The sequence below is a fragment of the Anas platyrhynchos genome, chromosome 6 (assembly GCF_047663525.1).
Source record: "Anas platyrhynchos isolate ZD024472 breed Pekin duck chromosome 6, IASCAAS_PekinDuck_T2T, whole genome shotgun sequence".
Lineage (NCBI taxonomy): Eukaryota > Metazoa > Chordata > Aves > Anseriformes > Anatidae > Anas > Anas platyrhynchos.
Genome location: NC_092592.1, coordinates 24,012,457 through 24,300,814, shown reverse-complemented (window position 1 = coordinate 24,300,814; position 288,358 = coordinate 24,012,457). Strand labels below are relative to the sequence as shown.

The window sequence follows — 288,358 nt, the reverse complement described above, 5'->3', positions numbered from 1 at the left end:
GCTATTTTGTCTTTTTTGTTACATAGAGGTAATTCACCTCTAGAGGTATCAATACAGTATTATATGGTAGAAGAGTTAACTCATGAATGAAAGAGGAGTTCAGTAAAAGCAGGCCTGCTACAGGCCTGAATGCTACAGCCACCCAACAGTTACGGCCTGGTTGTGACCTTGCTCGCTATTATTGTTTGAGCATAAGAAATGCTCGCACTCCAAACTATGCTCCAACACAGGCCAAGCTCATCGTGTTATTCAAGCTAGAGATCTGTTTGTATGCATAGAAGTCAGCTTGGGACACCACTGAAACTCAACCTGTAGGACAGAGAAGCCTAAAGAACCAGATATATCCTTTAGTTACTGAACCACTTCAAAAATATATTTCTTCTTTACAGAAAACCAAGGAATCCAAGATTGTGTTTGTATTTTGAAATTGCCTGGTTACTGTCTTTTTTAATGTCTAAGTTAAACCTTGTCCAAGTACTTTAGAGGGAGGATTTATTGCCAGTTATTATTATTTATTTATTTTTTGGCTAGGTGCCAGTGTCCTCTTTTAAACTCATGCTTCTGCTCCAGCTGATCCCAACACAAATGTGAAGGCTTACGTGACTTCATACTCCCCAGACAGAGCTTCCAAACTTGCATTGTGTAAAAGCTTGATATAGCACCTCTGTGCCTATATTGGGAGGAGTTATGTAAGGCATCTAGACATGTGGTGTGGTTATTGTAAGTACTGGGAAATTCAGCTGCTTTCTTTACTACTGATGCCAGGCACTCTGATACATCTTGGAACACGGCCTGTGCCATTTGGAAACCCTGCCTCCTGCCCACTGTTCAGAGAAAAAGTTGTGCGAAGAGAAACTATCACAGACACGATGTGTGTTGTGTCAACAAATTTCAAAACAGAAATTTAAAATCAGTGAAAGACCTTGATTTTTCAGGCTAAAATGGTGCTCATTTTGATAATGTTATATATGGAGTGGTAATTCGTGTTGAGAAAATGGTTGGTATTAATAAAGAAAGGGGAAGATGTGGGAGTGTGGCCATGAGGGTCAGCAAGCCCCATGGTTGATGATAACATAAGACTCTTAACGATGAGGCCATCAGGAATGTAAAAGAGTTGAGAGGTAACAAAGAAGGAGACTCCATGCAGTCTCAGGTTGCTTGTTCTCCAGGCGTCAAGGCATGGAAGTTTCTGGGTGTTTGCCGTTGCTGTTATTTCCAAAGTTGTTTGACCAGTGAAAAGTTGTTTTGAAAAGAACTGCTGTGGGGAGAAGGGTATAAGGGGTATAAGAGGGGAGACTGCCCTCAAGATTAAAAAAAAAAAAAAAAAAAAGGCAACACAATGAAGTTATGTCATCAATAAAGAAGCAGAAAGAAGGAATGAAAAGGAACAGGCAAGCATGACAGAGACCAGGACGGGAACAGGCACATTGATTGCCTCATGAAGATAGGTTCGGCCATACTGAGCAAAATGCTCAGAGAAGCGCATAGAGAAAGTCTCTGGAAATAGGCACACTGGAGCTGGGAAGAAGCTCAAGCTGAGAGAAGCAGACCTGAGCATACAACTGCCCCTTGCTGGTAAGCAGCTGCACATTATGGGGAATCATACGTCCTTAGGAACAAAGACTGTCCTGGTAACCTTACAGCTTATTCTCCTTATTAACAATCAGACAGTTTATGATCCTGAAACATGGGACCAAATTGAGGTCAAGGTGTGGGACTCTGCAACTAAAAACGACAAGGTTGTTGTGGAATTGCTCGGCACCTGGCGAGCAATCTCTGAGGCCTTAAAGAGCCCTGTGGGACCACAGTCAGAAACGTGTGGTTTGCCAGACAGTGAGAAAGCTGCGGGCTCCTCTACTGATCCGACTGCTGTGCCATGGGCCCCTCCGCTGCTACAGCCATCGAAGGCTTTTGCTGTTACATCCCCTGGTGACCTGCATGTGCCTTTTGGCCCAGGCCTTTTATACCTTTTATAAATATTCCTTTTATAACTAAATTCAGATTGAGTTGTGACTTCATTTATAACAAAAACATCTGCCCTAGAAATATGGTTAAGAAAATATTTTGTAGTACTGTGTGCAGATTATTTTGTATGTTGATGTTTTGCTAAGCACTGGAACACAGAAGTTAATGGTTGAAATCATTAGTATAAATGTTAACTTCATTCACCCTGCCTTGAAAAACAAAAAGCAATGAATATTTAAAAAAAAAAAACAACCAACCAACCACCACCAACAAAAAAATATTTCAAGAGGTGGGAGGGAAGGGGGGGAATGTTTTCACAGGTATGTGACAATTATCTGCACTTTGTGGCTGCTTAATAAGAAAATTTGCATTGATTCTCTTGTAGGAAAAACTATGTTTGTAAGAAGACAAAACAAAACAAAACCACATGGGCTTGATCACAGAGAGGGGAAAGACCTTCTAAAATTTCTTAACTGGTATCTTAACTGGTGTTCATTTCACATCTTGCCTTTCAATTCAGGGATCTCCAAACAGTTTGTTAACTAGCAATTTTTCCATCATCTATTGGAATTTTTCCACCATCTATTTAAACTGCCAAGTGATTACAAATTAAAAAGAGAAATAGGGGAACTGTTTTTTATCTTGCAGCTTAGGTTAGGCAGGTTGTGCTGTGTGGGGGGCCCCACAGTTTAGACAGACTTGAAATTGGTATTGATACTGTAGGCTAAATTCACAATGAACTCAAAGCATGACTACAGTGACCTGCAGGGACTCATACCTGGCATTATTTGTATGTTCTTTTCCTTCATTATTTGTGTTTTACCAAATTTCACTCATTTATCTATAAGAAAATAATGCCCTCCCATTTTAAAATTGTTTCTGAATTTGATTTAGACCCTTCACTTTAAAAGCTGTGTTCACAATTGTGCATTTGAGCTGCTGAATTAGAGCTTGTTCACAGCAGACCCATTGACATGCAAACCTTGTTTTTGCATGTGACATGTTAGCATACAGTGAGTCTAATAGCACAGTTACAGTCAGGCACTGCTTAGAAGCTGGCAGGCTGATAACTTTTTAAGCTGCCTCTCATCTGCAACTGAGAACATAACCGCTTTAAGTTTTTTTCAGGGCAGAGAAGTTCATCTGAACTCCTGCTGTGGTGTAGCAAACCTCTTCGACGTGACCTAAAATAATTTAGGAAGAATCACTGATCAGTTCTTGGATCTCCTCTGTTAGCTACAGGTGACAAGAAGTAAGGATGAATCTAAACCCTTTCCCTCACATCAACAGGTCAGTACAACAACTGTTATACTGAGTTGCTCCTCCACTGAGGAGTGTTTGTTGTGCTGGCACACACAGCAGCTAGATGTGCTGGGAGACTGGCAGAGCTCCTCTAAGTGCAGGGACAAAAAAAGAGCAGCCAGAGAAGGAATGGGACGGCAGGAAAATGTTCCTCTTAAAATATCATGCACCATTTTAACTCTCACCTTTTCCCAACATTTGTGTTACATCGTTTCAGGCACAAGGTGAAGCCAATGGAGTGCAGGAAAGGGAGTAGCTAATATCACCTCTGAATCCTTGTGCTTAGCACTGCTCAAGGACAATTACATTTTTTAAAAACAACTCAAGAGGGAATTTACGCCAGAGTAGTGATGTTTGGGTAAAACCAAGTGAGTCAACAAAACACTGAGCTGTAGTGAAAGCAGCTTCTGAAGATGTAAATTTTTCCTCCATATTTAGACAATGTATCTAAATAAAAAAGATTTTTTTGTAGTTCTTTTTTGGCACGTTACATTCAAATTACGAAATTTGTGATGGGAGAAAATGACCAATGTGAACCGGCGGTGCTCTCTTCCAGTTCCCTTCTGAGGAAAGTGGAGGACATCATAGTGAGGTGCCACATCAGCAGCCATTCTGGGACACTGCTCAGAGACAGAATGCAGACTCAATGTATCTCCCACTCTGGGATGCCTTTTTTCATCACCATTTCCTCCGGCTCTCTGCCTCTACTCCAAGTTAGAACCAATTAATAGATAATTCCAGACATTCCTATTCAAAAGTGCCCCAGTTTTCAGATTAAAAAGCAAAGCAAAGCAAGCATTTTCTCAGAATGTACACTTACATCTCTCTTACCCACTCTAAATCCTTACATACAATTTCGGCATCATTCATTCTATCACCAGCCATCATAGGCAGGCTACCAAAGACAAATTTAAAGTGGATGAGTAGTCAATTACCTGCAAGAATGAAGTTTCAATGCGTAATTGAGCTCATCTGCTCATAAAACTTAAAAAGGAAGAAAACGAGTTTTAGGTATGACGCTATGTATCAGCAATGGAGTTACAATACGTTTCGGTAGTCTCACCATGCTAAAGGTATGCTGACTCAACAGTTAAAATATTGTTCAACATAGCAGTGGCTCAAAAAATTCTACAGTAGTTTGGCTGTACATTGTTGGTGTGTATGCAGTAGTGTATCTGTAAGTCTCTTTTCCTTCTTCCTTTTAGAAAACCTTCCTATAGTTCCATGTTTCAGAACTTTGACTGCCATTGCTTTTGATAAGGCATGAAAACATTGTAATTCAGCTGTGAAACTTATTACCAACATTGATCCATAGGCAATGTGGATGCTAAGTTAGTCTAAGGAACCACTTTTTCTTCCACAAACAATACAGACAAGATGAAATAAATACTAGGTGACAGTTCTTCAAACTTTTGTAGGCTTTTTTTTTTTTAAAAAAAAAAAAAAAAAAAAGGTGTTTCTTTTCAGCATTGCAACAGACTGGTGTTGTTTATCACAATTCAAGTCAATTGAGTTACACTGGCACAGAAGAACTGTAATGCACTGGGGAACAGAAACCCATGTATTCAAAGGAACCTCGTGCTTCATTAAATTTGTGCAAACTACTAGGGCTTTGGGGATGATGCACAGTGAGAGAAGATTTGTCTCAAAATTCAGAGTACTTCCCACTGAATGGATTTCTAAGTATCTTCTTGCTTCATTCAAAAACAAAAACAAACAAACAAACAAAAACAAACAAAAACAAACAAACAAACAAAAAAAAACCAACAAAAATAACACAAAACAGTAGTACGAGTTCGCAGGGGAATTTTTCACCCTTCGTAATACTTGTGTTGTAAGGGTTACACACTAACTATGGTAATGTTGGTTGTTCAGGGAAAAAGATGTTAAGAATTATTATAATTACTCTGTCTTTCAAATTCAGATGGATAAAGAAAGGAAATGATCCTAAGAACTGAGGACACTGAGGACCCAAGAAAGCAATAGGAGCATTTCTGTTGACTTAGCTGAGAATCTATCATAGAAATGTCAGAGAATCCTGGCAGAGACTTTCGATATTAATAACTAACAAGTTAATCATCACTTCACTGTGGTTTGATGTGCTTACACTGGCATAGGTCTCACGTTTTTCAGAAAATTTGTAATTTTATTAGGCTTAGCTGTTTTTATTCAGCATTGTATCCAACTCTAATAGTTTTATATCTTTTAAATGCCGTAGAGATTAATACCATATTTTGATAAAAATGGTAGGAAGAAGGTTGTTCTGTGAAACGAACTAATGAAAAAAGTTTGAGTTCAGGAGGTTCCCCGCGTTAGACAGAAAAATATATTTATCTACAAAAGGAATTGGTCTGTCTTCAGTTTTGTATATGGCCATAATAATTACAACATCAACAATAGTAATATAATAAGTGGCACAAGCAAGAGTCTGGAATGTGGTTTACAAAACTATAATATGCTATAGACTATATTATGTATTTTTCACAGAATCACAGAATCACAGAATTTCTAGGTTGGAAGAGACCTCAAGATCATCGAGTCCAACCTCTAACCTAACACTAACAGTCCCCACTAAACCATATCCCTAAGCTCTACATCTAAACGTCTTTTAAAGACTTCCAGGGATGGTGACTCCACCACCTCCCTGGGCAGCCCGTTCCAGTGCCTAACAACCCTTTCAGTAAAGAAATTCTTCCTAACATCTAACCTAAAACTCCCCTGGCATAACTTTAGCCCATTCCCCCTCGTCCTGTCACCAGGCACATGGGAGAACAGGCCAACCCCCACCTCGCTACAGCCTCCTTTAATGTACTTATACAGAGCAATAAGGTCACCCCTGAGCCTCCTCTTCTCTAGGCTGAACAAGCCCAGCTCCTTCAGCCGCTCCTCATAGGACTTGCTCTCCAGGCCCCTCACCAGCTTCGTCGCCCTTCTTTGGACCCGCTCAAGCACCTCGATGTCCTTCTTGTAGCGAGGGGCCCAAAACTGAACACAGTACTCGAGGTGCGGCCTCACCAGAGCCGAGTACAGGGGGACAATCACCTCCCTAGCCCTGCTGGTCACAGTGTTTCTGATACAAGCCAGGATGCCGTTGGCCTTCTTGGCCACCTGAGCACACTGCTGGCTCATATTCAGCCGACTGTCCACCATCACTCCCAGGTCCTTCTCTGCCTGGCAGCTCTCCAACCATTCCTCTCCCAGCCTGTAGTTCTGCTTGGGGTTATTGCGCCCCAGGTGCAGGACCCGGCACTTGGCCTTGTTGAATTTCATACAGTTGGCCTCAGCCCATCGGTGCAGCCTATCCAGATCCTCCTGCAGAGCCTTCCTACCCTCGAGCAGATCGACACACACACCTAGCTTGGTGTCATCTGCAAACTTACTGAGGGTGCACTCAGTGCCGTCATCCAGATCATTGATGAAGATGTTAAAGAGGACCGGCCCCAGCAACGAGCCCTGGGGGACGCCACGAGTGACTGGCCTCCAACTTTTAAAGTTGTACATGCCATTTGAAAAGAAAAAGGTGCAAAACTAATCTATATTGCCTGTAAAACATATAACAAAGGAAACTAGAAGTAAGGCAGACTAGAAAAGACACCATGTACCAATAAGTCTAAAGATGATGTAGACCTTTTGATTTAGAACGAGATCACAGAAGGCACAGGCACACCCCTGTGCACAACACTTTTTAAAAGAGATTTTTCAATAGTCAATAATATGTTTAGACTTGAGAAATTTTTGGATGTAGCATATGAATCAGCATCTTGGTTTCTGGATGAACAGATAATGAATCATCACTTCTCTTCCTCTATCTGTACCTATGATGTGTTGCATAAAAAGGGCCAGGCATACTATTCTACTTTCTGGTATATCTGCAGGGCATTCATAACCTGATTTTGGAGCTAACAGCCCTGATAACATGTCTTTTCTAAAACAAAGACATTCCATTGACCAACACCCCATCCTGCTTTCACCATTGCTGCGTTATGACTAGCAGAGAAGTTTCTCCTTAAACACCTTCTTCATGGGATAGTCAAATACAGACAGTATGAATTACGAATATGGCTATGGAGAAACCAAATGTGTAGTGCACGCTGGTAGTAATAAAATGGATACATCAACGCTACCCTTCTTATAGAGAGCTATAATTTATTTTCTCTCATGCTCACTGTCTTTATGACTACCATGAGAAAGAAGATACAAATGGAGTGACTTTCCCTTTCCCTTGAGGGACAGAGTTTAAATAAGTTTCTGGAGTGGATGGAAACAAATTTATTGAGCTTTATTTTTTAATATTTTACTTCCCTCCACTCCTTACTCCCAAAGGACAGATTCACAACTTCCTCTCCCATAGCAGCCAATTTATGTGGCTAGACACTTGCTGGCTGAGGGGTAGCCTGTTCTTTCTCTACCCATAGAATGCAAAATGCCTCTTCTGGAATTGGTCTCTCTCAGCCTCTCTGTCAGAGCTATGCCACTTTGCATACACAAATATACTGTAGAGAAACACATCTATGTAGGAATATGTAAAAAGGATCAGAAACTTTAGGATGGGTTTTCTATAACCCAGGAGTGCCATGCCATGCCCATACCAAGTATTATTCTGTGTCCTCCCTCACTCTCAGGGAAGGATTCCCTGGTAGAAGCAGTCTGATGAATACTTCTTCATCTGAACTGTCTGATTTTGTAACAAAGAAAAATTTCTAACTACCTCGGGTTGAGTTTTTTTTTTTTTTTTTCTTTTCCTGTTTACTAGCCTGTGAATAAAAACAGAATTCATTTTCACCTTCAAATACCCAGTGCTTTCTCCTTCAGAGTAAAGTGCCCAAATATCTCCTTATACCCTTAAATAGAACTAGCAAATGTATGTCAGCATCACTGAGGTGATCTCTCTGCTTTTGCAGTAGAGTGCAAGCTGGATGAACTTAATGCATGGCATTTTGCTTAATGAGCAAAGTCCATCCAGTTGCCTGGCTAACACAAAGCAGCTAAAAGAAATAACTAGGAAGGAGGTGTGTGGGTTAGATTAGCATTTGAGCAACCTTAAGTGGTCTGAAGCAAATTTTTGTTGGTGTGGTATAGGAGCAGTGTGGTTCAGAAAGGGCTTCAGACAGAAAAACCCAAAGGTTGCCAGAATGCTTAAATGAGGTGAGTTAAAGTAGTAATGAAAATCTTAGTGGCTTTTGGTAAGCTAACAGGCTTTGGGTAAAAGTTTATGGGAAAAGAAGTGGAAATGTGGTGAACCAGTTCAATAAAGACTTGGAGCCAGAAGGGAGGAGAAGGTGAAATGTAAATAGAAAGTATGAGAGGGCACAAAACCAAAGTGAATTAGGAGAAGGGATATGAAGATGGAAGCGGCAAGGAGATATAGATGAAGAGGATCTTAAAATGTCGTGTCAGAGCAAAAACCTCCAAAGAAGTTTAGCATTGGCCTATCCATGACTGCTGCAGCAAGCAAAGTAAATGGCTTGTATATCAGCATTTGGAAGGACTGGACAAAAGTTTTGTAGATATGTGTGAAAAGGTGTCATTTGGAAATGGTGGCAGATGTTAAATCAAAAGTCTGGGAGAATTTTAGAAAAAGGTCTATGTTAAAGGCCTGAGAGAACAATTACAAGTCTGTTTCCATTCCATCTTCCATTCTTTCCATAGAAGACTGAAATCATATATGAGAGAATGATTACCAAAAAAGTCCCCCAAACCACAAATAAAATGTAACTTATTATATGCCAAAATACAAACAGATAACTGCTATTTTCTAAACAAACTGAAGAGCACTAGAGAAATTGCACAAATATCTGTGTACCAACCTGTACAGAGTCTTTGCCACAGCAAACAAAAAAGTTCTGCTTGTGTTCTCCTGAGAGAACACCATGAGTCTTGTTTGAAATCCTGAAATGAAGGCTAAGAGAAATGATTATTCCCCTCCATCGGGCACCTCTGAGGTTGCATCTGGAGTACTGTGTCTAGTTTTGAGTGCCTCGGTAAATTAGTCCCTCATGGGGGTGAAACCAGTGGAGGGTCACCAAGAGGGTTAGGGGACTGGAACATGCTGCACCAGGGGAGGCTGAGGGAGCCAAGTTTCCTTAGCTTGCAGAAGAAAAGGCTGAGTAACAGCAGATCAGAGTGCAGCCTTCCACTACTGAAAGAGGGATGGTAAAGAAGATGGAGCCAGACCTTTCCCCAAGGTATGCAGTGAAAGGAAAAGAGGCAACAGTCAGGTGTTGCAGCAAAGGAATTCCAGTTATAAATGTAAATATATTACAAGAGTGGTTAAGCACTTGCAGAGGTTGTCTAGAAAAGCTGTGGACTCTGTACTTGCAGGACAGCTGGACGAGCAACTTAAGCTCAGCTAGACAAGCAACCTGAGCAGCCAGATCTCACTTTGAAGCTAGTCCTGTTTTGAGGAGGAGAGCGGAACAGATGACCTCTAGAGATTCCTTCCAGCCCTGGTTATCCTATGACTGTAATTCTCCAGAGAAATATGCAAGATCTTTCTCACTGATTAAAGACATATTAAAGATTGCAAAACTTTCTGTAAGCATTATTGCATATGTGGAGCAAGCACATTTTGACAGTAAGCTCTCTGTGTTCCGAGAAGCAGCATCCAAGAATAACCCAAGGAAACCAATTTATTGCAAATATGTTATTTAGGCCGCAGATCTTTCTACACTCAGAGGTCCTAACTACTTCCTCTCCTGTTGCAGGATGAAACAAGACTGATGCTGTTACAGCCCTTGGATTTGAGAGGCTTCATTCTTTCCATCAAATCTAAAAATGAAATTAATCTCTGCATGAAATCTGACCCTTGTGAAACTGAGGAAATATGCATATATAAATACACACACATATGTATGTTATACATCCTAAAAAATGATAGAATAACTAGGTCAGATCCTAGGAAACTCCTATTTTAAGGCTGGAGTGATTAGATCTCTCACTAAAACTGAGAGAAAGGGTTCATTTATCCCTTAGACCTATGCTATAGGGGAGCTTTTTCCCCCAATAGAGCAAATCCAAGAAAAACTCAACACAGAATGTCACTGTATTAATTTTCAAGCACTGTTCCTTCCTTGTGATACACCAGACAAAAAGTACCTTGTAAGAGAACCTAAAATACAGAAATGGATCGTGTCTCTCTGGTGGCTGAATAAAAAAGGAGCATTATTCAAAGTTTTCTAAACACTCTTCATGAACATGTTGCAGATGTCAGCTGGGCTGCCATCAGATACAGCAATGCTTATTCAGGATGAAGGTTTTCATGAGCGTGCAACATAAGGCTTATGAGAATGGTAATCATATCGAAAAAACATATGGTTCATGCAGGGCTGCAAGGAATTTTTCATACCTGGGTAAAAGAGATCACCTTTTGTGCTTGAAAGACTGCAAAGAATAAAATTCGTCCCACATAACTGACAGAGGTCAACATTTGTTTGGTCACACAGAATCAAAAAAAAAAAAAACACTAAATTATACAAAGCAGAACTTCACTTACTGTTATTTTTGAAAAGACTAAAGATCAACAGAGGTATTTCATCCACTTGGCCCAGTAGGAAAAGAATAAACACTGATTACTTATACTCAGAAAAATGATTTATATTTATGAAATGTTTGGCCACAGAATCTCAAGGTTCAACCTTTTTGCATGTGTGGTTACAAATAAAAAGAAAAGAAAAGTTGTTTCCAAAAATACTGAAATACTGCATTTCTTTTAAACATCAAGGACAGACTTTACATTCTCAAAAGCTGGTCTGTATTCATAAGGCAGATTTTTTTTTTTTAAATTTATTTATGAACATCCATAAAATATATGCATTTTATTTTCTGTACTCTTGTCAATCCTTCACTGGAAGTTTAGATTATTCCAAGAATAAATATGTACAGTCATGTTCTTCCTTCTTTCAATTTTCCTTTCCCTTTTTACTCTAAGTACCAGCAATTTATAAGTAACATGGTATTGCCTTTATTTAATCTCTTGCTATACACATACCAAAGCAATTATACTTTCAACATAGCATTTTGTATAAAAGCTTTTTAAGGGAATCTTCCTTGAAATATGTTGAATTTCATACAATCACGTTACACAAAACTTAATTAAGCAGCCTACGATATATTGTCTTGCTTTTCTATGTCAGTTGTTTCAGAAAACAATGCAGTTACCTTGAACTACAAATTTCCAAATAAATGGCACATCTACCATCGACTAATCTGTCATTAATCAGTCTTAAACAGATTAAACACTCTAAATCAATGTCTAGCTTCCAGTTCAGTTCAAAGCCTCCAGTTTCTAGGAATTTAAATACAACTTTCCAAGGTTCTGAGACCCTATACTGGCAAGAACTGTTGCTATTGACCTAAAAAGAACCAATCCCAGAGCCCCTGCAAATGCTTGAAGATTTAGGCCTACATCATACCCCAGTGAGAATGATTATTCATATAGTTGCTGTAGGAAAATGTAAAATTCATCCATCTTTGCATAATTTCTCAGTGAGTTCAGCTGCAGGCAACTTGACCCTTTTTCTAGGGGTTGGATATGTTCTGCCAGGCAAGTCTGCAAGGCAGCCTGGTTTCTACAAACAAGTTGCAAATGATTAAGAAACTGATTTATTGTCCTGTCAAAGTCTGAGTTTTCAAATGTCTAATAATGAAATATCTGGAAAAATAAAACAGTTTTGGAAACTTTCCCATCCCCAACAGTTTATGTTCATTTTTTTTTACTTTTTTTTTTTTTTCAAACTAAAAGCTTATTCCAAAATCAGTATATTAAAATATTAAAAAACTGCAGCAATTTCATCCTAACTGATATTGACAAAAGATGCTTTTGAATTCTTCCAAAGTCTAGCAGTATCATCAGGATACTGCTTTTTGGTCAAAGGAATATTTTTTTCTAGTCTTTCTGTGATTTGAGCTATAAGGAATTGAGTAATAAAAATCCTAAGAAGATGAAAAACTTATTTATTCTTCATATAGACTGTGCCAGTGCTAAAGAAATCCCTGAAATGATAACGGAGTTTCTGAGGAGAGTTTTCTTGGTCCACATTTGTAGCCATAAGGAATAAACAAAGTACACTGAAGTGCTCTGAGAAGCAAGTAAAGAAAATAAGTTTTTGTTAATACTAAATAAGGCTTCTGTTGACTGTATTTCATCCAAGAAATCACTAATTTTATGTTTTTAAAGGTCTACAGGTTCAACTCAGTTTGGACTTCCATAGCTGTCATGCATACCTGAATAATTATTTGTGTCATAATGATGGTCATAGAAATCTGCTGCCCAACCTTATAAATACTACACACTTAAAAAGATTAGTCTTAGCAGCATAGAGGTAATATTGAACATAAGAGCTCAATCCAAGAAAAGAAATGGCTGGCGTTAAGCCTTATGTGACAGCACTGTCAGCTGAGCTGATGGGCCATAGCTGTACTATCAGATATACTTTTATTAAAGCCCTGCTTCATTAACATGTGTTGAGTGATGCTGTGGGAACCAAATATGTGCTAGCCAAAAAAAGATGGATATTTCCTGTTTTCTAGCAACCGCAGTATTTTGCCTTGGACTAGTAATTGACTTTAGTCTCAAATTCAAAATGAAATCAAAAACTTCCCTGTTAAATTGTATACTATTATTGCACTGAGCTAGCATTACTCTCCCACCCTGCAAACAGTAGCAATTTTCCAATGGATACATTACTATGCAAGTGAAACGGAGATTTATATATACATTTTTTTTTCTCTCTGGGCCTTATTCTATAAGTGTGGTTGTGAGTTAACTTTGCTGTCAGGAAATAGTTGCTTATCTTTGCTTAAAAATGCTTCAATTAAATGCCAAAGGCCATTCAACTCTTCCCATACTCGTAATATATCTCATTTTTTCCCCTCCTGAAGCTGTGGGGGAGGACAACAGAGAAGCACAGCAACAGCAACCTAGAAGTAATAAAGCCAAAGAGTAAAACAACGGAAACTTGTTTAATTACTCAGCTTTGGGACACAGATTGAGAAAAGCAGCGCTTTTATTCTCCTCAGCCATAAAATGACCAGAACCAACAAACAAATGACCAAGCACACCCTTGGCTGTCTGACAGCCGACAAACCCACAGTCACTTATTATCTGCTCTGAAAGCTGCTGATTGAAAAAAGTTGGCTGGTTCAGCCAGGTGAAGAACAGCGAGACCTGCAGGGCTGTCCACATGTACAAGCATTCACAGAGAAGCTAATGCTGTAGATTGCTCCTTGAGTAGAACAGCTTGAACCCACTTGTGGGCTTGTCACAGAGCAATCTGTGAAGGGAGAAACTCACTGAAGAGCCAGTCTGTCTGCTACCTTGCTTAGGCATAATGTAGACTGGAAACTATTTGTAAGAAGGAACATTGAAAGTCTTCTGAAACTACAGAGACAATTTACTACACAGTTAATTCGTTGCAATTAGGTTTTTACATTTCAAATGCAGCACTTTCAGAAAAAGGGAAAGAACTAGTATATGTGGTCAATTTTGTTTTCCTTGTCACTCAGTCAGCTGAGGTGCAGCCCCTCCTGATGGGGCTGGCTATAATCACCCTTGCCTCTCCCAGCACTATATTTCTCCCTTTGCTTCCATGTGCACCTACAAATGTCAGGAGAGTTGATAAGACATGAAGTTCTGTCCAATGCACAGTAAGACAAAGATTATTTTTTCCCCCCTCTCTGGTGCTCTTGTTTTAGCAGCCCTATTTGAAAGGCAAGACAGACAGTCAAATCTACATTTTTAAGCCACTGATGACAGGAGAGCCACTGAACCAAAATAACTGGAAACCCGAGTCCTCTATAAAAAGCGCAGATAGAGGACCATCACTGACAGTGCAAACTGTTCTGCTACCTCAGCTAACCCCATCAGTTTGCCTCACTGCAGACATATCTCTCCTCGGGTGAGGAAAGAGCAGCCCTGGCTCTGCACAACCCTCTCTGCTTGTCTTGGCAACCGGAAACTGGGGCACCGCGCTGTGGCCATGAACGGGACTCGGGTTACCAAGCAGCCACTGAGCTTTTGGTTTCAGCCCGTATTTACTAACTTGAGCAATGATCTGTCCATGAAAAGCTCTGTATCTCACTACTGTTTTTTTTTTTTTTTAAAGCATATAACCTTAAATAATCTTCCATAATGTTTTCTGAGCAAGACAAAAAGAGATGTTTCAGCCCAACAGGAACAAACTGTTTTATGGCAGCAAACAATGCAGCCAGCTACTCCAGAGTAGTAGAAATGAGTGCAGCAAAGCCTCAGGGCACCACCTTGTGTGCAGGTGTCAAGCATGGATCAGTGTGGAATAAAAGTATTGTCTAAGTCTCATTTAATGGCTGCACATGGAGAGCACGTATCCCAGCTGTTGGGCGTGCTGCAGGTATGGCAGCCGTGGGGCTCAGCAGCACTACGGTGGGAGCACCAAGGACAAAGACTTCAGTAGCACAGGCCCATGAAATTTCTCCAGAGTTGCTCACCCATGTTTTAAAATGGGTGATTACAGGATGTTTGGTAAGCACCAGCCACGTGCCCCTTTGGGCCCATTGGGGATCCTGGGCCTTGCTTACTGTTGCTAGGGGCTGAAATTATTTGTAGCTCAAAGGAAAAAATACCTTGCAACTAGCAGGGCTTGAAGAACTCAGTTTTCTAGCACTTTCTGTAAGCAAATGATGAGAAAGTATCATCTGCCTTTGAGAGAGAGCTGACAGTCACTACAAGATATAGAAGGTGGAGAGGAAGGAGTGTGACTGGAGAAGCAGAGGACCAGGGAAGGTCATCCTGAATAGCTGGCAGGACCTTTCCAAACCCTTGTCTGCATTGCCAGTTAATGCTTCAGGCTTCATCTGTGTGATGCTTAGTGTCACGTACTGGCATGAAAGGCAGGAATTTCAGTCACCAAGGGTCCAAGCAAAGAAACTGAAGTCCTACTGTCCTATGAATGCTCTCATTATACATACAGAGACAGCGTATGGGCCTGTGTGCCACACTTCAGTCAACAGAAGTCTTCCCCCTCCAGTACTTTCAAGGATGTCTTTTAGACTGCTTCTGTGCAGCTTGTCCAAAATGGAGGTGTCATTGTCACCTCCCACCATGCCTTGGCCTGTGCTTACACAGCCTCCTAATAAACTCTTAGCAGAGCAGCAAAGCCCTTCATTCACAAACCAAGAAAATAAAATTAAAAAAAAAATGAAAAACAAAAACTGGATGAGCCAGAAAAACCCTGAATCATCTGTGCATCACTGTAAGCCCCCGTTGCTTCACATAGGACATAGTACTTCCTGCTATTCATTTGTGCATGGTCTCGCCTACCAGTAAAAACTACGAGCTCTAAAAATTACAGCTCACAGACTCAGTATCACATTGTACTGTGTGACTGCACGTCATCAGTTGACCTGGGGAAAGAGCAGGCCAGCAGGAAGGTGATAGGGAAACAGTAAAGCCACAGAAGACTCGCTGAACCAGTCAGCGTCCGGGGCAGTCTCTGGAGAACAGTGACTCGAAGGCCAGCCTCCTCTGAGAAGAGGAAGCCTCTAGGAGGAAACGTGCAGAAGGCAACGTGCCACTGCTGATGGGCTGTCTGCACGTCCAGGGGCTTGTTGGCCTGCTGGGTGCTGTGTGGGGCCTTCTAGGAAGGCATGGTGCGAGACGTGGTGGCTCTGCTATGGGCAGCGCTGAGGAGGCTGTGTTCTGCCACTTTTTGTCCATTTGCTCCAGAAATAGATAATAACTACATCGTGGGACGTACAGCAGAGCTTCCAGCACCTTCAGACTGCGCAGACCACCGTGTGTGGGAGGTGAACAGCCAGCAGCACCATTCAAATGAAATGTCCTACGGTACTTTTTCCACTGAGGGCAGTTATAGCCCAGGATGACAGATTTCAGGCCCTGGTAACATATTGTTTGATGGCGATGGGAAGAAGCTCCACATTGATGAAACAATACCCACTTTGCCCACACAGCAAAAAGGAAAAAGCCTGGTGGAAAAGGCCAGTGTTTCAGCGAGCCTAATCTAAAACTGCTGCCTGCCTCCCAGTCCCAGCTGCTCCATGGAAGCCCTGTCTCCTGCCTCTCCTTTCTGGAGGATGAGGACAGGGCCAGGCAGCCTCGGGGCAGCCCGGGTCAGGCTGGCAGATTTGGGGCGCAGAGGGCTCTGCTCAGCTGCCCGTTGGAAACACTGCAGCATGACACTAGAACCTCGAATACAATCGGTGCCCTCGGCCATAAATAGCCGATGCAGCAGGGCACCGAGCCCTTTGGGGAGGGGGGGGGCCAGAATATCCAAGTTATTTCAAGCGCTGTAGTTTTGGAAACGACTTCGGGGCTCTAGATTTAGCAGGAGGTGCTTCTGCCGGCACGTTAATACCCCGGCCTGCACGAACGGCACACCACTACCAGAGGAGGCCGGCGGGGGCGGCTCTCCGGGGCGCTGCCCCCCCGCACGGCGCGGCCACGTGTAGCGGCGGCAGCCGCCCCCCCGCCGGCACGCACAGCCCCGCCGCGGGCCGCCCCCGGGCCGCCCCAGCGCCCCATAAAGGCGGCGGCGCGGGGCGTAGCGGGCTCCAGAGCAGCCGGCGGCCGCGCTGCCCCATGCACTGCAGCAGGTAAGCGCCGCCCGCTCCCTCCCAGCACACGTTGTGTGTGTGTGTCCGTGCTCCCCCGCGCCTGCTTGTGCTCTCGGTGTGTTCCTGCAGCCCCGCGGGAAGAAGCGAGCAAAGAGGGGGGTGGAAGGAACACCGAGCTTCGTCCTTGCGGGGAACGAAACCTCAAAACTTGCGCAGCGCTCCTCCGGGTTTAGAGGACTTGCGCTGCACGGGCACCGCTGCTTTTGCATGTCAATGCTGCTGAGCCCCCGTCATCTCGAGCTGGGGGATCATCTTTGCCTCTTTTAGCAGCCTGGCTTTTTAGTCGTGTTTTTTTTTTTTTTTTTTTTTTTAAATGCTGAAAAACCTTAGGAGCATTTACCCAAGGAGCTGGTGGTGAAAATTATGGGGGGGGGGGGGGGGGGGGGAAGGAAATAGCCCAGTTCCTCCTAAATGCAAAACAAATCTCGATAAATTTGAAGCTGGTACTCCCCTACCTATTATGGTAAATACTGCTGCAATAGTAAAAAAAAAAAAAAAGGCAAGGAGAGGAATTAAGAGGTCAGTGCAGATTCTGCTTTTTTTGGCAGTGCCTTGGAACCCCCAGTGAGAACACTGGGAAGGAGAAAGGCATTTATGTGACAAAGCAAATGCCTTTGCTTCCCATGACTCAACAAAAACCCATATTTCCAGCAAGGACTGCATCTTTATCAGGAGAGATCTTTATCAATACTTTATCTGTACTGCAGCTGAACTCCAATTCCATAAATATTCATGCCAACTGGCTTTGAATGGAACATGTTTTTGCAAAGTAACTGTGATTTTTCATCCTCTGGGAGAGAGGTTTAGGAATAAATCTTTACAAATAAAACCATAATATTCTTATAGAATGCTTACAGTAGGGTTTAGGCATAGACTTCAGGGATTATAAAGGACATTTATAAGACAGTTCTTGAAGCACACAGAGGTAGATAAATAAAGTTCTCCCCTTCCTATATTTTTTTCTCCATTTCCTCAGCAGTCAATGTTAACAGTGCACAGTATCTTTCTTAATTAAACCAGGGTTAGCAGCTTATAGAAAATATTTCTAAAGGTGCTTTGGCATTTTTGTGCACCTGAATTAACCAAAACCACATTGCCTAAGAAATGCATTTATGATTGTTCTGAGCTGTAGGGTAGGGTGATGGTTCTGCATCATGATACATTGCATCCCAGTCAATGCTCTGATGGGATAGGTAACTTGCTTAATATAGTGCTTTCTGCGTGCAGAGATGAAGCAGCTGATCCAGCTTGCTGGAATTTTAAGTCCTTGCTCAGAGTCTCTAAAAGGGAAACTAAATGTAATGTGGATGTGCACTTTCACTGTAGCTGGATCTGTTTGTACCTCCATACTGGAAAGTTCTTTTGTATATTTTCAGGGAAATATGTTAATTACCCGTCACTAAAATTCACTTTTTAGAGGTTTGAAAGAAACAAATGAGATTACATTTGAATCAAAAAAGTTTAGAACTAGCAAGAAATGACTGAATATTCTCATTCTATTTCCTTAGCTTGAACTGTCAATTTTAATTTAGGCTGCATTATTTAAAGCTGCACAAAGAGCAGGCCATGAATAATTAAGACAGCAGATGAAACAAATACGCATTCATAAGCATTTCCCTGATGTAACAAGTAATAATGCACTTTCTGCTTATTTCAGAATGATACAGATCTTGGATCCGAGACCCTTGCCAAGCTCCATCATGCCTGTGGATGTGGCCATGAGAATTTGCTTAGCCCATTCACCACCGCTGAAGAGTTTTCTCAGCCCCCTTGAGGACTGTCAAAGAAACAACTTTGTTAACAGATTCAAACCTCTCAGACCATGCCTGCATGTGAAACGTGACTCTGAAGCACAGAAGACCGACTGGAACCACTCAGCAGCCCGAGCCAAGAAGCGAGTTGTGTTTGCCGACTCAAAGGGACTGTCCCTGACGGCGATACACACCTTCTCTGAGTTCCAGGAGCACCCTGGCTGGGACCTTCAGTTCGACCTCATGGGCCTTGAAAACATAACATCTGGCCTAAAGCTACACGAGGAGAAAAACTTGATTCTGGGTTTCCCTCGGCCCTCAGCTGACTACCTGGACTTCAGGAACCGCCTGCAGAAGAACTTGGTCTGCCTGGAGAACTGTACCCTACAAGAGAAGGTGCTGTCAGGCACTGTGAAAGTAAAAAATGTGAGCTTTGAAAAAAAGGTTCAGGTTCGAATTACCTTTGATACGTGGAAGACTTACACGGACATTGAGTGTGTATACATGAACAATGTTTATGGTGATTCTGAAAACGATACCTTCTCATTTACCATTGACTTGCCTCCTGCCATTTCCTCACAAGAGAAGATTGAGTTTTGCATTTCTTACCAAAGTGGAGAACATACCTATTGGGACAATAACGAGGGGCAGAATTACAAGGTTCTCCATGCAGAATGGAAGTCTGATGGAGTTCAGATACCATCTGCCAAGAAAGACTGTATAGATATTCAGACTCAAAGGAGAGGTCAAGAGAGAGAGCCTGATCAACTTGGCAGCCCGAGGCTGTCCAGTGGTCTCTTTCCCCAGTGGCAGAGTTTGGGTGGGATTGAAAATTCATCACCATATTGGTGATAGACACCAGCTAGGAAGCGTTCTTCCATTTGGCAACAGAACAGTGTTAGCTTTCTGGTTCACATACTACATGACAAAACCACTTGGCAGGCTTTGTTGGCTGTCTGTACAAATCCAAATTCAGTTGTTTGTGGGATTTGTTATACCATATTATGTTACTGAAGTTCTTAGCCAAAACTTATCCTTGGAAAGAAAGGCAAACAAGATGAAACCCATGTGTATGCTACCTACTCTAGAAATAGCATGCTTAAGTATATACTGCTTGCTTTCTGCTGCTGTCTCTCCTGAGTCACTAGGCAAGAGACTCTTGTGAGGAAGTATGGAAGGTGACAGTATCTTAGCAAGCTGTAGCAACTGTGTGTATGTGCATGAGTGTGTGGGTACACAGGGATGTTACATGAACAGAACACTACAAACCATTTTGCACATGTTAGGAGTGCAGTAGAGAAGAGGTGATGCTGTCAGGACAGAGGCTCGCTATGACCTTCAGTGTGCTTGTAGCAGTGGCAGGTAGGAATGCATGGCTGGGATTTGTGGCTTCAACACAGGTTAGGAAACTTGTAGAGGACAACAGAAAAGTAGGAGAAGGGGAAGAGGTAAGATGTGCTGCATAACTTTGAGATGACCAGTGCTTTGATGTTGACTTTTCAAAACTGGTCTTCTAAATACCAGGGAGAGTTCTACAGGATAAAAAGGAGAACACAAAGTGACACAAAGCAAGAAGCAACTGCTGCTTTGGGAAGACATCTCTGTCCTCATTGGCCTTGTGAATAATAAATATCCTGCATTTGAGATGAAATCTAACCTTGACTTCTACCTTCATCATCCTACTCAGCTATCAAGCAGGGGGTTTACCTTCTAATGTTACAAGAAAAATGTGCCTTTTTAAAAAAGCCACTGTACATGCCAAAAATCAAGGCTGAAACCAGGGTTAGTTTACAGAACAGACCAAGTGATTTGCAAACTTCCTAGTCTGTAGCAGCATCAGATGATGTGACTCGTTGCCTGATCTGATCTCACAGCACCTGATGGTTGAGTATCCTGCTCCCTATTGCACAGTTAGAGATAACTTCTCAAAAGCATGTAACATAGGCAAGGTCCTTCATATTGAAGACAGTGAATTAGCTGCACTTTGTGAAAGCTAATTTCTTTAAAAGAGCAGGGTTGCTGCTAGTTTTCTAGAATGAATATAGGCTTGCACATAGAGAACTGCTCTGTTTTATTGTACCTCATTTTTGAAGCTTTTTTTAAACTACTGTATATTTTGTATCTGTATGCTTGTAATTTAGCTTTCTGAGATGTCAAACTGTAAAGATGGTTTGTGTTTCATGCAAGACTTGTGTGGGAAATTGTCCAATACATACTCAGCAGGTGTGAATAGCAGCACACCTTTTAACTGTACTGAAGTAGCATTAACATCAAAATACAAGTCACATTTTTTTCCCATTGCTAAGCAGCATAATATCCTGAGTCTGAAGCTACTTGCAATGCAAAGAGAAGATATATACTAAGGTGAAATAAGCTTCTTTCACTAATTGCACTTTTTCCCTATGTAACCCATGCTGTTACATGTAAACTAGCCATTTTAAGAATAAATTGTATTTTGATATACCTGGTTCTTAATGAGTCAACTCAATCTGCCAAGTTCATTAACTTCTTTAAACAACTGCATTTGTGATCTAAGGTATGGAAGGTTTGTTCTGCGCCACCAGCTATTGCTACAGCTGGCTCTAGTATGGTATCTCAGGGCAACATCTGATATTATCCTGAAGATGAAATCTGATATCTTCACTAAATAAGATATCATCAATAGTATTAACTGTATGAACTGTAATTTAAAAACAACCAACTGCATCCCGCCAAATTTAATACGTTGGTTTGGCAAATTCCATGCGGGATCCTTTTGTGCTGTGGGTGAGTCTGTCTGGCTCAATCTGATGGCCAGGCTTACTGCTGAACTATAGCATATACAATGCATGCACAGATACATCTAGACAGCAGCACTTGATGTCTTCTGGCTTGCATTTGCCTGGTACTTAGCTCACTGTGCTGTCCCTGCAGCTATGCTGCTATCTGGGGGAGTGGGACATTTTGCCTTTTTTCTCTGCTAGTGCTTGGGAACCAGATCAATCACTATCAGTACTAAAAAACGTGCTGGAAAATAACATGTCTGCCTGTGAGCCAGTCCACCTTTGACACTGCTGTGTGGACCTTGCCTTGCAATTATTTAGAAGAGAGAAAAGTGTGTTGGGCCCCAAGTCCCCAGAGGACAGAGGGGTTTGGCACACCACTGCTGCTCCTAGCACAGAGCAAGGACAGGCTAGCCAACACTGGTCACGCACCAGATGCTTTACATGGGATTGATTTCCCAACACAATAAGGAAACTCAGTGACAAAATCCAGTCTAGTTCTATCTGTTGCACACAATGCCAGCAAGAAATCTAGTTTTAATTATGGAAAGCAATTTCAGAACGATGGAAGGCAGCAAGGCTCTGACAACACTTCTGAACTAGGGAATGAACTTCAAGCTTCTACACTGCAAAGCCTGCACTGGATGCAGAACTCTCCTTTCCCCAGCTCTGTCTACCAACCTCAAACTACTGAAAAAGCAATATAGTACTTAGTAAATAACTAAGTGTCTTTATGTGCAGGAGCACTTGGGCCATGATATATGCTGCACCACCAGCTCCCAGCTCTAGAAAAGTAAGCTCAAGAGGGATTTGTAGTGAGTGGCTTAAAGGCTCCTTGGTCTCAATGTCAGACTTCACTGAAGCAAAACAGATGCAAGGTTACTGGGTGGAGCAAAAGCCTTCCAGTATGAGGAAAAGCAGCATTTTTTTTTTCTCCTTCAGCCAAGTTTCATGACCAGCCATCTCAGCAGAAAACACTTGTCCTTCTCTTGACTGAGACATAAATGACCTTATAACACCAGAAAAAAACTTCCTTTAAACAAGGTTTAGCAATAAGTCTGCTGCTTTGCAAAGTTACCTTGCAAGATCATATTTGTCCAATGGAGAGGCAATGCTTTGCTGCAAAAGAGAAGCAAAGCAGCTCCAAAGCCCTGCCTCAAGCAAGAGAGCAAAGATCTCCTTGTTTCTCCATTCCGTACTAAAGCAGTGCAGTTTCACTTCTTCCTCTTTTAAAACAGCTCATATATATATCACTAACACTTACATTGACCAGAAAGGTAATAGGCCCTACAGGAACATGTTAGCAACATTAAGGTGTATTCACTAAAATATATTAGTTTTAAAAAATGTGTTTATCAGAAGCAGAGAAAAGCAAAGTCATCCTTGGAAAATTGGCTTAGCCTAGGAATTCAAACATGCATCTTGGATGATGCCCTTTGAGAGACACTGTATGCAAAAACTAAAGATAGAAAGTAGGTGTAGTCCCTGAAAAAGAGCTTGCAACCCTATTGCATCATCTTGTTCTTGTAGGAAGTCATTTTCCCAGCTGCACCACTGATTAACATTTTCACCACTAAGGTGACAGGGTGAATGGATTCCCTCCGTTAGTTAAGGAGATCTGAGGTGCCTGACTTTCAGTTATAATATATGGGTGGCACAGTATTTAAGAGATTTTATTCTTTGAACATAAATGTTTCAAGTTAGGTTCTTCATAACAGTACTTCTTTTTGTCAATCTTGGCCTAGTCTTACCATGGAAAATTAAATTGAAATTTGCCAGTGTTTCACATTAATGAAGACCTGTCACCCTCAAAGATCAGCAACTCAGCATTTCCTGAGAACATAATTATAATTTTCACAGGCAATTAGTGAATGTCTTTTTCTTTAATTATATCTATATCTAAATAAATGACCATAATTTATATGGTAAATTAATGGTAATATGGTAAATTTTATGGTAATTACATGTATACAAAGCAACAACTCCCATCCCTCTCAGACACTTACAAGCTTTAAAATGCGATGTGGTAAAGAGTGAAAGGTTTCAGTAAGGCCAAAATAAAAACGAGGTAAGACTGCCCTAAATCCTCTCTTGAGATGTCTCTCCTCCTGTTTCAGGGATCAGCCATACTGCAACCATTCCTGACTGGCATTTGCTTCGTCTGCTCTTACAGTCCTTCAGTGATGGAGGCTTGTAGTGGTTTAACCCGGCCGGCAGCTAAACACCACACAGCCATTCGCTCACCCTCCCCCCTCCCTCTCTGGGATGGGGAAGAGAAACAGGAAAGTAAAGCCTGTGAGTTGAGATAAAGACAGTTTATTAAGACAGGAAAATAACAACAACAACAACGATGATAACAGTACTACTTCTACTACTGTGTACAAACAAGTCATGCACAATGCAATTGCTCACCACCTCCTAACCGATGCCCAGCCTAACCCCAAGCAGTCCGGCCCCCTCCCCTGGCTAGCCACCCCTATATTTTGTTTAGCATGATGTCAGATGGTATGGAATACCCCTTTGGCCAGTTTGGGTCGGCTGTCCTGGGTCTGTCCCCTCCCAGCTCTTGCTGCACCCCCAGCCTGCCCATTGGCAGGACAGAGCAAGAAGCTGAGACGTCCTTGGCTTGGTATAAGCACTGCTCTGCAACAATTAAAACATCAGGGTGTTATCAGTACTCTTCTCATCCTAAGCCCAAACATAGCATTCTACCAGCTGCTAGGAAGAAAATCAACTCTGTTCTAACTGAAACCAAGACAAGGCTCCACATCTTTCTATTTATTCTTTCCTCTTCTTACCTTAAAAGAGGCTCTTGAGGTATTAGCCTAATTAAAATTGGTTCCTAATTACTTGTATTTTGCATAGACAAGAAGAAGAAACTATTGCTGTCTTTTTGCAATAGTCTGCAAGTGCTTCAGAAGAAGTACCATCTTTCCCTCTTCTAGGCTATGTAATTCTTCACTTAATGAAAAATGGGTATTTCAGCTTTTCATCCTTGTTTGGAAAGGTACCTATCTGGTCTTTGGATTGTCCTTAGGGCAAAAATAACACTTTCAACCAGCTCTGTTGAAAGCCTGGCTGCACGGTCCTCAATTTCACCAATGAAAACATAGCACAGCTCAGTACCCATTTTTCATTGCTCAAGTGACTTCATGTATCTCATACAACAAGGCCTGGGAACATATGCATCATTTCTGTAGTGCTTGACAGACTGTCTTTAGAGCGTATGACAGCTGGGCAGATTGAATCAGTGATACAGTTCACTGAACAATTTATTCATGTAATTCCCTCCATTAAAAACATTCATATTTTTGTGCTTCTTCTCCCTATGTCACAAACTGCTTCTGACTCTGCAGCCTCTGTTTATCTCCTTTCTGGACCAGTCATTAAGATTGGTAGATTTCATATCTTCTGAACAAAGAATGGTATTTTCTGTTTCAGGGACAAAGTACATACAAAAAAGGCGGACTGAATTCTGCTTGTGCAGTGTTCACTGTGGGTGGCCCACTGCTGATCTCAGTGAGTGCATCTTTTGAACGGTAAGGTAGAAAATATAACACAGCTAATTCTGCTTAGGCATATTCTGAACACAGTGCTGGGGTTTAACTCAGTTCCTGATAGCTTTGTAAGACACTGGAGGCATTGCAGTATACTGAAAGTAGAGAAGACTATTAGGATGTAACGTGTACCCACGTTACATCCTCAGCTTCCTTTGAGAGTAGGGGAAAACGTAATAAGGTTCCTCAACAGTTCAAGTCTGGACTTTATAACAGGAGTAACTGTCATGAAGGTTATGGTTACAAGAAGTTAGCAACCAGAACTGATTCAGCAGAATGAATGAGCACTTACTTAAACAAACATATTGAACCAGAAAGTAGAAGTCTACAAGAGCAAAGTTGGTCTACAGTTTGCCGTAAAATAAATGAATGGGGAAGAATATCAACCTTTGAAAAGCTTAACGTTTGCTTCAAATGGATTAATGGAGAAACACCCCTACTATCTCTTCATGTTTCAGGCTATCATAGTATTTCAGATGCTGTTAGCCTTGCAGCATTTTGCACCTTGCACTGCAACAACACAACACTGGTGTCACAGTCCTTTCAACTAGGTGGCAACGTGACCCATACAACAATTACCCGCTCTTGCGGAGAAAGTAGAACAAAACATAAACGTTCACACAGCATATCTCCGGACATAGGCAAGCCCTTCCCTGAATCACAGACACAGCTACAGGTAACCATGAAGTCAAGTCCAGGAAATTGTGATGTCAAGAACTCCCTGCATCCATCAGGTCAGGTCAAGGATACTATGCTACAGCACAGGACTCTTCAACTTTACTCTGAGCCCTCAAGTGAACCCACTGGCCCCAGGAAAATAGCTCAAGCCCATCACCATTCCTTACAGCCACAGCCACTGACTGATCCCTACCCCCCCCACCTATTAGATGCTATGACTACACACTGTAGTTTTACAGGAGCTGCAGAAGTGGATGGGTACAACTAAAGGTAGTTTTGTGTTCAGTTAACAATCATACAACAGATATTGATACCCTTCAAACACTCCATGTAGGCTCAGCAAAGGTGAGTGACAGAAGAGCTCGTCAAATATTTTGCCCAACTTCATAATCCTTTGGAAGGATCCTACCCTCCTTTTTGCCCTCAAATGTGCAGAGTCAAGACCAGAATGTGGCCCCCTGTCTGTAACTACCACCTCATCAGCTGCACCAGCAAAACCATTCACCCTTTGCTCTGCATGGGGAAGACACAGAACATTAATTTCCAAGCCATTATCCCTATTGCTATGGTTTCTTTCTTCCATCAGGCTATAAGATATACCAAGCTATAATGTTTCCTACCTGGTGTTGTCTTCTGGAAGGACCTTGATGTCCAAATCGCTGGACTTTCAGAGGTCCATTGTCATCTTCTTTAGGAAGGACACCAGGGCAGTGTAAAATCCCACTACACAGGTACATTCCGCAGGTGGAAATACTCTTCTCAGAAAATGAGATAGAAAGAGTTAGGAGAACTCATACGTCTTAAGGACAAAAACCAAACAATAATCCCACCAGCAGGAGGTGAAAATGATGTTTAAGGAACAGGTGTTATCGTTGAAGTCAATCTTCTGCAGGCCTTATGTTGGCCTGGGAGTGATGGGATACTGCTGAGTGCTGCATTAGCAGCAGCTGAGAAAATAGGACTAGCAAATTTTGATTGTATGGCACACAATTATTTGCTGAATAACTGAATGACATTCATTCTCCTCTAAATCAAACCTCTCCTCTGCTGAGAAAAATAAAATGGAGTTTTCACAGGCCTTATTTCAGCTTCTTAGAGGTACCGGGACTAGTTGCCCAAATTTTTACATTGGCTTATATGAAAACAAAAGTCCAAGGCATTGCTGAAGAAAACAGTAGAGAAAAAAAAAAAGGATATTTATGAATTTTGGATATCTCAGAGATGTCCTCAAAACATTTTCCTGTTTCTTTGTAGAAAAGAAAGAAAGTAAATAAAGACTTACACTTCCTCTAGAAAAAATCCTCAATTTACATCTTCTCTTATATAAGTCAAGAGACTGGCAAGGCAATAGTCACTTGTGAGATTCTTTACAGGTGCTGTGAGATGTCAAGATATTAATTTAGGAGGAGTTTAATTAAATTCCCAGGAAGAGAATGGAAGCAGAAGGAGTATGTGGCTGATACCACTAGCTGATGGCTGGGGCCACCACAGCTGGTTAGCAATCTGCTCCACGAACAACAGACAAGGAAACATGGCCCCTGATTCCCATGCTTTCTATGATAGCTTGAACGTTAGTGGACAAGAGATTTTAGGAAGCCTCTGGGGCTGTGCTGAGTGCAGCATAGGTGTTATTAGAAGAAGAGAGAACCAATGCAGGTGCAAGGTGTTTCTAGATAACTGCGGGGCCTAATCAGCTGGAAGAGAGTGATGGGGTGCTGCAGTCTCTGCTGACCATGAGTGGAGACTCAGCCTCTGTTTCAAACTCCATGAGCAACTTGCTTAAAGAACTTGTCAAGCTTAGTCAAGCTCTAGCTAGAATTACTAGGTAGAATTTTTTGTTAGAGAAAACATAGCATTTTGATATTTTCAGAGGACCGCAATTATCAAATATTATATCCTCTTATTTTCAAGATCAGTTACATAAATAACATTGCATTTTATTCTAACCAGTGAAAAATATGCTACTTCTTAAATATAAAATGTCACACAAATGCCACAGACTCTGGGCAAGTGCACTTTCAGGTGCTGTGTAGTCATAGCCTCAAGCAGCTGACTGTGGAGGCTGTGCTGGATTTCTCCTCCCCACACTTCAGTCATGATTCAGAGAGAGAGAGGGAAATGGAGAGGCAATCACATCTTACTGGTCAAGTATTAGAGCTCACATTGTGCTCCTACTGGCTCCAAGCAGACACCCAGGGCAGGCAGCAGAGCTAGATTCAGAGCCACTGTGGCACGTTGGCAGCCCAAGCAGAAGGAGGCAATGTCCCCCCAAGAGCTTCTTGGAACGGCTGGAGGACAGGGAGGGTGTGGATACAACGCCTGCTAGATACTCATCGCCCTGCATTATCTGGCACAGAAACCTGCAGAAATGTTGTTTCAGGAGACAAGCAGTAAGTGTTTTTGTCTAGGACTGGATTATAGCTTGAATGATAACTGCAGCTCTTAGCAAAGTGGTTTGGTCAAAGAAAATCCAATAAAAGATTTTCACTAGATGGTCCAGGTGCACAAAGCTAAGAAACTTAAAAACTATGAAGAGAATGGGAAGTGCATTTCCTCCATCCTGAATGGAACATTATTAACTGCTTCAGCAGTCACTTTCTGGAGTGGCTGAGGGATGTTTTTCAGACACCATTCTACTGTTTCTCTACTTCTTGTTTACAGAGTATTCTTTTAAACCCTCAAGGCACAGTTATTAAAGCTATACTTACAAAAATACTCTTCCATCACACGCTTAAAGATCTGCTCAGACAGAAGGGCTACCACCTTTCATGCAAGACTGAAAACCAGAATTAATTCCTAATATTTTCCCTTTGTTTTTATACTGCTCTTCTGATAAATAGATCAGTGTAATTCACAAGCATGGAAACTGTGATTTTGGTGCCACAGAGATGTTTGCCACAGGTTTAAAATAATCTTGAGACAGTAGTGGCCATATTTTCATCCAAGGTTTTAATTTTTGTCAGAGCAGCTTCTTGCCTTTCCTGCTCTGGGTCACAAGTTTGTGCATAGCAGCATAGGAGCATCTGCAGCATTGTGTGTGTTTGTTTGTACTCTTTTATAGAGACAGCTCTACAAAAGTGTTTGCAATGCATTCTTTTCAGTTTATGCAACTAATCTTTGATATTACTGTGAACTTGCTGGTTTTGTGACTATGCAATAGGCTTGGTCTGATATTGCTGCTGTAGGGTGATTCCTTCTGAACTACTGCCAGTCCTGCAGGAGTGACTCTGGCCATTATGTTCAAGCATCTCTGCTAAGCTGTTCTCCAACAGGCACTCCTTTTCAACACCATAAGCCTACAGAAATATTGTTTCCCCAGACAGCGTGGATTTCTCTTCACATAATGGCTCAAATTAAGTGTCTCCATCCTTCAATAAATTGGGGACGTGTGTGACGGCCTCCCAAACTGGCAAGCAGTACAAAAGGGACAAATAAAAGAACGTGGACTGGAGTCCCTGGATGCTTTCCACCATCCGGTCCTTAATGCTTGCCATGAGTTCCTTACTTCCCACGCTGGCTGCCAAGCACCAGACACGGGTTAGGGGATGGCTGGGTCAGTGAGGGCTGTGCTGCAGCTGCAGACTGGTCTGTTAAAAAAAAAACCAAAAAAATACACAAAACACTTTCCTCTGCTCTAAGGAGATGCTGAAATAGTTGTGCTGCCAGCATCTGCTTCCTCTTAAGCATCTATTTTACTCCTCAGTTTGACAGATGGACCACTGATTGGGAGATGAGTGCTGAAAACCTCCGGCTAGTTTTGCTGATTTGGAAATGTAACTGAGAAATAGATGCATTTTTATCCCTCTCTATTTTCATAGGATTTTTACTCCTTTCATTCAGCAAAGGCCAGAACTAAAAATCAGATTTTAATTTACTGTAGGAAGAAGTGGATAGAGGTGTGAAGGTTTGGCTGACCTAAAACTTTTCACTCATTTCCATGATTTTGTGGGCCAGCTGAGTATTTCAAAGATAATTAGCAAATATATTTTCAATGCACAGATTGCTTCTGGAGTAGGAGGATCTACTTTTGATTTTCATGCCTGGACAAAACAGCTGGATTTCCCACCCTATTCTAAAAACACTGCAAAAAGTTTGCATTTTTCTCAGATAGGCCCTTCATTTTATTGTCACATCAGGCAACAGAAATTCTGTCACCTTGCTTACCTCCATTCCTGGGCTTCACACAATGTCTTCTCTCACACTTCCCAAATTCCCATACTTGCAAAGGCTTCATTCTCACCTTATATCCTGCCTGAAATTCACAGGCTGTATGTGCTACTGTGAGTCAGCACTAATTACACTTCATCAGTAGGAAACTCAGTGAGGATGGAGTTGAAGGTGATTCAGCAAAACACTTCATTAGCAATTTCACACTGGAAGTCATTACACCTGAGTCATCAGCTCCAGGCTGCACAATCACAGGGCATCGTGTAATAGAGAGATCCTAAAGGTTTTCTGTGGTAGCCTGAAATATGCTGTCCCATTATACTTACAGACTGCAAATCAAAGCACTATAGAAGGGCAGGATGGTACCTAAATGCTATGAGCAATTTCACATTTGCCTACCCTTTCAAATATTCTTCTCCTGATACTCAAAAAACACAGCACTGTAGTCAGAAATCAGTTGATTTTGATGAGTCAGTGCTCATAGTATTATCCTGGCACAACTGAAGCACTAGCAATTAAACCTTATTCTCCAGTTGTTCTGTCTTTTTAATCACTGCCAGTTCTCATGTGTTTCTGGCTTATTACTTGCTCTGAAGGAGATGGAGGCAGATGGCCAAGAAGGTATCACAGAGCTGTGCTGTGCTGATGTCAGTCTAACTGCAGAGTTAAAATCTGCTGTCTGAAAAAAACAGATTGGATGTATCACTGCAGGATTACACTGCCACATCCATTAAAACAAGAGCAAAACAGCACTGGATACCAGTATTGTAAAAGGAACCAGCATTTAATTGTGTGATTAGCTTATTTAACGTTTGTTATAAATTACAGTAATTAGCCATGTAAACTAAAGTAAAAGATATTTCTTCCAAGATTTAATGACTTCTAATTACTTTTTGAAATGGTATGGATGTGTATAGCTATTTATGCAACTGAGGGTGGAACATCACTGAACTGACACACACAGGGAAGCCTGGTCTGCTGTACCTGGGAGCCTGCTGCCCTGCCAGCATGCTGACCCTGTCTGTCCATACCTTCCCCTGCTTGTCTACCTTTCACAGCAAATCCTACTGATTGTGCAATGTCTTGGATGGGACAAATCAGAAAAGGGCCACCATGAAACCAAGAAACTCATTTCAATTTGTGGCCTATTTAAAGAACAAAATGCTTATCATATTTTGCCTATCAAGTATTTTACAGCAATGACATACTGTCCTCTCAGTGCTTTATAAGGCCAAGTGGATAATCTTTCCTTATCTCCTAAATATGTTTTGTGTAATACCCCGAACAGCACTTGCAGTAGCTAATAGAGTATTTTTTTATGAATGTTCTAATTTTACAGAATTGCAATTCATTATTTGTTTACTTAGTATAAAGATGCTACGTTCTGCAAATATTTTCTCTAATGCTGACAATATTTTGAAGGCATGTCAGAAGAAAAGCACTGAATTTTTAACATAAACTGAAGAGACAATCTGAATGCTGAACAGAGAAAGAGGAGAGAAGAATGACTACAGTGATCATGTCACATGTGAGAACAAACAGTAGGCTTCTAAGCCTGCAGCTGAATCTCCATAATGCAATTTTTTTATTTTTTTTTCCTAAGTTCAAAACTGAGATTGCTTGTGCTCTTCCTAAAGGGAAATAAAGCATTTCAAAATTACCTCCATAAAATCTACATGGTTATGGAAACCATTCAGGTCAGCCAATGTGAAAGTGTATGTCAAGCCTTGCTCCTCTCAATAACTTATTTTGCAATTTACTTAATTGTACTTTGAAAAATTCACTCAATGCAGCGCTGCCAAATGCCTTGTTATGCTTTTGTTTTTTTCCCTTTTGATTCCTTTGAAGTCTGAATTAAAACCTACATATCTCCTTTCATGATTCCCATTGCTGTTAAATACTGGATATTCCACTGGATTTCAAAAAGAGATCTGTCATTTAACCTCTGGTCCTCCCTTCATTTCCAAAAGAAAGGTGAATTCATAATAAGATTAGCATATGCCCCGATAATACTTGAGGTAGCAGCTAAAGAGATAAAGGGGATTCATAGATAACTTGTATGTACTGAGAGGAAATTGATTTTCATGGAGAAAATTGCAGAATCCCTCTCTGAAATGCAAACAGTATTTGCATATTCAAAAAAAAAAAACAAACCAGCTAATTTCTTTAAAAGGATCTACAGAGCTCTTAAACAGATCTTAAACAGTTCTTCTATGTAAAAAGATGTTTTATTTCGTGAGTATGTATATTTTCAGTGAGCATTTAACAATGTCTAGAAATATAGTCAACACTTATCCAAACTCTATTTATAAATACCTTGTTCTAAATGTAGTCAAGATATCACAAAAATATTTTTCCTAATTAGGAATAAAGCATAGTTGTGTTATTTTGATTTTGGTGATGCTGATGTAGCAAAATGTATATTCATAAGATCACTTCACCAGGCAGTACCATGAAGACAACTATCAAGTTTCCAAGGAGATCCCTCAACAGCCCCACACTTCATTGTTAAGCAACGTTCCAGCTTCATTTTCAATGAAGAATGCTTCCTTTCTAATTTAAAAATAGAACATCATCCGAAAGGTACATACACTTACCCAAGCTGCAGATTATTCAGGCCCTACCCTTCTCTGATGCCTCTATTACGGAGCTCGTAATAGAAAGCATTTTATGCTCACCTCAGACACAACTCCTTTTTTTTAAAAAAGCTTTTCCTCTTTTCTTTAGAGAGCTGATGGCAAAGGTGAACACACTCAGTACGTTCTTATAGCCTGATTTACATATGTTTTATATTATGATTATTTTGTTTTATCTAGGGTATCCCACCTCATCTTGAATAATTGAACAGTAAGCTTAGAAGAACATCAGGTTAGAGGAAGAAATTTTATCTCAGGCAGATGGCTGTACTCCACTTATCTTCCCAGAGATTTTCAGGGAGGCTGAAGGGAGATAGATGTAGACTAAGTCAGCTTTGCGCCTTCTGGATTTGGCTACAGCATAAGAACTCAGGTAGGTTAGGAGCTGCTTTGAGCAGCAGAGCGGGCTGCTCTGAAGTTATGGGGCAGTTGGTGCATAGAGCACCTCGGGGACATTTCTGACCATCTAGCTTGTCCTCCAGACCTTTCCAGAGGTCAGACTGAGTCCCAGCCTTACTCAGGCCTACACAGCAGAACACAGCAGGTGAGACCATTAGGCACCATGGCTATATGAGGCTGCCAGGGAGATCACAGAAAGGAGGAAAGCAGGGGACAGGTCTTCTGCAAAGCCCCTTTACAGTACAAAAACCATGGGTGCCCAAAATATGCAAGTTCAGGCTGTGGGTTTGAAAGCTGAGGTATGAAGAGCATGAGGAGAAAGCAAAATTTAAACTTTCTGCAGGGTCAGAAGACAGATGAATTTTTAGCCTCAAATCTTTGGAAAATGATGGGCCTGAGGCCTTGCAGTCTGCCTTTTGTACTCCGGGTGCATCTGGGATCTGACAGTCACATCGAATCTCTCACAAATGCCAGAAGAGTCTTTACAAACAACAAAGCAAAACAAAACAAAACACCACCAACAAAAAAGAGCCAAGAGAAATGACAGAAGTGTCAGTCTTAGGCATCTTTCCCTACCCCCCAGCCCAGCAGCTGTCTTAGTGGGAGGTTTTTCTTGCTGAACTGCACTAAAAGCACTGTCCTCAGCTTTATTTCTATGAGGAAAAGACTCCACATACCCACGTCACGGCTCAATCCCAAACTCACATTTCTAGAGCTAGGAAATATCTTTTGTGCTTAATACAACAATTTGATTTCAACCTGCAAACCATAAACAACTAAGGAGAAAAAAGAAAAGAAAAAGAAAAAAAGACAATTTTCTGCACACAGAATTCCAAGTTTTCCCATGTTTCTTGACACAACGCTGCTTGGAAGACCACAAACAGAGGGCAGAGCCAGCACTAATGGCCTAGCCTACATTTTTTCTTCACTGCAGCTAGCACAGCTACATCTAACTTATCCATGCTACATAATCTTCTCACCAACACAAGATATCACTGCATAGCTGACACGCAGAGGCTGTCAGTTTAGCAGACTCAGGCTGGGAATGAGTCATGGGTAGAGGTCACAGACCAAAAGCCTGCCAAAGTTTTTTTTTTTTTTTTTTTTTTTTTTTTTTTTTTTGGAAGAGATAGCAAAACGTAAATGGAGATAGCAAGCATCTCTGGCAAAGCAGAATCAATTTTGAAATCAATTGTAGACACTGTGGGACCTCTAGATCTCCAATATGTTCTTTCCCCTTCTGAAAAATTGCCCTACATATCCTTAGCCTCTCCATATGGAAGTCCACCCTACTATCCTTTGAACCCCAGATGCACATTTTTGGTGTTCTGCTTTTATGCTTTTATTCATGGAGTGAATTCATGTGAAGAGCAAGTGCTATGCCGTACAAAAGATTTGTTCTCTTGAGACAAAAATCAAGAAATGGCCTGTGAGATAGCACTATTCAGTGAAGCACTTTTGTACGACCCTGTGCTAGCTTCATTATTTCTTGAGAAACATCTCTCTGGGTGGTTCTCTTAAGAATTCATGATTCCACCCACTGGCTTGAACTTATCCCGTATAGACCAGATATATTTAGAAAAAGTCACAGTCAAAATGATACGATGCCATCATTGATTTATGTGCAGAGCAGTAACAAATGAGCAACGAAGTTAAAAAGTATTAAGAGCAGTCTAGCAGATGGGCAAAGCACCAAAATAAACATTCTGATAAAAACACAGATTCAGCAAACCACCAAGCCCAAAATGTTCTCAGGGGTTTGGGTTTATTTGGGTTAACAAAGTAAATTTGCTAGGAATGTTGTTAAACTATTATAATACTAAGGCACAGAACACGACCAAGGACAGTTCAATTTAATTTGGATATCAGAATATCAGGAAGAAAATGCAGATCTCATTGTAGTTCAGTCACACTGCCCTCATCACAAAAGTTTAAAAATCTTTCCAGAAGAGCTGCCCTTTCCCACAATCTGTGTAACTAAAACTAGCTACCATAATGGTATTTGTGCACTGACAGCCCTCAGCTGCTGTTCCTCTTTGTCATTCTCTATGAAATTGCTTTCATTTCAAGAAATTTGGCTCAAACTCATGAAAAAAAAAAGGAAAAAAGTACAGTAATGCAAGTGTATCAAATGCTCTGCTTTCCTAATGTAGTATGGCATCTTGGCAAGTAACTTCTCATTAGCATGGTTTTTGGTCAACTTGGTTCCCATTTTATGCTGCAGGATAGGAAATGTTAGATAAATAATACTGTTTTTTGGGGAACATGGCCTCATAACTGAGAAATGCTGTGCCATTACTGCTAGTGGCTTGGGTGCAGATGGTAAAACTCAGCTACTCCCTTATTCCCCATACCCTGACTTTGAAACTGCTAACATATAGACAGGGTGTAATTAGAGTCCATGTATGGTACACATTTCCAGGGGTGCTGACCAGAAAACGGGACTTGCATGGCCAGAGATCAACATCAAATTTCAAAAAGCTTTAGAGAAATAATTCCTAGTACAACTTTTTTTTTTCTTTTCTTTTCTTTTTTTTTTTTTATTTTCAGCAGCTCAAAGTGCCACCAAAAATTTCCTCTGCCCTCCTTCTTTGCCTATGCTTATTCCCTTTTCTTACAGATCCAGCTACAAAATGCATACATTTGTTGCTGGGTTAATTTTCAGCAGTTCAGACTGAGATAATCACAGAACAACAGTCTTAGTGGCAAAGTGCTTTCAAACCATGGACACTTCAAATACTGTTTACTTCTATAAATATGTAATTCGGTTTATGTTGCAGCAGCACCTCACGAGGATGGCAGCCCAATGCGCCAAGCCAAGAGCATAGCCCCTGCTGCAGACAGGGAAGCCCTGCTTCTGTGGCTGGACTCACACGTGCCTGCGGGATCCCGGTGCAGGGCTGAAAGGACATACCTACATGCTGCCAGTAGTAGCAGTGTCTGGGCCTCAGCAAAGTTTCCAGCATTGGAGCTCAGACTAAATAGATGTGTAAAACTAAACAAAATAATGTGGCAGGTAACTCTTATAAGTAGCCTTAGGAACAAAAGCTGAAAGCTGTACAGAGGGGGTGAGTTGGTATAGCAGTTTTTTCAAATGCACGTTTGTTGGTTATGGCTGTCTCGTCCATCAATATTTTCTAAGTTAAGACGGATTTACATAAAGACAGCATATCCACTAAGGTCCTGTTTATGGTGTGTATGTTCTAAGTATTATAATTATTCCATTTTTTTTTTTTTTAAAGTGTGCCTTTTCTTCATATCTTCCTCTTGAGGATTTTGAAATACAGAACTCATTTTGAATCTCCCTCTACTTTAACATGTTGTTGCTTTGTGTAATTCTGGATCTTTCTGAATTTTGTGGCAGGAGACCTCCCTGTGCATAGACTGGTGAAATGGCTGAAATGTTCCATACTTAACGGTTGTTCAGGGCAGAAAATTTAAGAGCACTTCAGTTTGTTTTTCTTTCTAGTCTGTTTTAAAATGCCTTACTAAAAACACAGATAGTATGACAGCAATAGCTTACATGCCCTTATGTACACATGACTATCTGTCAAAACAGAGAAATATGGAATTTGCTGCTATATGTGTGTGGCATTTGCAAACTGTTCAATTCAACATTTGTACGGTAAAATTATGTTGAAACGTCACCTGTCTCATCTGTTCAACTCTGTCACCTATGTGTAAACACACTGTTTGCAGGCACGTTGGTTTTGCTACACAAAGAGCAGACCCTCCTTTAGTCTCAGTTTAACTACACATTCATAAAGCATCCTGTAATTATTTGAAAGTATATATAATTCCTGTTGAGTTGTGGTGGGTAGGATTATTCCAGGTAACATGAGCATTGTAATTTCTGCAGCCAAAAAGTCAACAGCCATATTGCAAATTTGCTTAGAAGCATCTGTTACCACTGACTGTATGGTAGACGTTTAGGTTTCACAGAGCTGCAATAGAGAACATGCCCTGCTCAGCCATGTCCAGAGTGCCTGGCTCTTAATAAGTAATCCAGGATTGCTAAAATTAGCCTAGCAAATCTTTTCTGGTCTCTTTCAGCCTGGTGGATTTTTTTTTTCCCTGAAAATATATTACTTTCGGCATTTTAATTCTTACACTTATCGCATTAGTAATGAAAAAGTGACTGTAGATCATAGCTTTGCTTCAAGTTTTACTGGTGAAATGTGCAGATATTTTTCCCAAGATCCTTTCTTAGTACATTGATCATTATTTCTGAGGGTAGTTTTTTCCAGGACGTTTGGAAAAATTGAAAACTGTTTGCCCAATTTCCACTAACAAAACAACTATGAAATTAGTTGTGAGATTTTCTGGAGTCATGAAAAAAAGTGCATCTTTAATTACAATTCAAGCATTGTAAATAGAATTATTTGACTATAAATAAAACACCTCATGATCAGCATGATTTCCAGTCTGGTATCGGTTACTGACCATTTCTCAAAGCCAGATGCATCGTGTGTGCTTCAGATTACTGAGATTTGCTTTGTGCCATTTTCTGCAGTCAGTAGTTACTGGATCCTACAGAGAAAGTTGCTGAGCTTATCAAGTCTCAGCGATAAAATAAATTACAGCTCATCACCTTGTATTCTCTTTGCAGCCACTGAATCTAGTCCAAATTTATTTATCTGTGCGTGCTGCTGCAATACCATTCTAGACTGAATCTGACCAGAAAGAACATTGCATTCTGCTCTTTTCCTCCTCTGGCAGAGGCTTTGTGTACAGAGCTAATTCAGTCCACCCTTTGCTAACTCACTGTTTTCTTGTGTGCTGCCTTTTCCTTTTCTTGTGTTCCTTTTAAAAGTTTTTTTCTCCTGTTGATAACATCCACACAATTTTCAACTGTTTCTGACAATATTAATTTCATCTTCATCCTGTTTCCATTTGATCTCTTGCAGCTTCTTTTGCCACAAGCTGCATTTCCCATGTTTCTCTCGTTTTGCTTATTAGTAAACCCTGCCAAGACTTGCTGGTGCCACTGTGCTACTGCACAGCTCTCTGCAAGACTACTCGCTATTACGTGGATATTAGTCAGCCCTGGAGAGAAGGGCTCCATTGTGCTGTGGGTAGAGCTGAACCATGACCAAATAAATAAAGCTTCATTTTGCTTTCTTTCAAAGTTCATTCTCTTTTGCTGTTGCCTCTATAAGAACTAAATGAGTTGAGTCTCAAGGCCATCAGAAAACATGGAGATTCCTGGATTTTTTACATGTAGACTTGTTCAGATTCTTTTCTTAAAATGGGATTAATATCAGCAAATCTCTTACGAACAGCAGGGAAAAAAAGTGCAAGTACAGAGGAAGCACATCTAAGAACCAGCTTTTACTGAGTTGACTGTATGAGGACTGACTACTGCATGGCACCTAGAGAAACAGCTAGCACCGACAATAGAATTGAAATCTCCTCTCAGGGACATCACAAAAGAAGCTGTGAAGGAAAAAGCTAGCCGCTTCTAAGGAAGATAAGAGACACAGAAACACTTCAGACTTGAACAAAACCCTTTTGTGTTTTGGAGATCAACTGTTGCTTTTTTAGAAGCAGCTCTTGCACCCGCTCTTGTTCGATTACTATTACTCAAGTGATTCTGGGTGCTCTACGTTTCCCCTCTGCTCTTCTTTCATTTTATCCCTGTTACTGAATGTCATTAGAGAGGTCACCTAGGAGAATTATGTGTAAGTGGTTCTGCAAGCTTTGAGGAAGGAAATCAGGAAGATGCAATGCAGAATGCAACACTGAGCATCTCCCAAGTGCATCTAGGACTTCACTCAGTGGCAGTGATAAGACCATGCATCTGCTGTCCCTGTTCCAGGTCAGATCCTTATGTTTCAGATTCTGAACTGTACTTTTCTGTTATCACAATACTTTTCTTATCTTCTGAGTTGCCTTCTTTCCAGTAATAGCATATAAAGCAATAATTTATGTTACTCCTTGCATGCCTACTTAAAACCTAGCAACAAGAGATGTCCTTGTAAATTGTGGGAACCAGCCCTGCACTCTAAAGAGCACGTCTCTTCCTAAGCAGAGTTTCTAATTGAAGCACGTCACAGCTGACGACAAGGACTTCCCCGACAGCTGACGAAATGAGTAGCATTGCAGTGCTTTGCATTAGGCCTTTACACTGACTTCCAGGAAGGTTTTAGTTTCCTGATTTCCAAAGATACAGTTGCCAACACAGAGACAAATCACATGCTGCTGCTTTCAGGACAGAGGAAAGAGTTTCCCCTTCCCATCAACTTCTGCTATGGAATTAAATCACAAGACAGTGCACCAGCTACAGAACTTCAATACCAAACAGCCAGCCCCAAATCCCAGTGAGCAGGCTTCTTAGTTGGCAATGGATCCTCCTTGGCACGCAGGAAACACTGAGAAAGCAAAGCCCCTGACCGTCAGGAACTGTGATCAGAAACTCATTCAAGTGCAGAGAATGGCTGGAAACAGTTACCAACCCACTATGCGTGCCTGAACAAGACTCTTATCTGTAAAATCTACCTTTTTTTTATGTCTGAATCAAAATATTGGGCATTTTTGGGACCCCATAAACTTTTTGTTGTTACTGCAAGTAGCATAAAAGTCCATATGGAAACCATGGATTTTTTTCAGGACTTGCAAGCTTTGCTCAGCTGTGAATTCCTGCGGGGTCTCCGTTCTCTGCTTGAGAGTAATTCACTCCTAGGCACTTATTCTCAAGTGACATGATCCTGTTCCCGCATGACCGTAATGGCCTTTGAAATCACATCTATGCCATGCAGCTATATATATAGGAACAGACACATACATACTGAGAGGAAGCACTGAAGTCTATCTACAGCTGCCTCCTGCAAAAGAAGTAATGTGATCACACAGAGTGCATCTACTTACTCAGATATGGTGTCAGAAAGATAATTCATGTCCTCTCTGCAGAAGTAAAAATAAGTAAGGTTCAGGCAGAGTTCAACAACCTTAGGTTGCCTATTAGCAGTTCACAGTTTGGATGACATACCCAAAGTTTTCCTGGGATATAAGGCCCTTCAAGCTAACAGGAAAGCATCCAGGTGAAGGCCCAGTGCACAGATGAAGGGCACAGTGCTCACACTTCAGTGAGTCATACTTCTTTGGTCGTGACTTCAGTGGGCTTTTGAGAACCACGACTACAGCATCTTTTAGCAGTATTGCCTTGAGTCACTGGCCTGACTATTCAAGATCTATAGATCTATGGAGCCCGAGCAGGTTTATAGAATAGGCTGTTCCTGTTCATGCACTGCATTATGAATTATAAAGTGCAACTGTGGGTAGACTGTCAATTAATTTCTATCTTAATCTCTCCTTTGAATAACAAGGCTCTATTAATAAGTAGTAACCATCCCTTTGCCAGATCTTGCAAGTAAAATCTACTCTTATCTTAGTCTTATAGAGAGAAGTAACAAGTGAAAACAATAAACAACTGCAAATTGCTATGAACTTCCAAATCTGACCAAATTGGGTCATTCAACTGGTGTCACCTCCTGTCTGTCTCTTTTCCATGCCTATTTTTCTCCCATGTTACACTGTGTAGCAATGCTGACTTCAGAGCAAAAGCAAAAGTGAATTCATTGTGGACCTCCGTGGGAAGTACTTCAGCAAATCTCAAATACACAACCCATTTACAGTCACACATCACAGAATCACAGAACTGTAGGGGTTGGAAGGGACCTCGAAAGATCATAGGGTCCAACCCCCATATGAAAATTTACAATCAAGACTGGCAAAATATAAATTGGCCAACCTACCACTACAAATTAATCTGTATGAGCTGACAAGCTGAATAATTAATATTAATGTACATTTGAAAATGGGAATAAATCTGTCCAAAATGGAAGCAGCCAGACTGGAGCCCTTAATAGGGAAGAAATGGATTCCAAAAAGGATTTGGGACCACAGGAGGGTAAGTAACTAAATATTGTATCAGTGCTTATAAATACCTGATGGTGGTCAGGAGAAGTAGAGAAGAACAAGCCATACTCTTTTCTGTGGTGACAGGACACTAATGGGATAAGAACTAAGGGGCAAAACCTGAAACACATAAAATTCCTTTTAAACATAAAAAAAAAACCAAAAACCCACCCTACACACCACAGAAGTTTTCCACCATAGGGTAATGAAATGCTGGAACAGGCAGCCCAGAGAAATTTTGGAGTTTCCATCCTCTGAGATGTTCAAAACTGGACTGGACACAGTCCTGGGCAACCTGCTCTTGGTGGCCCTGCTTTGAGCAAGGGCTTGGATGAGACAATAACTAGAGGTCCCCAACACCCCCACCTGCCTGTGATCCTGTGGTGACTGTGGTCTGCCAGTACCTACATGGAGATCATAAATATGAGAATAGAAGGACCATAAATTTACCTATGTGACAATATCTAGCAGCTGGTACTAAAAATATTTAAATAAACTGCAGAGTTTTGACAGTCTGAATTGCTGGAACAGTTTGCTAGGGTGGATTCTCCATCAGTGCCAATTTTGAAATGAAATTAGATGCCATTCTAAACAAGACCATGTTACTTAACTAGGAACAAATTCAGGAAAGCCTCTGGTCTAAGCTGTAATTTGTTTAGATTTCTTTCTTAATAATGATCTCTTCTGGTCTACCTTTTATAAAAGCACATTGCTGAAAGAGGCCTGTGTTCTGGTGAACTTCAGTATCTTGGTGCATCTTTTAGTTATGCTTTTCATTATATTCTTTTAACCTCTAAAAATTGGAAAAAAATACAAGTATATAAATATTTGCATAATATTGTCAACACATAGGAAAATCTACAGTGAGAAGACTAGCTGATGTATTTTAACTCCACAAATTTGTCTTTGAAGATATAAAAATACTTTTGAAAATGAAACTTTATCACAGGAGAGCCCTGTAAAACCCATATTTCTCCCTGGGGTGCTGGCTCTTCACAGGAGAAAAAAAAAAAAAAAAAGTCTTATAAGTCTTATACAACCTTTAGGTTGTGGTTTTAAAAAGTTTTAAGGAAGTAGAAATTTTTTCATCTCATAAAGTACAACTGTAACCATTAACTGTAACCATTATGTCAAACTGCAGTAAGAATTGTAAGTTCACAAAAATATGCATTCTTCTCCACCCATTCTGACTACAGAGGATGATTAGTTATCATGGTCACAGGACTGAAATTTATCAAGATCTTTTGAATTTTAAGCTAGCCCAAAACACGATGATGTGCATCTGAACAGCACACTTTCTAGTTTACTATGTCACTGGGACAGCAGTCGGTGCATGTAGCAGGTTGCACATGGACAGAGTCCCTTGAAAGGCCTGCTTTGGGTCAAATATTTATTTTGTAGATTGCACATCAACAGGCTTTTTTAGGTCTGTGCGGTCTCTCTTTTTTTCCAGCTATAGTGTGCTGCTGCCATGCAGGTGGCAGTGCACAGTCTGCTGCATGTCCTACTTTTTTGTAAAGACAAATATTCTCGTCATTCCTCCCTTTGACTCTCGCAGCTTTAAGAAGTGAGGGCACTGCAGTTTGTCAGCGTCTTCTGTGACATACCTGGGTGGTGACGGTGTGGGCTCAATGCTGGCATGCAGCAGACTGAGGGCAGGGGACTGTTTTTCACAGTCAGGCAGACAGGCCAAATCCCTTTAGACACAAAGAGGACATTTTTAGAATAACTTATACTCAATCAGCAACATATCAGACAAAGTGCCGTGTTTCAGAAAATTACTGCTTAGGAGGGAAGACTAGAGATATCAGAGAAATAGGATTCTCAGCTTTAGAGAGCCACATCAAATATGTGCTAAATTATTCCAAAAAGAATAGAAGGAAAATTATGTTTGCTAAACCTACTGGGTACATTTGACTTCCCCCCCATCAGGAGAATTTTAGATTTGAGCTGAGATGTCTCTCCTGAAAAGAATAAAACATGATTTGTTCCCTCCGGCATATTATTCCCTGTTAGAAACACAGGAGGTGATGTTTGTACCATACCCAATGCCACCCTTCCACCTGATCGACATGGCCAGAAGCCTGTACCCAGGTGGACCCTGGGGCTCCAGGGTAGATCCATATCCCCCCAGGGATGGATATCCACAGAAACCAACCCCTGCATCACTAACTCTTTGGGGCAGCCTGGAACAGACCTTTCAATTTGCCAGAATCACAGCCCAGAAATGGCCAGTGTGTCTCACCAGCCTCCCTTAACCTTTCACTCAACTTTCTTTAACAGTAAACCAAAAATAACAACAACATCAAAAGGAAATGAGTATAAAGAACGTTTCTCACTGTTACAACTGTAATGAAAGTCTCAGATCTCCTCTCCTCCACCCCAAACTCCCAGTCAATCCCGAAGGAAATGTTGCTGGGGAGGCTGCAGAAAACCTAGCATGAGAGTGCAAACAAGGCACAGTCCCCTCACTCACGTAAGTGAACTTTTAAGTAACCACTAAAGATAAATTAAATACCAGTATGATTTGCCGGGACTGATGCTTTGTTTATGTAAATCACTTGCAAAGTTTATTCTGTAAAGGTGCAAACATCCAGTGCCATTTCTTTTTTTAAATCTGAGCTGGACGACTGGCAGAAGTCTGCACCAGCCACACAATGGAGATCACACAGGCTGCCCGCCTGACACAGTGCTGAATGAGTAACTCACAGCTTGTGAAAAAGGACATTTCTCTTCATTTTTCATTCCTTGTATTTGTGTGCAACCAGAAAATGACAAGAAAGTATTAAAAAAAGTTGCTAATTTCAAAAGTTTGCTGATTCCCTAAAATACACCAGCATAATGCTTAGCTAGCAATGGAGGAAAAATTCTTATAATCCAAAGATGAAATAATTCATATTTCTTTTTAAACAAACAAACAATCACTAAAAAACCTGCACACAAAGCATCCATCTGTTTACTAAAATGCAGATGTCTAAAAGTATGTATTTACCAATCACCGGTTATCTGAGTTTAATATAGCAGAAAGAAACTTGAATGTTAGTTAAAATTTAACAGTTGTCTTTAAACTTGCGTGATTACAAACTTTGAAGCCACATCCAGAATAAAGTAGGAGTTTGCTGTGGAAGTAACCTGATTTGAGCACCAGTAGCAGGCTACTTTTGAAGGAGAGCCAATACAAATGGTCCTTTTGATAACGGCTGCCTTGAGCATGATGAAATATGGTTCTTGGATCTGATTCACTACATGTTTCTGTCCTCTCTGAGTGCCTTTTAAGTTTAAAAAAAAATTCACAGAATTTTAGCCAAAAGTTTACCCTGATGATAAGTCTAGATTGTTGACCTAGAATGGGATTGCCTAATCCTTTTTTTTTTTTTTTTTTTTTTTTTGTTTTACTAAATAAAGATATTTACTCTAGTGTAATGTTAGTTAATAACTGTGTGATGGACCAAGCTGGAGACCTCAGGATGGGATTGAACAATCAAAAGCCAAATACTTTCTCATTTAGTCTGCATTTGTTACTAAAATCAGTCTTTGATTACCATTGTTCCAGCTCTCTTATGATGAGTTTAAAGCTATAAAGGTTGCAAAAATGGTTAGATTTGCTTACTGGAGCTGGAATGGAAAAACAATGGTATTTTCATCTCCCCTATTTCTCATTCCTTCCCCATACAACAACAGTGAAATTGCTTAGGTATGCAGCTTATACTGAAAGTAATACATGCGCCAAATATAGACAGGTATTGCTCTGCAACAGAGAATTTAGTTCGTACTGAACTTCAAATGTCTGCTTAAGTCATCCTTTGTCAAAGGGGAGCCTAAGTATGTACCTTACATACCTTTGTTTATGTCCAGCAGGGTGAACACAAACACTAGGTAAATCTTTTCTTTTCTGTCCGTTTTTCTCAGTTTAGCTAGTTCCAGGACACAGATTTGAGAAGGATTTGTTTGGAAGCCCAGGACAACCATTTCCTTCAGCTATAGGAGGGTTTCCTAAACTTGTGAAGGCTGCTTCTTCTGCTTCAGGAAAATGAGCAACTTTACTGCATGTTGCAGAAGTCCTGCACATTTCCTCCCCACTCAGCCCACCTTGGATAACTCTGAGGTATGTTGCTGCTGGTTTGTGTTTCATTTTTGGAAAATACTGCCTCAGGTAGGCCTTTCAAAAATGAAAGCCCCTGTCAGTTTCTCTTCAATGCCAAAATTTTAAGGGGTTACTTGCTGCCAGTGCTAATATCAGTCGTCTGCTCATCTATATACTTTACATATGACACACATTTCTTCTGCTATCCTATTAGCAGTCTTACCACATTTAAATCCAATTATCATTAACTTCAGAGGACAGCCAACAGTGGATAGCTCTTCTCTGTTTCTTATGCAGTATAAAGATTGGAGGTTTAACTGTTTCTGTTCACGATAAATAAGTGCTCACTTCATTTCCAGGGTTGACAGGACTAACCCTCCCCACTAGCTTGGGGACTTGTACAGGGCCCCTGTGCATCAACAAAATATTCCTGGGCTCTTTGAAGCCCTGCGGCAGATTTCAGCCTCTGCACCTGGTCTGGCGATGACACAACGCAAACTTCCAGTGTGCTGAGGAACCTCTGCTTTCAGCAAAATGGTCCAAACTACCGAAGCATGTCAGCAAATACACAGTTTTAATTCCATCTGCCCTGCTCAGTAGTATGTGTGAACTGTGATTTTGTAATGTGACACTTACACAACTAACGTAGGCATGTGAGGAAACAGTAGTAAAACCACAAGCCTTTGTTGTGGCCTCTGCAGCATCAACACTATGGCAGCAGGAAAGCAGAGATCACTTTCCTGGTTATATTAGAAATACTACTTTTGCCAAAATTGCATGCCACATATGAGCAACATGAAAGCTCTTATGCAATTATATATATATATATATATATTTTAATTTTAAAACACATTCTGCCATTAATTTCTTTCAGAAATATACATGACATCCCCACTACACCATAAGAAGCCATTTTTTTGTGTGTATTTCAACACATTTTCCCAGATGTTGCTATCAGCTGACAGAGACGTGCTATTTCTACATGTAACAAACAACAATGTAAACACTCCGCAGTTTAATGAACTAGAACTGTGTCACAAACCAGGTATCTTCCCTTCCTCTCCTGCCTCTCCAAGCAAGCATTTTATTTTGCCTCTAAGCAAGTACTTAAACTTCTTTAAAAGCAATATTGCCAAAAATGAAGTCACATTGTGGCTTTCATTTTGTCTTTATAATTACTAGCTATTAACTATGGAAAGATCCTAGGACTCATTAACTAACAGAAAGCTGTCTAATCCTTCCAGTTCCATGAGAACTTGTTTAGTTTTTCCTATTTCAAAGAATAATGAAACAAAAAAGACAGATTTTGGGTAACAAAAATACATGTATGTTGTTTAAAACATTCAGAAAAATTGTAAAGGAATGCATAACCCTCATAGCTGATGTATTAAAATCATTTTGCTAAGAGCCATGAGGTCAGGAGGCCAAAGTTTTCCAGAAGGCTTGTACGTGACTAAATACACACTTTCTGGGTACAGAAAACACAGGCTCACCTGCAAACAGGCACAGTGCTGCCCCAAGTTGTGTACATCCACTCCATGTGCTGCACTCGCACAGGTCTCACCCACCAGCACTGGACCTGATGCCAGCCCTGAGCAGTTACGCTACACAGTAAATTTTCACTTATGCTTTGCCAGTGAGTATTTATATTGCAGAGGCACACAGAAGCTCTAGACCGCGCTGTAGGTAGACAGCTGTGAGGCAAACTCATACACAGAGAGGATCTGCAGCACTCCAAATACAAAAAACAGAAGCTGAGAATGCTGCGGCTGTTCCAAATGCAGGCACCTCTGTATGGCTCCATTCTGAAGGATGCCAGCCAGAATCCGCATGCTGACTGAGTTTGATCAGAGCTTTTGGTCCTCCTGGTTCAATGAACAGAAGCAGCTCTTTGCCACCCAAGTGCCAATGCCTACCCAATTCTGCCTGAAGTGTTAGGAATGAGAAAACTGTATGAGGTGTTTTTGTTTCAGAGGCCAAAATCCTCATCCTGCATAGTGCTGCTTTGACTGGGTTTAATTTACCATGTTGAGAAGATGACATGTTGATGAGGCTTATGTTATCTGCACTAGATATTTTGTATGCTTTAATGTGAAGTAAATGGATGTTGCTGAAGGAAAGGGAAAGACACACCAGTGGCAAATATTCTGCCTTTTTAGGCACAGGAAAATACTGGTGTCAAAACGTCTTTCCTGTGGCTGGTTTCTGCTCCCTGGACTCTTTCGCTGGCTCCTTTCCACACTTTCTCTGTCCCTCAGGAAGCCTGTTGTTGTTATGGGTATAACTGACAGAGAAGATCCAATGGCTCTGGGCAGTTTGAGCAGCTGCCGAAACAACCATAGGGAAAATACTTCAAATTGTGATGGAAATTTTCTCCTCCTGGCTGGATGACCTGTATGCTGAGCAGCCTGGTCATTACCCCAGCTCCTCCTCGCCTGTTCTCAGAGCATGGTGTCCAGCTGCCTCAGGAGCTGGAGGATTTCATCAGGTGGAGAAACCCAAGCCAACCTGCTAACACATCACTCCTCAAAGCCATGGTGCCTCTCTTTCCTTTCCCTAGCCAACCAGGCTATGGGAAGCACAGAAAGCTGGTGCAAATAGCCAGTAGAGAAAGTCCACATGAGCTCCTGCTGAGCAGGGGCTGCTCCCAGGAGCCAGACCTTTTCCTGGCCTCAGCCTTCCCCTGTTGAAGCAGCTTCATGATTTTCTTCCACAAACATCCCCAACCACACCTGCCCTCTGCTGCCTCAGCCAGCATTGTTTTCTAGTTCTGCTAAATGCTCTTTGGGGAATTTTGCCTTTGTAACAACAAGCAGGGAATTTTGGCATTGCTAATGATCCTCACAGAAGCGCCAGAGCTGCAGCAAGTGGGATGCCAGACCATGCAAACTTGGCCACACCTTACCAGCTGTAAGGTTGGTTGTTGTTAAGGTTGTTGAAGAGAAAGAAAGGCTGTTGCAAGAAGAAAGCAGTGGCAGACAACAGGCAACTTGGTAAAAAGGAAAGACAACCCAGTACCCTGCTTTGACACAAAACTAACGAAGGCTGATGTTGGCTAGAAATTTTTCAGCATTGTTATGCTGACTATTGCAGATTCAGGACATTATCCTATTTACTCTCCACAAAAGCTTCCCATAAAGAAACAAAATGGTCTCCTGAGATAAAACTGGCTTACAGCAGAAAACCTTCATCAAATATAGAGACTTTGGCACTTTTCTACTGTTCAAACAAAGTGCTTGCTTGTACCACCCTCTATAATAAAACAGGGCAAGGCAGCGCTTATCATGGAAGGAAGTGTTTTCAATGCAGAGGATTTTAATTCTTTTCTTTGGCCAGTATATTAATTCACTCTCACTTCCTGACTAATTTGTCTTGAATTTAAAAGAAGATTGTAAGCTACAAGAAAGCATCCTGATTTTCACGGGAATACAGCTCAGCTAATATTATTTAAATACAAACAAAGCTTTCTGGAATAGTTAAGAAAGATTAATGAGATTTAGAAATTAAAGCACACTATGCTAAATTGTATTCTAATTTTGGAAATCTCTGCAGTCTTTATAACTGATAAAAGGAGAAATCTAACAAATGCCAGGAAAATACACACAGCAGGTAATGATATACATCTTCCTTGTTACCACGTTACCATGGTTTGTATTCATTTTAAGTACACTGAAGTTAGTAAGAGTTTTTTTCATAGGTAATGGGCAAGGACTGGGCACTGATATTATCTGGATGGAAAAAGTGACTGTGTTGATTACTGCAAGCAGAATATGCTGGTGTGGTGGTTTCATCCTGCTGGGTAGCTAACCTCCACCACAACCTCTTCCTCACTTTCCCTCCCCAAAGGAAAAGAGGGAGAAAATACGAGGTAAGTGCCACACTATTTTAAGAAACCACAAAGCATGCCCAGAGACACAAAGCTTGTTTCTTAGCCTCTGAAGATATAACTGGGAGGAGGTTGAACTAGATGCAGAGAGAAATGAAATTACCATATAAACAGAAATAAAGTCTATTGTAATCACGGACTCAGATAAATCTGTACTTGTAAGAAACATGTTAACTTAGCCAACAGAAGTTGGCAGGTATGTGTGTGTAGCCAATTTTTCAAAAGGACAAAGAAATACTAGAGTATGCTTATTCTGGCATCAAGGCACTTTCACCCTGGCTGAAAACTCAGCTATATTTGCTCTCAGTCCAGAATCATCTTCATCCTACTCAGCATATTATTATTCCTTTCAGATACATATAAATTCTTGAAATGAATTGTAATTTACATGTAGAGGTAAAGGATTTAAGGAAGGTTAATTCCAGTGTGGTTACCTGCCTACTCTGCGAGCAGCACAGCGCCTTCTCTGGCTCTCCCATAGCTGGGGTCCTCAAGTATTCAGAGCTTTTATTAAAACCCTGCACTGCTCCCACTTTTTCATATGGAGAAACCAAGCCTACAGAGATTATTTGATTTACTGTAGGATCAGTAATTTCCAATCCTGTTGCCACCAGGCCACATTTGAGAAAAATGATGACATAGCATAATTCCCAGGCAAAGGCTATTGGCTTTCACATCAGAGCTGCAATGAAGCATACTGATGTACACAGAAGCAATGTCACATACAAGCTATGTAGCTTGGTGAATGAGCTGGTCATGCTAAAACCAAAGGCAGCAGCAAGGAGCCATAGAGCCCTGCCCAAAGCCACATTTCACAACACATGCTGCTGCCCATGCCCACGGGGCTGTGCCTGCGGGCCTGCTGCTACAACCCAGAATTGCACAAAAGGCCTGGTGCAGAGCCAGAGGCTGAATACAGATCTGAGCTTCACACAACTGCTGTCATCATAAAAAAACAAAACAAAACAAAACAAAACAAAACAAAATAACAAACCAACCAACAAACAAACAAAAACCAACTTTATTTCCTGTCAAATTGCTAACAACTAGTCTCTAATGTGTTTGTCTGTGAACAGAACCCCCTCCCCCCAAAAAAAAAATAAATGGAAAAATCAAAGAAATGTGAAAACAAATTACGTGTTAATGGAAAAATCTCACAAAATCCAGACAAGCCAGAACTTAACAGAAATTAGAACACCAAAGAAATTATAACAAAAAGTCTATAGACTGTTTTCAAGAATTAATACTTGTTCTTTTAATCCAGACTTATATTCCTTCTATAGAATTCTGCAGCAAGCCTAAGTAGTTCATTCATAAAACATGACCTTATAATTTGGACATTAAATAAAGACTGCAAGGGAAATGATTTCTTTGTGCAAATCAGGAATTTCAGTTTGAATGAGAGAGCTCACCTCCAACAAAATTCACTATTTTCATTAAAATTGAAAAGTTCTTAAAAAGATACTAGTTAGTGAAGTATTGCAAGATGGCAAAGGATACTACCTTTATATCTTTAGATGTTTACCCACTAAATACACCTTAAACTTGGACTTGTGAATGCACAGAGAAAGAAGAATCTATTTCACATAGCCATTTTATTCTTTCGCTTGTACTTGCTCAGGAAGCCCAGTGCTTCCAAGTACCAGAGTGCAAACTGCTTGTGACTGCTTTCAGAGAAAAGCATGAGCTTTTCATGAGCTTTGCTCATAGGAGGCTCAGGGTTGTCACTGTCAGCAAAGCCTAATGCAAGTCTAAACTCACTGATTAAGACATTTTAGGTAAAAACTGGCTTGTTTCACTTCATTCTCCACCAATTTTTAAACTGCCATACAACCCTTTAAGAGAAACTTCTGCAGTAAACTGTGACAGGGAGAATATTACCCCTGGACAGTTGTTCAAGTGAAGCCTAAAATAACATTTCCATTTGCCTGAAGCACACCCTGCTACTGCCAAGTCACCCTGGCACGCTGCTCTGGGGTCATCCTTACCCTGAGGACAGGCTGATATGCCCAGCACAGGAGGTTCTTCCTTCAGCCATGGATCAGACCCAATTTTGGCTCCACCCCAGACCACTGAAGCATTGGGCAAGCCCCCAGGTCCACCCTGCACAGAGCATCACGGGAAGGTGCTGAGGATGCAGCAGCACTGCCAAAGGAGCCAACCATGGGGTGGTGACTGAAGGCACGGACCTCTGCCAGGAGAAGGTTCCTGCTGATGGACCTGGCCACCTGCACGGCGGGCAGAGGGCATAAATCCATCTTTATATACAGGTGTCAGGGATGCGAACATGCTCTGCAGTGACCTTCTTGGACATTTTGTCAGCAGTCTGGTGCCTGCAATGAACAAATCCCAGAGTTAAGTGGAATTTCTACAGTGTTTTGAAAATACATTAATTATAGTTCAGAGGTGAGGTAATTAGTCAGTGATCTGGTCTTTGATAATGGAAGAGAAAATACTTATATTTCTCATGCATTATAAATGCCTCAGTGGGTAAATTGCTGCAGGTTAAATTCTTTCAGGACCTTTTAAGCACAGACACCCCCCCCCCCCCCCCCCTTTGCTCTGAGAAAACACACCTTTACTTCAGAGTGAGGAGCTAAAGTGGAGGTAAAAGACTGAGACAGATTCTTACCTAGTATGAACTGGCACCTTTAGGATGGAGGATGGCTCTGCTTGTTTAGTAGCTGGCTTTCAGCTAGTGCCGTGACTCACATTTATTGATGCTGACAATATACATGACCTGAGCAAACTTCCCAAATGAACTCCATGTCAACCTAAGAACACCATTTCTTGGCTTGGTCAAAGTTATTGAATAGTCTAGAGGATGACTGGCAAACACCTGATCTCCTATAAAGAAAGGAAATAAATAAAACTAGAGGGGCAGACTAAGTGGTTAGAGATAATTACTTTGTGCATTTCTGGCCTGCTAATATACACTGGGTATAACACTCACAAAATATTCAAGCTTGACAGAGGGAAAAGTACTAGATATTAAAGCATTGAAAACACCTTGTCATCATGCAGATTACAATTCTATACAGAAAATTATGACCTTCATAAATAAGGAAAGAATGGACAATCAAGTTTTGAGTTTGGGGAACATATTTTGTAAATTAGCAAGTGCATAAATAGTTGTATTAAAGCCTTTGCCAATTGGGTTGTCAAATTGAAATTTCTTCAGTCAAAACTTAAATTCTATATTGACAGCATTTTTACAAGTTGGCAAATATGGGACTCATCCAAAGGCTGCTGAAATCAGTGGGAGTTTCTCATTGAATAAGAACTTTCTACTTCATAATGCAAATGGCACGGCGTTCTCAACACCTATCTCTGCAAAACTGCTTTATAACCAGAATGGACTATTTTCAGCTAAGAAAGCCTGTTAAAAATGCAAAGTTTCACAGACTCGATTTTTTTTTTCTCCCTCCAACACAGTATTTTTCAAAGCTGCCTGTCTATATTTCATTTATATGCATGAAAAAAAAAAAAAAAAAAAAAAGCAGCTAATAATCAGAACAGAGAATTAGCAATCTGGAAACTCAGCTTGGGTTCCATCTTGTATATGATTTTGTGCAAAATTCTTAGTTGTTCTGTGATGAAAATGACTCCAGAATTCCATAGGAACACGTGAGCACTTGAAGGACAAAGGTTTTTCTGCTAATAAAATATGCAATAAATATATACCAAACAAAACAATTAAGACTATTTCTGTAATTAGCTGCAATCTAGAATAGAGTTTTGTCAAAGGGCCCAGAAAACATGCATAAACATCCACTGGTTGGTGTGGCTGCTGCAAACACCCACTAAAAATTACATTTACAAATCACTCCATATGCTATAGAAGCAGCAGAAATTCTAGGATGTCTTAAATTGCACTTGGTCATACAAAATTGGTATACAATGGATGGGAGGCTGACTGAAATATTGAAAAGTAGCAGTAAAGTATTGTTTATAAAGTCTCCTGTTCTCACACAGGAAAATGTTTGCAAGTAAACTGTCATCATGAAATAAATCCCATACCTAATGGGAAAGACAACCATGTCAAAGATGCTGAAGGTTCCCTGCTTGCTCCACTTAGGGGCTGTCCAGATTGGGGGTCAGCTCCTGACTCTGCAACAGTCCTCCCTAGAGAAAAGGCAGTATCCTTGGAGAAAATCATCTCTTGAATGGGTTAGAGGCCAGACAAGGTCTTGTTGCATGAGGCTTATGGTGCTATATAAGCAGCTAATAACAGACTGGAGAATATTGTGTTGATATTACAATAAAACATATGTCATTTTCTGAGTCCAATAATAAAAAAAGAAGTTGGAGCTATGTAATTATGGGAACAATTTACCATGATGGCTTTTGCAATATTTTCTTTATCATCAGCGAACAAGGCCTTTCAGGCTTGTTGTTTTTGTTATTTTTGCACATTGCCCAGGAGAATTTCACACAGAGAAATGAATAACGATGGTACTTTAGTTATTACAGTTATCACACAGTGCAGAATGCTTTTCCATTTCCAGCCCTCTCCTGTCCTCTGCTTAGGTCATACCTCTCTGTCCTCAAGAAGGACAGTTTCGAGCAGGAACCTTGAGCATGGTTAATACTTTAGTTTAGCCACCAAACCAAAACATCTTTATAAAACAAAGATTGAGATCAAATCCAGTTAAAGTGCAGTGGGGATTGTTCTGTTTCTCCAAGATGAGGCAACACTGCCCTGTTTCACTCTGAATCAGGAAGGAAGCCTGTATTCCATTTGGACCTGCTTAACAAGAGCAACCATTGGAGTGCTAGACCTCTTGCACCATTCACAGTGGTGAGAGAACAGACCTGCTTTTCACTGCTTCAATGCCCTCACCTCCAAAAATGAGAGTCCCAGGCTCACTCTGCCGGATGCAAACCACGGATTTAGGAGCGGCTGGGCTACAGCCGACCCAAATTCAAGTTCTACCCTCAGGAGACTTGACTGCCAAGTTCCCCCATCACCAGCAAATGTCATGACAACCTGAGAGCTGAATGAAAAGGATGGCAAGGCACAACACCACCCTTGCTTTTTAAATCAAGCTGTGGAGAGAACATATTTATGAGCTGAAGTTACCCATTCAATTTTATCAGTAGTTTTGGATCACGCAAAACCTCAGGTAGATTCTGGATATTAAAATTTATGGATACTCTATCAAATGTAATTTCTAACATACTTTATCTTGCTGAACAAATTTGGACATTTGCTATAAAACTAAGTCGTTAGTGAAATAAGCATTACACTCTTGGCTAGATTTAATACTGAAGGTAAGGAGTGGTTACAAACTAGAACACTGCCCTGGAGTTACCTCTTGTTTTTTAAATCCCTTCAGCCAAAGCAATCCCGTGCTCAGTTTGTGGTCAGTCTGGGAACAGCACCACTACCAAAAAAAAAAAAAGAACAAACAAAAAACCAATGCACGCACACATGCAGAAAGCACATCCACACGCAAAACCACCAACCCCTTCCTCCCCCCAAAAAAACAACCTTCAGTGCACAAAAATACACTAACTGTTCTTCATTATATATGAGTGACCAAGGTGTGTTTCTGTTTTTTGTGGTTCTTTCTTCACAAGCCACCTATAAGCTAGACAGTCGAGGGAAGTGATTGTCCTGCTCTATTCTATGCTGGTGCTGCCTCACCTCGAGTACTGTGTGCAGTTCTGGGCACCACAGTACAAGAAGGACATTAAACTGTTGGAGAGTGTCCAGTGGAGGGCTACAAAGATGGTGAAGGGCCTAAAGGGGAAGATGTATGAGGAGAGGCTGAGGGCACTGTGCCTGTTCAGCCTGGAGAAGAGGCTGAGGGGAGACCTCACTGTGGCCTACAGCTTCCTCACGAGGGGGAGTGGAGGGGCAGGTGCTGATCTGTTCTCTTTAGTGACCAGTGATAGGACCCGTGGGGATGGAGTCAAGCTGAGGCAGGGGAGGCTCAGGCTGGATATCAGGAAGAGGTTCTTCACTGAGAGGGTTGTTGTGCACTGGAACAGGCTCCCCAAGGACGTAGTTTCTGCACCAGGCCTGTCGGAGTTTAAGTGTTCGGACTGTGCACTTAGTCACATGGTCTGAACTTTTGGGTAGACCTGTGTGATGCCTGGAGTTTGACTCGGTGATTGTTATGGGTCCCTTCCAACTTGGGATATTCTATGATTCTATGATAAGCAACTGAGGGAGACTGGAGAGTCTGTTACTCGGTTGTACTAGATATAATGCCCAACATATATCAGCATATGATAATACAAGACATCTTTATTTAGATGCTTTGCACTAGTAATACTCAATAACTGTAAAGAAGCTATGATATAAGCTATACTTTTTATTCTTTTTATATTCTTTTTATACCACTGCTTTTAGGTTTGATAAACTATGGGAAAAAATCTCTGCTATCTGTTACTGATTAACAAAAACCTCTAAGAAATTGCTGCAGATGTTGTTTTCTTATCACCTTCTATAATTAAGACAAATGAAATCATGATAACAACACTGCACATTTCCAAACCAGCCTTGATTTATAAAGCTTAAAAAGTTATCTGCAACTTGTCAGTAGCATCTCATTCGTCCAAAACTCAAGAATCTCCTGCTTCACATTTTTCTCCTTTGATTCCTGAGTTGAAAAGACACTGGGATGCAAATTGAGCAGGGTCATCACAGAGATACCTACATGCACCTAATTAAAGAGTGCTAATTGCTGAAATTTAGCACATCAGGGCTTTGCATTTATGACATTTTTAGGACAGCTACATGTCAACACACTAAAGAGCATGAACAAGCAAAACCTAAAAAAGGCAGATAATAGGTGGGAAAAAATATCTTTCTTCAAAAGAAATGACTTGCATTTGACCTACTAATCCTGTCAATTTGGTAACAGACTACATTTTAAACTTCTTTGCTTACCTCCACTTACCAATTTCTACCAAAACTTAGTTGAACAAGGACAGGAAATCAAACAGAATACAGGCAACATATTCAGAAGGCTACACACTAGCTGAAGCACTCACTGAGTGGCTGACATTAACAAGTGCTAATGATCCCACAACGAAAAACTGAGAAGCATGAAAATTATCTCAAGCAAAGGGCTGCAGCCAGCTCTCTGCACCACTGGCACTGTGCTGCCAAGCGAAGCACACTGCCAGCTCTCACACGGCAGCCTCAGTGGGGGCTCTGTTACAGCAACAGGCTGTGACACTGGCTGAGCAAACACTGAGGTCTCCCAGAGCATTGGAATCAGGCTTGGTTAAAGATTGGTCCATTTAGATCAGCTTGAGAAATATTGTTAACTCTTCAGCGTTTGAAATGTTGTCCAATTGGGTGGGTTTTCATATGGCCCAAGACAAGGCTAGCTTTCTTTCTCATCTCATAAATAAGGCTTGACCATTCCATTTATATATGAATCCTGAAAATCTAAAAGTATGTGAAACCCATCACCACCAGAAAATAGGTAAACATGGGCTACAACAAGATTAATAGGAAAAAACAAAAATAAAAACAGGCAAACACCTCCAAGGTAATTCAGATAAACTAGTAATAAGAAAAAGGAAGAAGAGATCAAATTATAGTTTGATTTTATTTGGCTTAATGACTGATCTGGAACTTGTAGAGTTATCCCATGTGACTTTTTCTCTTAGGTCTCAGAAACAGTGACTTTCTATTCTTCCCTCTGCCACTACCCTGAACCGTTCTTTTTAAACAAACAAACAAGGTGCAAAGACATTTACAAGACTGAGCAGCAACCTTGGCACAGAACTCTCATGTCCTTTTCCAGCAGCTTTATCTATGTGTTCTTCATTAATATGAGAATTAACGAGAATCACTCTTATTTATGTAGATGCACTGCAAATAGAGGATTGACATTGCATGTAGCTAGGATAAGGACTGATGAGAGCTAGTCGCATAACTCATGTTTAATTTCTAAAACGGCTCTTAAATTACCCTATGTCTTAAGAAAGTACAAAGCTAAACCTGAGCTCTAAACCAAAAAAAGGAGAGAAAATTTAAGTATGTCACAAAGTCTAAAGGGAAGATTCTGTAATCTAGGGTAGTTCAAAGTGAAAGCTTCTATTTCTTTATCTTGCTACAATTACATCTCAGTTGTATTATGAATGACAGTAGATCTCAAAGACGGTGAAAGGCAGCATTACTGTGAAAAGAACACAGATTGTTGCTATAAGTAATGACAGAAGAAATTAGCCAGGGATTGGTTATGCTGCATGAAAGTAGTAATTTCTTCCTCATGGTACACCTACAACTATGAAAATTTCAAATGAATGCATGATTAAGCATAGCATCTGTGCTTATATCATATAATTATTAAGCTCTGCTAATAAAGTTAGCAACAAATAAATTAAGAAAAGGGCAAAAGAAACTAAGAGTACCTTTTCACCATAAGAAACAACAAAAAAAAGATTTATCAGTTGGTGCCCCAATGAGGAAGTGAAAATCACATTATTTTTTTCTTTTTAAGAAGATATGAAAAATGACACAAGCAATGACACTGTCAGATTCATAACTGCAGTGTATGAAATGTGTCCATTGCAGTTACAAATGAAATAAACACATACATACAGCTAGCACACAGGGAGGAAAAAATCAGACAAAGCTAAAATATATATATATATTAGTTTAATATAAAAACTTGCTCTTATTGCATCTTTATTTGGCTACATACCAATGCCAACAGCAGCTTACACAAAAAACAAACAAACACAAAAAACAATCAAAAAAAAGAAAACAACAACACGAACAAACAGGGAATGAGGAACTGAAAACACAGCTTTCAGCATAGATGAGTTGATACTGTCTGAAGAGCTTTGGTTAGGATGTTTAGTTTTAAAAGCAGGCACAAGAAAATAAAACTATCTTCTAAACTCATTTCACTGAGATTTTAGTCCTATGTGTGAGTCTTTGGTCAAGAAAATAGACTATTGAAGAAAATGAATTCACTGTTTGAAAGGAAGAATTAATGGGTATTAAATATTTTAGTACAAGAAATAAATTTTAAAAATTGGCATGTGGAATCCATTACCAGTACGAACTTGGTGAGCATGGGTTATGAGATGACCAAGAGAACAAAAGCAAACATCCCCTCAGAAATTCAAGTACAGCTTTGCCATAATACCACAGGGGATTGCAGCCCCTTTCTGGCAACTAACAGAGCAAAGTAATTATTAACTTGGAATCATTTTCACAGACTTACAGTAATCTCCAGTAGCACTACTGGAAAGAGTTTTCACCTTCCAGAATATGCAGTCTCAGCTAATAGCTTCATGCTTTTAAGTCAATATACAAAAATATGATATTGAATAAATTCTAAACCCTAGAATACCACCACCCAAACCAAAATGCAATTAGGTTCTTTATAAGCAGCAGACACAAATTAATGTTATTACTTTACAAGCCTCAGACTGCATGAATATCAAGTGCTTTTGGTGCTTGGGAAAGCTTTTCTTTCAATGTAAAAATGTATAACAACAATCAGAATTTTGAAAGAACTGATGCAGAGCATATTATTCATTTTAGTATAACCAGACAATTCTGTAAAGCATGATATAGTTGTGCACATAGAAAAATACTGGTTTACTTAAACTTTAGATTTCTTACCTGATAAGGTAATTGAATTAAAATAATTTCAGTTCTTAATACTCTCTAGGGGAGCAATCAAACAGGTAAATCATTATAAAAATTAAATCTCATGAATTATAAAGGGAATAAAAATAGATTTGTGTGACTAACGAGCATTTCTACAGAGCCATTATATGAGAAGGTCAGTTTTCTCTTCCACTAGTGTCCACATTTTTCCTCTGCTCCCAAGATTTTTTTTCTTGTTTCTGCATTGCTCTGATCCACCCCTTTTTTCTCTTTGTCTTTACATGTAGTCTTTTTACTTTCTAGAAAAATACCATAATAGTAATTTTTGCTTCCATTTTGTACTTTTACCTTTACCATCCCCCATCCAATGGGGGATGGAAGTCATCAATTGGTACATGAAAGCAAACCGGGGAATAAAAAAAAAAAAAAAAGATTAAAAAAGCAAGAAATCACTCAACACCCTCCCTCCCCTTCTTGCTTTTACTTTGTTATTTATTTCAAAACAACACTTTTTTCTTGCCAGCTACCTTTCTCTCTGTTCTTAATAGAGAAATCAAAAAAGTCCTCCACAGTTCCCTAAAAGTCAGTAGGTGGCTACAAAGAAGTGATGTGTCTTAAGAGGTGTAAAATGACTTTTCTAGGAAAAACACAGAGCTGCAAAAGTTAACCTGACCAAAAATCTAATAGGCTAAACAGAACACTGAAAACTGATAAAGCAAAATGGTGAATGTACTCTTATTTTTATGATGGCTTGATATAAATCATATAGAAAGAGGAGAAATAGCAATTACTTAATTAAAATGGAAAGCTATCTGGGTTGTCCCAACTATTCCTCTTTCCTCTTGCAAAAATCAGAGATGAATTTGAGATTCTGTGCTTTCTTTCTCATGTATTAAAGTCATCTCTATTATACACCAGTAACATTCATCTTCCATAATTATTTTTCCTGTTAAAGAAGTGAAATGCTTGAAAATGAGTATGGTGCATTTGTTATCACCAAATATGTCCTGTAAGCTAATTTCAAAATCTGAGCAGGATACTCCCCCATCTTGGTATCCAGAAAGACTTGGGAAAAGATCTCTTATGAAGTAGGTAAATGAAATGACAATATTGTGTTTTCTGCTTACACTGGCATAAGTGACTACCCTATCAATCCATCCTTCCTGCTAATAATTAAGGCCAGCTATTTAAACTTCCAAACAGTTTACATGCTGCCACCACAGTCCTTATAAATAAGTCCTTATAAATAAGGTTTGAGGTGACCTAAAATCACTGGAAGACTACCAAAACCAAGACCCGTGTGTCTAATCCACAGTCTTCTTAATGACTGTACTTTGACTGCTTTCTATCCAGCTGCATTAATTGTCCAGAAGACAGAACACTTTCAGTGCCTTCTCTCCACTCTATCACTACTGAATTAATATTCTGGACTATTTAACTAGAGCAGACTCTAAACAAACATTAGGTAAGCTTGTTAATTGACAAGATGTTTTGAATAACTTGCACACAGTTATAAATATTTATGTTCCATTAATACCTACAGATACCAACTGAGACTGGACTGTTATTATTATGGTGTGATAGCAGTCAAAGATGCTAGTGCAAAGCTACAAAGGATTCAGTGAGAACAGGTGCCTTTCTCCTGGTTAGTAAGAAACTGTGCTCTGGAGTCAAAGCACCATATAAGCAAGAAGCCCTTAAATTAAACCTGACTAAAGTCTTATATCTATATGATCTAGGACAACTTTCATTGGAAGAAAATAGTGCATCAGAAAATTTGTTCAGCACTCGCTAAAAATATCAAATCATAAATAATGATGCAAACAAGAAAAATGGTAAGTGAAGTATTGCTGTGGTAGAACTTCGGTCCTAACAGATGCAACAAAACCATTAAGGCATATAACCTAACACCTACAGGTATTATTTTGCGTTAGTATTATAGAAGATTCTAATACCTAACCTATGTTAGGAGCTGTTCAATTTACATGAACTCCCACCCTTCCAGATTTAAGGAGCAACAACTCTAACATCTCTTCAGAGACGCAATCTCTCCCTCTTCCTTGACCTCAGAGTTCTTTCCTACATGTAGATTTGTAGAACAAATTACTTTTGAACCAAATACCTATTCTACAGTTAGGAATGCACCTACTCCAGGAAATATCTAACTACAATAACCCTTGCCATACCCGTTCCCCTGTTATATTTTACATAACACCATGGGGGTTTAAAGGCCTTAGCAAAATTTTAATTAACCATTTGAAATGTGCGTATTTCCAGGTGCCCAATTTTACTCATGAATTTAACAACAAAATCCAGGTGACTATGAATTAGAACATTTCTAACACATGCAAGTGACGCATCTGTGGCAGGATGCCACGGAACTTCACCAACACATATTACAGCACAGATTTTGAAAAAAAAAAATTGTAATGGAATGGAAAATTACTTGACTTAAACATAAAAGAGAAACTATCTTGGAAGAGATCTAAGTGCTCCAACAGGAAAAACTAATACTCTTACAGTCTGCTACTTATGACATACAAATTGGCATTAAGGAAGCTGTCAGATCTTTCAGATTTATTTATTTATTTAGGGAAAGATTCTGAAAGAATATTATTTGTCACATCTGTGAAAAATAAGAAACATAGGATTTGTTTTTGGAGCAAGTTAGCCAGTCCCACCACCAACTGCAACCACAGAGAAATACATTTATAACTGTTTCCTTAATATTTATTTTTAAAAATTGTATTCTAAAGAATTTTTGTATTTCTAATCTCTACAATTAAGAGGAAAGTCTGACTTCTAATTAAGTAGTTTTGATCCTCATCTTTGCTGCCATCTGTAGGTAGCTCGAGTGGTACAAAGGAGACCAAGAATCTGGTCAGATATTAGTCCTGTGATCAGGACTAATAGTAGCTATGGGAAAGCATGATGTTCTTGCTCCCTGTCCCTCTTGATTTAAATGTTAAAAGTAGCTGGTAAAAGACAAAACATGCAATAATTTGGCTCTGTCTCTCATTGTACCTCAGAAAAATCTTACAACTGAGGGAAACAAAACAAAACAAAAAGATATAAAACAGAGTTCGGGATCCACTATTATACAACATTGTTACACCATGGTATACACTAGAAGACTTGTAATTTTGACTGTATATATGGAATATACTTCTGGGTGTACACCTGGTATTATAAACTTTGTTTCATTTTCAGTAAGCCATACAATGTTTTAACCAAGTTGTAATAGTAAGGAAAAGTTTTCAAAAGAAAAATAAGACAAAAGAACAGATTTAGATCATGTTTTCAAAGCCATTAAGATCCATTTTGGAAATCTGAAATCAAATAAGACCAGCAATTGAAATACTTGATTTAATGACTGCACAACTTTAATACATAAAAATAGATACTTAGAAATGAACAAATTTATACAAACCAGATTTCTTTTGTACATTACAAAACAATGATGGAGATAAAAAAAAGATTTGCTGGATTACAGGGCAAGACAAAAGAACAAAAACCATGTTGAAGAAAAATTTTAAAATGATCAGGTTTGTTTCATAAATACAGTGCAATGCTTTCATTTAACAAATACAAAATTTACTATTTAATTTATCAACACCAGGAAATATATAAAATGTCATTGACTCTTATTTAAAAACTGATGCAAATACAATAGTTTGTGTTTTGTTTTTCTTAGAATTCTGAGGTAATATTACACAGTAAAATAAAAAAAACATTAATAAATAAAATTAAACCCAACACAAAGTGCAATTTAGTGAAAATAAGAAGATAAAGCTTTTATTTTAACAATAATACATAATTATTAAAAGTGGGCTTAAGCCATAAAAAAATATTTCGGCTAATTTGCCATGTTTTCAGGTAAACTGTATAGTTATTTATTCATAAGCTGACATTCTACTAATCCAGTTCTACAGAGAGAGGAAAGGGAGGTGTTTGTTTCCAAATTTGTTACCTACATCCACATTCAAGTGTTAGCTTCAAGCAATTTTAGATGTGCCTAGTTCATTCAGTGCAGTGGTGAAAGTTTTATTTCTTAACATCTGAAATCCTCTAAATTCAAAGCTTCATTTGAAAGAAATAATGTACAATGTACAATTTGGAAGTGATGCTTTTAACACTCTCCATGCTAATTTAGTTTCATTACAAGCTGAAGTCAGTGGAAATTTTAATATTGATTTCAAGGAAAGCACTATGAATAGAATGGCAAATATTTAGAAATACCCTACTATTTATCTCTCTGTTAACAAAACAGTAAAATCACCAGTACCTTCTCTCTAGGAAACAAAACGAAATAAAATTTGCACTTAGATATTGAAGAAAATTCACAACAGCTTTGAAACTACAAATTAGGAAAATTAATTAGTCGATTGTGTGTAAATCTGTTGGTTGTATGTAAATTATCTATGAAGGGAAAACAAGAATATAATTTTACTCTTATAGCAAGTAATTGAGTACAGACACTACAAGCTATTTAAGCATTCAACTCCCAGCAGAAGTCAACAGGGAAAGCTGGCAATTTGAATGCCTAAATATTCTGAAAGATCTGGGCCTCATTCAGATGAAAGAAAAATCTATAGAACATACAGTAGCTATTCATATAAAAAAATACTATACTGCATGCTGATAAATTTTCTGATTAATGAATAAAACCCAGACTTATAATTACACCTGCAATTTAGAACTAGTTTCTTCCCCAGCTCCTAATTTACTAATTCAGAATACTCATATCAAGAACTGTTGTCATGTTTTTTGTGCAGTAAAAACACAAAACATTGTCTTTAAATGCTGGCCCTCAAGTCAATGAAAGCTTCAACATTCTTCTGAAATGCTATTGTATTCACTCGTCATAGCTTATTTAAGACTTTTAACAAAGTTGACGAAAAATAATAGCACAACAACTATATATTAGTTTTTCATTTTTGGAGATTTATTTTTTTTTTCCTGAACTATTTCAATATTTGCAGAATTTACTTTAAATATCTAGTTTTGTTTACTATGACACTATAGTAAATCTGGTTAGTTGCTGTCAGTTCCAAAGAATGAACCTACAAGTTGCTTAATATCTGTAGTTTGGCCTTGAGTTCCCTCAAGCTGAAGAAAGTACTTTTTAACATTCTTTGTACAGTCAATCCTGTTGATCTGTAAAAGCTGAATATAGAACACCTAAAACCTCTTATTCATAAAAAATAAATTTTTAGCAGTAAATGGCACTATCAAAACCCTATTTGTTCACAGGCAGTTATTTACATGCTTCTTAGACAGCCTGTTTAGCTGAGAAGGAAAACCAGAATATTAAAACTGCATACATTTTATAAAGACTAAAATTCCTATTTGTCTTTGTGAAAATATGGCTACATGCTGTAAGTTACATTCTTTTCTACTATTCACGTTAATTGAAAACATTCCACCACTGGGACTAGGTAAAATAAAGAAATATTCTATATATTATTTCCCAGTGGGATATATGTGATGTAAAGTAATTACAATTAATGATAAAGTGCTATTAGGAAAAACAGAAACAAACTATAACTTGGAAATTGTCTTCGTCATGTTTCTTTTATCAAATAGACTCGCTTTTGTATGAAGAAAACTACTTTCTGTGACAAAGCAAGCAGTAAATGTATTGCCATTAAGGAAAAAACATACACTTCATATTTAAAAAATATATAAGTTGGGTAAGACTTGCACAGTATCAAGAGACATAACAAAAAGCTTAAAGGCACAATTAGAAGAGAGTGAGTGCTACATAAAAACGCTGTTCTTAAGTATTTTATTTTATTCTAGACCAAACCCCTCTGCATTTGAAATTCCAATGATCAACTTTTGCTTCAACTCTTTCTTGTTCTTGTAAGGAGGGAGACAAAGCTGGTTGAAGCAAGTATGGGCCACTGGTAACCTAAAACAAAAACAAAACCATCCTTTTATTAAGTAACACAACAGAACCAGGGCGCTGCCATCTGCCTACGTATTTCTAGTTACATAAGAAACCGTGTGCAAGAAATATTGTAAGTAACAACACTATTGGTCACATGTACCTGAAGTACTCAGGTAAAATTTGTTTGCTTGCAACTCTCACCCCTTTGCAAGTTGCAAATGTCTTCTGAAAGCTGAGATTGAATACATATATATTGATTGAAATGCTAGAAACTATGCTCTGCACTTGGAAAGATTATTCTGATGAAAACAGTTATTCAGCCAGTTGACCTGAAGCTCCACCTGAAACTTGGAATTAACCCAATGCACTGAAAAATTTCTAAAAACTCTTGTCAAGTTTAAAATCAAGTTAGATTTTAAGTTTGTGATTTACTAAAGCTCTCTAGTTCCATTTTCATTTAGTTTGGCATTTGATCATTAGCAAGTATTGTTGAAAGAGAGTGAAACTCCACTCTAGATCCAGAGATACAAACTGTTTTTATCCCTACTTTAAACAGGGAAGCAAACATCTGTTAAACAGACTGGAGTCCTGCTTCAGAATTTGGCAACTTGGGAAACTGGATATTAATTTGAGAGTTCTTATGGCTATTAAAGTCTTTGATCCTATTGTGTGAGCAATACGATGTCAACATGCTTATGGTCATCGTTGTAGAGGCCATCTGACTGAAACAAACATCTTGCAGCACAGATCTACATAATTTTAAAATGTACATTATTTTAAAACATGTTCCTAGTTGCAAGAAAGAACAATTTGCAGGAGAATGAACTTAAACAGAGATTCAATGCTGACTGATTTTTCTTCATTTCTGCTCATGTCCCTTTAACATATTACTGGAACCAGTTATTGGCCAATTAACTAAAGCATTAGAAATACCACAATAATTAGATAAATGTTGTTTGCTTGTTTTAAACATGATTTCATCTATGCCTTTTTTTCAGTTCTCCACAGAAAACTCCCCAGAATTTTGTCTATAAAAATGTATTTCCTTTAAAGTATTTTGACTACCTTAAAAGTTTGAGGAACATAGGTAAAGTCAACAATTATTGCTTAGCAGTGAGCTCCAGACCAGTAAGTTTTTCTATACAATTTTCCAAGTTGTTTAAACTGACTTTCTCCGCTAATGAAAAGGAGAATACTGGCTGGAAAGCATGAGGAATTTTACAATTCACTTCAGTACAAAATAAAAGGTTACCAGAAGCATAAGAACTTGGCATGAACAATTTAAATTTCATGATGAAGTTACAAGGCTGCTTCAGTCCTATTTCGTATGAGCAACCTCTGTATCAGCTATACACTTACTCACCAGAGACCCTAAAGGAATGCTACATCTTTTCCAGGAATGCAAATCAAAATTCTTATTTAGACCATCAAGAAAGAATGCAAGGCGTTTTTTGGTAACTGCAGGGACTACTATTCATAATGACAAAACAGACTCAAAAATTCAGAAAAAAAGTCATGGTGATTCACCCTCTATTTTCATTAGCTCAGCTGTCATGTTGGGAACAATTAAACAGTTTCTTTGAATTAAAACATGTAAGGAAACTTCAAAGATAAAGAATTCATGGACTCAAATGTAAACACTGACTGAAGAATTGAATTTGCATTAGATGATCATCAACTAAATTTATGTTATCAATAGATGGGTTTAATAACATTTTAAAGACAAATTAATGGAGGTCATGCAGTTTCTCCCTTATACTCTTTGCTCTTCTTCAAAAAGACACTCGAGAGCAATAAGGACTCTCAGGAAATCATTTAAGACCAAAAATTAAAAAATAAAATAAAATACTTGCCAGTTAGTTGATGTTTCACTCTTTGAAATCTTGAAATTCAAATCAGCCATGCCTCCTACAGGTACTCTATCACTTCCTGTAGCAAAATGTAGCAGCTTCTTTTGAAGGTCAAGAGAAAATCCAAGTACCACATCCCAAAAGTATCTATGTTCAGGGTCAAAGGAGAAGAATATGGTTTAAGATACAATATCCTGCCAAAACAGCATTAGGATATAACACAACTGCATGTATGTGATAAATTGACACTTACCAAAAACTGAATAGATGTAAAACAAAGGGCATCAATATTATCCTAATGTGCAACGTTAATAAGTTCCTAAGGACTTAACAAGTACAATAATATTTTATGAATTTTGTAATTATGTGTTGTCATGTGATGCCAAAACACCCTTTTCTATTAAAAAAATAATCAGTCTAAGTTATTAGTATATATCTCCTTATTATTAATTGGAATTGGGAGGAAAAAAAATTAGAAAACTGGATAATAAAATTAAAGACTTGGATTTCACTGTATAGGATTTGAAACTACCTCCATTTGCAACTTACATCACTTTTAATGTATCAAGCAAGACACTACACTATTAAGGTTCTAATTCTTCTTATTTATATAGTATATTTGTTTTACTGTGTCTAAAGACACTAATTTAATAGCATCTTTGCCTCATTTGGAAATAAGTTTTTTAATGTTTCAATTATTTATGATCCATTTTCAGAATACACTTGAATAGGTTATTCCCAACAGTCTACCACGCAATGCTGCTTTTTAAGTCCATAATTTGAATGAGAAAAAAATATATTAGATCAAGCCTACCGTATAGTGAGATCAGTTTTCTGGTAGCCCTCATATTGAGTACTTCGCTGTAAAGCAGACATATCCAGTTCAGGACTACCACATACAAGAATTTCAACTTCTTCCGGACGAAGTAGCTGCCAGAAATTAAGTATAAAATATTTAATATTCATTGAAGTTGAGAAATAAATAAATAAATAAATTTATATATATAGCATTACTGAAAAATTAACAGGATATTATTGAATATAAGTTTATAAATTAACTGGATACATATTGTTTTTCTAGAAAAATGAATTCCTTAGAACTTGAAGGAATCTTTTATTACTGTATATTGTAAAAAGCAAATTACTGGATAACATTACATTTTAATGCATTTCTGTTGTTTCTCAATTCCTTTTCATTCTTATATTTAGTTCAATGACTGGCTTGTCTCCAGATTAGATTACAAATATGTCATGAAAAAAAAATAAGATTTTACATATGGAATTCAGAGAGCGTTTTGATCTCTCTTTTTTTTTTTTTTTTTTTTTTAAACAACCTCCATTTCATTTTCATGTCCCAATATAGGTTGATAAGTAGTAATTACTGACAGAATTTACTTTTAGGCATGCATAGTTTTGTGCCAAGCAAGTACATTTAACTGTAAATCATGTTTCACAACAACTAAACTTACAACAGCAGAACCTACTTCTTACTTGTTTACTACACCATCTTTTGCAAGCATGAAAGTGCTTCCACGGCACTCCAAGGAAGTTTCGGGAAGGAGAATGAAAATCTACTGCAGTTAGTCACATTTCATTTTGCTGCAAGCCTGTCATACTTGGCTAATTTCAAAGGAACACAGAAATTCTCATGAAAATTGTAATTCTCTCTTCTTTCTCTTCCTGCACAAGGAATGGCAGGAAATACAAAAGACATTCCAAAAGCCCAATAGGACTGAATACACAGGAATGTTTAACCTCAATCTCACTGAAAGCTCTTCTGCAAAAAAGTAACATGGCTTTCAGAGCAGTCACTGTAGAGCGCACACACATATTTGCACTACTGCTCATAACTGTAAGAAACGCAGAGACTCTCAATAAACAGATACAAAAGCCTGTAATTTGTCTGTGAATACAAGCTGATAAACTTAACTTGTGGAGCTTTATTTCTCCATAGTGTCCTGTTAAAAAAGATGATAGTTGGTTGCCCACTTAATTTCTCCTGTTCAACTATATTGATTACTCAAGATGCTTTATGAATGCTAAAACCATCTAATGCAGATATCAAGAATAACTTACATAATTTAGATCAGTCATTGCCACCTATTTGAAACAGAAGTGATATTTTATTCTTACCAGTAATGCATATGAAGCACAGACGCTATGAAATCCATAATAGAAAGCTGCAAATTGTTTGTAGATCGATTTGTTGAGAAGAAAATCAACATAAAGCTGCACATATTCTAAGAAAAGATAAATATTTTATTTTGTTACAATGCAATGATTTTAAATAACATTTTGTTTGCCCTCTAAAATTGTACTGAATTAATAAAAATGAATGCATTTTAAACTTACGTACTACTAAATTGGTAGACTTAACAGGAAACACCACAGGAATTTATTTCTCATATTTTGTTAAATAAAACCTAGGTTTACAAAAAGTAAAAACAATGATAAATTTAAATCTACCACATGTGTGTCATTAATATGTATTGAAATACCTTTCCTATTCTGATTTGTGACTGGAATCTTATCTCCATTTGGCTTTAAGTTATAAGACTTTATAACACCAAATTCTTCCTGAAAAACCTGTAGAAAGAGAAAAGTCGAGTTCAGTTCTGGAAAATAAATTCAGATACTCACAGAGTACAAAGCTTGTATTTATTGCTCCATGCATCTCCTGTCTCTCTTCAGCACATGCTGTAATCCTGAGGGGCTTTGTTTTACTTGTTTAGTTTTAGTTAACTAATACAATTTTCAATAAATTGCTCAAGAAATTGTTATTCAAAGCAGAAAAATTTTCCATATTAAACAGTAGCATATCAAGCTGCAGACTGTGGAGCCTTAAAGTGGAAGGAGAACATGCCTAAGAACAATTTAGTTGTATCAAAAATAATTAAGAGGGTATTTCTTGCACTGTAACTCACCTAGCAACTCAAAAATAGCTGCTTTTACAAAAAATCTCTTATAATATTCTAATAATGTAATTGAAAGCTGAAGCAAAAAAGGTCAATACAAGTCCATAAAGCAGCATGAAATTTTAGTAAATACATGTGTCCTAAAACAACAAATAAATGAAAAAGACTTTCTCGATTGAATAGAAATACAATCATTTCTTGACTGTTACACATACATGTCTGGCAAAACCATCATACCTTGAACAGACAAGTATAGTGAAAGTGAGATTTCCTAGGCAAAACATGTAGAATAACAGGAGTGAGCTTTGTCAAGCAACTGGGTCAGATAGAAAAAGAATTGTCTTGCAGACAGATGAATTCCACAATCAGGTAGGTCACTGACTGCAATGCATTAGTGTCAGAGCAAGTGAAGAGCTGGAATTCTAGCAGCAGCTAGACATGGGACCCCAGCAGTCAATGCTCTGATCCACTTACGCTGTCATTGAACTGTTTAAAGCCCCGTAATGGAACCAGACTCTGTGCACCAAGTACTACACTGGTTCTTGAAGCAAGCTTTAATGCTCACACAGTTGTACACCAAACAATAAGCAACCACACACACTTGTCAACCACCCCATTGCAGAAACATTGGTAAAATTACTGAACTAGTTTGAGAATCACTTGTAGTTGAGCACTTAATGACCTGAAAGGTTGAGTAAAAATCCTCTTCAACATTGCCTTCGTAGGACAGAAGTTCATTCAGTCCATGGGCCAATTCCTACAACATGAACGCAAACCCTTTAGTGAACCTACAAAAGTAAATGATGTATTTGCAAGAACATGCAAAAATCATTCTTTATAAAGAAGCTATCTTGGAAACAGCTTCATCTTCAAAACGTACACAAAAAGACCCCACACTGCTTAATCAGCATATTAGAAGTGCCTTTTTTTTTTTTCATCATAAACTTAAATTTTTCCTTTTATTATGGAAAGGGTGTCTAGAACATATCAAATGTTGCTATTCTAACTTCCAGAACACCTATAAAAATTCTGCAATACTTGCAACACAAGGAGTATTTGTTTTTGGCAGCAAAAACAGAGACTGTATCAGCTGGTGCTAAAAAAGGGTGTTTGTAAGAATTCCAGACTGTTTCAATGCATTAAATAGAAATAGATAATCAATAGGTAATTAATAGATAATAATGCCTCCCAAGCATTAAATATAAATAGAACAGGTTCTAAGTCACCAATTTAGCATCTAAAAAACAATACTTACAGGCATAATCTGAAACAAGTCATCCAATGTAACATCACAGATGCCTACAAGTGTGTTATGATCACATGGAACAATAGGAGGACTCAACAATTTCTTGTAACAACAAGGTGGGAAACGAATATCCAAGGTGATGCTATTATAGACAGCAAGTCCCATAAGCTATATGGGTCAGATGTTAAAGGCAAAAAACACACATCTTCATTATAGTTAACATTTTAGGTAGCTTGGAAAAAATATTTAAAATTTTAACTGAGCATACTCTAGCATATTCTAACATACTAAAACTGAAGTAATTTAAATTTATTTTGGACTGGCATTATTTTTAACACAATTTTGTGTTACAATTAAGCAATAGTTCAAATGGTCAAATGAGGCATACTGCCAGAACACTTGAAAATCTCCATCATATTCTATACCAGCATTTCCTGAATAAATTGTTATAATGTATTGTTATGAAAACAAGTTTTTATTTTTTATTTTTTTTTTTAAAGAAAACTTTATTTTTAATCCCCAAATTCCAAAGAACACTCAATATAGAAAATTTTATTTGAAATACATCTAAAAGCGTTATTACTAACCTGCACTGGCACTACAGCTTATCTGCTAGCACACTTAGGTACACCTGGTGATACACAGTAATTCTAGAGTCCAGGCAAAGTAGATGGGGATAGAATAGAGCAGCCTATCATTCAAGCTTAAAAAGGCATATGTAAATATAAGAAACAGATTCCTCCTCTTAGGCTTGTGCTTGTTACTACCAGACTCGCTATTACAGCCTACCATACTCATATTAAGTAATACTGAATAGCTTACATTTTATGTAGTGCACCTCATCATTTGTTCATTTCATAGCAGGGATGTTATCCTTAGCAAACTGTCACATAAAGCTATTGAGGACTATCTGAGAAAATGCCTTCCATGTCCTTAAGTTGTTTAAAGAAGGCATAAACAGCCACAATGACAGTTACCTGAACTAACACTTCATAGTACAAATTTGAAATTAATACCAAAAATTAGAAGAATCCAGTTCATCATTCAGCTTCCCACTAGTAAAATGGGGGCATCATCACCTCATCTTAGTGGATTTATAAACATGTATTATCATTAACTGCACGCCTGAGGACTTCATAAACTAGCACATCAGAAAACCTAGGAAAAAGTCTTATGTTCATGTGGAAACCATAAGGCTAAAAAGAAGCCACATACTGATCAATAGGAACTTAAAATATTAATGCACCCAGGCTCATTTATGTTTTTATTTTACTGAATGGAACCCGGAAGTGAAGTATATAAAAATTACAACTTACATACAAAAAAAGTTGCATGTGCAATCTTAATTGTACTATTTTCTGACTGTAAAATGTACCATGTATCTTTATCAATCATTTTCTTCCTTTTTTTTTAGGCTGCTTCCTTGAATGGCTTTTTCTTTATACATTTAAAATTCAACACACTTGTACATACATCAGGATGAATTCTGATTAGATCTTCCTGCCTTATTTTGTCGCTGTAATTAAATCGCTGCTTGTTTAGCACTGTCATGAGGACATAAAAGGATACAGCTCCAACCAGTCGGAATTCAGAATAGTTATCACACTTAAAGCTGCTGAACCAATGGCAACGTGAGTCCTTGTGGTACGTGAACATACCTGTAGAAGAGGTAAGTTGCACTTTACCAACCCTTATCTTTAATAAAAGGTCACACAAAACCATTCTTTTTTTTTTTTTTTTTTTTTTTTTCCCCTTACACACGTATCTTTAAGTGCTTCTAAAAGTGCAGATCTCCAGGCTGGTTCTCAGTTCTGTGTCATCCCTTCTGCAGCAAGGCCCTATGCAACAGATCCTTGGGCAAAGGCCAAGAAGAGCAGTTCCAGCCCTGAAGCAGGACTAAGCCCATCAGCCCTAGCCATGTACTGCATTCTTATATAAGCACCTCCACTTGTGGATATTCTATGTGGTTTCTATGCATTCTGCTTCGCCACTGTACTTCCTAACCTGTACAGCCAAAAAACATACCTGTCTGATCAACTATTTTATTGCTGCAATGTAAGCCCATCTCTTCCTACCTTTCTATACCAATAGCAGATGACAATCTTTAAAAACATTGGCATGAATCCCACGACACAAATACCATAAACTTTGTTTCGTATTAATCTGTCCAAAAAGTATTTTAAAGAAGATTAAAAAAACCACAAACACACTAAAAAAGCCACCTGCTGGTCTAAATAAAAAGCTAGATCCTACCAAAATCATGACTGTAATGTTGTTTGACTGCTATTTGCTTCAGATACAAAACATACCATTTTAAAGAGTAAAAGAAGGTAAAAACCTACACAATGAAAGCCACATAACAGCTTTAAGATGCCTAGGCAAGATGCATTTATTTCTCTGAGAAGGAAGACAGTTACACTCTAGATTGAGAGTGCACTAACAGTGAAATCCACTTTATCAATGCATAACTACATTAAATAAAATGCAATGACTGCTTTTAATTTGTTGGGACCGAATACACTGATAGTTTAATACTGTTTTCACAGCCAGCATACAAAACAGAGCCCTGAACAGTTCTAAGGATGTCGTGTATGTAATTGCTCATCTCATTTGGGTTTGAAGATAAAGCTGGGGAATAAATGATTTAAATGAAAATCAAACTTCTTTGAATTAAAACAAAACAAAAAAAACTCCAATTGATGTCTCAGGGATATATGGTCTTTATAGAAACAGAGACAGAACTCTGCCTTCAGAAGTGCCATTTTTTGCTACAAAGATTTTCTCCCAAAAGATCTATCTTTCTCTTTTGAAATTTGGTCCAATGAGGAGCGCATAACAAGAAGTTTAGACAAGGCCTTCACCAGTAGCAGTTGAATATTTGCATTTAAGGACTGAAAGATGCAGTGACACCGGAGCAAAATAGGTCTCAAACCCCATTTACTAGTTACCCACACTGAAACAAAGAATGCATTGAAACACACATGGGGCCTGCAACTGAGTCTCTGGGTTGAGCTGGAAACACTGCAACACAGCAGATACATCAGGGGAAAAACTTCAAGAAAAATCAACTGCTAGTCTTGAATCCCCCCCATACTTTCTACTCAGCATGCTCACTAACATGAGGATACTAACAAACCAAAACCATTGAGCCTCCAGTTTCTGAAACAATATTTAGATTGATTTAAGTCTTAAAAAGTTGAATCCCACTTTTAATTCCAAACCTTTCCATTGATCAGAGATCTGTTCGCTCTCTAACTGTTATACCACTGAAATGAAATGTCAATGTTTCAGCAACACTTGAAACTCCCTGCCAAAAGCCAAGACCTTCCAAGCTTTTCAGAACTTCCCACTCTCTTCTGCTGTCCTCTATGCCAAAAGTTCTTCCCATCTATATTCATGACAGTTTTAACTTGCCTGCTTTTATTTATTTAACATCAACAAGTAAGTGGTCTAATACTGGATTAATGAAGAATTCTTATCCATCACTGTTTTGATATTTTAAAATCAACAGATTTTCAAATTGTATTTAAACTCACCATAGTCTGGGTGAAAAATCTGACGAATCAGAAGAAGAAACCATTCTTTCGTCAGGCCACCCATATCAAGACCAGCTTCGCCTACAAATGTGACTTTCAACTTCTTTTTCAAATCTGCCCTCTTCCTTGCTAGCTATTACAAAATAGGATGAGGAAAAATAGAGAAAGTTTAACATATTATCAGTGCTTCCAGTCATAAAGAACAAATCTCTGTATACCACTCTTGCTTTGTTTATTGCATCACCTCCCACTAGTAGGTGAAACTCTTGAAGTTGTTCTTGGTTATCTCAACGTGGTAAATAAAAATACTACAATGCCTGAGAGACAACAGTATCACCACTGAGTTCTTCTGTCTTAGAAAAGGAGGCTAAAATAAACAGGCTTTAATCTAGGCAAAAAAAAAGTTTAAACTTATGTTTTCCGCACATAAACAATCAGAACTTATTTGGTCTTGTTTTGTTTTCAATATTTGGACTTCTTTTTCAATACTATCAGGCTGTTTTTAGTGTTGAGAAGCAGTGGGGAACTAGATTTCATTAAATAATAATTAACAAGTTTATGTGGATACTGAAGAATCACCTACTTCAATGGACACATCTGTCTCTCAATTCTAAAAAAGGAAAAATTACATTCAAGAATGAGGAATCAGTTAAAATTATGATAAGAAGTTAAGAAAAGAAAGCCTATAATAATTGTTTTAAGATAGAGAAGCTAGTGAAAGAAAAGAATAAGAAGTATTCTGGGAATTAGAACAGAACAAACTCATCTAGTGACTAGATGATTAGTCATTATTTGTGCTCCTTATCATGGAACTAGATCCTACATAATCTGATAATTACGCACTTTACTCTTAAGACAAAAATTGCAAACACACACACACACACACCACGTGGTATGCAAGCATGCATCTTCATTAGGAACTTAACTATGGAAAAGTATAAGAACAGAAAATAAAGTTCTGATCATCTAAATATTATCTGCAGCACTGCTACTGTGAAAAAGTAACTCAGTTTCTTTTATTTTGTATTATAGATATATGTATTCCCTATCTTAGCACAGGAATATTTAAATATGATTTATCAAATCTAAATGAAATTGCTATTTTGCAGCAACACATCACTTAATTACGTTTTTAATACCTCATCAAGCGAATCACTAACAAGGTGCGTCCTCCTCACTTTCACATTTAGGAACAACATATTCATGTCAGGTTTCTGTCTGCGAGAGACTTTATCCACAAGGCTTTGCTATTCGAATGAAAAAACATCATACATGTCACATCTTCATTTAAAAAACAAAGTACCACACTTATTAAATTTAAGAAGTCCTTAGTATCTTGCATTAAATTGCCCTGATACAACAGATGCTTCAGTATCTGCTAAGAGATACAGAGGAATGCCATCTCTTTTTGACTGCAAACATCATTCACACTATGTGAAATTATCAGGATATATAACAAGCAGGTGGCAATTGCATGGCAAACTTTCAAACTCCCAAAATAGTTAAAAACAACCACAAGATTCCAGAGGCTGTCTGATGCTTCACTTAGCTATTCACAAGATACATCCAGCAAACAATGAACAGATTAAGTGGTGCTGCCACATCGAGCACTGAGGAAAACAGTAACTCCTAGCACCTGAAGAAAGTTATCACCAATAGAGGGAGACAAAATCTCTTTCAAAAAGCAAGAGGTTGCCCAGAAGCAGTACCTCTTCTGTGATTTGTTATGTTTTGGTCTTCCACAACATCACATCTTCATGGAATGAAATACGAAACAGACCAAAATTCTCTCTTCCTTAATTACCTAGTCAATTTAACATGCTGGTTTCTTATCAAACACAGTTATGTTGATCTGGTTTCTCCAAAAGTCAAAAAGAAAACCAAAAAAAAACAACACAAAACACAAAAACCAACAACACATTTACTGTAACTTTCTCCATGACACTGATGTTTGTAAGCATCTTAAAATAAAGCATATTAAATTAAAAAAAAATAAATATGGAGATAATCCAGCATGGACATTAGTAGGCTAGTAATAGAAAAATGGCTCAAGTTCTTTTTTTCAGGATAGCCCAATATATCACAAGTCGTGATGAAAGGCTGTATGGAATATTTACCTAAGAAAAACTGATAAGATACCAACTTATTAGACACAACCATTTATCATGAAATGACTTACTCGTGCAATACTTATCATCTGTTGTTCTGAATCCCTTTGAATAATAACCTTTTTTGCTGCTATAGAAATAATAAATGGATATTGACAGAAAGAAAACCTGAATGACAAGAGAAAAAAAAAGATAAAATTTCATTTTTAGCAGCTAGCATAGTACTTTCTTAAGAAAAGAGGAGAGAATTTTTACATTATAGTTCAGTAACTACCTTCCCTCTGCTGACATTGATTTGGAAATAGCTGCCGGGGTTTTTGTTTTTTCATTGTATACATAGATAATCAATTCAGTAGAACTCAAATTGTTTAGTTATAAATACGACTAGAAATTCTACTTAGCAATAGAATAATACATATCCTGAATATACTACTATTATGTTTATCACCTATAGACGTAATAAAAAGCAGTCTTCAATAATAGATGGCAAGAAGTGTTTTCTGCTTTAAATACTAGATTTTAATTGCTACACTGAATTAAAGTAAGAATATATTATTTAATACAAACTAAACAGCTATCTCGGTACAGCATTCATTAGTACACAGAAGTATTTCTGTTTTGCCTTATTTTCTGCTCTGATTTTCAGAAAATACTGATTTCCTACAGATCCTTCTGATTTAAGCCAGGGCTACAAATGCTCGGGACTTCTAACATATCACAGCTACATTCCACTGCAGTCAAATATTACTAGCAATTTTGAAAACCTTCAGAAATCATTACGGTAAAAGATTTACTTTACTTGGTTACTTCAGTAAGTTTTTTGTTGATTAGCTCATGCATCACCTAGCAGAAGTTCATACTAAGACACCCGGAGCTTCAGACTCTGTGTGCATCTTGAATCCGGACTCTACATGTGCACCCTGAATCCTGCCTGCGAGGAGCTCTGGATTCTAATGTCTTTAGGAAAGAAAGAAAATGAGGAAAAAAGATTCTCAGTTGATCTGCTGGAAATCCTAACACAAAATGTTTTACCAAGCAGTGTCAACTTATTTGGAAGAACTGTGTATTTCAAAATACTTCATGGGCAAGGTAAGCTGGGACTTATACTGGTCCTACTTAATACTAAGCATAGAGCCTTGAATTATTTTTTTATTATAATTTTAAAGTTAAACAATACAAATTTATAGGCTGTAAAACTGGGAAAAAAATATGGCTCTAACAGTACAAGAACTAAACATATTTTAAGAATAATACAGCTAGTCTGCATTACTTCCAAAGCTATGTATCACACAAACTTTGTTTTGATATATACCCCATGTCCCAGCTAACTGAAAAGAACTGGAGCAGGTGGAAATCTCACAGCCCTTTTATAAGTTTGGATGTGGGTGCCAAAGCAGCCAGATGGTGCCCATGCAAAAAAAAAAAAAAAAAAAAAATCTGAAGCTCAGCAGTATACAGATTCCAATGCTTTGAGACTACTCAAAGACTACTGTGCATTTATCGCTATCATGTCTTTTTCTTTTTTTTTTCCCTCCTCCTTCCCAATCAGATTTTAAATCTTAACAGGAAGATTTAATGCCTATTTCTCCACATTTCTAGATCATACTTGTGGCTGCCTTGAGCCTGTAAAGGTTTAAGTTTTGTATAAAAGAAGTAAATATGACTGATTTTACTGGAGCAAATATGATCAGACCCACAAACAGAATATTTCGATACCATCAATAAATGTTAAATATGCACACTGTGCCACTTTCCATGAATGTGTTAGAAGTTAAAATATGTTCACAGTAAGATACAATTAACACATCACTGAATCTACACCTATACATAATAAACTAATGTTATGATCTGGATTTTATTCTTCTGTCCAGTTTGCAAAGGTAGAATGAGATTTATTAGTTGACATCATATCCACACAGTTTCTGCAAACAGTAGCTGTATTATATTTTTTCCAGTAAAATACATTTAGTGTGGCAATAAACACACACACAGATGTGGTGCTTTAAAATAATACATGATAAGAAACAGCCAATTTTTCCTTACCTGTGAGAATTTCCATAACATTGCCAGTTATGATATTCTTCCATAAGATCAATGTGATCAAGTGTAGAATTATAGAAATCCATATATGAAATAATAGGGGGGCTAATCAGACTATTTGCAGCATCTACAAAAAAATACAGTAGTCTTTCAAAGTACTGCCTGGATTATGCACATGTTTTCTAAGCATTCTGAGCAGCAGTAAAAGAAAAAGATGACAGAAAAGACAACAAATGGGCTACTAATAACTTTGTCAGAGTGTTAGCTACAGAATTACAAGTGTAACATAACAACTTACTGCATCATATTAATAGCTTTAAAAAATAGTAATTTTCCAGATCAGCCCAACTATGGTAAAATAAACTTGATATATTTCTGACCTCAAGAGCAATTCCTCTACAGTATTTGACTGTATCCCACCTAATGACATACACTAATTTAAAGTTTCATAGACAAAGAATGATATATTCTTCTGAAGTCGATGAAAACCAGTTTGATAGATTTCTTAAACACCTTCATATCAGGTGGTCTATTTTGAATGATTTAAAATCCCTTTTCCCAGAGGAATATGTGCAGAATTAATGAACTAGCAACTCTTTCACAGGTGACTACAGAACACAAGTGAAGAATCATGTTCTAGGATACAACTGAACTTGTGTGTCTAAACTGTGCCACTGTATAGGGAGGGCTGTGCAGAGTTCTTTTATACAGAAGTTATTTTAAGTAGCCAGAGAAATGAAAACATCCTCATTTCAATCTTAACTTTCACTTGATGGTTTCATTTTCTCCTAGGCAGCATGAAGCAAAGAAGGACTTTCTACCCCTCAAGAAAAGGGTATTGTCCTTAGGTCTTCCATTTCTATAAACTATTGGTGATTGGGAGAGGAGAAAGACTGCATTTACAATGGTCAAATTTGCTGTGCTCTGTGTTGAGCTGGACAGGGATTTACTTTTTCTATGCTGTAGTTTTGAACTTAGGAGGAATACACATTGCTTAAGATACCTAGATTTAAAAAAAATCTGTGAAGCTAAACCACTTACAGAAGAAATTGTAGCAATTGCATGTTTAAAAGATTTTTATAAATCTAAGGGAAACCTTTACTATTGGTTACCTCTGTGGATTTTTCTTCTAATGATCTGTTTTTATTACAGGAAAATGATGCATAGCAATTATCCTCTAGTAAAAAGCAAGTATGAGGTCTTGCCAATAGACTTTTTTTCCTGCTTACTATTTTTTGGCATTCTCTTATACTGTAGTTCGTACTGTGTTACTACCAATGTCCATTTCCACTGTAAGTGGAGAGAGAGATTAACCACCCTCCTCTGCTCCCATATGCGTACATGCATACACATACAAAATGCAAGAAAATATACATATACATTATACATCTACATGCATGCACAGTTTAAGGAAAAAACCTACTAAATAATGCCAAGACTTTGGTTGCTGATGGAATCCACCAGGTACATTTCATCATGGGTGGAAATTCTTCAGGTTTTGCAGGAAACAGGCGCAAAGAAATAAATTGCAGTAACCTGTCCACCACTTGCTTGAACCTCCTCTGTGAAATCCTAAAAGAAACAAGCTACAGTTACTCTCATGTGATTGCTGTTCAAACAGAAGCCTATATTATCAGATTTCAATACTATTTGCTGAAGAACATGCCATCCCATTTTAAAAACTAAGTTCCAAAGATAAAGTTCGAAGAACCATGCTTTTAAATACTGGCATGCAGCAACGCTCTGCATTTAAATACACTTTTTAATGTCTGTATCTTTAAAAAATTTACAAAAGAATCATCACTTGTTCTTGACTTTAATAAACAGAAGTAAACAAAAAATAAACATCCCCTCTCTCTTTTACTCCACAATCTGAATACTGAGGAAGTCTCAATTTTTGATTTTGAGATACTTAGCCCTATTGAATGAATAGTGGAAAATACTTCATACACTTGTGACAAGTGCATATATAAAGTTATGTGCTGCACCACTTTTGTAATACAGCAAAAATACGTGTAGATATAATACATGAGTAGATTTATTAAAGCATCATTTTGCAAATAAAAGCTCTTCTATTTCTATGTTTCAAAATTCTAGTACTTATTTTAAGAATAAGAACATCAATATGCCTTTTGTATCCTTAACCAAAAGGGTTCATCTGGTTTGTAAATACTGATTCAAATTAAATAATAAAGTAACACAGTATTAAGCAAATCTGGACATATTTCAGGGGGAGAAATATATGTATATAATTTTCATCCTTGCAGAGAAGAAAATCCTTAATTAAGAGTTTCCCTAAGAGACAGGGAATTGTGAACATACACAAACTTTTTTTTTTTTTTTTTCAAAAAACCCGAAATTGAACTTTTGGCGCAGTCATTATAAGGAAGGCAACCTGCATACAAACTTCAAAAACCACTTTTTTGGCAGTTACCCCCACATGACTAATAGCTAGATGCTATTAGAATTATTTCAAGTAATTAAAATCTAATGCTTTAACTACATTCTGTCACCATCTCTATTACACTATCAGCATGGACTTAATTTTATTTGTGGTTTTCATGTAATACAGCAAAGCTACAGTATCTTTTGGAAATAATGCAAGAAACACCTTTATTTAAAGGAAGACCATAAAGATGTTGATATCAATATCATTATCTAGGCATGTATCTAGAAAATTTACATTTTTTGCATAAGTTATGTAAAAATAATTTAGCTTATTTTGCAATCAAAGCTTTTTTGCATAATCATTTTTATACATTATATACAGTTTGCATCTATAAATCAGTATCACTTCGTTTACTATGTCCAAATGTACTTTGAAAACAACAAAACAATCTCTGTAGTCAACTTTCATATAATTTATATATAATATAAAACAGTCAACATCCATGGAAATACAGTAACAATTGTAATCCTAAAAATTGAATTTTTAATTTAATTTTTTTTATTGTTTTTTTACTTTTTAGACCAGTGCACTAGGAAATGATGGTCAGCTTCTGTTAAGGCTGCTATCTGTCTTAGCAAGTGAGCATAGATGACATAAGTAGAAGTGTTACTAAATTGAGGATTCTGAAAAAGATTAAAAAAATGTGTTAGGTTAACAAACTGCATAAAGGGAAAATGTCATTACGACTGTTTCTTATGTTTGTTGTTGTCAACACAATTACGCAGGAAAATAATTCAGAAAATTGCTGCGACAGTGGTAAAAACTATGAAAAAAATGATTTGCAACTTCTATTCAAATGAAAAATCTGCATCTTCTATAATGCAAAAGTATGGATTATTATTTTTTTTTTTTTGTGTTTCAAAAGAAAGCCCACAGGTAACAAAAGCAGTATTCAATATATTTTTTCTGGATTATCATTTACTGTATAGCACATAAATTACACTCCGCGTGATGAGCTTTCAGTCTCAGTAATAAGGATTCTCCAGTCTTTCCACGCACTCCTTATTTTCCCTCTTATGAGTCCACACACTCCCACTTTTCTGTAGAATGATTCCTCATAATTCACAGCTAACGTGCCACCCCAGAGAAGAAAACTGTTGTCTCCAAGAACTAAATTACTATCTGATCTTTCAAGTAACAGCAGAAGATTCTCTCATGTGGAGAGGTGTTATCTGCACTAGCAAAGCTTAAAGGGGGAATTTGTTACAAATGCTCATCAATTTTAGTAGGAAAGGTAATCAGTTAATGTAGACAGAAATCAGACAATGGAGAATAAGATAGATTGGAGGGAGACTGCTGGATAAACTGCAATACTAGTGAAAATTACTGTAATACCAAAAAATGTATATATTGAAACTTTTGGGAAAGATCATTGTTGCAACATAGCAATAAAGGAGATCTGACAATAAGTAGGAAATAACCTTCTAAAACATTTGCTCTTTCAATACTAAGTGATAGGAAACAATTGCATGCCTGTGTTCTCAGTTCATGGGTTTAATGTATGCAGTCTTACCCCATCAACTCTGCCATTAAACTCCTGTTCCCATCATGCATACCCTACACTTCTTCCATATGTTAATACGATCTCATGACAGGAAATTAAATGTGAAATTTATCAGTTATACTAAGTATCTTGTTTGCATAGTATACTGGTTTATAGATTATAAATTAAGTAGACATGTACTTAACTAAAAATACTGTATTTTTCTTACCTGTAGAAGTATACAGTATGCTCTAAGATCATCTTTTGTTCGCGGCCTACAAATCAATGAATGTATTGGAAATGCTGTATGTATACAATATATATACACATCAATAGTTAGGGTATCACACACCCTAGGATTTAACTTTGTTTTGTCAATACATGTTGAATACCATATTCAGGATCATCACTGAAAGGACAGTTTCTAAGATTCTGACTACTCTCTAAAGGTAGGAAAAAAAAAAGTAGAGAAAGCAATAGCCACAGGTAGGGTTAAGGATGAGTTGCAACAAAGGGCTGTCTCTTGCTACATCTCTTTTTGAATCATACTAAGTATGCTACATTCTCACTTTATTACTTCTTGCTAAAATCTTGTCCTCTCCATGCCTCCTGGATAATCATTTCTGCATGCTGTACTGCCCTTTCAGTGCTGCTGAAACATGATATTGATACTACATGGTATAATGATATTACAAAGCAAACTTTGAGTCAAGAAATTATATAAGTTAAAACTTATATAATTGTCAGGGTCAGAAGGAATATATTTTACTCTAGATAAATTCCCTAATTCATCTCACAGTTGGGATTCCTGAAAGACTGCCCTGGCAACAAGCAGCTGAGATTTTCTGGGGGGATATATGGCTAGATCTGCTTCTCAGAGGTTCAATGTCAGCTTACAGAGCTCAAGCTAAGTCTCATTAGATTTGCCTGACAAAAGGAGACAAGTTATGAGTCAAGTTAAGTTTTAAGAGAACATTTTATTTCTTTGGCTAAAACAATAGAGTAAAATATAGGAAGTATACCAGTTCTAAGTAAGCGTTGGAACAGTAACACAAACATTGGTTATACTTACCCTTTCCATTCTTGTAGCAGACCATTAATTATTCCCTTTAGGACTGATTTCTGAACATCTTGAGGCTATGGAAAAAGGAGCAGGGAAAAAACGTATCTGATCAAATTATACATGCTTGGTATAAGAGCGTACAAAAAGGCAAGTTTGTTTTGCCTGTGATTCAAGCCAGCTAAGAAATCTTTGACTGTATCTTTCCTCAGAGGCTATTAGGTGAGGCCTGAAGTTGTATCAACCATGGCTTTCAAAACTTCAAACAACTTAAAAGCCGTACAGATTATTTCTACGCTGCTCCTGACTTGCATTTACTAGACACAGTATCTACTTTTTACTACTCCCATCCTCACATTTTCCCTCTCTCTCATCACACAGTGTCCCACCACACTGGTGTCTTATCTTCCAAGCGCTCTGAGATCTACCACAGGATGAACCGTATTAATACTAGCAAGAATTTTGTTGTCTTTTACTAGAGCAATTTTCATGACTTTATTGCAATCCTCACAGGACAATTTCAAGTATGTTTGGAGACATTCTTCAGAAATCATACGTATCTGAGAAATACTTTTGGTATAAACTGCTTCTCAGAAAGTTTACTTGATGAAATGATAGATTATTAAACATGAATTCTTTTTTCTACTTACAGTATTCAATAAGGCATCATAGACAACATTCACAAATTTTGCATCGATTCCAGAGTCCTCAATGGTATTAAATGCAGAATTGGTATCTTTCTGCAATTAGATAATAAACGAGACATTTTGGTTTTGAAATGTTTCGAATATTTGACATGTCTTTCAAAATAAAAGTTTATCAGCACTTTTAAACAAAACACATACAGATATATATATTTATTTTCCTTATCAAAACGTAAGACTCTAAGACACTTTTATTAATGTGTGAAAGATGAAACTAAAGAACATTTATCTTACACTTTAACATTATTCACATAACTCCGTTACCTAATTGTTCTATTTTAAAATGTAGAAGGTCTCAAATAATAAATTGCACAGAATGTTCATCTTCTATCTTTGGTGTAAATCGATCATGAGATGATCAATTCATTCAAGAATGAAGTTACAACCATTCAATATTCATTAAGTAACTAAGTGTCGCAGGTTATTTTGCTTAGGTTCATATTAAACATCAAAAGCACATCTTGTAGTAAGAATGAAATATTAATTTAGCATATATTCAGAAACTTTTCACAAATATATGATCTTGCCCAAGGAACACTGAATATGCCAACATAACAGAGCAGCAATACTACTTGAATGCATATCACTTTTTTTTTTTTTTTTTAAAAGGACGGGGAATATCTGTTTCCAGGTTTGCCTATTAGCTGCATCAACTTGAATATTTTTAAACTGTAGTTTGTGTAGAACGTACTTTACATATAGTACCTTAGACTTGAAATACTGTTGGTTAAACTGGAATAAATAAATCAATGACATAACACATTGTGTACCAAAGGCAGGTAAGATCATAATAAAACAATCCTAGTGGGTTTGAGCAACTAGTTGCAAGCCTTTAACTGATGTGCATCTAAATGCTTTGAGGATCCAAATCACGGTAACTACTAAGTAATATTATGAATTATTTTCTACCTTAAACGCAGCATTTATCTCCAGGAAAGAATCAAATGTTGTAGAATAAAAATCATGTACAGCTTTCCAGTCTCCCGATGACTTTGACTTTTCTATATCATCCCTAGAGAGAACGCATTAAAAAGACAGGTAATAACAAGGGCTAAATCTTCCCGGCCACTTAGACTTTAGACTGTGCTATAACTCCAAGCTTGCCTCACTAAGCACATTTAAAAGACAGACAAGTATAATATCAGTATCTAACATCTTCCTTGTCATTATACGATCATGGCATTACAAGAGAACAAAAGCATAGTTTGTGTTTGATATACTTGAGCAATGTCTTATTCAAAATGTTAATTCATGGTGTCACAGTTCAGTATGCTAAGACAAATCATTAGTAGAACAGAATTATGTTTTAGAAACACTGACATTATAAGATTTCTGAGACTAATTTATTCATTTAAATACGCAGGCTCCTAAACAAGTCAATTTCATTATTACTGTACCAAATGTTATTTATCTTTCCATTTTTCAAATAAACCTTAATCTTTGTATGTGACTATGCATATTATTTGACAAGAAAATCTGGATTTACCCTTGAAATCCTTTTAAGTATTGACCTTGTAAAGCAAGTTCCTGTTTTGTCCAATGTTAGACATTTTAAAGAATACTTAAAGCAAATTTTACCTTAGTGAACTATAATGCTGGCAATACAAATTCCAGATTGCTTCCTCCGTCATAAAAATAAAGTTAATATCTAGCACAAAGAAATTATCAATGGGACAAACCAAAAACACTACAGACTTTTTAATACTTTACTTGAAAGAATGAAACTCTTGACAGTTGTATAATTAGACAGCAGTCAATACATACAAAAATCTGAATATGGTAAGAATTTCAGCTCTTCAGAACACCTGAATAACAGCAAGGGATATTCCACCAAATAAACACACTGAATAATCAAAAAGCATTCCTTCTCCTCACTGAATGCACAAGACTTCAAACATGGAAAAGAGCAACGAAAAGTTGTAGTGGGTTTATGTGGCAATGTTTTGGTAGCAGGGGGCCATAGGGGTGGCTTCTGTAAGAAGGATCTAGAAGCTGCCCCATGTTTGGTAAGGGCCCCATTGTTTTCCAGAGCTGAGCAATAAGTGATGTTGTTTTGCACCTCTGTGAGAGCATATTTAAGACAGGGGAAAAAAATGCTGCGCCACACAACAGCTGGGAGAGTGAGAGGAGTGAGGAACAGCCTTGCAGGTGCCAAGGTCAATGAAGAAGGAGGGGGAGAGGTGCTCCAGGCACTGGAGCAAAAGTCCCCTGCAGCCTGTGGTGAGGACCATGGTGAAGCAGGATGTCCCCCTGCAGCCCATGGAATACCATGGTGGAGCAGGGTTCCACGCTGCAGCCCGTGGAGGAGACCACGGCAGAGCAGGTGGCCCTGCATCGATGGAGGCTGCCGCCTGCGGAAGATCCCTGCCGGAGCAGATTCAGGGCTGGACCTGTAGCCCGTGGACAGGAGCCCACGCAGGAGCAGGTGACCTGGCAGGAGCTGCTGCCTGTGGAGGAGCCAAGTTGGAGCGGTTTTCTCCTGAGGGATGGACCCCGTGGTACAGACCCATATCTGGAGCAGCTCTGGAAGAGCTGCTGTTTGTGGGAAGCCCACGCTGGATCAGTTCATCAAGGACTGCATCCCGTGGGTGGGACCCCACAGCACAGGGGACGAGAGTGACCGAGAAGGAGCGGCAGAGAAGCGCTATAGACTGACCATAACCCCCATGCGCCACTCAGGGGGAGGAGGTGGAAGAGGGTGGATGGGGGTGCTTTTGGTTTCTTTCCTTTATTTCTCACTTCTCTAGCTTGTTAGTAATAAGCAATAAATCTTACTATCTCCCTATGCCGAGTCTGTTCTGCCCGTTACAGTAATTACTGCATGATCTTCTTGTCCTTATCTCAACCTTTGAGCCCTTTTTATCGTATTTTCTCCCTGTTCCTCTTTGAAGAGGGGGAGTGAGAGAGTGGCTATGGTGGAGCTCGGCTGCCTACTTGAGTGGAACTACGACAAAAGTCTATGCATGTGTCTTTGGAAGCAACTTTGATTTTTTTTTTTTCCCCATCTATCTATTCAAAAAATAGATAGATCAGGCTTCTTCCTAGGAATATTCCTCCACATTTCCTGACCAATATTTCTCTACCAGTAAAATACTCAAGGATATTAAAAGAAAAACAAACTCAAGCAACACATTTCCAGCCTACAGTAAGCCGTACATACTTGTTCTAAAACCAAACATCCACTGAACGTCAGAAACTCTGAAATATAAGCTTTGCTGTTTCTTGAACAGAACAACAAATGTCAAGTTAGAGAAACTCTTTTGATAATTTTCACAGTAATAGATTTACCAATCACACCATGACAACAAAGTAACGACTACTACTGTGAGATTGTCTTATTGAACTGAACATAACTCATTTGAGGTTAAGAAAAATCAAATGTACGAATTAGGACAAAAAAAGTCCAAAGAAAGTATGCTTTTAGAAATACCAGTGCAACTTACTGGAAGTCTTTCACAGTTTTGGTTCGGATAGGAAGGGAAGGTTCAGGAGGAATAGGTGCTTTCAGTTCTTGGGGTAGCGTATCAATAGAGATTCGTTGCTTTTGTCTAACATCAAGACAAATAGGTGGTAGATCTCTCACTTATTAAAAAAAAAAAATGCAAAGAACAATAAACACAATGCAATTATATAAATGAACATTCAGCTAGTAAAATATAGATGTACAGGAACTAGGAAAAAACTCCAAAGCCTACACTGATTTTTTTTTTTTTAATTTTTATTCTTGAATTAAATATAATAGTAGTATCACTACTCTCCTGCCTTCTTCATTTATCACATCAGGGAAATATATGCTAATAAAAATCCCCAAAACACAAAGGCAGGTTCTTCTACCTCATGATAATGATAGAGAAGCTGTCATTGTGATTTAACTCAGCTAACATTTATCAGAAGACTATAGATCAGGGCTGTTCTCCATCCCCAATTACGGCTCTGATGTTTAACCTTGTCCAATCTCACAGCCGAAACTTAAAACAATTTAAATACAAGAGCAGCAATAAAAAAAAAAAAGTGGATATACTAAGTTAATTCAAGCCAAGGTTCCCCAACAATACCACGATGTAAGCGCTCTGCTGATGCAGATGATCTAACTTAAAAGAAACTAAGACTATGTACTATTTTTCTGCTCCAAGACAAGTAATTTTAAGTTAACTCTTGATCTGTCTTCTCAATTTTGGATGGATTAAACATTGAATTATAAGCAGCTGAATACACTGAGATGAGGAAAATATTCTCTGCATCTGTAGAAGAGACGGCAGCTGACAGAAGCCGTTTCTCTTTACAGTGAATTGAAGCTGCAGGTGTTAAACTTAGTAACTTGCACCCTGTCAGTGATGCAGTTTGCTTTGAAATACACTGCTTAAATTAGATATACCAAAACTGAGTTTTAATAATATGTTTAATAAATACTGTCAACTTCTGTATGCTTTGCCATAATTCCAGTTTATTTGTAAATAGAATTATTTGCCTGTGTGAGATTCAAAAATATTCATTAAGATCTGTCAAATGAATTCCATTGAGGACAAACTTGAAACTTTATGTGCTGAGTTTATAAACAGCAATGATCCAGTATTACAAGACAAGAAAAAATAATCACTTCTGGCTGTTTGCCCAGTTACATTAAGTAAAAAGACTCAGCAGTGCATGACTGCTTAGGAAATGATCAAAAACTGAGGAGGAAAATCTTGTTGATACAAGAAAGAATTGATTAACACAGACTACTGGAATGTCTGCTCAATTTTAGACACTGAGCTCTCAATTTCAAGAACATATCCATGACTATAATAAATATTGCCATACATTAGGATGATGAAAATTAAAAATTAAGTACTAGTGTAACATTAATTACAGCCAGGACAGTATCATGTGCAGCAAGATCTGGGGGCATTTCAAGAAAGACTTGTGTTTGAGTCCACCACTCTTGTTGGATGCAAGAAGTAAAATGAATTCTGTAAAAGCGTATTGCATTTTCCACATTGCCTGGCACAAGATTAGATTTAATTTTACATTGTCCTAAATTTTAGTTAGCAGCAGACTTTCATATCATAATCTAAGATTGTATTAAGCAACTATTCAGATGAAACTGCACAGGAAACAATTAAGGATTCTCGTATATGAAACACACATTATCTAGTAGTCCATGAAACAGCTTAATGCACGTTTCAGTTAAAAAGCTTAGAAGTTGTGTAGTTAATACTGACAAGCTGTCACTTGCAGCTTTAGAGAAAAATGTTAACTTAAGTTTTTAGAGAAAAATGTTTAAGAAAAACATTTTATTTCTCTGAAATCTTTCAGACTCCAACAATAGTGCAATTGTTTACATATGAAGATTTTTCTTAAATATATAGGTGAGAGAAATGACCACCTGAAGGTGGTTCTTCCGGCTTTATTAATGAGGTCTTAATATACTTTCAAAGAATGAGCAGAGCTCTCTCCAGCTTTGCAGCATTTTCTTTTTGCCTTACCCCGAGTTCTGTCCTCAAGTGCACCACTTCTACTTTAACCTTGGTAAGTTAAAATATGCAATACCTCAAATTCTTCCATACAACAGTGGGAGAAGCCTTCAGTGGTCATCTCCAGTCACCTTCATTTCCTTTGTGTAGTACAAAGTGACTTGAGCAAAAGAAAAAATCCTATTCGAGCTCTCATTTACACAGAACTGTCCTTTGTGTTTCAGTGATTTTTTTCCCCTGTATTTTTGTTTTTAAAAGTAGGCACCTCCTTACTCCATGAGCAAAGTTACTAAAAAAAAATCTTCCATTTTACATTTTCAGAACAGCTAGCAAGAATATAGATTTTTTTAAGGAAATCAGTCCTGCACATTATAAGCCACTTTTTTCTCTACAAATCTGAAATTTACATTATTTGTCCACAGTTTTGTTTCTAACTTATACTATTTATCAGCCTTCATGATTATAGCCTATCATACTGAATACACAGCTCCACTTGAAAACTTTCCATCAATTATCTTTACCTCATATCACAACAACATTCCCTCTCACCTTTAAAGTTCTTCAGAATTTACCATTCTTTGCCTGTGAGTTTTATTTTGTTATCACTGGCTTACATTTTCACTGAAAAGCAGGAACTCTCAGCAAGTCTCCCTTAAAAGCCCTATGCATGCCTCATCACTGCCATCCCTCCCATTTAGAAAAAATCTCTACAAAGTTCTGTCAGATTCTAGAGAAATCTACTGTCTGACTGGAGTTATGACAAGCAGTATCTGGAAATGGACTTCTGAATCTGTATCTTTCTTTAAAACTTCAGATGAATATTTCATCCTTCAGGTCCATTTGCTCTTCTTATCTAACTTGTCCCTAAGACATGACCTCTACTGAGGATATATATTACTGAGTATACCATGTACAGGACAATGTAATCTAATGAAATCCAGATTTCTAAGTTTTCTGGCACTATCACAATAGAAATATTGGTGGAACACTGAGCACCTTCTTAGATTGGTAGCTAAGTAACACAAGGCTTTTATTCTCTTACCATTTTTGATGTTAGGTATAACAAGTTGCGTAGGTGAATTGCTGTTTCCGGTGCCTTCTTTCTTTTGGTTGATAGTTGTGATGAAATTGCTGAAAGTAGAAAACTGATTTTTCGCTCCTCTTTCCAACCCCTGCAATTAAGATGACAGTGTGCTATAAAAGGCTAATACATTCCTGCAAGAGTAATCTTACTCATGGGGTATTACAAAGAATATTTAAATGCTTGTTATCCTGAAATATGAGTGTTAATACCTAAATGAGACATACATGATGTTTCTACAAGTTTGTTTTAATTTGAATCAGGAGAAGTAACATACAATTCCATTACATTTAACAATTCATGCATTAGTTTGTAGTATATAATATATCCCTAGGTAACTCAGGAGAAAAAAAAAAAAAGAATATTGTTGAAAGCATTCTAACTTCTTGTCCTAATTTCTAAATACTTTTATATTCCTCACTGCATCCAGCTCAGTTTAAATAGATACAAGTGTCACACATTTCTTTTTCAAGTAACCCTTATATGCTAAGTTTAGGCAAACTCCTCCAAAATTGAAATATGGAAGCAAAGATTCTGTTGCTACTAACATTTAAATACTGACTACCTGGATAAAAACACCAGATTCAAAGTTTTCAGCATCAGCAGCCACCAAAGAAAGGCTATCCAACAAACATTTGTTTAACACTATCCTAAAAAAAAATAAAAAATTGCTTAGCATCAGCATGTACTGCTGCCAAGAAGTCTGCTCAAACTTTTTCTAAGGAATGAGTGCTAATGTGTTTTAACAGCGAAGAGAAATGAAGCAACACAACAGACTTTCACAGGTTGGTGCCAATCAATGTTTGACACAATGTGCCAATAGTCACTAAGTGACTGTTAGATATAATTATTTACACCAGAGAATTTGCAAAGCACAGGTAAGTTAAGGGGCTTGTCCAAGACAACAGAAGTCGTGTGATGGAAGTTTTCATTTGCATCTCAGCTCCAAGTGATCAGCTGATGTCCAGCAAAGGCAGATCTACTTAAAAAACGTACAGTCTTCTTGCACATCGTGATTTTGAGCCTTACATTAACCTAAAGACTCATTTGACTGATATCTAGTATCTATGCTCACAGTTAGAAAAAAAGTAGTTTTATAGACCAAAAACAAACCCACAAATGAGAGTAGGAATTCCAGAATAATTAACATATCCTTTTCTTCTTTAAAACCCCATACATTTCCCTTTCCTGTTAAAAGAAATAGATTTTGACTAAGATACACAGCCCGAGTTCTGAGGAAAGCACTTCACTTCCACCACAACATCCTGAAATACCACCAGGAGGGTAATAATATAGCCCATAAACCTGCCATGCTACAGTGTATGCAAGTTGGTACACTGCCAGGAATTTTAAATAACTGTGTCAAAACAAGCCATTTTTCCATGGCTTATAACTCAGCAAATTACAAATCTGAGCAATCAGCAGGACTTCTAGCTTTAAAAATATCACCTTTCAATTTCTAGCTCCAAATGCGTTGTATGCAACAAATGTTCAAACAAAATGTAATTACCGCTACTATTTTCATATTAGCTATTTTTAAAATTATTATTCTATAAGCCCTAAAGTATCACTAAGATGTTTCTTAAAACTCACCTGGCACACGAGTGGGAAGTCCAGATCCTGAGTAAACACAGCAAGGCATGACTAAATGAAAAAGGACTTTTAAACAAATCCAGATCTGAAGTTTATCTGCTGTGTCACAAGAACACATGCTCTAGGTAGAAAACCTGGAGTTTGGATGGTTCTAATTATGATTAATAGGGAGCAGTTATCATAGAGAAATCATAAGAGGAGCTCTTATGAAGCAGGCTACTGTGACAGCCGTTTGGACTGACATAACCTTTCCTCAGCTTTCCAGTTTCACTCCAGCCGTGCCACTGCAATAGTCTAGTCGAATGGCTATTTTAAAAGCTTCTTCGTGCCACTGTCCTAAGAAGCAATCAGAAAGAGCAAAGCTTGCATGCGCTATTCCACTGCATCCCATCCTGCTTCAAGTGCAGCTCCAACAATGTTAAACAAACATATGGATAAAGGCTTTGCTGGAAAGCCCTGGAGGAACACTGGGGAAGTACATGCTCATTAAAGAGGATCTGTGACATCTCCTGGGAGAGTAATCTAGGACAAGTGTACAGCACTGTGTCATACTTATAAAACTCTGTAGGAGGTCAACGAGCCTCTAGAGCCTAAAATGCTACAAACACACAGCCATCAGAAAACTGAACCCCCACATATGGAACAGGCATGCTTGGAGGAAGTGGATCAAAGCCGTCTTTAATCCTCCTCTAATCCTTTTCTAAGAGCATATTAATAACTCACAATGCTGCTGGCTTCTTACTGAATTTTTTCAAAAGCATTAAGCCCTCCATAAGGCTGGAGAAGTACTAGCCTTATACTTTATACATTTATGGTTTTCATTATTGAAATGAAACCAGATGGTGAAAGCAAGTCAAACTGCTTGCAAAGAGCACATACAGAGTGCTTGCAGAAAAAGAGACAAAAAGACCATCTAGAAGAGCTTTTTGAAAACCTTGCTCTTCAGCCCTAACTTAACTCACTCAAGACCCATATGTATGTAGTGAGCAAAGACCAGGAGTGTCAGAAAACACGGAGGATGCTCAGATTACCCAGAGGCAGCTGTCAGTGCAACAGCCTACTCAAAAAATAAAATTTTCCCTTCCATTCATATCTTGAAAGGTGTAACATCGGACTGCTTTTGCTTTACAGAAACCGCTACTTGTTCCTGCTTACAGGAGGCAAGTGAAAATAAATTTGTGGGAAGTTATTTAAGAATCTGAATACTGACATCCAAACCACCTCCCCTTATGTATTATTTTTTAACTGCTATTCAATCCATAAAAACCTTGGCACGTTGCAGGACCACATTAATTTATTAATGGAGTAATTTAGCTCCACAACTTCCCTTAGGAAAGTAAGCAAAAGAGAAACACACAGAAGGGTTATCCCTCCTTCAGTAACTCCATGTGGTCCTTGGCTAGAAAAAGCCACAATGTGAATGGCAATAGTGGTAGTCACATAAACACTTCCAACTTTCAGCCAGCTTAAATGCCAGATGTGACATCTTTCATGCTCATGCCCTAATGTATGATGCGGTTATCTATTGACTCCCTCAGATTTTGACCTTTTCCACAAACTGCTGTGAGCTACTGTGAAGAACAGAAAGTTTCAAAGATGTGTCACACCTTCCTATTGCCTTCTAGGAAGCTATAGTCATGTTGCACAAATCTATGGTGGGTCCTTAGCACATGGAAGAAAATGTAAACTGCACAAACAACCTGGGGAGATGTTTTGAGACAAGGATATCTAAGGCTCACTCTCACACGGAGACAAAGTAAGTCATATGATGGCTATAAGTTTCGAAATAATAGGCAGAGACAATGAGAAAACAAACATAATCGGAAGTATTTTCTTATTTGTATCAGGCATTTGTTTTTAAAGAAAATGAATTTTAACAGAAAAAAAAGCAAATTTTAAAGACAATTTCCCCCTTTAGTCACCTTATCAAATTATAAACTTTTCTCCAGTTTTATGAAGATGGCGGTGAGAAAATATCTGTCTTTAGAAGTGTGTGAGAGAATCTGATTCAGCAACATTCATTTTCGATGTTGAAACACAACTTCTAATACAAAAGAAATTAAAAGCATTTTGTATAGGATGAGTCTCACGCCATACTCCCCAAAACCTTGTAATTAGATGCGTAGGTTGGTCAACACTAGGGCTCAGCAGACCAACAATCCAATACCTTCTTTCAACACATAAAGGTTTTGCAAAAGCATATCCGCATTCCCTATTTGGTACATTTGGACCAAAACCAGCCTTCTGGTGCACACAGAGAAATCCAGGGCTGTGGAAAGATCTATTACATCTTTCCACACAGCTCTCCCTCTGTAACATACTATTAAGATCTGCATGCATCTCCGTAAGTTGAAAGTCCCCCATGCATCTGACAAACAATCACACCTAGACAGATCCGAGCTGCTCTGTAGCAGGTCATCTCAGACAACTTATTTATACCTGCAGACAGCAGTTCAGAGAGGCATGCGAGATGCCCAGCCACAAACCAGATTCTTCTCCTGATTCTTCAGGACCTCGGAAATGCTGCATAGCTGATCAGTTGCATGTATTTTTCACTACCTCAGCTAAGCCTGACACATTGTAACCCATCACTGTTTATCTTCTCTAAGGGACTGGCATTTCCCATTCCAAGGCTGAAATTGAACACCTTTCAGAGGCTGCACCTTATCAAAGGTGAAAATCACTCCCAAGTACTTGACCGTCACTGCCTTCTCCCAAATCTCTATCTGAATCACAAGAACAAACACTTCCTCCCAAATTCTGACAGATTTGGGAAGCTGAAAGCCTCTCAGAAGATTGGAACATCTTAGCCAAAACACAAATTGGCAGAGCTGCTCAGAGGAGTTTGCAGTTTGACTACAATTACTTGGTTCAACATCACAATTATTTCATGACAGTCATAAACGTTAAGCACTCAATCTTTTAAACTCAAATTATGGTAATTTGATGCTGGTAATTTCTAGTAAATCTGATACTTATCAGAACCATTGAACCGTAGTCTCATAACTATATTAGTATAGGGTTGATAAAACGTTTGCTTCATTGATGGACTGAATAAGTTACAACAAGCTTTAACATTGAATTATACACAATAAGTGGCATATGCCAGGAAAATTTTATGTTTCCCAATATTGTACAGTCAGCAGAAAGAAAATTGTAATTCAAATATGATTAAATATCTCAAATGAGGTTTCTTGAAACTAAATTGCTCTGGCAAATACCTTTCTCGACGTTTAGTTTTTTAAACCCACGTTAACTCATTCATCACTTACCGAGCTGTTCCGTCATCTTGGCTTCAACACAACGCAAAAAAACGGAAGAGACTTCTAAATAAAAAGTTAAAAATACAGGAGCCTCTCCCAGCTGGCTGCTGCCACACGCGCATTAGGAGCCGGAGCCCCCGCTCCCAAACCCCCACCGACAGCGCTGCAAATCCTCAGCCATGACTAACCCGAGCGAGCAGACCGTCGTAAAATGTTACAGAACTATAAGTAGAGGGAGAATTTATAGCTCCGTTATGTCACCGCTTCCAGGCGCGCTCGGTATTTTTAAGAAACTTGAATGAAAGCCGCCCCGGGCTCGGCAGCTGAGGGGCGCCGCCGGCGGTGCCCGCCCGGAGCGGGGCGCGGAGCAAGCGCCCGCCGAGCCCCGACCTACCCCGGCCGCCGCGCTGGATGCCGCCGGGAGGGGCGGCAGCTTCTCCTTCTCCCTCTCCTTCTCCCCTTCCTCCTCCTCTTCTTCTTCCTCACCCTCGCCTTCCTCCTCCTCGGCCGCCGGCGGGGCCGCGCTGCCCTGGCCCAGCTCCGCGCCCGGCGGCAGCTCCGCGCCGGGGTCGGGGTCGGGGCCGGGGCCGGGGCCGGGGGGGAGGTCGGCGGCAGCCGTGGCCGTCGGGGGTATCGGCAGCGACATGGCCCCGCTCCTGGCCCCGCTCCCGGCTCCTGGCCCCTCGCCGGTGCCCGCACCCCGTCCCCTCGGGCCAGCAGCCGCTCCGAGGAGCTCCGCGCCGCTCCGCTCCGCTCGCGCAGCAGCGGGGCTGCTCCCGGGCGCCCAGACACCCCCGCACGGCGGGGCGGAGCGCGGCCCGGCCGCCCCCGCCGCGGCCCGGCGAAGAGCGGGGTGGGAGCGTGCGGGACGGAGCGGGGCGGAGGCGGCCGGCGGCGCCGTCCCCCGCTGCCCCCGCGCCCCGCTCAGCCGCCGCGCCACCTACAGACGGCGGGCAGCCGGAGGGGCGGCCGCCGCCATGTTGTTTATAGGCGCCTCATAGAAACGCGCCTGGCGACCGGGGGCGCCGCGCGGGGGCAGCGGAGGACACGGCTACGGAAACTCCGTAGCGCAGGAAAAGGCGCCGGGCGGGGAGCGCGGGCGCCGGCCGTATGGGAATCGCGGCTGTGCTCCGCACTCTGCGCAGCCGCTGTGGTGGGGGGCGAGCCCGGTGCTGCGGCCGCGGGCCTGAGGGGGCTGGTGCAGGACAGCGAGTGAATTAAGTATACGAGTAATTAATGAGGGGTTACGGATAAGGGACTTCGGGGTGGGTGCCGGCGGGGCGCTACCGTTCCTCCTCCTCGTCATCATCTCAGCCGTGGTGTGCGTTACACTCGCAGGCAGGGTTTGGGGTTTGTCACAGCGCCTTGTTACCACATGGTAATATAATTACAGTTTCACGTTCTTTAATGAGGAAAATAAAGAAGCTGAGCATAAAAAGATTCTCTCCGTGTCTCACTGGCATAGACAGAGCGCAGCCAGGATCCAGCAGCAGCAGAAGCTCAGGACCTCTGAGGCATGACCCATTTTCAGAGCCTCAGTGCCATACCCTGGGCTTGCTGAAGCTTTGCTGTTTAACAAAATAAAATAATAATAATAATGTTTAGAAGACACGCTATCTTGAACTGGTCGTAATACAACATCTAGTGTAAATGTCTAGGGGTACTGACCTACCACTTGACTTGGTAAGCAAAGCTATGGGGAGTCCTACATGAGAGGGCTGTTGTGGTTGTTTATACTGAGCAACAAAACATTTAGGTCCTTCAAACTACTAGCTGCCACCTGAAGCTAGCTGCTTTCAGATCTTAATTAGCCTAGAGACTTCCCCTCCTAGTGCAGGAATCAAAGGAGTGCGAATAGTTATGTACAAGAAATCTTAAAGATGGTTTCTTGGATAGAGGTAAACCACACAATAGTTTTTCCCCGGAACTGGCATTACACAAGTAGCTCCCGCAGGTTGGAGCTGTGGTAAAGATCTCTGTATGATGCATAAAAGCAAGGGCATAATTGGTACTGCAGTGGTAATCTAACACATTGAAAAATGCTTTCCATTTGTGAAGGAACTGGCAGACCTAAAGTTTATTAGGTTTCATTAAGAAATCCCTTTGTCTCCCTACCAAGTTAAATTTGAAAGCCGTTCTTTCCAAGAAGTTCACTTCTCACTGTGCTTGCCTCCAAGTTGCTCTCAGTGGTTGGCATGAGTAAGTGGCTCACTGCAGTTAAACGAAGCCCCCCAAAACTCACTCATTTTTTTATTTTCCTTGCCGAGAAATAACATAATGATAGTAATTGCAACAACTTCAGTACAAGCAGCTATACACCCAGTGGTAGTTCTCAACTGGAAGTAATTGGCATAGTGGTTCTGTGGAGCTATGCCAACTGGAAACATGGAAGGGTCTGTTTCCTTAAGCCTGCAGAGAGAAAGAAGAAGCAGAGGGAAATAGAAAGTATACAAACGATATACAAATGATTTCATAATGCCTCTTTTTTTTTTTCTCTCTCTTTTTTTTTTTTTTCATTTCTGTTGAGCTATAAGGGTCTGTTTTTTTGATAGCTTCAAAAAATACTGAAATAGCATTTTAGCAAGATTATTTCACAAAAAACTAATGCTACACCAGAGTAATATATCAATTTTTGCTGTCCATAGAAATATCAAACCTGTGCTACATTAAACCAAAGTGCCCTATTGAACTAAACTAACTCAGGGGAATATTTTGACCAAGGACAATTATGAAAATTGGCATAAATCTGTTAAAAATTTTTGTTCCTGTTTTTATAAAAGAGTAAAAGGACCTTATACTGAAGGAGAAATAAACACATTTTCCTACTTCTAATAAAGGTAGCATACACTTGTTGCCTACTTGTTGTAACTAACAGTATTTCAGTATTACCTGTATCATCTACATCTACATCATCATCTACATCCATATCATCAGTATCTTCTACAACATAATCAAAGACATAACCACAGCTGGGAAAGGCACATCTAAACTGGCTTTAAATTTGCTAGTATGGATGGATGCTAGCTGGTTGCAGCAGTGCTGTGTGTAATGAAGCAATGCATGTAATCATGCAATCATTCATTGCCAAAGTGATAAACAAGGGTAGTGGGCAATGGAGCAGTCAGAAAAAAGGGTAAAGATGGCCTGTCTTCTAACAGACAATATTACTGTGTTCCCTCCTTTATCCTTCCAAGGACCCTTTCCTTGATTCTTTCAATCCCTTTGAGCAACCTAAAAGTCTTAAATAACATGTTGCCAGCTACTTCACATTATTCTGGGGGGAGTCAGGGAATATTAAGGTTAAATCACAGGCTGTTCCTCATGCCAAGTACATGCTGCCTGGGCCTACACATTCACACTGGTTCCTGGATGAGTTTTGCAGCCTGCACAGGACCCCACGCTGGCATGCCCTGCTGCTGGCTCAGATAAGCGTACATAGAGCACAGTAACACCCCTGAGTGACTATGGCAGTACATGACCCTGAGCATATTTTCTTGTACTTAAGGGAGAACAGTCCAACCTTAGCAGGGTGCTGGTCCGATCAAGCAGAAGGAGACCACAACAATTTATTTTACAATTATTCACAAACATATTCCTTCTAGCCAAAGAGTTTGAGTCGTCAGGAAGGGGAAAAAGTCAACTGCACATCTCTGCACAATGACGTGGCCAGGCACAGACCGGCACAGGAATGACAGATGGAAACAAACTAACTGCTAACATTTGTTCACAAACGATTAGTAAATGCTTACAAGTAATAGATACACTCGCAGAGACTGGCATTTGGGAATGATGCGCGCACACACACACATGCACACACACAACAGGCTTAATTTCCTGGCTAGTATTTTTGTGACAAATAATTGAGTGTACCTGGTCACATGTTCCTCTGCAGTCAGAAGTCAGAATGCAACCATAGCCAAACTCAGCCTTGGTTTAACACGGGAATGGTAGGGGTGTTTTTGGCCTGTAATTGTTATTACTATTAATGATCAATAATATTTATAATAATAATAATTTTCGGTTTTGGCTGGCCCTCAAATGCTTTACTAGTGTTTACAGGAATGTCAGAGATCCCTTATGGAAGCTGACACTTAGGGAATTGAAGTGGCCTTTGTCCTTTAGAAAAGATAGGCTGAATTTTTGTTTGGTTGGTGATACACTCTCGTGACACAGCTATTCTATCTTTCTTTCTCATTGAGCAGTACTTTTTTTTTTTCCTCTTCATAGTCTGAAAATCTTACACACCCTAGTACAAAAATATTTGGACCCTTTAACAGATGTGTGCTTTATGAGATGGACCCCGAGTGGGCACAAAGGGAAGCACAGGATGGCTGAAACATTGAAAGGGGAAGCAAAAGCTGGAGACAACCCATTTCCTCTCTATGGGAGTAGGAGAGAGATAAATGGCTGGGAATTTTCCAACATAACAGGTTTTCGGCAAAACATTTCAGTTTCAACAGAAAGACCTGATTCATTGAAATAGAAATGTTTTACAAAAAAGCATCTTTTTCAGTGACCTTTTAACAGAACTTAGGCAGGGTGCCACTGAAACCCACCTGTTACTCTGCTGACTCAGTTGGAGGGCTCACCATACTTGCCATGTGAATCATGTCAAAATCAGAGACCACAGGACTTCTGAACTCCCGAGCTGCTCTACCCTCCCATGCCACCTGCCCACATCACCCGCTAGGGAAGATGGAAGTCCATGTCTGCCCACAAGTCATACCTGTTCCAAGACATCAGGGTTTGTAAGGATGATCCCAGTCTTGCCAAACCTCCCCTGTTGTCAGCTGTCCTTTTCCCTTGAAGTTGGACTAAGGCATGAATTTTTGAAATTTTGTCCTATGGAATCCAAATGATTGTAAATCTGTCTGCCATTGCTGACAAGCTAGTCGATTCATGTTAGTATTCTTGCTGAGAAGAAGAATTTATGTCAGACTTGAGCTTGTCTTAGTCTACCTGTTCATCCTTGGATCATGTGCCTTTACCTGTAAGGCAGAAAAGCTCTCTCTTTTCCAGGGCATGTACACAAGGTGCACTCAAGCTCTCCCCAGCTAAATCTGCATAATTTCTCCTATGATTAACATTAGATGTACTGGTCTAAGGTCTCACTTACCTTTTGGCTATTCTCCTCTGTTCAGAATGTTTTTAAAGAGTTTACAAACATTTAGAAAAGTGGTGCAGAGACTTCCTCAGCTAATTCATCTGAGGCACTTAATGCAAATTACTGAGGTGTTGTTTTGACTCATCAGATACTCAGTTTTATCTTTTTATCTTTCTCTTTTGTAAATGGTAAAGTTTTGGTTGAAGATGCATCATCAGATGGGATACATCCTGCTTGTGCTTGCCTAGTACACAGAAAGAAAAGCTAATACGCAGTTCTGCCTTTTCAGCCTCATTACATTTGCATTTCAGGTTCCTCGTCATCACTGGCTGGTGCAATACACTATTTGTACTAGCAAACTGTAAAAGGCTCGTGGTCACTGGTGCCTAGGCAACAGCTGATTTTTTAGGTCAGTGATTAACTCTTTTTTTTTTTTTTGTCTACTGGAGCAAGCTGAATATTAAATTACCCCTTGCCAGGGAACAGGACCTTTGGGTTGAAAAAAAATCATGTCCTCTATTTTTAGAAACACAGTGGATATTTTAGTGATGTCCAGAGTTAGGTTATCTGTGATAACTCACTGGATGCAAACATTAGAAGAGACTGCTAGGAAAAAAATCACCAAGCGAGGAGATTGAACTTAGAAAACACACAACTTTTACTAGGGTTTTTCTTCTTCTCTCCAGAAAAGTGGCGTTACTTGGGAATTGCTCTTGTCCTGAATATATGTTTACCACTATATTCAATCTTTAAACTTCAGTCTTCAGTTAACTTCACTTGAAATCTTATGAGACATATCAGTAGCATGACCTTCCCTCAAGTATTGCAAGGGACAAAAGCTGAGGCCAGGAGATACCCTCTGTCTTTGTCATGTCCGATCTGGAAACTATTTTTAAATGGTATAGAGGCAGATACTAGACACAGGATTTTAGCCTGTTTCTATTCAAACATGAAATAATAATAATAATAATAATAATAATAATAATAATAATAATAAAGTATGCCATGCTAAAAAGGGGATGGTCTGAGGCAGTATGTAATTTTTAATTCAGAAAGTTGCTTGTCTACCTTCGTCATCATATGACCCATAAAATTAAAAAATACTAATTAGAATTAAGATTGCTGTTCAGTGTGGCTTTGCAGACCTTTGCATACTTCCTGGGCTAGGTGACCAGCCTGATCTGCTTTAAAAAAAAAAAAAGTAAACATCCATGAACTGAAGAAATAGTGAGAGGTAAGAGGTAAATCATTTCAATCTGCTTGTCCTCTCTGCTTCCGAGGCAGAGTGGAAAGGAGCAGAGCTGCGAGAAGGTCGGCAGAGGCTGAGGCCACAGCTGCCTCCAGCGCCCAGCCCAGGCTGCAGATCTGAGCTCACAGCGAGCACTGAGAAATGCTCAGGTTTTGAGCCTCAAAAATAAGAAGTGTGGGGACAAGTTATGTATGCAGTACTTGGAAACTGTTAGGGCAGATGACAGAGCTACAGTTCACCTCATAGGGTGGTTGTGGCAGGACTAAGAGCTGGATGCTTGAAGGCTGCTGAGCATTTCATACCTTAAATGCATTATCTGGTGTTCCCTCTGTAATGTCAGAATGTGACAGGCTTCGTCGTGTTTCCTATTTCTTTTTAAAGACAATGACAAACTTTTATAAATGGAGCAACTCGCAGTGGCCTTGAATCTCGCAGGGAAAAAGGTCCGAGCAGCCCCAGGACATTGACTAAAATCAGAGGGGTGGGTCAGCTACTGCCCCCACCCTCAGAAAGACACAGTTCTTGCTGGTGAATCAGGCTGCTCTGTAAGGTAAACCAGCCCTGCTCGTCTTCGGTTACTACAAGCCTCCGGGAACCCAAAGCGTAGGGGGGCCTCTGCTGCTGGATGCTGGTAGGGCTGTCGCTGCAGTGGAGCAAGCCCTGAGGATGTTTCTCCCAAGATCCTGCTCCTCACACGGAGCTGCAGGCAGGTGTGGATCCACCTGCAGCTGTGCCTTACAGCAGCCTGCGGGACATGTCCTTGGGCAGTGCTGACTCTGACACCAGCAGCTTTCTGTTCTCTGCCTAACTGCTTTCACAGAAATGCTCATCTTCAGCCAAAACTTGCTCCGTCCTAAACAGCCTCTATTCCAGTAAACCTCCTTTTCAAAGTTGAAGTACCAAGTCCCATCGGTGTGTGTGGAACAAAAGGAGTGACAATAACACAACTAAATATAAGGGCAATTGAGTTCACTTAATAAATGAACAAAAATGCTGTTTTGCTTCCGTGGTTTTCAGTCATGATGTTCAGAGGAAACATTCACCCAGGACTGAATAATCACATTTTCTGCCCTTGCCCCATACAGAATTCCTCTATAAAAGAAGCGGTGTTTAACTTGAGTAGTGAAAACTTTGTAAAAGCAGAGCATTTTTCTAGATAATAGGATTGATGTATATGACCTCTTCCCAAGTAGTTCTCTTTTAAGAAATGTTTCCAATTTGTACTTTACCCACAGTTACTCTCCTTAAAATAAATAAATAAATAATTCTTCCAATATCGCTCACAAAGATCTTCCCCTCTGTATAATCTTGTAGACCCTCACTGGGTCTGTAGACCTACACTCAGTGGAGTCCCCAAGACACAAAGCAAAGCAGTAAAGAATCCTGGCATTAAACACTTCTCATATGTAAATAAGAGATACTGAAACTAACAGCTATACCATGTCCCTGTATAAGTTATTACTGGTCTTGAAACTCAAAACTCTCTTCCAGAAATAAATCTGAAGGCTTTTTTTCTTGAGAGTGGTTTAATCTCACGGTGTCATTGGCCAGTGTGTGAGCAGAGCATCGCTTCCCTTTTCCACCTGTGTGATGGAGGGAGCTCATCCCATTCCTCCACATTGCACGCTCTGACTTCTCTGGAAGAAGAAATGAGCAGAGAGGAGGTGTTGTGGAGCTTCCTGTAGACCTCTGACCCATGGAAGACGCAGATAGCAAGATGGGTGCAGATCTGCCCTGTGCTGCAAAGCAGAGAGGGGTAAGGAAGTGGCTGTGCATATAGCACCACCTCCCGTATTCTCAGCAGATATTGCAGAATTCACTGTTATTGAGTACAGAGGTATCTGATTTACTGGAGATCATAGCAGGAGTACAGTCTCCTTCCCAAAACAGCAGTGACAACTTATAATGTCATTTGTATTCAGCCAAGTTGTTCTATTTATAATAACCCTTCAGGTGACCCAGTCATATACTTGGTACAGCACTTCTAAAGAAGGCGATTACTTTCTGTCTTTCCAGTGTATGAAGTAGTGCACTATATAAATAGTGCAGCTTAACTACCATCTATTTAGAATGTCAGTTAGGATCAGGTAGTGTTTATAAACTCTGGATTTTTCACAGTTTTTATCCAGGACTTTTCAAATTTGCATCAGGCTGAAATTTGGCGTGTAAGCTGTCAGCACAGATGTTAATTTTATTCCAAAAAGAGTGTGTTAAAGCTATTAAAGGTGTCAAATGGCTTATTTATGCAATAGTTGCAGATGTCTTAGTTTTTTGGCTCTTTTAACTGTACAAAAGCTTACTGTAGCACCTTCTTCCCTCCCTCCATTCTCTGACCTTACAGCCTTGATCAGTGAGGAATAAGATGACAGGTTATAGCACTGTAGTAATAACCCAAGGGCAGTGTCCCCTGACAAAATTTGTTAGTAACACTCATTTGCAGTGAAAAAGAACTATCCTTATGCATTCACTGTAAGGGGAAAAAAAAAAAAAAAAAGACAAAACACCTGAAGTGAACACAACAATACCTGTAGTGATGACATTACTGACAAAATCCTCAGCACAATGGAGGGCCTCTAATGCTCCCATGTAGGCAAGGAAGAGCCTCCTCTGAGTGATTACCGCAGGGCACTGCTCTACATCCACAATCACATTTACAAAGTATTAAAGTCCAAGGCATCACAGTTAAGAAAACAGATCTATGCCAACAGAAGTTACATTCAGTGATCTACAACACTGGATGGCCAGAAACTGCCCCTCACATAATAAACCAAACATATAACCACAGGTGAAGAAAATTGCTCCATTTCACACAGGTAAAGAAATGTCTTCTGCCACATTCTGAAGTTATCAAATCTGAGTTCTAGTAGGCTAGCAAATGAAATCAGGAGATTGTATAATACAGGACAGAGTGCCCTGCCAACAGTGGCAGAAGAGGGCAGGTCAGTGTAAACATGATGTACACCCTGCTCACTTTCTTTTCTGAGCACCTTGGAAGACAGGAGGGGAGAGAGAACACAGCTAATGAGGTCCCATCTGGTCAGGGACCTGCCTCAAGCACAGGCTTCCATTCGTAACAAATGGAGGGAATGCACATGATTATTTGTAAACATGTTTAAATGTAAATCAAAAGTGCCCCCTATTATGATACCTAGGTTTTAATTAATTTTCTAAATTTTAAGAATACTTACAGGATGAAAAGATTGTGATGAGTCTTCAGTTCAACTTACTCACTTAATATGACTGTCAAATTCATAACTAATTTTTTTGTTTTTTTTTCAGTAAGCAACATACTCTTGTTAGAAGCACTTGTGCCAATACAAGGTAATGCGCATGATTACTTATTTTTTTCTGGCCCTTTTGGGAGGAACATTCCACATATTTGTTAAACAAAGAGAATTTACCAAAATGGTTACAGAAAAAAAATATATCTTTTAAAAATTTAGATTCTTTAGTTCCATTGAATTTAACTAGCCACAAATATGAATCAAGACCAGTCACAAGCTTATAAATTTGAAGCATTTGCTCATACAAAATGCAATATTCCCACTACTCTCTTTTTTTTTTCTCCTCTGAAAAATGACAGAATTTCAACATTCATTGGCTATATCTCTTTACAGACGTATTCATCAATACCTTTTCCTGTAAGAATTACTCCATATTATATTCAGCTACATCAAAATAATAGGTAACAACACCATATCAAGCTCTACTCAGCAGCCAAGATTTAGCAATGCACACCTACAGTAATCGTGACACGCAAACATTTTTGTCCTTCCTGTCAGAACGAAGCAATGCAAAGAACCTGATTTAATTTCTTTGGGTTTCAGACAGCTGTGGATGAGAACTAATTTATGGTCAGGTTTTGAAATCATGCCAGCAGGAGCTTGCTTTTCAAACCAATGCTCCAGTATACTGTTAGGAAGGTCACATATCTCGTGTCATCATTTGATGGGAACCTTGTCAGGAGGTCTCCTCCTCTCCTGCTACAGCTGTCCTTGTGAAATAGCAAACATTTTCTGGTCATTATGTACTCTGTGAATTATTTCTTTAAAAGCTTATTTACAGAAAACTCAGGGATCCACTTTCTTAACACTACAGCCCTAGAGGTTGAGCCAAATCATGTCTGTTAAAAAAACCACCTCAGTATACAAATCTGAGTGGTTTTTAACAATTTCAAAATGATAAATTAATTTTAAATTAAAAAAAATAAATATCAAGCCCACAAGAAAAATTAAAGATTGCAATTTTTTTTTCCCTAACATTTTTCCTAACAGGACAGCTTTCTAGCTCCCAAGAATTTCTTTTTTACCCGTCTTCAAATGAGACTAATATAAGCTGGGGTTTTCCTTTGTAAGTTATTCATGCTGCTGATAGACAGCAGAGGCTGTCTGTTCATGAATGATTTCAGGTAACACAAACCAGCTCTGGTGTTGAAAGAAGCTGTCTACCTTCCCCACCTTCCAGCTACTTGCTTTCATCCCACCACTTCCCTTCCGTTGTGTTTCCAGAGATGTTTTTTGTGGTCACCCGGAGATCCGGCTATGCTGTAACAAGGGGAAAACCAAAGAAAGTTGGTAGACCATTCATGAAAAAACATCCCAGTGCTGGGAGGGCCAGCAACAGGGCTGAGCACAGTGGTTCTGCTGTGCCAGTCAGGCACCAGCCCCAAGGCTGGTGTTCACCCCATTGATGTAGGTGTGGTACAGGAAAGGGCATCAAAATTGACCTGGGGGGGACGCTCAAAGAGGGACCCCTTCAGCTGGGAGTTGGACTCCAAATTTACTTCTGGTGCCCAGCTGCCTGCAGCACAGGACGGGAATGCTTACATAGGTAGCATATTGTGAGAACTGCCCAAAAAAGGTACAGTGAATATTTTTTGCTTGTGGTGTGATTTGAGACATGACGTAGCACAGCAAGCTTCCAGGACAAAGAATGTGATCCGAGTAGGTATCTGATATAATTAAGGATGTATGACTTAAGTACCAGCTCATGGCAGCAGTCTGAAGTGTTTCCATTGGACTGAGATACAACATTGTGGTTTTGCTTCCCATCTAGGGAATTGCAATATGTGCTAAAAATACTGTTGAGCACATGGAAATACAGAGTGTTATCACATGTGGAGGGGGAGAGGGAATGTCAGTCCCAGTAGAAGCACCCACTGAAGAGGGACAACTTAGCACTGAACACTTTAAGGTGAGCCTTTTTTTTGTTGCCAGCAAGGTAAGCTGGGACTAGGTTGCCATTTTTTATACCTCCCTCTCCTTTGTCCCTCACAGGATGATACATCATCTGTTTGGAAGCGAGCCATAAGTAAATAAAACACATAAAGGTAAGCATGTGCACCACATTAAGTCTCAGTTTTCTGCCATACATTTTATTTCTGTAACTACTGAGGATGTTGCTTTCCTCCCTGTGTTTTGTCACAGGAGAAGTCTTTTATTATTTAGCTGTATATAAAGTCACTCATTGCTGGAGAAAACATGGAAGGAGATGCTTGATATACCAGGACTGCAGTGACTACTGCTCTCCTCCAGCCCGTGATGTGCCCTGGCTCTGCTATCCCAACTCTGGGTGGCACACAATGACTGTGATTTACGAGAGCAGCCAGAAGAGAAGGGTTGTTCTGACAACCTTTTTAGAAAAGGTATCCATGACCCTTTTTGAAATGCTGATTACAGAGAGCAGCAGCCGCTGAATTATTTAAATTGCTACATTCAGGTTCCACAGTCATATAATCAGAAGAGAGGGAGCAGAGAAATTTATACGCAGAGTTACTTGTGAAGGACAATAAGGTAATAAACAAAATGTTCTGGATAAATAACAAATTAACCAATGTGATTAGATTTCAGCCTTAGAGAGCTATAGAACCAATTCCTGCCCATTTTACTCATATGAATAGTTTCATTAAGAGCAATCTGCTTCTTAGTAAATTGCCAGTTACAATAAAAACAATTAAACTTATTGCTTTACTTCGTTATTGTTCTTCATTTTAATAATTCTAGTCATAACCCTTAAAACTTTTGCTTTTACACTCCCGTGTTGCAAAATACACTTCAAGCTACTCTGCTAAACCCCTTGGTATCCCAGTTCCGTAGGACCGTGAATTTAGCACCCACAGAAGAGGTAGAGCACAAGTAAATACATCCAGGACAGGTGCATGAGGGGGATGATGCAACCGTCTATTCCCTCTGCCCACAGGAGTAACACAGCCCTGCAGAGCCATGAGGGTGGATCCAGAAGGTGGGACTCCAGTGAATTCCATGCCAAAATGTTGACAGCATCTGATGCACGCGAGAGGTATGCTGAGCACCCAGAACTGCCTGTCCCGCTGAACATAATACTGTGCAGACACCAGCGGAGATAGATTTGAACACAGTAATCATTTATTTGGCATAAAAACAAGACTTATAAATGTATCTGAAGGGTGCATTCCCAAAATCAACAGTCCAAACCCACACGACAATAAAGGTTTTGTAACCTTAATAATGAATTTTGAGAAATTAGCCTCCCTTTTCTTATACCATGAATAGCAATATTAGTAAAGTACTGTTTTTTTGTTTTTGTTTTTTTTTTTTAATATTACCTTTTTTTTTTTTTGTCACATTTTTATGTTTACAATGACTTTTTATGCTACACAGAGCAAGAGGTGGCTATGTATGTATTGGTTAAGAGCAATGAGTTTTCTTCAAAAGAGGTGTTTTCCTTTCCTTTCCTCTCCTATTTAAATCTACTCAGGTGAGTAGCTAGCTTAAAAATCATGATCTTTAATATGTGTGTGTACAACACTTACAAAAACCTGAGAAGATGAGTTGGCAGAATTTCCTGTGATCTTGTGGGTAACACATCATCCCTAAACAACAGCACATTTAGGAAGTAGCTGCAAGTATTTCCTTCTGCCTCTGAGAGGTGACACTCCAGAAGCCTCTTTTGTGCCCCTTCTTCTCAGCAGCATTGCTGAGAAGGTAACTGGCTCTGTGAGCAGAGCAACAGATCTGGAAGGAAAGATTTCACTTTACTGCTCCTACAGATGAAAAGGCAAAAACCAGGTAAAATGACATTAATTTGGATTTTTATACATGCTTCCAAGTGTTGCACTTGAGAAGCCAGCAGAGTTGTGTGCAGGCAATATTCATCCATGTTTCTGGAGTGCCTAGAAACCTCAGTTAGAAAGCTGTTGTGCTGAATGTTGTACAAAACTGGAATAAAAGGGCAGTCCCAAAGAAAGCTGGCAATCTGTGTATGATACAAAAGACTATAAATAAATGCTAACAGATGGAGATAAGGAAATAATTTTGTTATAGGCTGCTCAGTGATCCAAATAAATAGTTTGCAGGGAAGAGAAGAGAAAAGCTTCCTGTTTTCTAGCAAATAGACTGTTTCCAAAATAGGACTTTGCTCAGTATCTTTTTACAATCTGGTTGGAAATTCCCCAGTAGCCTTAAGTCTGTTAAGTCTCTAATGAGTTTGAAGTATTTCATCTTATACTTCTTGCATGCTTGATGAACTCTTGGATGGCCATAAACTGGGATTTCTGGATGAAGGAGGGTCAAGCAGCCTGTGCTAAGGCTGAATGTGGTCCTGTTGGAGTTCCTTGCAATACACTGGTGGTGCTCTGCATCCAGAAACCTTTCACCTCGGGCTCTGGCATAGATTTTTCATGAGAATCAGTCAGAGGCCAGTCTGCTGTCAGTGTCCATGGGTCATGGCAAATGCATCCCAAACAGAAAAGGTCTCTTGGGTCTTTGTATCACACTAGGGATGACACAGTCCTCATCCATACTGGTGCTCCTAGGTGTTACCACAATACAAGTAAGAATAATTGATGGAAACAGATTGCTGAACAACTGGAAGCACAGGTCAAGGACACAAGACATCCTTGCCCCAGCAATTTTCCATTTGCTCACGATGCAAATGTCTCCAGTGACTATCTGACTGTTCCCGTTGCTTGTTCCAGTCTTGTGGGCAAAGCATTAACGGTGATGAACTCGGGGCTCATGTGAGCTGAGCTCACATGGGAAGACAGATTCCAGACCCCTGGTTCATGTCTGTAACTCCGCTGATGGCACGTCCCTAAATTGTAGCACTGTGCCCTTTAGTTTCTGCTGCATTAATGTAGACGCATTTAATCCGAGCAGTTCTGCTTAAAATTGGTTGGCATAGTGGGGTTTCTGCTGAAAGATGCTTGAAAAGGGAGAGAAAAAGTTAGTGATATGAAGTGAAGCCAAACTATAAATGGTGTGAACCTTGTTTTCCTTTTCAAAGTAAAATTAAATGTATGCAATCATCTGATTTAAAATGCCAAGATGCTTTTGAAATGTATATAAAATGTTTCATTTTAGTAAGAAGACATGCTGAAAATCTTTTCTGCTACCAAGTAGACATGTGGATGACATTGGCTGGCAGCCTGTTACAACACAGTACAAAGGGATTTTTTTTTCAAACACTGCCACAGAATGATTTATTTTATTTTTTTTTAATTGAGGTCTTCTTACTATAAAGTCAGTTGACCGAGAAGAATTTCTCATGTTTTGGGTGGTAATAAATCTTTCAGAACAGTGTTAACCAACACCTCGGGCAGTCTTGCTGGTTCGTATTACTTTATACCCCACAATACAGATTTCTGGAATGGGAAAAGGAGCTTAGGTATAAATTTCAAACATTTCCTTCCGAGTTCTGGTCAGCATCATATGACTATGTAAGAGAAATACCAAGGAATTCATTGTTAAGATAAACATGGTAAGCTCCATCTCAGGCTTTAATTTAAAAAAAGAAAACAAACCCAAAACAACCCTCCTTCTCCTCTCCCCCTCCTTATTCCCAACTCAGTGTTCAACAGACTTTGTGAGAAGTCTTGGAACAATTTCCCTTTTCAACACTTCTAATTTAAATGACTTAGTAGAAATGAATATTTCATGGCATATCAGGACTCTGTTCTTCAAAGCTTCATCTCTTTAGTGCTAATTATTTCAACAAGACCTATACTAAAGGCAAATCCTGTCACTTCTCTAGATTGTCTGCATTTACAGTATAAAACTGGCTTCATACAACAGTTAAAGTTCCTGTTTCTGGTGTTTCCTCATTTTCACTTTTTAGAATCCCCCATTTAAAGAAGTGACACAGTTTAAAATGAAACAGGGTTTGGAAACCCTGCAGTTAACCAGCTACCCAGCTATGGCCTCGTTAGCTAAAAGTCAAAAAAAAAAAAAAAAAAAAAAAAAAAAAGCAGGACTATTAAAATTTAATCCCTACCTTCCTCACTCTTCAAGCTTAAACTGTGTATTGCCTGAGCTTAGACACCTCTATGTGTGGAGCTGAGAAACAGTTTCAGCTACACGTCACTTCACTGTCATGGTAAAAACACAACAAAACAAACAAAAACCTTCCACCGGTATTAAATTTGCAATTTGCTGAACCCAGAGGTAATAAAAGAACCTTCAAAACCCAACACTTATTCAGAGACTGTCATTTGATCAAATGAAAAGGTGTGCAGTACAAAGCTGGAAATATTTTCCATGTACCTTGACCAAGGTCAGGACAACTCTGTGCACAACCAAATTTTCATTTACTGTTAGTGAATTTGTTTCAGACACACTTTTGGAGGCTCTTGTCACAGTTCCTTCATGTGCTATGCACACTAAGGGAAACACAAGTAAGGTAATGTCCAGGTTCTTCATCTTACCCTTTGAAGAACCCTCTTCTTCCTCTACTCATATTCAACCTTCAGCAGACCATTTCTCATCAGCTACAACTAGAAAAGAGTATTCCTGTGTCCTGGCTTCTGCCTGACCTTCACAGACTAGCTGAGCGTCCAGGTGGACCCTCAGATTGAGAACCTGAATAACAAAAGCCAGTGGGAATGGCCTACAGGAACACAACAAGGGCTCATGGCGGCAGCCTGCCTACCCCTTGCTGGTATAGCCCTCCAGGTGAGGACATTAAGTGGTTCAGGCAGCTCTGTGTTGACAGAGCAGCCAAAATTAAGAGCACTGCAGTCAAAGAGCAACAAACAGTATGATCAACAGTGGTAATAAGTTCTCCAGGCTGCTTGTTGGGTCACTGGAACAGCCTGAATCTGGAGAAACACCTCAAAGGAGAACAGAGCTGGAGTTTCAGATTTCCACTGCTTGTCCTTCAACTTCTGAGTGGATGCCCAAGATCAGTTCTGACTTTTTGAAATCACTATTCTCAGGAACCAAACTTCACTGCTTCAGATAATCCAGACAGCTTTTCCCTCAATAGCCACATATGGCCATTACTCACACACACAACATTTTCTGACTGAGAATTGGATAGCTCTGCATGCTCTTAGCTCTTACCGGTTCCCACAGCCAGTCTCCCAGGTGCCTAGCATCTTTGTTCATAGTACTCAGACATACGGAATAATTCAAGTTTTATGAAGTGCTGCATTCTATAAGGATGGAGTTATCATCGCAAAACAACATGCTGGTTATTATCAGACCCTATAGATTTTGACAAGTTTATTAGTTTTAGATGTGGAGCTTAACTAACTCCCATTCCTTGACTATTACAACAGTGATTTTGGCCTCTTAAATACTTAATTAACATGATGAAACAACAAAGTAGCTGAAATGAAAGGAAATGTTGTGGGATTAGCTCTGTATTTAAATGGACCTCTTATTGTATTATTTAGCAAACACAAGGATAAATGCCTGTCAGGTGGTTCTTTTGAGAGAACAGAACAAGTAGGACAATTTGGGGGGACATGGTATGATCAAGATTAAGTCTTTTAAAGGAAAATCCCTCGTGACATTGTAGCTGAAAAAAAACAAGGCATAATATTTTCCATCTGTCCATAAAAGCTATTGCAACGACTTCTGCAACAAAGCTGAGATGGTATCTGAAGATAGCCATTTGGAGCTCTTTGCAGTGTGGCCTTAATGTTTGTATGTATGAACCATCCTGATGTGCACAGATTATATTCAAATGCAAAAAATTGTTTCTCTATTTTAGATGATAAAACACTTAAAGGAGTTTCACAGAATTCAACAGCAGTGTTTACGAATGAGAGGCAGATCACAGTATCAGTGTTCACAGCTATTTAGCTTTTACTGCAGCTCTTCTCATGTTTTTTTCCTCAGTTTTATCCCACTTCTGTTGGGCTTCTGACCATATAAACTGTATGAACAATTGTACTTCTGTCAGGCTGGTGACCCTGTTGGAACTGCCAGAATCTCACCAGGCTGATAAATCTGTTTGATAGCTGCTGCCAGACATAACGAGGACATCCACCGATGTCAGTAAAGCTATTTGTGAAGTGAGGCACCACTCAAAGGGAGTAAGGATATCTTGCAGTTGTTCTACCTGCTAGGAGCTTGGAGTTAAGGGAGCAACAGCAGACAGAAATATTAAAGTACCTTTGTGTGGTTAACTACTTATTTTGGGATTGCAAAACACAGGAAAGAGGTAGAGAATATAAATATATAAATTAGGTAAAGACTAGATGAATGAAAATGGTTCTTCACATGAAAGCTGAAGCACAACAATGAAAAAAATATATTCCAGCAGAAAATCCATCACTACTTACCTCCTTCTGGTAATACAATCATAACTTTGGCTAAGCCCATCATAAGACTTAAATGGACTGGAAAAGAGAACATTCTGTTTTGCAACTGTTAAAAACAATTGAATATGGTGTTAACTTCTCCATTGGTTTTGGCAGCATGTCCTTTCTCCTTTAAACTGCTATGTACACACTTTCTATGCTTTTGTAATAGGGACTTTAAAAATACATTAATTTGGCTTGGTTTGTGTGGGAATGACGCAATCTGGACAATGTGGAGAGCAGTGTTTGAAAGACATTATTTGCAAGGTTGTACTGAGTGACAGCGGCACTTGGATCTGTCAAAAGTCTGAAACGTTCACTTGCTCTGGAAAAGAGGGGGACAAAGGGAAAGGAGGTGATGCTGGTCACTGGGCTGCTGCTCCAGCTGCAGCTCCCGAGTCCTGCTGGCACGTGGCCAGATTTGTGGGGCAGGCACAGAGCACACCAGCTTTGTCTGTCAGCAGAAACACCAGAACAGATCCGATACGGAGCAACAATGACTCTCATTTCATCTGCGCTGCTTAGTAAACAAGCTTGCTTAACTAATTTTTCTTTAATCATATTCTGAACTAAAATAATTCTTGCTTCAGTGAAATTGGAATAAGAGGAATCTTCTAAAAGCATGAACAACTGATAAGACATGAATAAAAGAACTTCCATGTGCATGTGGTTATTATAAATGTGACTTTTCTTTTGAATAGAGTACTGTAAACAAATACATAATTCAGTTTATTAACTGAAATTGGCTGAATTGCCATTTGAAAATAAGATACACATGTTGACAATTACCGTACTTCACTATGGGTTAGGTCTTTTGAAAGCACAGTTCGTATGTTTGTCCTGTAGAAATCATAGCCTTTTTGGCTTGCCTCAGTATAATATTTTCAGAAGCTTTTTTTTATTATTATTATTTTGTATATATATACACACACATACACAAGACTGACTACTGAGCCATACCGAGACCTGGGAGAGCAGATTTAGGATCTATCAGTTGCATGGTTTGGGGTAGCAGTTGGAAAGGTAGATTTCTTTCTTTTTATTTTTACAAGAGCTTTGAGATAAGGGCTTCTCCACTCAGAGCTAAGAAAGACAGGTCTCGATAACAGCAGCAGCTGGCATTCAGGGCACTCGTGAGATGACCGGGCCAAGCTCTTGCTCCCTTGCTTCACCCAGGGCCTGTTGCCTTGCTGGTGTGTAGGCCTTGAGCCCAAGGCCACTGGCCATTTTAGAGCAAGCTTGTCTCAGTGACAGCTTTCTCCTTCTGGCATACAACAAAAACATGAATTCAGTGCTTCATGTGGGTTGCTGTGTGCTGGGATGTACTGGTTAGAGTGGAGGGAGCAAGTGAGGTCCTAAGGAAAGGAGCAGTGATACAGGCCTGAACCAGAGCACCGTATTCAACCCAAACAAATGGCTGTTGTTGCAGAGTTTGGACAGATGGCTGGCAAAAACAGCCAGAGGCAATTCAAAGATAATATTCATGTGATGTCCCACTTCCCCATGTTAAGGAAATGCATGTTAATCCACGACTGGCATCAATCCAGCGCTAGGCTAGGACATTAGAAGGGCACAGACAGCAAGCAGGGACATGTCTGCCTGGAGATGATTATTCACTCTCACAATGCAAGGTCTTTCTGTAGCAGAAGTACGGAAAAAAAAAAAAAAAAAAAAAAAAGAGGAATTTAATTATGTTTTTTTCTTCCCCTTTTTTACCCTGTAAAATTAAATTGTTGAACTGACTGTTGCAGAGTGGTAGGTCATAAGCCTAAACAGACTAATAAGAAATTAAAATATATACATAAGCCTGAGACTACTGAGCCTGATAGCCTGATTGCAATCTTGGATACAGAAACTTCTCAAACTACCAAAAGATGTATCAGGAGAAGACCATGTAGGACTTCTGGCCTTTGCCCATAAGAACTTACATGCTGTTTGCCCTTCCTGCATCACCTCAGCAAGAATGCAACTGTAGGTTTTTCAGCAAGCCAAATCATGCTTCAGATACCAGATTTGGTAAGTAATGTTCAAGCTGATAACTGAACATGAAGAGCTATCCACCTCCCCACCACAGAACAAAAACCTTTCTGTCTGCCTTCACTCCCACCACTGGCCCAGAGTGTCTCAGTAGCACAAGTGTCTTCCATTTGATGAACAGGGGAACCTTTATGGGAGCACCATATTTCTGGAAAATGCTTGAAATCTCTCCTTCGCTCGCAGCAGGACGTCAGGCAGCAGCTGGGCTGTGGCTGAGCTTTGGTCCTGCTTCCCAAGGCCTGGTGGCAACACGGGCTGCACTGGTGGAGCCTCTATGTATACCCTGCTTTGTGCTGAGCAGCTCTTTTGCCATGGGCAGAAACCCAGGCCTCAAGCCTCCGCTCCAATTTCCAACACATCCAAGCAATGATGACAAGGCACTCTGCAGGCATTATTGAAGCAATAAACCTTGAGTGTTATCAATCCTATGCTAGAATAACTAACACACAAGCAGGAGAAAGATAGACCTCAACTCTCCCTGTCGTGCAGCCTAAAAAACCAATGAAGTATGAGAACAGATACGAATAACAGCACAAATAAACCTCCATATCTGATTGACTCCAATACCAACGTCTCACAGTTAAATGAGTTAGAAAAACATGAAGATAAAATGTCAAGTTTAAAGCTAAAGAAACTAACTCTGGCCTCAGCAGACATTCTCACGTAGCAGCTCCTTGACTAGAGAGCTTTATTTACTTTAACCAAAATTCACCACATTTACTGTGTGAAGGATCGCCCATGTCTCCTGAAGTAGTTATGTCAGCCCCGTCCCTCCTTCCAGCACAGCACAAGGATGGCCATACAACAGCTCAGCTCAGTGTGCTGCATTTCAGGCTTCATCAGGGGGTAGCAAGACATCAAGCAAAGACAGCAAGCAAAGCCTGAGATAAAATTACATGAGTGGCCATGCCAATCTCCACCTGCCCTGAGCAGGTCAATAACATAGGAAAACTTTTTTTTCCTGTCTTGTGTTACAGCTTTCCTTCAATTGCCAAAAAATGTCAGATTATTTTTGGGTTTGGTGCTAATGTTACTTTTCAATAAATTTAAATAAATTGTCATTTGCAAAAACAATGGGGTTAAAATTGAACCTGTCATAAGTCTTACTAGAAAAATCTGTTCAAATTACATCAGGTGGAAAAGAGTTCTGGAAATTCCCTAAAGGACCTTAAAATAAAAAGGGAGAGAGATACCATCTAGTCAGTCCTCTAGCCCTACCCGCTGCTCACAACTATGCTAAATGACAAAATGATTAGATTAGTAGAGGTTGGAAAGCATGGGGGAAAGAATGAGGGAAGCTCCCAGAAAAGTGAGTTTCCACCTCTCCCTGTACTTCATTTCAACCTACAAAGCCAAAGATTGCTTTCTTGTCTTTAGAAAATGAAAGACAGCCCCACCTTGTTTTGTTTGAGTGTGATTTTTTCATACCAGCTATCTGCTTATCCAAGCAGAAAATTTTAGATAATTGTTTGCTAGTGGCTTCTTTCTTTCTTTCTTTGTCTGTCTCCTCCTCCTCTGTAGGGGCAAATAAAATGGTTGATATATTTATTTCTTGGAAGAATAACAGCTGAGTTGCTGCTATGCCTCTGGGTTTGTGGCAGTTAATAGGTGACACCAATTAGAAATTATTGCCTTGTAAATTGTTTTCATTACCAGCTGAGTTCACATGTTGGAGGGGCACAAAGGTGAGCAGGGGCATGGCATTCGGTGGATTTCTCAGCTTGGCAGCCAATGCTAGCACTATTGCTGCTATTTCTTTCTTCCCCTGAAGGACATGCACAGGAACAGAGCTCCATTAGCCTTCGCAACACAAGTGGTAGCATGCATCTCATAGCATGGCAGCTCCAAAGTGCTGGCATTGTGATTATCTCCGCTTCGGTGTGTCCCCATCTTTGCAGCATGCTGGGCTAAGCCAGGAGCCAGCAAATGGCTTTATCAGCCTGCCGGAGTGGATTAGGAGGACACCACGACTAAGATTTCACAGGAAGCCCCAATGGGCTCATATGAGGTGGCAGTGGCTCTGGCATGCAGGGAGCAGAATTGTGCATCCCATGGCCCCAGCAAAGGCCAGGCTGCATTCATGCAACCAGGGTTTACAAACAGCTGTCAGTCACTGTCCAGACACTGGGGACTTAGATGGGTTTTGGCAGCTGGCCCCCAGTAGGCATTCAGGGAACTGGATAGGACCAGGCTGTAACCAGACTGTTAGGAGATGCTGACCTGGGAACTGCTGTAGGGCCAGAGCCCTTTACCATGGCTAGCCCTGCTCCCAGAACTGCCGTGACACAAGGACAGAACCATGAGATGAACACCACCAAAACTGTTTTAACTGACCATGCTGGAGGCGTTTCCAAATTTGAAAACCTTTGTGTAGGGTAAGGGAAATTTCTAGGTTTCTAGATGGCAAAAGCACTGCCTCAAATAGAAGTTAAAGAGTTTGGATGTTTAGTACAAGAATGAATTGTCAGGATCACAAATCTACCTTATCCTAAATACCTAAAGAGCACTTCTCTTTATTATTCAGGGACCCTTAGATTTTAGTTTTTATATTTTCAAACGGTTGAATCTCATTATGGTAGGAATTGTACTGCTGTCATGTGGTCAACTCTAGCAACCATTACTTTCACTAAAAATAATGGGGAAAAAAAGATACAAACCTGTTTACAGAAACAAATAACCCCCCAAAAGTGTAATTCCTAAGCCACTTTCTTTGATACAGCTTGTGCAGTGCTCTGTGAAAACCTTGAGGAGATCTAATAGATCCTTTGCAAGACTGAAGAAGGCAAGTAGCAGAGGGAAGACACTATCATGGATCTACTATTGACAATTTCTACATAATTCAAGCTTCAGCAACTGTTTGAGATTTATTCAGGTTCTATAGCCATAATCTTCCCTTTTCAGCCCCAACATGGACATTCTCAAACTGAAACAGTTTTCTAACTAACATTGCAGGGGGATTAAGAAAGGAAAAAGTCATTTCTCCCTTACATAGTAAAGTGAAACCCATAGTGAGGAAGTCCTAACAAATACTTCATTTTTATACAGTTTCCAAGAAAAGCAGAGTGGGGAACAAGTATAGTACATGGCTAAGGAAATGTCTTTCAAAAGGATAAAATGTTATATGGCTTTCCAAGATATCTTAAGCAGATATTGTTGTAAAAATGGCCATAAGAAGCTTGTGCTATTGTTCCAAATTTAACTGGAAGCAGAATTTTGTTGCAGTGATGTAACTGTTGCTGTAAATATTTTACATTGGAGAAATAAGCTCTAGTAGTTAATAGAACCATATGTATATAAATACAGTGCACTGCCCGGGTCAACATTACATTTCACCTCTGATTCTCTTTTTCTCACACCCTCTGCACATTTTTTTCTTGCTGAAGGCTATAATCCTTGAGAGAGAAGGTAGTGAGGTTCTGCGCTAGCACGGTAGTCTAAACCTGTTCTTTTTTTCAGATCAAGACTTAAGAATTTAATGATTTACAAGACAACACCTCTGCTTGAGGCTTTCTTTCAGCTTTTATTAATTAAAAGTACAGGTCTTTGGTAAAAAGTGGAGTCTCAGTGAGATGAGAGGCATTGCATCCTCCAGTATATTTAACAGAGAGCAGCATAACAGATGCAGGTTGGGGACCTTATGCGCTGCTCATCTCTTGGTGACATCAATTTGGACCTTTTAACAGTTTCTAATGCTTGCAACACTTCAGCATGTTACAGCAAGCTAAAAAAAGAGGAGATTATGCATTCTCTCAGGAATCTAAGGAAGTTATGGGTGTAACTTCGGCTCTCTTTGGCGCTGGTGAAAGTCTGGAGCAGGAAGTATTGTGGAATGTCCCTGGGGAAACTTACAGGAACAAAAGCTATAAAGTAAGAGAAGCTATAGATAGGAGAACTGATATAAGTCCTTAGGAGAAATGAATCTCCTATTGGACTGAGAGTCTAGGAGAAGACTGTTTTCCTTCTGGAACTGACAGTTTATTGCAGGAAAATAAATGAAATACTATAGCAATGATAGGTTTCCCAAGAGTGGTTCCTGGGACTTCTCATGTAGAGAAGGAGCAAGAGGAATTTTCTTTTTGTGTTCAGCCATTTTGTTAGTTATGGCTGCAATGGAAACCTAGGCAACAGAAAGAATTTCTAAACTAGTCAGGATTCTGTGGTTGACCACTCTTTTGTGATTTATAAAAAATCAGTGGGACTCCAAAACTCTCCCTCCTCACCACCGATCGATCCCAGAGGTGCTCTCACAGCAGTGCCATGATAACCCACACTTCCTGCTAGGAAGATCCATTACTGGCAAACATGGGTCAGAAGATGTTCAAAGGAGTTGTGCAGCCTGGAGTATGACTTCTTTTTCTACAAGTGGAAGTTAACTGGTTAAGCTTACTGTGGAACAATATTTTTTTTTTTTTTTTTTTCCTCTGAGCATTCAGAAAGTCTGGCTTTGTTTGCAAATTTAGACCAGAGAGCAAACAAGTAATTTGACAGCTTCTGCAAAACCATAAATTTATATCAGGATACTTCCTTGCCTAAACATTATGATCCAGACTGCATCAAGTGGTGGAAAGCTTGTGAATAAAGCTCAACAGTGCTGTTGTGCCAAGTGGCAGTGACTGATCTGGTTCTCTGGGCTGCAGTGACCCACGGTCAGGCTCCAGTGCCTCCACCAGGGCAAGGTTTCTGTTCCTTGAGCTCGCAGGAGGTGGTGAGCAACCAGCTGCTCAGCAGGCACCTGGCCTCAGTGTAGCTTCACATAAGTGGAGACCAACACCTTCACTTCCATAAAGCACTGGGCTCTGCTCTCTTGTAAATACATTTTTTTTTTTCTTTTTCCCCTGCTATAGTAGCAGTGGTGACAGGAGCCAAGATATTACATGATTATTATGAATGGAGAGTTTTAGCCCTTGTGGGGTCAGGGCATGATCTCTGAGTAGATCACAGCTCAGTTTTGCAAAGAATCCTGTTTATCATGTTAAATTTCTTTAGGGAGTAGGGAGAATTAGTATCCTTGGAGCTATTTCTGCTGCCTTTTTTTTTTTTTTTTTTTTTTAAAAAAAAAAAAAAAAAACAGATATGTACCAAATGCCAAAGATTTCAGTGTCCAATATTTTAGATGTGTATTCTGCAACAATTCAAGGCTCAGGACTGACTGGTCCAGGTAGCCCTAACAGTAATTGCTTAATAATATTACAACACCTCCTCAGGATGTTCCCACATTAAAAATCCCCTGCTGGCAGAGGGAAGAGATAGAAATTCTCCCTCCTGTGCACAAATCTTTAGGATTTTATGTGGACCTAAGCATGTGAAGAATATAGCTTTCACCCACAGATGGCGATGAACACAATCTATGCCTTCAGAAAGACAGCAAATTACATATTTAGACTCAAAGAAATGCCAACATATACCCTAGGGAGAGAGGCTCTGTGTTATGTTGAGACAGCATAATCAATCTGGCATGAAAGAAGTGAGAGTCAGATTGGTATAACATCTGCCCATTCATCAGGCTCCTGTGCAACACGGAAAAGTGCAGACTCCGACAAGAACACTGCCTCATCCTAAAAAGGCAGAGCTGTCTGCTGGCAACATAGTCTGAATGCCTTCTATATGAACTAATGCAAACCATCGGGAGAGCTGCTTCTGTGTGGCTGAGGAACTGTATCATCTTTCCATCAATAACCAAGTATGATCATCTTTGCAGGATTATTCATGCTGAGTTGCACACAAACGCTTTGCTCATATGCAAGCTGTATGAAAATCTCATGTTACAAGAAAAGCCACTTACTGATGTCCTGGGTTACCCTCTGCATCTCCTTCAATGTGAAAGCACAGTGAAAAAAAACCACCACAGTCGTCATGCCCGAATAGGAAGCATTATTTCTGCACAGGGAATATAAAGTTGTTGCAAACATTTGATTTATTTTTGACTCTGTAGTAAAATGATTCTGCTTTTTAGTCTGACTTGTCAGGACCTTCCTTTGTTTAGATTTAACTTGATATGACTGAATCCTTCAGAAATAATAGATGTGCTTTAGAACAGAAGCCAACAGCACAGGAGAAGGGCAGCTATCCAGACAGCCATACCTCTGCCTACTGCTTAGTGGAGATGGCAGGGTATCTGCTGATGTAGGAGCTGCTGCTCCCTTATTTTGAAGAAATCTCTTTATTTCTTGATATATTTATAACATTCATATCCACTACTTTAACGTGTTTTAGGGAGAGCCAGATCTCCCTGCTGACGTCAAGAGAAGCAGCTGAAAACAGGCCAATAACAATTTTTAGGTTTTAAAGCAGGCTCTGTGGCTGTGCAGAAAGGAGGAGATTTCTTGTTACAAGCACAAATAAGAAGAAAGTCATTTACAAGAAAGAAAGTCAATAAATCATGTCAAAATTACCCATGTTTTGCTGTAGCTTTTATATTTTGTTGCCAAAAAATGATCCTTCCTGCAGCAAGATTTCCATCTGAATTATTTGGAAATTTGCTTAAGGACTGCAAGATGCGATGTTTACTCCAAAACTTCATTTTGGTCTATTTGCATTGTTGGCTTTCCTCATTCAATCAGAAACAGCCAGCCACCATAAAATGAAAATGAACGTTCAGCTACATCTACCACATCTTACTGTTTTGTCTCAATAAACATCTATCCAAAACACAGTGACATTTAGAACTTTGGCTAGGGGTAATGTTAAAGCAACGTCTGAGTTTTTTCTGCTGCCTGCAATAATCAAATATTGCTCTACTGGCCTCCTAATCCCTCCCCATGCCCTCCTCCCAGGTTTCTTCCTGGAACAGGGTATTGTGGCTTGAAAGAAAACAACAAATTATGGTGAGGAAAGAAGAATATGTTGTGGTGCTTGCTTTCAGGTGAATAAACAGTGCAACCGAAAAGATTCTGATTAAACAGTGACATTTATCTCTGAGGAAAAGAAAACTGAACTCATTTAACTCATTTTTATGAGTTTTATTATTATTATTATTTATTTGGTGGTGGTGTTTGTTATGTTTGTTTATCATTGCTGGAGTTCCCTACAGTTTGGCTACAATTAATTTTCGATTCAGAGGAGATGCTTTCCTTTGATCATCAATTATTCAGGAAATGAAGATGGCCCAGACATTCACATGCTGGAAGAAACCCCCACCACAAACCTGCCAATTTTTCCAAGCAGCTCATTCAATTGCGAAGTTTTGTAAAAGCACAAGGTACACGAGAGATGAATCAAACCATGCATAAATATACCTAAATACATAAATATACTACAGCTAATAAAACAGAACAAAAAGTTGAAATTTTTAAAGGTATTTAAGAATGCTTCTGATGAACATATATACAAACAGCCAAGGCAAATAATGGTGGCCAGGTTTGGATTTTCACTTCGACCTGCCATACGACAGATATTTTTCTCTACCAGCAAACCACACATATCAAACTTGTTCACCTCTCTGTCCCACACAGACAAGAACAAATGCTGACACATCAGCATTTCCCACAAGACAGAAGTCATCAGCTACGGCCACCTCTGCACTTTTCTCCTTCACAGAGAGGATTTCATTCCCCTGCACCAAAACCTGTCAGCAGACACCAACAATCATGATGTATCTAAGTGCAGACGCTCAGCACTGTGTATCCGAGTGTCTGCAGCTGAGCAAGCGATTCATTCAGTGAGCTGAACTCAGAGCCTCGTGCTGCTCACCCTGAAAACATGCTCCATCATCACTCCCCAGCTCATGCTCTTGTTCTGCCATCCACAGAAAGCCTGAGGACTCACAAATGCCCACTCTGGGGTGAAATAAATTGGAAGACACTAGAAAACAGAAGTTCGAGAAAAGAAGCCTCCTTAAAACCAGGATTATTTATTTTTATTTTTAAAGTTAATTTAGAGGTGAACATGCCATAGAGGAAAACTTATTTATTCTTCAGTTCTCCAAGCATGTTTAGGGTCCAGACTGTGGTTTGGAAGGATCTCACTCATCTTTAACGTCACTTGTAATGTGGGATTTGTTGGACTGAATGCCCTCATCCTGGCTGAGAAACAGATCTCTTATTTCACTCCTTCCTTTACTCCCTGAAGTTTCTATCATCTGCTCTCTCTGTGGCACTATGATGAGAGAATGCTGAGTCCAGTCCCAAGCAATCATTCTGAGTATGTATTTCAACATTGTTATGGTTAATTAACTTGTCAGATAGCAATCCAGGAGCAGTTGGATATATAGGTCCCTCAGGCACGCTGCATATTTTATCTTTGCCGTATCTCTAACTGCAACCGTAGCTGTGATTAGAATGCTGAGATTCACGTCCTTACACCTCACTCCTGCCTTGCCAATCCCAACTTCCATTTCAGCTTTCTCTCTCTGGCTCCAGCAGCAAAGAAAACAGGCATCACTGACGGGGAAAGCCTGCCAACACAGCAGAGCGAGCCAATGCTGATCCCTCTTCCAGTAACATGTCCTGGCTGAGCTTGTCCAGACTAAGAAGTCATTACAGCCAAACTTACACATCCCCAAAAACAGCCAGTATCAGTAAGTACTGAAATGAACAGCATCGTTGTCAGAAGTTTCTTGAACAGACAGCCTTAAGATTAATGGAGAGACTGGAAGCAGATTTAAGGGTAGCTTTTCCTCATACTGGAGGGCATTTCTCATGCTTAGTTGCACTAATAATGCGTAATGCCTTGAAATTCTCAGCCTTTCAGAGGCCTGTTAGGTCCATGCCATGAGGGAATTTGGACTAACTGAGCTGAAAGAGACAAAAAAGGATACAAGACATTGGAAAGGACCCAGCCAGGACTCAAGCACCTGTTCCTGGACTCTCCTTGCTTGGTTGACTCCCAGAACTGGAGAAAACTCTGACATACCTACTTCCTCTGCCAATGCACCCTGAGCTGCACCACCTTACATGCCCAAAGCGTCTCAGCATCTGGCTCTGCTTTGGCCTTGTCCACACCCAGCAGCAGAGCCTCAGCTCATCCCAGTGGCAGGAGCCACTCAGTCACGGTGCCCTTGGCTCGCAGGTTGCAGTGGTGCAGACAAAAACCCTGGTGGCTGTCTGGGGAAGGACTGAGAGCTCACTGAAAGCCTTCACCATGCTCAGGGCACTCCAAAGCAGGCAGGGAGCCCTGGCTATACTCTCTGCTGCCAGAAATGCTTGCATGTATTATTGATCAAGTGCCAAACACAACTCATCTTAGGGACACGAGCCATGGCTCAGGACTCCCCTCTTCTCAGTGAGTGCCCTAAGCATTAGCCCACAGTCCTGCAGCTTTTTTTGTTTCTTTGTATTCATGCTTTCTCTCCTTTTAATTAATTTTGATTTGGTGGCATGCATTCAAAAGGAGAGGGAAGGGTGTTCTTCCAGGATAAGCTGTAGCCCTGAAAATAGGACATGTGGATTTGAATTATCTTAGGCTGAGCAGGGACCTGAATGCAAATCTGCTGCTTGCTCTGCCAGTGCTGTAATCACCTCTTGTGTTGGGAAAGGTGCACAACAAATGTTCCCAGCGACGCACACGTTGCTCCTTGAAGGAACAGACAGTGGAACCGTCCTCAGGGCAGACCCAGAGCCAGGCTCCTTCAGGAAGGCTTCTCCTGGAGCTTGAAGCCTGTAACAGGACATTTTACTCAGGTAAAATTTCACCCAAGTACTCAGGTACCTGGGCAGCTTCTGGCTGAGTGTATAGACTTTGCATGACCCTTTACTCAGGCTTTCTGACTGTTAATCTGAAGTGTTAGAAAGTAAAAATCATTGATTTTGTCTAAAATTTTATATGGTAGCAGTGATGCTTTCAGGGTTAAGCCAGTACACATAAGCAGTATACTGACCTTAGGGTTTGGGTGAAACAATATATGGCTGATATTTTTGAGGAGTGCCAAAAAGTGCTTTTCTCTCATAACATCTTTTCAAGTAGTGTTAGCCATAGATCCGGGTTATTCAGAGCTAGTCAAACTGCAAACTTCATAAGGTTGTCCCTGGGCATGATCTTTGTGGAAAAAATGCAAACCTATTCACACGCTGGGCTTACATCACCTGCCGAGCTTTGGAGGCTGCTGGGAGGGTGTTGACTGATGACAGCTCTGGGAGCCCCTACTGTTCCAGGCACCCACGGCAGATGCCTAGAGGCTAGAGAGGCTGCAACTCTCTCAGTCGTTTAAGCCTTACTATTCTGTGTGCAAAAGATCATCAAAAAGCAACAAAAAAAAATGCTTTACTGTGTAACATCATGTTGATTCAATACACAAATTCTCACGTTAGCTTTCCCTGTGCTTTGAGAAAAGTGTAAATTAACAACAACAACAAAACTATGAAATTAAACTTCTTATGTCCAAACCCCAAGGCTCTTATGCTTTGCTACACTTCAGTTAATTTACACTATTTCTTTTTTAAAAATTCAATATTAACACCACTGTCCTGCAATAAATGTTAAAACTTGGGTTTTGCTTTCAAGAGTGGTGAGCTCCCAGGAGACAGTTGTGCCCCTGTTGGAACCCACCCAAAGCTGGAGTTAACTACTGCAGGAGATGGTGCAAGCCCAGGGCTGTTTGTCCTCGTTCTTCACTCTGGTGTAACCAACTAGATCCTCTCTGCTAAACACAGCACCAACATATGTTGGTGTTTGCCATTTCGGGACAGATCAGAAGTGATACTTGTCTGACTTCCCTAAGACACCCATGGTGCTGGTTCCACCTAAATGTAGCTCGTGTCTACCAGACAGGGAGCAACTCAAGGCTGGAATAAGTGTGTTTAGAATTAAAATGGCAATGGCAACTTCAATGTCTGAATGCGCTGCCCATGGAAAAACATTAGTGGAAGACTGTAGGAATTTCTAGGCATGCAGGCCATTTAAATAATCGTGTTACATGTAATAGTGCAGATCTTCCTCCCTCTCTAAGTACTGTGCAACCTTTTTATGCAACCCTTTTTTAATTGTCTTCTCTCCTTCTGTGGATACTTAAATGGGGGCTCTGGGGCAGATCAATGGAGATGGTGGAGCAACCTCTGCAGCCCTCTCATTAGTCCTCAGGACTGGGCAGGATTTTCTGCACAGCATGTTCTTCTTCCCTAATCTCACAAGGCGAATTCGAATACATCCAATTAAGACATAGAGGAAGCTTTAGCTAGAAGGAAATAACCTAATTTGTGTTTCACTGGAACATGAGGGTGATACATCCATCTTATTACAGCAAACAGAGCAAGGATAACAACACTCTGCAGTCCAGGACCAGAACACAACCCTTAATGTAAATCAAAGGTTTAAATATCATTTTTACGAGATTCATCTTTTAAAGAGCGCCATAACCCTCACTGGCCGGAGCTAACTCCCTCTCATATGTAGGGAGTTGTATTTTTGACATGTTTTGTTGACATAACACCCCTGTCTGCTCATGAAGGACCACCCTGAATGTCCCATTGCACTTCTCTGTGTTACAGCTTACTTTGTGTGCATTTCACACCTTACAATCCTCCAGTTGTTAGCATTACTTGCAACACAATATGTCAATACCACTCTGATCAACTGGTCTCCTGTAATAAACTTTGGAAGTTACATCTTTGAAAAAGTATAGGAAAACCACTTCAGAGATCAGTTTTCAGGTGGATTGAAAAACACTCTTTGTCACAGAAGAGACTCAGGAGTTTTTCATTTGCGTTAATGCAGTGCATGTTTCTTCCAGCATCGGTGGAGAAGAAAATGTCATTGGTATCAGATGAGGATATATCAGCCAGAGTTTTTTAAAACAACAACAACAACAAAACAAACAAACAAACAAAAATCTCACAGCTTGCAATGGCACAGCAGCTTTGCCTCCACCATGCTCCCATACCGGGATTGCATCTGCACCAGCACCGACTCCAAGCTCTGGTCTGGGGATGTGTTCCCTGCATCAGTGCAGAGCTATTCTGAGCCACTGGCAGTGTCCCCATCCAACGCACCAGTGTTAAAAGCTTACTTAGTAAATATCAGATTTCACGTTGTTTCATTTACCATTTCCCACTCTTGTCCCAAGCCAAGAACAAAAGGCCTGTTGTAACTTCACGTTTCTGATCCCCTCCCTCTGGGTTTCCACATAGCAAAAGCATTGCCACCTCCCCAGCAGTCCCTCCAAACCCACATCAACGCCAAGCCAAGCCAGGCTGTGGCACCTCTTCAGGATCAGGAGGAACACAAGAGTAAACAAGAACCCAAACACTCGCAGACTGGTAGAAGGTGGAAACCATTTCTGCCAGCTCTGGGTTGTACAGAGCCAGCTGCCAGAACAAGAGACAACAGAAAGTGTCCTCTACAAAGGCTCACAGTAAATGCTAAAGAGGTCAGTGGTGAAAAGACTGCTAAAGAGATAGTAACTTTAGCTAATCAGAACGGCTGCTGCCTTGCTGTCTAAAACACGAGGGTTTTTCTGGGATATCTTTTTTTTTGTTTTGTTTTGTTTTGTTTGTTTTTTTTGTTTTGTTTTTTTTTGGGGGGGGGGGGATTAGGAGGGGAGGGCTGGACTGCCCTGTGAGTTATGGTAATATAGTTCATAGAATACAAAGGAGTTTCTTTTCCCTTTCTTTTCTTATTCATTACTTTAAATGTATCGTGTTCTCCTTTATACCTTTTTATTTTTTTTTCTAGAAAAAGTAGATGAAGGTAGGTAATGGATAGAGCTGCAAAACCCAGCATAAATGGACACTCGAGAACCTAGAGATATTTTGCAGGTAGACAATTATTTGAGTGCTATTTTTTCACTAAGAAAAAGTTTAAAAATTAAAAAATACTGACATTGGCCATTTCAAAATAGATTTTTCTGTACAAAAATCAAACAAAAGTCATGCTAGGGTCATTTTAGTTTGGCACCCTTGGGCTAGCATCTCTCCCCCTTTCTTAGCATGATTCTGTTCTTTCCCTTGTGGAGATAAGCTGGGGGATTTGCATGCTATTTTCTCACTGACTCATTTTCCAAATATGGCAATTTAACAAATATTATTCTGCAGGCAGCCATCCCCTTCAGATCCTTCATAAAGGAAATTACTCAATCAATAAAGTTAATTTTCACTCCCCCCCGAAGCAGCCACCCACCCCAGCAGATGTTCACAAACAGACTAAAACAAAGCCAGAAACCCACTCACATCCAAACATCCCTTGCCAATGTCCTCTTGCAGTTAACACTGAAATTAATACTTCATCTACAGTAGAAAGCAATGCAGAGAGCAAGGCCGTGTTCTGCTTCTTTAATTAGCGAACTGAAAGATTAATAAACAGCACTGATGAGCCCTGGTCCACTCTTGCTATGTTTACAGTCAACCAGCTTCTACAAGTGTTGTGGGATGCAGGAACTGCTCTCACTGTCATGTTTCTTTCTGCAAGGGGTTCCACACCAAACAGGGAACAAGCCCTTACCTGGAGATCCTGAGGAGAGCCTGCAGCAGCCTTGCTTCGGCTGGAGTGTGGATGGCACTGAGAAGATTCTCCAAACTTCTGGAGCAGGGTTGGTTTTTGTGAGCCTGCAGCAATTGATGTGCAATAGTGTTTGTCACGTGAGGAAAATGTACAGCACCACTCCTTTCACATCTGTTTCACTTGTGATAATAAAAATAAGATTCACTAATGGGAAAAACATATATTTATTTCTAAACTAGCCTGTTTTACAAGAACACAGTATTAGTGGAGAGACTCCAGATTGAAACTGAGAAAGGTCAGAATTAGGTTCTCCTCCAGTCTTACATTATCTAAAACTGTGTCATGTGTAATCTCCCTGATCCTAATGGCCCCAGTTTGAGTTTCCTTGGGAGTCACACCTTGGTAGAAGGGGCATTGGCAGCCTTAAACAAGACTTAGTGAATGTGTTAGCTGGCTTTAGGTAAAGTTTGAAACAAGACAGAAAAAACAATGGTTTAAATATAATGTTTAAGAAAAAACAAAACAACAACAACAAGAAGAAAAAAAACAGTTGTTCTCAAGCTGTATGTCAAAAAAAGTTACTAACAACAACCAAAAAAACTACAGTTATGGAGTAGGGGGTTCCAAGGGCAAAACAAACACTGTGAAATGAATGAAAAGCAATAGTGCAGAGCATCCCTACTCTCAGGGTGTAGGTGGGGAGGAACTGGGACCATAGGAGGTTGGTCTGTACTGTCCTCTGGGTTCATTCTCCATCCCATGGGCAGAACGGGAATTTCCCAGAGAGCAGGGGCTACATGGGGAGTGTGTCCCTGGGTTTGGTGCTGTGCTGGCAGGGAAGGAGTGGTTGTGGACTAAAATAGCTTTGCATTCAGATCTTAGCAACCACACATACCTGTGTCTGTTGATTTAGCAGCAATTTCCACCCTTGTGGACACAATTAGCACCAGGAGAGCCTACTTCAAAGAAATTAACCACTGTAATTTGAAGCAGAGCTGTTGCTATTAAAAGGACAAAGACATTTCAATGACAAGCTCTTCTGGAAGAAGAGTTGAGAAGTCAGCACCTGATTTGTTAGGGGATCCAACCTGAGAGGACAGAGATTGGTAACACAACACAGCTGGCTCCTCGGGTAGGGCTTCTGGCAGAAGCCAGAAGAGCAGAGAGAGTAGTCTCTGTTGCTGGTAAATTAACTGCAAAAGCTCATGGCTTCTGCTGCTCAAAAAGAATTGATAACAAAAGATGGCGAGCAAAATCCTTCAGCAGTTTAACCAAATATCTGTGATGTATCATATCTAATAAGCTTAAAACACGGAGGTCCAGCACATTCCTGTCAACAGCTCCTGAATACCGCCTCCCTTTTTGTTCTGATTTTTGCAGGCTGTCAGGGTATCAGAGCAACTTACTTAAGGTTTTCTATAGAACTGCCCAGCATAAATGCCATCAGAAGAGCCCAGATCCAGCTACATCACCTGTTGAAAATAACAGATCCTGGAGATAAAGGATGTTTTTCAGAAATCTTTACCACAGACAAGAGCTGGAGGTGCTGGGTGTTGTTTGTTATGCTGCCTGGCTATGGAACTATACTGTTTAACTAATACCAAGCTCCTAAAGGTCACGGCTGATGACAGAGTGCACACAGATGGGTTTTCCAACCTTAAGATAACTCTCGGCAGCTGTCTCCTGCATTTAAGGTTAGTTTTTTGCCTTACCAGTGTAAAGGCGTTATTTACAGTTTTAAATCCTCACTGTCATATCTGAACCCAAGGAACAGCTGCCCTGTACCGATCATTAACTGCAGTAAATTGTCCTAGTGGCATAGGGCTCAAGTGTTGCTTTTGCACAGAAAAAAGGCCAGATATTAATGAACGTGGAGGACATCTATACAGCCATTAAGTTAATGTTTTAAAAATAAACACGAACAAGGAAAAAAAAACAACTTATTTCCTTAGCTTCTACTTTGATGTACAATTCAGTGAACTATTTTTTTTAACCTTCTGTAGTTCTTTCTGTGTAATAAGGCTTTTTCCAGTCACGGAACCCTCTTCCTTTGCTGCTGTTATATTTGCAGCCTCCCCATGCTACTGAAGGTCTCTCACTGTTGAGCGAGGATCTTTGCTTTCTCACCTTCCAGTATATTGTTTTTTCTTGCCATTGACTTCAGAAAAAAAATGCCTGGGGCTTTCAGGAAATTGCCAGAAAGTAATTTTTCTTTCAGTGCAAAGCACAAGCACTCCATATGCATTTCACACTTGACAAAAGCACTGGGTGTGGGTGGTGGCTAAAGATGCCTTCATTCATGTGATTCTGGAGATCCACAGAGGAACTTCTCCCATTCCTTGGGAGACTCCTCTTTCCTCTGTGCCCTACTCTGGAGTTGGGCCTTGCAAGCATCTCCACTGCTGTGTTGATAGTGATCAGCTGTGTGAGGATGCTGTGTCCCCATTTTTACTCGGAATGGCTTCAGCACCTGGGCATTGCTCTTGTACCCGGAGAAGTCAGGGGGAAGCCTCCTGCCATCTCTATGTGACTTTTGTAGGAGCACAACTGGAGCATTTATTGTGCTGCTTGGAATGGATCTATGATGCTTTGAACATTCTCAATGCAACCTTCATGGGTCATCACTCAAACAAAGCTGGATTTCTCCTCCTTTTCTGAATATTACTGATGCATGAGGAGATACGAATTTGGTTAAGCTTTGGCTCCTTAAATTAAAAATATATGTGTGCCTTGTAGTCTGTTGAGTTAGAGGTGCTTGTACCTGTGGGCTTTCAGAGATATGTATAATTGATCCTGCACTGAAGTGGAAAAAAACACATTTGACTTAGAGAGTAAATGGAAACAATCGTCAGCCTCTGTGGGGACTACATTTAGATAAGTTCTCCTAGCAGCAGGCTACAACCCAGCATGCTTTTGCTCTTGGGACATGGTATCTTTTCTTAGAAGCTATTAATAGTATGAAGCACTATCTAGTGCTCACTTTCTCACAGAAATGTTTTATTTATATTCACAACTCTGAGCTCCTTACAACATGATTTTCCACCGCCACCACCCCAAATAAAGATTCTTATTCCAGTGATCACTTGTGGGCAAGTGAAAGCACACCAGACAAGAGAGCTGCCTCACAACAGGTAGCTTTCCTTTCCCAGGACCTATGCTCCCAAAGTATTCATCATCAAGCCACCTGTAACTCTATGGACTGTCTTGCAGCATATTTCACAGTTTCAGCCCTATGGCTATGCCAAGAAGCCCTTTATCTTCTGCCATAACCAGGGACACCTTTCCACCCCCCCCCCCCCCCCCCCCAAATTAATTTTATTTATTTATTATCCATTTTTTTCTGCTCTGGTAATGCTTCAAAGATGCCCTTCTACTGTTTTCCAAGGTCATGTCCTTTAGAAAGTCTTGATGTTGGTTTCAGCTACTGTTTGCAGTCTAAGTCTAAGCTTAGTAGTAGTAAAAAGGGAGGACTTCTAAGAAGCCTATCTTCTGGTCACCTACTTGAGCCATGGCTTTGCAGTAGTTTAGATAAGTGATATAAAAATGTATTTGTCGGTCAAATGTGATGTACTTTGACAGAGTTTTTTCTGTTTATCACAAGAGAAAACTCTGTGCATAATGAAGCACGGTGCCAGGGCATCATGGCCAGTGATGAGCTTGTACCTCAGCTCAAAGCCAGCCGGCACAGCAGCACAGTGCTGCCTTGCTAATGCACTTTTTTCTTGGCACTTTTTTCCAATGTCAGGGGACAGGCCTGAACAAAATTTCAATGTGAATTGTGATTTCAAGTTACGAAGGCAAGTTTTCAAGGTAGCAGTAAGTTGCAGCTGAAGGTGGTATTACTTGTGCTAGGTCACTCAATTCTGCTTTCACCTACGGCCACGTTGTTATAGCAAAGCCCCTCCTGCATGTGTATGTTTTAAATATATAATTTACAAAGCACTTCAGATTCCTTTGACATGCTAGGCATCTATTTTCTCTGGTGATTTTATTGTTTTACATACAATATATAAAACATATGGAGAACATGCCACTAGCAAGCCAATTCATATTTCCATAATAGCATCACTAAAACCTATGCACATGTGTTGCAGGTCACACATGTGAATAGTCTTTAATCACATGCCTGTCTACAGGATCAAGCATCTACATAACACTTCTTTGGCTTCATGCTGTGATCATGCTGCGATTCCGTGAGTTTTTCACAGCAAGTAAAGAACTCAAATTATAGCAGCCTTTGGTGAAAATAGGAACAGTGCAGATTCTATCCTTCACAGTAGAACTTCTCTAAATAAGCTATAGCATGATTTATTTATTTTTATATTAACACGCATTTCTACTAGCTTGTTACCTTTTTATCACTCTATGAATAAATAATTTGTCAAATTAGATGGGCAATGCTCTGAACAAGCACATTCATCCTCTCAAAATATTAGCCAGAGATCTCTTCAAATTGTAGTTATTCAGAAACTGAAAAATAAGTAATATATCACTTACCTCAAGCAGATTAGCAAAGTTTTTCCATTTATTCGTAAGGTACTCCTGAACCACCTTTTCATGCTGAGAAGAAAGGTTCTGGCAATCAGCAGAACATGAGAAGAATGGGGTAGGCTGACTGCTCTAAGTTAAAGAACTTTATTTACCAATACAGATCCAAGCCTACAATTCTTGTTCCAAGAATTTTCATTACTAGAGAACAAAAATGAGGTAAACATTTACAGAAAGAGAAGGGGTCTAGATGAAATCCCTGATATTGCTGTTTAGCATTAGAATGCAATCAGTGCTGAAGATGAAGAAGGAACACACTTCACAGTACAGGTGCTATTCTGGATGTTGGTCGCCAATTGGACAGCCAATTCTGGATGCTGTATCATAGATAGCTTCTGAAACCATTTCATACATGAAGTATGAAACCTATGACATAATTAATATACAATGCTATACAGCAGGGTTTACAGTAAATAGTAGAAAATCTGTTATTTTCAGCTACCCTAGTGCTGAACATCAGAACAAGTGTTATTTTTTGCAATGGTAAAATACATCAAGCCTGATGACAGTTGATTTGTTCACATGAACCAGATTTTCAAGATACTCTGTTGAATTTTGCAGCTCCTGTGGAATTAGGTAAGTAGCCCCTCATATAATTAGAAAATCATTTATTTCTTAAAATGGTTCATGCATTATCTGTCTCAGAAGATACCATTCGATCAGCTGTTCAAAGCCATTTTCCTGCTCAGAGTTCTTCATGTGTAATAAGATGGTTTAAAAATCATAAATCAGCAAAGCACAGGAGCAATGTTGAACTTCCTGAGACCACTTCTCAAGATGTTCAGGAATCTTCACGTTGGGTGCAGCATAAGGATACAAAGATGAACGTACAGGATACTCTCTTTGTCTGCATCACTTTTAGTACTTTAGAGGGAGAAGCATTAGAATAAAACATATTTTAGAAAGCAGTAAAACACAAATTATACTATTTTGAGAAGAACATGATCAGAAAATATAAAGGAAGAATAATGGCTAGTAACAAGGTCTGCCAGGTCTACAGATGTCCTAGAACATTTAAATCTGTAAAGGCTACTGACAAGAGGACTGGAAGTCTGCAGAGGCACTGGCACACGCACATTATGCATCTTCAGTCACCAGAGGACAAAATTAAATTCAAGGAATTTAAAATTTCTCCATACTTGGTATTAAGCACAGCACTTTTTATCAATAGGTTGATTATTGTAATTATTTTTCATATCTATAAATGTACTTACTGTATTTTTTGTGTAGTCCAGAAAAGGACAGAACTCCACCTATGAATAGTTTAGAAAAGATGGACAGAATGTTTTTGAGTATGTTTTCTCTTCCTGTGTTAGTTTAATGGGATAGATGCCAATGCTTTTATGAATTATGAATGCAGCAGTCTTCTTTCCAAATGAAGATGTTGGAAGTCTGCCACTGGAACGAGGTGCTCATATTACAGATTGCCAGCAAATTTCTGTTTCTTTAATGAAAACTAGATTACTAAATCACTTTTCTCCCCCCTCCCAAAAAAAAAATAAATTTGCCTATAGATGTTGCACAGCATATGCTCCTCTAGAATAATAATAATAAAAAAATGAAACAGGATATAAAACAATTTGAATCACAGTTCTATTAACAGGGAAATTCATAAGCTACACCCCAATGTAAATAGCTGTTTGTATACCACCTACCTGCAGCTCTGGCTCCAGGAAGGACTTACAGATTCCTCCTTCAATAAATCATAATCAGGACTGATGACTGATTATGCATTTGTTACTAGACCTTTGTGTGTTTTTCCTGTAATGATTCTTTTTTTAGCTGCCTGAAACAAAGTAAATCTTTAATTTAATCAGCAACACTTTTTTTTTTTTTTTTATCCCCCCCCCCCCGAAATTTTGTTTGAAGAATCATTGTTCCCTACTTAGGAGCAGAATTTTGCAGCTAAGTACCATTCAACGAATTTCTGTTTCATAAGTATTGTAGAAGCATTAAGCAGTTTTTCCTTTTTTCTTTTTTTCTTTTTTTTCCTTGATTGAACACATCTAACAGAAGGGAAATTATTATTTTTAAGGCCATAGAGTATGACTTTATACAAAACTTATATAATAACATATTCCAAATATTTGGAGGTGAAATATTCAACAAGAAAAAGCTTCTAAGTAGAGCCAGATAAGCTGCACTCCTCCTGTTGCACAGGCTCTCATAGCAGCAAATATCATCACATAACTGCTCTTTGCCTGTATATCAGCAAACTGCAGCATTGCTAACAAATCTAAGCTAGTCATGGAAAATGTGTTTCACTTAATCATACGTACATATTGCAAAATAGTATATACACCTTCACGTTTTGAGTTCACAGGAAGTTATCATCTTCTTTCTGCTAGAAGAATTTTACAAGAGGATGCAAAATGCTTATTGTCTCAGATCATTTTAATCAGCAATCCTTTCTATTATTTCCTAATCTAAAACATCTCAGCTCTCATGCAGCGGTATTACAGATTTCACATCTCAGATAAAAAACCACGACTTTTCCTGAATAGCATCTCTTCCTCCATTGTTTTTCTTCTCAATAACTCAGTATGTGTATATATTTTGCAGATGGGGTGCCAAATCCAGTCAACTTTAGTGCTTGGCAGGCTTTGCACCCATGAAAATGGTAATGCTCCCTATGACATTAATGAGAACAAAATTAGGCTATTTAAGTACGTTCTGCTTTTTCTATAAGGTGAAACATTTCTGCATTCCATTTTCAATTTTGTGTTTCTGTGAGTTGATAGTACACTTACTTCCCTGACTGAGCCATAAAGCTAGCAAAGGTTTTTATTGAAGTATTATTACAAATTAGAGAAAAGTCAGATAAAACCAGAGATTTTTTTATTGCACAAAATAAATTATATAGAAACAATGCAACAAAACAACTCGAATGTAGGCTGCACAACAGATGTTACAACATGAATATATTTATTGCTTTGAGAAAGGAGCAATTCAGTGCTAGTAAGCAGATTAGTTATACTTCTTGCTCATCTAGATTTTTTTAATAAAATTAATCCAACTGGGCTAGAGGCATCTTGCAGCACATGGGTCATACCAAATTGCAATTTGTTATCAGTGGTTATAAAGGTGCTGTGAACATTCTTGACATTAGTATGAAGAACTCCATTTAACATCACTGGTAATGAAACTTACAAGTAGTTACATAATTATAAATACTACATATCAATCATATTTAATACACAAGATTCAAATAGGTCCATTTACAGGGTTTGCATGAGCTACTGCTCTAAAATAAACCTTGTTTACAAATGTAGATGCATCTTCAAACATACACACTTCACTCTGCACCAAAAGGCAGTACCACAGCTTTTTGCCAAAATAGACATTAGTGCCAGCACTTCATTTACCTAATTGTTAAATTGCTCTCTAGTGCTAACTCAGTAATAGGCATCTCATTTTTTCCAGGGCCACAACTCAGTTTCTAATTATGTCAGCATGTATGAAAAAACATTCCTTTGGTAGAACTAGATAAAATTTATAATGTGTTTAAACTCTTTGAAACACAAAGTATTTGGTTCTTCAGGCGACACAAGACTGCAATACTGGTATTGCATTCATAGCTCAAATGGATTTAAGTTTTCAAAATGCTACTTTGTGGACCCTGAGATGTTGACCCCCAATCCATATGTAAATCAGCTCTTAACAAAAGTTATAAATATGTACAATATTCAAATAATAAAACACATTAGAAACTGATCACTCACAGATCTTTGTGAAGCATGCGTATTAATAAGATACTGTCATGACAAATATTCATAGTTTAAGTGAAATTCTCCCCTTATTTCACAATTCTGCAAGTATTTACTCAGTTGTGTTCATAACACTGAAACTACTGCTAGTGTATACATTGAATGTTGCAAAATTTATTTACTTACAGGAAGGTTAATATAATAAGATTAAATTTAAACAATATGAGTTAGACGTTGAACAAGCCAACCATGAAAGAAATTTCAGTGAGGAAGTGGGACTTCTGGGCCATTTCGAGTCTTAGCTACAATGAGAACTACACAAAGTAACTCCACTGAAGACTTTGACCACTGAGAAGACCCTGTAGAATCCCACTGAAACAAGTAAATAAAATTTAGACCGTACATCAATAACTACAAACAAATGTGGTCACCAGTTTCCACTAATACTCCAATAAAATTATCTGTTTTGATCTTTTTTTTTTTTTTGAAACTGTAAATCCACTATATTGAGTCAAAATAAAGTTAAGGATGAGGTTTTGAATTGCCTCAAAATGTTACAAGAAATGAGTTAATCTGGATTAAAAAAAAAAAAAATGTACACTATTTGTACAAATGCTCAAACTTTAGTGATGCAATCAAATTCCATGCATGTACCTGGCAGTAGTTTCCTTTGGAGGAAAATTATTAAACTTGACTAATCTGGCACAATTTTCATCCGGGGAAACCGCATTTTAAATATCATCTGTAAATTTTTGTCACTGTTTTATATAAATGTATAAGAAGATATAACTGAATAACCACATATGCCCCCAAACATCTATTAAAACACAAACACCACAGAAATCTGCTAGTATTTTTATAATTATTATGAAGTAGAAATGATCTAAGGAAGGATGAAGCTAATATCAAAGATGAAAAACAGCACCACCAATCTATGTTTTGCCAACAGGTTTCTGATCGGACAGAATATGTGATAGCAGAGTTACATCCATTTCATTAAGTTCAGGTAAGAAATGCATTTAGCCCAGCTGTACTAACTATACAGCTTCACACAGAATAAACATTCCATAAATCAACAGAAAATGCATCTGAGCACAACAAATAAAAATATGTAAGTGATTCTCTAAGCAGCATTTTGTTTTTTTTTTTTTTTCCAAAACATTAACATAGATAGATATTGGACTGATTAAATATCTACAAGTGCTTTTCCTTTACAAAAATACATATACTCTTAATAGTAGGATAGACTGTCATTAACAATGACCTGTGTTTTTTCACTTCAATTTGAATGATTTATAAGCTAAATTTTACAACCACAAAAAGGTTTATTTGTAATATGATGTTATCACTTTTGACAAAAAGCTTAAAACATTTTATATTTTAAAACAAATTAGCAACATAACAACACAATATGTTCTATGAGCTCCTAAGTACTGTGAGGGCTGTTATATTAAAAACCAATAGCTACTGATCAAATGCAAGGAAGCATTAGAACATTATTACTGCTCACCATAGGCTCCTTTCTTATCATAACTTGGATCACAGCTTATATAAGGACACTTAGGCCCCCATCCCAAAGAAAATCCATTGAGACTAACTCTAAAGCATCTATTCAGGAGCCTGGAACATCCAACAATTCAGGCTCTGCATTTAAAAACAAACAAACAAAAAAGGCAAAATAACCTTCCTGTCAACAGTTAAGTCTGCAATAAGGGAAAAAATGATGCACTGCTTCATGCTTATTTTAAGAAGCACGTATTTGAGAAAAATACTACTACTGGTAAGTTTTTAGAATTAAATATTTCAGTCAGCTAAATAATTAACTTGCCCTATAACTTTCCAGTTTAGTTATTCACTATTCTGGAAAAGGAAGTTAGGGCATTTAGATTTCTTTATTGTATTTTATACTGCACAAGTAAAATAATTGACTTCTTGCTAATTAATGGTCTCACGTTGAGGACAGCAATGCCATTTGCTAAAAAAATATCTATAAAAATCTGTAAAACACAATATTTTCTCATTATCTTCCAAGTCTGTCCTTTCCACCCTCCAAAATATCACTGAACTACAACTAGAAAACCCAAAAGTAGCTTGGTGAATATTTTGTGCTTCGGAAGGTTTACAGGATTGACAGCACACCAAAGTATTTGATTAGTTCACAGGCCAGGTATAGCAGACACATCAGTAATGCAAGCATTTGTGCTCTTTTTGAACGTTAACTATACTCAGAGAGTTACTTTAGGTCTATTAACTTTAGTCCTGTTTTTACTTTTTAGTTTGTTTTGGAAACGTCTAGGTATGCCTGACCCCTTGAGTGGGTGACAGACACAGTCACCACCAGGGAGTTCTGCTGGACCAGCTCCAGACGTAGCTCCACTGCGCTCCAGTGCCTAATTCCAAGTCAGTTTCTGGGTGGCTTACCTTTGGTATTAAATAAGTCCTTTAGAACTATTAGGCAATCAGATTATCCATAAAAATAATTTGTTTTTTTTTTAAGGAAACTTTTTTTGGTGAACAAACTAAGTGTCTGACAACTAATTGATTTTAAAATATTCTTTGTTATGTTACATTTTTCAGTAAAAAGGGGGGCAAGTTTCATTTTACTGCATCAAAATTCATGAGACAACAGCAAGAATGTCTATTTACTCAACATGCTATAATACAAAACACAATTTTAGGAGTAGAATACCATCATAAAATATGTGCCTCTCACTTTGATAATAAACATCTTTATTACAATTTCATTTGTAACACAAACCTCAGTATGTTAACTAGCAGCACAAATGTTTTACTGTTGCAGCAATCTTCTATCTGATACAACTGACCCTTAACCCTTATTTTGCCATCCACTCACAATCACGAAAAAGGAAAACGCACAATAACTACTTCTGTTCATCTCACCCTGTTATCTGTCACATTGTTAAACCTTATTAGATTTTTTTTTTTTTCTAAAAATACACATTACTTCAAATAAAACTACATTGTATGGTTTAGATAAACATGCAAATTCCAACTAATGCCTCTCTTTGGCTAAAATTAATGTGATTAGAAAAAAAAATCCACTTGTAGACACCTTTCATTCCAAAACGTCTCCTCCATCCTGTGTCTACTGAAGCAGCTCTCTGGTTCTGTGCAGGTACAAAAGGCAGCCTGAGCTTTTCCAAAAGCCTACAGAGTTCTTCCATTTCATTGCCACACACCAGCACTGCGTGGATTTAAACTGTTTGCTAGAGAACAAAACAACATCCTTTTTAACTGTGTTAGAAAACTACCTAACTTCAGAAGATGTATATCACATAACTTGGATGGAAGAATCTCTTAATAGATTTCCTATTCTGAAATATGATGTTTTTACCTGATCTATGGGCAGTATAGGAGTGGAAAAACGAAACATAAACAGATAGATCTGCTTACAAAGAAAAAAATATTACAAGTCTTTTGGAGGACATCCCTACAAAAGGACATTTCAACTGAGGTCTGAAGACTAGACTCCCCATACATCATAAAACTAGTAGCTGGACAATCGGAAGCTTTTCACATTTCATTTAGCGTGAATCAAACTCCTTGAATCTTGGAATCTATCCTGGAACAAGCTCCAGTGATCCTTCCTCAAACAAACTTCTCTAGCTGAATACCTCATGGAAGCATTATCTCATTCAAATTGGGTATAAAGGATTCAAAATGCAGAACTGTGAACATTTTGGTGAAATCCAGGACTAACTTAATTCCAAAAAAAACATGAATTTCTTTGGCATTGAGCATTAGCTTTTTTTAATGTCAGGGTGGCACCTGCTTCTAACTTGTTCTAAGACATGCAGTGGAGATGCAGCATATCACCTGCTGGCTCTCAGATCTAGAAAACTGACGCTGTGGAGCTTTTCTGGACTCAGTTCAGGTGTGCTCTCTGTCCAAAAAGGTGCTGCCGTAACAATCAGCAATTTGGTATCTGTACTGCAAAAGGAGGTCTGTCACATAGTCTAGGTTTGTTTTGCTTTGCTCTCTTCTGCAAACTCTTTTAATAGTGGCTCTTCAGAGAATCTCCATCCTGTTCAGTCTTAGCTATGAAACTGTTTTTATACTACAAGACCAGAAGACTTGTGGGGTTGTAACTGTGAAGGGACATACCACACATTCTTCCATCTTAGTAGTGGCTGTACCTACGGGGTTGTCCCTTTGTAAAGGCAAATTAATTATCAAATTAACCGTTTAAATTATTCGCTTTCTTCAACACTTGCTTTCAGCTTGTCTAGGTTAAGTGAAGAAATTGAACCACACTCTTGATTTAAGCATCTCTACAATGTTTATATACTTGCTGTGGATAGGAACATGTCTTAACTGCTTTGGGTCTTTTCCAGAATAAAAATGAGTTTGATTATTCTATGTTTTTGACCAGTATTTTATGCAGCCCCTCTATAAACAGGGCTCAGTGTGTTTATTTTGTGACTTAAGATTGGTTTTGAACAATTGTCTATTCTACAGAATTTCTACCAGCTGTAGTACCTGGCAGAGCTGGAGACTATTCCTTCTGTTGCAAGCAAAAGGAACAATACAATTTAGTGATTGGTTCAATTAAAGATTAAACACTAGCACTTTCTGTTATTTTAGAAAGCAGCAAAGAAATTCTTTACTTCTCTTACAAAGCCATGCCTAAAAATTACACGTAGAATGGAGGAGATGGGAACTGTACACCATCACTTCGTCTGCAGTGGAGAAGAGAGTCTAGCTTATGCCCAAAAGGAATGTGATAATCTCTTCTCCTACAGATATACTGGGACTGTTTTTGATAACTGCCGAAGAGAAAAGTAGAGTCAAATCTTTGGAGCCTAGGAGAAAAAAGATCAAGATTCAAAATTCAAGGTCACCTCACACAGAAAATAAAATAATTTAATTATAAAGGTATTCTTTTCATATAGTTTCTACTGAGACAGATAATTTGAAATTGAAAAAAACTGACAGAACATTTATTTTTCTGCTTGTTTCACATGAAAGAAGGCTTCTCAATACAGAAGAATTATGAAATACTCTTGCTGAAAATATTAAGACCATTGATAAGATACAAAAGGAAATATTACCCTGCCAAATGCAAATAATGGTTTTAAAATATATTCTGTATTACTAATCAGGCACTTTATATAACATTTTCGGTAAAGTCAAAATAATACTTTTCAGATATATATTTTTTTATTTCATATATTATTATTTTTTGCATAATAGCTGCAAGCTAGCTGAGTATGCCCAATATACTTAGAGCGTTGCATACTGCTAGGACCCAAATCCCAGAAGCACTCGTGAGCAGTTAAGTACAGCAGTGATGAGTTACTTAAGATTATCGTAGTAATCTTATTTGGTATTTCATCCAAATAAAAATGTGTTTTCAAGGACTAGGCCCTTAGCTAGGAGCACTGTAGCAAGGCATGATGGAAAATACATTTCTTGATTATTGAATTCTACACTGTTTGAGATTTTATAGGATCTCACTCGTAAATTCTAGCTAGTTCATTACTAGACAAATGCAGCATACAGCTATGCCCAATGAAAAGTTGCTTAAAATTTTCACTAATGTGTTACTCAAAACAAAAGCAGAGAATTTTTCTCTTTCAGGAAAAAAAAAAAAGCACCAAGTGTGCTAAATAAGAGACAGCAAGGTTAGGTAGTAGTGTCGAATTTTTTAGGTCTTCTGCAGCTAGGTACTGACAATACGGGAAAGCCTAAGAAAAACAGTTGCAGCAACACTTCTTTTATTCTTTACAAACATGCAGTGGTGACTCTGTGTCATGGAAATGTTCAGAAAGTGTGCACTGTATACAGTAATCTGCTCTGTGATGGAATATGGTGCAGTTCTAGTAGAACGTTTACTACTTGTTCCACTTACTCCATCTTTGGCACACATCAATCTGTACATGCATTCTCATATCCCTGTGTTGTTCAGGTATTTTTAATTGGCACAAATGAATCAAATATGCCTATCTGTAGACACATGGCACATATGTACTATACAGAAGAGAATTTTCCTGTAAAAAAAAAGGCAATGCCTGTGTTATACAAGCTGCCCAGTTTAGATATGTATTTCACTGGCACTTCACTGCTACAAAAACTATTAAAGTAGAACAGCACTCAGACGCTGTGCCATCAAATCAGAAATGCATAAATTGTAGGTAGTTGGCTAGATTATATGCATTTAAAAGCATTTAAGGCCATAATTCTCAGCTGGGAACATTAAATCATATCTGTCTGTATTTTCCATACTTAAAATGAAGATTTGCCTTCTGTAAACTAGCTTTAAGTTAGTTTGCAGAAGGCAAAAATACCATGAATTAACAGTATCTGATTTTGATCAAGACAAATTCATGGTTCTCTGAATTGTGAATACAGACAGTCGGTAGACATCACATCTTCTATTGGGATGTCATTCAGAAGACATCACAAAGTAGTCAAATTTCAAGGGTCCTGCTCACTGGATGAAAACTTCTGTGTAAGACAACTGAAAATAGATTACAATTAACACATTGTTCTTTTTCTTTTTCCACATCAAATCTATTCAAACTTGTCAAAACAGCAAGAGCAATTCTTCAGAAAAAAAAAAAAATTGTCCCCCAAACCAAGCAGAAATTATGCTTAAGAGTAGTATTGTTTCATGATAAACTGAAACAGCCATTTTATGTTAGGTGAATCTACAGTGAAAATTCTGGTATAAAAACACGTGAAATATATAAAAAACTGTAAGGTGTCATTTGCATGTGCATGTAAATATTTACAAATAATATCTTATTTATACCATATAAAACAATTGTGTATACTAAAGGTAACAATGACTTGCAATTAGAATGCATGCTCTGATCTGACAGGCTGCTCCATGAGGAGGACCTCCATGCACACAAAGAACTTTTTCTCTGCCAAGGAGCAGTGACCTCCCTATATTGAGTCTCTTCTCGCTTCTGTCAAGCAGCAGCACATCATACACCGTATGGACAAAAAGATGACCACTTCCTGCAGCCAGCACGTGGCCCTGTTTCCATCCACAGGGTGGGCGAAGCAGTGCCTGTACCAGTCAGCACGTTATACCTGCAGAAAGGAGCAGCAGCTTCCTGAACATTTTGCTTCCCTAGGTTCACTGGCATCTGCACAATATGTGCAACCTTGACCTGCAATGGCAGGTTTCCTAAACAGATTGCTACTGACAGCATCTTTATTTCTGCGTTTCATACAGGCTTTGGAGTGCAATGGCAGGACTTAGCCTAACTATGTATGGATTCCTCAGGTCAGCAACGTTAGAACTCCTGCAAACACTAAGGGGGCCAGATTTAATCCACAACATACATGCTTCTCCTACAGAAACATACTAAAGTACATGAATATACATTTAAAAAGCAGTTACAGCCTTGCATCTATCTTTTATACCTGATCCCAAGGTTTTAAAGATAGAATTTTCACTTTGTCCTAAGTACGACTAGATTAGCTTCTGAAAAGTTGATTTGGTTCTTTTCTGTTGTATGCAAAAAGCATAGGAAAGTAAATAGCTATCTACAATACTAGCAGGTGTGTATGAAGTAGAAATTATATAAAGGTACTGAACTACAGATATCTCCACAGAATTTGAAGTAAAAAAACTCATTTGATTTTTAAGCAGAGCAAAGACAATGGAAGACTACAGGAAACATGCATTACTATGCTCCCTGCGACATTACCAGAGACCTCAATAAACATTCTATACTTCAACAATTTTCCTTGCAATACCTAAGGCAACAATCACTCTTCTATCCAGCACTACCAGACCTTAGGAAAAAACAATGATCTGAACAATTATTTTGGTCAGACTGCTTATCTTCAGTATTGCATTGCCTCTAATTTTATGTAAATAGTTTTATGACGTGACTTCAACTAGTGAAAAATTTCTGCAATGAATTCTAAGTCCCGGATAGTCACAAGAGATATATAATGTTATTAAAGCTATGTTATTTTTTCTTAACATGTCCTTCACCCAATCTTAAAAGGAAGTGCTTACCATGAAGTGCAATAACTATGTGTAAATTTTGCCTTGGCTGTAACCCGACAGTGAAATTTGTTTCATAGATAAATTATTTTAACCTATTTTTTATGAAGGCTTTATTAGAAGAAATGTAACCTGACCAGAAGCCATTTTCCAAAAATAGCTGTATCCCATATTCCAGTCTTTAGGGTAGCCATAGAAAAGTGCAATCACAAAGGCTGCTATGCTTTTAAGCAATATTGGCAGAGTCTATTTAGACAATTTAAAATTACTTTTTTTCAATTATCACGTTAAACATCTCTTGTTAAGGGTAATTAATCTTCATTCACTACAAAAGAACTCTTGCACACTCATGAGCGAGCTATACCTGGACCCATGAGAAGCTTATCAAGAAAAAGGTAGTGGCACAATCACCACTTTTCTAAATATATTTTCTATACAAAATATCTTCAAGGTATAATCCTTAGCTATTTGTACAGTACTCTATGATTTAAACAACAATATTCAGTAAAATAGTAAGTGTGTGAAACTGCAACACCACATGGAATGAGCACTTTGCCATTTTGCTAGTGTAATCAATATTAGGACCAGAAAAATTTTCTAACACACAAGCAAAAATATTCCATAGTTTTTGAATCTTGACTGTACACTTCATGATTTTGGCTATGATTTGCAGCACACTTGTAAAATTCACAAATATCTTATGCACATTTCAGTAGCAGAATGGCACTTGGCTTGCTCTAATAGAAACAACAAAGATGCAACTGACAATTTTAAGAAAGACAATGTCCTTATTTGCATGCTGAAAATCTGGTTGTGTCCCCCTAATCCAGGCACATCCATTCATTGTGCAATCTGTCGATGGGTAAACAAATAGTGCAGGATTCATCTCAGTGGGATCTGGCCCTTTGGTCTAACCGAAGTCAATTCTAGGTCGATACTGAAGTACCATAGGATAAGACTAAAAACAAAAGCAAGAGAAAAACAACAGACAAGAATAACATGAAGATACAGTTCACAAAAAATACTAAGAAAATGCAATTAAAGTTTGCTTTAGGAATAGCCAGAGCTTATCCCTATGCCATATATATATAAATAAAACTGATTGCAATATATATGAAATAATTCTATACATTTCAACAATTAATGCCATTATTTTTATTGTATTTCAAATCTATATCTTATCTCAAAGTACACTGTAATTATTTGTTATAAATATAAAATTCCTATATCTGGGTTTTATGTATTTCATGATTTTTATGTTTTATGAGACATACTGGAATGTTCAAATCCTCTTATGTCTTCGTTGCTGATACAATCCTAAAATTTTATACTTTGTAAAACAAGGTCTATCTATAGATGATGTATACAGTGTGATTTTCATGGGAGCTAGATTCCTCTGGTATTAAAAAAAAAAAAAAAAAAAAAAAAAAAAGCACACTACCACACCACCAAAAAAAACAACAAATAAACTCAGGTCAAATTGCTGTCAGCTGATTTTCTGAAAAATGAGGGCTTACTTTTCCCCCTCCCTGAAATCCAAACTCCTCAACTTCAGATCCAGCAATACATTTTTATTAGTTCTTACTGGGAAAAATTAGCAAATAAACTATCTGAATCCCTTAATTACACAAAACTGTTGTGGTATGAGAGGTAAGAGTAGGCTTCCAGAAAGTGTCATAGAATATCTGAGTGCTTGTTGCTGGAAGTTGTTAACATCTAATTTTTTTCGCTCTGTCAGCATTTCATTTAAGTCTGACATTTTCCTCTTAACTTACTGATCATTTTCTATAGCATAAAAATGAAGAAAATATTGTTTCAGCAACTGTATGGGCTTAAGTAGCCTCTGCTATAGGGCATAGATAGTTTAAGTCTTTTTTATTGCAAATTTGGAAGAATCAAGAATTATTACAGAAGTTACCATTAAAACCAGTAATATTTTACTGTATCCTTCAAACGCAAGAGAGACAAAATTCAGAAACCAAAAACAGAAAGACACCACTGCAGAGACCTATACAGATTAAAGTTTTCATGCTGGGGTACTGAAATGATCAGCAGAACTAAATGTGAACATACTTGCTGAGGATTTAAAAACTGGAGTGCAGAGAAATCAAAGCATAAAACCAGAAGTATTCAGCAGTAGCAAGAGCATTTAGTAGAGAAGACAGGGAGCACCATGTGTAATTAACAAATGTATTCATAGTGTAAGAAATTGGTCTGATTTTCTCAGCTAGGATATGGCTACCACATTATTTAAATGCTATTTCACTTGTTCTTCATGCTTCAGAACAAATACTTGGATTATATAAATTGCATCTAAAGTACTCAACTCTAATTGGAAGTGCATACAGGCAGAGACCTCACTGAAAAATTTGCCATGTAAACCAGTGCTGTTACAAAAAAATACAAACCAACTGTACAAATGCAATATGGTGGAGCGAGTATAGGTAGTGAGGTAGACATGACTGTAAAGCAGGTCACTCCCATCCACAGCAGAAGCAACCTGCTATCTTTATTCTTTTTTTTCCCCCCCCTCAAGTAAAAATATTACTTCAGACTTTCAAAGTTACTTTTAGAAGAAATTAATTCAATTCAATTCAAAAGGCTCAGTGAGCACACTGAAACATTGATATACAGAGAAAAAAACACCAAGCTGATCAGTGAAATCTAGGAATCAACTTCAATTTGCAGACTGGAGGTTTTTGTTCGTTATATTCTACAGATAAGTCATTATTCCATTTCTAATTTGAAAAGAAATGAAAGGAATATAGTAGCAGAAAAAAAAAAAACGAACAACAAACACTTCTTTTCTCCATTAAAAAGAACGTATGAAGTGCCTTAAAAATACGACACCAGCGTGGTCTTTTTTGGTTCACTCTTCAGTTTTGGTCCTTTGTTAGTGACTGCCCAATGCTACTTGTTAGAAGGATGAGATAACATGTAGAAGGATGAAGTTAGATAACACTTCCACACTGATGTCGATTTCCAACTACAGAATGAAGCAACAAGATAATTGACCTAATGGAAATTAAAAATCTTTTAAGCACATAAAATCTGATAATTTGAATGGAGTATATTTATTCATTCCATAAAGCTATTTTTGAATGAATATAAATAGCCCTTGCTCATGGTGTTTGCACACTTTATAGTGAGAGGATATAAAAACTCCACAATTTGGATTACAACTGTAGTGTTGACAGGATCTTACTGACTGTAATATGTACAGTCGTGAGTGCCTCTTACCTGATAAAAAGTGCCATCCTGTGAGCAGACTTGCGAAGATGAGCAGTTCTGACACCGAAACTGCGAAGGAGATGATTTTCTGATCAGATAAGAGGCATCCACAACTGGACATATACATTTATCTTTTTAATTTTTCTTATTTATTTTTCAAATGTAAAATTTAAAATTTATTTACTTGTTTAAAACAAGAAAGACTTCTCTAAAGAATAAATTGATCTTTTCCCTTAACTATGCTACCTCTTGAAAGGTCCACAGGTGTGCCAGCAAAAGCTCACAGTGAATAGTATCAAAGACATAGATAATGGATTTACTTGATCTTCATCCAAAAGAAGAGATCATTAATTAATTACCATTGCAACTTCTGTTTTATAACAAGACCCAACAAAGTTAGGGAAAACGAAATCAGAAGCCCAGATGTTACTAGATTTATCATCAGCACAATGTAATTTTTACTGGTTTTAGTTTGTCATCTCTGACTTCAGGGGAATGATTTAAAAATACATAAAGGAAAAGATGAACCCTTACCTGACTTATAACTTATAAATCTAAGCAAAAGTTGTCAACTTTTATATTCACTTAAGGTTAAAATGGTAGTTCTGAGATTTTTGAAAAACATAAGCCAGTACAAATAATGTCCTTTTTGTCGAGATGGCTATTACCATTGCTTACAAACCAGTGCAACTGACAAAGGTCCATCTGTAGGCATGGTCCGCAGGACTAAATTTCATGAAAAAAAACCTGTTATCACTAAAGTTGTTGCTTCAACGTTTCCTAATAGTACAATGAGTGTTAAAATATAAAATGGCTAGGCAAACACATACCACTGGTGTCAAGGCAGCACTAGAAAAATGGTACTTAGGGTGTTACTGGTACAGTTTGGGGTTTCAGTAAACATCAAATTTCAGTGCAATATTATTTTCAAATGTAATAAATACTTTCCTACACATATTAACACCCTTAGTTCCTATGATTTTTTTTCACCCTTTTTTCTTTTTTTTTCCCCCTCCAGATTAAGGTAAATCTTTAAGAGACTCTTGAATCGTTAACTCCACAGTGTGCTTAATCCTCTGTCTTCTCTGTTCAAGTCCCAGTGCATTTTAATTCTAAGTACTAGAAAGCTTAAAAAGAGTATAGAAAGTTTGGAATTTTCTACAGATTAATAAATTAACTTAAGTGCATAACTTTAGCTGTGCTCCAACATAGCCCCCACTGGTAGTGACAGGCAACAAATCTGCTTATAGCATAAAGCAATAAGGAGTGAAGAGCAATCAATAGCCACACACAAACAAATGAATATATATATTGAAAGAGAAGAAATGGAGGTATGACCTCTGATAAAAAAAACAACTTAGTATACAAGTAATTGTAAGAGCTACTTAATCAAACAATATCAGACCTGAAAGAAAGGTTGTTTAATAAATCAAATATTCTAAAATATACACATAAAAGAAGAAAAACAACTCTAGCTGTGTTACATGGATGTTAGTGTTTGTTACACAACATCGCTAAATTACATGGGTTCAGCATTAACAGAAGCAATCATAAATCAATTAGATTTCTCCCATAATTTTTCAGTGTTATGGTTTATTACTGACTCAATAAAACAAATTCTAAATAAAAAACTGTCAGATGCAGATTCCTTAACTAGTGAGATGTAAAAGGTCACTAGAAGGAAATTTGCAGAAAATACGTGCTTGGAGTTTTCAGATAGATGACTTAAAACTATGAGCAGGACTTCTATGTAAACTGTGTATACCTGCTAATTTTAAGTTTCAGATTCTACACAATATACTCGCTAGAGAGTTTCACTCACTAGATCCTTTTTAAAATAAGAAATCCAGAAGACATGCAAAATCAATTTTTAAATTCAGAGCTTTTGAAGGGTCATGGTATATATTCTGTGTCAAGCTATAAAAGTATGTATGCTCTCTACAATAAATACACCAAAACATCATCTATTAATAATGTAACAGCATTTACGTTTTCGCCTCTTAGTCTCCATCTTGTCATATAGATGAATTCCATAGTATGATCCTTCCCCATGATTTCTCCATTGCATAGTACATCCAGCTTAAAATATAACAGAACAAACAGTAAGACAAACTTATGCAACATTTTCATGACTTAGTAAACTCTTAAGAGAACCTCTGAAAATTAATCCCAGAACTTCTATTATTATATAGTAATTTTATTAGGAATATGTATCAAATCTTAATAAATCCAACATTCTGACAATGTGCTATTTTGTACACTAGTATTCCAATTTATTTTTTTCACTTTTACATTTTCAATGAAAATGTTGATAGAAGAAAACCTACTAAACTAGGTAGAAAATCACTAGTAGATGTTTCCTATACTTATCAATGCCACACAGTCTCTTTGAAGAGAAAGTCTTTTGTGTTGCATAGTGAAGGTATTCTGCAATACTCTTTCAAACCCAAACTTACAAAACTGAAGTACTGTAATTGTCAGCTTTTTAAAATAAGTTATGAATTAACTTTAAAAATGTAGTTTAAAAATAATGGTAAATTTCATGGTAAATGCATTTCTCAGTATAAAGACATGATTCCTCATTAAATTGAGGACTAAAGGCATAATACAAAAAGCTGTTTATCTTACTGTTAAAGATGACTGATTTAAACTGTACCATAGCATCTTAAGTTTACCTTTCAGTGAAAATCTATGGCTATTTTTTCATTACTATAGCCATAAATGCTTTCCTACTTTTAAGAGGAAAAAAATGTTAAATGTTAAAATTTTGCAGTAAGCAGATACCACATAACACAGGACTTTAAGGTGTCAGAGTGAGATTAAATTAATGTAAAACAAAACCAAATAACAACAAAATGGCTAGTTAGCACATCATAATAACATGCTAAACTCAGGTTTATAACTCTGCAACCCACCCCTCTCTCCATGAAATTCCACGTAAATCCAGAGAAGGTGTGTGTGTATATATATTTATACACACACACATACAACTTCAAAGATTCAAATATTCAAATGGTATTTTTTGTTACTTCTTCCTAATGACTGAATTGTTTTTTATATCTAAAGAAAATGAAACTGAAGGATAACTTGGTGTATGTCTAGTTGATCTCTCCTTTTCCCAACAGCTACTGGCTGAAACGTTCATTAAGTAACTTTTTTTTTTTTATTAGCCACATGAAAAGAGAGATCATTTATTTTCACATAAAAATGCCTAAACTAATTTATCTCTCAGATTATTACAACTGTTTGAGTTTCTTGGTTAGAAAGTTTTAGCCATTGTGATAAAACGTGGACTTCCATTTAAGGACAGAAAATATACCTTAGAACATTGAATAGTACTTAGTGACTCAGACTTAAAGATATTCCTCAAGTTTAAATATGATTGAGTTTCATAAAAATCTAATATTTTGCAATGCAATAAAAATACAAGCATTGTTCTTTCAAATGTACCTCGTAAGAACTTGGAAGTTTTAATTTTAAGCTGAGAAACTTTTTAATAGTTCCCACAGTCACTCGAGTGGAACAGCGGATAAATTTCTTCATTAAACCCTAAAGCAACAACAAAACAGAAAAAGTATGTTAGAAATTATGGAATCATGCATTCTTGTTCTTCATTAAATAGCATGTAAGCAATCTTTTGTCAAGAAGAGCTAGCTGTAAGTAATGATTACTGGTTGAACAAAAATATTTTACTGCAGTCTTTTAATCCATAATAGCACCATAGGTTCATTTCTGTTCACTTCTTTGAAAGAAGATTTGGATCCCAGTCATTCAAGGCACAACATATATGAAGAACATTATGCTGACGACAATCCTGAAAGCATGAGGTAGCTCACCTACAGCTAACTTTTTTTAATATTTGTGTGGTATTCTGTAATCTGCTGGGTAATACATATCTATCTATAATCTATCCGTAATATCTACCATCGATGCTTTTTGGTATAATCTACCAAAAAGATAAACAAGAAAACTTTTTTTTTTTTTTTTTTTTTAATTCTGAAATGCACTGAATTGTCTCAAACAAAAGGACTAAATGAATGTAGAAGTGGAGACAGGTTATCAACAATCACAGAATCACAGAACTGTAGGGGTTGGAAGAGACCTCAAAAGATCATAGGGTCCAACGCCCCTGCCAAAGCAGGTTCCTCAGAGCAGGCTGCCCAGGTAGGCGTCCAGACAGGCCTTGAATATCTCCAGAGAAGAAGACTCCACAACCTCCCTGAGCAGCCGGTTCCAATGCTCCATCACCCTCACCCTAAAGAAGTTCTTTCGGATGTCAGTGTGGAACTTCCTGTGTTCTAACTTGCAGCCACTGCCCCTTGTCCTATCCCCACAAACCACTGAGAAGAGGTTGGCTACATCCTTCTGTCCCCCACCCCTCAGGTATTTATATATACTGAGGAGATCCCCTCTCAGTCTTCTCTTCTCCAGGCTGAACAGACCCAGTTCTCTCAGCCTTTCCTCATAAGGAAGATGCTCCAGGCCCCGTATCATCTTTGTGGCCCTCCGCTGGACTTTCCAGGAGATCCCTGTCTTTCTTGTACTGGGGAGCCCAGAACTGGACACAGTACTCCAGGTGAGGTCTGACCAGGGCAGAGTAGAGGGGGAGGATCACCTCCCTTGACCTGCTGGCCACACTCCTTTTAATGCACGCCAGGATCCCATTAGCCCTCTTGGCCACAAAGGCACAGTGCTGGCTCATGGTCAACCTGTCATCCACCAGGACCCCCAGGTCCTTCTCCTCAGAGCTCCTCTCCAGGAGGTCGTCCCCCAGCCTGTACTGATACTTCAGGTTGTTCCTTCCCAGGTGCAGGACTCTACACTTGCTCTTATTAAATCTCATTTGGTTTCTTCCTGCCCATCTCTCCAGCCAGTCCAGGTCTCGCTGAATGGCAGCACAGTCTTCAGGCCTGTCAGCCACTCCTCCCAGCTTTGTGTCATCGGCGTACTTGCTGAGGGCAGACACTATTCCCTCATCAAGGTTGTCGATAAAGATGTTGAACAAGACCGGACCCGTGTCTCCCATACCAGCCCACCCCTCAATTCTTACCATCAAGCTCTCCACTTGTCCTTCACTCTTCCCCAGCTGGAGCTGGGTACACTCTAATTGCTCCCTCACATAAAGGGCAACCCCACCCCCTAATGATCTCTTATTAAAATTTATTGCTAATTGTTACAGAATGATTTGGTTCCTGCTATTCTTCCAACAATAACAACACAGATTGTTTTTACTACTCACTTTTACTACATTATCTCCCGACTGCCCATTGTTGCGTAAACAGTCAAGGCAGATAGCAATCTGTGGGTCACTCCTGTGATAGTCTTTATCTTCTTCATTTTCATCACATTCCTCATCTACTTTGGGTTTATCAGCTTTGGGGCTTTCATCTGTAAAATATGCAGACTGTATTAGTTAAGTGTAAAACAATTAAAAGTCACAGTGGCAACAAACATTAACTGAAAACAAACAAAAAAAACTTTTTCCTACTTCATTTTCAATAGTGTATTTTTCTTCATGTTAAAACAACACAACTATATATCATCAGTATATACTTATATTGATCAAATAAAAAAATCTCTTAAAATGAAGCTTTACTACTGAAATTTTAATGTAAAACACACATAAAACATTTCTATGTGGCAGGCAATGATTAAACATCCAACTTTTCAGAAGTTCTAAAAGTTTGAAAACTGGTACCCTTTCTGAATTTGAATTTCTGAATACTAAATCCTAAAACTAGCAAGGCTATCTACATGAGGGTCTGGCATAGGTTAAAAAAATAACCATACAAAGAACCATGAAAAGGACTAATTTTTACATTTTTGAAATACAGTATACAGTGTCATATATATTCATAATTTTTTGTATTCCCAACTTACTTATTTTGATTTAAAACACAGTCTGCTCCCTATTGGAATAAAACATTATCACAAGTTATGCCCAAGTCACTTGGATAAGCTACTTATGCATTTCCTGGAAAAGTTAAAAATTGAATTTAGCTGTTTTCCTATGCTTACCACAAACTTTTTAGATCACTTACAAGAGTTAAGGTGAGAATATAGAATGAAAACTTCAGTGAATATCAAGCTATTCCTAAGCTTCTAGACACAGTAATTAGTTCACAATTCATTTAGTTTCCATATTCAAGATGAGTTTTTTTTTTTCTTCAAATTTTAACTTGTTTAGAATGGGAAAAAAAAAAAAAAAGATTTGGGGGAAGATTTAGTTATGTGGTTTGAAAAGTCTTGAAAGGTAAAGCAAACCAGCTACAGAACTAAAGAAATTAGCAAATTTCCAATTGTTAAAACATAAAATCAGAAACAGGTACACACAACACAAAGGTCATGCCTTACTTACAAGGTATCCTGATAAAAACACATATGCTCCTCAATATACTAAAAGGTGCTAAACAATCTATTTACTAAAGAATATTCTTGCTGAGCCTGCCTGAATTTAAGAAGAGATTGGACTGTGCACTTAGTCACATGGTCTGAACTTTTGGGTAGACCTGTGCGGTGTCAAGAGTTGGACTTGATGATCCTTAAGGGTCCCTTCCAACTCAGGATATTCTATGATTCTATGATATTAGAAGTAATGTTATTTGTGGAAGCAACCTCCAGAAATCAATGTGATGGCCCAGTAAAGGCACAATACTAAAGTTCAGTATTATACAAGTTTAAAAAAAATAAAATAAAATCTAATTTCACCAAAATGGACTCTGCATTCTACAATTAAAAAACATCAAGCCAAGAATGGAAGAGAGAAAAAAAATAAAAGAATTCCCTAACTCCACCCCTCTTTCCATAAGGCATAGTTTGGTGTGTCATATTTTTTCCCTCATCTTCCTTGCAAATCCTGGGACTTGTCTACTTCCTGTGTTTTTCTCAGATAGTCAGTGTTAAACTGATTGCCAGAGAATGAGTCAATGTAGAGCTGGTTGCCCTTTGCTTTCTCCAGTTTAGACTGGAAAGTACCAGGAAGGATTTTTTTTTTTTCCAGTATCACACAATTATCCATTAATTCTCTCTAGTAACTACTTTCCTAGTGCAGCATATCACCAATGCCTGAGATATGCTTTGCCTTTTTTCTTTCTCTTCCTTTTGATAATGTGAAAATTGTAATTTTGTGGATTTTATCACAGATCTTAAATGCTAAGTTTGGGAACTGCACTGGACCTTTGGTACATAACTGGCGGACTGTTGAACTAGACTATGTGACAGCAAGGGATAGTATTGACAACTGAAACGGTTCCTTCTTACTTAAATTTTCTCATAAAATAATTAATTCTCAGGCAACGTTCTGAATTTTTGTTCATATCAGAAAAAAAATATCATTTTTTGTCTCAGTGTATTATCAGGGCTTTCAAATGGTTTGTAGAGCCAAATTTCTATAGCCCAATGACACATTCCCTAACAAAGCTGGATACATCTGTAGCTGCTTAAAATTACATTGTGAGACTTTGTGACTCAAAAAACAACTCCATTTATTATATTTAGTAACTGACCTCCATTAGGTTTATCATTAAATTATGGAAGGTAACAACCAGAAGAATAAATTGATTAAAAGTAAGTCACATTCTACAAATTTGCAAATTGTATGTAACTTTTCCTCTATGCATCTTTACTTATATAGCAATAAATCTGTTTTTTGAAACAGTCAACAGGTCTGTATTTCATAAATATTTTCTGAATATTTTTTAAACCAAGAAAGTATGTTAACACAACATGTTGTAATAAACTAATATAACTTAAACTGTCCTGTACCTTTTCATTTAACTATATAACTGAGGTGAAGAACTCAGCTGCTTATAACAGATGCCAAACGCGACTGAACAAAACCAGTAAGAAAGAAAATGAAATATTCTGTAGTTGAAAAAAAGATATTACAAACAATGGAATGCAGAAAAGCATTGCAAGACATTCATGTGACAACAATCCTTCACTAAAAATAGTGGGTTTTGTATTTTTTTTTTTTAAGCTTAGCAGAGCCTTTCAGAAATATTTAAAAAGCCCAAATCAAGTATGGTATGTTATTAAACTCCAAAGCAAAATTAAAGGGGCCTAAAGACAGTTAGATATACACCTGACTCAGCAGCTCAATAATGAGCTCTCAAAGTTCATGGGTCAACTACAAAAAAAAAAAAAATAAATAAATCTATATAAAACAATTGTTTAGCATATGTGGAACACTGTTTTACTACTTGTCATAAATAATTCTTGACAGCCTCCTACTTCACAGCTGGTCAAACTTAGTAACAGAAAATAACCTGTAAAAAAGACTCAAGTTATTCTACACTGCATGTATTATTAGGAAAATTAAGAATTCAAATGGAAAATTGCATGAATGATGACTGTGAGAGCTTAAGGAAACACAAAAATAATGGTAAAACAGCTAGGGTTTGTAAAACAACTGGTTAAAAGGTAAGCAGCAGTAAATGAAGGCCCAAACTATATTTACATAGATTTTTTAAGAGTTTGCATCATCTTTGAATTCAGTAAAAACAATGTACGTGCGCTAACATTTGAAGAATCAGGGCTCCGTGAGGAGCTGAAATGTTACCTAGAATGAGGTACCATTGAGGGAGGAAGAAACAAAACAAAACATCACCTTGTCCATTTTCTTGAGGTTTGTTTTTCTTCCAAAATTCAATTTCTCGCTGCAGTTCCTCTAGTTAACATCAAAGAACAGTAATATGAATTTTAAAATCAGTACTACAGGCTTATCATTAGAAATAGTCATATTCCCTCCATCCACCCAAACCAGTACCCAAAACCAAATTAGAAACTTACGCTCTCGAAGTCCAGGCACCAGCTTAAATATAATTTCCTCCAAGGTGTTATCCAGCCTTTCAAAGGGAAAAAAAACATTTCATATTAACTAGAAACTAGCATTTTACATATTGACTTTAAAAAACAAATACTTTTGAATAATAAAATGAATTGTGTGTTTCTGGTAAATAATGTATCATGGAAAATGTAGTTGATTTTAGCTTGAGAGAAAAAAAAAAACATGTAGTAAAGCTTATTTCAACTGCCTCCTGAATGGATTTCTTCCAGAAATTACCAAGAAGTTTACATTTTAATGCATCAAGACAAAAAAAAAAAAAAAACAAAAAAAAAAACAACACATTATTCTGTAAAGTGTTTCTGTATAACAGAAGTTAAAAACAAACTGCAAAGATAATTTAGAAAAGTGATATTGAATCTTAAGGCTCAGGTCATGAGTAATAAGCATGAAAATGATACACTCCATTATCATACTGATTTTAAGAGTTCAAGTCCTTTCTAATACATCTGAGGAAAAACTGAACCTGTTCCCTACTCATTACAACATAGACAAACTGCTGTGGGCAGTATAAAGAAGCCCATACAGCATCCATGCTACTCTGGCTAGACAGTTCGCAGTAACCAAGTTAATTCACCATAAATAGTTCTATTTATATCTGCCATGAGTTTGTCTAGAAGGCAACAAGACACAGCATAGGCATGTATTCCGATACCCTGATCTGATATGATCTATTATGCTCTACAGTGTCAAAAATAGCTATGACAGTCCCTTCTAGAGTTCACAGTGCATTTACATTTGTTGTTGATGCTAAAATATTTTACTTCCCATTCTCCAGATTTACTTGTCTCCTATCCATTTAGTATATCATTTGCTTTTACACTCCATCTCACTTATCCTTCAGTTTCCTGTCTCTCATTGTTTTGTTTTTCTTCTTTGCTCTCTACATCTTCTCTTATGAATAGTAACTCACTGTCCACAGTTTACCAAAGACCCACAACAAAACCAAGTAATACAGCCAGAGAAATTAAGTACCTTGAAATTAATCCTGAAACTACAATATAATAATCACCTTTGCTATATTTTTAATTGCCTTAATTAATCTTCTCAATTATGATACATATCTATCTCAAAATACACATACGATATAAAGTTCTATTTGTACGTGTATGTGCTGTTAACAATTCATTATAGGCCTGTTATAAAATACTATTCACTATCTCTTTTTCACTAGTGGTAGCAGAGTAGGAAGATAGGATGATTTTACTGTTGAGGAATGCTGGATGAAATTTTAATATCTCCATTTCATGGAGACAGTCATAAAATAAGAATACTTATATTTAAACTACCACCATGATCCATTTTTAAATTGTTTCTCTTATAAAGACAAAAAACCAACAAACAAACAAAATTTCAGCAAGTGAAATACACTGCCCCAAAAGCAAAGAAGCATAGAGACCACTTTCTCATGGATGAGAAAGAAAACAAATTCATGGGAGATCAAAACACTGACTGTCTGATACATGAACCTACAGGTCTACCTTTCCAAATGGCATACTCACTCTTGCCTCTCAATATCTAATGCAACTAGATGGTACTACTTTCTATGAAGTTCCTACAGGGGACCATTGGGAACTTGTGAACTTGTCCCAGAAACTGAAAACATACTATTACTTAGAAACAATTCCACTTTGCAAGAAAGCTTCAATCTTCGTAACTTACACATTAAGAGAAAAGAAATTAGGACTTCAAGACAGAACCTCACTACCTTCGATCAAAAATCCTGCCAACCATTCCTAAGGATGGTATATACATACTGTCTTTTCTACATTCATTTCTGAGAATTTTCCCTTCGCACTTTTAACTGGTCTTCAATGGCCCAAAAGCAAAGTAGCAAGAAAAGATGTATGCTTAGTAAATTTATGATGCACAAAACTTAAGTGCACAACTTTACTCAGTGGTCTTCTTTTCCTTAAATGAGTGAACAGAAGGAACTACTACTACCTTATATATACTATTTAAAGCAAAATACCCCAGTAGATAAAGAGGGAAAAAAAAGTGGAAGAAAATAATACCTACTCAATCTTTGAGTACAGGAAATCTAACCTCAAACTATAGTGACGAATTTAGAAAATGAAGGGACAAATTTAGGAAATTGTAAAAATATTGTCGATTTCAGGTACATCCAATGATGCTCCTACCCTCCAAGCCTATGAGAACTCTAAGAAATTTGTATTTCTGTGACTTGAACAAATCCGTTCCAAAATGAAACTACTTGAGATAGCTCTGAAGTTGGTCTCAGTTGTTTACTATGATACTTCCTGTTAAAGCTGAACCAAAAACGTTTATATTTTAGACACCTCTTTGCACCCCCATATCTTCCAACTATCAAAACAGAATGCATGGAAATAACCACCAAGCAATTATGACAGCTTTGTGTATTTTTTCCCCTCTTCTATGATTTTGTATGACTTTTATGATCAAAGCAACTCTGATAATTGCTAATCATCTGAAATGAAGCAAATGAAGACTGTTACTCAGGAAAGCCTGCATTCAGAGAAGCGTGCTAAGAAGCATGCTTTTGTGGTATAACCAACAAATTTTCTACTGAATATTGATAATAAATAATTGTACAAAATTAGGAAAGAGAATTCCAGAATTTAACACTCTTTGTGAAATTTCATTTTAGAGCTCAATGTTGAATTTCAGACTTATGCTTATAGTTTCAACAGACCTGAAATACTGCTAACTGAAGGATGTATCTAAAAAACTCAAACAGCTGTGAAGTTACTCAGAATCGAGTTTATAAAGTAGTTTATAAAGTTTATCTGAAACATCTCAGCTAAAAACACTATTTAGAGTGTACAGTGCCATTTCTTGGAAACATACTGCACTCTTGAGCAGTGATGGGGCTGATCTCTCTAAAGAGAGAGTATAATTCATGTATGAAGTTGTTCAGGCAACTTCCAGAAAAGATAATTCCATTACATTGCTCATGTGCTCTTCCAATAGTTTGTTTAGCAAATGGTTAAAACTGTTTTCTAAAGTAAAACCAGCAAACTACTAGTTATATGCAGTTTGTCGACAAATAAACCCCATTACTCTAAAAGGAGTTTCAGGAAATAATTGCAGAGAAAATAGGTCTTCCCACATTTCTGGCTTGTGATCTTAACTTTTCTCACCCTTCGAGCATTTCCTGCTTAAAGCATGTTATTATTTTACTAAACATCTACAAGACATTTCAGAAAACGCCCCTTTTCAGCTCCTCTGAAATAGTCCTGTCACAATAAAAGACATATTTCTAAAATGCTTTTGTTTTCAGACTATTAGCAGTCTTCTGTACTGTGTAACAGCATCTCCTGTTATGGCAGACACAGTGCATCAGATGCTGACAGGAGATCAAAAAAATACTCGTGGTAAATATCTACATAAACCCTTTTAACCCTACAGTCCAAAAACATTTGGATGACAAAGACTTAATGGCACCACTTAGAGTTGCTGAATTTAATCTTTCTCACCTACCCTCTTAGAATCTAAGTGAAGCATGCATATCTGGGAATGTGCACACACATATCCATCATAAAAATCAAAGCAAATATGACAAATTATAGCAAACACAAGGAAATCAGGAAATAATACCACCTCTAGCAAACCGCAGATGTAAATATTTTAGCGTTGACACAGGAATATTTCTTCCTAAGTTCACAACAGTATTACACGCTAAATGAAAAATGGTACCCCTTTTTTTTTAAAAACAACAACAACAACAACAAAACTTTTACACTTGTACAGAAGACCAAAGGTAGCTGTGAGAAGGAAGCAATGCTTCCTTAGGGCCAATCACTAACATTAAATTATGATTTTAAGCACTGGCATAAGCCACTCAGGATAGCCTTGCCTGGGTAGCAGCTGATTAATTTTACTCATTTTCACTGCACACACAGCAACCAAGAAACATCTAGTTTCCTTTTTACTGCTTTGGTGTCTCCAGATTCCTCTGAAGATCCAGCTCATCACTGATTCAAATTCTTTTCCAGCTAAAATAAGCCAGTTTCCATTAAAAATAAACAAATAGTCAGTTCTCACATACATGATTGGGCTGTTGCTCACTCTCCAAATGTTTGGACAGTTAAGTTTGTTATCTGAATAATCGAAATACTAGGCATGTAAAAATCCATCTGGAAGATCAAGTATGGAACACCTCTCCTAAAATTGCTTGGATCATATTAGGTGACACAGACATATATGGAAGGAGCAACTATACGATGTAAGAAAGTTGAGCCTGTAAAACATTCTAAAAAGCAAACTGAAGAAAAACAGATGAGGAGAGTACAATGGATCCTTTGACAGAAATGAGAAATACTTATTAGTGTGTTGCTTTAGCAAGCACGTGTTCTGTAATGAATATATTAAACAGTGTTTCTTTTCTTCAGCTAATTTTCTCCCAAAGAATTTCTCTTCTGAAGTCCTTCACCTCCAACAGACTCCCAACACGTATACTGTAGAAAGCAAGTAAATTTGTATTTCTTGGGGAAGGTGGGAAGCGATAAGGATGGGGGAAGCACTTCATCATTCTAGGAAAACTTGAAATTCTACTATTGATGACATTTCTTGATTTCTCTGTACTATACTTGTAGGACGGCAATCACTTTGTTTCAACATAACATCACCAGAAGAGAATGCAGAATTTCAAGAAAAAGAGTTGTCTGAACAAAGATGTGTATGTTATTGTGATATTAAAAATACAATCTCCCAATGACAATTTCAGTGTCAAAACCTTTCACAACTCTCTTTTGATTAATCTGACAGCATTGTCAATTCAGATTGGTAAACCAACCCCTTGGAAAACATTCAGTTATTTGCATGATCCTTTTTCTACATTGCTTTGCTCTAAGAAGAAAAAGGTTGCATGCAGTCTGGAATCCCCTAAATCTAGGGGAGGAGGAAAGGTAAAAAGGACTATTGAACTTCTGTTCATATAAAGCGTAAAAGGTTCTTGGTTCATTTCTTTGTTTAATAAAGGTTTTAAAACATTTAATTTCATTTGTACAATATACTCAAGCCTTACTGTGACTTTCCCTTGTCTTTCCCCCTTGTATTATATGTGAAAAATCCCAATTTATAATTTGTTGAGAGATGAAAAACTGACGGAAGCTGTGGTCAAGCACAGTCAACACATACATTTTACTAACAGGCAAAAAATTGAATTCCGTTTCAGGATAAGGACATTAAAAGTTGTTGGTTTTGTTTGTTTGTCCTTCCATTTCAACAAATGTTGTGCAATGTCACCTTACCTTAACATTTCTAGTGGATTGGTCTCATGCACTTGGTTGCCACACCTGGGACAGTCATTGCTGTCTTCAAAGTGCTGAACGATACAAGTCTTACAAACTGAGGGACAAAAAAGGAAAAAAAGTAAGAAAAACTAAGTTCTAAGTAACACTGATTGAACACAATATAGTGATGCCAGCTAACTACTTAATACATCAAAGTTTAAAGAGTATTATTTCAAAGCAAATAACTGCAATGTACCTTATCCACTTATTGTTCCTCAAAGCCATAGCTAGTTCTGCTCTGCCGAGATACCAAGTCCAGCAGAGCAGCTTAGACAAGCATTGCTTTAGAATATGTGGTGTTTTTACAACTTACAATTGACATGGCGTGGTAAAATGCAAAAAAACATGCCATGCAGCACATGTATACAAAGAATAGGTTCTGAGATAGCCCATTCTGTGGCGTAGTAGTCCAGCAGGAGCAAATCATCACTTCAGATGATCTGAAAATGATTCGCCTGCATTGTTTGCTTTCCAACAGAGTTGTTGGCAACTGAAAATACTGTTGTAAATACTGCTTTTAAGAGAAAAGTTCGTAGAAATTGTACACAGGTTCAAAGTAGCTATGCTTCCCTTTTAACTTATGGCCTTCAAAAGCAGTGACAGAAATTACAGTAAACCTTTAATACTTGAACCTTACCATGAAAAATCAGGATCATGACCACTGCAAGTCTAAATGAACCAAAACCAACAACAGTCTGAATTTAAAACCCAATAAACTGAAACTAAACTAAAGAAGGTGCTACACCACTGTTGCTTCCAAATGATTAATTACAGACTTCAGATTTTACTGTCATTAATAAGAAAATGGAGCATGACCTGACAAGAATAAATATACCTGCTATTATTACTGTGTTATAACATTCGGAATGGAGGTAAACTCAATCCCGTTTATTATTACTCTACCTAAACTGGAACAAGATCTCTTCAGTAAATGGACTAAGAAAAAAACAAATGGACTGCTGCAATTGCAGTATGTTTTCTGCTGAAACACTGTTATTTCTTTCATCAATTACTTAAAGAACTAAAATCACCTCTAAAGCAAACTAGTAAATCTTAATTATTTGAAAATCTTTAAGGATAATCTTGGTGCTTTTTAAAAAACAAACAAACAAACAACAACAACAAAAACACCAGCAACAAACATCTAACAAGCTAGGTCTGCACTTACCTTTACCTTAGAATGCCCAGAAGAGTTATTACACTTCAGCTGACTCTGGTAATACACACAGGTATTAAACCTCTGTGTAGGTGTTTTTGTTTGTTTGTTTTCCCCCTCAAACTGGTTTAAAACACTGACTGAAGAACATCAACTTCATAGATTTGGTTGCAATTGCAATGAACTTTATCCTTTAAGGCAGACAGGCAGAGCTCTGACTAGCTCTTGGCACTCTCCCCATGCTAAATGGCTCTAGCAGTGCTGGATGCATGACAAATTGCTGATGATCTGGTAAAATGAGTTCAGAAAGCCCAGAAGTCCTGCCAAACAAGTCCAGTAAGTGAGGCACAATGCTGTCCTCTACACATGAGGTCCCCAGAACAGAGCTGAGAACTGTGATGTTATGAGAGCACAGTTCAACCCTCAGGACACAAGTATGTTTTTTCTTAAACTCGAGGTGTGAGGTATTTAGCACTGGCATACAGATACAAGAACCTGTAATCACAGAACTCTTCTTATATCACATCATTTTTATAATTTACTGCATTTACTGCATTAATTTACATTACTGCACCTAATTGATTTTTGCACATGCATTTCCTAACACTTCCCCAGGGTAAGAAATCTAGTGAAGATAAGTGAGCCTGAATCAGTGAGCCTGTGTTCTGTACCTACAAGACTTTTTCACTTTTCTATATTCTTTTTGTAACTAATGCTCAAAAACAAAACACCTTGCTACTACACTATTTTCATATGAAGATTTTAAAATCAGGTCCCTTAGACTTTATGTGGTCAATACACTCACATGTAGAATACATGCAGAATACTAAGAGTTTCATCACCCAAACAGAAGTATCCCTGCCAGTCCAACAGAGCACTTATGGACATGCTTAAATTAAAGCACAAGTCCCAATAACTTTTAGACCATATATTTTATACAAAGAGATTTGTAAAAAAAATTTTTGTTAACATGACTGAGAGGAACAGATGCTGAGGAACAAATAGAAGCCCTACCAGAGTCCTCACATGAATTACTTGCAAACAGCCAACAACAGCATTTGAGTATTTATAATGTACAGAAACAGATTTTCATTAGCTGGCCAAACAACATTATTTAATACCCTCTAAAAATATTCCTGCTTATCTTCAAACATTAATTACTGTACCTTTACTTTTCAGATACTATGAATAGTCCTGAAGATTACCCTCCCTGCTCCCCCCCCCCCCCAAATGGCTCAAGAACATGCCACGTCATTTGAATAGAAAAAAACAGTCAGTATGGCTGATTAATATGAAATTTTGATACACTGCTCATGAGAAAGCTAGGGTGAAGTAAGCTTTTCTTTCTGAAACAGGCAGTCCAAGTATTGAGTAATTCATTTATCTTGCTCTTCTTGAGCAAAGAAAAACAAGGTAACCAAAAAAAACGTCCTACTCTGAGCACAATAGGAAAATCAAAAGAGAAGACAATGTGGCACAAAACCATGATGGAGAAGGCTCTTTAGTTTATACTATAATATACTATGTACTATAATCCCTGTTTAAAAAAAAATAAAAAAGAAAGGAAAGGAAACATAAGACCGTGTGAAAACATTTATTTTTTGCAAGACTTTTTATTGAAGATAGTCTAGAAAAGGAAATATTGCCATGAATGACAGTAATTCACTGAAGAAAATTAGATCTATCCCATTCATTAACAAAGGAGGTGCTTTCTACTTCATAACAAAAAACAAACAAAAAAAACACACAAAAAAACCAAACAAACAAAAAACAACAACAAAACAAACAAACAAAAAAACATTTTGGGGGGCACAACTATTCTGTGTAATTGAGGTAAAGAACACCAAAGCAATTAAGTGTAGAGATATTAGGACTAGGTGATATAAATCAAATGTATAAAAAAAATAATTTATTAAGCCTGAAATCAAAAGATAGCATAAGTCTGAAACAAAAGTTGTACAACAAGTACTTCGTAGACAACTTGAGTGAGAATCTAAATAACCATATTTTGCCCAAGCTTCACAGGAATCTGTGAAACATGCTGCTGTCAACCAAGCTCTTGAAGCACAGAATCTGGTATCTCATAATCTTGGTATCTACACCATGCTGAAGATGGAGATGATACTCTCTCTACCTTTGTCAGGAGAAACTGTACCAATTACTGGCACATGATGACAACACTGATGAGAACTACAAGGCTAAGAATTGCTTGTTATCTTGGAAATGCCATTAATTGGAGATTCTCAATTTAAAAATATGTGGAGGGAAAAAAAGCTGAGAAGCTAGTATGATGACTAAATCATTAAGTCTAACATAGTCACAAATAATGGCCATATGGAAATTCAGCTGAAAGTTGCTGCGGTAAGTAACATAAGAGTTTGGTTTATCATAGACCTTATCTGACTTGCCTTTACAAAACTGAGCTTAGGGATAAATCTGTTTTAGTAAAGAACAGCAAGTGAAATGGAATTCCTCTTGTGTTAACTCTTATAATAAAGTGGTTGGTCTTTAATTTATTATTTTTTTTTGTAAGCCTCCTTTTTGGTAGGATCAGCAGTGTCTCTATGTTTTCAGTTTTTCTTACCTGATGCCAATTTTCAGTAACTGATAAAGAACAAAAAATTTGGAAGAAATGTTACAAACATAGTTGGCATTTGTCAATATTGATTTTGGAACTGATAGGCCCTAAGTCTATCTTATTCGGAAAATGTATTGAAATAGAAACTCTAAAAAGTATATCACAAAGTTTTTCAAAATGATTACCATTGGCTTGGTATCAATACAATAGCGTGTTGTTTTTTTTTTTCTTTTTTTCCTGTAATCAGTTAGTGCTAGCCTCCTTCAGAAAACGTTTCCCCGTGTTTCAAGAAAGGTATGTCTGAAATGCTTTGAGGAGAATTTAATTCCCTCTGCCTGCTCTTGGGATCTTGGCTCCATTCATGATAGAGACGTTCTTGAAGTCTGCGATGAGATGACAGTGATCCTTTGCAAAGGACACATTGATCCAACTTGCAAAGATATTTTACACATGGCTTTGTGTTTGTTTTCCAAACTAACAGAACTTGTATGAACCATGACTTCCATTTACACCCAGAAGGAATTTGAAATCATTATTGTTCTGAAGAACTCTATGCCACAGGATGATAGATAACTAATACATTTACTGGTGATTGTCTACCTAAACCTCCCAAATACTGAACACTGCTAACCAATAAAGCCCACTAAAATCTAAACTGACATAACTTAAAGAGCTATTTATAAGACAAACTAATCTATGGAAAATAACTGAATTCCTCAGTCTGAATATATTTATGTGCTCTCTTTATACCTTTTTTCAGAGAAGGTGGCAGCCTTAAAAGCCATGGGGGTTCAAGAAAGACACTAATGATTAATGAAGAACTCAATCTCCAGTGTAAGTAGATCTTGGAGCAGAATACATACAGACAAAACATGATAAAGAATTATGAATCGTAAGCCAGCCCTGTATGGATGTATTCCTTATGCCAACTAAGATAAAGATCTGGACCAAGTATTTGTACAGCCCACACAAAACATGAGGTCATCTTATATGAGGAAAAAACTTGAAATTGTAAATCAATACTGTAGCAATCAAGAACAACTTTTGTTTTTTCCCTCACTTAAAGTTATGCTGCTATGCTGACTTGCCTGACAAAAGCTAAATGTGATTTACTGATAGCAATGTAGTCAAAAATACACATAAATTCTAGTACTCAAGAATAATGAACTGATAGGCGATACTCTTAGTAGGAGGAAGATAATCAACCAGTATTTTTAGATATGATAGGTATAATCTTCCTCTTCTCAATATGATACACTGAACATTTTTCAAAGCCTGTCACTTTGAAGTTTCAGAGAACGCAATGAAGTCTAAGCGTTGGGTGAAAAGGGTAGGGAAAAAAAGGCAATCCTTAAACAAAATTAAATTACGTATATATTTAATTTACCACTTCAGGAAAAAAAAAAAATCTTTAATACTTCTGGTACAGATTAACAAAAGGTGTACAGTTTGTAGAATCTTGAGGTATGTGCTGCACATACCAGTGAAATGAGGACATGTATTTCCTGGTTGTACTATGACACATCAGATGAGCCATAATAAAAGTTAAACTCACGTAAGATGATTTACTACAATTGATAAAAGTGTTTGTGTGACATATGCTAATTGGCTGGCAACCACAGCATACTACACAATGCTGCTTTTTCCAATACAGCGATATCTGGTTCACGCATTCTTTTAGATCCTTGTACTTAGCTAAAATTTACAGATACAAGTGTCAGGACTGTGCTGTATGCCATCTTACACAAACAAGAAAGCACATATCTTGTGCATCTCTAGATACATATTGTTCAATAAGAAGAGGATATTTTTAAAATGCCAATTGCCAAAGTACCAAAATAAAATTTCAAACTGCATTTTTCTTCAAAATATTCTAAAAGAGAAAGTTTAATTAGTTAGTTGTGGGATATTTTTTTTTTGTCAGAACTCATCCTTTGAATTCTTCTAACGACCTCCTCTCCCAAAATTAATCACTCCTTCAGGCACGGAGTAAAGGAGAAGAACAGGATATGCACAGCTGGAGCATATAGCAAGATCTGAAAAACACTCAAGTTGCAAGATTACTGATTTTATACTGAAAATTTTATCTCTGGTTGCTTTCCTGAAGGGAGGGTATTTCTAAAGGTCCTAGACTGCACTGGTTGACATTTTCTCCTCTAGCTGCTAGAGGAGCCAGGTAGAAGTAATGCATCACTTCATCTGCTCTTCATGAATAGTGAAAAAATGGTGATGAATACAGCCACAGGTGGCAGTTTGCCTCATGCTGACAACAAGATGACTGAATTCAGGATTTTGAGGAAGACTATAAAGTTGAAAAACAGAGTTAAGATTCTTAACTTCAGGAGATGTTTCAGAACTTCAGCGTCTTTAAGCCACTGCTAGTCAGAATTCCCAAGGAGGCAGTCATTACAAAGAGAGGCACCCAGGAGGGCTGGCTGTTTTTTAAATAAAATTTATTCAGACATCAAGAGCTAAGCACCCCATTGTACAGGGAATTATTGTCAGAACTGCCTAGTGCGCAAGAGCTGCTTGGTACACAAACTTCATAATTAGTACACAAAAAGAAAACATATATGAAGTGGAAACAACAACGGGAAACAAAAGGATATAAAATCATTGTGTGGGTACTTAGAAAATTAAGAAGGCCAAAACCCAGCCAGAACTAAAACTAATGAGAGACTTGAGGGGTTTCTACAAGTAGGCTAGTAGCTGTATGAAGTTCAGAGAAAACGCGTGTCAGTTAAGGAATGAGGGACACAACTCAGGAATAGATTTGAAAGGTTTTGAGTTCCTCAGTGTCTTTTTTGCCTTGGTCTTCATAGTCAAAGTCTGAACTCAGATCTTCATGCATACCAGCATAATTTGGGAAGGAGAGGTATGACCAGCAGCCAGGGAGCAGCACGTTAAGGTCTACATACAAAAACTGGACATATTCAAAAATACAAGCGAAGTAGGATTCACTAAGCTGAAAGCTTATCACTATAATCATGGTGGTTATGGAAGGTACCTGACTGACTGAAAAATGGTAGTGTGTTCTGCCCACCTTTAAGAAAGATGAGAAGGATGACTGGCGAAACTATAGCTAAATAGCCCCCCCCCAACTCCCCAGAAAGATGGCAGAACGTGTCATGTCCCTTGAATCAATTTCCAACCATACAAGGGAGGAAAAGGCAATCAAGAATAGTCAACACAGGTTTACCAAAAGCAAATCATGATCAAAGCTAATAGGTGATCTAAATAAGCCTATACTATGTGAATGGCAATGGACACCATCTCTTCCTAGCAGTGGCAAATGGTATAACAGTCAATGGTTACAAGTTGTTGCTTGGTAGGACATTCAGTGCAGCACTGGAAGAGCTCTCCAATTTTCACAACTCAACTATTCAGAGCCATAGCTTGACCCAGTATAGTGCTGGCAACTGAACTGTTTCACACGTGAGGTTGGCCTACACAACCTCTGGATGTCTCTTCCAACCAGCATCTCTAAAATTGTATAAGCAGTCTGACATATTTTAGGGCACTAAAGAATGTTCCTGAGGAAAGTTTATTTTCCAATCTTTGTAAGTGCACACTGTGCTAAACAATGAAGTGACTCAGGAGACAGATAATGGGACATACTCACTAGCTCACATCTAGCCTGCTTCAACCAGTAGCTCTTTAAAATCCTTGACAATTATGTAACAGGCTAGAAAAAAAATGTCTCAGTACATATGGCAAAATCATCTGGTGAAAGTAGCAAAAAAGAAATGAAGCAGTGAATTTGTAGAATAATGCATTATTCTTACAGTATTTCAAGTGTTTCCTTTCCAAGAAACAGGAAAAAATTATACTACTGATGCCTACGTCACATTTAATCTTCCCAGTAATAGTGGAGTTCAGTTGTCTGTCTAGCGTTCGCAAAAAAATCATCAGAAACATTGTTTATTAAAAAGGCACAGACTTCTAAGAGCAGAAATTCACCACTTAACATGTGATCAGGGAACCCAGAAGTGAATTAACCACTAACTGATTTGGTTACTATTCATCACATTAGTTACTAAGATCACCAGAGAACATCTATGTTGATACAGGCTTGCCATCTTGTCCAGACTAATACATTGTATTCCCAGTATCCAAAGAGTTTATCCTCCTTCTTAAACTGTTAATATCTGTGGATTTTCATCACTCATGCACTGCTGTTTCGAATCACAGTAATCAGCAGTACAAGACAAAGCACCAAAGGACAGTTAAAATTGTTATTAACATGTGATAACTTTTTGGATATAACTGAAGAATAATGACTACACTTCAATATATATATGTGTATGTCTATTTTTGCAAAGCCAAACTGTAAAAAAAGATTGCCAGAGTATCTTGAACTCTGCAAAACACATATCACCTCTTCCTCTACAGACATAAGGCTTCTGTATCAACAGGTTTCTTGTTTTTCCTTTTCATCATTGTAAACTTCATATCTTGGCAAGTAAGCTGCTTTAAAGAAACACCATCTTCTTTCTTGCATTTCTAGTTAACGACCCCAACACATGGCAGCTTTTGTGCAAGGAGACCTGTGCAGCTACATGGAAGCTCAGCAAGCTTCACTTGCACTAATTTGGCTACAGAGCTGGGGACTAGGCAGCAAGAGAACTGACTCAGGGAAGAGCTCAAAATCCACAAGTGAACAAAAGAAACAGATGCTGTTGAGAAAAAATGCTTCTCCTGCCATTATTGTTTTGCAATGGGAGTAAAAGTAAATAAACAAAAAATTATATATAAACAGAAAGATTCCATAACAAAAACAAGTTTTTGTTTTATTTTTAAAGTCTGAGTTGATTTCTGATGCAACTTTTTTGCCTCACCCTAATCTTTTAAAAGTTACTACTGTTCATTAAACTTCAACTATAAAAAGATTAACTAATGCTGAAACTATTCCACCTTCTTTAAAGGGAAAGATAATACAATAATAGCTAATATACTTCTCCCCATTTTATTTCAAGATATTATATGGGTGTTTTGCTTAACTTCGTTTGTCCTGCAGTTAAATTCCTTCACCAAATAACTCAGAAGAATAATACCACAAAACAGTTTATAAGTCTCAGTAGATATTAGACTTTAAAAAAAAATAATTTCAGAATTATTTTTCCTCAAAAGCTAATAATAATATAACAAGAAACAATATGGCCTCACTACTATGAACAACCTATAGGAACGATAGGTTTTAATTCTTCATGTACTTGATATAGTAATGACCATAACACAAACGGCTTGATATACTTAGTATTATAATGTAAAAAATAACAACTACAATAACAACTACAAGAACAACACTGCACAAAAACAACAGGAAATTCTAAAACAAGGCTTTAACTGGTAGTTACTATAGGTTTAAAAATGGGAAGTCTACTAAAAAACACGTAGTTCCCCTTACTCTTTTCTAGGACAGTTCAATTTTTTTCTTTGGAAATATGCCAAATTCTCAAGAAGGTCCAAGTGAACTGTTTTATATTTGGGAATAAATCTAAGAAACTCATGCAACTAAGTAACTCCACTTATGAAAGTGAGCCCACTGAGTCTGACACAAGCATTCATATGTTTAATATCATTCATACAAATATTTTAGAAGCATTAGGAGCAGAAGACAACCTGAACAATTTCTTCTGGGTCAATTTCAAAGAGATCTACTCTCTAAATATGTTGTCAACTTTCAAGTATTTCTACTTAGTGTGCCATGGAACGCCTCAGAAATATTAGCTAGTACTGACCAAACTGGTGTATGCATAGCACTTGCTGCCAACAGATACAGCAGCATAAGTTTCAAAGGCAGACTAGCTACATTATCAAAATACCACGCCCAAACTAATGATCTTGCATCTGATCGGCCAGGCCACAGCGATCTTGGTGCTGGATCCAGCACAATCACCACTACCTTGGGAGAAAGGAAAGGGGCATCTTCACTCTGCAGTTTGTTAAGGGGAGCTGGCATGGCCTCGAGATGACCCAAAGGGCAGAGCAGCGTCTAGGACAACCCACCAGAAACCACACAGAGATCAAATCAAGCAACAAATCAAACTTCAAGGAAGCATCACCGATGAAGGAAGGATGTTCTGCAAAGTACTTACAGGTATGGAGGCACTCCGTTACCGTAGTTGGCTTGATGAGATAGCCTTTACAGATATAACAGGTGATATGGGGATTGAAATCTTTCACCAAGTGCTTCCTCTGAGTAGCCATTCGTGGGGCAGGGAAGGCTGGCGGAGCGCTCTGGGCCAGCGGAGCAAATCCGGGAGGCGTCGACGCCCGCGGTTCAGCAGAGCTGCGGCGCTGCTCCGTGCGGCGGGGCTGCTCCGGGCATTTGCTCGCGGCTCGGGCGCTCTCAGGGGGCCATGGCTCATGCCTCGGGCTCCAGCGTCAGGCCGGCCGCTCCCATACCTGTGGCACACGTGGGGAGGGAGAAGCCGCGTGAGCCGAGCACCGCGCCGCCCGCCGCGCCTCCCCACCGCCCGGGCGTCACCATGGGCTCGGCGGGGCCGCCCGGGTCGCCGTTTACGTAACGGCCCGGCCGAGCTCCGAGCCCGCGATCGCCCGGGCCGGGCCGCGCTGACAGGTGCACGCCGCCGGCCCGCCGCCCTCGCAGCGCCGCTGCCCCCCAGGCCCCGCGGGGAGGGGCCGGGCCCTGCCCTCCGTCCCCTCCTGCCCTCCGCTCCGCTCCCCTCCGCCCCGGCGCAGCACCGCGGCCCGGCCCTCCCCCGGGGGCAGCGGAGCGGCCGCCGCCCCGAGCCCCCGCGCTCCCCGCTCCCCGCCCCGTCTCGCCCCGTCCCGTCCCGGCGCACCTGCGGCGCCCCCCCGCCGCCTCCCCGACCCCCGCCGTACCTGGCGGAGCCCCGCGGCCTCGGGCGGCCGCCGAGCGAAAGAGAAAGGGAAACGGCGTGCGGCTCCCGCCCCCGCCGAGCCCTCCTCCTTCCCTCCCGCCCTCCTTCCCTCCCTCCCCGCCAGGCTGCCGCGGCCGGTCCCAGGGCGGGCGGGCGGGACGGGCGCGCAGGCGCTGCTCCCCGGCCGAGCCCCGCAGCGCCGCTGCGGGGCCGGGAGCCGCCGGCAGCCCCCGACTGCCGAGCCCAGGGGCAGGGGCAGGGGCAGGGGCAGGGGCAGGGGCAGGGGCAGGGCGGCCGCAGGTAAGCGCAGGAGCAGCGCGAGGCAGCCCGCGCCCCGGCGGCTCCCCCCTGCCCCGCTTCTGGGCTGCTTCTGGTCGCGGCAAGGCGAAGCCGAAAGGCAGCGCCCTGCCCGGCCCCCGCGGGCTCCGGAGGGGCAGCAGTGAAGGGCTGAGGCCCGCATGCTGGAAGCACCGCTCCATGTGCTTCCCCGCGACGGAGCGGCCGGAGCAGCGCTCGGCGCACGCGAGAGCTGCCGCCGGCGTCAAACCCAGCTGCCGCCTGCCCCTCCGCCCGCAGAAACCCCGTCATACCGGGAGATTATTCATAACGCTAAGGGGCCCCGTGGTCTGTTTCAACTGCAGTATTTCTAGCAATTTGTTACACTTGTTTTAGCAATGATAACAAAAATGCAATGAGGCAATTCTCGTGCTGGCTGCAGGAGCCTCGCGTTGCCTGAGACCGTGCTGGGTCTTGGCTTCTCTGCCCTCGTCTGGAACCCTCAGCTGGCAGCGGCCCTCCCGTCCTGTCCGTCCTTCATCCTCGGCCCTGTGCCACAGGTACCTTCAGCCCGCCCCGGCCACCCTTCCTGCCTCCGAAGCCCTCACAGATCTTCATCCACACCAGCTCAGCTGCCAGGCTCAGCCAGGTGCGCTGAGCTATTAGCGTCACAGTTACAGGGCGATGGCGAATGCACGGTAAATCTGACGGACAGTAAATTGACACAACGTGCATAATTTTTCCGGATAAAATTCTCATCTCGTATGACATTATTTCTCCACCACATGAACAGGAGCTTAAAAGCTAAAAATAATTTGCAGAAACATCTGTAGCTTAAGAAAATGTTCTGTTTTGATGGGTTTGCCCATCTATTGTGAACCACTTTGCATTATTATACCCTAAAACACTCTGCCCAGTCAAAGGTTAGAGAGTACTTAACTCTAAAAGGAAAAATATTCAACAATGAATATATTTATATGATGGTAAATGCAGGGAAAATGGAAAAAATATTTTTAATTTAAGTAAAAAAATGCAAAAACTGAAAAATACTAATATTTTAAATTGTCTTTTCTTAGTCATGTAGAAAAAAAAAAAAGCTATTTTTCTTACTAACTTTGGAATTCTTAGTTTTAAAAATCTGTCATCTTCACAAAGTATGATGTTAGTGTTTTTTTAAAGAACACTGAAATGGAACTAAGACACTGAGCATACCCATACTTGAAAGAGGAACTTGGAGGAAGCACTGTCTTGAAAGTTAGCAAGATTGTTTCTAAATTGACATTACTCATTTGAAAACAAAGCTTATGAAGTGTGTTACTAGGAGAGAGAATACAAATTCTTTTTCATATAAATATTTTACTTAGCGAAACTGAGTAGGTTAGTCAGTAGCCATGTTCTGTCAGTTTCACAGAAGTTGACAATTTCTGAATGAGCGTGGGAGTGGTCAAGCTTGGGGAGTGGACTGAGCACAACAGTGCCTTACTAATCTTCCACACATTTAAAACAAACATCTGCTGATGCTCTCCTGGCTGTTTCAACATGGCTGTGGCCAGTAAGACTTTTTTTAAAAATAAACTGGATTCTAAGTTTGAAATTTCAAAACATGGTTTATCAAATCTCCTCACTAGAAAACAAACAAACAAGCAAAAATTTTCTAAACAAATATATCAGCTAGGCTTGTGTTTACACAATAATGGACACAATTTTCTATCCAAGCACATTAAAAACAGTTTTACATCATTATTATTATGTGTAGCCCATAAAGTAATAATTGCACAGCAGTCATGATACTTCGAAACATACACTGGGTAGGGATTCCCACAAGCCATACTGATACCTCTCTGTTAAGGGGTACCTGCCACATGCCAGGTGAAGGACATATGACACATTCTTGCTTCATCTCTCTAAAATTTAGGAGCTTGGTCCTGCTGCCACCAAGCTGTATTTATGAGCTGTTGAGTACTTTTAACTCTGAAAACCAAAAGAGCTGAGGCACTCAGCACCTTTCAAGACCACAACATAAAGCACAAGTGAGAAGCATTGCAAAAGCTCTTGTTTCATTATCTGAGGAAAGCAGCATAACAAAGATCCTTAAATACTTATTCCTACTTTATATCAGGAGGTAGGAAGTTATATTAATATATGCTTGTGAATTCATTGTCATTTCAAAAGGAGTTAACTCCTAACACTGCATACAATACGTATATTTAAAAACACAGGGCCATGTAAATGATGTGAGCATTCTGATCTACTTACTGCAGTTAGAGGGTAACAGACATACAGTGTTTGAATCAAACAAAGTGGTCATTTTCATCATGTTAAGAGAGAAAATCAGAAAAATAAACATAGCTAGTTCTAGTAAATATATATCATGTATTAGCTACAGCAAATGTGTTGCTACAGAGTGGGTGATTATAGCCCTCAAGACAGTGATGAAAATACAGCTGCTCTCATTTCCCTGTGTTTCTTAAACCTCTGACTCCACTATTGACTGACTTGTACCATGTCCTCTAACACAATAATTACTTTTTTTTTTTTTTTTTGAATCTGTTAAGTCCTTCTTTACATACATGAGCTAGTCTAACAAAAAATAAAGGTTTCTTTCTAAGCATTATCAAAGTAGAGGAGTGGTTTGTTGAATCCTGAAGAACCGCTAAATTATCCAATATAAAAAAGTAATTCTTTACATTCGTACAAATAAAATGTATCTCTTTAAAGGAGAAGCCAGCACACATAAGAACTTGTGAACTCCACATATTTCATTCTTTTTACTCATTAATGCAACTCTGACATTTTTGATGTAATATTGTCTCAAGTAAACTCCAGAGAGAAAATAAACACAGGTTGATAGAGCCAAGCACTGAGTACCATTTAAAATGGGTGACTATTTCTAATTCTGCAAGTAAATCCGTAAGAGCACAACCTTTCATCCATATAGAGCCCCACTGGAGTCTGTTTCTAGGCAAGTGTCCAATCACCCTCCAGTTATCCTTAGAGTTACCTAAGAATTACTGGGACACATCTGGTCTGGAAAATGAAAAAAAAAAATCCCTGATTTTCTTAATAGACATTGTAGAACAATCTGAATGACATCTAGAGGGAAGCCATATCATTCACTTTCACTGAATATTGAGTCTCTACCCTTTTGATGGAAACACCACTTTATGACTCAAGTGCTCCTGTTGGAAGGGGCCTCTTGAGATCAGCTCTGCTTAAGCTGGGTCACCTAGAGATGGTTGTCCAGGGCTGTGTCTGGTCAGGTTCTGGACATCTCCACAGATGGAGACTCCACAACCTCTGGGCAATTAATTCCAGCAACTGACTACCATCACAGTTAAAAAACACTTTCTTGATTTCAGGTGGAATTTTGGGTGTTTTAATTTGTGCCCATTACCTCTTACCCTGTCAGTGTACTCACCTAAGCACACTTTGACTCCCTCATCTTCATTCCCTCCCATCAAGTATTTACAAACATTGTTAAGATTTTGCAGAGCCTTCTCTTCTCCAAGTGGAGCAGTCCCAGTGCCACCAGCCTCTCCTCACATGAAAGATGCTCCAACCACTCAGTCATCTTTGTGGCCCTGTCCTGGACTCACTCCGTATTTTTTTTGTACCATAGAGCCCAGAACTGGACACACAGCACTCCAGTTGTGGCCTTACAGATGCTGAACAGAGAGGAAGGATCACCTCGCTTGACCTGCTGAGAGCTTACTTGAAATTAACAAATATTTGCTCAGGTATGAATACTAATAGATTGACATTATTTTGGCTTCAAAGGCAGTTCATCATTATGGTATACAGCCTTGCATTGTACCACAACAGTGTTTTTTCTTCTCTTCATATTTAATTGACTTTTGGTGACAAGGTGGAGAGGTGAGTTTGTCTTTGAACCATCAGAGATTGCTCACAGGGAGTGATGCAACAGCAGGACGGACACGAGGTGTGCAACCAAGAGGTTTCTCTGCATCCACTTGCTTGTGTGCTCAGTTTCAGAACAGGGGTCTGAGATGGCGTTAGGAACTGTTGGGAACTAAAACACTGGCAGTATCTTTAACCTCTCCTATTTTTTCCTTATGGGACACTGTAGTTTCACTTGGTTTTGGTCTCCTCTACATCACCTTCAGTTTCTTTCAGGGTATTTAAAAAATGTTTTGTGGCTTGTGGCTCTGTAGACTGAGGCGAAGTAGGCATTATTTCACAGTTGCCTGTGATTGTGGGGAACCACAGAGAATGACCAAAGCAGTGCTTTATAGTCCCATGTTTCACATAAATTCATAGCAATTCTGTGTAAATACCTGGGACAAGTAAAGGTCACACACTTTGGTAACGGCTTAAAGACAACACATAATTTGAAATGACCCAGTTTTAATTCAGCTGCTCTCCATGTACCACAAAGGTCTTGTGTAATTTTTTTGGTCTCTGCTATTGGCCACTTATTTCACTTCTGCTGCATAGTTTGTCAGTCTTTCTTTGAACTCATGGCCATCAGTCTGTGTTGCCATTGCTGCTATTGTATAATCTCAGATACTTTTAACTACTTAAAAGTCACCAGTGGGGTCCCTCAAGGCTCCATTTTAGGGCCGGTACTTTTCAATATTTTTATAAACGATCTGGATGTAGGAATAGAAGGCATTTTGAGCAAGTTTGCTGATGACACCAAACTTGGAGGAGTTGTGGACTCGAATGAGGGTGGAAAGGCCTTGCAGAGGGATCTGGATAGGTTGGAGAGCTGGGCGATCGCCAACCGCATGAAGTTCAATAAGAGCAAGTGCCGGGTCCTGCACCTGGGACGGGGAAACCCTGGCTGCACGTACAGACTGGGCGATGAGACGCTGGAGAGCAGCCTTGAAGAGAGGGATCTGGGGGTCGTGGTAGACAGCAAGTTCAATATGAGCCGGCAGTGTGCCCTGGCAGCCAGGAGGGCCAACCGTACCCTGGGGTGCATCAAGCACGGCATCGCTAGTAGGTCGAGGGAGGTGATTGTCCCGCTCTACTGTGCGCTGGTGCGGCCTCACCTCGAGTACTGTGTGCAGTTCTGGGCACCACAGTATAAAAAGGACATGAAACTGTTGGAGAGTGTCCAGAGGAGGGCTACGAAGATGGTGAAAGGCCTGGAGGGGAAGACGTACGAGGAACGGCTGAGGGCACTGGGCCTGTTCAGCCTGGAGAAGAGGAGGCTGAGGGGAGACCTCATCGCAGTCTACAACTTCCTCGTAAGGGGGTGTCGAGAGGCAGGAGACCTTTTCTCCATTAACACCAGCGACAGGACCCGCGGGAACGGAGTTAAGCTGAGGCAGGGGAAGTTTAGGCTGGACATCAGGAAGGGGTTCTTCACAGAGAGAGTGGTTGCACACTGGAACAGGCTCCCCAGGGAAGTGGTCACTGCACCGAGCCTGACTGAATTTAAGAAGAGATTGGACTGTGCACTTAGTCACATGGTCTGAACTTGGGTAGACCTGTGCGGTGTCAAGAGTTGGACTTGATGATCCTTAAGGGTCCCTTCCAACTCCGGATATTCTATGATTCTATGATTCTACTTTATGTGTATTGCTGTCTGATTATATGCTTCAGCCAATTCAGTTTCTTTTTACTCTGCTCTCTGCAACACTATCAACTGCTTATTCTGTGATTTTCCCAAGAAAATTTACTCAGGAATTAATGCTATCTCAAGCCCCCCTGTTACTGTACAATGGGCAAACAAATAAATGAATAAATAGATCAGTGGCAATCAGAGACATGCTATCAGAAAAACTCAAGCACTGCAACATGCACAGGCCAACCTGAATATAGCTGCTGTCTGCACCAGCAAGACTGTGCCTCCTCCACAGATTTCCAGGATCTGTTGGTCATGTGGAGAATTCTTTGTCAACTCCCTATACGTATCCTTCCAGGGACAAAGCAGCTCTCTATCAGTATAACTGTATGTTCCAAGTCTTCTAATCACTTCTCAGCAAAATCTATGCTTTTCCACAGGACTTCCTGATGTCTATTTGCTATATTTCAGTAACTTTTTTTAATCCTTGTTTCCATCAGCATCACATTTCTCCCATGCTATACTGCATGTTTACTATCTATACATATACTATATAGTTTTCAGTATTTTTTCCCTGAAAATATCATAGCCACTCACATCAACATATTACACAGCTCAACTAAACAATAACATGAAGTGTTCAAATAGCTTTAAAAGAGTGTCATCTTTCAGTCTCTGGGAGATGGAAAACAAACTGTAAGAACCCTCCAATGGCTCCTGCTAAAATTGTTACTAACAGATTTTGTTTCTTACAGTTGAAAGCTGGCAGGAATGCAAATCAAATTGTATCACACATGTCAAACAGCTTCACAATTATGCAATCAACTTGCACTGCAAATTAAAAACAAGACTTGCTACTAGATCTTAAGTCAAAACAAATTTAAAACTCCAATAAGCTCAGCAAAAGCAACCCTCAAGAAAGCCACTTATGCCAGTTATTATGGCAGAACTAGCAAAGAGGCTCAAAAGCAAATAGAGAAGTAGCAACAAAATTTCCTTATCTTTCACAAGACAAATTAATGATATTTAAAATGTCCTAGGGTTTGTTAAGTAAGTTAAGTACCCTACTTCAATTGATTTTCAACAGGAGTTATATTTCTAGGCCTCTCAAGAATAAAACCTTTAACTTAATAACACAATGTTGGATGGACTCCATTTCATTTGTACTACATGGGAAGAGTCTCTTGTTCATGGGTATCATTATTTTGTTTGCCAATTAAAACAGTAGTCTTAACTTGAGGAAACCTAATATAGATACTTGTGAATTTCATTTTTAATTTCCTAAAATAGAGAGTGCTTTTTCTGGATAAATTATGAGAAAATAGGGAGCCAACCAAGATACTTGCATCTTAGCTTCACATCCTCATATGGCATTTTTTAACAGCAGTTTAGCTTACATATTGAGCCAAACTCTGTGCAGCAGCATTTTCCATGTGATCCAGTCCATCCGATCATATGGCTACAGTCATACCTGAAGTTGGCCTACTGAGTTAGCTAAAGGCATTATCTGTGCATTTCCCTAAGCTTAAGCAAAAATAGAAACTTAATTTGTTTTGGATATTTATAAAAGTTAGCATTAACAAATGAGAATCACTCCAGATAACATTTTACTGAAAGCATTGTCTTGAAATATTAATAATTTGTATCCAATATTCTGATGGCAAAAGATTAAGCAAAACTGATACTTTTAATTGAATCCTCATTTGAATAATGTACCAGTTTTAGGGTGAGACAAGCTCAGGATTCTAGCCAGAAGCTATTCTCAAGTGAACAATCGCTCCTCAGCCCCTAACTTGGCACCATATGCCAGTTCTGAAGTCATATTAGCTTAGGTAGTTAACAGTGCTAGTTTCCCAAACTTATTCCCACGACTGCAATAAATCATAAAAGTTTGCATAAGCAGTGTTTGACATTATCATCACCTGTGTTTTTGAAAAAAAAAATAATAAAACAATTCTGAGATATGCAGGTTTTTTATTACTTTGTTCTATGATTACAAAATCATGGTCTTCAGACTCTGCCTACATGTAAACAGCATATTCTGGGTTGATGTGCATTTAATCAGACTGAGCATAAAATCAACCTGGAGCTGGAGCCTATATTTACTACCCCTGCATCTTAAGCTGCCTCTCTGTGATGCTTAGAAGTCTGGGCTCAGCGTGGTGCTAACGAGACCACGTGGCTTTTGGCTGAGCAGGCTGTGGCAGTTTTGGACTCTCTTTTTAGGCTCTGGACAGAGCAAGACCGAGTCCCTCCCAGAATACAAAGAGTATACATAATGCTGCTTTCAAAAAGCTGTACTGTCTGCAGGAGTTCATTCTCCAATTACTAACTTGTCTGATCTCATCAGCTACACAGGATCATGAACTACTTCTGTAGGAAGAAAATTACGGTAAGAAATGCAGGTAATACTGCAGGAAATTACATGCTTTTGAGTCAAAAAAAATTAAATATCTGTGCTTATAAGCACACTCGCACAGTCAAGGCCCTTCTAGAGATACATTTGTTTGAATAAAATACAATAATGTCTGTTTTGGTTCATGAATATCTAATGACACACTGATGAAGTCTGACAAATGCTCAAACTAAGATCATTCTACTAAGATTGTTGATTTCTGTTTATAAAGAGAGATCCTCATCTCCTCTTCAAAAAGCTGTTATTTAGCATTGTGCATGCAGAAAGCTTCACTGCATTCACTGCAGAAGTATCTATACTTACATGGCAAGTGAACTGTATTTATATTTCATATAAACTATGCTGAAGATATCATACAGTACCTGACCCTTCTAAGTTACTACAACCTGTTTATAATTTGCTCAGTTTTTTAGATGCGACTGTTCAGTGCTGTGATAAGTTTAGCTTCTGTAGGCCTAAAGCTAGAAGTTTTCACCTTTCTATTTGCAAAGCAAATCTCACTCCATTTCCTAATCTAATATCCTTGGTGGGCTTTTATGAATAAAACACATAATACTCTTAAAATGATTTGCCTTTATCACAAATGCATAGATGGGAATATGAATTTTTGACAAGGTAGCAGGCTTATGCGAACTTGTTGATACATATAACACATATCCTGCTCCTATCATCATCATGCTGTCTATTTAATAATTCACATTTAAATACAAGACCTTAGTTGCCACAGCTCAGTAGGAATAATATTAAGGAGATTTACATTTTCCTGCTGAGAAATCTGGAATGCTGTCTCGCGTTTTATCCTTGTGTCTTTTAAACTTGTCAGAAATGCTACTGCCATCATAGCCCTCCATCAGTCAGGAGCTAAAATATGTATGCTTGGGGTATGCCTTCTACTAAGCAGCAACTTACCAAAATTGTGAGACAAATCATTGTTACAAAATACATCAAGAAGAGGTACCTTCAAACAGAGACAGCCAATTTACACTTTTATCTAGTATGTTTTAAATCTGTTCTACAAATTTATTCATTGCATCTGTTGGTCTCCTAGTTTGTACAAGAGAAACAATTCCTCCTCATCCCCACCCCATTTTTAATATCAGTGAATAATAAATAAAGGCAAGAACAGTTGAAAACCCTCAAGATGAAGTAACAAAACCACTTCCTAATAAATAGGATAAACTAATGAATTTTAGTACAAAGAGACTCAGTAAGATTTCTGAAGTCTACAATTTTGGGTACAACTAATGGGAAGTTTAATGACAAAGAGCATTATAAAGAAGATAAATTGAAAGTGTATTGTTTTGCACTAGATAAATTACATATGGTCACTTATTTTAATGAAAGAGATCAGCAGCTCCATAGTTTGTTGAGACTAGAACCACCTGTCCAAAACTTTGGAGACACAGTTTTTACTTGGTAATAAGGGCAACATTATTAAATTTTAGAATAAGCATCCCTAAATGACCTATCAATGACACTACTGTTCAAACCACTGGCATTGATGGAAACAGGACTCAATTTAAATGCTACTTAGTGCCCAAAGAATAATAAACTTGTGACCACTTACAAGAATACTGTAAGGAGTTTATATTGTACAGCCACAAAATGATGAAGGTCCCATCTACTTCTTTCACAAACGTTTCTTCTGCAAAGCCACAAAACTTGGTAACAATAACCAGGCAGGACACACATATTGACAGTAAGGAGTGAAAGTTAACTGCTATTCCACCACATTGTTTTCTCCTTCTGTTTATGGCTTTCATCTTACAAAGTGCCTGAAAAGCTGGTGACATGATTAAGGGATTGGAGCCCCTTCTGTCATATGAGGAGGGGCTGAGAGAACTGAGATTGGTTAGCCTTGCTCAGGGGGGATCCCATCGATGTGTATAAATGAGGGGAGAAGTAAATAAGATGGAGCAAGAGACTTCTCAGTATTGTCTAGTGACAGAACAGGAGGCAGTGGGCACAAACTGAAACATGGAAGATCCCACTTAAACCTAAACTAACCCTTTTTTTTTTTTTTAATTATTATTCCCCCCCCCCCCACTGTGAGGGTGGACAAACACTGGAATCGTTTGCCCACTGAGGCTGTGGAGTCTCCATGTTTGGAGATTTTCAAAATGTCACAGCACTCCTGACAAGGCCCTGAGCAACCAGGTGCAGCTGTCCCTGCTTTGAACAGGGGTGAAGGGCCAGACATATTCCTGAGGTCCCTCCAAGCTGTCTGTGATTCTGCGAGCTACTCTGGCCTTGAGACTGCAGAACAATTTATGCTTAAAGATGTGTTTCTGCACCCACCACAGATCCCAAAGCTTATTCCACCTCTGAGCTTCTGAAAATAATACTTATTTTGGGGGTAGAATTTTAAAATATTTTATTAAAACAAATTTCTGAATACACAATTCTCCTAACCCCCACTAAAATAAAAACTGCAGGCATTCCTGACTTCCACAATTAATTAACAGAATATCCATGTCTACATCTACGTGTAGATGCTTCTCATTATATCTTACACTGAGCTGTCAGGACATCATTTTACCAGGCACTTCATTCTGAAAATATTCAATAATAAACTGACATTTGCAGATTGCACAGGAGAATTTTACTTCAGAAGAATCTATACCTTGATGACAATCATGAAGGGCAAAACCAAGGTATTAGTATTCAGCACACAAAATGTAGCTGTCTGTGTCCTGTTCATCTTGACAAACACTTAAAACTATTTGCAGATAAAAATTATGTTAAAACACAGTGGAGGCTAAAAGTACCAAATAATTAATTTACAGTAAAATACCCAATAATGGATGTGGCAATGAGCTCAGAAATCAATCATTCTAAGCACAGTAGAGTTTATCCCAGACTCCAAATGTAAAGAAATCTGTACATTTGTTAACGGCAGGAATGCTCTATCACTGTATTTGTAAACAAGTGTACCAATGGTATCACTTCAGCAATAGTCACATACTCATTACAGGCTACTAAATGCGATCCAGGGCCAGAGACACCTAAAAGCATTTGGAAGTATCAGCTGTTCCCTGAGAAGTAACATCAGAAAACAAGTAACTAGGAACAGCCCTGCTGCCAATAGTAGGCTTATTACAACTCAGAGCTCTGCTGACCTCTTTGAGTGCCTACTTTCTATGCTAAAGTGGAGCAGAGACTTTTTTTTTGCACTCCCCAAATACTTGTAGGTGGTGAATGTCTGCTACAGACCACCTGATGAGGAAGAAAAAAAAAAGTAGATGAGGTCCACAATATGTCTAGAAACTTTAAATTATTAAACTCCCACTGTATATGCTAAACAATTTAAAGACAGATTTACCATTAGCATAAGCTCCCTAGAACACTGCATAACAGTAAAAGTACATAGTCCTGATAAAAAAGCTAATCAAAATAAAACAAATGTTGGGAAGGAAAAAACAGATCTACTTGTTGATCTATCTAGCTCCAGTAACTATGGAAGTGAACACAAGGAACATCCATGAGCACAACCTACTCACACAAGGATCCAGAACAAGCCGGGCACCATTTACTGTAATACCTGACACTATTTTTAATGCAATTTAACAAACCCATCTCAATCACGCTTGGTACCAATATATCCATTCAGCAAATGTATTCCTTCAGATGCAGTGGAAACTTAGGCTTTGAGAGTCTATTTGTTCTAAGGAGCCTGCAATTTAGACTGTATGAAGAAAAGGATGCCTTTTTGAGCCTGTTTTCCACAAAGAGCAAAATACTTCTGTGTGGTTTCCTAAGAAATTTCTGGTGTCAGCCACACAGTCAGACATGACTGTCTATGAATTAAACTTCCAACTCTCAAATTCCAATACAACGTGTTAATCACAACACCATTCTTCTTCTGAACGTTCATTTGACATGGATTTAAACCACACACGTAATCTCTGAGGTGAAAAATTTTATTTTGCATAAAAGTCATATTGAACACTAAGCCTACACATCGCCTCATATTGCTATTGATACTACTAAATCCTGAAAATAACCAAGATATCTGCAGTTACTTTTAGAACAGTACCACTAAGGAATTAAAAGTTCTCTTTTTTTTTTTTTCAATATGTGGAAATAAGTACGTAATATTTTACAAAGTAAAACAGCTGAAGATAAAAAGCTGGGAATTTCATACCTTATCCAGTACCTTATCCAGTTTGTGCATTCATATATATAATTTTATACACTTGCAAAATGGAAATGAAACAGAACATTGTGCTTTGATTACATTTTTGCATTCAGTTTTAAGCAAGAGTAATGACCACTTAAGATGACAAAGAATCAGACACATCAACTCATCTTTCTTTTTCTTATTAACAAACATCTCATGAATGTGAATATTGCTGTTTACACAGCCTAATCCTACACAGTGCCTTCATGACTTCCTGAAACAAGTTACTCTTATGTCTCTATGATGTAATTAAATGTACTTTTACCACTGCTGTGATGAAGAAGTTGTTGGGTAATACATATCAAGTACTGATAGACGGCTTTACAGCTACACATTCATTATTAAAAAGGAAATAAAAATGCACAGTTAGGCTCATTTCCAAAGCAGCAGTTAAAATAAACAATAGCTGAAGCAGAAATACTGTCTCACTTTATATTTGTAATTAACTGAAAATACTTTTGGTGCCAAATAGAAGAATGCTATTACAGATTCAAGCATACACACTTATTATACTCTGCAGCTAGGTTTAAAGATAACATCTTTATCATTGCACTCTTTGCAGTATGGTTAGGAGTATACTTGTAAACTGGAGTTGCCTGATCTTATGCCACACATGCACAAGTATCACAATCTCTCAACAATTATGAGGAAAGATGTGAAGTAAATGATACCACCAGTGTCCACAGTGCATTGATTACTCTGGGCGTACAAAGCATCATTCCTTCTAACTACTATAAGAATTCCAAAGTGAGAAAATTCCAACATTAAATGATCTAATATAAAATGTGCTGGAAGCATGTGGACACTACTAAGAACTGGAGTGATCCTCCGGTCTACGGCTCTATTAAACCTCTTAATCTTGAAGCCGCAAAGACTGCATTTTAATGTCACATTATTTTGACTGTATGGCTAAGTTGTGATGACCACTGCACATGCAGAAAATATTCATATAAATACCACATTTCCATTCTTTTTTCTAGTTCCTGCCTTGCACCTTCCAAGCATGGGATGGTTACATATTGTAAATACCTCCTACTCTGTCTTCAATATTTCAGTACTTTATAAGCATCCACATGAACTCTTTACTTCACGATGGAATCAGTGATTCATTTCACTAACAGCATGAGCAGAGATGAGGAAAGAATAAGGTTTTCATGCAAGATTCAAAGACTGTTATGGAAACTGCTCACATGAGGAATGCTAGACTGCTTACATCTACAGCTTCCATGTCAACAAAAATAACAGGCACCTTTTTGCTCTATTCCCAAAACAGCACTGTTAGTAAACCTGCAAAACTCTTAGGAGATTCCAGCAAAAAATTCAGTTTCACTAGAGACAACTGCCAAATATGATCCTTCAGATCTCATTTCTCTATGAAAGGAATACATTATGTTAGACATGAGTAGGTGGAAACATAAGCCATTTAGGCAAAACATCTAAGAGACTCCTGTACAAGAAAATAAACAATCTATTTTGAAAAAGTTGAGCATAAAATACTTTTCCAGTTATCATGCAATGCACACTATACACACAGTTTATTTTCTACAGAAAAAGGAATGAAACAGAACACTTACTGACCTAAGTACAAATGTGTGTCCAAGACAAACCTAAGTCCTTATTTTTTTTAATTAATTCAAGTCTTGAGTAACTTCAGTGGGACAAACTGCTTAAAATATGTTCAAAATAATTCAGCCACAGGTTCACAATAATCGGTAAAATGTTTAACACTGTTTCATCATTACCTCTTTCATTTTAAATATTAACGGAAGATGCAGTGTTTGAATTCCTGCATCAGATAATGTTAGCTTTTTTTGAAAAACATGTCTTGAGAATAAGACAGCTGTTTATAGATTTTTTTAGCCTAAAAATGACTACCATAATTTATTTACACTTTTGCTTTCCAGAAAAACACTTGGAATTTCTTCTTGTTTATCATTTCATTATAAGTTGTTTGTTAACCAATTTCACATTTGACATTATATAGCAACATAAACCCCAAGATCTGGCGTAGGACACGTGCTGTAATTAGTACCGTGGTGATCTTCAGCAAGATGAATATACCATTTACAAACATCACGTACTAAAGATGAAACAAAACCCAAGGCAGAACATTTGTTTACTGCATCAATCGTAAAGCTCCATTTACATTACCGGATATTCTTAATGTCCACACACCTATCATCAAAAGGCTGTACTATATCAAAGGCAAGAAAAATTCCCAAACATAACAGTAGGTTTTTAGACAGAAAATATATGTATAAAATAGAAATCAAAATTTAAGGGCCATAAATTAGAAATTGTCACAAGCAATTTTCTCTATTGTTGACTGACTTCTTGGGGGACTGGAATCTATGACTTTTGACTCTTGAAATAAACACTGTGTTACTGTGTCACACACTCAAAATGCTATGCACATTGATTGTCCTTTTTAGTTAAAAACAAACAAACAAACAAACAAAACACAAACCAAACAACAACAACAAAAAACTACCAAAACCAAACAAACAAAAAAACCCCTCTGGAAGGTTGAATTCAGAATACTCAGTTTGGACATGAGTTGCGCAAACCACTGAATCACATCTGTATGCCTCACTAATGCCAATGATCTCCTAACAAGTGCTTGTACATGAAGATAAGTAGGTAGGCAGAAAGCTACCTTCTTCACTAAGTAATAAGACTGCAAGCACTGCTCTAACTTGCCAGTTTCTGGGTAGAACAAGGATATGTTGACAATAACTGAAGTGTACTGCAGAGCAAGTGTAATCTACTTCTTGTTGCAAGCTAACCATCTCTTATAGGGAATTAAAGATTACACCTGGAGGCAATGCTGTTTCTTGTACTGAAGCCTGAAGGACAGGAATCCTGACTTCTTAGGATTCCCAAGCATCTATTACTTCTCCTTACTTCCAACCCAAACCATTCTATGATTATTTGCAAAATAAATAAGAGACATTCACTCAAGTCCATCTCTCTTCTTTCAGAAAGAACTCTTATGGAAAGCTGATCTTGGACCATTCTGCACCCTAGCTAGTTTGCTTTTATCAGTTGTTAAAACAACACATCTTTTATATGTTTATTTTCAAAGAGCATAAAAATATAAATGGAGAAGGGTTTAATACAGAACAAATGGGGAATGGTATTTTCACAGAAAACCGTAATGCTGAGCACATATCTAACCTACACTGAGACCAACATGTTATGCAAATGCAATACATAGCTCTCCCTTGTATCCAAAAGCTGTCTTTTGCTGGGCTACAGGGGTATATGTTGCTTTACTTTCTATATACTTTTTGAATACTGCCCACCATAAAGGAAGATAAAAGGTCATTTAAAAATTTAAACATCCAAGTGTTACAAGGGACCCTGTCATACCCTTATAAATTACTGACAAATTACACTAGATATACTATTATTGAAAAGTCTCATCTGTCCAAGAAAAATCATGCAAGTGGCAAAAAGAATCTAGTACTAGAAAGTTGTTCCATCTTCATAGACAATTTTCATACATAAAATTGTTCTTACCTATAAGATGCTTCAACCTTTAGATAAAGCATGAAAAATATTGTGGTGGATAACCTATACAGAAGAATAGGAACTATGGTAGTCTAAACTCATTTAAACTTAGTTTTTCTAGTAAGAAGTAATCATTGCCTGGCCAGCACAGACTCAGTGGAACTATTTTACATGCTATACTCCATATTCAGTGAGGTCTGCCTTTCAGAGCAGGGACCTGAATTCCAAGGAAAATATTTAGAATTTCATACCAGAACTTGTACTCTAGATTCTGCTCCACAACCCTTCTGCGACTTCTTTTTAGTTTACTCAAGTTTCTTCTCATTCTGAAATGTATCTTCTACCTGGTGTTTTGGTTGGTCCCTTGCATTTGTGAGATAAGCAGGTACATTAAAATAAATAAATAAATAAAAAGTAAAACCCTGAATATGAAACCTTGCTAACTCAGAAATAGAAGTCTTACAAAGAAAAGTGCAAGTTTAAGACTTAAAAAAAAAAAAAAAAAAAAAAAAGATGGTAAACATACATTTACACAGACTGCAATTCCAGCTCTCCAGATTTAAAATATTTATCATTTACTTGCTTACAGGAAATCACCTTTGAAAAAGACTCTTAGTCATTAAGCCCAGTGGCCTCTGGTGCAAATAATTACAAAGTACTCAATGCAATGCAGTTCATTCCTGCGGGGACCTCCTAACTATGAAGATACTTTAAACTGGTATTCTGCAAAGATCTGATCTACTGCCTTTCTCCTTGAGAAGGAGAACAGCCTAAAAATCTCCTTCTGCATCTGTGCATGGTCCAGAGGAAAGTACAAGCTTCTAAAGCAACTATTCTGTAACAGAGATTTCTCTCTACATTAGTAGCATTCAAAAATGTTTTTGGGCTCCTGCTCTGCTCTGGTTCTGGCTATACTAGACTGTTTGATTTTGGTACACGGTAGAAAAAGAACGGCAACTGTGCATTCAGCAGTTGGATATCCTTGCACTATTCAGCTATATAGCTTATAAGGAATCACTGCATCCGTGTACTTGGTATAGCTCCAGGGAATGATGCATACAGAGCTGGTGACTTCCAAGCGAGTGTTGCTCATGTTAACATCATAAAATGAGCAATGATGGAGTACCAGGCTTTTTAGCCACTACTTAAAACCTGTGCAGCCCACAAGATAAATAGAATTGAGTTATTAAAAGAAAAGTTACTATAGTTTAGCAGCTACACTAACATGGGAAGCAATTTAACAGTTCCTGTAACACTCCTGTCAAATATTTGAATACTTGCAATCATTAATGCCAATATTTTATCACGCACTTTTAGAGCAGTACTGCACTAAGCAGTCTGACCTAGCTTGAATTACCAAATGCTCCTGCAGCACAGGCTCCTGAGACATCCCCCTGTTCAGGATGCTCAGCAATGTTTATGCTTTTCTCAATGGTAGAAAAACACAGAAATCAACTTCTAGTTGTCACCTGCAAGGAATGCTTAGACTCATCTCTGTGAACAAGGCAAGTCTCAGCCACTCCAGTAAGCAATGCCACCCCACTTCTTGAGGGACAACAGGAAGGCCCTGCATCGTCCAGCTTTCAGCATTGTGGATTTTTATCACACAGTTATATCATTAGTTCTTTACTCCAATCTGCCTGTCTCTTCCCACAAATACCACGTTCAGAACTCATCCATGAGATCGCTGTCACAGCTCTAGAAGCAACGGTTAGTTTCTCCTGATAAAATTCTGTGCATGAATCTTGTTTGTTTTATCCACAAGGAAGCCTGAAAGCTGCCCCCCCACCCCCGGCTGGACAAGGCCGTGTGGTGCAGTAAGCTGAGGGAAGGCCTGTGCGGGTGTTACCATGGCACTGAGCCACCACGCGGGTGCTCGGCCTGGGCACCGTGCTGACCGCTGTTGGGTAGCTGCCCCGTGGCTTCAAGCGCAGGCAGCGGGAGCTTACAGCTGCTTAAAATCACATAGATGTGCCCTAACACACAGTTAGTTGAAGGAATAAAATAGTACCTTTGTATCTCCAAACAGCACACCCAAGTTCTTTACGGAAACATATACCTGCATGACTAGCACCTCTCCCTGAACCCAATTTGGCTGTTATGCTCCTTTGTCTACACAGACAACCTTTAGGCAAAACCAATCTCTCAAATCGTAATTATTCATTCCTCACATACTTTACACCTGTGCTGTGAATAAGATGCTGGGTAGAAAGCCTTTAAAGAACAGAATTTATGAGTATTATAATACTCATGGATGAATTATGGTCACACCAATAGCCTAAACTATGAAACATCCTACTATTTTAGTCCTTTAGCCTTAAAATAGTTACATTAGAACTGTCTCATTTTTCCACCTAACACCCTGCCATACCCCAAATACAGAAATTCTGCTGCTGAGTTGGTATGGCTCCACGCGATGTGGTTTATCAGCAATTCTGGGCCAGGTCTTTGCAAGTGTTCTTTATATGTCAGAGGTGCCTGAGAGCCCCCATATAGAACAGGCAGATGGGGGTGGTGGGAAGGATTCCCCACCACCAGGAAAAAAGTCAGAGGTGCGGAGTCTGTCTGCACCTAGTGGTCTGGACTCAGAGAACATCTAACTTCCTCCTTGCTTCACATCCCTCTGACCCAAACCCATTTCCAAGGCAGCAATTTAGTAAGTATCCAAGACAGGAAGCCCAGAGATTACCTTAGTGAAATATGGAAGAACTGCTTTCACAATATACACTGCTCTATTTATGCAGCTCTTCCATCAATGTAAATACACATTGTCAAGAACCCCAGATGCTGGAATGAATTCAGTAAGAATATTTTTCATCAGAAAATTCCACCTCTCACTTCTCAGATCTCATCACACCAAGTCAAACCTGGAAACTAGGACTCACAGACTTTCCAGACAGCACCAATTACAGACTTAGTGTCATCGTGCCCATAGAGTATAATGACACTTTTCCCACATTTCACCTTCAACTAGAGCTTTCTGTGTTCTTACAGTAACCACCTCTACATTCTTTCTGTCCGTGATGGAGAACTACCTCATGATTTCTCCCTCTACTTCCCTTTGTTTTATAGGTGATAAACATACTTTTCCCTCAAAATCGTCTGTTTGATTGGCATAATTACAATAAACTCAAAGCAACTATTTCCAACTTGTCCTAAATCTACGATTACCTGAATAGTGGAGCTGATCTATTGGACAGTTATACCAAAAAAGGGATCCATCTGTAAGTTCATTTGTATTAATTTCTTGCTAGTTAAGTTAAACTTAATCAGTCTGAGGGTTCAATGACTGGCAGGACTCAATGTCTGAGATAGCATTTCCCTCTTTCAGTAGCAGTGACAGCAGACATCTTCTGAAACTACACCATTAGTTCAAAGTCTGCTGCTGTTGTTTCAGACCCAAAGGATTTATATGCCCAATCATTTGTGTTTCCCTATTGTACTAGTTGATCTAGCAAGAGCTATTATAACTTGAGAAGCCAGGTGTTACAGAAAAGCTCCTCTATTATGTTTGTGACTGGTTTCCTCCAGCTTCACACTGAATTCACCAGAAAAGCTCCTCTGCAATTAATGGAAATTTTGAATTGTAGACCAATCCCAAACCAATTTATGTTCCAAATTTTCAGCAGTGAATACAAAGAAATTACATATCAATAGTAGACTTTAAACACTTGCCTGTGTGAGGCACCAACTGTCACTGAGTACTTTATTTAAAACAAATCCATTTGCATTCTGTGATCACTGTCCACACAATACAGTTGCAAATTTTGGTAAGTATGTGGAATGAAAGCATGAAAATTTACTTTATCTGCAATATATCAAAAGTGTTATGATAGAAAGATGAAAAATATTGGTTTGATTAAGCAGCCCTTCAAAATCACTTTGTAAGCAGGGAAATTCCACAGCCAGAATCAACCAAGAGCACTTAGTCAAAATATCACTTATAACATACAAAGGATCTTTTGTCTCTGCAGCTACTACTCATGATTCTTCAAAAAAGTAAATAATGATTTTATAAAACCATGAAAGAAAGAAACATCTTTAACTTCATTCAATCCACACATTGGTTATTTAAAAGATGATGTTCCATCTGAAAAAAAAAAAGAAAAGTGTTTTCAGTATAAAATTAATCAAGAGCTTGTTTTCTTATATATTCTATTCTTCTTCTTGAAGGAAGAGATAAATATAATTGCACTTCCTTTAATTAGTGGTGATGGCTTCTCTAAAAATGACTCAAGACCTCAAGACTTTTTTTCTTTTATCTCAAGATCAACTACTTTTTCTGTGGCAGAGTGAAATTATCTGTCCGATCTGATAAGTAGTAACTAGCACTGAAATCTGTCTTCAGAGTATTTAATGTTTGGATTCTATTACTGTAACGTGCGTTGGTAGTACATAAAGATTCTAATAGATACAATACAATACAAAAAGTCATCTGAAAAATTGTATTTAAGAAACTTAAATAAATAGATAATCCTGACACATTTTACATCCCAAAGGAACGTGTTGATTTCTCTGAGGGACTCTGAACACATACTGTAATAACCTAACAAACCCTTCAAATCCAAACTAAATTAATTAGGTGATGGTATTTTACCAGTATCACTAAAAAGAAGAACCAGAACTAGGAAGCACAATGGAAGTCTCCTGCTATTGAAAGGAACTCCAGTGCCTCTACATAGAGCTTCATAGAATCAGGAAATTAATAGCCTTTTATAGGTCATGTCATCGGTATTACATTGTATTACTATGTCAGCAACTGCTAAGGAGACTTAATGTTAACATTTGGAGAGCTTCTTTTAGTACTCAAACCTTGCTATTGATCAAGGCCAGTAAGTGCTATCACCGTACTGACGAAGCCAAATAGAAATTACAACCTTAGAAATACTTTAAATCTTCAGGTACTTCCTTTCTGCATCACAAATTCACAAAGTGTGAAAAATGTAGTGATTAGGAGAAAGCCAAGACTAAAAAATGAGACTGCTCCACAACAGCAGCTTTTTCATGTGTTAGGACACTCAGTGAAAGCTACAAAACAGCTGGGGCAGAATACAGCCTATGTTCTTCTCTTTTAACTGTTTTTCAAACAAAAAAGAAATAAAAGAGCTCTTACTTCTATGAATAAACTCCACATTTAAATGAATGAAAGCAAAAATGAAGTGTCTTTAGGTAGATGAAAATAAGAGTTAATCCAAGTGTGCTCTCATACTTTCACACTATCTGTATGAGTGCATACTAAAACGCATTGATTTCTTATATGATGGTATAAACTTAAAGAAATGCAAATATTAGTGCATATTAAAATGTTCCATTTTATAGTTCTAAAGAAAAATCTTGTATATTCTACTTCTGCACTGTCTCATAAAAAGTCATAAATTCACCTCTGTGACCATACATCTACCAGTTCACAGTTGTTGCAAACTCAGTTGGTTATTTTTTTGTTTGACTGGTGAAATGGAATCCGTTAGTACTGACAAACTGCTACACAACAATTACACTAGCTCTAAAAAGTAATCTATGAACAGTAACACTTTCAAGGACCACTGCAAAGAGAAATTTATATAAATGTACCAGGTAACCCTATGTTGTAAATCCATATATTCCTTATACTGTGATATAGGGCCAATGTGAAATCACCCTACTAATTACAAGTTGAAGATACATTGCTTCCCTGTCATCAACTCATAACCATAACACTTGGTTCCTCATGGAAACAGTCAGCTGCAGCAATTTCATCTGTCTATACTCAGTGCAAGCAGTTTCTAACTCCACACCCTCGTGAAGTAAAGCTCAGGTATGAAAAGTGTGTGATTCCAAATTTGCAGCTCAACTAGCTTCTACTTAGGGCACCGTGACACTGGCTACACTGGAACATCACAAATCGTATTTTTAGTTTTAGTTTTTAAGAAAGACTAGAAGAAACCATAAAAATATTGTGTAAGTAAATTGCAACCAATCTGTGCCTTGCAGAAGGTCATCACTAGGACTGTTTCCATAACCATCACATTTGAGAATTCCTGTGAGATTTTTCTGCTGAACTACGTTGAAACAAAACAGAAGTCTTATTTTTCCTAGAGCTTAAGTTTGCTCTTGGTAGCATTCATGGGCTCCTTCAGACGAGCTTCACAACAGTCATAATAAAAATAGTGAATTTAGATTTGTTATTCTCCTTCATTCATACTGTTGTCTATTTAAACTTGTATTTTACTTATAGTGGTGGTTTTCAGACAAATGGCCTATTCAAACTGCAAAAAAGTTGTTTGGGTTTTTAGTTGGACTGGGATAGGAACACACTAACGATTTAAGCAAAAACATCTCAGATGGAAGCTATTGTTTATTACTTATTTCCATAGAGACTGGAAGCCAAATCAACCAAAATACCAAAGTGCTGCAGGAGTTACAAACACAGCACCAGTGACAAAGTATTCCCCAAGAGCTCGCAGGACAAAGACTAAGCTGTAACAGGTGAGCTAAACAAATGTGCAGGGTGGGGTTGGGAAGATGGAAGTAAGAAAAAGGATGTAAGAAATTCTATGTCAACTACAAACTACAACCCTCCCTGCTGGTATCAGATTTTACTCACTGATTCAGCTGTCTGCTATCCATACACACAGAGCCATAGATTTTTCTAAGGAAGTCGGTAATTGCCAGAAAGTTGCCAGAAACAATGCATCTTTGTCAAAAAATAATTTTGTAAAGCTGCCATCAAGAATATGCATAGAATGAATCATACCAATGAATCAGGAAAAAAATACTGTTTCACCATTTAGATCCCAACACTATTTCCTGATATATCTACGTTAGAGATTAACTGTGTAGAAAGTGTTCGTTTTGATAAGAATTTGCTTTGAGTTAAGTGGTGTGACTGCACAGTGGTGTTCCTGCCTGTAGAAGAACCCGTCCTGAAGCTGTGCACAAGGGGTCACCAAAGGCACCGCATTTGCAGCATTAGTGTTGTGCTTGTATACATATACACACAAAAATGTATATACCTAAACATGGTTCTTCAGCAGTCACTGCCCAGTGCCCACGTACACTCTGTAAACCAAACAATTAGTTCAAATTCCACTGCCAGTGACAATTAAATGTAGGAAAGCAGATCTTGAACCCTAACAGACTGCAACAAACGGAAGCCCAGTGAAGCCTCCCTCTCAGGGCTGCAGCAGTCGGTAAAATAAAGGTATCATAAGAAAGTCAAGATCCTCTCAATAACTTCTACTCTCATCTTTAACCTCTTCTGAGAAAGAAAGTTTTCTCTTCTTTTCCTTATTATGTCTCTTTTGAAAATGGGATTCTTACTAACATTATGGCAAATTAGTGGGCTATTTTTATATTTTATTTCATCCAAACCTCTAACCATACAAAATAATGACAAACAAAGGAAGAAGATTCTTCCACAACAGACAAGAAATGACTGATGACCAGTAGCAAATGAACAGTTTGGCCAGATGTTAGGAAAGCTGCTGAGACAAAGATGAATTCAGCTATTAATAACGGGATAAACCGTTTCAGCTTTAGGTAGCCAGTCAAATTTAGTTGTTTCACAAGTAAGAACCAATAGTGACAGCTGTTGAGACCATAGTGGTCAAGTAACACTATGTATCTTTCATTCTAGAAGTGTCCTGCATTTGGTAACAAACAGTTTTTGTTTTATAAACAACAACGATTATTTTATAAACAACAAAACTAAGTCAGAGAAGGTAACGGCAGACATGCAGCTAGCTGCACACGCTCTTGCCATTGCATGATGGAGCTTGCTGCCTGTGCTGCACCTGCTCTGCTCATTGAGGGGTTTCAGTCTCAAAGTCTGTCAAGCTGGTACTTTCCATGACGCTACATTTACTGGAAAAAATGTAACATGAAAAACACAGCCATCAGGGAAATAAGCATCCCTCTAGGAAATATCTAAAGTACTATTTACCAACATTCAAGAATAGACTGGCTACAAGTCTAATAACAAAAGTGATAGAGAGACACAACTTGTAGTTGACTTGTAGTCAACTTTTTTTTTAATAATTTTCTTAATATTTTAGAATCCTACTTGAGACTATTAATAGAAATTAACTACCTTATTTAACTTTTCTTTACACAAAACTGCAACAACTGTTTTTAACTGAGGATTTAGGGACCAAAGGACTGCCAGGTGGATGTATACCTGGTACAAAGTTTTCAATGAAGAAGTTGAAGAACTGATTCTTTTTCAGCACCACCAATATTTCTTTCCACACCAGTAGTTCAAAACTTTGCTTGAGACTGCTGCATCTATCTAGAAAGAGTTTTTAAAGCAAAAACTGTGAAGAAGAAAGCATCTAATTTATCTTCTTCCCGTTGGGATGTTAACCATCCATTTCCAGCTGAGATAGCTAGAAGAAGGACTTGCAAAGGTGCTGTAGGCACCAGTCTTTCATTGCACAGAATCTGCAAAGCAGCTGATACCGTGAACTATTTTTTGAGCAAAGTACTATCCATTTCAAATAAACATTATAACATCACCCCATTTTTATTTACAAAAGGGCATGACTATATCTGTTCACAAATTAACCATGTTAAGAACAAAGCCTACGTATCCCAACATAACAAAAGCCAGCATACAAAGTTCAGACACTCCACTTTTATCTGCATTGCCCTCCGCAGTTTTCCAACTTGTGCTGCACGTCCTACAGTAAGCTGCTTATCAATCCTAAAAATGGCGCTGCGCAGACGCAACCTTAAACCAATCCGTTTTATCTCACTTCATTTTGCACATTCTGCAGGCTTAAAAGTGAACTCTTGCATTTTTCACTTTTACTTTCAAGCCCAGGGTGCATAGAGAGCAGGGGGAAAAGGCTGAAGCAGAGTGGTGAGCCCACTTACAGCTTTACTTGCTGTACTGCTTTTAATTGAGGTCTCTTTGTAGGCACGTATAATGCTATACATAGTGTATGCTTCTACCTTCTTTGTAAGGAAATTAACTAAGGAAGGATGGGTGCTGTCTGACTACTGATTTAAATGCACCTGAGAAATGGGATTCGTTGCTGTTTGTTGGCTTTACCACCCAATGTACCTAAGAGGATCTGTTCAGAGAACTGTTCAGCCGCACGCAGGATTAACTTGGTTAACTTCAGAATCTTCTGACTGCGAGGCGTTCAGAGCCACACAATGAACGCTGAAGTAATACATAAGCAAATACCAGAATCAATCCTTTCCATGACTGATTTATTTCTCCATTCCTGTTTGGAGAATGACTAGAGGTACAAAACACAGGCAGACAGATAAAGGATACCTGATGCCAAAGGTGACAGAATGGTTTACCAGTAAAAGGCACAAAGATCTTCACATACTTTTGCATTGTAAAACTGCTGAGTGCTTGTATTTGTCCAGCACCACCTCCCCATCATAAACAGGGACTTCATTTCTAGGCACTGGCAGGTATACCAAGAAAAGAGGAATTCATCTTACAAAATTCAAAGTCCTGCCTGAGTACAGGGAGAGATAAACATGTCAACAAAAAGTAGAAAATGGAATTCAGCTCTGGAATCAAGTCAGAGTTGAAAGAAAAACTATATATAGGACCCAGCCTTAATCCCATTTAAAACAGCCACAGGCAAGAGGATCGGGAGCACAACTCTACCTAGGTGCAACTCTAGCATGTTCATTAAACAAACCTGTTTGTTTTCCAAATATGTGTTTATGTATTTACTGCACCAGAGACTAACTATTTTCGCTTAACAAAACTACGCAAAACCAATCCCAGATTAAAAGGACCTGGGATCTGTCTCAGGTTTTGGGCTATGGATACGGTGTGATACGATTCATGTTTTGTTTGTTTAGGTTAAATCTGACTTTAAATTAACATACTTTGAACGGCACAGTTACTTAAATCTCGTCATTAGCATCCTTCCTTGGAGGACGTGGAGAAAATGAAGGGCAGGGAGCCGATGCAGAAACAGGTTGCCCCCGGACTACCGAGCCCTGCAGAACTTCCCCAGCCCTCCCGCTGCCCCCGGACAGCCCGGGGGGGAGTCGGGCCCTGCCCGTGCCCTGGGAGCCGAGGCCACCCCCCGGCCCCCCGCTGTGTGCGCCGCGAGGTGATTCACTTGCTTGGGTTCCGCGGAACCGATGATTCACCCCACCCATCGCATCACGCGAACCGCGCGCATGAAGGATAAGGGGGGAGGGAGGAAAAAAATCAAGTTCTTTAAACTTTGTTCTGCCGGAACGTTTATTTGCGATGAGCACCGAGCCCGGCACCCCCCCTCCAACACGTGCCGGGAGCTGCCGCCCCCTCGGGCGGGATGGGCGGCGCGGCGATGGGGACGGGCTGCCCGGTACCTGCCGAGGGAAGGGAAGGGAAGGGAAGGCAGGCAGGGCGGGCTCGTCCCTCTCCTCCCCACCGGCACCTTATGTAACCGGCCGCCCCGCGGGATCCCGGCTGCTACTGCTCGCTCCCGGAGCGCCCGTCACCGCCTGCCGGCCCCTCGGGCAGCCCCGCATCCCGCTCCCTCATTAGCGGCTCATTAACCAAGGAGAAACTTCCTCGGCGGCCCCCGCCCCAGCAGCGGCGGCGCCGGGAGCGGTGTCACGGCCGGCGGCTGGCCGCCAACTCCCCCCCCCCCTGCCCGCAGCCGCGCCCCGGCGGGCCCCTTACCTTCCCCGGGCGGAGGCCGCGGCACCCACCCGCGGGCGCGTTGCGGGAGCGGGGAGCGGGCAGCGGGGTGCGTGCGGCGGCGGCGCGGGCGGCGCCGGCTGGGCGGGCGGCCGGGGGGGCGGGGAGGGCGGGTGAGGCGGTTGGGCGGCGGGAGCGCGCCTCGCCGGAGGGGGCGGCGGGGGGAGGCTGCGGGGCGGCGCGGGGAGCGGAGCGGAGCGGGGCGGAGGGGGGTTTCCCGGGGCTTGTTTACGCCCCGCTCGGTGCACGCGCTGCGGTGATTGGATGCAAACTGGGGCACTGCCCCGGGCGGGAGCCGCCGGCACGGGCGCGACCGGGGGTGCTCGGCCGCCGCTGGAGCCCCCCCCCCCGAGGCGGAGGAGCCCCCCGTGCCCTGCCCGGGCACAGCGCGGCGAAGGCTCCGCCGGCTGTCCGCCCGCCCGCCCTTCTGCCCTCCTTCCCTCCCACCCTCCCTAGTCGCTGCCCGGTGCGGCGCTCTGCGCACGCGCGGCGCTCTGGCGGGGGCCCGCGAGGCGCATGCACCCTGCGCCGCGGTCGCGCATGCCCGTGAGGGGGCGGCGAGGCTGGCGCCGGGCCACTGCCCGCTCCCGGTCCTCGCCTCACGGCGCTCCCCGCCCCTGGGAGCGGGCAGGGGGCTATGGGCTGGTTACCCGGGGGGGCCTTATCCCAACTTTGTCCGTTCTGCCGTGACTCATTTTATCCTTGGGAATTTCCAGTGAAATAAACGTTTAACCGAGGAATTAAGGAGATTGTAACAATTGGATGACATTACTCGTGTTCGTTAACTTGTTAAGCAGCTCTTTGTCATTAATCCCTTCTCGCAATCAACAGCAGCAATAAAGTAATACCAACATGTATGCCATGAGGGCTCATTGTGCCAGGAATCCCCAGCCTGCACTCAGCGTGCACCACAGGAATTTCCCCTGCTCGCTTGCAAATGAGTAAGCTTCTCAGTTAATTTTCCCTGAAACTTAGTAACAAAGCACACCCAACTTCCTCGAGTCGTGACAGAACCAACATCTTTCTGTGTAACCCACCTTGTGCTGCCTTCTGCATGGGGCTAGGGCTCAGGGCTCTTGCTGAGAACCTGCTCCTCACTATAACCAGTAGCTGGCCAGCAGTCAGGACCACGGGTGCTAACAGCAGAGCATTCACCTGCAAGTTAGCACCTTTACAAGCTTGTCTGCACTCTTAAAGAAAGATGGAATAGTGAGAGAGTTTTGAAGGGTTCATTTTAATCTATCCATGACACTTTCCAAGTAACATTGCTTTAAAAAGCAAGCAAACAAAAACATTACTTAGGGAAGAGCTCTCTTGAGCCTTACTAACATTTTTTTTATTATTATTTTTTTCCCTTTTTGCCACTTCAAGCCTTCCTGGGAGCGCTGTCCAGGAGTTGAAGATGTTTTAGTGTCACCTGACCATGTCACAACATCACATTTATTTCGATGTCAGTGTTCACTGTCAGAAAGTGGACATTTTAAGGGTTTGCTGGTCAGACTACTGTTTGCCGTGACTGCTCAGTCAGCTGTTAGCAATAATCGGTTTTGTGATAATCAGCCAGATTTGTGGTATCAGAACAGTGCATTGAGCTCCTTTGAGTTTATACTCAGTGGGTATAACACAATGCACAGAGTACTTTTAGAGATTAAGACAACCTTCGCTGAAAATAAACTGGGCTGTTCATACTTGAAACAATTGCATCAGGCTTACTGAACACTCAGACATCTCCAAATTGTTTTACCTGGGTTCTATCCTTAAAGGTTTTTATTTTGTCTGTTTGCTTGGGGATTTTGTTTGCTTGTAAGTAGAACTTATGACTGTAAGCTTTCACTTGCAAAAGAGGAATAGATTCTGGAGTATGAAACAGTTCCAGAGAGATACAGCAGTTCTCACTGCATCCACTTATTTGAAAAATAAAATAAAATAAAGGACAGAAAGGGAACAAATTCCTTCCTAGTCTCTCCTGTATTTGAAGGCAGTTTAGCACTCACAATGATTTTACTGGAAAACTAATCCTTCCTTAAAACTTCTGAGAGATCCCCTGTTCCTGGGAGGTATGATAGCACAAAATGGTAACACATAGAGGGCTGTCTGCCAGTGAGAAACAACTCTACACTGGGGTCATGGGAGAAACCATGACAGAGATGCTAAAGCTTTCATCCAAGCAGAAATTATAGCCACCAGTGATGGTCTAGACATGGAAGGACAGAGCTCAGAGCAGATTAGCTATCTTTAACAAGACAGAAAGGAAGGCATACAATAAAAGTAATACAAAACACAGTCCAGTATTAAGGATCACTTCTCTTAGTATTCCCTATCTAAACAATAGATGTAGGCTTCCCCAGCCAAGATGTCCACAGATTTAAATATAAGTACATACTACAATATATAATTGTAATCATAGATGAAAACTTATTTTCTTACATGCTTACCTGGCTCCTAGGAGACACCAAAGAGCAGGAAACTAATAATTCAAGCTCAAGAGTTTGTACCACTCACTCTATTTGTTGCAATGTGAGAATCTAAGTCAATCAATTAGCTGTGAAAACCTTGACTACAGATTTCAGTTTTATTGTATGTTTTAGATGATACTGAATTAGCTTTTAGTGTCATTAGCTTTCATAGTAAACTTTGCATACAACACAAGAGGGTTTGTCTGGTTCAAGACAGTTTTCTAATTATATTTCTTTCACTTCCTCTGCTGATTTTATTTCTAGTAGTGTGTGGAGCCTTAAACTACTCCGTGGGGCTCTGTTCTTTATCCTGGGCTTTTTAGCATCTAGGTGTTTCCTCAAATTGATGGCTTGTATAAGTTGTCAGTTAAGTGTGATTAGAGCAGCAGCCACATATCTATCACCTCCTCTGATTACGCATCTTTGGAGAACTGGCACAAATGTGGTTTTCAACTGTAAAATTTGTGGTCAGGAAATATTTTTTAAAACTAAACCAAAGCAAAATCAGTGTTCAGCTTGGTTCTCAGCAGTTACTACCTTTAGAGTTGTACGTTAATTTATGAGCCATGAGCAGATTCTGCCTGTCAAAGAAGCCCTCATAATTTCCACTGAAAGTTGAGCCATAACCTTTAGGTATATGTTTATCTTTCAGGTCCCTGGCTGTCAGTTTCAGATTTAATCTACATAAATATCACTGGATACCCTCTCTACCTCCTCAGGAATATTGCCAGGATACATTTTTCCATTTCCAAAGCTTACATAGAAACTGCAATTCATGGCTTTTAAGTATCTAGCATTAATTATATAGCTTTCTTATGAGCTAGGACTTTTTGCCAGAGTGAATGATGAGTCCCTCTTTCCTTTCACCCAGAATTTGACTACTAAGCTATCTTGTTTAGCAAAGTACTACCACACTCATGACTACTTCTATTTGGAAAGAGATCATCACCACTCCTAACTCCATATTTAGAATCATTATGCTATTTTAGAGTGATTTTGCATTTCAGTTCCATTTGTTGTACATATTCTGTCATATGCAATAGGCTCTCCAAGCAAGGTTATTAGTTGTTTAATTATCATCTGTAGGCACCCTTGAGTTTCAGCTTTGCTGAGCACAGCTTAGTGGCACTCAGATTCCAGAGGATCTCACACCAGCAGTGAGACTAAATTATGGATTCTGCTTTTTGGTGTGTATTTTTAAGTCAAGCATTGTTTTACTTCTGTTATATAAATACTGAAATACACATGAATTATGCAGCAGAAAACAAGTGCCCCATTGCTGTTCAGTTGTAGAGGGGCAGGAAGAAATGTAAAAGGTTGTTCACCTGCTCAGCCCTGGCTTCAGCTCCAGCAAGAGGAATTGCCAGATGATTTCTCTGTTTCTTGTCAGTTGGAAGAGCTAACTCATTAAAAAGTTGGTACAAAGCGTACTACAAGAAAATGTAGGAGCTTACTCTCTTCTCAGGGAAAAGTCGTTGAGATCAGTGGATAAGCAGCATGCTTAATATTATTCATTGGTGTGTTGTAAATAAACGACAAACACCTTTTAGTTGCCAGCCTCCATCTGGTACCAAAGACAAACATCTCTGGTGTTGGAGCACAGCTACGTCAACATCAGGCATTGTGCACTGCTGCAAGGAAGGCAGCAGCCTCTGTGCCATGGACCTGCTCTGCTGCTTTGAGACAGCTCACCTCCAGTCATGCCTTTCCAGAAACTTTCACTACTTCTTTCCATTTCACTTTTTTTTTATTTTTTATTTTTTATGTATCACCTTCCATAGTTTAGTATTATTGTGAAACAGTGAAACATTTGAGTTTTAATGTCAGGGAAAGGTGTTTCCCATCAGTAATTTGAATTTCATCATTTTATGCAATGCGAACTAAGATATAATTACATTACATATGAGACTATTACAACATCTCATTTTGTAGAAGGGATAAAGTACGCGTGAATGACTATGGGCAATCTCCCTCCAAAAAGAAGAAGGATACAGACAGGTTGTCTCCTTATAATGAGCTGTTTTTTTTTTTCACACTGGGAAGTTCAGCTCACAGAGAATTGCTATAGTAGATGTAAATAGAATGAAATGCTAACAATTCTCTTTGAGTGGGTTGGATAGACTTTGGTACAGAAATCCATTGGATAAGACTGATTCCTGCGCTCAATAATCACAGCAGCTATTTCCAAGCTGTTTCCTCCTGTCAGCGATGCTCTGCTTCTCGAGAGATTCAGGGCATAATTACTGAACAGTCAGTCCTTGGGCAGCCCAGAGACCATGCTAGGCAAACAGTCACTCTCACGTTACCAAGCAGAAGGAATGAAGGAAAGGAGGATGACAGAGCAAGGTCTCCAGGAGCACTTTTCCTCTTCATTTACTGATGGGGACACAACTGATCTCCTGTACTTTCCCTCTGTAGCCTATGGCTTGCAAAACAGCTCATAAATCAAGTGAAAGACGTAGCTGCTTAGATCGTTCAGCTCACCTAAGCAAGATGCCTAAATATGGATCATGTACGCACCCAACCATGTAGATATTTTGGTGTTATCCTAAAGAACAGTATTTCCTACATTGAATCTTTATCTTCTTTTGACTACTTTGATTTGAGCTAACATTGATGTAAAAGAAACTAGGGGTAGATTTTTGTAGTAGTTGTTAAAATCCCTAGAAATCTGTTTTGTTGTTGTTATTGCTAGAGTTTGTAATAAAACACCTGCAGGGGGTCTTGCTGACAACATGAACAGGAAGATAAATTGCACCCAATCAAGTTTGTGTATTACACCAATTTCTAAATTAGATCTCAAAATCTTTAAGGTCACAAGTGTTTCATCTTATGTTTTTTTTTGTGGTCCTCACTGGGGCATCTGAAAACATTAGCAGTAAAAGGACAAATGTATTATAAAGTTTTATTGGTATGTCAGATACATGTAAGCATGATGTTTTTTGAAAGGCAAAGAGGAAAAAAACATTCTGCATATGCTGTATTTATTTTCAGTTTAGCTTGCGGACCTCATTGAAAACAAACAAGTTTTAAGAGGACTATATATTTAGGGTGGAGCAGTTGAGGTCTCCATGTAGCATAGTAGAGATGTGGACAGGATGCAATAGTGCGGAGAAGACCTGTAATGGCAACTCCAGCCCACAAATAGATATCCTCTTTGAATTTCTTTAAAAAGAAGCAGCTGCTAAGAACTCTTCCCACAGGGTAAAGCACAGATGGATTCAAAAGTTCCTATACAAGAAGCAGCTTTTCTAATCATTAAGGATCAACATGTTCCCTATCAAATACTTAGGATGATGCAGCATACACAATATCGTAGGAAAAAGCTATTTCGTAGCATATACAGAAATGCACACTACAAAACTGCATTTTTCTGTCTCATATCATGAACATATTTTATGTGTATGTACCTGCATGTCCCTGTTGGCACCATCACTTGGAACACAGTAACATTCCTTATAACCTTCATCCCAGACAGCAAGGATCCAGGAGTTTTTAATCCTGAGTGATTTTTAAAACCATTATAAAAATATATCTGAGCAGTCCAAACAGTTACCACTGAAAACATATATATTGCCTAATAGTAATCTATTTTGAAATTGAGTCAGTGAAAGATTTGCTTATCAGGCGGTCACGTACTAGTATATTTTCTTGGCAAACATAGAAAAGATTTTCACCCAAGAGATAAGGACGAAGAACTTGACAGACTGCTCTTTATGCTTTGAATCAGAATGGTTACCAGGGTACTCTGATTTATGAAACATATAAAATTTCTCCCATTACATGAAAATTTTCACACATTAAAACATGGAGAGCCTATAGTTGTAAATCCATGCAGAAAAAAAAAACATAGTGTTTCCATAATTTGATCTGTAATACTCAAAACCAGGTACTGCAGAGTTCCATAATGGCACATTGAGCATTATTTATTGTTATCTCATGTTATTTAATGAGATGCCCGGTCTCGTTAATATCAGGCTCTGCTATTTACAGATGAATTTATAGCAAGCTGAAAATGTCACATGTCCAATCGTCGTTGCTCCTGACTTCACTCTGCTGAGGATCCCTGTCTCAGCAGCCAGGCTACAGCTCCACAGCAGGCAATAAGAATAATCACAGGTGGCTTTTATTTGTTCAAGGCAAGCATGTCAACACCTTAGACTGCTTTATTGAATTCTTCACAGAGCATTAAATATCCTAATTAATTTTCAGCTTTGCAAATAAAAAGCTAGCATAAGTAGGGCTGCTGGGAAACCTGGGGACTCCTGGACACTCCTCAGCAAACTGCATGCATGCAATTCCTGGCAAGTTGGTCAGCAGAGACCGCAGAACTACAGCAGCACTCTGCCCATCAGAATAAGAAAAAGCAGCTTATTGCCAGGGGGCCGTGTCCATGACAGCCATCCCTCCCCTCTGGGTAGCTGCACCTGTGAGGAGTAGGGGAGGGAGGCCACACAGACGTGTCTCTCTCATCACTCAGCACGTACGCCCTTCCTGCTGTTTTTAAACGTGAATTGCTTTCTTTGGAAGCCAGCAAATTGTGTGCTGAACAGAACTGCAGCCACCAGATCCCTCTGTATTTTATGTTCAACAGGCACATGGATCCCCTTTTCTGTAGTGCTCCCAGATGCCCCTCACTGCTCTGCACCCCTCACAGCGCTCTGTGTCAGGGACCAGCTGGACAAACTGCCTTAAAATTTGGGTGGGTGGCATTAACCTGGGCCAGCGGCCTCTGACCACTTGCTGGTTTTGATCAAGCTTCCAGGAGCTTCATGTTCTCAAGGCCTGTCAAACATAAGCTGGAATTATCAGTAAATTCAAACATTATTAAGGAAGGGAAGCCAGCAGATGGACAAACTGTGGTTGCAGGTCTTTCTTTAAAAGCCATCTGAACTCTAAGTAGATCTAGCCTTCAGAAGTTCTCCTACTGCTAACCACTTTGCTATAATGTAATGATGTAATGCAATTAGCCACAAGATAAACTTAATGCTCTTCCATTTAAATTTGAAGTTTTGAAAGAGAGCTTTAAGCAACCAAATTTACAGACATCCTGCGTGACAAATCCGTGGAAGCAGGTGGATATCTGAACTTAACATCATACTTATTTCCACACAGACAAAACTGTAAATAGGAAGAATCTACAAGATGAATTGATGAAATTGAAAAACTTTACACCAAATTTTATGTGATGGAAATTTCAAGATCTCATCTAAATCCCTGCCAAATTCAGGATCCATATGTGCCACTGTGGGATTGATTTGTATCTTGAACGTAAGGTGTTACTTTTTCACTAGCGTATATCATGTTCAAAAAAGATTCATAACTGGAGAGGAGATGAAATGAGGAAGAGCAGCAGAGCATGAGGAAAAAGATTGGAGAAAGAAGAAGAGTAGAGATTGAGGGGAGGAGGACTGGCAGGTGCCTGTGTAATTGAAGGTCTCAGCTGCACTGGCAACTACTGGAGAGCTGGCCGCAGGTATAGTGGCAGCAGCAGGCTTTGTCATGCTGCTAGCAGATTTCATTCACAAACACCAGAGGAGGAAGTAAAAAAAAAAAAAAAAAAAGAATAATTGTCACTTTTTTTCTATCTGGTTGCCCACAAGATCATGTGAACAAAGGCTGCCAATGATGCTAACTGGCTCTCTAGGTTGGATGATTGTGTGATTATTGCAATTTTCTTCTTCCTCCCTGTGTTTAGTTTGTATTTTCTCTGCTACACTGAGTCCAGCTCTACATATACTTAGTTACAGGCAGAAGTCACTAATTTTAGACAGGCTAAGTGCATTATGGAGAGCCACGAAGGCCAACTACTGGAAAAGAGAAGCCTTTGTAATTGCTTAGAGACACTGGTGGGAAAGTAAATAAAAACAGGGACACTGAAACCATCCACTGAACTGCACACAGAAACAGGTAAGTTGTCTACTCCAACTGATAGCCTCAGTTATGGGCTCATAGCTCTCTTGGGAGGTTGTAATTCAAGGAGGCATTTTGTAAAGGTGAGGAGAAAGTGTACAAGTCAAGTACAAACCCACAAGTTCTCATGTTTTACAGACGGCTTTCTTCCTTTAAAGCAGTTATGTCTATGTATTTTCCTAAAATAGAAGGGAAGCTATCAAATACTTTTGAAACATATTTTGAAAGACCTCATGTATCAGAACTGAAGAAAAGAGATGTCTGGTTCCTGGCTGATCTTATTTCCTACTTGGAAACTAATTTTCATACTCTTGCTGTTCCCACTGCACAAAATAGGCTGGTCAGACCTGTTTTAGTAACTGCTGTATGGATAAAGCTTCTTAGCTATACGTATATGCAGAAATACTCTAAGTAAAATCAGAATTTTTAATCAAATATCCAAAGATATGGAGATTTTTGAATGCTAATATTTTTTGGTTCCAAGCAATTTTATTAATATTTTACTATTTGCTTTTACAGATGGAAATGAGCAAGTTTAAAGCTCAGACATCACTGACTGGACTCTCATTCAAAATGAAAATCCTGCATGATACAACCAAATTTTAGTTTCTATTCAAGATTAATTATTTCAGTAGCCAAGTATCACAGACTCAGAAATGAGTCACGGTATCTGGTGAAATAATGAAAGAGGATGGATGGCTTGAAGAGAGTGCACACACTGAGCATTGGTAAATATTTCGTGAAATACAGCTGCTTGTTATCACATCATGTTTCAATATCTCCAAAGCCTCAAAAGATTAAACAAGGCTGGCCTGAGGCCATATTTATTTATTTAGGATAGTAGTTCTTAAACTATTACATGGAGCCCCTCTTCTCTTCTCTGCCTGTGTGGATCCCTCAGCCAGGTACAGATGCCTCCAGCCCCTGCTGCACTACAGTAATGAAGAATTGGGAGAATTCAGACAACAAAGGTTTTGGTCCCAGTGCATAGTATCCCTGGGGGTACACAAGGAATGAGCATGGCCTTATCCAGAAAATGTTAATCTACCCACAAGTTTTCTCTCTGTGAAGCACATTCTTCCAGGCTTGCATCCTTCAGTGATGCTTCTTCCCATCTCCTTAAAGTGTCTGATACTGTTTTTATAACATGACTTGGCATTTGCAATCAATCTCTCCCAATCCTGAAAATAACCTAAATAAGACAAAGTCATCAAGATCTTGAAGGAAAACTGTTTGGCCACCTTCTTAGTTTTGAATGCAAAATACAACTTATTTGTGTGTCTGTGCATGTGAAAGATCTTCTGCCAATTACCCTGTTGACATGGGAAGTTGCTTGGACTCCAAAGTGATGCTGACAACTGCAACTAGGTGTGTGCTTGCCACAGTACCCTTGCTGCCTCGGTCTGCACGAAGAAGAAAGGTGCACTGTGTGACAGGAGTCACTCACACTGCCACTAGCTGTGCTGAGCCTGTGTGGTGGGTGAAGACTTCTGTCTCCAGAAGAGATTTTAGGCACATTTTATCAGCCCAAGTTTAATCCCACCTGACATTATGCTTACTTTAATGCTATCTCTCGTCAAAAAGTTTCGCCTATTTTTCCTTCATGGCTTTTACCACAGAGCTCCTAGATAAGCAGATGGATGGGTGCTCAGAGTGCCAGATTGTTAGCAAGAGAAGTCATATTCCTTTATCCAGCAGGTTTCATGCCAGTCCTACATGGTATTCAGCTAGAAGAGTGGGTTAATGACTAGTGGCAATTAGATGATGAAGTTTATACACGCTTTACACTTAGCCAGGTTCAGGCTGACAGTGACTCCTGGTAGCTATTACTGATGGTTTATGTCCTGAGACTATCAACACACTATCAAACTCTTCCCAGTTACAAAAAGAGACAAATTAAGATCTTTTTGTTATTTTGCTTTTGCTATTAGCAGCATAGTTTGTATATCTAAAAGGTTATAGATCATTAATAAAACATACAGCAGTTCTGACAATTTCAGCAAGCTCCAGCATCTCGCCTCCTTTTCCCACAACCCCTAAATAACCATCACTGCAACACACACAGCATGTAGCCCACACCTCTGTTTTTCAGTTCTTGCAGCAGCTCCCAATTTTGTCATCTTTACTCTCTGCAGGGAAGGCGCCTCAGCTGCCTTGTATTTCTGTACTTCATTCAGCAAAACATGGAACAAATGTTTAGTGACAGCCTGTTGCACACCAGTTTAATAGTCCATAAAACAAAAAGGCTACTGATAGAAGATTTTGAAAATTCAGCATTTTGTATATAAAGCTATTCAGCTTTACAGTAATGTGATGGTTTGTTCTGCAGCTAGATTTCCAGAGATGCGTGGCTTTCTATATAAAGCAGTATTACTGGATTTTTAAGATACTTTAGGAATTCTAGTTCAGAGTATTTTTTAAGTTCTTAAGTTTGTTCCACATCTTGCAACAAGGGTGGTTAAATACAAATACCCCATTAACTCTAGCAGAATCTTTCATGCACCATAACTCCAAGAAGTTGCTAAAATTTTTGAAAATGTAAAATCACAAAAATGTAAATCAATAATGATGCAACTTCTCTGTTTAATAGGTACTCCTATGTAATGGAAAATCTTAAATGCTGTTTAAACACTTCATCACCAGATTGCATCTTCTGACCATCAGTGAAGCTGTGTTTCTGCATTAAGGAAAGAGGTGTTTATATTAGAGCAGAAAAAAAATCTTCAAAAATCCATGCGCAGACTTGGCAATATGTTGTACCAAGCTTTCTTGTCTTCCCAGAACCTTCCACTGCTCTGTTCACTTTCCCTTCTAGAGCTCTAGGCTGCCCTTTTTTTTTTTTCCAGATTTCTCTCCCTCAAACACATGCTTTACCACCAGTTACTTCTCTCCCATGTTTTTGTAGTCTTGCTGTACCTTGGAGGGCTTACATATTTTCCTTCCACAGCACTGGTAGTGACTGCATGGAGGAAATCCCTCCATCTCTTCCTGCATGGCTGGTGCAAAGAGCAGCAGAAGCACTGTTCTTGTGAGGATCTTTGGAGTACACATATCCAAGTGCCTGTGGGATACCCCATACAGCCACATGCTCTGCCCACTAAATGAAGGAGCTCCATTTTTCCCTGGGGCTGAAGATGGCAGTGCAAACCTGTTCCTATCCTTTCTCTCTTAAAATGCCTTCATGGATTTTGTCTGTTGCAGGATGGCTGCTTTCCTGGCAGACGATGCTGAAGGCTGCAGAACACAGGCATTTCTCCCTGCTGAGGGAGCATCCCGGGTCTGGGGGAAGACATACCACATCTTTCCAGTTGTTCCCTCTCCTGTTGCATTAATATTCCCATTGGAAACCAGCTTCTCTGAGCCAGCCAGGAAACATTCTTGTAAACAGAGCAGAAGGGCTGCAGGAGCCAAGAGCATCCTCTTACACACAGTACTTATAAGAGCATTTGGGGGGTCAGGCATCACTCCCTGCTTGTATTCAATTCTTATGAAAGTTTTTAAGCATATTTGAAGACAGCTCTTGGCAGAGCCTTCCCTTTCAAGTTGTACATTAAATATAAATGACATCTGAAGAAATACTTGCATATCTACTTAGTCCCTAATCTTCTAAGAACAAGCCAATCAGATGCAAAGCTATTTCCCAACACCATATAATGTCATTGTAATACAGATTTATTTCCAGGCAGTATGGTTTCCTTAATGGCAAAAAATAGAAAGCTGTCCTCATGGAGAAGGGTGGAAATGATACAACAGCAGTGACATAATCCTATTGCAACATGGTCAAGAAGACTTCAGATTGTAACTTGTCACTGAATGCTGGCCACCACCTGCAGCTGGTAGCAAAGCCAACAGTGCACTGCTGAAAAGTTGCCCAGTGACATAACTTCACTTCCATCTACCTGTAGCACTCTGGTAGTATTGTTGGAGGAACATAAGCTGTAAGGATAACTCACTGCCAGTAAGTATTATCCGCAGTCCTTTGTGAACACAAAGGGACTATATTCAGATCAAGGAACAGTCTCAGCTCAACTTTCATCCACACCCAGAGATTTAAGTGAAGTAAGAGACAGATGACAGATCTTTAGAGTCACCACCTGCTGAAGAAAAACAAAAGCAGCCAGATGACTGCCAGCAAGTGCTTTCACCTCCCATTACCACCATAACTAGGAGATGAGCAACAAGAAGGGGAAATGTTTTCTATATGAGTTGTCTTACAGCAGTAGGTAGGAACACCAGTTTTTATTACAGGTATGAAATGCTACAGGTATCAAACTGAATATGTTCAGTTTTCCCTTTGAAGACTTTTCTTTAACAAGAAAGTAACAGAAACTGTAATTTTGCCTATAAAAAATGACAGGAAAACTTCACAGTATTATCGAGGTGATAACTGAAAGTCATTAAACAATGTTTTTAAGTATTTTCTTTGACTATAGCATGAAAATATATTTAACATCTCAGGAAAATAAAGCCCAATAGCTCAACATAAAATAGCTAGTGGATCACTGCAGTTAGTTTCCTGCAGAACTGTTAACGTGCCAAACAACTGAATGAGGATTCAAACAGCAATAAAGTGCCAAAGGGATGATTTCATTCAGTTTCATTTATGCAAAAGAGAAGCAACAAATTACCTGTGAACAGAAAACTGATGCACATAGTGCAGCAAGGGAATTAGTATTTTTACCTTTGTTCATCCAAGAAAAAGGGAGGGTTTGCAAAGTGCATTGCGGTCTATGAAAAACATTCACTCTGAAGTGTTTTAGTCACCACAACGCCTGTGACCTAGAATGCCTATGACTTTTTTGTTGATTAAACTTCAGGAGAGGTTTAAAAAAAAAAAAAAAAAGCTGCATGCCATTGCAAGGGAAGAGAGGAGAAGGCACTAACAGGCTGCTTTCCAAACAGATTTCCCAGAAAGATTGCAATTAATAAAGGGGTCTAGACATGCTTTTTGTGCCATTTTTGTTATGTCACAGTGTCAACTGAAAGCTTAACGAATCATAAAATGCATCATTTTTATGATTATTTCTTCACATCTAATCCAGATATTTCTAAATACACAGGGTATTAGCAATACTCACACAGCATTTGGATTTAGCTTCCCCTTGGCCAAGGTCACAAAGACAAAACAATGTTATGTGAACGAGGGAGCTAATGCAGCCTGCTTTGTTATGGGTGTTATCTGGGAGTTGAGTTCACTGGTAGCAAACTGGGTGTGAATTCTAACTAAAGATTTTCCTGGGGTAAGGATACTTTTAACATAGCTCCTTGTGTGGAATCTCATGTGCTCACTGTAAATGCTGAGAAGAGGGACTGCCCCTCATTAGGGCCACTCCTAAAGCTTCTCTCTCCTGTAGCTGTCTCTTGATTTTCCTGAATTTGTAGGAATGTAACTTGTTGGAGATGGCTGCTGCTCTCAAATTTGCTTAGAAGTGGCCACTAGATTAAAAAGCTGCCACATCAGGACAGACAGATACACAACCACATCTGGATCACATGATTGCATAAGCCTTGTTTCCTTAAAAAATCAGAACCAAAAAAAAAAAAAAATCCCAGATGCACTAAAAGGAAATCACAAGGAAAGAAAATAACAATTTAAACAATATATTGACAACAGCTTAAAACCACCGCCTACTCATATCCACAGCAAATAAATCCACACACAAAAAAGTTCTTGAGGCAAATATTGTTCACAGATTAAAAACATCTTAATGACTCATTTACCACAAGTTTCACTTTCTCATACAATTACTCCTAACTGAGCTTCACTGGGCTTCCAAAGGACATGCTTTATCATCACGATGTCAGTAAGGCAATACAGTGCATTAAAATGTTATCTAGTGAATGGCATTTCTTATTGTAGAAAGAGACATCAGTAGATATCCATCTTAGTTCTCAAAAAAAAAAAAAAAAAAAAAAAAAAAAAAACAAAACAAAACAAGAAACACAACCTTAGAAATGAAGTCAGGTTCAAGTATTTCCATTCACATAAATAACAGAATGAGGATTCAATCTCTTTAAAGACTTTTAGTTTTATTTTACACTGTACTATTCATTAGAAAAAGGACCAAAGCAAACTTTCCAGAAGCACTTCTGTGGTTCTGCAGCAGCTCTGATCTGGATATACATGTCTGTAGTATATGATCCTCCCTTTAGTTTATGCAGAGACAAGTGCCTGATTCACACAAAGCTGCAGGCTGTATGGTGAAAATATTCCAACCCACTTTCATGCTTACCTGATGTACCTGGGGTAGAAATAGGCTTTTGGTAAAGAACTTGCACTCAAACACAACAGCAAGAGCAAGTCGAGTGAGTGGATGAGTAATAGCACTTAAAGTATTTCTCCAGTTTTTCAGCAGGACTTCTGGTTGTTTTTATCATGTGAACAAATTGGCTTACTACACAAACTTGGAATTTTAGGTGTGAAGTCACACGATACATATAATGCTGAACATAGTAGGTGAGACAGCCCAGCTAGTACCTGAACCATTGCATTACAGGCTCACACGGTATTTTCAGCACCACACCTAACAAACCAGCTCCTGGTGATCAGAACATTTCTAGCCCAAGAAAGCAAGCAATATGGTTCCAGCAGCAAAGGAAGGTGGGACTGCAGTGCAGGAACACACACTCCTAAGATCTTGGGCTGGCTCATCTATATAATTAGGAAAATCTACATGATTATTTTGCATAGGTAGAGGAACTGTATTTTTGCAGTTTAGGTTAACTGAGTTAATTAGCATTTCAACACTGTATGAAAGCAAGCTGGCTCTGAACACGCTCAGATGCTGACCCCAAGACCTATATGAAACTTCAGTGGAGATTTGCTGCTTCATGTTGTAACTTATGCCTCCACTACAAGACACAACCTGAGCAGATGTTTTGATGAACACTCACATTTTACTTCAGAATCCTCCAGACAGCATAGGATCTATGAAGACAATGCATACACTGACACACTGGTCCATAGAGACAGTTCTTCAAAAGATCTTATTCTATGGAGGGAAAGGCAGTGGTAGAGATGAACTGAAGAAAGACATTTTAACATTTTGGAACTCTAAGGCCTGCCTTACAGAGAAACACATCCTATATAATCTAGCTTGACTAGAGATTATAGTTGATATACTATTAATTGTCTGAACCTACAGATAGTTTATGATGCTCTTACTGGTATACTTGTTAGTAAAAAAAAAAAAAAAAAAGACTCAGTATGAATGCATTTCTTAGATAAGTTTCTTTTCCTCTTCCTTCCAAGGACTACTCTTCTCCCTCCTCTCCCTCCTACCCTACTTACCTACTTTCATCTTTTTCCTCCCCAGAGGAAATGAGTTACTGAACCTGGAGAGCTCTGCAACGAAGCAGAAACAAGTCATAGATGTTTCCTCTGGATAGATTTGTAGTATGATTCATGTAGGAACTACAGTACCCAGGGTATACTGGTGCAACTTTTTATGCTGGTGCAGATCACTTTTGAACTAACTCAATCATATTTCCAAGCAAATGCATATTTTTATTGAAAACTAAATGGGGACCTCATCCACAAGAGAATTTTGTTCTGGAAACATTTATACACAGATGATAGACAGGCTTGTATGACACTAAGACGGCATGTTTGCTCTAAATTAGAATCTGTAATGTTAATTATGGCATAATACCAACACTTGCAGGCCACTTCCAGCTTTACATCTCCCCTTCTCATCTTTCCTTTTGTCATTTCTCCTAGCTGTAGCTCTTGCTTGCTCCCCCCACCTCCTTTTCTTTGCCTCCTTCCCAGCTGCCACAGCAGAGCAGAGTGGCAACAGCAGAGTTCAAGCTGCAAGGCAGCTGGTGAAGATGCTCTGTCATCCCTGCACTGACACTGCAGTGCTGTGCAGTGTGCTCTGAGCTACTGCATATCTGCAAAGAGTGACATACCACATTTGCATACATGCCAGGATTTTGTATAGACTCAGAAGAGCTCACTCTTTTCCACTGAAGTGAGCTTAGGTGGGTGATGCTCAGAATGTGCAGTTCTTTAACTGTGGAATCATTCACTACCAGCTTTTACAGCTTTTTGCACCACATCTGCTAACACTACTGCCTGGGCTGTACAAACGTGATTCACCTGGGTGCAGCACTCCTGGAGGACCTCAGCTTAGGTGGGCTTTGCTGCATACTGCTGCAGCTTCATGAAGGGGAGGCAGTGCATTTGTGAGTACTTGCATTGGTAGGCAGATTAGATCTGCTGCTGGAAGAAGAGAGAAAAACAAAGGTTAAGCAATCTGTAATATCAGTCAAAGGAGCAAATTACAGTATTCTGTTCTCTTCATTCCTTGCTTCCAAATTAGCTGCTATCTCAGTGCTAATGCTTAATTGTCTCAAAGTTTACAATATATACTGGTTGAATTAAAGTCAATAATTCAATATTTTTTATTTTATGAAATACTCTCTACCTTACAAGCAATACACATACTATGAGTTTTGTATTTCCTGAGGATAACTCTCACCAGCTGCTCAGGTATGTGGAAACAGTCAGTTGGAAAGTTTTTGCGTTCAGAGAAGGGTTAACATAGTGCCAAGCTCCAGGAGTAATGTAAGTGGGCACTCATTATAAAGGTAGCACTGTCACAACAATTATGCTTTGTGTTTTTAGCAGACAGGCTGTACTAGTTGCCATGGGTTTGTTTCTCTGACGGCCTCCTCTCCCAGGGAAACAGAATCCCCAGCAAGAATCAGTGACTGCTATAATTGCTGAGAGCAGAAACAAATGCGCATTCAGGAACTATCTAATAATAACCTTTACCCTCCTTGCCCCCATCCCATCCATTTTCTATGTTTTGAACTGTTACATCAGCTACATGGAAGCCTCAAAGTAATCAGATGAGTCTGAAACCCGAGCAGAACAGATGAAATTATTTCAGTCCCTCCCCACCAGCAGGGACCTTGATCTGTCTGTGGCAATTACATTATGGTTTAAAAGCAAACTTTTTTCAACTGAACATAAACATTGCACAAAATATACATTGGACTCCGAGTAACCCAGAAATAGCAGGGTATTAATGCAGACAAGAATTTTACTGCTCTCATACACAGGGTATTTGTAACTTTCTTATCACATTTGAATTATTATTCTCTCATCTCCAAATGGCAGTCTGCCAGATGCCTCTATCTCTTGAACTGCTCCTTTGTATGCTAGATCCAATACAAGCATCAGCATGCATTAATATTTCTATTTTTGCACTGAGCAGCAGCTCATAAAATGACAAATATGCTAGCACAAAAACAGAATTTAATCGAGGATGCTGATGATCGAAATCACATTTTTCCTGGTGAGAAGTTAAGAGATTTTGATGAAATCTAAATGGAGTAAAGTTCTTTGTTATGTGAAGCTTTGGGGATTCAGATGAACACTGATTGGAGTTTGCCCTTTTCTCTTAATATGAGATATTTACTCTCTCTAGCAGGATTCATCTTCCTTTCTTGCTAGAGGAGATTATGCTCTGGAGATTTGGTACATTCCCTAGCTCCCCACTCCACTCTGGTGATTTTTATCTCAAGTTCATGTACAAATAGTTTTCTATCATTATTCCACAATGAAACATTCAGATTTGGCACTTAGGTCTCCTTTGAGATGGGATGATGCAAGTCCATGCACCTTTTAAAAATAGAAAAACTCCTTCATTTATACATTAGCTCAAGCATGTCATACTGCAAAGGACTTGCTTGTAGTTCTGGAAAGTTTTCCCCCACAACGTTTTTCTGTTTTCATTGAAACCATAAGTCAGGATTCAAATCCTTCTTTTCCTAGTTTTACCCTTTGTTATGCAGCATCAGAGCTCACAGTATAACCTACATCAAGTGTTGCTCTTGATTCTGCCTGCACAACAAGAAGCATTTCAAAGGGCATGTGGAAATGGTATATTTTATACTGCTTACTGTAATGGAGCTAAGAGGATGAAAGGCAGTAGACAGCAATCAAGCAAAGCAAGATTTTCACAGGAATAGGTGTTTTAGTATGTTTAAGTATTGGATCCTCTTACTTCATTTTAAGTGATCACTAGCAGGGTTATATTATTAAAACTGGCCAGGTATTTGGGTACAGAATAACTTAATTTCTAAATATAAGAAATCAGTGTTTCAAACAATTATTTTCTTTTAAATCATGAGTCACAGCAGGTGAAACAACAATATTCATTCTTGCTGCTCTCAACAAAAGCTGCGATTGTCAGGCAGGACTGACAAGCTCTAATTGAAAGTGTGGTTGGCTCTGCTTGGGAAGATCCACCCAGAGAACAACACAAATTTTAAAAGGACTTGTCCAAACTGAAGTCTAAACATAGCCTCAGAAACTATGCATGTACAATTATATACATAATAAGATAAACAATTAAAATAAAAATTAAAATAAATACTGTATGTACAAATACACACATGAAGTAATAGCAACAGCCTCATACTTCCCCCTGCCCTGACCTATCTGTCCTTACCAAGATGCTACTAGGAAGCAGCTGGTATTTAGCATTATGAACATTAACTTCAGATTGTGGATTGTTAAAGACAAATGCAGTCTAATTAAAGAAAGTGGACATTAAAAGACACTTGTCTATGTGACTATTTAGGGGGTGAGCTACCTAATTGCATAAGAAGCAGGCTGGAGTTTATTGGTCCGAATAGCTTGCTCATGTTCATCCTCTCCACTTTCTAGATGGACTTTGCCAATATCAGAGCTCCCCCTTTTCCTCTTATAGTGGATTTCAGGAAGGGACACTTATTGCTAGTAGTAGGCAGACAGTCACACAATCTGCTGTAAGTTCCAAAGAATAACTTCAAGAAAATGTTTCTTACCACAGCAAAAACGATAACCACCATTTACCAGAAGGCAACTTGTATCTTTGGGAGTTGTCCTGTGTCCAGAACATGTACCACTGCCATCTACAGGAATATTAAGGTGTGAATCAGAGAAAAGTTTGGGATCTGTAGCTAAGTACAGAGTCACACCGTTGCTTCTGACTATAATATTAAGTCAGACACTTGCGGCCCTGATTTTGAGGCAATGCCAGAAAATACTGTTACCACTCCAGAGACCTTAGTCATCATCACACAGGAGAGAAGGGTATTACTCATAAGAGTCAGTTCATGTCATTTACTTTCCAGGTAGCTCAGATCCTGCTGGTAAGGAAATTTCCTCTCCATTGAGCAGAGGTAACTGAAGCACTGGAGAAGTGAGTTGTCTGTGCTGCAGAAGATAGCTGCTAACCAAATAGCTCGACTCCCAGGGAGTCACCTTACTTCCCCGTAGGACTGTTCTTTCTCATCACCGCTGGTTACTCTGATGAGCTTGGTTTATGGCCACTTCATAGAATCATAAAGGTTGGAAAAAACCTCCAAGATTATCTGGTCCAACCATCACCCAACTACCAACGTCACCCACTAAACTATGTCCCTAAACAACAGGTCCAACCTTTCCTTGAATACCACCAGGGACAGTAATGCCACCACTTCCCTGGACAACCCGTTCCAATGCCTGACTGCTCTTTCTGAGACGAAATATCTCCTTGTTTCCAACCTAAACCTTCCCTGGCGCAGCTTGAGGCCATTTCCTCTAGTCCTATCACTAAGTTATCCATGAGAAGAGATCGACCCCCAGCTCCCCACACTGTCCTTTCAAATAGCTGTAGAGAGCCATAAGGTCTCCTGAGCCTCCTCTTCTCCAGAGGAAACAACCCCAGTTCCCTCAGCCACTCCTCACAGGACTTGTGTTCCAGGCCCTTCGCCAGCTTCGTAGCCCTTCTCTGGAGATGCTCCAGGGCCTCGATGTCCTTCTTATAGTGAGAAGCCCAAAGCAAAACACAGTACTCAAGGTGCAACCTCACCAAAGCAGAGTACAGGGGGACGATCACCTCCCTGGTCCTGCTGGCTACACTATTCCTGATAAGCCAAGATGCCTTCTTGGCTATCTGGGCACACTGCCAGCTCAAATTCAGACAAGCATTGACCAACACCCCCAGATCTTTTTCCTCTGCACAGCTTTCCAGCTACTCCAAGCCTGTAGTGGTGCATGGGGTTGTTGTGGCCAAAGTGTGGGACCCAGCACTTTGCCATGTTGAACCTCATCTCATTGACCTCTGCCCATCGATCAGTCCTGTCCAGGTCCCTCTGCAGGGCCTTTCTACCCTCCAGCAGATACACATCATGATTTGAAGCTCCTGATGACTACATTGGAAGTCATATCATGTGCTCTTAAAAACTGATGTCTGAAACGCATCTCAAATTTTTAAAAGTTTCAAAATGTGGCCCGTGAGAACAAAACCATACCAGCGTCTGGTCTATGCAGTTTGTAGGCTCACACAGAGAGCCTTGAATCACACCTCAGTTATGATCTGGCTTGGTTCTGTTGTCTTTAGCTCTCTGGACACATCTCCCATCTCCACAAAGGTGAATCCCAGTTCTATATGGAGTTTTCTGCCAGCCTCAAGATTTGAAATCTTCCTCAAATATGAAAATAGAAAGGGGAAAACCCAAATCCAACTACAAGGTTTCTTCTGGAACCCAGAAAGTGCTGAACTTGCTGATCAATATTGTTTAAGACAATTTTGATCACTGCTGTGATGAATAAGAAACAAAGTTTCACTCAAACTTGAGGTAGTGAAAGTAAAACTGTAATTAATTTCAGGAGAGCACAGGCAGTCAAGTCAGACTGTTCTTCAGGTTTAGAAGAGAAAAGACTGAATAAGGCTTTGACTCATCTGTCATTTATGCTGCCTTAATATACGTGGACTACAGAACTCCTTATGAGAGCATCTCAGACTAAAGAGGAATTCTCAAAGCTCATTATATGGTACTTGCAAATGAGTTGAAGTGCTAAGTCTTTGATTTCTGGAGTTGCCAAATGCTGGCTCAAATCCCGACCCCCTAGCACACGCCTGCATAACTAGGACATACAATGAGCAAACCAACAGCAGAGAGTTTTTCCTCCTTAGAGTTCAGGGCAACAACAGAGCCACTTTGCACTTAACCATTTAGTAATTGCATTTGTAATAATTCTGACATCTTTTCTCCACTGCAGCAGAAAACATGATTACTTATCCACAGCATCCTACCCTTTTCTTCTTCTAGTGCAATGGACCTGAGCACAAATCAGTGCCTATAGGGCTCTGCCTGGATCTTCAGAGAGAGGGCCAGATTTGAGAAGCTGTACAGCATACTGCATCCATCTGAAAAAGTTAACTTTTCATTGTCTTATTTTTGCCTCTGATTTAAGGAGTCTCCAAACCCATAGTATTGTAGCAGTGAAACTACAACACCAACAGCCCAATCCCAACTAGTGTTTATTGCACCACTGGACAGGAAAGACATAGAAAGGGCAGGAGCTTTTCAACAGTAGCATGTTTTCCAGCCAGGCAAAAGCCTGGACAAGTACCTAAGCTGTGTATCACAGGGCCAGTGAAGAGGCAGTTTTCACATATCTTGAAATTTGGGGATAAAAAAAATAAAAAGCAGAAAAATGCTAGCTAACATTGTTATTCCATTCTTTTTACCATTGAAGAGTGGGTGGAGAGGAGAGGGAGAAAAAGCACTTTCATTTGGAAATGCCTTTCCAGTGTGATGTCATCTGAACACAGAGGATTAAATCCTCTGCTAACGTAGACTGACAAATCAATCGCCTTAAAGCATTGTAGCTGCATTAAATCTGCCCAGAGCTTCTTCAGTCTTCTTTTGGTCATCAGATAATGTATCACTAGTTTTGGCATCACTAAGACTTCTACATTTCATTCCCAGAAGGCAAAACTGCCATGAAGTTACACAACTGAATAGACATCCTCCATGTGATTTGTGTCTCTGATCACTGAGCACCATCTTCATTAGCCTTGTCAGATTGAGCTGCCATAAAACACAATAGTTGAGTCAAATTTTATAATTATGCAATTAAAATAAGGATGGAAATCTTCCACTGTCTCAACAGAAATCAGTTTAAGGTAATAGCTCTAGAGGTTGATTTTTTTTCCCCCTAATGATACATCTCAATTACATGTTTCTTCTATTTTTATTTATTTTAAGCTAAGTAGGCCTGTACTGTGTGGGCTGTTTACAGAGTGCTGGTAGAAACATCAATGCTGTGTCTGATCACTATGGTAGGAACAGACTGGATAGAAAGGGGCTTATATATCTCACATCCCAGAGGAACTGGCAATTTGCAGCCCAAGAGGACAGAAATCATCCTTTTAATAAAGCTCTGCAGTACATTCTGCAGGCACCACATGGGACATGCACCAACACTGGCTTTCAACAGGAGTGGTAGAGAGAGCACCAGCAAGCATATCGATAGGGTTGAAGAATACAGCCTCCTGTTTTGTGGAGAGAGAGTGGTCTAGATTCCTACCTGTGATGCTATCCTTATTTATTTGAACTGATCAGGCCTAATTTACTCCTTCAATTCACAAAGGAGGAGCTACACACTCCCCAAAAGTAAATCACTATCCATTTTGTGGCTGTTTTCTGGATTGGTAATTACATGTTGAAGAAAAACAAGCCTTTCATGAATTATACATACTTATTGGTTTGATTTCAAAAGCTCTTGATGTTGAGAGTAGAAGTAATCTAATTAGTCTTTTGTACAACAAACCTTTCCTTTCTTCTAATGAGGATGGTGCATTTTAATTATTGTGTTACCAAAGCTAAGCCACAAATTAAATAAAACCTGATGCAGTTGTTTGGCAACATGGACATATTTCCATATAGCATCAGCTCATTAATGGTTAAGTTGGGTGAACATATTCTGCAGGCTCCTTTGGGATTTCTTGTCTCTCTTCCACAGCCAGAGGCATGAAAAAAGTGCTTTTTTGTTGAGTAGGACAGAAAGCATCCAGGAGACTTCATGCACTCACAGGATATTACCATAGACTTGTCTCCAAATGACCTTTGTTTTGCAGTTCGTTAGAAGGAAAAATGTGGTGATGTATCAGATTGATCTTCATGATGCTAGAGACATCTGTCTTGCCTGTGAAGAAGGATACATGTTTCCAGATACTACTGTGGTTACAAAGAGGTTGATATTATCTCACTAACCTTTGACTGTAGTTCTTGCACCTTTTTCTGAGGTAAGTAGTTCACTATAGTAGTTGATTGCCAGTTTTTTCCTCCCTTAAACACAGGAAAACAAAAAGCTACCCTCCCCTTATAGCTAATACTTTCATGGCATCTCATTTTTTTCTTTGAAGTCATAATGTATTGTAGTCTAAAAATACAGATTTTGTTTCTGCTGCCCACAGTAGAATGCATCTTGTATCATCTTTGGCCTGGACATTCCCCTGCGTTCCTGGTACAGTGCAACTTGAGTTTTGTTTCCCAGCACTAAGTAGAAAGAAAAATAGGTTGGCTGTTGATCATTTGAAGTGCAACTCTTATCATGGAGGCCTGGGGGCTATTATTTCATAAGAATTAGGAACCTGTGAAGCTAGAGGCTGGCCTAGCAAGAGATAAGAGCTGTATTATAAGTTTACAAGTCTAGATCATGGATTTCAAAACATCTTGCTCAGAGGCCTAAACTTGGAAGGATTTTACACAGTTTGCAGAGCCCAGCTGAAGAAAGCTGTGTTTTGGGTTTAGTGGATTAGGAACACTGTGGATGCAGGACAGATTCCCATTCCCAGAAGGACCAGAGCAGGCAGAGGAGATTGCAGCTTAGCATGCAACTGGGTATACTGTGAGCAGGTAACTTAAGGGCTGATGATCCCAGAATTTGAGAAAGAACAACAGTGGAATTAAGGGTTGGTTTGAATATCCATACTGCTTTGCGGCAGTTCCATATAGCATCTTAGCATTCATCCTCTTTAACATTGTTTGTAAGCCTCAGCTGAAGGGCTTTCATAAAGTATCAAGTGTGTTTTAAAGCTTTAAGATAAATCTAAACAAACAAGAAAACATGCAAAGCTTTTATGGTCTTCATATAAAAATCTGTTTAAAATTTTTTTTCTTTAGCCATACTTTTTTTTTCCTCAAGTGCTAAAATATTCTGATGTGATAATATAATTCACAGTATTCCCAACTAAAATTCTGTGAGAGCTCAAGTTGTGATTTTAACCTTCATTCTGAATGAAGAAAGCTAAAAATGTAAGTATTTTAATGAATCCATCAAATCAAATACTCCACATCTACAATTAAGCATTGAAGAAAGTGTGTAGTTTTCTCACATTATCTTCTTTTACTGTCATTATCACAATACAAGAAGAAAAATAATTGAATCACTCCATTTACAAATTTGGCAGCAACACCAATGAATGCACAAAGCCTTACTGTTAAAGTTAGCTCTGATTAAAGCAACCATTTTCACCACAGACTACATACACAAACTCACACACTTCTGTTGCCCTAGAAGCACCATGAGAAGTGCTTTCTGAAGCACGCAGCTAGTGGGCTGAGACTGTTACAAGGATGTCATGGATGTGAGAGTTGGGGACCGAGGGCTGTGCAACTCCCACAAGGTACTGAATATGGCTGAGCCACCCCATGAGGTCTGGGAGATGCTAGACTGATTCCTGGGCACTGAAACTCCAGTGAATCAGTATGACCTTAACCTGTTTGAGACAGAGCAAGAAAACCAGAGGAGGACTCAATATGCTTGATCCTGATGTCACTCAGGTCCAGAATCAATGCAAACTCAAAGCACAAAGAGATCTGATTTGTTTGAATGACATCTTAGGCAAGTCACTGTTCAACAGGATGGCTTGATCTGCTACAGAGATGGGCACAAATGACATGGAGATGCCAGGGAGATGTGTTGCTCTTAGCGCAACACTGTTTTTGGCTTTTGTCACTCACTTGTTGAGGTTTGAAATAGGCATTTTTGTCTCTGCTGCTTTGTACCACAGGCTTAAGGAGAGATGGATTTGCAGTGTTACAGGGACCTCCTCACCCCCCTTTTGAACCTTTCCATCAAACCTCTCACTTTAGCAGCAGCTGGCGGCTGTTTGGCACCTGGACACTGCCACCCCTTCTCCTGGGCATCCTGGCAGCTCATATCCCTCAGTATCACCCATCCACACACCTGCAGAGGAAATCCCCTCTCCTGCGGCAGGGCCCAGCTTTCTCCTGTGTTTGTGCAGCACCTGGCACAATGGAACCAGAGCAGAAAAATCCACTCCATGAGCAAAAATGCCAGCCTTGTCCAAGAGAATTGGAGCCTCCCGGGGCTAGGCTTTCAGTATGCAAGCTAAATAGCTAGCTAAATCTTCAATCAAGTAGGAACACTAGAGGATATTTGAAATGATCATCCTTTGGACAAAGATTAGCACACATCCTGTTCAAAGACCTACTTCTGACTAGAATTGTGCAGCTAAATTTGGGCTTAAATATAATACATTGAATATTTTGTTGAAAGATACTTCCCTTGGGAAGATGAAACAGGTAGCCTTCAGGAATTTAGTTCAGATTTAGCACATAATGATGGCCAAGGAGGGAAAATGGGAAAGTCAATATTTTATTTTAGCAATTATATGACATTTGTTTTGAAAACTGCCAAATTGTAAGGAGATCTCTTCCTTATATAAAAAGGAGACAAATCAAGAGAATTTCACTTTGAGTCAACCCAACAGCTCTTTGATATTCCAGTTTAGCCACTGATCCCAAAGCCCCTGATTATTTAGGCATCTCTAATTGCAACCTACTCCCTTGGCTTATTTCTAGAAGCAGAGCTTTCAGAAGCTTTTGTTGATGCTCAGAGGGGAATGGCTCATAGGCTCAATTATAGGAGAAACTGCATCAATTAAAGGAGAAAAATCTCAGTGTGCAATTTAAGAATGTAAATTTAAGTTATCCAAGGTGTAGAACCTATTTCAGCTGCATGAACCTTCAGGAGACCAAGTATTCCTGCATTGCCAGCAACATTTGTATAGCTGAATAAAGGATAAAAGTTTGAGTAATCACTTCATCAGCAATAGAAGAACTCTCCAAGTGGGGTTGGTACCACTCAAAAAAAAAAAAAAAGAAAATGGTCATTAAGGTCCTGGTGATCTCAAAAAAAGTCACTAAGGTCTTGGTGAGGGGGCATTTTTGCTCATAGCCCAAGTTTCACTGGCAGAAACAAAACCATCAAGAAACTGTATGAAAACCTATACCATTATAATCCCATCCCTTCAGAATTAAGATGATAATTTAATAAATCCAAAGTTATTGGTTTGTCTGAATTTTTACCCTCTCAACTTAATGAAGTCTACTTGTAAAAAACATGCACTTGAACAAGTGTAAAGATGCAAGAATTTTATTCAAATACAGTTTTGGAGTAGCAAAAGCTGCCTAACATTGAAACAATTTGAGCCCAAATAATCCATCAGTCGCTAAGAAGAAATGATGCTGGTGCTGTATAACATTAGTTTCGTGCTGTCTAACTTCAGCTTGGTTTTAAAAACCTTAAGTAGGATGAATAGGCATTATTCTGACTTTAAAAAACAATGAAGATACTTTTGACAGCTGATTCAGGTACTGTTCTCACCCCAACTTGAAGGACTAGCAAGGAGTTGACGATAATTCAGTTATGCTGTAGATGAGGCACCTGTTGAACATGTAATTTCATTGCAGTTTTGTATCTCCTGACCCTAATCAGGTTTGTTAACAGCAATAAACAGACATTATTTATCACCAAAGAAAAGTATACCTTTATTGGTCCAACAGCAGCTAAGTGCAGTGAGTATGACAATATTCAGACAAAGAAAAAAATCAAAGCCTTGGAATGAATACATTATCCTGTTTTTACTTTTACCTCTTACAAAATTTTTCACTTGTGCCTCTACTATTGGACTGTGGAAGAATGAAAGTAGTTTGATTTTGAAAACAATGGGGAAAAATACTTGCAAGTATCAGATATAAAAAAAAACTAAAGTGGCCATTACTGAAGTCTGCTGTTTAAATCTTCCCCCTCCTACCACCAGGAAAAAAAAAAAAAAAAACCAACAAAAAAACTGAGCACACACTTGCATGTTTTAACTCTTTTTCCTGTACTCTCAGCTGTATCAGCTAGAGCTTGGGAGAGCAAATCTGTTACTTTGAGGTGGCAGACTTCCCAATTTTTGCTGAAACTAGTATGATTTGAATGATTACCATTACCTTTCCCTTCACAACATTTGGTTTTGGGGAGGAGAGAGGGGGAAATCAATTGAGCTTCTGTTAAAAAATTTAAGAAATTAGCTGAAGTATTCCTCTTCTCCCCCCCCCCCCCCTTCTCTTTATACCTCAGGTTCAAAGATGAAAAAATACATGACATGACAACACAAGCTATATTTCATATTAGGTATTACCAACGGATGAATTCCCTGCTGTCAAAAACAAGCAACGCTTTGCATCATCTTTCCCAATGAAACTACCCATGATTACAGTTTTTGTATTTTTTCTACCCAGATTCCAAAATATTTATTTCAAGTCATTGTTTTGGTGCACATTCCTGACCTTAAATGGAGATACTAGGATAGCTGCAGAAAGACGAGAACAATACAGAAGTGAAAGTAAGTAGTAGCAAGCTTCAGCATCAAAATGACTGCTGACAGAAGCCTGTTTTGCCTCTTCCCTCTAGCTTCAGTTTCAGGGGGTGTCAACACAAGGCTACAATGCTGTAACACACTCTAAAGTGAGTTTACAGACACGTCACTTTCAGGGCTCACTGCTGGGTTAGTTCTCTCCTCCAGCCAGTTCTCTCCTCCAGCCAGAGCCGGTTTTTTTTTTTTATTTAAGCAGAGGACCTGCTGCAAGTTCCAGTTCCCCTCCAGCACCAGCCCACCTGCACTCCAAAAGTTGCTTTCTGGTACATGCCCTGCAACGTGCTGGTAAGCTTGAAACCTACTTTACTATCTTGAGCTGCTCATGAGAAGTTTGCACACCTGTCACACAACAGTGCATAGGGAAGTATTGGAGCAAAGAGACAGCATGGGACAGAAGCATATGTAGAGATGGCATTAGAGGACACTAAAAGTTTTGGAAAGACAGCATGGGAAAGTAGTAACATTGATAGAATAAGGACCATCTTCTTCAAATTGCCATTGATGTCATGGCATGAAATGGTTTTACATGACCAGGAAGAGCAGCAACCTTGCATCCTTACTGCCAGCCTAGGCCATAAACCTGCAAGCACAAGGACACAGACAACACAGCTGGAACTGAGCAAAGCCACAGTCCTTCCATGAAAGACTCTAACATCCCCGCAACTCCACCACCCTGCCTTGACACTCCAAACCAGTCACTTTTTCAAAAGCTTGGTGGAGTGCCCAGCAAGTCAGTTGTTTGTCTGGCAGCCTTTTTGTTACAGCTATTGTGGGTAGAAGGCCAGTAAATGCTGGCTTCCCAGCAGCTGAGTAACTAGCATTCAGAGGCTATAGCAGTCCTGTTGCTCTCTTGTAGGCCAGCATTGCCTGCAGGTAGTTACATTATTATCTTGGGGACTGTTGCAGTGACTGTCCACTGTGCCCTGGAAGACTCATTTCCCTTAATAAGCCCTTTCCTCTCATCCTGCATGTTGCCAAACAGCTATGTAAGAAAAATAGTCAGATCATCAGCATGAGTCCCTTAGAATAAGTTTAAATGCATAATTTCATGTTTTACTTATTGTTGAGTTTCTGGGAAAGCTGACTGCTTAAACAACACAGAGCAATATGACAAAGTGTGGTTATTTGTTTGTTCCTTTAGTACCTGAAAGCCTCAGCCAGAGCTCCTCCTACAGTGCCAAGACATTGTGTTAGAGGGCTTTACCCAGCTGTCAGCTAAGTGCTATCCCTTGGTCAAGGCAGGCATGGTCATCAGGTGTAGCAGCTTCAACTGAAAGTAAATCAGTCTGAGACCTCACAAGGATGTGTCAATGGATGGGTGCAGGAGAGACAAGGACAGAGCACAAGAAAAAAGCATTTATGGGGAAGCAGAGGGCAAAGTCCAGGGAGACATTACAAATGGTCAAAGGAGTTTTAACTAGTTTGGAGAAAAAACAAAAACATGCCTTTGAGGTGGTTCCTTAGTTTATGCTCCCTCTTCTCCACTAATGCATATAATAAAGAATGAGATAAATGTGTAGGTACAGTTGTGGCAGGAGTGGTGAAAGTGACTTGTTTTACATCTTCTATCTCAAACACTTCATTTTAGGTGTCTCCATTTTCTTTATTTTCCTACTGTAATCACTTCTTTCCTGCTCATCTCTACAAATTCCTACAGCATCTTAAGCAGAACATCTGCTTATCACTCAGCCTTTTGAGCATTTATTCAGATTTCTGATAGAAGCAGGGCTCAAAACAAGAGCCTCTTCAGTTTTATGGCCAAGTTTGAAAGGAATGTCCCCAGCTGGGGACAAATTCTGCTTTCCCTAAGAAAGGATCGTACATCACCACAGCAGATACCCAGGCACACATCAGTGGAATAAATTACTTTCCTCTTATTTCTGTACTTGCTGTAATCTCCTATTGAGAAGAACAAATGCCAAACATCACATGCAAATGGCATTAAAATGCTTCACAGTTTTGTTTTATCTCTGCAGAAGTATTTTAATTGATAGTATTAATTCCAATTGTTGATATTTTTGTATTATGTTTATTTCAATACTTTTCCTTGGCAGGAAAGGTAACTGTTGTTTGCACAGAAAGACAAAGCCATTAAAAGCTATTTATCCACACGAGCATTTATCTAGGTATCCATATGGCCCCTGGCTACATGAATGTGCTTTTATAAAACAGGATTTAGTAATCTGAAAACAGATTTAACAAGTGCCAACCAAGAGCTCCCTGAGCAAGCCTCCACACATGACAAATATGCAATTCAAAAGTAGAAACTCAGAATAAGTTTAGAGCTTTATGAGGAAAAAGACACCACTGTTTTGTTATATAAATCCTTCAACACTGGAGGAACAGAGTGGCAGGAGCAAGCTCAAAGAAAACTTCTTGGAAAGATCTAAACAGAAGAACAGCATGAAAACAGAAAAGGTAAAAAGATAAAAACTTTCTAGTCAATATTTAAGGTCTGAGGGAGTGCAGGAAAGGCATAGGTGAGATTGTGATTTCGATTTAGTTTTGAGAGAAATGGAGGTGGAAAGAAGACAACATTAAGACCCTCAGTTGTGGCAAAGATTGCAGAAGGATGAATATTTGGGTGGGTGCTGCATCAAATACACTATAGGCAGAGGGGGAAATGGAAAGCAAACAAAGGGAAATTGCCACATGTGCAGTAGCAGTACTTAAAGCTTGAGCAATAGAGGCACAAAGAGAATAAGCTTATGTTGGGTGAACTTAGAGTTATTGGAAATTTGAAAACTAGATCCTTCAGGGAAGGATTACCCTCAGGATTGTTTTAAAATGAGAGCAGAAAATGAAAAAATTGGAATAGGAGGAAAATTCTATCACCTCCTCTTTTATATCAAAGAAATAAACAGGCAGAGTAGTATGAAAAGCCAAGGAGTAAAACTTGTTTACACAAATGATAAAGTTGTCTTAAAGTAAAAAAAAAAAAAAAAAAAATCAAAACAAGATAAGAGCAGCCTCCAAACTTTTTTATGGTTTTATGATTTAATATGATCTCTTTCCATTTTGGATTAAAGATCTTTCCCAAGCTCCTACTTGCCTTGGACATTTTGATAGCTTCCTGTCATTACCATAAGAAATATTTTTTTCATCTGACCTGAAAACAAGTACTGCTTTTACTGCAATTGGAAATACTAGCATTGACCCTGAAGCACCTGATAAAGGTTAGCAGCAAGAAGTTTTACCCTGTCTTACTCAGTGGCCAACAATTTGGGACAAGCGCCTAGAAGTTTATCACAGTTGTCATTTTAATACCACAACTTATTCACATAACAAGGGAGCCTTATTACAAGATCACCAACAACTACTGCTGTAGTTGCAGGGGGTGATAATCCCCCCAGTATTTCACAGCTGAAGCCTGATGTTGGCTTCAATACCCATAACAATAAAAATTCACTGAATTGAAGGAGTCAGACTGTCAAATCAGTACAGCCTGCTGCAAAAAGCATGACCTGAAGGCAAAGTGGTGAAATTCATTCAGATGGGCATTGACTATTAGGCTGAGAAAACATATCCTGGAATTATGGACATATGTATGGTAACCTGTGTCTTCAGCCAGCTGCAGAAGGACTGTAGGTGTCCCAACCAAAGCAATACCACAAGGATCACACTGTGATGGCCTGAGCTCGCAGAGTAGACTCGGTAGCTGTGCAAGCTTACATCCACAGACAGCAGCTCTAACACATACCTATGTTCCCCCACCCATCACATCTGGTTTACTTTAGGTTACCAAAAACCCTGAAACATCATGAGATTAAAGAACAGCAGGAACAAGACAATCAACTGTTACAATGAAAGAAATGGGGAGGGACCAAATCAGTGGTGAAGATCCCAAGGTGAAGTTCCAAGTTTTCCATCTTTTCATAGCCCATTCCCTGTTTCAAATGATTCTTTGTTAATCAAGAAGATTATTCACTATATTGGGGGGCAAGTTTTTTCTTTCTTGCATCAATGAGTAGCAAGTTGACTTTTCTGGTATCTCACCTGCCCTCTCTTCTTGCTCACGTTTTAGATACCTGCTCACCATAGTTTTCACAGGTGATGTTTTCTGCTCTTCAGTTTTTCCTCTTTTACCACACTCAAAACTCATTTAGGAAAACACGGACAAGAACTTTTTTTCCAGTAAAATACAAGTAGTAAAATGCTCTGCTCACCCCATGGTAATGCTTGGAGTTATACTTCGTACATCTGATAGCCTTGACACAGATCCTTTCCACATCCACCTCTTAGAAATCTAATTTAACCTCCAAGAACAATTTCAGAGCTGAATCAACTTTTTTTTTTTTTAATTGAATATCTAAGAGGACCAAAATAGACTGCTTAATGCCCTGGTAACCAAAGTGCATTGACCCACAGAAATCTTACATTCTATTCTGTCTAGGTTCCTACATCCAGCTTATCAGCTGAGCACCTTCCAGCCTGGCATTAGAAGGCACAGCTAAAGTCTGTCACATGCTGTTTGCTTGCATTACCTCTCCGGGCACATGCAGGAGAATGCTTTATTTTGATGAACTTTCCCTGAGAACATGCATGCTACTTTGTTTAGCAGGAGGATGTGTGCTTTGTTCTTGGGATTTGTTTTGTCAAAAGCAGCAATTATTTCTAGTTTGTAAACTAGCTGAATCATTTCAGCTTCCTGGGGACAGTCACAGGAAAGATTCGTGTCCTTTAAAGACATGCAAGAGTGCTCTTGCTGACCACAGAGGCTTGACCAACAGTTCCTGAGGATATCAGTGCAGAGGACTGGAAGATAGCTTAACTGAGAGCAAGAAAAATCCCAGTTCCATGTTGGCTACAGGTACAGCTGCTCTGTGACAAAGATACAGCTGTGCCAGAGCATTCAGCAGCACAGGACAGAGCAGGAGCACACACAGCTAGGTGGGCGTCACAACAGAAGCAACACCCATGTGGGACAGCACCCAAACTAGCCAGTCTGCTGCTTGCACTCCTGCTAATAGCCCCAGTGCCTTTGGAGCCCAAGGGAACAGTCAGGCTGCACAGAGCTGCCCCACATGGAGCCCAGAACAAGTGTGGGGTGTTTGGCTGCATACATGAGGCAGGCATACTCTTATTTTGCTCTCAAGGGGTATCAGCATCTGTTCATGTTAGAAACCCACAACCCTCCTGCACAATTTCTGAAACAAAGGAGGAACTACTTGGAGTTTTGCTTGTAGAAAATGAGGGGCTGCAGAAGCATTAACAGTATAAGTGGTGGATGCAGCAAGAGGATGGCTCCCACCCTTGTAGAGCTGCTGTTCAGAGGCCTCACTTACTATGCAGTACATGAGGTTTTGTCCATGAGACGTCTGTTTAACAGGGCTGTTGCTTTACCAAATGACAAGACTGACCAGCTTCTCATCCCCAAGGCTGCTAACCAAGCTGTCACAGCATAGAAGTTCCCTGGGAAAACCTGAGCAGTTTTCCCCAGAGGCTATTAGCAAGAGCTCTTCTTCCTCTGCTGGTTGGGACCCCAGGGCTCTCCTGCTGCACTGCACTCTCCCAAGAAGCTCTGCAGACCCCAGCAGAGGCAGGAGTTCAGGGTCTCTGTCCCTAGGAAAACATCGGTAGACCTGGACTGCTCCCCAGTGCTGAGATACACAAGGATTTCAAGCTCTACTGCTAAAAATCCCCTTTCTTCCTCCACTCCTCAGCTTTCAGCATGTTTTCATCTTGCTGAGCTAATAAAGCTTTCACTTGCTAAAGTGTTTTCAGGCTGAACTGCCTGCCGCCCCCCACCTCCTCCCCAAAGCCATTGGTGCCATCTTTTACTTCACACAGCAGCACCACAGGGCACTAACTCAGTGCTTCAAAGATACCCTTCAAGGCATCTCCCTGCAGATGATTGAGTCTGAACTGCAGCTACCTGCAGGCACATCCTACAGGGGCAGATAATTAAACTACCAAGCAGTACTGTTTGGATTCAAGTACAGGCCTGCAGGATTTCCTGGCCTAAAGCCAAAGCTGGGTACGTCCTGTCAAGGATGAAAGCAGAGGTTTGTGCACTCAATAGTCAAAGATGAGGATGGATACAAGGACCGCTTGAAATTTACCTTTTGGTGGGGTAAGATGATGAAAAACACCACCATGTTGTGGTGAAATTAGCATGTCCAACAAGTACACTCAGTAGGTGAGTAATTGCACAAAATGCAGACCACCAAGCAACAGATTTACTGCTTATTCAGTGATCCCTACCTTGACCAGCTACCTTAGTATTTCTGCTGCTTATCACATCCATTTCTCCCCCACCATAATCCTTTTGCTTTTCCTTACAGGAGCCGCAGCCCTCCTCAGCACAGAAGCACCAGACCTGCCTGCAAATCTCCTAAGTGCTTCCAGTTGGCCCCACAATCATTCTGCTCCATCTACTCTGGTACCTTGTGAACAGTTTTTTGCCTGTTTGTCTCACATAAGCACATCACTAGATCATTTTTATGCAAACTCCTGCAGACATGCAATGGTTGGAGAAGGTGATATAAAAACAGCTCTGTTGAAGTGGGACAAAGAGGTCCTTTTTTCCTGATGTTACTTAACAGTTCAGTATCCCACCCTGCTACAGAGTTTTCCTCTACAAGGCCTCAAAGCAATAATTTGACTTAGAAAAAGTCTGGGATGTAGCATTTGGACAGAGCCTTCTCTTGCCATTTCTGCCACAGCCTCACCTTGTGGCCTCTGGAAAGAATTAATTTTTACTTGTTCTCATGTTCATTTGCTTTACACACGCTTTCCCAGAAAGATGGCAGAAAAGTGGGGTGAGCAGCAGAGGATGCTTTCTTTTCATATGGCATATTTAGCAAGAACCTTGGGGTAGTGAGGGTAGATCCTCCTCCTTATGCTTATTTCAGAAGCCAATATCTGACAGACCAAAGCTGTATTTAATGTTCATTTTTCCCTGCTCTAACGAAACAATTCTAAAGCCATCAACCACTTGCTACCAGTGCTGTTAAGCTGAGTCACTTTTATTACCATCCTAAAGGGTAGGTGGAAGATCACATGGCTCTTTACAGCTTCAGTAAAAGGAATTTTATCACAAGCTGCTGTTGCTTTCCCCCCCACTCTGTTCAGCACACATGCTGGCAATGACATCTGATTATTATAGATTCACAATTGGTTTCTGGAAAGGAGCTATTTTGTAACCTTGACAGACACATTGCATTTCCATGAAGAGGGTGGATGTATAGGATTAAAAAAAAGCTTCCAGCACTGGTCCTCTAATGTTGTTGATTTTAACTGGAGGTCCCTTACCCGGAGCTGCTTTCAGAGGCACCAGCAAGAGGTAAGATCTCCATCCCTGGCACTGCACATGCTCTTCTTCAGCAGCGTCTGCTGGGAAGGCAGTGAGGCAGGTCCATACCTCAAGCCCGTCTGGAGAACTGGCATCTGAGCAGAGCAGATGCAGCTGCTGGGACATCAGAGTAAACAAAGTTGTACTTCCTTCACAGTGAAGGAACAATGAGAAGGGGGTCAGAAAGCCTCAGGAAAGGACTACTTCAGGAAGAAGAGCAGGTTCCCCTTGGCAGCCACTGCATCCTGTGCCCTGCTGTTTGCACCTCTGCAGGAGCGCAAACAGGATGAGCACAAAGCAACTCTGAGCACAGGTTGCTCCCTCTGCCACTATCCACATGTGCAGTCCAGCCTGGGCCATGCACACTGACCAACTCCTGTTGGATCCAAATAGACAAGCTGTCTTTCCTTCCCTTCCATCCTGCTAATTGCACCTGCCTCTGCTCTAAGCACATGCAGGAGCCACAGCAACATCTTCAGCACAGGCAGATCACACAGCATCTGCTAGAAAGCAAGCAGTGATGCTCAGGGACAGTCCTCAACTCTGAGTAAGCCCACCAAGTCTTCCCAGTTGCCTCTCCCCCACCAGGGCTGGCTGCAGCCCTGGGTACCAGTGGGTTATCCTGGGACTAGCACCAGTCAATGGCACTCTTCCCACTCAAGGGACCAGCACTTCAGAGTCCAGTGGGAGAGGAGCACTAGGACCAGCCTCACCCTAGGAGGTGCAGAGCAGCTAAAGAGGACAGTTCATGCTGCAGGTGGCCTGCAGTGAGGTTACCAGCTTCCCCAAACCATGGATAAACCCTTGGCCACACAGATATTGGCAGAAGAGTTGGTAGATATGAAGTCTATTTGTTCTTTCTACCAGTCTCTGGCCTTCTTGGACATAAACCTGAAGTGCCTCTGGGTTGGTTGAACTACCAAGTTCAGGATTTGCCCTCCAGATGCACAGGGAAGTAGGATGAATTGGCACTGCTTCCTGACCAGCTTTCCTCAAATAGCTGCCTCCCTCAGGGCAAGGCTTGCACCAGTGCATGCAGCATTTTGGATCATCTTTTGCCTTATTATTTCAAGTTGCCAGGTCAACTCAGGCTTAAAGGATGATAACCTGATCCCAGAAAAACAGCCTGCATAATAAAAGGCTGCTTCAACCACACTGCAGCAGGCAAGGTGTCCCCAGAGCTGTGCACCTCGTATGTCAGCACCAGAGGTGAGGATGCCCAGGGCAGACAGAGTCTAGACTCTCCTGCCCTAGGGTATGTGCAAACCTGCCAAGACCATTCTGAGAGTGGTTAACCCTATTACAGCATAAGCTGAGAGTATGTGACATTCATTAGAAGAAAATAGCTTTCTTTGTTCCTAGATCTAACCCCAGAGCAGCAGTCCTGTGGGACAGCACACCATTACTGGTCTCAACAGGCAGGGCTTGCCATCCCAGCAGCACTGCCCAAAGAAAGCCAGCACCTGCTTTCTGCAGCCCTGCTCTTCCCTCTTCCCAGAGAACGATGCAGGTCTCGGATCCCTCCACAGCACAAGGGCCAGGGTTAGAGCACATGCCTTTCCAAAAGGGGGTTGCAAATCAAGGGGCCAGCTCATTCTTCAGCTGCTGCTTTACAGGCAGACCTCTGCCCACAGAGCTTGTGCAGAGCCCTCAGCTGACTTCCACCATCCCCACATAGGCATCCACTATCGAAGTACAAAAGGGATAAAAATGAGAACATCATCCCTTACCCAGTGTGCTGGGTGATTGTAAACCTCACTGTTGCTGTAGCTTGGTATGCACACACGAAAGAGACAGGACTGAGCCTTCTGGCCGGTGGGGAGAGGGTGCTGGATAGTTGCTTAAGCAAGTAAATTCTGTCAGAAATAGTGATCATTTACCAATAAAAGGTAGAAAACATGCTGAGGAAGGTGGGCTGTGCAAACATATCTGTATTTTGTGGAAGGTAGAGGAATTCCACAGCACATGGAGAGCTATTGCAGCATACAGCTCCAGTGGGAGACTCAATTTCTAACAGTTTTAGTTGTCCCAAACATTAATAAATTTAACAGATTAAACCAAATGTCTGAAATGAAGGGGTTTCCCCCATACTGAACTGCTTATTTTGAAGACACTTGTGCTGCAGTGCAGCAGAGCTGATTAGGTATCTTCTTGCTGAGGAAACGATAAAATCAGCCCAGTTACTCTTATTCATGCCACCTATAATAAGCTGAAGCAATTCCTCCCACTCCCATGCCATTCAGACAGATGCAGCCACGTGTACCCAGGTAACTACTGCTGGCATGCCAAGCTTGCTGCAGATGTTTGCTCAGGGACACATGGTGGGACCAAGTAGGGCCAACTCTTCTGAAGTGGTGTCACACCTGGATCCACAGAAGCCAGGGTGTTTGTCTGCACTTCTTCCCAAGAAAGGTCTGGCTAGAACGTCAAATGGCTGCTCTGTATGTACGTGGGGCTTTGTAAAGCAGAACAATGCAGGAACAACAGCAAAAAAGCAGCAGGAGGACAATGGAAACAAGTAAAGGAGACCTGTGCATGTAAACAGGGAAACTAAACATTTTCTCCTCCGTACACATTTCCTGCCTTGTTTCTCTGCATCCTCAAGTACTAGAGCTCTGCCTCCCTGTTTCCCAGCAGCAACAAGCCTGCCCACCAGTAATAATCACAAAACCTAGTATTTAAAAAGGCTGCCAGCTCAGCCTGTTTCCCTCCCCCAGTCAACTGAGCTGTCATTCCCCCACTCAAAGCCTGCCTCAGGTGACTGCCCTTTAGATCTTCACTAGGAACATCAGTTCACTGTGCTGCTGGAGAAGTGATCACATCAGCTTTTTATACCAGCTGCATTCACTAACACCTGACATAAACAAAGTAAAAGCCCCCCATCTCCTATTGCCAAGACTTTTTTAAAGTGTTGTCTGAAACAAAAGATGAATATAATCTTTTTTTTTTGCTTAAAGATATTATACAACGCTTCCTCCACATAGTCAATTGTGAATGTTTTCCCAGTGCCTGTGCAGTCAGTTATTTCATAAGAAGGTGCTTTATATGCTATCGGAGGCAGCATGAGTACTATCCCACATATCCTTGCTGTTGCTATGGAAATCATTCCTCTTTAAGCCAATGTGCAAATGCAGGTCTTATTGCTGAATGCAGAGGCTAAAGGTGTGCGTGAGTCAAACTGTTTGTTGTGTGTTATTCCTCTGCAGCTGAGAGATGGGAGGGGAAGAAGGATCAGTGCTGCAACAAGAGCACCTGCAACACGGCACTGGGGAGAGGTAGAAGGCTAGCGGCAGAGATAGGAAGCCACAGGAAGGCTCTGCCAGGGGACTTCAGCCAAGCACAATTTAGCTGCTCAGCTCACCTGCTCCAGGTGATACAGAAAGGTCAGGATTCAGGCACAGGAGGTGCAAAGGACAGTTCATGGCCTTTCAAAGTATTTGAGGTGAAGAAGGAAGCCACAACACACTAGCACTGATACAAGGCACATAGCATCCTGCCTTGTTTGTAGACCTGTTGCCATTCAAAGCTCAACAATAAAGTTAAGCTTTTGACAAGCGCTTTTGACTTCTTGTTGGCTGCAGAGGGTAAGAAACTAGAGATGCCCAGAGAGCATTGTGAATCCAATGAAGGAACAAGCCAAGAAAAAACACCTACAATAGTCAATTTCTTTCACATCTGCCATGCTCAGCAGCTATCTCAAGCTCTCTTCACTTTCCTTCAGACTAAAGGCTAAATACCACGGTGGATACTGGAGCACTCCCAGCCAAAACAAAGCTTAACATCAGCAGTCACTTTTCAGTAAGGGCCTCTCCAAATATAACCAACAAGAACCTGCTGCCCCCAGGACTCCATCAGGGGAGATGGAGCCTTTAGATGTGAGACCACACACAGCCAGATACAGAGCTCTTCCATGCCCCATTCAGGCACCTCTGCCTATGGGAGCTCCCATGAAAATTGCAGATTCCAGAGCTGACAAGAGCACCCTACACACATTTCCTTCAGAAATCAGCAGAGAAAGGCAGAATCATCAAACGTGGGATTTTTCCTCCTTCCCACTGAAAAAGTATTCCTGCAGAAAATTTGCAAATGGTCTATCACATAATCCAAAGGCTTCTAGTCACATCTCGTCCCTTTTTTCACTACTGCTACAAGAAGCACAGGTGTTATACCTATTCTCTCTACCTACTTACCTTCTGTCCTAGATATTAGGGAATTCTTAAAAGCACAGCAAAAGATTTAGAGTTACATATCCACAGAAATTAAGTTTTTGCATGAATTTTGTTTGGTCAGTCAGCCTTGGGGAAAAGCAGCCAGTTGAAGAACAAAACCCAATCCGTAAAAAAAATTTCATCATCTGCACAACACCACAAATCACACAAGCAATAATCACAAAGCAGAACTCCTTTGGGGCTCCATCATACATGACAATTAAATGCAAAAACAATAAATAACCTACAGCATATTTCTGTAAACAAATCCAGCAGATTTCCCTCAACCAAAACCCAAAATAAAGACAGCACTTACTTCAGTTCAGGCCTAGATACACAACCCCACAACCACCAGCAACCAGATCTATTCTCCTCTGGGTTGTATTCACATAGGTGCTTCCACCCCTCTCCTCTCCTTTTTTATTAGCTACCCACCAGGAGCCCAGCAAGCCAGTTGTCCTTGGCAGAAACACCTGTGAATTCAGCACAGCTTGCTGCCAGAGTGCAGGGGTGGCTGGGATTTAAAACAAAACGATACAGTTAATGGTGCTTTATAAAGTTTGTTTTAACTCTAAATATCAATGAGCTATAATGGGCATTTTTATGCTGCATTCAGGTTTGATCAATAGCATCCTAGCACCGTAATAAACTGTTACACCATTTTATGAAACACAATAGTATGCAAGCAGCAGAGTTTCCAATTACTTTAAGAAGATATGGTATGAATGCTAATAAATTATGTTAAATCATGCTGTCATAGAGAAGTATATTATGATTTATAAGTACCTACCATACGTAAATTATTATCACAATGCTGCAGCCCTGTGGATAGATGTCTTTGTGTCGTGGTATGAACACATATACTATGCCTCAAATGCTTCCAAACATGTGGGTGGGAGATGGAGAATACAAATGACGTAAGGAACTAAAGAGTTTTATTTCAGGAACAGCTTAGTATGCTAGAATATGTTATCATATCATATATTAGAGGTTATGGATTAGAGACTCACTTTCACTGTCTTGTTAGAAATGTTACAAAAGAAGCACAGCAGTGGAATAGTGGAGGAATAGCTAAGAGCAATGTCCAGTTTACATTTATTATAATTAATCACTGTTCCTTTTATTTTTGTATAACGTTATTCATGATGAATCCTATTGTGAGTGTCAATATATGAAATGTAATTGTAAATGGATTTCATTCCAAATTAGCATGATCTATTTAGGATAGTCATAAATACAGATAGAATGCCACCATGAAAGGGGACTGGGAAGGATCCTTCTCATGTACATGAAAGACAAAACATAGATCCCCTATAAACTTAAACTCTTAACAAGTTCCCAGATTTGCAAATACATTTAGGGTTATTTCCCAGTTGCATCATTACGTTTAACCTGCAGGTTTCTTGGAATCCAGTTCAGAAGGGCAGTTTGTCCCTAAACATCCCTTAAGAATATTTCATACTCTTTTGTAATATGTGTAAGTGAATTTAGAAATCCACATAGAATAAGTCATATATTGGTTTCATTTGTTTTCTGTGATAATTTCTTCAACAACAGAAACCTAGCCCGAAACCCAAGTCAAATATGGAGACAAAATGCTTGCAAACTTTAAGAAATACTAGGCTTTGCAGGGATTTCTTTATTATGTAATGAAAGTTTATATTAATACATGAAGAGGGAATGCATACTTAAGAAAGGCATCAGAGAAAGGGGAAGGAGTGACTGCCTGAAAGTAGGGCTTTTAGTCTTTGCTTGGGACAGACAGTGCTGTTCTGCTTTAGAAAATACTCATTCAGATATGGTGAAATTCTTCCACCTCTCATCAGCTAGGAACAACTGCACCTTAATTTCTGTGTGTGACTGCTGGGGGACACAAGTTATACATGTCAAATCCTGGAATTAAACTGCAGGGAAGAGGGAGGGCATGTAGGCATTTAAGAACCAGGACCCTGTACATCAGCCTCGGTATGGGTGCATCCTCAAATACCAAAAGCTCAGCTGTGACTGACACACTGGAGTCTGGTGGCTCAGCACCAGGCAAGTGATCAGCCTGTGTCAGGACAAGGCCTTTCCCCTGCTTGACAACAGACATCACAGTGCCTCTTTGCTCTGAGTAATGGGCCTCTATAATGCAGAAGGTCTGGTATCCTGCTAGAAGCCAGCGACATGGCACAAAGGAGACATCAGCAACGGCCAGAACTTCCTGCTCAGTAACAGGCCTGGCATAGGAGCGCTGCTCCAGACGACTTTAGGGTGACAGCACAGTATCCCAACCACAGAGGGGTACACACAGTTGTCCCCATGTGACTTGAAAGATGACACTGTCCACAGTACACAGTTTTAGCTATTAGACATTTGTTATGAATACCTAACAGCTGCAGCTGGGAATAGTTTCTAGTGTGAAGGGCTTGCATTCCCTGTGTGTACTGAGTAGAAGGGAGAGCCAGCAGCTGCTGAGGTTATTAGTCCTCAGCTCAAAGTCTGCAAGTCTCTGACCCTGTATATTTTGCCTGGGCTTAGTTGCTCCGTGGGCATACAGCAGAAGAGGTGATGTCGGACTCGCTCTGGTAGGGAAGGGTGTTCCCAGCTCCATGTTCAGCTCCTCGCAATACCCAAGTTTATCTGTTTCTGACTCCTGCTTCTGATAGTTACTCGATTCCTTTCTCACTTGGGACTATCATGACTAACAAATATCTAGTTTCATTTTTTCTAAATAGTGTTAGTGCCAATTGCCTTTCATCCCTCATGCTCAAGCCATCTTAATGAGGTAGGAAGTATGCTAAGATTGAAGAGTTTATTACAGTAGTTCAGCCTAGCAGGAATCCAGCAGCTATCTGTCCTTGCAGACTAGTAAGAGGTGACTGAGGAAGTTCATCCACACTTAGCACAAGCAGTACTTGGTGAATTTTTCAGATAAGCAGCTCCCATCTCTCTCCTGTGAGCAGAACTGGTATTAATAGCTAGCTCCTGTCAGCAAAGAAGTCTTGCATCTGAGTTTTTGTGTTTAGCTGGCTTTGGACAAATATTGACCTAAAAGAGTGATGAAAAGCCTCGACACAGAGACAAGGCGTGTACTTCAACCTGGTGATGGTTGTGGTCATTTAATGGCATCCAGCACTGCCTTCCACACTGATGCTCTCACTCGTGTGACAGTTCTTCATGAGCCATCTCACTGGCTGACAGCTCAGAACCAGCAGGATGTAAGTGAGATAAATTTGCTGTGTGCTGGTCAAGGAGAGGGTAAAATGGTTGTTTATCATCTTAAGTGAACTAGGGCAACCAGTGACAAGTCTGGTATAAATATGGCACAACCTACTGGGAAAATGCTGAAGGTAGCGCATATGTGCTTATTAAAAGTCGGTGGAGATTAATTGATGATTTGGGAATTTCTGCTTTTAACTGATGGTGCTCTTACATAGTAACAGAATAGCTCAAAGGTGTCTTTTGTTAGCATCATCTCCATTTTGGACATGCTAGCTTCAGACAGCTAGTTATTAGCCATTTTGAGATAAGAACTGATTATGGGGGAATCTTCAGGCTCATTTACAGTATTTCAGGAGGCAGACAACTCTTTAAGCTATAGTCTTCAACTCATATAAGTTACATACTGAAGAGTCTACTGCCTGGAAAAAGAAAAGGAGAAAATATCCTGAGGTATGGAATATCCAAAAGTAAAACCATTGGCTCATTGTGAAAACTTTGACTTATTTGTTTTAATGAAATTAAAGACAATTAAATTAAATTAAATTTAAGACAATTTAAAATAAGTTAAAATGTCCACTCAAATATATTTGTAAATTCTGGGTTTGAAAATTCTGTTTTAACTTAACTTTTAGACAAACACTTTTTTACTACTCTGACAAGTAAAGAATTACAGCTCCCCCTAATAGAATCACAGAATTGTCTAGGTTGGAAGAGACCTCAAGATCATCGAGTCCAACCTCTGACCTAACACTAACAAGTCCTCCACTAAACCATATCACTAAAGTTCAACATCTAAACATCTTTTAAAGACCTCCAGGGATGGTGACTCCACCACTTCCCCAGGCAGCCCATTCCAATGCCTCACAACCCTCTCAGTAAAGAAGTTCTTCCCAATATCCAACCTAAAACACCCCTGGCACAACTTTAGCCCATTCCCCCTCGTCCTGTCACCAGGCACATGGGAGAATAGACCAATCCCCACCTCGCTACAGCCCCCTTTAATGTACTTTGCAAGTGGCAATTGGCTCCGGGGCCTACAACAATTCGTCATTCTGCATTTATAGCATAATAATGCAAAATAAAACATAGTTTATGCCTGGGATAACACTTCTGTCTCTGATGAATAGTTCATTAATCTTGTTGTATTTCAATAACCCATATTCCATTAATTCACTTACATTTTATAAACTGTCTATATTGACTGAATTTATGGTGCTACACGTGTGGTGTTTTGTCAGAAATTATGCTTGTAAAGGAAGACTGCTAAAGACTTAAAATCTAGCACCTGACAGAACAACAAACTGCTAGCATAAGTTGTTAAAAAAATAAGCACCATCAAAATAAATTTTATTACTGAGCAAGGTGGGGAAGAACATAAATACAGATTTGACTTCAGCCTGGAAGTAAACATGATCATTTAATGATGAATAACGCATGTTTTCAGACCAAAAGTTAATAGAATGTAGCATAATCTTGCCTTAGTCCCAGTTCAACGAATGCTGTGATCACTGAAGTATCTGCTTTAAAGAAAATGCATGCCTAATAGAAAGTACTCATTAAGCTATTAATTGTTGCTTTTTGTTGTTGTTGTTGTTTTTGTTTCCAGTAAAAGATTATTTCTGCTGAGCTTGGATCTTCCATCTACTACATGTCTATTTTCTCAAGCTCTATTATCTTTTCTATGATTAGAAAAATCACCAGATCATGCTCACTGGTGGCCTGGTTCTTCCTCAAAAAAGTGTGCTGAAAGAACAGGATGAGGTTGATAATCCGTAATATGGGGGATGGCATTCGGCCTTTAAATCCAAAAAGGCAGTCTCTAACACAAAGAAAACAGGAAGTCTTTCTGCAAGTCTTGAAGTACATGTCTTTCTCTAGCTCTTAAATTGCTAATGTGACCTGAAGCCACATATAGTTGCTTTCCATGGAGAAACCACCTAAGTGAAAAATGGGTGAAAATCATGTGTCTCATATTTTGGTCTTGACTAAGTCTCCATGCTGTAGCACAGATAAGAAACAGAAACATGTGAGATAAAGGTGCCAGAGATGAAACAGAAGATGAAACAATGCTCCTTTTTTACAATATCTGGACACCACATCTTTTAAATTATATTTATTTATTGTTGGTTCACCTGCGTGATAGCAGTTTTAAGTAACTTCTTAAAGGTAAACTCTGACTTGTCACTGGGATAGTGGAGCATCTTCCCTGGATTTTAGAACATACTGTGAATACTTTATCAGTCACCTCTATGTTGTATCTCTGGAAACAATCTATGTTACCATGGAAAAGGTGAAATAAGAATAACTCCTGCATAGCAATGTTTCTTTAATACAACCCAACATGCAAATCTTCACATGTGAGTCACTGCGGGGAGCTGGGGAACAAGGCCAGTTCGTAGGCCAGAACAACCCCTTGGTCTGCCTAACGCTGGTGTCCTGTGGAGCTATGCCCACCATGACTAGATTAACGTGGTGCAGGAATTTATCTTGGTCACAGAATTGCTTGACTATTCATCTGTTCAGTTACATATCTGTAAGCTTACGCTTTTAAAAAAATCTATAGGCACCGCGTGATTCCACCCAAATGTAACCATGTTATGAACACGGAGGTGCACTCAGGCCGAGAACCTACAAGTTGCCTGGTTCAGTTTCCAAGTTGACACCCGTGCCCTTACAATTTCCAATGGCTAAGCAATAGCTAAGCACACTGTGCTTGGTTTTATTTTCAGTAACAAATAGGTACATTAGTCCCTGAGTGTGTTAGGTACAGTTTTCAGAGTTGTATATTTCACTGGAATAATTCTGTGCCAATTCAAAGGCTTTGGGACAGTCTATCCATGCAAAATGCCTTCTGTGTGTAACAATAACTGGCACCTCACTGCAAGTACAGAACAAGTATGGGATTGCTTCAAACTTGCCCATCCTACTTGCCTTGGCATTTACAAATGGCAGAGGTTGCACCATTTTCCAGCTCCTAGTCTGAGGTTCAAAACTTTTGCTTTTTCTCTTTTCTTATAAAAATCTCACGCAGCTGTCAATGAAACAGTATCACTCTGGGAAAGCTGCTACCACATGTCCCTACCATTGTTCTTAGACAATAACAAGCAAGAAAACGTTTGTTTTCCTCCCCCGTTTCTGAAGGCTCCATTAACATATACAAGTGACATCTCCCTAGGTAGCAAAGAAACATATTAATTAATGAACAAGCAAAATAAATACAAAGAAAACATATGCTCAAAGGGACTATTCATGTGTATGTGAGTGCATGAGACTCCAATGGAGACAAATGGGAGATGCACATACAGACAAAAGGGAGAATACTTTCACTGCGGTGGATGGAAAAAGGCCAGCACGGAACAGAGTGGAATGCATACAGGGATTTAAAGACGGATTACAGATGCCTGTGGCAACTGCTCTCAATAAATTATAGTTAGATCAAAGAAAAATAAAACGCTTTGATAAGAGATTAACAAGTGCCATTCTCATATGTACAGCTGTAATTAAAAAAAAAAAAAAAAAGGAAAAGAAAAAAGAGAATTAACCCCTTACTCGAGGTACTTTTTTTTTTTTCTTCCCTAGTTTTATTTATAAATTACTTCTGCTACTCAGGGATAAAGACAACTTTTTCAATGTCTTCCTTCTGTTACAACCAGACAGCATATAAATACACAATCTTTATTTTTATGCATGCACCAAGAATTCCGTAATAAAGAAGAGGACAGCTAAATTGGATTTGCTTTCATCCATTTTCTAGAACCTTTTCTTGTCCTAGGACATAATGAACACATGCACACTACTGTTTACAGCTCAGTAAAAAAAGCAGTTCTTTGAAAGGTCAGTGGAAAATTAAGCAATAAAGTCAGAAGTTACTACAAATGTGAATATCCTTCCATCATTTTATCTGAAATGTGAAGGTTGCTTTTTTAGTTAACTTGCAGCCTGTGTAGGAAGAAGCATTCTGACTGTTCCCTTCCAGCATCAGAAAAGCGAGTAACCCAACACATGTTCTTCAGTGACTCTGGGGCTGCAGAAGTATTTGCACATGCATGACGTTAACTTCAGAACAGAAAGGATGGGACTTCTCCAAATCTGAGTGTTTTAACACTGCAGTTGTCTAGTAATTCTGTCTTTGGTAAGACCATCTTCACATGACTATTCCACATTTCTGAAAAATAGGTCCAGACAGTAAAAGTAAAATCTTGTTTTACAGCCTTGTGATTTCATATCCAGGAACTGCTTCATCTACACATTTTTCATCTTAATGTAAAAGCTACCATTTTCTCCCACTAGTTCCTGGTTGTGCAAATCATAAGTAGAAAGTTACCTGCGCTTGCAGAACGTGTTTAATAGTTGTCTTTACTTTCTCAATCAAGTGGCACTGACAGTTCTAATAGTTTACTTGTAACTAATTCACTTGGTTCAACAGGCTGGAGGTCTGCTTTACAGCTTTATATATACCCGTTAAGGATCCTGCAATACTTGAGAGCTCATTTTACTAAACATTCATTTTCAACAAGAAGATGCATTCATCTTCTCATCAACATTTTATGACTGTTATGGTTGTACTCTTCCTCCTTTACAAACCTCTGGTGAAAGCAGCACTGTTTCCAACTTCAGTGCTGAGCTATACAATTTTCCATGAAACCTGAGGCATTAATCTGAGGGAAGCACGGATGCATGTTCTTGGGATCCATTTATTTAGGTTTTACTAGGGGTGTTACCACAAATTCACTGTTGGAGTCTCTATGGTTGTTCTGGGACAGAAGCAGTGAATGGCAGTGGCACTCAAAAATGAAATGACCATTGCAGTGAAAAGCACATAGAACTCTGCTACATTTCACAGGCTGCAGTTTCTTAGCAAAGGTCTGGGTGATTTCTGATTTCCTCCAGACCAGTTCTCCCACTCCTGCTGTGAAACAGGAGATCAATGCCCTTTTCTCTCTTTAGAATGCAATGCAATATAAAAGCATTGGATTACTCAGCAGAATTGCATGGCCACCCACTTGAAAAAAAGACAATACAGTGGTCTGGATCAGAGCATCAGAGAAGGCAGTGACCTCTTCTTTTTGTTTGGATGGGAACATCACAGGCAGTCACCTAGTGAGAACCTTTGTATGTCTGAAAAGGCAGGTGCAGATAAACAAAAATGTGCTTCACTGCTCTCAGTATCTTGATTCTTTTTCTTCTATCCCTCAGGAAAAGGAAGGGATATGTCTGTTTCTACATTTCTTCACCATGAAATTCAGTGTTTCATTTGGATTAAGGCTGTTCTGTATCCTCCTCGTCGATGCCCCACGGGAGGAAAAGGGGGGGCTCTGCTGGTTTCTGTCACATTATGGGGAACAGCATGCCCCTGCACTCATCCTGGCACACGGGTGGTCTGAAAAAAAAAAAAAAAAAAAAAAAAAAAAAAAAAAAAAAGCAAAGCTCATATAAAATTTGCACAGGGTGTGAGTTAGGGCTTAGTACGGGCAGAGTATACGGGCAGAGTATAGGCTTAGCTCAGCCTCAGCAATAGGTGCTAGGTGCTGTCAACTGGCATTGTGCATACCTTACCATGGACAGCCACAGATACTGAGGGACAAAGGCCTACACCACATTCTCCCTATCCAACTGTATTTGGTGTGAAGATGCCTTTAGTGAGAGAAAATAGCTATGGGAGAAATATTTGGTATTTTCTCTTGTGAAATAGCAACTAACTAAAAATAGTGTCTGCAGATTAATACATTGCAGTTTGCAGGCCCAGAGAAACCAATTTAGATCAGTTGCTCCTCTTTCTTCCTCTTTAATGCATTCCCTACATTTTCTCCTGAAATAAAACAGAATACAGAAATCCATGACAAAGTGTCATAACAAATTCCTTTAACACTTCTTTGTGTTACAGAGGGCACAGGGTTTTCTCCCAGTTCATCATCTGACATAAATGTTTCTCTGATTATGATACTTCAGAGAAAAGGGTACTAGTTTTTTTTTGTCATTGTTTTCTTTATTTAGACTTCTCTAAATTTAAATTCAAATTGCATTTTTAGCATATGCACTCTACCTGTAGCAAATCAGTAAAAAGGAGAAAATCGATTCTTCTATCTGTGTTTGCAGTCACAGAAATACTTACCCTCTAGCCCCAAGAGGACAACCAACGTAACTTGAAGTAATGTAATTCCAAAGTTGCATCAATGCTTTTCTACTGTCAGTGGTATTACGGCAATCAAAGGAGATATTTGTTGAAAATAGCTTGCATGCATATCCAGCAGTATCTCACTGCCGGTGAAACCTTATCCCATGAAATGGGGGGAAAAAGCTTTTCAGCAACTTTAATGTGAAGCAGATTTATACATTTATATTTTAATTGCAATATATTAAAAGAAAAAAAAAAAGCTTTTTTACAGGTAACACCATCATTTAAAAAAAAAAAATCTCTTCAACCTGTTCATAATGTTTCAGGGGATATGATTTCAAACAGCAAGAAAAGAGAGAAGCTGCTATACCTGAATGCATATCTTGGGCCAGTGTCTAGACATACTATTGTTTTGAAAAGAGATTACACAAACAATCTTCTACCAAACTATTCTCACATGTTTAAGGAAAATACACCCAGTTCTCTTGCCGTGACTCCCTGAGCTCCCTTCTATTCACAAAATATAGGAACCTCCTGAGGTAGAGCTTCCAAGTGGTTTGCATCCAAAGCTCTCACAGGCCAGGTCCAGTGATGGGTATCTTCTCTTTTTTCCTCTTCCCTTCTTTTCTTTTCTCTTCCCTTCCCTTCCCTTCTCTTCCCAACTCCCAAGGCATTTCAAATGGCTGAAAATTATGAAAGAAGATGACAGGATGACTTACCTGCTGCAATTCTGGGAAAAGAGGGCAAAGGATGGACTAAAGGTTTATCAAAAAGGAATCAGACCCCTGTAAATGTAGTGAACATCGTCTGCATGGTCAGATGCAAAGCAGGCTTTGTTAAACAAGCCTTTTTCCACAGGATGACAGGTCTGGTTGAAAGTCACATTCATGTTAATGCAGTTTACTTGAGTCTTGCCAAAGCATTTCACTTCATAGCATATGTTGGTATGATTAAAAAGCACACATTATATGGAATTAAAAAGATGCACTTTGGAAGAACTAAGAGCAAGCTCCCTGACAGCGTGTCAGTCTCAATGTGCACGGAGTAAATGAGTGGAACTATTTCTAGCAGATTCCCACAAGGATCAGTTCCTGGTCCAACATCATTGGGTATTTTCATCACGTGTCCAAACAATGAGGTAAAATCAATCCCAAGATGGTCAGGGGCTGGAACACTTAATGTGAAAGAAGTGGCTATACAAATTGAACTTGTACAGCCAGGAGAAGAGAAGGTCCCAGAAACCTAGTAGCACCATATGAGGAAGTTACAAAGAAGGCAGAGCCAGACTCTTTACAGAGGTCTAAGGGAGGAGAATGAGACCATCATCATTAATTGAAAGAGGAAAAGTTTCAAATTAATATTGAAAAAAAAAAAAATCACTATGAGTTGAGTATACTCAGGCACATTTTGAGCAGAAGTTTGGACTAGATGACCTCCCAAGGTCCTTTCTGCTACAGCATGTTGTGACTATAACTTGGTTGATTCTGATTGGAGAGAGATTTGAGAGACCTGCTAGGTAAATACCTCAATGTGTGCTATAACGTATTGCTGCAGGGAAATGAAACAGTTGGAAGCAATTCTTGAAGGCATTCAGGGAGAAGTAGATGTTAGCAGGATACCATGCCCAGACTTAAAAGAGTAAAAACCCTGGAGAGCATTCAAAAGAGCATTGTAAATGTCATCTCAGGGTTGAAGCACAAGCCTTTGACTATGAGGTTCTCCAGAGAAAGCAAAAATGTTATTTGGCTTAAGAAGCCTGGCACAAAACTTGTCATCTTTGCAGAGTGCTGTTCCCAGAGCTGAAGCCACCATTGCTCCCCACGATCAGCCCATTAAGTCTGGCAGAGCTGCCCGATGGAGCCCTCCTGTACCTCCTGAGCTGCTGTGGGTGCTATGTGAATGGAGAGGAGTAAAGCCAGGACCTTTCTTCTGCATCAACAAGGAGGAGTTTTGTGCATGTTGTGAAGTACTTCTGAGGAATGTTTCCCCCAAACTAACATCCCCTTACATTTACACAGCAAACAGGCATCGTACTACTGGGATAGCAGTACTTACAGACTGTCGGGCAGAGGTAAAGATTCAGTAACAGGAAGCTTTAAGATAGACCATATTTCAAAATAAAACACTGAGGGAAAGCAAAAAAATGTTACTGAAGCAAAGGTGAATTCTCCCTTGCTGCCAGTCAAAAGCCCTGGGTATGTTTTGTTGCAGTTGCCACTGCAGGTACCTGCTGGATTATGACCAGGTGACCAGGATTTGAAGGTATGCTCTTATCACACTGATGATAACTTTTTCTTAAATTCTCTGGTTTATACACCTTTCCTTTACTGACTGGAGTTGTTCTGCAGTATTTAGGAATGACAGAAACATTTTAGACAACTCCATATTGACACAAACAAGCCTTGTTGCTACAGCTGAGGAAATATTGTCCTTACTTGAGCAAAAAAGAGGTAGTCAGAAGTTAGGTGAACAGAACAATGGCACAGGTGTGCTGGATAAGCAGAACCTTGACCTACATTGCTGACTGTGACAGTCAAGTAAGTATCCAGCAGATAAACCCCTTTGACCACAAGTAACAACCCTTCTGGTGCCTTTCACTCCACTCACTTAACTGAAAGCCATTCTGGTGAATTAGCTATTTCACAGGTTTTGTACAAATGCCATCATGATAAAGCTCAAGGCCTCAGATACGTTCAAATCCCTTGTTTCTTAAATACAAATCACTGTATTTTTTTTTCCTATTGTGTGAAAACCCCAGCCCACATGTCAACTGAGGAGGGTTTTTTTTAAACCCTACAGTAAGTGATGCAACTAATGACTCACTGCTGGTTTGAGTTTCACTCCAGAGGACTGTGCTGCCCAGACCAGCAACCTGCCAGACTGTGACTTTATTTCTTTAACAAGTGATATGAGCAAATGGAACTTATAACAACATCCTGCTGTTAATTTAATAATTTATTATACTCTAAGTTAGTAGTTAAACGCTAACTTTACATTCCTAGGGGAAGTAGTTTTTTTTTTGTTGTTGTTTTGTTTTGTTTTTCTAAGGAGATAATCTTTCTCTTTAGCAGTTTATACACACAAAAAAAGAAATTGATGAGAAGGCTATAAGTCATTTTAAACAAATGATGTAATAATTCACTGATCACTTTAGATAAGACAGACATACATACATACCCATACATACATACATGCCCAGGGAGGTGGTGGAGTCACCATCCCTGGAAGTCTTTAAAAGACGTTTAGATGTAGAGCTTAGGGATATGGTTTAGTGGGGACTGTTAGTGTTAGGTTAGAGGTTGGACTCGATGATCTAGAGGTCTCTTCCAACCTAGAGATTTTGTGATTCTGTGATACCAATGTGTTGAAAAAATCAGGGCATTGAATGATGTAATTTTCATATTATGCTTTGTGACAATAAATATCAGAGTTTATATTAGCCAAATATTTTGTGCCTTTCACGGAAAACAAATGGCTAAAAATAAGGAGGAAGCAAATTCAGCTCTTGCAATATCCTGTGATTTACTGCTCTGTTGGGTGTGTGAATATATGTAACATGTGGATGCTCATACAGAGAAAGAAACAAGCCATTGCACACCAACAGATCCCTAACACAGGAGAAATCTGTGGGTTACCCTGCCTTAGCTGTATCTTGGGTATGCATTTATCCATGACTGCACATTTATGGAAAAAGGTTTGCTGGATTCACACCCTCTGCAGTGCATAATCATTTCCCAGCCACTGCTGTTTTCCTACCTTTGCCTCTTTGGCAACAGGTACAGCTAGGCACAGTGGTGCTGCATAGGGCAACATCTTTGGGTGCAAGGACGGAGACAAGGGCAGAGGGCTGGAAAATGTAAGGCAGCTGAGTACAGCAGTGACGGCACTGAAAACATGATGGTAATACACTTGACAGGAGGTGGCAATATCATTTGTATCACACATAATGCATTCCCTCTACTATTAACCTCTCTAAAAAAATGCTTACAAACATTCTTTACACTACCCTGACAATCTCTCCTTTGATAGCAGGGAACAGGCTGTGCCTTGTAGCTTCCTCTCCGCCATGCTGTGCCTGCTGTCCTTTTTTGTTTTTCTCTCTGAAGTTTTTTGAGACAATATCAGTCACTTTACATCTTGCAGATCATTGCTCTGCCCTTATCCTTTAGCAGACAAGAAAGTGTTTTCCAGATCCCCATTATGCATCTCCCACTGACTGTCTGCTATTACCACCTTAACGGAGATGTGAGAAGTCACTTGTTGAAAGGTGACTAAGTGGTTATAGTCCTGTACAAGGTTGAAAGCTACTTTGCCCTCCAATATTAAGCATTAGTGATAAGCATCCAGGCTAGAGTCTTAGCTGATTTGAATCTGTGCATTTTCACTATCTCAGAACGATTAACCTGCTTTACATGACATTTAGCTTAAAATCATTTACTGTTTGGTTAATTTAGGTTGCTGCCTTTATTCAAAGTGGTTTTGTGTGTGCCATTTTTTTACACAGAAATTCAGGATCTTCAGGGAAGATCCACTCTTAATCCTCGTTGTTCTCTTTAGTCAGCAGGGAGTGGAAGCTTTAATTATTGGCTTTTGGCAGCACAGAGTAGACTCATGATGCGAGAAGTGGGTTTGTGTTTCCCCTCAGAACACCAAGGTTTCCTGTAAAGCTCATGTGGGGTATGGATTCACCTACCATTTGCAGAGAAAGATTTACCCACTTACACCTTCTTGGTTAGGTTTTGCTGACTCAGTTTTATATACCCCAGGTTGTTTTGTTTTGTTGTTGTTGTTTGTTTGTTTGTTTTGTTTTTAAAGGAGAAAGAAAAGCAGTATTCAAATATAACAGGGGCTGAGGTAGCTTGTAGCTTCTTACAGTTTTTATTCTTCAGGAAAACTTGTAGCAAGCCCTACGTCTCTCTTCCCATGTCAGTTCTCTGCTGTGATCTGTTTCCACTAAAGAAGGAACGATCTTTGCAGCCACCCTATTAGGGCTGTGGATTTCAAGGCTATCCCCCAGATAAGAGTCACAGAATGAAGCAAAGGGAGATAACCTGTTACTGCACATGTGGAAACAAGAAAAAGACAAGCAGAGCTACCTCTTATCACAGAGAGATGTAGCAGGAGTAGCACTGCTGTGAGAAAAAGCCCTGCAGTGTGATTCAGGACACACCACTCTCACGGAATGATATCCTGGCTCTACTTGGGTTTGGAAAAATATGTTCTGAAAGGTTCTCTTGCTGGCACATACTCTATTTTAGTTCTGGGGCTCATCCTGTAATGTCATATATATTCCGAGTGCTAAAGGAACCACCTGATATCCAGCTTCATTTCAGGGAAAGGGAGGGCATAGGTATGATGGGCGCTAGAAGACAAGTTTGGAAGTACTCAGATTACTGGTAGATAGTTCAGAGGAGAGACACCTTGAAAGGTCAGTGTCATGAACATAGCATGCTAATGATGATAATGAGATAAACAACACCCAAGATAGTTAGATCTTGATTCGGTGAAGCACATGTTGTTCGTACTTGAAGCACCTGAGTGCTTGTATTTATTTCAGCCAGGTGACTTGCATGCCAGCAGCCAGACTTGTACCTCACCAGACAGAGGTTCCGAGCATTGCAGAGTGACTGAACTGATTTCCTTGGCATTTATCCACACTCTTCAAGTGCAAAGATTAGTGCATCTTCCTTTTTTAAAATTGCCTTCTGCTGCCACTCATTCTCCTGCTTCCAGGCTATTTTGAATCATGACACAAGGAAAGCTTGCCCCTTTATTTTTCTCCTAAAGGACTCCATTAACTCCTTGTTCCCCAAACACACATCTGTTTATGTCTGTACCCTGTCTTAACAGCCAAAAATGAACAATCACCTTTGTGCCCTTATTCTCTCATATTCAAATGAAAAATATCACCTGAGAAAAGAGGTGAGGCTTTCTTTGTTTGTTGTTGGGTTTTGTGTTTTATTTGGCCTAATAGGATATAATTCATTATTCTCCTTATAACCACTGACAACGTCCCAGAAAAATGCAAAGCTTGCTGTTTTGAGATCTTACACTGATTGTAACTTATCATGTCATAGGCCCTTTTAGCACCAGAGACATCATTCTGGTTTAGTAATCTGTTCAGAGAATTCCTTTCAACAAATATAGAAGACTGCCATCATGATGAGAAGAGCCCTTTCCCCTAAAACTGTTTACCATCCAAGAATAAATAGCAATGCAAAGAATGGCTTTCCGAGACTTAAGGGGTCATAATCCACTTATCAGGAAGGTATGACTGCAGGCGTTGTACATAAGCCACTTACCCTTTCCAGTGCCTTGCAGTCATCTGAATGTCAATAAAAAATAAATAAATAAATAAATAAAGAAGATGAAGTTATAATGCTATATCAACAGACAGCTGTCCTAGTGGGCACTGGGAACACAGGATGACTCGCATTGCTGAGCCATGTGGTCACTGCCAAAGGAGCGATGAGCTCACATTTCATTCCGATGCACATACGCGGTGTGGTTAGACTGTGAGGCTCGAGCGTCCTCGCCCAACTGACGCCCCCCCGCCCTGCCTCGACACCAGATCTGGCTAGTTAACATGTCTGGAATGAGCGCGAGCCTACCTCTCAGCTGGCAAGTCCACGGGGCACACTTGGATTCCCAGGTTGGAAGATTATCTCATTCAAGCACAGTTCTCCCAAAGATATATAAGCTAAGCTGGCGTGGTGGTCCCTGCAGAGCTTGCCTGAGCACTTGGGAGTTTCATCCATAGAGGAGTACAGCCTTCAAACACTGGCAGACATGATGATGATGAAGGTAGAAGACCTGGTAGGTGCAATATTCTTTCATTTACTCATAATTACGCTTCCTTCTAGACTGTCATTACACCAGGCAGAGAGGGGCAACCTTTGTGGAGCAATGAGGTGACAGAGCAGGCTACCAGCACTGCTTTGCTCTAGGCATGAGACCTGTATATAAGATAAAATGTTATCATGTTATATTCTCACTTTAACTGTTCCTTCATAAGGGGACCCATCACTCGTATAGCTACGTAATCATTTGGATTTTGCATCAAAACATAATTTACCAGGAAGTACAGAATGACTAAAATTTAGCTGTGTATTTTCCTTTGACCTTGATTCATTTAAAAAAAAAAAAAAAATTAAAGCTCTTAGGTTTACAATCACGCTGACTAATTCTAATCCAGTAAGAGTGGGGAGGAGGTAGCAATGCAGGGAAACCAAATCATTTTCCTTCCACTTGTAAACCAGAACTAAGCATCACTATCATGCCCACTGCTGTTCATTTTGTAATAAGCTTTTGAAAAATAATATCTAAACCAGACCACAAATCATGGAATCCTTGTACTGCAGAGTTCAGACTTACAATGATCAAACTGGGAAACCAGGAACAATCCAGGAAAGCAGTGGGACATTATACAGGAATTCCTTTTTTTCCCAGGTGTTGAGATGAAATTCACATACAGCCTGACTAGTTAATGCTGTCTTAAAATCTTTGGGAAGGCCCCAAGAATTTATCTAGTGTTAAACTCTGTAACAAACACAGCTATACAAGGGTGATTGAATGGGAAGCCAGTCCAGAGCACATACATCTACTGAACCACTCTGAAAATACACCATAGCCTCCACTAAGTTTAACAAGTTATCTCTTTGAGCATACTTAATCAACCATCCCAAATATTTTAAAAAGCTATGCAAAGCTGTGCTGGAGGGCAGCATCACACAGCTTCAGCACAGGAACTGCCTTGTGCTTGTTTGCTAAGTGCTATAAGTGGAGACTTTGGTTCTGACAGCAATGGGTAAGATCAGCCTTGAAATTACTCAGCAGACCAATTTAACTGCACTGTATGTGTTTCAATTAAGCTGTAAGGTCCCAAGGGAGAAAGCCTCTCCTCCCACTCTAGCTGCTCGGTTCCCCTGCTCTGCACTCACAGGGTGCTGGCGCCTGTCGGGGTGGCTCCTTCCACCGGAGCCTCTTTCTGAGGGGTCTGACACATGTTGGCAAGTGAAAATGTAAGAAAACCCTGAACAAAAAAGATGCTCTTCCTGGCTCAATGGCTTTGTCAGTACAGCAGCAGCTCGGTGCCAGTCAAGCACAGAGTTACACTGAGGTGGCCTCATGGATCTTGACCCAAACCCTGAAGATGCCCTCAGGGAGTTGCTGTGTGGACGTGGAAGGTCTGGCTGCAAGCGAGCTTGCCCTAGCTATTCACACACACACACAGTCAGTCCAGCCACAGGCCGAGTGAGGTCTGCAGTCTGTCTGTCACACTCTCCTAGAGCAGGACAGGAGTGACATGTAATGAGCCCCTAGCTAATCCAGCTTCTCAGGGGGTGGCTGCTGCCATCACGAAACTGCTACTTATATTGCATTATATTTCCTTTTACAGGTGACTGGGAAGAAAACTGATGATAAGGAGACTGGCAGCTTCCTCCCTGAGGACTTTAAAAATGGAGAGTATGAAGCTGCTGTGAGATTAGAGAAGCAGGATGACCTGAAGACGGTCTCTGAACACGTACTGACCCGAGGAGATTTGGCTTACCAGAAGGAGAAAAAGTTAGAGGCAGAGGTAGGCTCTTGGGCTTTTGCTTAGGCTTTTATCATCCTGTGTGTGCTTTCTGCAGCTGCCCGTGAAGTTTTGTCCCTTTCCAAATTAGAAATACATGCATGGTGGGGTAGATAAACAACCCCCAGGAGACCGCTGCCAAAGGAGGTTGCTCTGAAGCCTCCTGAAGGCAGAGGTCTGCTGGCTCCTGCAGCCTACAGATGCAGGCACTGTCTCCATGAGGCAGGCCCCCAGACTCCCCCCCTCTAAAATCTGACTGTAACCCCAGGGGCCTCCCCTTCCCCACGACCCCTGCCTGCCAGCTGCTGGTGAGGGGAATGCATGCAGACAGAAGGACACTTTCAGCCTGCACACCTAACAGCTGCCACCAAAAATAGCCAAGCCAGGGAAGGGGTAAGGGCACTTTCTGAAACCAGGAGCCTCATCTGTCACAAAAATACAATTTTTACAAAAAATCTGCATTGTGCTTACTAGCACATTTTGTGGGAAAAAAAAAATACAAATTAAAGTGATATTGCTCTACAAAAGAATATTATTTTGTATTCCTGCAGCATGACAATTCTCTCCATAGCCTTAAGAACTGATGCTTTTTTCTAAAAATACTGTAGCTATTTTACATTTTACATTACGTGGTGAATCAACAACTAACTTAAAAATGTAAGTAATTTGGGAATTAAAAAGTTTAATTAGCAGGGAGAACAAGACTTTGTTCTGGAAAAGAAAGGTGGAAAGGTGAGCCTCAAAAATATTAAAATTAATACAACGATTGACCTTCACCTTTAACTAGAGGACCATTACTTGCTACAGATCTTTTTTTGAGTTCCTCTAAAACAACCACAATGTCCTAAGAATCTTTTGGATTCGCTGTTGATTTCCACAGTCTATCCAGCCAACAGAGTGTTTGCCATTGACGATCAAACCCCAAATGCAGAAAAAAAGAGGAGGGGGAAATAACTTACTTAAATCAGAATTTAGTTGAAAAAATATGGCAGGGTCTCACCAGCGTATTTACCCTTACAGATACCACAGGATAGACTTTGTCATGAGGTACTCCTTGGTTGTTAGTCACTCTTCCAAAGCCACGGACACCCCATGGCCTTCAGTGAAGGCAACACTTTGGTCTTTGATGTTAGCAGTGCCCCATACTCACTTCATGCAGGAATGCTTTAACATACAGACCTGAAGTAGTCTTAAGCATTTATTGAACTGTCCCTTCAAGGACACTGGGGACATTCTCTGTAGTTTACCAAAATGTAACACTTACCGTCTAAAATGCTAAAATTGGCATAAACCTTGCATTTCACTTAAGGGTAATTTTTTTTTTTATCAAAGAGGATTATGTTACAATAAATCAGTGGCTGCATAAGAGAAGTGGTTGAAAGCAAAACATGTGGTGGAAATCAGTTAAAACTGCAGGGACTTCCAAGCCTAAGCTGCGGGAGATTTCTTAAGTTGTTGGGCCAGAAGGGACTGCAGTACTTCTTGGACTCCTGCTCTAATATGGACCAAAAAGCTCATGCTATCCCACAACATACAGCTGAAGAAAGCCTTTAGGAATAGGTGCAATTGTATATGAAAAAAGAATACACACTGCAGAATTTAGAAACTTACTCCAATGCTCCATTAGCCCTAACTGTTAAGAACAACAAGAAAAACAAACCACCAGCAACAAAAGACAACTTATTTCAAAGTTCACCTAATGTGAACTGGATTTGGCTGAACAACAGCACCCACTGTCCTGCCACTCTGAAGGACAGAGGTGTTCACCCTCAGCTCAACTTTCTGGCTTCCCTCCTTTGTTTCAGCTAAAGAAGAAAAAACTAGAGGAGAGATCAAAACTTGAAAGCTTGGAGGACCTTGAAAAAATTATTCAGCTGAAGAAGAAGAAGAAATGCAAGAAGGTGAAAGCTCCCGTTTTAAAGGAACCCAAACCAGAAGTTATTGTAAGTTCTGATGGGAGGTACCTTCCTCTGGGAAAGGACCACTGGGCCTTGGTGCCACTCATATTTACCTCCTGTGTATTACTCTTCATCAGACAGGACCAGTGGATGTACCCATGTTCTTTAGAGCTGCCTTGGAGAATAAGTTGCCAGTAATTGAAAAATACCTGTTGGACAAAGGGGATCCAAATGTCTGTGATGAGGTACACTCTTCTCTTCTAACTTCACACCTGCTACATAAAAGAGATTATTACAGAACAAAAACACCTTTTACCACTAGGTTTTGTAGTTTCCACACTTACGAGGAGAAAAAAACAGTGGGGGAGAAGTAAATAAATTCTGGGAGTTTGACATACTGTTCTGTAGTGATAGAAGGGCCACTGGGAACCTCCAAAGTAATATTACTTCAGAAAATTTATTTATTTATTTATTTATTTATTTCAAAGAAAGCTATTGGTGACTAGGAGACCCTGATTTTCAGCAACAGGTGGTCTTCCAATGCTACTAATGAACAGACAAGAAATTTGTCTTCAGAACTACAAAAAAAAATAAAAATAAAAAAATGACACCATGTGCCCTCATACTCCATAATGCAAAAGCTGCATTTGCAAAATGTAGCATAGCATGTTGGAAGGAGGAACTCAACAGGCATCATTTTAAATTTGATTGTCACACTGCTGATATTCCTTACACTCTTTGACATACCAGGTAGGCAGCCCTCTGCTATTAGGATGCTATTAAAATTTAGTAGATTTCGTGTCTCAAAAGTATTAGCTCTTGAAAATGAATCAGCATAAAGTATGTATTTGCCATCATCCCAGGGAGGCAGAGAGAAAAGTTTAAGAGATCTTTGTTCTGTATTCGATATCTGACTTTGCACTGTTTTAATTGACAGTTCAAGCGCACTGCATTGCACAGGGCATGCTCTGAAGGACATCTAGAGGTGGTGAAAAAGTTGGTGGAAGCTGGGGCCCAGCTTGAACTGAAAGACATGGTATGCCTATTGACTTATACTTCAGAAAAATTACTCATTTTTTTATAACTGCTAAAAGAAACACACAAGAGAGGAGCACTAAAAGGCCTTAGAGTGTCTTTTAAGTTTATCCTTAAAATAACACTGCTGAGAAGAGGTTTCAGGAGGAGGTGTCTGCCTCGCTTTGCCAAAGCTGTGCTGGAAATTGCAGGAAGCGGAGGAGCACATTGGCCAGTAGACGGCCTAGAACAGTAAGGCCCAAAGTATGGCAAGACTGCTGAGCGCAGGCTACCAGGCCAGGCTGTGAGCAGCTGGTGGAGATGCCATGGTCCCACGCGTTTATCAAGGGCCCAGCACAGCGTGTACGTTCTCCACCAGGATTTGAACTCTGCTCTCAGGAGAGACCTCCGCTCCTCTGGAACAGCTGAGCATCCACAGCTTTTGCAGCTGTTTTTATTTGCTCCTCCACGCCCAGCTCTGCCTAGCCCCTTGCTAACCAGTTGGCAGTGGCCAGCCTTGTTTCCCCTTGCATCAGCAGCCGTGCTGATGGTAGCATAAGAGCAGGAGTGGTGAGCAGAGCAGGACATGATGAGGAAATGGTGGCTCCCCTACAGCCAGCTGCAAGGAAAGGCTGGTATCGTGGAGGTGAAGGGCTAAACAAGAGAGGCTGCTAGTAGAAAGGAACAATGATCACAGAGAAGTGCTTTAAGTTAAACTGCATGAAAAATGACTTTGAATTTATTTAGAAATGTGATGAAGTTTGCTTATTTATTGATTTTTTGTTGGTAATATGGTGAATTAAATTACTTTTATTTTTCCTGCCATAGCTTCAATCTACAGCCCTGCACTGGGCCTGCCGGGGAGGAAACCTGGAGGTTGTAAAGTTCTTACTGGACAAAGGAATAAACAGAAATGCAAGAGACAAGGTATGTTCTTCTGGGGCTCTGATGCTTTTTAGAGACAGAAAGCTGATCCCTACCAGAGGGGATCATTTTTGGCGGCCATTCATGATCAGCCCTTCACTGCTCCATGCCACTGACTGCCTTCTCTAACCCCCCTCAGCTGCTCAGCACGCCTCTGCACGTCGCTGTGAGGACGGGCCAGTACGACTGCGCAGAGCACCTCATTGCCTGCGAAGCAGACCTTAATGCCAGAGACAGAGTAAGTGCCACCACCTCCTTACCTGCAGCACCAAGCTCCTGGCCCCATTTACAGCTCCACAGCCCTGCAAAAATCCCTGGTGGTGCTGTGGGGTCGGGACCATGGCACTGATGGCAGGACGGACTCTGACCCGTGTCTTGCACCCCTAGGAAGGTGACACACCGATGCATGATGCCGTCAGGCTGAACCGCTACAAAATGATCCGGCTGCTGATTCTCTATGGGGCGGACCTGACCATAAAGAACTGCGTAAGTAATTCAAAACGCTTAGCAAAGCTTCCCATTCAGAGCAGTATCACAGGTTTTGAGGCCAGAAGAGACTATTGTGAACAGACTTAATTAGATCACTGCAGAGTTAATTAAAGCAGAGCTGACACAGAGAAAGTGTAACTTGGGGGAGGTCAGGGAGCAGCACAAAAAGCATTACCTGCTCTAAAACCAGAACCCATCAGGTGCAGCTAAAAACACCACCACATCTTATTTTAATTACACAGATCATATATTAAAGAGATCTAAGCATACAGACACTTGCTGTCTGTACAGCTCCTGGGCTCCAGCCACCAGAGACAGCGAGAGCCCTGGGGGTCTGTGAGAGCTCCTTTCTGCTACACCCACAGCATCGGCTTCCATTTAAGAACAAACACCCAAGATTTTGCTGATAGTCACTTCACCAGCAGCAGACGTGACCACATTAAAATACCAGATGTAACAGACCACATTCTCCCCCAAATCCAAAAAAATAACAGCAGCAGGGACAGTGCACGTTAACAACGTGGATCAATGCTTTTGATTGGCAATCAATTAAAACTGGAGGGGACAAGGAAGAAATCTGCCCCTGCAACCATCTGCACTGCCCCTTCTCTCTGCTCAAGCAAAGTAAGGCCACTTCACCAGGGTATGAAAATGAGGAAAATCAGTCCCAAAGGCAAAATACTTACTCTCTCAGGCTTTGTCTGCATATAGAAGTTGCTCCTGTTTTATTTAGATGTGGTTCATAACCTCTCTAATTAAACCAACATGAACTCTTATCTGAATTCTCCATTAAACAGAAGAGTAGCTTATTGAGGTTTCACTTAAATGTACTCCCAATCAGTTTAGACTGGATCAAAAGAAACACCAGCATGCTCTGCTAGCCACAGTATTTGCTAACATGGCTTAGTGCCACTGAAACAGGACTAGATCTGGAGTGCCAAAGGACCCAGATCTGAGATGAGAGTACAGCTGACCCTGTGTGTGCAGAAAGCTCTCACATCAGACAGATGCACTGTACAAATATCTCAGGAGGAATAAAGGACTTAGTATTCACTGGCTGAAATTAAGTTTGGCTTCCCCTGCTTATTTTAACCAGGAAGGGAAAACCCCTATGGATCTCGTTCTTCAGTGGCAGAACGGCACCAAAGAGCTATTCAACAGCCTGAAAGACAATTCCTACAAGAGCATCCATCTAAATAAGTTTTGAAGAGATGAAAACCAGACTGCTCTTTTTGCTGCTTTTAAATGCTTCATATGAAACTTGAGGAAAATAGCTCTGAACATAGTATATTTATTGAAGATATTTATTGTACTGGAATATTTGAAATGCCTTCACTGAAAACTGCCAAACATGCAGATAAATTATTTTAAATGGCAGATTGAGTGTTAAGAATCCACTGGTTTTAAAACAGCTTTATTTATTCCTATTTATTATTTATTTATTTTAAAAGTAATTTTTAATGATCTTTTTTTTTTTTTTTATCGTTTTAAATTCTAATGCAGTCTTTTGTCAGTACCATGAACACTTTTGACTTAGATGGCAGTATTACCAACTACATTAGCAATTTACCTCAAGCCTTCCCATAGTGCTAAACAGCTAATACTTACAACTGTTGTCTTGTACCTGCCAAATTCTCACGATTAGAAAAATATGTTAAATATGTGGTGGTATGTGGAAGAGAGAGAGCCAGGGAAGAAGGGCTACTGAGATGCCAGGTGGATTTAGAGGGACAGTCGAGTAATGGGTCTTACACGTCATTTGGTGATCATAGTTGACAAAGAGCTCAAGGACAGAGCTCCAACCATCATGTAACTATACGGACTGCAGGATTCAGATGCAATGTTATGAAGGTGAGAGGAGACAGTACTGTGAATGGGAACTTTAAAATTAGATGACTACAAAGCCTGATGATTGAAGAATGCAAAAAAAACAGATGATGTATATTTGTAAATTTGTACTGCTTTTTCTGTACATTTTGTACTGATTTATTTCAGAATAAACGGAGTGGTTCTTTGTACTTGCTGGAGCGTATTATGGAGCAGTGAACATGCACCGGGCAGTTCTGTCTCTCATTGAGGTTCCCATCTTGGCTTCTGTAAAATTCATAAACTCAGAAAAAAAAGTCTCAGCTGCACAGAGCAGCCAGCCCTTTAGCTACCTCCCTGCCACTGTTAGAAAAATACAGCTTCTAACTTTTTTCTCCTTACATACAAATGTACATACAAAAACAAAAAGCCAATACTTGAGTAGCTAGTAAGACACAAACCTACAGCTTTATTACTATTATTTAAAAATCCCAGCTTCTCAGCAAGTCAGTACTTACTGCGTGGAGCACACAAGACAGCTTCAATTGTCCCAGCCAAGGAAGATGTGGAGTCCTGCTAGGAAAGAAAGGCATCTCTCCCTGTGCTTCAGCAGAGGCAGAACAATCTTAACAGTACCACCAGCAGAGACATCGATGCCCGATTGCACTGGGACGTTACATGCTGCTTTCAGTTAAAGTCCTAACACCCCATGGAGCAGCCTCCCAGTGAAATATGCCACGGGCTCCCATGAACATTCACCAGCTGGTGAAGTTGGCTTCTAACCATCACACTTTATAGTCTGATCAAAACAAAGTCCTGGGCAATGAAGCGTGGTCAGGAGTGGGCAGCAATGAGTATTTATCACTGGAGCATCAATTTCAGAGATGGAGTGAATTTACAGAAACCCCATAGAGGAATAAGGAGAAGAAATGCCTATTCTATCTGCAACCAGCTATCTTAGACAGAAGCTGCAGCTTTAGACAGATGAGACTTCTCTCACACAAGCACCGTAACTTGTCAGTGTCACTTTGCCAGCTGTAGGCTTTATTTGTGAAGATGATTTTTTCCATAAGAACCACGGCATGTCTGCACTTGCTGTCCCTCTCTGCAAGCAACTACTTCACTTCTTGTTCTGCACCATTACCCAGACACTGGGAACATACCTTGCAGGAAACAGAAATGACCAGTGCTGGCTAACTCGTTTTGTTTATCTTCATAACTTCATAAGCAGATCAATTGTTCAGGCACCAGAGGGGACAGAACAATGCTCCAGGAAACGCAGGGGAAAACATATTTTTAATCAGTTCCTGAAGCACTGTATCTACTTAAAAACATGCATGCAAAGATGCAGGGACTATTTTTTTTTTTTAAGGAAGTCAAACAAGACTTGATCTTCATCGTTCAAAAGCCTCCTTCCATATGCTAGTCACCAAACAACTTCTCTCATGCTCAGGGCTGATTATTTCCTCACCAAGGCACAATAACATGTAACTTAGAAAGTTACACTACCAGGCACATTTCCACTGATTATTTGGCTAGAGCTTCATTTTGGATGCAAGTGCATAAACAACAAACCAGTGTATATATTACATCTCAATACCAGTAATAAAACACTCACATCACAAAGTCAACGAGCAAAATAAAAACAAAGGATAAAGTATTTAATTATTTGTTCAATGAAGCACAAGCTGTTGTGACTCCCGTCAGCATTTGATGGAACTGTTAGCTTACTGAGAACTTCATTCTCATTCTGCTTAGTCCAGTTACTGAGAGCACAGAGATAATCCACTGCAAGATTTCTGCAGTATTTTACATGCTACAGCTTGCACTTCTCAGCTAGTTGTCAGATACAAATAGAGAATTGAAATATTCAGAGTAAAGCTGGCTCAAGAGTATCTTAAGTACAGTATCTTACTTTTCTTTTTTTTTAATATCGATTTAATCAGAAGAAAAACGTTGGAAGAGATCTGAAAAGGCTCCATGGATTACAAATCTGTTGTGACTGCTTTTTTGGCAGTCAGATTAGGTTTACTGAAGCAGTAACACGAAGGGATACAGAAAGGCAGGAGGCAGCAAAAGGAACACTCTTAGAGGCAACACTGCCAGACCAGGAAACGAAAAAAGGGACATGATGCAGTAACATTTATGTGATGTGGACACCACTCAGGCCTAGGTGAGACAGCTGAAACACTGCAACTACAGCATACCATGCTGAGCACACGTTCGATGTCACCTTGGGCTCTTCCTTCCATCTGCAGCAACTGTCTCACATTACTGTTTGGTTTCATGTGCTTTGGGACAGGGATGGCCTGTAGAAGGTGTGTCCAACAGGTCAAATCACTCAGTACTATTGTAATACAAATTTAAAGCATCTCCTACTAAGTGAGAGATGCTGGAACTTTCTTCATAGTCATTGGTCACAAAACAAAAAGGAAAGCAGATCATTTTTTACTGCACAATTATTCTCCCAGGCCACAGAAGTTAAACTGACTTTTAGTTGCACAGCTTAGTACAGAGACATGTTTCAAAACCTGAAAACTGTAGGAGCTAGACTTTAAAGGCAGGCGTTCTTCAAAATATTTTTTATTAAAAAAGAGCACAGTTATACAATAGAAAGTTTCTCCATGCTTGAAATATTCTGTCAAGTTTGCACTGACTCCAGAAAACCTAGAACAGGTTGGAGAGATGCCCTCCTGACCTTGGCCAGAAGCCCAACAAGAGGATGACCTTCCAGATGTGGTGAACTACTCATGGCAATCCCATTCCCACAGCCTTCCTCACTTTACACCAGAAGAATAGCTCTCTGGGCTAAATAAATTACCAAGTGAGGAACTGAGCTGGCTGGAGCGTGGGGGAAGATTTAGTACTGGGTAAAGACGGGGTGGAGGTTCCTGTTGTCGATTGGCTCAGTTCTCAAGCTTGAGTTTTAGCCTTTTTGCAGGCTGGCACAGTTTCTTCCTCCTCAACCTTGCGGAGCTTCTTCACTGTGTACACAACCCCACAGGCACTCTTCCGGGTTTCTGGAATATACAAGCAGAAGCTGTAGCAGCTCATGTAAAATCACTCTACTGCATTTAACACATACTCACTTCAGGTGTCTTTGCCCAAAAGTGTAATTCAACATGTTTAACAGCCAGCCAGTCGGCACACACAGCAGGTAAGCAACCTGCATGGGCAGGACCTGGGGATACACTAGGAAATCTGAGGGTGGGTGCAGAATTACAGCAAGCCTAAAGGAAAACTGAGGTTTGCAGGAGCTGAGGGGGTACATATGCAGAACCACAGCAAGCCAGGCTTCATCAGTTCCATAGCCACAGAAGAATGCATTCCTGAATGCAAGTCAAGAAGTATTTCTGTATTTCTGAGCAAAACATACCGTTCTTAAAAATAGAATAAATAAACATATTCACATACCCCAGGATTCTTAAACAGACTATGCTGGCACAGCTACACGGGCAGAGGCTTCTGTATACACACCAAGAAGTAGCTTCATGGTATTCAGTAATATTTTATTTACAGAACCCTCAGCATTACCATAAAACGCTACTATGTCATATTTTCAAACTCCTCATATATTTGCTAAACAACCTAGTGAGCCCAGTCCAATTTCAAAACTTCTAGTGGGAGGCTTCCCTGCAAAAACTGAAGATTTGAAGTAGATGAAACTACTTACAGATACTCTTGTTAGCAGAGAGGCTCTGAAAGAACTTTGCCAAAAACATGCTGAATTATTCTGGTCTAGTATTCTTTAGGGGACAGCAAAGTGACTTTTTTTTTTTTTAAAAAAAAAAAAAAACTTCAAAGAAAGATGAAGGTTTTGAGAAAACCCACGTACACTTGACAAAAATTCTAACACACTGTCACTAACTATGTAGATGAGTAGCAGGCTGGACAATCCCGCTCACAGAAATACACTCTTGAGGGGATAAAAGCTATCTGCTGGGAATTACAGCACATTCAAGCTCTGCTTCTACTGAAACAAGATGCAAGCCAAATTCTACTGTGTGCTTCCAATTTAGAGCAACTCATGTTACTAAGATGACTGAACCTACCTATCCAACAGATCCTGGCAGAGGCAGATATTAATAGCTACACAGTCACAAAGTTAAACTGCTATCAGAATAAACAACAGGCATTGGAACGGGTTGCCCAGAAAGGTGGGGAGTCACTGTCCCTGAGGATGTTTAAGCACCACGTCCAACCTTTTCCTAAGGGACATGGTTTAATGGGTGATGTTGGTGGTAGGAGAATGGTTGGACCAGATAATATGAAGGTCTTTTCCAACTTTAATGATTCTATGAAAAAGATCAAGAAACATTAAGAACCGATGAATAACTACGTGAAAGGGAAGGTAGAGAAGGAGGAATGAGGGTCACATTGCAAAGGGACTAAATTGACTGGAACACAAACTGAGACATTTCTTTGCTGCACTGACACTGAGACACATAATACAACTAGAAACTTTTTGATTCCTGCAGGGTGCCAAAAGTTAAATTTCTACTTTCTTAGTATTAAAATTATCAAGTATAAAAGAAGAAAGCTACTGTGAACTTCTTCTGGTGAGAGCATATGGAAGTTTTGTTTCATCAAAACACTTCAAGCCATGGTACACTATATGAAACATTTCCTTCTAAGCAGGAAACACTCAAGACTTCAGATTTGGCCTCAGGTTTGAAGTGGTCCACAATGAAAAGTGAGTCAGAAACAGACCACATAATGAAACATCAGAAAGGGACACCACACAAATTGCTTCTCTAGTCATGCTGCAAGAAGGTAAATACAAGAAAATTCGGATGCATGTGTTTCAAAGCAGTCACATAGCTTCTGCTGCTATCATGGAGATCAGCATTCAACCCCTTCTGAAAGAAGTGGCATTTTCACAACACAGCACAGCAGGCAGATCTGTGTTTTGACTAAACATCTTATGAGTCTTAATGTGGTTAAGAGAGTACTCCAGTACAGACAGCACTCCCATTTCAGCCACTCATTTGCTAGTGTGGCAACAAGGGTAAGACAAAACACCCTTGCTGCACAAGTTCCTTTTCATGCATTGAACAAGGGAAGTAAAACCCCAAGCTGACTTGTTCTGTATGGTCTCAGACTCTGGAAAACACGCACTGACAGGAACTTAGCTTAACAAATCCAGTATTAAGCAAGCCTGCACATGCTTTTCACTTACCTCCATGAAGTATGGTGGCTCTGCAGTTGGTAGACACAGCTGCCTTGGCTTCACTTTCTGACAGGCCAAACAGCAAACCTCTGCCACCTTTGTTCAGGATCAAAATGCACAGAAAGGAACAAAAAGAACATGGAAGCCTGGCTGTATGGCAGATTTGAATACTCTACAAATAACTGGGAATTAGCAACTCTGCAACTCGAAGTGACATCTTGCATACGGTTACCCAGAGGCAGAGACCTGAGGCACCCAATTCTCTTGCCTGCAGTTCCCCAGGAGCCCTCCTGGAAGGCTCCTGTCAATGTTGTTTTTTCCCGGACAAGCAGCTGTCATTTTGGAATTAAACATCTGTCAACATAGGAACATGTTTATATGTTTAAACAAGTAAAAAGCAACCGCCTTGAAAAAAATCAGCTTTGTGGGAAAGGGGATTGTCTGATTCAAAGCATTATGTTGAAAAATTCCCAGCCACCTTGAATAGGGATGGCACCAAATTAGGTATGTTAATTTGGGTTGAGCCACGCTGCTCTTTATAAGGGGGAAGGAAATGTTACGCGTAAAATCCTTCCAGCCCGAACACCCTCCCACACGGTTCTCACGATTCAGAGCGCAGGCCTCCCCTTTGAGGGACAGTCCAGATACATGCCTGGGGGCAGGGAGGAATAAGAATGCATCCGAATTCCTAAAAGAAAGGGAATAAAGATACTCTCCGTTAAGAACACAATCCCTTATTTAAGGGTATGTGTGAAACTAAGGGCTGAAATATTCAGAACAAAAGTAACCAGTTCTCAGAGAGGAACTTTTGCTTTCTCGACATAAACAAGATTTTATAGCTGCCTCTGTCAAAGATTTGACACCTTAGAGATCAGTAGTAGTAATTACTGGTTTGGTCTACAACATCCATTGATCTTTATTCCCAAAACTATGATTATGTTTTTTATTAATTTCTCCAATTACACCCAACACAAATATCAAGGCATAACAACACAAAATGTACCTATATCTGTACTCAGACATTACTGTTTACAGCGACTATTCACACCACTCCGTGACCAAGATCTGTTGCTCCTTCCACACCCACTCAGAGCCCTGATTCATTGAATTAGTCACCAACAAGCATCACTGTGTAAAGTTCAAGGATGGAAAATTTCAAAACCAATTTGAACTTTCACATGTTAATATTAATGGCTGTCTTAGACTTGGAAAAAGGATACAGATTTGCCACATCGTAAGGACCTCGTAGTTCCAGAGGCTAGAACAAAACAAAGAAGGTTGGATATGTGCATGCTCTCTCACACAGGCTGGCAGAGCGCGAGTATGCAGGACAGGGCTATCTGGGGAAGCAGTCAAGTCAGAAAGGTGAGACTAAATGCTACATAACTGCAAGCTGCTGAAGATGCATTATAAAAATCAAGGAAAGACTATTATTTTGGAAAACAGAGTTCCTATCTGGGAAAAAACTGTTACGGAAAATACCATAGCAGCAAAAACAAAGTAAAAACAAACAAACAAACATGATTTATTATTTAAACATATTGATTAAAAATATAAAAGATGGCAATCGTATATATATTAAACGTATAAACATGTAATTTTAAATAACTACTGTGTTTTCAGCTGCAGATAAACCATCAAATTGTTTCGACTTCAACAAAAAGCTAGGACTTACCCTTTCAGCTGCACTAGATATAACGATGTTCTGAAAAACAAAAGAGAACAAACGCTTATCTGTCATACAGTATCAATAAATGGAAAATCTGCAAGCAGCAAAGACTTCAGGAGCACTAGCTAAGTTTAGGCTGACAGCCCAATTAATTGTCAAAGTGTCTGATGCCCCCAGATGAAGTGAACTCTAGCCAGGTATGGATATTATTTTGCGGAAATGAATAAACCCTAACAATCTCCCCAACCCCTACTAGGCCATAGGGAGAAGCTCTCCCTTGTAGTTATAAACCTCCCACGCAGAGATCTGAGCTGAATAAGCTGAATAACCTTTTAGAGGGATAGGCTAAGCAGTATAAAACTTAGTGATGGTGTTGAGCAAGCACATGTGAACCTGTACCTCTTATAGAGGACTGTAAGGGTAAAGAAGAAATGGACAGTTGAACACACTGTGTTATGAAGTGCCCCCTTTATTTATAGTATCTGAAAGAGACAGGGAGCCATGCGTCTTTACTGCCCCTTGAAAGCAGTTGGGCACAAGACATCTGATGAGCATTACATTGAGAAAGACATACATGGCCACACAAATGACACAACTCAACCTGAGATACAACACAAATGGACTTTGAAGAGAAGCGCAGGATACCCCAGAAGCAGCTTACCGATTGTGGCTTTAGCCAGTTCGATGCTCCCACACTTCCAGCCTACCCTCTGTGCTGCAATACAACCTAACCCATCCACGTTGGCCTTAAATTCACACAGGCGGAGGAAACCAGTCTGCAGCCAGGCAATGGCAGCCCGTTCATACCATACGCTCACTTTCCTCAAAACTTGCACCCCCATGAAAAACACCAAGCAAAAAGATGCCCTTCCCCCTTCTCTCCCTAAAGTCTTCTGCAGAACAGGTATGTGATGCTCAGGGGCCGGCAGATACACAGCTCAGCTGCTGCGCTCTTCTAATGCTAAACCTCCATGGATGCTCACCCTGGGGAAGACTGTTTTGCGCAGGTGGAAACTCTGCAGCAGCAAAAAAATTCCTTGCACCTTTTCTTATATCAAATAAAAAGCTTTGGGAATTCCTGCTTGAGTGGGTGGGAATGAGAATTGGTACTGAGGCAGCAAAAGATTTCCCTCTCTGACGTCAGCACCACCAACACATTGCACCACCTTCGGTTCAAAGGTGGGGCTTTTGATCCCTTCCCCGCACTGCTCTGCTTGTCCTGCTGCCTCCCCAGCAAAAAGAGCAGTGGAAGGAAATGCTCTGTGCACAGGTGGAACTCAAACCATAGAAGAGCTTTTTGCATAGAAATGGTTGCACTGCTCACACTGTGCCCAAGGTTTCCTCATGTGCCAAAGAGGAAAGGATGGGACAGACAACTCTGCCTGAGCATACAGAAAGTCAGAAGCAGAAGTAATACATACATCAAAGTGACTTCACAGCACTCAGCCTGGGACGTTTTTTTTCTGCATAGTTCACCTTTAAAATGACTGTACTACAGATCCCAAGGGTGCTTTTGAGCTTCAGTGGTGCTGACTGCAAGAGTTCACTGAGAAAATTTAAGTCTGCTGCTCTGAGCTGTAACAACCAATTCCCATCTTCCAGACTGTGTAGAGCTCGCAGAGCAGCTGTGCCATCCTGAACCCAGCCCTACAGGACTGCGGCTCACTGCTGCATATTGCAGACATTCTATGGCCAATTCAAAGGCAGCTGGCTTCCGTTTAGTGGATGGGTAAGAAGGGAGAAGGAGACAGGAGTAGACAAGAAAAGCACTGGTAGCGAATGAAATAGAAGCAGGCAAAGGCAAATCCACGGGAAGAGCTACAGGGAAGAACTCAGAGGTGAGACATTACCTCGTCACGTAAAGGAGACAGCAGCTATTCTGCACACTGCTCTGGGTGCAGCATCCACACTCAGTTACTAAAACGTGGGAGGTAAAGGAGTGCTGTGCATCCCTCCCTCGTTCCCTGCACATTTTAACATGTTCTAGATATTCTGCTGAAGGCCAACTTCCTGACCAGTGAGTCTCTGGAAATTCCTCTGTCCTAATGCAACAGAAGAAAACCAAAAGGTTCCAAAAGTTGCTACAAGCTCAGCAACTGTAGGTTACAGCCTGTGACAGTGATGTGACAGACACCAACGCAAGCAGCCTATGGTGCAGCCTTACCACATCTCAGTAGAAAATGGCCTTTATATAACTGACAAAATGCCAACAAGGGCTAATAACCACCTCTGCTGGTCTGCAATGTACTGAGCCCAGAGGCAAAAAATGAAGACAAACTAGCAGTCCATTCCTAGCTCTTCCAGTGGCTAACAACAAATTGTTGTGTCCATCTCTAGCCAGTTTACCTTCCAGGTACAAATGATGTACGAGATTGACAGCTGCAGAAGAAAAAGGTCACAGGTACCCAGTCCAGATGCCTCACTCACTCTGTCTGTGATGCTAACTCAGCTGGTGCTATATAAATCAACAGCCACGTGAGAAACATCTTCAACTGCACAGAGGAAAGAGAAGCACTGGCAAAAAGCAATCCTACAGGAAAGTTTTTTTTGTGCGTATGAACCTTACATCCAAATGAGCATTCTGTGTGATTAACTCCCAGAGTTGGGCTTCTCGGGAAGGCCATGTGAGTACTTGCTATGTTCTGTAGCACTGAGGGAATTCATGTGTTTGACCTACCCCACTATCCTACAAAATAGGCCACCAAGGGGAGCCACAGTAATGATGAATCTGCTGTTAATTGGCCTTCCAAGTTCTACATCCCCTTTCAGACTAGATCTGCAAGGCTTCTCTGGACTAGCTAAGAACAGCAGGGGCCTTTTCCAGTAACGGTGGTGGGTGCTACAATCTCTTTTGACTTGTATATGTATCATGATATACTTCTCTGTTAAAAGCATATAGCCTGAGAGGTGCCACACTGCAGCTTAGTCTGGTGGCCTGGGAGGAGGTGAGGTATGAAAGCAGTGGAGTACAGGCATCTCAGCTGCAAGGATTACTTCTTCCCTTGGTTTCAGTAGAAGGGAAGAATGCAGTTGATCTGACTGCAGCAAAGCCCTGGCTTACAGCCAGCAAGCTGTTGGTTCTGTTTCGTACACAGGGGATTTCCTAACAGTTTAACAAAACAAGATTTCTCCCTTCTTAGTTTTTTCCCCATATTCAACTTACACTCTCAAAAAGAGCTTTTTGTCAGTCAGAAATTTAAATTGGGAATTTTAAAAAGATGCATGGATTTCAGCTCCAGTGCAAACCTTAGATCTACTTTTTTCCTTTTGTTCTGGGTATTGCATACCATGCTAACAGATAGGTTGTTCTGAAAAAAGAACACAGCAGTCTGACAAGTTAAGAAGAAAGCGTGCAGTGGTGCATGGCTGGAAGTATCTGGAGCCAGAACAGTTGTGTCCTTGTATTAGCAGGCAAAGATTCAGAGCTTCAGAAAGCCCAGCATCACACTAATTTAAAATGGCTCTAGTCTGTACAACTCCAGAAGAATTTGAACTGAATTAATTAGCTTGCTTTCACTTTGAGAGCTTACCTTTCCTTTGCAGATCTGCATCAGGCTGATTGCATTTGAAATTGTGTATCTTCTCATTGTGGAGTCTTTGATGGCAGGCGTGTAAAGAAGTTCAAAGTAAATGCCTCGATCTATTGCCTTCACATGAAAGAAAGTGATCAAAAATCAAAAGGAGAGAAGGAAAACAATCTAACAACCACTGTCTATTATTGATGCAGCTTATTCTCAGTTTTAACTGTGTTATGAAAAAATGAAGGAGGAATTGTTCCAGCAGGAACACAGCATTGAATGAAATGTGGAAGGGGGGGGAGGTGGAAGTTTCACTGTATACCAGCTACATGTACTTGAATTTTGGGAAGACAGAAAAATGAGGTTTAATAAACAAATACCATTCACTTATTAACTGTAGTTGGCTTTCCACTGTCGCAGAGAGATGGAGACAGGTAACCCCTGCTGATTATAAACAAGTCTGGAAACTTTCAGGACCATCCTGCTCCAGCCTCACTGCCTGTATTAAGGAAGAGCTCCGCTTCCCAGAATAACCACATCTTGCAAACTAGGAATTTGTCCTTGCATAAAAGCAGCAATGAGGTTCCATCTCTCCTGTCTCACAGGATACTGTGGTATTTGTGACAATTTTAAAAAACAATGGGCAGCAGGAGTTTCCAAACAGCAATACTTTGTGCATTTTCAGTTGCTTTAAAATCCTTTGCTGTTTGTCAAAGTACCTCACCAAAACCCTTGTATTGCTGTTTTCACAAGCACTGAGAAAGCTTAAGCAACTTCTTGGAGGATACACAGTGAGTTAGTGATAAAGACACCATTCAAAGATAATTCACTGGCCTATAATACCTTCGCCTGAAATGTTGCTCTGTGTTTTACATTCATATTATTAGAAAATGTTTCAATGCTAATACTGTAAGAGAGTCCAGCAATTGAAAACAGATGGAATTAATCCAGGCATAACCTCTGCACGCAAGCAGAGAAGCTATGTACACAAATGTTTTACTGGCCCAACATCTGGAGACAAGAAGAAAAGCCTGAATTTATCAAAATCAAAAAAGGTGATGGCAATTCACCAATTTCAAGGTAAACAGACTTTTAACCTCATCCCCACCACTCCAGCTGCCTGCCAGTCTGGCATCACAACAACCAAAACTGACTGCCCCAGGATTCACAAAACCAGTCTGACAGACAGACTGCCTTCAAGTCAGGAGTGTCGATGCTGAGAATTAGCTTGTAAGGAAATATCAGCATATATGGGGCTTCAAGAGCCTCCCAGATCCTCATCTGGGTCAGCTCCTAGAATTTTAGGTGGTATTTGCAAACAACATCTCACATAACATTTTTTTGTTCCAAGTGGAATATTGAAATTCCCAGCCTGTGGTGAATTCTAAACTGCTACTTTTGTTCTGTTTCAGACAGTTTCAACTAGTTTATTGTTTATTTTTATTCTAGGTCAAAACTTCTCTAGAAGACAGAAGTAGGATTTCTGGCCAATTACAGCTTTAAATTTTAAACCACTAAGGACTACACCAGCCAAGAATGCCCATGTGGAACAAACCTCGACTCAGAGGAAAAAAACTAATTCACCTAACTGCACATTCAGATTAAGTTTTCTGGCAAGCCACTTACAGTAGGCAAAACTGCATTAACAAAATATTTGATATATGCTGACAGTTAACTTGTGTCCCACAGCAGGTATTTAGCAATCCCACATTTGGTTTATTTGCCAAGACTTTCCTCTAAATATGGATTCAATAGAGTCATCCTCCAAATAACTGAGGCAATGTCCTTCTCCCAAATTAACACTGCCATTCACGTTCTCCTGTCATTTAAATCACAGGCTGTTTATCTGTGCTGATGCAGCTGTATCACTTCTGGTTTGGGAGGTAGGTTGGTCAGCAACCACACCACATGTCACTGGTTAGCATAGCAGTAGCTTTAAGGTTGTTTCCATTCCTTGGAAACAGCATTTCTGCCTCCATAAGTGGAGGACAAAAAGAAGGAAGTGAAAAAACACATTCTTGTGTATTATATACTGCAGCGGAGGCCTTGAAGTGAAGGACATCTAAAACAATACTAAAGATTATGCGAGAAAATAAAAAGAACCACTTGGATGGGAATGGTGGGAGGGAAACTACAGAGAATTCAACTCAGGCTGACATTAAATACAGAACTTAATAACAAGAAAACAATTTAGATGTAAATTTACCATATTCACAGGGGGCCTTCGGAAGTAGAACGGCAGCTTTTCTGTTACATTTATGCACACAATATCTACGTCTAGAGTTGTGCAAGCAATCTATAGCAAAGAAATAGGAACAGATTAATAGATATGTCGAAAAACAAGTAATCAACATTAGGTGCACTGATAGTCTCCTTAATTTCTTAATGCAACAAATGTCTCTCCATAGGGAGCTTAGTTTTAAAATGAAGAAGTGCTGTGCCTTGTAGATTTGACAATAAAGCAGGACTACTGGTATAAAGCTTGAGCGTTTCAGGCCCCAAACCCAAGCCATCTCTCACTTACAGAACTGCTTTTCCAATAAAATAACAACCACACAAAGGCAAGACTTCCTGCTTTGTTCTTATCCGACACAGGACATGCAAAAGCAGTGCTGGCTTTTGGCAAAAGAACTCATAGCTAATGAAGGACAACCCCTGCTTACAAAGGGATCAGCCTAGGAACAGCCCCTTGCCCCTCATTCTCTAACTGTTGTGTAGCAGTTAGATATATTTTACTATTTGTTATTAACAGATATTTATTATTGCTGGCTGAATATGAGCCAGCAGTGTGCTCACATGGCCAAGAAGACGTACAGCATCCCGGCTTGTATCAGAAATATTATGGACAGCAGGACTGAGGAAGTGATTGTCCACCTGAACATGGTTCTGGCGAGGCCACACCTTGAGTACTGTGCTCAGCTTTGGGCCCCTCACTACAAGAAGGACATCGAGGTGCTATAAAGTATCCAGAGAAGGGCAACGAAGCTGGTGAAAGAGCTACAGATCAATGAGGACCAGCTAAGGGAACTGGGGTTATTTAGCCTAGAGAAAAGGAGGCACAAGGGATGTTGTAGCAAGGTGGGGATCAGTCTCTTCTCCCATGCAACAAGTGATAGGACAAGAAGAAATACCCTCAAGTTGCATCAAGGGAGGTTTAGGTTGGATATTAGGAACAATTTCTTCACTGAAAGGGTTGTGAAGTACTGGAACAGGCTGCCCAGGGGAGTAGTTGAGTCCCCATCCCTAGAGGTATTTAGAAGACCTGTAGATGTGGTGCTTTGAGGCATGGTTTAGTTGTAGACTTAGCAGTGCAAGGTTAATGGTTGGACTTGATCTTAGAGGTCTTTTCCAATCTAAATGCTTCTATTATTCTAACGGCAACAACCAATAAAAGACTAAAACAGAAGCAGCTTCAGACAGTGATGGGTGCTGCCACATAACCAGTACTGGGTCCAATCCATGGTGCCTCACCTCCCAGGCTGGGCAGGAAAGATACAACCCCTTCTGAAAACCCAGTCTCTGGAGAAGGCTCAGGATGGCAGCTGAGGTCATGGTTTAAAAGCTTAGCTCTGAAATCACACTGCAATTTATACTCTGTATTAATAGTGGGAAAGAATGAACAAAGCGTGGAGGAAGTCCACACTGACACACAGGGAAAATTAAGCGGACGTAAAAGGGAGCCCTCCATTTACATATAATCTCTTGCATGCAAGACTTGTAGGAATTATATATGCCTACCCTGTAAAGGTTATTACACAGAACCAGATTAATGCCTGTAAGTGACGTTGTAACAAAGAAGATCAAGTGTGCTGAAGATGTTCAAAAGGAATTTTCTACATGTAGGGGAACACTTTGTGTTCAGAAACTTGCCAGCAACTGCTCCAAATACACCTGGGCCAGGTGCCAGCCATTCATCCCTCTTTGCAGCAGCATGAAAGCAATGGGGCTGCAGGGTGGCTGCACTCTGCTCTAATGCAGGGCTGGCTACAGCTCTGCAACCTCACCTTTTACCAGTTTGTTCACATGAAATTTGGACAGAGATGAGAGCAGAGGCCCAGCTTTAGGAATGTTTCTTAGCTGTTGATAGCGCTCCTTTCCAGATAAGAGACCTGCACCATACATCCAGACAATTCAAGGATCATGCCAACCACACGGTTTTTGATGTTAAACTGTCTGTACTAGGCCATTCAAGCTAACCTTTATCCGCATGCCCTACCTTTACCAATTCTGTTACGCGTGACACGGGTTAAATCTACTACAAATGCAAGTCTAAAATACAAGTTTAGCCTTTCTGTAGCCAAATTTAATATTTTCTTATGTGGGATACAAACTACCATCTAGACAGAGGTGATTTACAGGAACTCACGTCCTAGAGAAGAGGCCACAGGAAATTCAGAAAAGAGAGAAAGACAAAAAATGAAGGAAAGCAAGAATACACACCAGAAGCAGGCAAGTCACCCCATGCAATGAGAAAACAAGCTTTCCTAATCAGCTCCAGAAACACTGGAAAACTCTCTTCCATTTTGCCAATTAAGCACAGTGGGAAAGGGAGTGACCCAAGTGCCAGGATAACTACAGGATTCCAGTGACAAGAACACATCAGAAAACACCACCGAGGAAAAACAAAATTAAGAGTCATACTTCCCCATATAGAGGAATACCCGAAAGCATGGAAAGTTGGCAAAAAGATTTCTCCAAACACTCCAATGTTCAGCCCAGCTTTGGCTTCTGGACAAGTCACACACAGAGGCAGGTTAAGGTTAGCCAGTCTGCTAAAAGGATCTGAAGTGCACAAACTTCATGCAGAAAACACCATGGAGCAATTGCACAGCCCAGTGCCTCTCTGGCCACGCTGCAGGCAAGAGCCCCATCTGCTGGGAAACTGCCAACAGCCAAAAATAAATTCGTCAGTGCTCAGTCTGAAGACAGCCAGGTTTGCTTTGGCAAACATTTTTACAAATCAACTTTGAAACCTGGGTTTGCAGTACATCCTCAGACTTAAATAAGCACGATTTTTTAGATACTGGTTATTTGCTAATTGCCTGCAAATAGCAGGCAGAACTAACATGAATAAAACAGAAACATTAGAATAAAACATTTTTGAAAAGCAACAGGCCCGACCTTAATGCTGGCACAGAGTGGGCATTCCAGTTTCAGCCCCAAACAATCCTCTTTGAGAGCCTTAAAGAAGCACATTCTACAATTATCTTGGCAAACAGAGCTTCCTCACACCCCTGAGGATACAAATTACTCGTAGAATTTGAGCACATCTTTCAGTACACATCACTGCCCCTCTCAGTCACTGGAAAGCTTCCTTTGCTTGTGACGAGAGGGCACAGACTATTTTTAGGCCACGCTAAAATTAAAGCACATCTCTAATGGTCACGTATATCTCACAAACACATGAACAGTCCTGCTCTGTGGAGAAGAATCTAAGTGCCAAATTGTTGGTGAGAAAGCTGATGCTTTTGAGGTAACGCGAAGTTACCAACAGCCAGTTAAAAAAATAAAACTTATGGAGCAAGACCCACCCTATAAGGCTTTATCCTAAACAGTGAAAGATCTGAGTTGTAAGAGCCAGAGGTATATATTGAAACTCCATGTTCCAGATGCTCCCAGCTGATACCTCTACAAAATTGACAGAGCTCTCCACTCACACTTAGAAACCTTGAAGCTTTAAACAAAAGACAAACATACAAATCTGTTCTGAATTTGAACATGTAAGGATGAAGGTCTTTACCTTATGCAGTCTGAAAGAAACATGCTTGGGTTTCTTCCCCAGCTCAAGAGCACTACCATCATGACAGAAATTAAGATGGGCTCATGGACAATCCTGCTTCCTTCCTATCAAGCTCCTCCATTTCAGCATTAATGATACAACATAGGAGCTTGCAATAGGTCAGCTGTGTCACAATTTCATTTTCATTTTTCTGTAATCAAAAGATTTTAACCAAAATCTGACCTGTTTTCAGATGCTCAATCAAATCACTCACACCTGCCGTTCCCACATTTTTAGATTTTTTTTTTTAAATTAAAGATATGAGAAAGACTGAGAAAACTAACACCTATCACCCCACAAGCTGAGCTGATTATCAGTCTGCTTTGGACAGCGTTTTAAAACTAGTAATTGTTCTGATGGGAGAAGTCTATTCAGGATGGGAAAAATAAAATGATATGATGTTTGGTGCCATTATTAAGAGCTGAAGAATTACTGCACCTAATGGCATTTAGGTACCAGCTTGCCACAGTGAGCATCTCCTGCAGTAGTACACCAGAATTGGACCAAATCAATTCATAGTCAAACACACTTGCAACACCTTGCTTTTCTAAGATCACAGAAGTGATAGAGTGATGTTTTTCTTGTGCAAAATATTTGCATTTCTAGTAATGTAAACCAATGTGAAAAAATAGCAGTCTTGGGCTAAGGTCACAAACAAGTCCTAACAAAGGTTTTGAAAATGACTCACATGATTTATTTTTTCTCACCGGCACACTCTGAGCACTTCCACAACTACAAACCCCAGAATCTGTTTAGTAACACTGATATAGCAACACCTTTGAAAACTCCCAAATGTTGTGGAGGCTGTTTTCAGTATGAAATTTTCTCTGAACTGCCAGGAGAAAACCTGGGTGAGAAAATGACAGTCTGCCCTTTGTCTATTTCCCCAAGGCTGTTCTACTTCTGTACAGCTTCAGTGTACTTTTTGGCAGGCAAAGTAACAAACATATCATGAAGTCAAAGAAGTGAAGCTTCTCTCACTCAGCTTGAACATTCAAAACAAAACCAAAAATCCCAGTTTGGCAATGAAGCAAGGGTTGTATGGCTTAATCAGCCATACTTACTTTGGGAAATTTTATTTTATCTGTTCTTGAGATGCTATGACACCAGAACTAGCTGTGTTTTAAATCAAAAGAAGAGCAAGAGATAATGAGATGAAGTAATAAAAAGAAAAGTTAAAGAAAAAAAAAGATAAACTACTCATTTGGAAAAACCTCCAAGAGAAGACTAAAGACTAAGAAAGAAGGTAACTCTCAGAACACCACTTCAGTTCTCCTTTTCAGTTCTCCTTTCAAATTCTCCCACATTCCCTGGCATTTCAGAAATCAGAAACAATTAGTGCTAACAGAAGACAGCAAATGCTTTGGGGGGAATCTGTCAAGGGTCTGGAAAGTTAAACAGTTCAAGAAATAATTTTACTAAATGCTGACAATATTCAAATAAATAAATAAATAAATGATGTTTTCTCTCCTCACTCTCAGCATAAGACAGATAAAGGAAACCATGGAGCAAAGGCATTGAAATCCACTGGCCAGGCAGTCATGTCAAGACCCGTTACCCTCCTGCAACTTCTCCCAACCTTTCAGTCTGTCCACTAATCTGGGAGCCTACATTGTTTAAGTAGCCCCATGCATGCATTCAAACCAGTCCAAGGTGCCATAAATTGTTGTAGGACTGGCATTAACAATCAGAATGTACTTACATGGAACAGTTTCTCCGTTTTTGGAAATACTGCTATGATGTCATATAACTTTATATTTGAAGATGTTGATCTCTGCAAAGGGAGGAAACAATTACTGCTTTGACTTCTGGCAGATGACAAAGCACAATGATTATGACCAAAGTAACAACGACAAAAAGCCTTTTCTGTTTTCAAGTGCTAAACCAAAGCCAATAATCATCTAATCATACAGTAGATCTCTTGCTGTGAGCAATTATCTCAAGTCATTTTGGGGCTTGTCCCATCCACCTAGCTAGGCACTTACACACAGCTTTTCCTTCAATAATGTAGTGCTACAGACAAACATGGGGCTTGCTCACAGTATTCTACTGTACATACAGAAATTGAAATGCCAAAGACAAGAACCAAGAACGGAACTGCTATCCCATATTGTCAAATGACCAACAGAACCATATCCAGTTTTTTAAGTCTGCATTCTTTCATGAATGCTTTATTTTCTAAAGACATAATCTGAGAAATCAGTACTGAAATCCATAAAGCTTTCCCCTGCCCAATTTCCAAAGTTTCATTCTTTCATTGAGAGAATGAAATAAAAACAGGAAAATTGATATACTGAATATACTTACCAAGAGATTACAGTGGGAAGGATCAGAAACAACAAGTGTCAGACGGGTTAAGACTTTAAGTTGTTTAGATGTCCCCTATGAAGGAAAAATAATTGAAGACTTAAAAAGCTCCAAAGCAAAAATTTGTGGTGATTTTCACCCTGTCCACTATAAAAAGAAAATGGTGCCTTGCTCAATTTTTTGCCTATGCTGATTTTCTAAAAGTCTGTAGTTAAAATTCCCTAATTTTGTTGTTTTATATTGAAATGCAGGATATTATATCTGGCCTTCTTAAAAATTGACACAGTGTGTTTCTCTGAGGAAGGGATCAACAGAAAAAATGAATATCATGCAGAAAACAGAGCATGTTTTATTACCACTGCTATGGTACCCCAAGCAGGCCACAACTGCAAGCAGAAGCATTTCCTGAATTAATGTACATCAGTGATTCAAAATACAGACTTGGTTCATTTTATCCGAATCTTGTTGCATCAAAACTAGAAATTTCCAAAACTCAGGCCTAAATTTCAAGAGTACTCACTGTGAATATTCAACTAGAAGATGATTCAAAATTCACACATTTTTTAAATCATTTCTGAAGTAAAGAATAGGCCCTCCTCTAATGTGAGCGTTATCATTCTTGCAATGTTGGGAGTTTTAAGAATAAGCAACAGACAAATTTCTCATTTTTAGTTAACACGTAATACACAGAATTTCACAGATAAACACAAGAAAAAGATTATAACTCAATAATAATTCATAGATAGAATGTAACTAAACATACTTGTACAATAGGTAAAGACGGAAACAACTCTGACGGAGATACTGGCTTGGCAATTTCCTCAAGAGAGAACAAAATAAAGTTATTCACAATATAACAGGTTGTTCAGAACGTAAACAAAAGTTGTGTTCCAATTCTAAAAATAAGTTTACCATGCTAACAAAACTATTTAATAGTGACAGTTCATGGATCATATTAAAAATTAAATCCAGGGCAACAATACTGAATTATAAAATGGAATTTCTGTTACAAATGAAAACATGTATTTACATCTAAATGAGCATTTTCAAGACAAAGGTATTTAGGGGCATTTAGATTTAACAACAGAAAACACTAAGAATGAATTAACCCAACAGAAATTACCTGTTTCTTTTCTTTAAAATCGATGACATGATTAAGAGCAACTGCAGAATATCCCACTAAAAAACAAAAACATCGTAAGACTGTTTTGTCCAGTAAACTAATGGAAACAAAGCCAAACAGAAACCTGTCAAAAGTTCATTACTTAAATATCTCAAAATTAATAATTATGTACATATTTACCTTTCACGTTGATTTTTTCCCCTGAAGATTAACTCACCAAAGAAGTGTCTTAAAGTACAAGAATTTATTTTAACACGCCCCAGTTGTGACTACACTCACTCGACGGCAGAGCTTTATGAACACAAATGATTGCTTGAGCATGGTTTGTTGGCATGGCCAGCACTGGAGCACATACAGGAGATGAACAGTTAAGTGTTACACTGGGCTTGCAGGTGAATTGGAAAGTATAAGTATCATTAGGAAAACACATTCTAGACAAAGCTACTGCAAGGTCAGGAAGAAACTGGTTTAAAATTAACAGCAGATATTCATGACTCCTTGTCAAGCTGGGGTTCCCAGACATTTTGCCCTATCTTGGTCCTATTAATGACTTTCTTTAGGAAAAACGGTTAATGACATTCAGGATACATGTTAAAACTGTAGACAACACAAAGGTAAGAAAGTTACAGTTATATTAGAAGGCAAAGTTAGAATTCAAAACAATGTTGACAAACTGACGAAAAGTTCTCATTCAGCAGGGATTAGAGAATGATTGTACATTTGACAAAGCCAAATCACTGCTTAACACCTAGGGTCTTAAGAAATTACAAGTGGAAAATAACCCCCCAAGTCAGAAAAAAAATAAACTTGGATAAACAGGCATAGATACAGACTGCAGGACACAACACCATCTTTCCATGGTGCTCAGCACTGAGAAGACCTCAGTCTCGGTCACTTCACTTGCAGAAAACTGCAAGTCAAGCAGAGTATGGGGAGGAGCAACGAGAATGAATGGAATGTGAAAATACAGGCCTGGAAGGAAACTGATTGGAGGTTTAGGCCAAAAAAAATGGGAAAACTAAGGACAGGGATTCCTGCTGTGCTTACAAAAACCTTGCTGCTGCTTATGTTCTGCTGCTCTCCTGGCCAGGACCAGCCCCCCTTAGGGCAGACCCACAGGCTGTGCACCAGGAGCCCAAGCCGTGCTGGGGCACTGATGCCTCAGCCAGCTTTTCTCCTGCTCCATTGCAGGGCTGACCTAAGAACTGCCAAGCGTGAGGCAGGGGAAACACTGCTGTAGACACAGGCTGGCAGGAGAAAGATTGCACTTTTCAACAGCAGCAGACTGGAAGACACACTGTGAGCAGAAACATGCTCATGTTTGAACACATACAAGAATGACATAAAGGGCAAGGCTACCTTTAAGGGGCCATGGTCATCAAGACAAGAAAAAACCATAAAAACCATGCTGAGCAAGACCAGTAACTCAGGAACAAGCTGCCTACAGAGCCTGTGGAGCAACTGGAGGCCCTAAAATCCTTGCAGGACAGAGATGCATCAGGCACAGCAGACACTGCCCGGCCTCCCAAGGGCAAGGAAAGCCCTGCTCACGGTGCCTTCGGCTCCCCTCCAGCCCAGCTCTGCCAGGATTCACACTTCTGCTGCTAACACCAACCCAGCGCAGCCGGGAGAGGCCGGCACCCTCCACCCCCGGCCGGCCCGAACCGCCGCCTGCCCCAGCCCCTCCGGCCCGGCCAGGCGCAGGGCCGGCCGCTGCCCCGCTCTCGGACTCACGGCGAGCCGCAGCCTCCAGCAAGCTCTGCAGCCCCTTCTTGTCCGGGCCCTGCGGCACGTTCAGGTCGGCGAACCCGGCCATGCTGCGCGCAGCGCCGCCCCGCCCGGCCCGGGGCACCCTGGGGCTTGTAGTCCCGCCCTCGTGGCCGGGCGGGGAGCGCTGGAGGAGACCTCGTAGCGGATGGGGCAGACTCCTGCCCCACAGACGGGGCTGTGGAGGGGACGGGGCATGGCGCTGTGGCCCCCCTCAGCGTGCCAATGGCTGGGAGCAGGGGCAGCCGAGCTCGCTCGGGCCCAGAGCCCTCAGGGGCCGGCGTCGTGCCCACCAGGTGGAGCCGCGGCGTCACTGACCGTAATTCATGGGGCCTCCGCAGAGCACTGCTAATTTGTATAAGGAAAAGAGTCCTTTCTAGTTATTTAAAGGTCTTCTTTTTTTCCCATGTTAGCTAAAAAGTTGTGAAGTAAAGACCCATGCAAGAGATACTCCCCAAAATGCCAAAGTGCTGAGGAATTACAATAGACCACAGAACATAAACACATTGACTACATAGCACAGTTGTAAAACCACGAATCTCATTTTAATGTTGATAACAAGCAGAGTGTATATGAAATACGGGTGGTAACTACCACTTTTTTGGTTTGTTTGTGTGGGGGACTTACAGCAGCTGCTGAAGACAACAAGTCTGCAATTTGTTCCCGCTTCTGAGGTTGTACTGCAGGGCCTTGTAAATCCTTTACTTCCTCTTTCTTCTTATTGGGCTAGTTCATGAAGAAAAATCTGTGGAGTATATGGAACTCTGTACCCTTAGCCAGGCAAAACTGCTCCTCACTGGGGCCAAGGTAGCAGTGCTGCCTGCTCCTAGGTATGTTGCTGCTTACAGGACCATTCCTTGGTGCAGCTTGGGCCCATTATGCTCTGAGACTTGTGGCTTGTTTGTGCCAAAGAGGTAATCATAGAATCATTAAGGTTGGAAAAGACCCCCAGGATCATCTGGTCCAACCATCACCCTACCACCAATGTCACCCACTAAACCATGTCCCCAAGCACTACGTCCAACCTTTCCTTGAACACCCCCAGGGACACAGTAATGCCACCACTTCCCTGGGCAACCCGTTCCAATGCCTGACTACTCTTTCTGAGAAGAAATATCTCCTCATTTCCAACCTGAACCTCCCCTGGCGCAACTTGAGGCCTTTCTCTCTAGTCTTATCACCTGTGAGAAGAAACTGACCCCCAGCTTCCTTTCAGATAGTTGTAGAGGGCAATAAGATCTCCTGAGCCTCCTCTTCTCCAGACTAAACAACCCCAGTTCCCTCAGCCACTCCTCACAGGACTTGTGTTCCAGTCCCTTCGCCAGCTTCGTAGCCCTTCTCTGGACATGTTCCAGGGCCTCGATGTCCTTCTTGTAGTGAGGGGCCCAAATCTGAAAACAGTACTGGAGGTGCGGCCTCACCAGAGCGGAGTACAGGGGGATGATCACCTCCCTGGCCCTGCCGGCTACACTATTCCTGATACAAGCCAGGATACTGTTGGCCTTCTTGGACAGCTGGGCACACTGCTGGCTCATGTTCAGGCGAGCATCGACCAGCACCCCCAGAGCCATTTCCTCTGCACAGCCTTTCAGCAACTCTTCCCCAAGCCTGTAGTGGTGCATGGGGTTATTGTGGCCAAAGTGTGAGACCCAGCAGTTAGCCGTATTGATCATCATCCCATTGGCCTCTGCCCATCAATCCAACCTGGCCAGGTCCCTCTGCAGGGCCTTCCTATCCTCCAGCAGATCAACACCTCTCCCCAACTTGGTGTCGTCTTCAAACTTACTGAGGTAGCACTCAATTCCCTCATCCAAATCATCAATAAATACATTAAAGAGGATGGGCCCCAACACTGACACTTGGGGATTACCACTGGTGACTGGTCACCACCTGAATTTCACTCTGTTCACCACTACTCTCTGGGCCCAGTACTCTCTGCCATCCAGATAGTTTTTAACCCAGCAAAGAGTGTACCTGCCCAAGCCATGGGCTACCAGCTTCTCCAGGAGAATACTGTGGGAGACCATGTCAAAAGCCTTGCTGAAGTCTAAGGAGACTACATCAACAGCCTTTCCCTCATCCACCAGGCAGGTCACCTGGTCATAGAAGGAGATGAGGTTGGTCAAGCAGGAATTGCCTTTCATGAACCCATGCTGACTGGGTCTGATCCCCTGGTTGTCCCACATATGCTGTGTGATTGCCTTCAAGATGACCTGTTCCATCACCTTTCCTGGCACTGAGATCAGGCTGACAGGCCTGTAGTTCTCCAGGTCCTCCTTATGACCCTTCTTATAGATGGGCATCACATTAGCAAGTCTTTAGTCATCTGGGACCTCTCTGGATGACCATCACCGCTGATCACACGTTTTGCAACAGATCACCAAGAAACAACAGTGTCTGCTTGACAAATTTCTGGCCTTGCTAGAGTTACAAAGACCTGAGATGGCATTAACAGAAGCCAGCTGTGGCTGCAGAGACCAGAGTAGGAGCTCAGGGTGGCTTTAAGGGACAGTAGATAACATTAAGTCACATCTCTATGAAAGGGGAAAAAACAGACTGATAGACAGTCTTTGTTGTTGCCACGGGTATGGCAGCCATTTTGACAGTAGTAGAGGTCAAGCTATTTCAGCAAAGGCCTATATGAGCCTGTAAGGTGTTTGCTTATTAGATCAGCCAGAAATGCTTCTCTGCCAGTCATTTGAACAATTAGCATAGCCTGAATGGTATTCTCAAGGCCTTTCTGTGAAGGGTGTGAACATAGAAGAGCTTCAAGTATTATTTCAGATTTTCTTTAACTATGTATGCTATAACTTGATTTAATTTGTCTTGTCTGTAAGAAGAAATCCATAAACATATCAATTATATCTGAGTGGCCCTGTGTGGTGGTTCCACTTGAGTGGGCAGCTGAGCTCCACCACAACCGCTCTCTCACTCCCCCTCCTCAAAGAGGAACGGGGAGCAAATACGATGAAAAGGGCTCAAAGGTGGAGATAAGGACAAGGACATCATGCAGTAATTATTGTGATGAGCAAAACAGATTCGGCATAGGGAGACAGTAAGATTTATTGCTTATTACTAACAAGCTAGAGAAGTGAGAAACAAAGGAAAGAAACCAAAAGCACCTTCCCCCCCACATCCACCCTCTTCCACCTCCTCCCCCTGAGCGGCGCAGGGGGACAGGAGAATGGGGGTTATGGTCAGTCTATAGCTCTTCTTCTCTGCTGCTCCTTCTCAATCACTCTCGTCCCCTGTGCTGTGGGGTCCCTCCCACGGGATGCAGTCCTTGATGAGGTGATCGTGGGCTTCCCACAGGCAGCAGCTCTTCCAGAACTGCTCCAGATATGGGTCCGTACCACGGGGTCCATCCCTCAGGAGCAAACTGCTCCAACCTGCGTCCCCTATGGGCAGCAGCTCCTGCCAGGTCACCTGCTCCTGCGTGGTCTCCTGTCCACGGGCTACAGGTCCGGCCCAGAATCTGCTTGGGCAGGGGTTTTCCACAGGCCGCAGCCTCCGTTGGTGCAGGTCCACCTGCTCCACCGTGGTCTCCTCCACGGGCTGCAGCGTGGAACCCTGCTCCACCGTGGTACTCCATGGGCTGCAGGGGGACATCCTGCTTCACCATGGTCCTCACCACAGGCCGCAGGGGACTTTTGCTCCGGTGCCTAGGGCACCTCTCCCCCTCCTTCTTCACTAACCTTGGCACCTGCAAGGCTGTTCCTCACTCCTCTCACTCTCCCAGCTGCTGTGTATCGCAGTGTTTTTTTCCCGTCTTAAATATGCTCTCACAGAGGTGCAAAACAGCATCGCTTATTGGCTCGGCTCTGGTCAGCAGTGGGACCCTTACTAAACATAGGGCAGCTTCTAGATCCTTCTTACAGAAGCCACCCCTATGGCCCCCTGCTACCAAAACATTGCCACATAAACCCACTACACCCTATTGGACTTGTGCTAAGAGACATTGAACAAGATTAAGCAGCTTTTGTGTTTGGCGATATACAAGCTAAACAAACCTTTACTTGAGGCACTTAAAATGGAGAACATTTAAATGGATCTTCATGAATTCTGAAGAACGCTATTAGCTATGATGGCGTAAGAGTCTGAGTATGAAGCACTTTTAGCATCACATATCACAAATCATTTTCACAGACCAGCGTGCAACCTTATTTCCTACATTAATTACTTCAATATTACTATTTTTGTTCAGGCCAGCCCTGGTGATCTACTTAAAACATCTTTATGGTTCTGGCTATTATGTCACAAGCCTCTAATATGCTTTGTTTTATGTGTGGCCTGAAGTCCTCCTAGTAGAGCCAAATTTTCTCCCTCTAGATATTTTTTCTCACTATATTTAGATCTCAGTGAAGTCCTTTCTGGTATTTTTTTTTATGCAGTTCCTCTAACAATTCCTCTAACATGTTTACACATGTTAGCCAGGGTAGTGGCTGATAGATTTTTGCTTGCTTATTTATTTATTTATTTATTTATTGTTTAGTTCTGTGTTTAGCACCTTTAGGAAGCTGAAGATATTGTTTGGTATCACCCATCTCAGCAACTCAGTAACATAAATATCAGGGTCACTTTTATCA

General features: G+C 39.8%; 5 protein-coding genes and 4 long non-coding RNA genes across 20 annotated transcripts; 3 read left to right on the top strand and 6 right to left on the bottom strand.

Moving 5' to 3' along the window:
• Window positions 1-16,695: 16,695 nt before the first annotated feature.
• PPP1R3C (protein phosphatase 1 regulatory subunit 3C) lies at window positions 16,696-21,089 on the top strand. The gene is made up of 2 exons (XM_027460328.3): window positions 16,696-16,854; window positions 18,533-21,089. Exons 1-2 carry the CDS (start codon window positions 16,841-16,843, stop codon window positions 19,476-19,478), a joined length of 960 nt encoding a protein of 319 aa, XP_027316129.1. The 5' UTR covers window positions 16,696-16,840; the 3' UTR covers window positions 19,479-21,089.
• A 40,567-nt stretch (window positions 21,090-61,656) lies between these two features.
• On the bottom strand, window positions 61,657-95,942 carry HECTD2 (HECT domain E3 ubiquitin protein ligase 2). 5 transcript variants are annotated; one of them, XM_038181284.2, is made up of 21 exons: window positions 95,373-95,939; window positions 90,084-90,213; window positions 87,032-87,170; window positions 84,498-84,600; window positions 83,535-83,624; window positions 82,897-82,961; window positions 82,054-82,099; window positions 80,855-80,964; window positions 79,316-79,464; window positions 77,896-78,019; window positions 75,924-76,020; window positions 74,884-74,991; window positions 73,745-73,877; window positions 71,778-71,866; window positions 70,218-70,376; window positions 69,645-69,719; window positions 68,546-68,633; window positions 68,181-68,287; window positions 66,862-66,977; window positions 66,051-66,194; window positions 61,657-64,218 (listed from the first exon to the last, which is right to left on the bottom strand). In XM_038181284.2, the coding sequence occupies exons 1-21, from the start codon at window positions 95,622-95,624 to the stop codon at window positions 64,098-64,100; spliced, it is 2,445 nt and encodes an 814-aa protein (XP_038037212.2). In that variant the 5' UTR covers window positions 95,625-95,939; the 3' UTR covers window positions 61,657-64,097. The 5 variants fall into 5 exon arrangements, 3 of the variants coding, with proteins under 3 accessions (XP_038037212.2, XP_071895704.1, XP_038037213.2); XM_072039603.1 differs by lacking the exon at window positions 95,373-95,939 and adding an exon at window positions 90,688-91,626; XR_011810068.1 differs by lacking the exon at window positions 80,855-80,964 and having other exon boundaries at window positions 95,373-95,941.
• A 4,911-nt stretch (window positions 95,943-100,853) lies between these two features.
• LOC106015169 (uncharacterized) lies at window positions 100,854-105,102 on the bottom strand. Its single transcript, XR_001187000.5, has 3 exons — window positions 104,520-105,102; window positions 103,857-103,964; window positions 100,854-103,070 (listed from the first exon to the last, which is right to left on the bottom strand). It is a non-coding gene; the product is annotated as an uncharacterized lncRNA (long non-coding RNA).
• A 1,319-nt stretch (window positions 105,103-106,421) lies between these two features.
• Window positions 106,422-128,423, top strand: LOC101793880 (uncharacterized). 2 transcript variants are annotated; one of them, XR_003497903.3, is made up of 4 exons: window positions 106,422-106,524; window positions 106,608-106,660; window positions 107,530-107,628; window positions 128,267-128,423. It is a non-coding gene; the product is annotated as an uncharacterized lncRNA (long non-coding RNA). The 2 variants fall into 2 exon arrangements; XR_216814.6 differs by lacking the exon at window positions 128,267-128,423 and having other exon boundaries at window positions 107,530-107,821.
• On the bottom strand, window positions 107,693-129,163 carry LOC110351657 (uncharacterized). Of its 2 annotated transcripts, none has more exons than XR_005266811.2 (3): window positions 128,982-129,163; window positions 128,300-128,478; window positions 107,693-109,512 (listed from the first exon to the last, which is right to left on the bottom strand). It is a non-coding gene; the product is annotated as an uncharacterized lncRNA (long non-coding RNA). The 2 variants fall into 2 exon arrangements; XR_002399344.4 differs by having other exon boundaries at window positions 128,300-128,403; window positions 128,982-129,152.
• A 6,500-nt stretch (window positions 129,164-135,663) lies between these two features.
• On the bottom strand, window positions 135,664-199,478 carry PCGF5 (polycomb group ring finger 5). 4 transcript variants are annotated; one of them, XM_072039600.1, is made up of 10 exons: window positions 199,024-199,478; window positions 171,729-172,038; window positions 161,855-161,951; window positions 156,566-156,621; window positions 156,384-156,443; window positions 153,015-153,163; window positions 151,226-151,324; window positions 149,765-149,854; window positions 147,785-147,844; window positions 135,664-145,502 (listed from the first exon to the last, which is right to left on the bottom strand). In XM_072039600.1, the coding sequence occupies exons 2-10, from the start codon at window positions 171,838-171,840 to the stop codon at window positions 145,455-145,457; spliced, it is 771 nt and encodes a 256-aa protein (XP_071895701.1). In that variant the 5' UTR covers window positions 171,841-172,038; window positions 199,024-199,478; the 3' UTR covers window positions 135,664-145,454. The 4 variants fall into 4 exon arrangements, with proteins under 4 accessions (XP_071895701.1, XP_027315669.1, XP_071895702.1 ...); XM_027459868.3 differs by lacking the exon at window positions 199,024-199,478 and adding an exon at window positions 172,480-172,631; XM_072039601.1 differs by lacking the exon at window positions 147,785-147,844 and having other exon boundaries at window positions 199,024-199,474.
• Window positions 199,479-207,316: 7,838 nt separating this feature from the next.
• On the bottom strand, window positions 207,317-238,844 carry LOC106015168 (uncharacterized). 3 transcript variants are annotated; one of them, XR_001186997.5, is made up of 5 exons: window positions 238,731-238,844; window positions 215,512-215,634; window positions 214,702-214,755; window positions 214,305-214,402; window positions 207,317-211,507 (listed from the first exon to the last, which is right to left on the bottom strand). It is a non-coding gene; the product is annotated as an uncharacterized lncRNA (long non-coding RNA). The 3 variants fall into 3 exon arrangements; XR_002399342.4 differs by having other exon boundaries at window positions 207,317-211,504; XR_001186998.5 differs by lacking the exon at window positions 207,317-211,507 and adding an exon at window positions 213,420-214,062.
• Window positions 238,845-254,362: 15,518 nt separating this feature from the next.
• Window positions 254,363-262,651, top strand: ANKRD1 (ankyrin repeat domain 1). Its single transcript, XM_005013592.6, has 9 exons — window positions 254,363-254,549; window positions 256,132-256,311; window positions 258,114-258,251; window positions 258,344-258,451; window positions 259,144-259,242; window positions 260,049-260,147; window positions 260,284-260,382; window positions 260,532-260,630; window positions 261,730-262,651. The coding sequence occupies exons 1-9, from the start codon at window positions 254,523-254,525 to the stop codon at window positions 261,838-261,840; spliced, it is 960 nt and encodes a 319-aa protein (XP_005013649.3). The 5' UTR covers window positions 254,363-254,522; the 3' UTR covers window positions 261,841-262,651.
• A 2,355-nt stretch (window positions 262,652-265,006) lies between these two features.
• Window positions 265,007-283,897, bottom strand: RPP30 (ribonuclease P/MRP subunit p30). Its single transcript, XM_027460297.3, has 11 exons — window positions 283,740-283,897; window positions 282,006-282,061; window positions 281,646-281,702; window positions 280,883-280,957; window positions 280,278-280,349; window positions 275,003-275,092; window positions 272,809-272,925; window positions 269,285-269,314; window positions 268,830-268,867; window positions 267,619-267,698; window positions 265,007-265,459 (listed from the first exon to the last, which is right to left on the bottom strand). Exons 1-11 carry the CDS (start codon window positions 283,819-283,821, stop codon window positions 265,353-265,355), a joined length of 804 nt encoding a protein of 267 aa, XP_027316098.3. The 5' UTR covers window positions 283,822-283,897; the 3' UTR covers window positions 265,007-265,352.
• Window positions 283,898-288,358: the final 4,461 nt, after the last annotated feature.

Coding starts and splice junctions, on each gene's coding strand:
- HECTD2 (XM_038181284.2), bottom strand. CDS start 95,624: ATGTCGCTGCCGATACCCCCGACGGCCACGGCTGCCGCCGACCTCCCC. Junction 90,214..95,372: donor CATCCAGCGCGGCGGCCGGG/GTAGGTCGGGGC, acceptor TCTTAATTGCAG/GGGTTGGAAAGAGGAGCGAA. Junction 73,878..74,883: donor TTAGTGATTCGCTTGATGAG/GTATTAAAAACG, acceptor ATTTTGTAATAG/CTAGCAAGGAAGAGGGCAGA.
- PCGF5 (XM_072039600.1), bottom strand. CDS start 171,840: ATGGCTACTCAGAGGAAGCACTTGGTGAAAGATTTCAATCCCCATATC. Junction 161,952..171,728: donor AACGGAGTGCCTCCATACCT/GTAAGTACTTTG, acceptor TTTGTCCCTCAG/TTTGTAAGACTTGTATCGTT. Junction 156,444..156,565: donor GGTGCCTGGACTTCGAGAGC/GTAAGTTTCTAA, acceptor GATGTTAACTAG/AGGAACTGCAGCGAGAAATT.
- ANKRD1 (XM_005013592.6), top strand. CDS start 254,523: ATGATGATGATGAAGGTAGAAGACCTG. Junction 254,550..256,131: donor TGATGAAGGTAGAAGACCTG/GTAGGTGCAATA, acceptor TTCCTTTTACAG/GTGACTGGGAAGAAAACTGA. Junction 256,312..258,113: donor AGAAAAAGTTAGAGGCAGAG/GTAGGCTCTTGG, acceptor CCTTTGTTTCAG/CTAAAGAAGAAAAAACTAGA.
- RPP30 (XM_027460297.3), bottom strand. CDS start 283,821: ATGGCCGGGTTCGCCGACCTGAACGTGCCGCAGGGCCCGGACAAGAAG. Junction 269,315..272,808: donor TGCAGATCTGCAAAGGAAAG/GTAAGCTCTCAA, acceptor TTTGTTTTTCAG/AACATCGTTATATCTAGTGC. Junction 267,699..268,829: donor CCTTACGATGTGGCAAATCT/GTATCCTTTTTC, acceptor CAAAGGTGGCAG/AGGTTTGCTGTTTGGCCTGT.